Raw genomic sequence first — 288,358 nt, forward strand, 5'->3', positions numbered from 1 at the left:
GGGCCAAGGCCATAGTCAGTGCAGTCCCGTGTACAGAGTTATGTGTGCACAGTGTGTGTAGAAAGTATGCTCCGTCGCGATTCGCGAGAACATAATAGTGGCCGTACTCAAACGCTGTTGTAATAGTAAAAGGACGTCATACCGTACGTGAAGTTTCCGCCGCGCTAACCACTTCTAAGACATATTTCCCTTACAGTGAACTGCGTGAGACTGTATTTACTCAACATTCGTCCCATAACAGGGTAAAAATTAACTATTTTCATTGTGCACTGTCTCGATCTTTCGATCACTACGGTGAGAAATCCAGTGAACATTAAGGACATTTTTCTATAATATTAAATAGTACGGACTAGTGTGGTGTGAATACAACCATAAAACCGCCTTAATCTGTTAATAATATTTGTTCAGAGACTGTGATAGATCACGTTTTCAAGTGCTTATGAACTGTGTATATAAAAACTGTGTTTTCTATAGCATGGACTGTGAATGTTAATTCAACGCCGTTAAATCAATATAAAAATAGAACTGTGCATTACGGCAGTGTGTAATATTAATATCCACAATATTTGTGAATTCAATAGTGCCAATTGAACTTTCCGTGTTCCGACATTACTTCCAAGAACAACGGAAATCTTGGCAAAAGTGCTACAAGATCCTGCTACATTAAATGTTGCTTCCAACGAGGGATTTACATGGTTTCTTCAGTTATGGTACCCATTGAGGGACGTCGACGAGGGAGATTGACATGGTATCTTCACTGAACATCGCCGGTGCAGAGTTCGAGTCTTGGTTCGCACTCCGCGGAATGTTCCAGACACCGTACAGCACAACTCCAACATTAGTAAACAGATCTTCTTGTAATCTGAGTGAGTAATCACAACTGACTGACTTTTTACCAAGCACTTTGTTCAGTACAGTGTTCTTACAATTGCTGCGTGTGGATATTAATTCATAATTTCGTCAGTTGAAAGTTCATATTTTGCTGTAAATTCCTTTCTAAGTCATTAAGTAATTGAAGTGCTTTATTCGTTTCATTTTTTCAATTTAAACAAACTGAAAGACATACTGCAAGAGTTCAAATATTTAATTTATCATACTTTCCATGACAAGTGTGTGTTTATTTTGTGTTTCAAAATTTAGAAAGACTGTAGGTCAGCACCATACATGATGAACTGACAATTTCCAAGGTGCTAAGTAATACGTGTGTGGTTTAACATTTAGAAAGACTGTAGGCTATTCATGATCTATAGAAGAACAATCATTATTTTTGAAATTCTCAAGAAAACAGACGTCAAGAAAATCATAAGATAAATCTTTTCTTTTACATTTTGGCAAATATTAACTACCAAATTGAGTTGCAAGTGCAGGGTGATGTATCTGTGGCTATTATTAATAAATTTCATACAAAAAAGAATTACCATCTATTATTCGCCCTGCGATACTATCCATCTCTGTACCTGCTCCAAAAAACACCAGACACTACCTGAGATCCTTCCCATGCTCAAACCCCACAATCATTTCCCGGTACAATACAGAGTGGGTAGTCGCCAGGGTGATCAGTATGCAATCTATGAGCACCAAATCATTTTGCACCACTGGGGCAGTAGATGCAACCGGCTGATGGCGCTGCACCCAATTAAACATTTTTCACTTGGCATGGATTTTGTGGAATTCCAGAAACAGACTCTGACCTCCTCAAGGAGTTTTTGATAAAACTGAAGCAATTTCAATCCCATAAGTATCAGTAAGGATTCACTGTAGGTCATAATTTTCAAATGACACAGAGCTTATCTTTCACAAAACTGTCCACGTCCCTTTTACTAAATAATTTGCAAGAAATCATGCTTTTAAGAAGGCACTAGTAACTTGGTTATAAGGCTATTTTGTTGAAATATACAGCAAGACAGAGAAAAAAAACCTGAAGCAACCAGGAGAAATGGTTGGATGTCAAAGTAAGTTCGTACATGTACATATCATCAGCGGGTATGTAATGATTAGAGCTGCAATTCTCTGTGACATACAGAACAGCCGCCAGTGTGTTGTTACTAGATCTCTCAGGGTATATAAGGGGTATGAACAGCAGCAGATGTTGAGTGATCGCTGTGAAGGACACGGAGATGGCGCATTTTCATGCGAGACAGTGCCATCACCTCCTAACAGAGTTTGAAAGGGCCCTGATTTTGGGTCTCTGTTTGGCCAGTCGGTCAAATCATGCAATATCCAGATTTGTGGGGCATTCAGATGTGACAGTGGCCCAATGTTGGACTGCATGGGAACATGACGGCAGGCATACTCACTGTCAAGGTTCCTGTTGACCACGTCTGACCACCACAAGGGAGGAGAGGTGTATTATGCACCAAGCACATTGTAACCCCTGCCATTCAAGAACAAGTGAGGGACTCCCTGCATCATTCTGTGTTATCCCGCACCATTGGTCGGACACTAACAGCACCCGGACTAGCGAAGTACAGTCCCAGGCAAAGGCTGCCATTATCACAACACAAACAGCTGCGTTTGGAGTGGTGCTATGACCAGGAAACATGAACTGCTAATCGAAACAGACTTTCAACGTATTAGGTCGTGATACGTACATGTAGTACGTGTTGAAGAGATGTTAAGTACAGAACAAAAATGGCCAGACGGACACCAGTGGGATCCGAACCCACGACCTAATACGTTGAAAGTCTGTTTCGATTACAATGCGGTTGTGAAAATTCAATATTCATTGACATGCCCCACAACGGGCGACTTAAACGCACTCTACAGTTTGCTAAAAGGAGTGCCAGACCTGTCGCTCAGATCCTTTCAAACAGAACAATGATGGCCTAGGCCACCATAGCTCAATTGGTAGAGCAACTGATGCGATATCGGGAGGTTGTGGGTTCGGATCCCACTGGTGTCCGGCAGGCCATTTTTGTTCTGTACTTAACATCTCTTCAACACGTACTACATGTATGTAACACGACCTAATACGTTGAAAGTCTGTTTCGATTACAATGCGGTCGTGAAAATTCAATATTCATTGACATGCCCCACAACAGGCGACTTAAACGCACTCTACAGAGTGCTAGCAGCAGTGCCAGACCTGTCGCTCAGATCCTTTCAAACAGAACAAAGATGGCCTAGGCCACCATAGCTCAATTGGTAGAGCAACTGACGCGAAATCGGGAGGTTGTGGGTTCGGATCCCACTGGTGTCCGGCTGGCCATTTTTGTTCTGTACTTAACATCTCTTCAACACGTACTACATGTACGTAACACGACCTAATACATTGAAAGTTTGTTTCGATTACAATGCAGTCATGAAAATTCAATATTCATGAACTGCTAACGAATGGCATCGCATTGTGTTCAGCGATGAATGACAGTCTGCACTTCCCCAGATGACCATCATCTGTGAGTATGGTGGTGACCGGAGGAGAGATCCGATGCTTCCAAGGTTTTGGAAAGCCACAGCAGTGATATTCCTGGTGTCATGGTGTGGGAAGCCATCAGGTATAACTTCAGGTCACAGCTCATTAGTGGTTTACGAAACTCTGATGGCACAACAGTACGTCACACACATCCTGCATCCTCAGGTGTAACCTCACATGCGACAGTATCATGGTGCCATTTCTGAACAGGACAATGCTCGTCCACGCATGGCATGTCTCTTTATGATCTGTCTGCATGATGTTGAGGTACTATAGGCCTGTCCTCGATAGAACATGTTTAGGGCCAGCTCGGACGTCAACTCTGTCCCAGTGCCAGTATCCACGATAAAATGACCAGTTACAACAGCTGTTGACCACCTTGTCTCAGGAGAGGATACAATGGCTTTATGACACTCTTCCTAACTGAATCAGTGCATGCATCTAGGCCAGAGGGGGTGCTACATCATACTGATAAGTGGGCTCGTACTGCCAAGTTGTTTGTAAATTTGACTCAATTTAGTAATCACTAGAGCCCAGATTTCCAGGCACTATCAAATCTAAAATTATGCATGCATTAATGCACTATCAAATGACAGAACATACAATAAGGTGGAAAATATGCACTATCAAAATTCACTTCAACATTGTTAAATTTTCACTTTTTTTTGAAACTTTGTACACCAACTAATTTCTCTACATTGTCTTCATATAAGTTCATTCGTTTATCTGACAGAACATTGCTGAACACAGAAAATGATCTTGCTACGTCACAAGAAGTGACAAGTTCATACTTAAATGAAGACATTTAGGATGAAGTATACCTGGAGATACCTCTTTTTAAAAACTGACTTAGAAATTCCTTTCTTCAATCCATTTAGACACGAGGTCTCTTCGTAGACTTTTAACAGGTGGCATGACACCAACAGTTCACAGCACAATCCAACAATACATTACAATTTGAAGCATGTAAGCATGCTGCTTTCGAACTCCCTTCTATTCTCAATTATTTCATCCTCAGATGTGTAAACAGTGAAAGTTCGGAGTAGGAAATTCAAGGAAAACGAAACAGGATTCAGTGCAAAACCAAGGTTTGTAAGCTGCCATCTCAGTAACGCGGCGTAACAGTAATGTGATTCAAGTTTTGATTTCTTCATCTAACATAGACGAAAAAAATAAATAGCATTTAGTAATGCAAAATTTAGGGTTCAGTTTCACTGTGACACCTTATTTCTAACGATTAGAGCGGTCAACGTGGGGTCTCCCCGGTGTTTGGACTGCACAACTTACTTTGCCAATTTACTTGAACATTGTGTGCATTTTATTATTTTTAGGTAAAGAAAATTTATTGATATAATTGAAAGATGTAACGTGTATTCTAAAAAGGCAAAAATATATACACTTTATGAAAATGAACATGTTTTAGAGAACACGCAAATAAAGTCAAGAAATTCAAACACAGGACTGCTCTGCATAGAGTTTTGAAATCAAATAGCAGATTACTGTTCCCAATGAAATGAAGCAAATTTAGTTTTCATCTTCAGCTTCTTGACTGCACTTTTCACAGGTAACCTTATGCTGACTATGATTGCGGCACACATTTCGACGATATAAGTCACAGGTAACACCAGTCTTCGTATTTTTTATGCGTTCCACAAATGAAGCAGGTTTTCTTTTGTGATGCACACTTCATAGTCTCCTTGGCTTCATGAAACTTCGATAAGAATATCTGTAAATCACTTGTAAGAGACAGAAGCTGAGCTCTTTCTCTGAGATTTACCTCCATCAGACTCAGTCCTAATTCAGTGAGATATTTCCTTCTCACAAAATCCTTTGGTGGGCTGTTGGCCAAAAATATCTTGTATGAGTTTATACCTGCAATATCGAGTTCACGGAGAAACACTACAAGAAGCCATCGCCTGGTTTTCCTTGGTGTTGTATATGTAGAACACATCTGATCAACAGTATCTGTGCCACCCTTGGTCCCATTATAGTCAACGATGATCAATGGTTTATTAGTTGTGGGATCGATTTCACCTGTGTCATTCATAGTTGATAGAAGAAGGACAACTGTCTTCTTTTTCTTCACATAGGACATTACTGTAGTTTCATATCAGGTTGGAATCCAAACGTGCTAGAGCCAACCTGGCAAGATTAGTCCATTAGAAATTTGGGAGGCATTTGCCTATTCTTTTTAATAATGTCCTGATGAATGTCAGTCCTTGCTCCAATAGGTATTCGGCCAATGGACTGCTACTATAGTAATTAACAGTGGTAACATCCATATGTGAATTGCTTATTGGGTCAGTCAGTCTTTTGACGATGTTCATTGGTTTGCTCGGCTTGTTTGCCACAGTAGTTTTCCAAATTGAACATGTACCAAATGTCCTTCTGTCATACAGAGCATAGAATTTGAGCCCATACTTAGCTGGTTTTAGAGGCATATACTGGATAAATGTACAACGGCCACAGAAAGCTACCAACGTCTCATAAATAGTTACAAATTCCCCTGGAGAGTAGGAAGCCTGACAATTAGCAACAAACTTCAAATGGAATTCTCCGACGGATGCTAATCTGTCTGCCACAATTCGTACATTTCTAGTACTTAAGTCATCAAAACGTAAACATCTCATCAAAAACAGAAAGCGCCTGGAGCTGAAATTTGCTGTCAGGATTATAATTCCAGTACCGTCTCGTGACCAAAGTTCAAAAATTTGCTCTTTTTATTTGCAACAACAAATTATGCCCCTAAAAGTGCCATAATTCGGTATGTGTACTATCCTTGTAGTCCCTACTTCGTGACTCCGGATTCTTTGACCAACACTTGGCAACGTAAATGTTAGTGTATCTTACAATATCATTGATCATTTAAATGGAAATTATTTGCAGGAAAGCATCCATCAGTGTTGGAGTGTTTTGTGAACGTGCTTTTGGCCCGGGAAAAGTCTTCACGCTATTTTTCGAATGGGTTCTACAATAATTCAGATATACAGGAGTACTTTTCAAGATCGTTTCACCATCTTTTCCAATATAAAATATGACGTCGTTGTACCCTGTGTCCTCTTCCATTGGAATATCACTCGTAATAGATTGTGCCGAGTTACTAGAATGATTGTCATCCACCAAACCTTCTCCTTCAAAATCGATGTCACTTTCGAAATCACTGTCACTGTCTACTTGGTCTTGCTCCGAGAGTTCCATAAGACACTGTCGGATGTCATCAGGTTGAATATATCTCCTTCAATCCCTGTAGTGAAAACAACCCAGATCACTATATTTATATACGTATATTGCTCGAACGTGCAATTATATACATAATGAAGTATCCAACTCCATTAGTCACTAAAACATCCTGGAAGGAATGTTGTTAAAGTGGAAATAAAGTATAATACCGCTTGGAACAGTAAACGTAAGCTCCAAAAATTCTTACATTTCTGTGCGCATTGCAGTGTTAGGACCGCTCCCAGCAAGATGAACAGTGGGGGCTGTCTTCCGACTGAAAATACTTCCTGCACAGGAATGAAGATAAGCCACCTCCTCATTGATGTGTTTAGGGGACAATTCTTTAAACCATGCCGTAGCCTCCAAGAGTATTGGACTTTTATAAGACAGAACTCTAGGCAAGGGTTTCCTAAACTTTTCACCTATAAGGCTCCGTGAGCATATCACACACATGTCCAAGCACCCCTTAGCCACAGACCATAACAGTGCATTCAGTAAACAAAAAAACATAATTTTGTAATGTTACCATGTTTGATTTTAATAATATAATTTAAGATTAATATTTACATTCCTTGAATGTTTATTGTAACTTCATGTACATGAAGGTACTTTATAATTGCACAGAAATTATAAAACAGTGTGACACCTGGCTAATAATTACTTCTGGATCTGGTAACTTGCTTGAAAAAATTCACTTGGCGCAGTTGTTGGATCAGTGGGACAGATGGTGCTGTTTTACAAATGTTGCCACTCGAACTGAAGATCAGCCTCCACATGAGCTCGGTTTCTGTACTTTGTTTTGATTTGTGTGAGAGCAAAAAGGTAGACAAGTCTGTTGTCATTAAATATTATAGCTTAGAAATTTGACCAGTAAGGTTCTGTCAGCTAAGGTGCAATATTGTGTGAGCGTTGTCAAGGCATTCTCGCTCTTCATAACGTATGTGCTGCGGGTCAGTATATCTCCAAAAACATTATCACATAGGAGGTTTTGTCCCGGCAACGACGATATTTCCTTTCTAGAAAATGCAGGGTAAAGGGGATGGATCCAAAAGTCAATCAGAGACGTGGAGTTGTGATACATTCATGGAACTTCCTGGAGCTAAACGTGTCACTGCATCTGATTCTCACCTACATCATACTTCAATTCATTTTTCATTTTCTCTCTGCCAAGATACTCTGATTAGTTGATCTTCATACATTATTATTTTCATGCCCATATCAACAGTTTGTCAGTTACAATTATAAGGTGAGGAGTTCCCACACAACAAGTATTTGATTAGGTGGAACCTCACCACCTGATAATTGTGATAGTTGACATGCTTCAAGGGAGGGCAGTTCAAAAGGGATTTCTGATCCACGAGATTTTATCAACCACAGGCAGAAAATATCATCTGAATGTGGGTACTAGCAATTCCAAGTGTCTCACAATTACATCACTTACACTACCCTGTAGTATTTGTTTTTTTCCCACTGCTTGCTTGTACCATCTATCAGCCAAGTTAAGAGTTAGATACACTGAGTGTAAGTTATACAACAGTGAAGATATAGTCCCTAATAATATTATTGGCTTTACATTCTAACTAACTTTTACAGTTTTGGAGATGCTGAGGTGCCAGAATTTTGTCCCACAGGAGTTCTTTTATGTGCCAGTAAATCTACTGACTTGAGGCCAACATATTTGAGCACCTTCAAATACCACCAGACTGAACCAGGATCAAACCTGCCAAGCTGGGGTCAGACAGCCAGCGCCTCAACCGTCTGAGCCACCCAGCCCGGAAATATAGTCCCTAGATGGTGTATGTATAGTATGTGTAAAATAAAATTTCCATCTGCAAATACTCACAACTTATATTATTATTATTATTATTATGGGCTCCTTAGATTATTGTCGAGGCCCCCCCAGGGGTCTGCGGACCACAGTTTGGGAATGGCTGTTCTAGACCACAAGTTTTACAAGAATATAACCACATATAACGTGGCTCAGCATATATGCTAAACAGACGCATGTATAATGCCTCGACAACAGGGATAACCTTGATGGCTGTTAAGACTAATTTAGTAGCTGAATTGCTTTTCTTCCACAGCACGACTGAAAAATGTAATTATCTATCAACATATCAACTTTAACTTATGAGCTTTGAGGTTACCCATTAATGAAAATGAACTACCGCATTTTTCACAAAGGAAAGGTTTCTCTCCACTATGAACAACTGAATGTATTTGCCACGTCCTCTGGTGTTTAAATGTCTTACCACACGTACTGCAGGTATAAGGCTTCACAGCAGAATGCACTGCACTATGTTTACTCAAACCATAGGCTCTAGTGAAGGCAAGACCACAATGTGAACAAACATGTGAGCGTTTACCCGTATGCGTCCGCATGTGCGACCTCAAACTAGCCTTCCATGCATAGCGCTTGCCGCATATTGAACAAGAGTACGGCGTTTGATCCGAGTGGATGATCATATGTTGATTTAGCCGTTTCATCTCAGTAAATTTCTTATTGCACACTTCACAAGAATACAAGACATTTCCAAGGAATGGACAGTTGTCATCCTTGGGACAGCAAGTAGTCGAGAACTGGTGTTTCATATTATGTGCCATATGCTTCTTCAAAATATCTTTATCCTTGAAACTCCTTCCACAAGAAGAACAGTTCCATGTAATTTCACCTGTCAGAGAAGTGACTGCTTTTATTTCAGTAACACCAGTGGTGGTAGAAAGCAATGAGGAAAGAACCCTGTAATAGTAAGATGAAAACTATTTAGAACATATCAAGTAATTTTTAAGCTAGAGTACAAAGACACTTGTCACAACATCAAAATTGAAAGGTCTTTTGATTACAACCTAGAACATTAGTTAATGGAATGCCTATTACACCAACATACACCTCAATAGGAATTTGTAATACCATAAATATGACCTCAATGATCTCTCCAACTACATATGTAATACCTCTTTTTTTTTTGCTATTTGCTTTACATCGCACTGACACAGATAGGTCTTATTGCGACGATGGAATAGGAAAGGCCTAGGAAGTGGAAGGAAGCAGCCGTGGCCTTAATTAAGGTACAGCCCAGGCATTTGCCTGGTGTGAAAATGGGAAACCATGGAAAACCAACTTCAAGGCTGCCGACTGTGGGGCTCGAACCCACTATCTCCCGATTACTGGATACTGGCCGCACTTAAGTGACTGCAGCCATCAAGCTCGGTTCTAACACCTCTAGGCATAGCATAATACTAGGCCTGATTTTAAGTAAGGGCTGTTTGAAAATAACTATACAACGAAAGGCGATTTTCAAACACCACATTTATATGCAGATTCTACATACTATACTCTATTTTTCAACATAGGCATCAAGTTTGTTTGAACAATTATCATACCTTACAACTAAGTTTTGAATACCATCTTCACAGAAACTTGCCACCTGTTCCGATAACCAAGAATTCACGGCCATTTTCACTTCGTCATCATTATTGTAGTGGCTGCCGCTGAGATGATGTTTGGCATCTGTCCTCACAAGTATTGTCTTCAACTGAAGCCACCAAATCGTCTGTGATCAGAGATGAGTGATCGGAGTGGGCCTCATATTGGACATTGTGACGGCCATCTTTGAAGTCTCAAACCCACTTACGCACTTTGCCTTCACTGATAGCATTAGCACCGTACACTTAGCAAATCTGTTGGTGAATTGTCTGCAGTAGACAGGTCCCTTGCCGAACCTCGCACGGGGTGGGCGAGTCGATAATCTTGATCATTTAAGCAAGCACAGAGCACAACCATACAGGTTAATAACAGAGCTGCAACTGAGCACCATTTTTCCGAGGTATGCTGGCACCTGACGCACATGCTTGTTGCGACACGCGCGAACTACTAGTGTGTACAACAAAATGGTCCTTACTTAAAAAAACATGCCTCGTAATTGACCCTTCTGTCCGATTTAAAGTTGGTCTTCAACAAACTAAGGAGGTGGATAAAACAAGAAAGCCATCTATGAACCTACTGTTAATTATTTCAAAGTCACATACAAGCTCAAATGCATTGGTGTAATAGCTCTACTGGTAGGAGCACGAGGTGCTATACCTTCTATTTTGATGAATTTTGAAAAAGTATCACATTCCAACTTCCATACAAGATGAGATAGTCACCATAGTACTACAAAGAGAGTTGTCAAATTCTGAATCACCATCTGAATCCACAATTCTACATTTTTGAAATTTTATAAAATATCATACTTGCATATTGTAATTATAACTGTAACATTAAATATTGATGTCATATTGGTATACTGAGTCCTTTTACCTCCAATGGGAAGCAGTTTTGTGAATTAGAAAAAGTTTACAAGTTGTTTGATATCACACCGACACATGGTATGATAGGATAGGAAAGAACTAAGGGTGGGGAGAAAATGGCTGTGGTCTTATTTACGATACAGCCCCAGCATTTACCTGGTTTGAAAATAGGATACCACAGAAAATCATCTTCAGGGCTGCCAACAGTGAGGTTCAAACCCACTATCTCCTGGATGCAACCTCACAGCTGTGTGTCCCTAACCGCACAGCCAACTCGCTAGGTACAAAATAAATATGACAACACTTTTGGTCAATGACACACTAACACATATTCTGTACTGCACCAATTTGTCAAGATACAAACTTGCAAAATTTTAATAACAGTGATGATTAAATTTTTTTTTTACAATCTGCTTAACTTTGCACTGACACAGATAAGTTTTATGGTACGATGGGATAGGAAAGGCCCAGGAATGGGAAGGAAGCGGCTGTGGCCTTAATTAAGATACAGCCCCAGCATTTGCCTGGTGTGAAAATGGGGAAACCACAGAAAACCATCTTCAGGGCTGCCGACAGTGGAGTTCGAACCCACTATCTCCCGGATGCAAGCTGACAGTTGCGAGCCCCTAACTGCATGGCCAACTCGCCCGGAGGTGATTAATTATGCATAGGGTAAGTTGCCCTCACATATGAATGAGTTCTTGTACCCTTTGAAGCAGAATAGAAACATACTTGAAATAATAAATAATAATAATAATAATAATAATAATAATAATAATAATAATAATGTTACTGGTTTTATGCCCCACTAACTAGTTTTACGGTTTTTGGAGATGCAAGGTGTCAGAATTTCAATGTGTAAGAGTCCTTTTAGGTGTCACTAAATACATACTAACACATGGCCGATGTGTTTCTGCATGTTCAAATACCACCAGAATCAGGCGGGATCGAACCCGCTAATTTCAACTCAGAAGGCCAGTGCTCTACGTCTGACCTCTTCAACCTGGAAAGATACTAAACCCAACGCAGACACTCCAAGGTATTTTGGTCTTAAGCCTCATTTATGATTTTCCCCCTCTTTTTAGAGATATACAGATCTCAGCAAAAATCAATGACATACACTGGACTTCCCTGATGCCTTATTGTTCTTGTTTTTACAGTCACCAAAATACACACAATGGGCACACCACCAAAATGTTATTAGCTAAAATTCTATCTCAAAATGCAGTAAGTAATTGGAAGAAAGCCACTGCCAAACAATTTGACACAAAAAAGGATATCCATGAAAAGTAGGATTTGGTTTAAGAACTGATGGGAATTTTAGTATGGATTTTCTACTTCGTATTGTGACACATTCTTTAACATTTATTTTGGGTGTACCTAATTAACATCTGTTCTTCCCATGCTATCTTGTGTCATAGGAATAAAAATAACCAGTCAAGAGGTGTTTCATGCCTGTGTAAAGTTAGTTAACTCAAAATTCCATACTAAGATTGCCTCAGTAAGCCGAGGTGTGCCCTCAACATGGTGATATGCACATGAACATCTGTTCCCCAGTCACATACTACTGTGCAATCAGCAGTTGGGGTGTTGGCTTATTATTCTTGACTAGGTTAGATGGACATCTTTCGTTAACCATACTCAGTACAATATCTACTGAAGTATCAAGTCATATACAGTATATCTGAGCATTGGTCCAAAAAGGTGGTAAGCACCAACATGGCAAATTTGAGTATTACAGGTTTGCCGAATGTACTCTACATGCTTATCTCCTTATATCCTGAAATCAGCAGTAAATGCCTTCTTTGAATAGTTTCCAAAACCATTACAAAATGACAACTTGTATTTCTTTGATGAAGGACAGTGGTTTATGCCATTACAATGGCTTAGAGTAAGAAGATGTAGCTTCTTTAACAATTCTCATGACGGTGTTATCACGCCACTTCACCGCACGTGTGAGTGAAAATTGAAACTCACCAGAGTTTACAGCGGCATGATATTGAGGACTGTTTCGTGAATATAGATGACGAGGTGGATGAATTGGAGTATGAAGAATTATATGCTGGTATATCTGAAGTTGTGTACTTGAAGGATACTATACAATAAGCACGGTATAACAAAATAATGAGCGTTTACTAAACAGTACAATTTCCTCAACCACTTCACAGTTCAAGCGGGTTATACCAAATGTGCTCATCACTCAAATCAACCCCAGGCTTATGCATAGTTAGAGGTTTGAGTACTTTCTTCTACAACCAAGAAGTATGCAGCTAGGATATGCCACGTTTACAGCATGAAAAATAAGAAATCAGGTAGGAAAGATACTCGAAAAGCAGACATGCCCTCAGTGTGAGCAGTGTGGTGTTGGGCTGTGTATGGAGCCATCCTTCAAAATTTACCACACAAAGAAACAATATGATTCCGTGTAATAATGTACCTAAAACTCATAATAATGGTGTAAAACATGCTATAAATTCAATCCATAGTGATATTAAGTGTGCCCGCCCTGTGGTGTAGAGGCCCCAGGTTCGGTTCCTGGCCATGTCATGGATTTTTACCCATATCTGAGAGCTGGTTTGAGGTCTACTTAGCCTATGTGATTACAATTGAGGAAACATCTGATGGTGAGATGTGGCCCCGGACTAGAAAACCAAGAATAACGGCTGAGAGGATACGTCATGCTGACCACAAGACACCTCGTAATCTGCAGGCCTTCGGGCTGAGAATCCAATATAAATGGAGAATGCCTGTGCTTGTGTTCATAGACAGTGCTCTCTTGGGGTTCTGCTATACGTTAGGCTTATCCACTAGTATGATTAATAGATTCTTCAGTTGTTGATGACAAGTCTAATGTATAACCAGAGGTAAATATGTAAATATATAAATATTTCAATACATACTATATATTTTAAAGTGTTTATGTACCTGTACTTTAAAATAGTTAATCCACACGAATTTTATGCCTAAAAGATACACCTACACTTGTTTTTAGATTGTACATATAGCCAGTTTTTACTTTGAAACATGCCCGATTTGAACGTTGGACACATTCCAATATTATGACTTTTCTACTAGGCAAGGCATATTAACCACTTGACGTACTTTGACGGATCTCTCCGTTCTGGCTCTCGACTGCACTCCAGTACAAAGACGGATTTCTCCGTCCGCGCATAGTGTTTATTTCCGGACCCGGTCCAAGCCGGTTTCCTTTGTGAAAGGATTTGATATTAGTAAGGTAACCTCTTGACAGATGGAAGCACTGTTTTATTCCATTGATGTATTCAATAAACACTTCTGTGCAATTATTCTGTGGAAAGAATAATTTGTATCTTAGCAACCTCATCGTAAGCGAAATCATGGCTGCCTCCAAGTTGAGAGACGAAGCGATTATAAGGGAACTTTACAAGAGAGCGACTTTGATATAGAAATAAACTATGAAGAATTTAGTGGAAGTGAAAGTAGTTCATGTTACCGTGACGCGAGTGCTGGTAGGGGTGAACAAAGTACTGTTTTGCTGCCAAATGTGTCGATGAATTTTAGGCCTACATCTGATGCCATACCAATGGCTTCTAATAATATTTTACACAATAGGGAATGGAACTGGGAGCATGTAAGTAATACTTCAGAGTGTAATTCATTCATCGCAACTGGTGAAATAAACAGTGTTGTTCGAAGGCGCCTAGGACAATGCCCAAACGAACTGCAAGTTGTAACGAATTTCTAACAGCAGACTATTGGGAACATCTAACCAAAGAGACAAATGCTTATGCAAGTAAATGTCTTGTATCAGCTGCCAAAGATATAAATAGGGTAATGACATATGAAAAAGAACACTGGCTTCCTGTATCTATGGATGAAATGTAGGCCAGGTTACCTTGAAGTGGTAAAGTATGATGGCAAGCAGAAGTTCAGACTCAATCTTGTTGTTGACTACAACTGTGCAATGGGTGGAGCTGATTCCCATGACCAGAGACTCGCATCATTCCCCTTGATGAGGTAGTATGTAAAAGGATACAAAAATATATACTTCTACATCCTAGATATGACACTTCAGAATTCCAACATCATTCATCGCCTCCTCAACCCTGACAAAAAGCTAGTAGGCTTTACCAGCTTCTGGATCAATTTGGCCGAACAGCTATTGACAAGTGTGACTTCGCCTGACTATCCGAAACGACGATGTCCAAGCCCTGGGTACACATCACTGAGAATTCAGGGGAAGCACTGGGAGCACTTTCCAACCAAAATACCCCCAACAACGAAGAACGTTACCCCATCACGGAGATGCAAAGTCTGTGTGACACGGGGTCTGAGGAAGGAATATTCATTTGAATGCCACCGGTGCAAGGTGGCGCTGCACGTAGATGGCTTTTATGATCTACCAAACGCATAAAGACTTTACAAACTACATCTGACAGTAGTTTGGATATTTCCTCTCATTAAGTTGTAGGAAAGCATGCTAGTTCAGTGTCGGTGATAATATCATGTAAAGTAATGAAAATAAATGGTACACCAAGTCATAAATAAGTTCAATTAAATGGTAAGTGAATGGGTTAACTAACTTTGACTTATGTGAAGGTACTAATGTACAGCTGAAGATGACTGTATAAAAAGTCAAAACCGGTACTGTAAGTAGGATCTTATATAAATAAAACTAGTATTGATAAGGTGGAACCTTTTCTTATCTATAATATATAAGAACTATCAATACAGAAAATGAAACTAATAAATCAAGATCAAAGGAATGCTGGTGGGAGAAAAAAAGAAGAAGACGTGCCATTTTTATATTATAAGGGATTCAGAACTGGTATGATGTTTCATTCAGAAGATGAGAGGGACACAACAAAATGTTACTAACAGGGCAATTTTGGCAACTCTGACCCATCAATCAGAGCCAAACTCAGTATGGAGATGGTAATATGATTCTTGTGAGCAATGCTGTTGTTTTCTGCCTCCCATCTTCTATTTAGTGCAATTTTCCAAGCATTAAATGTTTAACTATGGTTTGAATTCGGCACGCTTTGAGGTCTGCTGGTGGGTGGGAGAGGAAAGACGACATGGTGCTAAGGAGCAACTAAGAGAGGAGAGAAAGCAACAGCAACCATGGGAGCAGCAGGTAGCATTGCTCTAGTGTGTTTGCTGTCATTTCTCAGCGCTGCACTGCGGAGAGGACAACTGTAAATATATACGAGCAGATTGCAAATAAAAGGAAATTATTGTTACTAATTGATGCAACCACAGTGACGTTACTGTCTAGACTTACATTGCATTATGCATGGAGGAATGTCTATTAATAGTTGCTGTAACGCTGCTCCTACCGATGGATGTTCTTTTCAAGTAGCCTCATATATATAATTTACATAAATATATCTATAAATCGTCGGCGTTCAGGCAGAAGTGACTAAGCGGACTTAATCACTTAATATGTAACATAGTAGAAGGCATTGCAAAAAGAACTAGCCCAAAAGGTGTGATAGCCTCGCAGTAATATAAAATCATATCTCACTGATTTCTTAACACCCATTTATCTCAAAAATATGTTTTTGGATTTAGTTACTTCTGCCAGAATGAAGTCGAATAAATATTAAAGTTTATTTACTCCACCTATTCAATACATAAAAAAAGATTTTAATAATGAATTAAATCTGTAAATAAAATTATAGAAACATGTTTCGCCCTTTAATTAAGGGCATCTTCAGCCTTAATCTCAAACTGAAAGATAAGTAATCAGGTACCTGATTGTAATTAAATTACATATGAATGTGAAGAAAATGTTGGAAATGAGCGAAATGGTTGACAATAGTTATGAAATTCTTAATATGAGGCCTTAATAAAGTCTAAAATACAAATAGTCGTAAATTTATACACTTTCTTGAATGTAGTTAAGAAATTCTTGAAATGAGGCCTTAATAAAGTCTAAAATACAAATAGTCGTGAATTTATACACATTCTTGAATGTCCTTGTTTAAAAATTGGTAACAAATTGTATACTGCTAGTTTTATAAGAACGCCACTTTTTTATTAAGGCCTCATTTCAAGAATTTCTTAACTACATTCAAGAAAGTGTATAAATTTACGACTATTTGTATTTTAGACTTTATTAAGGCCTCACATTAAGAATTTCATAACTATTGTCAACCATTTCGCTCACTTCCAACATTTTCTTCACATTCATATGTAATTCAATTACAATCAGGTACATGATTAATTATCTTTCAGTTTGAGATTAAGGCTAAAGATACCCTTAATTAAAGGGCAAAACATGTCCCTATAATTTTATTTACAGATTTAATTTATTATTAAAATCTCTTTTTATGTATTGAATAGGTGGAATAAATAAGCTTTAATATTTATTTGACTTCATTGTACATTTCAATACGGACCTAAACATGAGAATTATAACATGTTCTGCCAGAATGCCGACAAAATAGTGTACATACACTGCATGATATAAATTGTATATAAACCGTAACAACAGTATGCTCCATATGTATATATAAAATTCAATATTTATGACAGTGGACTGGTAGTCACTGAATATACAAAATTTGTATACAGTTCATCCATACAAAGAAAATTAACTTCGTGAGCTCCAGTTAAGTTACCATATCAGGAATAATTCTAGTCTGGTTTTTGCAGTTTTGAACTTTAGTAGAGTTTCTTATAAGACATATTAAACCTTATCTCATTCCCCTCCCCCCTTCTAATGGTTAAGTTTTTGGTAATGATACACAACTGACAACTGCCATTTTTTCAGGAAACAAAAACATCAACAAAAATAGCATCCTCTTAGAATTATCAATATTAGCGATCATGGGGTCACTTTCAAATTATTTGCAATCACCTCTTCAAATGATGATGATGATGATGATGATGATGACCTCTACAATCCTTTTCTAACAACCACTGGTGTAACCATACAACTAGGTTACAGATTCCATTCAGTATTTATTATTATTATTATTATTATTATTATTATTATTATTATTAACCTGATTCATTAGATTTTATATATTCTGTTTCTCATCATTTAGACTGTAATAATTAGGTATCACGTATATTATTGTATTTCATCATAGGTTAAGTGAATATGTTTGTAATTATTCTGTATTGTAGTAAGTGAGATTTGTTGGTTTCATATTGTCATGCTGTGGCTTGTAACTTTGGCTAGATGAGCTGGCATAGTATTTTGCAATCGAGGCTATGTTTAACTGTGCAAGGAGATTTCCCGGTGACGCATTCGGCATAGTCATTCTCGGACCGCTTGGGTACGCTTAGACGACACATGACTGATGACATCAGTGCGTGGACACGTGATTGCGACCAAGTGTCATTATTCGCCAGCTACTGTATGTGGAAGTGGAAGGGATGAACAGTGAGTGGGGAGATGAGTCGTCATCGCGAGGTGATATAAGTCGAGGCAACGGTAGTGAGAGGTATTCAGATGATATCACTCAGTTGGTACTCAGTTCATCAGATCTTACTCAGTTCATAAGCAGTTGATATTGTGGAGATCATATGTAACAGTCTGATGTATCAAATGGAAGAAGTGGTTTTAGTGTGATGGTTAGAGCTAAGAGTTGTGTTTGAAGAGGTAATCATCGAGGAAGTCTACAAGTGGTGCTTGTATCCGAGCAGAGACGGGTACTATGCTGATAAAGAAACATCATCTTCTTGTGAGGATGGACTTCACAAGATTTTTCAATAATATTTTCCAATTATTTAAAATACATTGAGTGGACGTAATTACATTGGAGCTCCCTACACGCGTACATGGTATGTAGGCCAACTCCTTGTTATATAAGAAGATAACAACAGACGGCTCCCGACTTCAGCTCACAGGTTTTCCCAAGAATTTCAAGTTCAACAGCGGTGTATGCAGACAACAGGTAATTAAAGCATCAGACATGTTATGCATTCATAACATGAAGAAGAGTGTAATCAGCGGCGATATCACATCTCACTTCAAGTTCATGCCAATAGCTTTTTTTGTTTAGATTAAATTTTCCTTTTCTTTGTACCGCAAATCTCACGATATATTTCTTTTGTTAAATTAAAAGACGTAAATGATTGTTCATTGTGACGTAAATTTAGTCATAAACTCAGTTTTATTTTTAATTATAATAAGTGATTCCAGTTCCATGTACAATCCTCAATTGTGGAAATGCAACAGTAATTTAATATTGTCCTGATCCATATCCCTGTATATTGCCAGATATGTGAGTTTATCACCTCACGCCTTGAGATAATTGATATAAGAGGTATGCTCTACCGAATTTTGTTGTTTTTCTTAAAAAAGCAACTGGCGCTCAAACAAATGTTATGTATATTGTGTGGAAGATATGAAGGTATAAGAGTAGTGGTTGGAGTAGCCACAACGTGTCGCCAGCAACGTGGGACTCGAAAGGTTCAGAAAAAGTGTTTCTGAATGGCAATATACATGGATCAGTTCTTTTAATAAATACGCACATGTTAAATTCACCGAGTAATGTTAGGAAGGTCATTTTGTTGAAGTTTGTATTTAAGGGGTAATGTCAGAGGAAGTGCAAGGGGAAATAGCTTTGAGATCGCGAAAAATTAGTAGGAAACCGAAGATGGACAAGGATAGCAATATGCAGTCAGATGATGAGGCTGAGGTTATTGTGTCCAAGGAAATCCAAGGTGGTAACATAAATAGGAAGTTGGTGACTAAGGTGGGACCTACTGAAAGTCAGAAAATAGTACAAACTGAGGAAAACGCTGTCACGCAAGATCAAAGTAAAGGGGTGATTGACCTGGGTTTATTTAATTTGCTGATGTCCAAAATGACTGAGCAGAATAATATCATTAGTGAGAAAATTGAATCTCAGAATAATATTATGAGTGAGAAAATTGAATCTCAGAATATTATTATGAGTGAGAAAATTGAAGCGGTCATTAGTGAAAAAATTGAAGCTCAGAGTAATGCCATAAATAGTATTAATAAGAAGATTGATGATGTTAGTAATAAGATAGATCATAAGGTGTTAGAAATAAGTAAGCAAATTAATAATTTAGAAAGTAAGGTAAATAAGGAGTGTAGTGATATCAGAGCTGAGATGGAATTGGGTCGGAGCAATCTCCATGCGGAAATAGAGCAAATTAGTGAGACATGCATCAAACAGATTGATGAATTAGGCGCCAAGATCGAGTCCAATAAAGGAGAAATCAATGAGTTAGTAGAAGAAAGGTTTGAAAAGATAACCAATACAGTGGGGCAAGAAACTAGGAAATGTATTAGTAGGGTAGAACAGGTGGAAAGAAAACTTGGAGAAGTAGGTGATCTAGAGAGTGAACAAAAATCATTATCACAGAAGGTGAGAGAATCGGAAGAAAAATTACAGGAGAAGTTAAGAAAAATTGAAGAAAAGGCTGAGGAAACATTGGAAGAAAAATTTCTGAGTTGCCAGAGAGTACTCCAGAAAGAAGTGCGTGATAGTAGAAATGTACGCGAAATAATTGTAAATAATGGTTTAATCACTAGAGATCATGACTTACCTAAGTTTTCTGGGAAAGAATTTAACCCGATGGAATTTATGAGAGTAGTAGAGAAGAAATTTGCTGTTCAATTAAGAGACAATATTGTTAGCTGGGAAACTGTATTGGAGATCTTATCTAATGCTTTCGTAGGAGAGACTAAGTCTTGGTTTCAAGTATATAAAAGCTCGATGTCTAGTCTAACTGAATTTAAGGAGAAATTCATGGCTAAATTTTGGAGTGAAGGTGTTCAGAGTAGAGAGAGAGAGAGAGTAATGTTTGGCAGGTATAATTCTAACGAGGGTGTTAGAATGACTGAATACTTTTTGGCTCATGTTTTGGTGTGGAGAAATTTACAATGTATTGGACCTGAGGCTGATATAGTTAGACTTATGGCTAAGCACTATCCCGATAGAATAAGAGAAGCTGTTTGTATGCAAAGAGTGGAGACTATTAAGGAAATGGAGATTTTGTTGGAAAGTTTTGATGCTTTAGGTAGTAGCTTGAATAATAGTAGGACACTAAATAGGAATGTAGAAGGAAGGGGTAACCAATCTAATAATCAGGACAGGACTATGAATAATCGTAACTACAGAAGAGAATATCAGGAGAGACCTAATAATAATTTCCACAGGGAGAGAAATTATCAAAATAGTTCGGAAAATTTCAGGACTGGGAGGCGTGATTATGGTAATCAACCAGAAGCTGGGAGGCGGGAGAATACAGGCCATAATAATAATAATAATGACGCTAGAGGAAATAGGCAACAGGGGAGGCCGACTGAGGTGTGTAACCAACAAGTCGTAACCGAACCAAGTACTTTAAACGCGCAACGGACTGTATAAACAGGTCACTGAGACAGTCCGTAAATGGTGAGTTCACGTATAAGGTAGATAAGCATGTTAATGTCGACCAGCCTATAGTTGTAAGTGAACATGATTGTGACCTAAGTAGCAATAATTCAAATGTTTTAAGTGACGACTTAATCGTAGACAATAAATTTTATAAGTGTAATTTAAATTTAGATATAAGGCAAGATTTGTTAAGTGATCTTATATTATGTAATGAGGATAATTTAAGTAGTGTTACTGTTACACCGACGATTGAACTGCTGATATGGGGCAGAAAAGTTAAGATTTTGTTGGACTCTGGTAGTGAGAAGTCATGTGTAAATTCCAAGCTGTATGAGGAAGTTTTGAGAGAGAAGTATGAGGTAGCGGAAATTCCAGTGAGGAATACGTTCATCGTAACAGCTGTTGGAAACAAGTCTCAAAGAGTGAATAAACAAATAGCTGTCCCCATTATCATAAGTGGAGAATGTATTTTCCAACCATGCTTAGTTGTGCCTAATTTAGTTTATGCCGTTATTTTAGGTACTGACTGGTTAACGTGTCACAAGGCTAAATTAAATTTTGATCTGTGTAATGTCAATCTTATTTGGGGAAAGAGTAGCAGGGAAGTCAGTTTACCATATGATGTTTTGTCAGAAATTAGTGCGAATAAAGTGTGTTCTAGTACGGAAGGATCTTGTGAAATTCCTAATATGAGGAAAAATATTGATGTCTAGAGATGAATTGTATGAGACAGTGGAGAAATGTAATTTAGCGGAAAGTCAGAAGGACGAATTGTGTGAATTATTGATATCACATAGTGATGTTTTTAGCGATCGGCCTGGTAGAACACATCTTTACGAACACAAATTTAATGTTCTTGATAACTCAACTTTTGTAGGACCGAAATATCCCATTCCGTTAAAATACGCTAGCGCTGTTGAAGAGCAGATTGACATTATGCTAGATTATAATATAATTGAACCATCATGTAGTCCTAATTTAAATCCACTTGTTATTATACCTAAGAAGGATAACACGGTAAGATTGTGCATGATAATTTTTGTAAGACTATATTGGATGAATTTGAGCTTGGTGACAAGGTTTTACTCAGAGTGCCACTCCCATCATCAGCAGAAGCTGGTCAATTTTCTAAGTTTTTCTTGTTATATCAGGGATACTTCACCGTAGTGAAACGGATTGGGAAATGTGCTTATTCATTAGAAGACAAGGAAGGAAATATTGTAGGCACATACAATATAAGAAATCTTAAGAAATATATCATGTGAGTTTGTTGATTAATTTTCATATTATGTTAATTCACATATTTTATGAAGCTGGCATTGCGAACAGGACTTCAGTGAAATTAGCGTGTGTTGTGATAATAAGTGAGGCACGGCAGTGCAATAAACTCCAGTGCTTGGAGACAGTGTATATAATGAAATGTCTTCGAGAATTACTTTTGAACACTCAATGAACGTTTGAAATGACAGAAGTGAGAAAGAAATGTAATCTGTATGTAAATAATACTGTATAATCAAAGTGAAAATGGTAATTGATAAATGTTTTATATGTGTAACAACGAACATCCAGATGGATGATACTATGTACCAAATTTGTAAAGGGCATTTTTATACATGTATCTATGGTGTACTCGATTTCAGGTGATGGTGTATATATTTCATGAATCAATCGATTCATTTAATCGATTATTTCATGAGGGAGGCGTTCTGTAACCGTACAACTAGGTTACAGATTCCATTCAGTATTTATTATTATTATTATTATTATTATTATCATTATTATTATTATTATTATTATTATTATTATTATTAACCTGATTCATTAGATTTTATATATTCTGTTTCTCATCATTTAGACTGTAATAATTAGGTATCACGTATATTATTGTATTTCATCATAGGTTAAGTGAATATGTTTGTAATTATTCTGTATTGTAGTAAGTGAGATTTGTTGGTTTCATATTGTCATGCTGTGGCTTGTAACTTTGGCTAGATGAGCTGGCATAGTATTTTGCAATCGAGGCTATGTTTAACTGTGCAAGGAGATTTCCCGGTGACGCATTCGGCATAGTCATTCTCGGACCGCTTGGGTACGCTTAGACGACACATGACTGATGACATCAGTGCGTGGACACGTGATTGCGACCAAGTGTCATTATTCGCCAGCTACTGTATGTGGAAGTGGAAGGGATGAACAGTGAGTGGGGAGATGAGTCGTCATCGCGAGGTGATATAAGTCGAGGCAACGGTAGTGAGAGGTATTCAGATGATATCACTCAGTTGGTACTCAGTTCATCAGATCTTACTCAGTTCATAAGCAGTTGATATTGTGGAGATCATATGTAACAGTCTGATGTATCAAATGGAAGAAGTGGTTTTAGTGTGATGGTTAGAGCTAAGAGTTGTGTTTGAAGAGGTAATCATCGAGGAAGTCTACAAGTGGTGCTTGTATCCGAGCAGAGACGGGTACTATGCTGATAAAGAAACATCATCTTCTTGTGAGGATGGACTTCACAAGATTTTTCAATAATATTTTCCAATTATTTAAAATATATTGAGTGGACGTAATTACATTGGAGCTCCCTACACGCGTACATGGTATGTAGGCCAACTCCTTGTTATATAAGAAGATAACAACAGACGGCTCCCGACTTCAGCTCACAGGTTTTCCCAAGAATTTCAAGTTCAACAGCGGTGTATGCAGACAACAGGTAATTAAAGCATCAGACATGTTATGCATTCATAACATGAAGAAGAGTGTAATCAGCGGCGATATCACATCTCACTTCAAGTTCATGCCAATAGCTTTTTTTGTTTAGATTAAATTTTCCTTTTCTTTGTACCGCAAATCTCACGATATATTTCTTTTGTTAAATTAAAAGACGTAAATGATTGTTCATTGTGACGTAAATTTAGTCATAAACTCAGTTTTATTTTTAATTATAATAAGTGATTCCAGTTCCATGTACAATCCTCAATTGTGGAAATGCAACAGTAATTTAATATTGTCCTGATCCATATCCCTGTATATTGCCAGATATGTGAGTTTATCACCTCACGCCTTGAGATAATTGATATAAGAGGTATGCTCTACCGAATTTTGTTGTTTTTCTTAAAAAAGCAACTGGCGCTCAAACAAATGTTATGTATATTGTGTGGAAGATATGAAGGTATAAGAGTAGTGGTTGGAGTAGCCACACTGGTCATTATGATCTTCAACAATATTGATATGCCATACTTTGCATTGTTCGGCAATCAATAAAATGGGAAATATTTGTTCATAAATTGAACTCTGCAAATTGATATGTAGAACACTTACTCATGAGATGAACTCCCTCTGTTGTCACTCTCTTTATCGTGAGATGCTTCCTTCCCATCCTAAAGGAAATAAGAGATGTATCAATCAATTATATCTAACAGATCATAAGGGAGTAGTCTGGAATACAAGGGATCTACAGACTGACCAACAAGAAGATGGCTTGTTAAATTTAAGAAGGACCTGCACAGATCTGTTGAACCAGAGTTCTACCACGCAGGCATAATGTGCACTCTGTTTGAGGTGGCATAAGGGATGTAGGGAAACAACTCTGGGTGCCTAAAGGAAGTAGCAATATACTGTAGATATAACAAAGGCGCACAATAAAAATTACTTTGTAAACAGATTTGTGTATTAGTTTATGAGTGACACCCATTTGATAATAAAACATATTAAAAATACAATATGTTAATTAAACAAATTAAAGGTGTTTGAGAACATTCTGGAGAATAGAATCAGAAAGAAGGCAGAAGGAAAGCTAAGAGATCAGGAAGGTCCACAGTAGGCCTTATACAGTATTTGCAGTAAGACAACTGCAAGAGCATCATTATAAGTGGGGTAAAGATCTACTGATGGCCTTCTTGGACTTTGAGAAAGCATATGATCGTGTATGCAGAAACAAGGTAGGAGAAGCCTTACAGAGAAAAAGGTGTCAAGAAGCAGACAATAGAAAGCATGAGGGAGATGTACCATGGGAGCATCAGTTGCATGAAAGCGGGAGGAGAGAGAACAGACTGGTTTGATAAAAACTGTGGATTAAGTCCAGAAAGCGCTCTGTCATCTTTGCTCTTCATTGTAGTAATGGATGACCTAATGACAAAAGTGGCAAGGAAAACTGGGGAAGAAAAAAATGTAAGTAGTGATGTTTGCAGATGACCAGTTAGTTTGGGGAGAAAAGGAAGAGGATATCAAGGAACAGCTAGATGCATGAGAAGATGAGGTGCAACAATATGGTATGAAATGTAATGCCAAAAAGAGCGAGATAGTGACCACAACTATAAAGGAGAGACTTATGAGAGGGATAATGCTTGGAGGGGAACAGCTTAGGAAGGTAGAGAGTTTTAAGTAGCTGGGAAGTACAGTCGAAACTGAAGAAAACGTCCTTCTCTAGCATGTTTCCACTGGTTATTATATCATTATTCCAAAGTCCCAGTCCATGTCCTATTACCCTATTAAATGCATGTTAAAGGAACCTGGATATCTTATTTACGCCAATCTTGAGTATGATCGTAATATTCCTACCATAAGAAATTCAAATTAGCATTCCCAGCCACGTTGCATGGACGATGTGCCAGCGGCCATTGGCCTGGTTGAGGATTTGGTAGAGAACTTAATTTCACGTCCCTAGTGTGTCAGCCTACAGCGTCTCAAGCCAGTCTTTGATGTGGGCCTATGTTTGTTTGGATCGCGCAACAGTAGCTCGTGTGATGTGTTGGTGCTTAATTTATGTCCTATTAAATACATGTAAAAGAAACCTGGATAGCACATTTATTTAAAGGAGAAACAATAAAACTTTTGTATACACCTATTCAATACATTAAAAGCAATTATAAAATTAGGATCTCATCCTTATTTTATTGCTTAAATATTAAAACATAGGACATGTTTCGTTCATATTTTGAACATCCTCAGCTATATATATTCTTACAAGGTTAAATGATAACATTGTTTTAGAACTTACACTAAGGTTTGCCATTGACAAACTTATCCATAATGAGCTTTGAAAAACCTATTAAATATTAAAACGTTTGTATATTACATCGTCTTATTGAAAATAATAATTAAGTTTTGACCTTTAAAACCTTATTATTTAAAATAGAATGTCAATACATTTACAATCTGCTGAATTGCTTAATGTTTTCAAATTATTCGTTGTATACGCATTCAAACATTTTGTTACAACTGGCATAACTTTTCACATATTATACTGTTTGGAATTGGAATCCTGATACACTCAAAACAGCTGAGGTTAGGCTTCAATATCATACTATTCACCCATAAAAGTGACAAAAATGGTGTGCACTGTTGATTATAGGTTATAAATTTTGTCCTACATTAAATATTTAACTTCAAAATTTGTCGAATTCACAAATTGCTTGTAATCTTGACCAGTGTAGGGCAATCGTACAGATGTAAGCAGGGACTCTGTCAACTGGTGATGAAGAAGCTTTGGTGACATGCAAATGGTAATTTCATCAAAGTTTATGTAAGAAAGTCTATTGACATATTCTTTCTCCTCCTGCCTGCATTTACTCTAGTGCACTCAGCTGTTTGACTGCTGCTTGTTATTCTACTTGCGCTCCTTGTGTTGTATATCTGAGGATGTTCAAAATATGAACGAAACATGTCCTATGTTTTAATATTTAAGCAATAAAATAAGGATGAGATCCTAATTTTATAATTGCTTTTAATGTATTGAATAGGTGGATACAAAAGTTTTATTGTTTCTCATCTAAATAGACTTTCAATACGGAAAAATGGGGATAGTCTCTTGCAATAGCACATTTATGTCGCTCTTTAGTATGTTTGTAATATTCCCACCATAAGAAATATAAATTAGCGTTCCCAGCCACACTGCACCCATGATGCACCAGTGACGACTGGTCTGGGTGAGGATTTGGTAAAGAAGATAACTTCACGTCCCTAGCGTGTCGGCCTACAACTTCAGGGAGCGTAAGTCACGATTGAAGAGGTGTTTTATGACAAATAAAAAGATGGCAGGATCATCTAATAGGCCATATACGTAGGCATGATAGTTAATGAAGAAAATAATAGAGCGTTTCATAGAGGGGAAAAATTATAATTGAGGGCAACGCGTCCGCCTGTCACCCGGTAGTCCCAGGTTCGATTCCCGGCTGGGTCATGGTTTTTTAATTGTAAAAGATTAATATCACTGGCCTGGGGACTGGGTGTCTGTGTCGTCCTTAACGTTCCTTTCCTCATATTAAACACTCTACACTTTCTCTATTCCAATTACATGCAGGTTCATATCACATGGTGCAAGTAGGGGCAAAAGATCTCTAAAGGTCGATGCCCTGAACAAACAGCATTAAAAATATATATAATTATATAATTAAAATTATAGACGACAGCATATGACACAAATATTAGATGACATGAGATGTGACTCCTACTATGAACTGTAAAGGAAAACAGGGAAACTTGAAGAAAGGAGAGCTGCTTCTACCCAGTCTCATGGCTGATGACTAGAGAGAGAGAGAGAGAGAGAAAGAAGTTAATTGTGTAACAACGTACATAAATTAGGACTACTGTTCATATGCTTAGTAGTTTGCAGGACATTCAGTTATGGAGAAGAAGAAAGCTAGACAGTTTACAAATGATGAAAAATTAAAGTTTATTGAGAAAGCAGATGTTAATCCATGCAAGAAACGTGTGCAAATTGCCCAGATGTTGGACATCCTTACGATAACTTTAAACATAATTGTAAGCAACGTGTATAGTTCGTGTCTCTAAGAATGTTTCTCCTCATGTTGGTGTTCTTAAAATGTATTCTTCATTATTAATTTCATTAATTATAATTGTAAACATTTGTTTGTTTTCATCATAATTATTTTTACGTTCAAACCTAACCTTAAATTAAACAGCATAATTGTTTTTCATTTTTTCAGCACGTTCTCTCCTTAGGACATTATTTTTTTTTCGGTCCCCACAAAAACATCCAAACCAGTTTTGGCTGTTTCATAGAGGAAAGTGGAAGAAATGATAATGAATAATCGAGAGTGGAAGACAAGCAGGAGCGTTCCTGAAAAGTGTCGGAAGCCTGGTTTGGAGCAAGGATGTCCCTGAAAGAAGCAAAAGGGTGATATATGTACAGGAGGTACTATGTACCTGTTGTGACGTATGCAGCAGGAACTTGGATAATGAGGCAGAGAGCAGTGACTAGGATACAGGCAAGTGAAATGAAATTTCTGAGAAGCAGAATAGGAGTGTCAAGAATGGATAAGATGAGAAACGAGAAGGTTAAAGATATAGTAAAAGAAGAGCCACTACAGAGCAGGTTAGAGGCATCTAGACTTGGATGGTATGGACACATGAAGAGGATGGCAGAGGAAAGGATACCAAGGAGGATGCACGAAATGGAGATAACAGGAAAATGTCTGAGAGACAGGTGGAGTGGAAGACTGTGTAGCGAGAAGAGGAGAGGACTGGGTGAGAGTGGCGAGGGAGAAGTGGTGGGAAGACAAGAGATGGAGAGGCTTATGTTACAAGCAGACCTGACCAGAAGCTGGAAACTGCATACGATAATGAAGATGATGATGGTTAAAACAAATGAAAAAAATATTATCCAGAACATATTTAACACCCATAATGTGCAGGGATCAATTAATGAGAAAGTAGATACCTCATCAGAGCAAATGTCTTTGACCATTTTCTCATCGACCTCGTCTGAACTCAGATCAGCAAGCAGACCATATGGATCTTCCTCTATCTTCACCTGGCTGCCAGTGGATATGATGGTATTTTGCTCCTATAAAGAAACATTCCGAGCGTATTGCTATAACTTCACAAGAGTTCAAGAAAAATAACATTACAATCACAGAATGCAGCTTGAGACAAGCTTTAAAATTTACAACTTCTCAGATCACAACTCTAAACTTAATATAAACAACAACTAACTAGTGGCTTATGCTGCCTAAGCAATGATAAACTATGTTAGGCTGAAAATCAGGGCCAGAAATTTGATGACCTAAAAATGTTTAAAAAGTGATCTATAAAACGACGGCAAAAATCCAGTAAAATGATCCAGAAACTTTTAAACATTACAAATTTTACAATCAATTTACTAATCGAGTTGGTATAGTCTATATTTATGTTATAGACATTATAATAAGCTAGTGGGCTTTTCCCATGTCATGAAAACAAGGCAAAGTCTTCGCGTTTCTCAGAGAACTTTGCCCCGGGTCTTCAGAAGGAAATCTCCACTGTTCACGAGAAAGACTTCTCTCTGCTGGAATGTGGACATTTCCAAGAAAAAAACGGGTGAGCAAACTTCCTTTAGTCCCAAGATTGACATAGCAGTGTAAAGATTTTCAAGTTGAGATAATATCCAATACCACATGAGTAAAGGCTTCAAACAGCCCTCAAACATGTAAGAAAATTGCTCAAAAAGTATAAAGTAGCCTAATAAATTCCATAAAATGACCATATAATGACGTATAATTTTAGAAAATGACTTAAAAATACAAAATGGCAAAAGAAAAAAAAATGAACTAATGAATTAGCATTTTTACAATGTGGCAACTATCATCAGGATTTCTGTACAAGTTACCACTGTCTGTTGTGAACCAATGAAAAGACGACATGTCAAAAAATCCTAGCCCTGCTGCTAAAGTTTCAGTTAAATATGATGGTCGTGCCATAATGACGTAGTTTGCCACTGTTTTCCCCAATGGGAGAAAAAGTACTATGTCACTGTTTGAAATGAACAATTCTCCTACTATGCCTCTAGTAACAATGATACCAGCTGCCACACGACAAATAGTGGAGCATCTCAGCGGAGGACCTTCGAAATAAAGTACTAAAATTATGAACGAAAATCAGCAATATTTTTTTTTTCTGAGAACCTGTAAATGAGGGTTTGCTGAGTAAATTCTATTCAGCCATTTCATCACAGTTTCCAATGCCAGAAAATGGCTCATCAAATTAGATTTTGGCAGTTCAACCTGCTCTAATAATAATAATAATAATAATAATAATAATAATAATAATAATAATAATAATGTTATTGGTGCGACAGTGTGGGACACAAATACAATTACGAGCTTTTTAACCACAACAACTTTAATATACGCTATTGGAGCTGGAATTACCGTGGCTGCTGGCACCAGACTTGCCCTCCAATGGATACTCGTTAAAAAATTTAAAGTGTACTCATTCCGATTACGGGGCCTCCCCGTGCCGGGAGTGGGTAATTTGTGCACCTGCTGCCTTCCTTGGATGTGGTCGCTGTTTCTCAGGCTCCCTCTCCAGAATCGAACCCTGATTCCCCGTTACCCATTACAACCATGGTAGGCGCAGAACCTACCATCGACAGTTGATAAGGCAGACATTTGAAGGATGCGCCGTCAGTACGAGGACCGTGCGATCAGCCCAAAGTTATTCAGAGTCACCAAGGCAAATGGACCGGACGAGCCAACCGATTGATTTTGATCTAATAAAAGTGTCCCTTCCACTTCTCGTCGGGACTCTGTTTGCATGTATTAGCTCTAGAATTACCACAGTTATCCAAGTAAAGTGGTACGATCTAAGGAACCATAACTGATTTAATGAGCCATTTGTGGTTTCACCTTAATTTGGCTTGCACTGAGACATGCATGGCTTAATCTTTGAGACAAGCATACGACTACTGGCAGGATCAACCAGGGAGCTGGCTGGCTCGAGAGCCGAAACCAAGCGTCATAGCCCGCCGCCGACGAGTGCGACCTGCGGGACACAGACTTGCTTTGCTCTGTTGGCCGGCCGAATGGCCGCCAACTAAAATTTCATAGGCTACCGAGCACGGGCTCTCACCCGGCCGGGCGTGTCTTCACTAGGGATCGGATCCCTTCACCATACATCGTCACACACGTCCCACTAACTACTTATTCGGTTTTTGGAGACATCGAGGTGTCAAAATTTAATCCTGCAGGATTTCTTTTATGTGCCAGTGAAGCTACTAACACAAGGCTGATGTATTTGAGCACCTTCAAATACCACCACACTGGGCCAGGATCAAACCTGCCAAGTTGAGGTCAGAAAGCCAGTGCCTCATCCGTCTGAGCCAAATGGCCTGGCCCAACTCTCTCTAATGGATACCTTTATTCAGTGGACACCTCTTTACACAGACATTTTTTACGCAGAACCAATTTAATTTTACTTAAGACGCGCGTTAAATAATTCCGGACAGTGGACATCACCATTAGCCTCATCCTTTTGTCTTAAGCGGACACTTTACCCATTCTAGACACTTCCTTTACACAGGACTCTGTCATCCTTTCTCTTAATATCATTCTGCAGACATACAGGAATTCCTCTTGAATGTATGCACTATTTTGTGTCCAAGGAAAACAGAAAGAAACACACATAGAAATGCTGAAGTAGCCAGGAAGTTAGTTGTTCTGTACAGGGCTCCTTCCAAACCTTCTGTTAGGGTTGTCTTGTTTTCAATTAATGTACATTCTGAGAACTCTAGCTATCCAGGAATGTGCAAGTGACTCATTACTCACAAGTTACAAAGGGATTTTCCAACACAGAGCTTACATAAGTTTATTCATAACTAGATTGTCACTGATAAGGTTGAGGTCAACTAGTTCAGTTAAACTTGACAAGGAAGAGACTAAACTTAAATATTATAACTAAGTGGTCCACCTATTCAATACAATATATAATTTATTATATTTAGTACATGTTTCGTCCCCTAAGGGACATCATCAGCTAATAATAAATTAACATTAATATATCAGAAATACAAAATAGATGTTATTAAAATTGGAAAGACACATTAAAATATTGATATATGGTTACGACATTTAAAATAAATTCTTCAAAATTAAAAAAAAAATTGTAAGTCATATAATAGATAAAAGAGTTAAACTGTCCATTTTACTCTTGTTGATATTCTTGGAAAATACCAGTTTTGCTTTATAAAATCCTAAATGATCAATTGTTGTAAATAGCACACTTGGTTTGTATCTCTTGATGAAAGAATTGTTAAAACTTTAATATGCATTCATTAGATAGTATAATATATTGAATGCTTCAGAATTTTCAAGTCAGCTCGGGGCCGTAGTGGTAAAGTTCTTTGTGGTTAAGGATATCATTTTATCTGAAATAAAATGAAAAAACATGTGTAAGTAACGTGAAATGGAAGATGAAATGAATATAATGCAATGAAAACGTATTACTTACTCCTTATTATTGGCCCCGATGTGTGGAGAAGGACTCACTTCTACTGAGGTAAGTGTGCATCTACTTCAAAACAGGTACTGGTAGTTACTACGCTGAGCGGGGAGTGTGGAGGGGAAGTAGGAGAGTGTGTCCCAAGGTGAACGACCTGAGTGTCACCGAGCGTGTGACGTGTTAGAGTCTGTTTCTTTCTAACTCTCACTTTTATTAGTTCCTCATATAAAATGTTATACCTTTCAGAAAGCTCATTGATATTATTTGTTGGATTGTTCCTCTGGTCTAGATAAATGTAAATTTCTTCATATATGTTTAATAAATGGCCTTTATTTACGGTTTTCAGTATTTTAAGGTCATTATCTATGTTTGTAAACATGCGATTGGAGTCGGTCATGTGTTCGCTCATGGCCGAGTATCTGTTGTATTTCTTGGCTCTGGTGTGTTCCTGATATCTTATAATGAAGTTCCTACCGGTTTGTCCAATATAACTTTTTAAGCAACTAGCACATTTCATATCAATGAGCTTTCTGAAAAGTATAACATTTTATATGAGGAACTAATAAAAGCGAGAGTTAGAAAGAAACAGACTCTAATACGTCACACGCTCGGTGACACTCAGGTCGTTCACCTTGGGACACACTCTCCTACTTCCCCTCCACACTCCCTGCTCAGCGTAGTAACTACCAGTACTTGTTTTGAAGTAGATGCACACTTACCTCGGTAGAAGTGAGTCCCTCTCCACACATCGGGGCCAATAATAAGGAGCAAGTAATACGTTTTTATTGCATTATATTCATTTAATCTTCCATGTACGCTACTTACACTTATTCTTTTCATTTTATTTCAGATAAAATTATATCCTTAACTACAAAGAACTTTACCACTACGGCCCCGAGCTGACTTTAAATTCTGAAGCATTCAATATATTATACTAACTAATGAATGCATATTAAAGTTTTAACAATTCTTTCATCAAGAGATACAAACCAAGTGTGCTATTTACAACAATTGATCATTTAGGATTTTATAAAGCAAAACTGGTATTTTCCAAGAATATCAACAAGAGTAAAATGGACAATTTAACTGTTTTATCTATTATATGATTTACAATTTTTAAAAAATTTCAAAGATCTTATTTTAAATATCGTTACCATATATCAATATTTTAATGTGTCTTTCCAATTTTAATAACATCTATTTTGTATTTCTGATATACTAATGTTAATTTATTATTAGCTGATGATGTTCCTTAGGGGACGAAACATGTACTAAATATAATAAATTATATATTGTATTGAATAGGCGGACCACTTAGTTATAATATTTAAGTTTATCTTGAATATTCACTAATTGATTATAGTCAATACGAGATTAGTATTACTTGAAATGAAGCTGTTAAAGCTTATCACTTGTAATGTAGATGCTAGCCAAGCATATACACTGACTGACAGAGCAAATGCAACACCAAGAAGGAGTGGTCAGAACTTTATGCCAATTGCAGGGTAGACTGATGTCACTGAGGTATGCTCATGATGTGAAATGCGCCGCTGTGCTGCGCACGTAGCGAACGATAAATGGGACACGGCGTTGGCGAATGGCCCACTTCGTACCGTGATTTCTCAGCCGACAGTCATTGTAGAACGTGTTGTCGTGTGCCACAGGACACGTGTATAGCTAAGAATGCCAGGCCGCCGTCAACGGAGGCATTTCCAGCAGACAGACGACTTTACGAGGGGTATGGTGATCGGGCTGAGAAGGGCAGGTTGGTCGCTTCGTCAAATCGCAGCCGATACCCATAGGGATGTGTCCACGGTGCAGCGCCTGTGGCGAAGATGGTTGGCGCAGGGACATGTGGCACGTGCGAGGGGTCCAGGCGCAGCCCGAGTGACGTCAGCACGCGAGGATCGGCGCATCCGCCGCCAAGCGGTGGCAGCCCCGCACGCCACGTCAACTGCCATTCTTCAGCATATGCAAGACACCCTGGCTGTTCCAATATCGACCAGAACAATTTCCCGTCGATTGGTTGAAGGAGGCCTGTACTCCCGGCGTCCGCTCAGAAGACTACCATTGACTCCACAGCATAGACGTGCACGCCTGGCATGGTGCCGGGCTAGAGCGACTTGGATGAGGGAATGGCGGAACGTCGTGTTCTCCGATGAGTCACGCTTCTGTTCTGTCAGTGATAGTCACCGCAGACGAGTGTGGCGTCGGCGTGGAGAAAGGTCAAATCCGGCAGTAACTGTGGAGCGCCCTACCTCTAGACAACGCGGCATCATGGTTTGGGGCGCTATTGCGTATGATTCCACGTCACCTCTAGTGCGTATTCAAGGCATGTTAAATGCCCACCGCCACGTGCAGCATGTGCTGCGGCTGGTGGCACTCCCGTACCTTCAGGGGCTGCCCAATGCTCTGTTTCAGCAGGATAATGCCCGCCCACACACTGCTCGCATCTCCCAACAGGCTCTACGAGGTGTACAGATGCTTCCGTGGCCAGCGTACTCTCTGGATCTCTCACCAATCGAACACGTGTGGGATCTCATTGGACGCCGTTTGCAAACTCTGTCCCAGCCTCGTACGGACGACCAACTGTGGCAAATGGTTGACAGAGAATGGAGAACCATCCCTCAGGACACCATCCGCACTCTTATTGACTCTGTACCTCGACGTGTTTCTGCGTGCATCGCCGCTCGCGGTGGTCCTACATCCTACTGAGTCGATGCCATGCGCATTGTGTAACCTGCATATCGGTTTGAAATAAACATCAATTATTCGTCCGTGCTGTCTCTGTTTTTTCCCCAACTTTCATCCCTTTCGAACCACTCCTTCTTGGTGTTGCATTTGCTCTGTCAGTCAGTGTAAATACGCTCACATATATCAGATTTAAAAGATCAAGATTGGCAAAATTGGTAAAGACATAACCTTTTTAAAACAATGTCTGACTCACAATTTCACCCCCAACTTTTTGAGACATAGGAAGATGAAATTCAAAAAAATTGAAAGAATTCTCAAAACTCAAAAGAAAACTAATGAAATCTGGATTAAAAGTGAAATCAAATTTCTCTACAAGGAAAAAGCTCATTTAAACTCAAAGCTTTATGAGGCACACCGCAAAGCCCCATTATAATTGGGCCCGAATGAATGGGACTCTTACCAAAAACATTTAAACATTAAACTCAACCATATTTTAAACTTAAAACAAAGTAATTTAGATAAGAAATTAAGAGTATTTTTTTGACAATGGGAAGTCTCTCCCAATATTTCGCCGAAACCAAGGGAGGACATAATAATAGAAACGCAATTCCATCCACCCATCAAGAATTTATCTGATATATCCTTCAGTACAACAGAAGAAGCTATCCTTAGTAATGGACCCAAACATAATTGGCTCCACTCTAATAAATTAAAAGATAAGATAGATACAGTTGCAGAAATAGAACACTCAATACAAAAATTACCCTTAGATCAACAAGAAGAAACACGATATGAAATCAAAAAGAAACTAAAGGATATTTTAGTCAATCCTGATAGTGAAATTACCTAAACACACTAATAACAGACAATTAAAAGAACTTAAACGAAAGATTCAAGATAATAATCTTATAATTACAAAAGCTGATAAAGGTAATGTTACAGTCATAATGGACAAAACTCAATATGTTGAAAAAACTGAACTATTCTTCACAGAAAGCAATATTGCAATAGTTAAAAAAGATCCCACTAATGGACTCCTAAAAAAGTTAAAACAAATTCTGAAAAACAACATATTTCTGATGAATGAACAGGAAACTAGAAAGCTGCTTAATATGAGTCCGAGACTTCCTACTGCTAGAGCGATGCCAAAAATACATAAACCTGGGGTACCCATCAGACCTATTATTAATTACAGGACCAGTCCAACATATAAAATTTCACAATATGCACATAAATTTCTTCAAACACATTTCAAATTTCACAACAATAAATCTATAAAGAACTCTGTCGAATTCTGTAACGCTACCAAAAATTTAGAATTAAATTCCAATCACATAATACACTCATATGATATTAAAAATATGTATCCTAGTATTAGAATAAAAGAAACCATCAACATTATTAAAGAGAATTTGATCCAATTTAGCCACTTAAGCAAACAAGAAATAAATGAATTTTTAATCGTCCTAGACTTTGTCTTAAACAATAACTATTTTATGTTTAACAACAAAATCTACCAACAAAAAGGCCTTCCGATGGGCACCCCAGCATCAGGCATCCTAGCCAAAATTTATATTTATCACATGGAAAAAACTAAAATTATCGACAAACTTGATGGTTTGTACCATTGGTCTAGATTTGTAGACGACACCTTTGTAATACTAGATGAAAGAATTACTAATGGCCAGACCTTTTTGAACCAACTTAACTCTCTTAATCCATATATCAAATTCACGCTTGACTCTGAAGTAAATAACACTTGAAAATTACTAGAAATAATCAAAACCTTTCCTTTAATATCTTTAGAAAACCAACACAGAGTGTCAACATGATAAAAAATGATTCTTTACACCCAGGAGCTCATAAAAGAGCCGACTTCTTTAGTATGATTTACAGAGCTTTTAATATTCCGCTTTCAACCCAGGATTTAGAAAAAGAAATTAACACTATATACCATTTAGCTATGCCTTTGCTGGCGGGACCTAGGGTTTACACTGCACTAAGTCTTCTGGTATGGGCTAGAGCAATTTTGTTGCTTTCATTGATTTGTCTCTGTCTTATCCTTGGCTTTGACAATATGAAAGTGAGCGATGCTAGTAATGCCATTCCTTACGCAGCCAGTCCCTGCTATGAATGATGTGAAACTGTTGCTCATTGGGTCGGTTGGTGCATGCATTTCATTGGGCTTGGCAGACTGATTTGTAATAGCAACTTCTGGCCCAGTGAGGAAAGCAATGGGAAACTACCTCACTCATTTCCCCAGTACGCCTCTTCAGTGATGCCTAGGCCATCTATGACAGCTCATGGTGGAACTGTTGAGGATCCAACCAGCCTCCGGGCTGATGACTAAACATACATACCATTTAGCATATAAGAATGGCTATAATAAAGAATTTGTAAACAGGATTATTAATAAAGTAAAAAATAAGCCTATGACTACACGTTAATACAAGAACGAAAAGAAAAAGAGAATAAGAAATTTGCCGTATTTACATATAATAGCAGAAAAAAAAATATAGTATTACGAATCTATTCAAAAGACGTAATTTAAGAATCGCTTTTAGGACTAACAACACAAACTCGAAATTATTTTATAACACTCATATCGTTAATAATAATAATAATAATTTCCAAAACACAGGTGTTTACAAACTGAAATGTGCTAGTTGCTTAAAAAGTTATATTGGACAAACCGGTAGGAACTTCATTATAAGATATCAGGAACACACCAGAGCCAAGAAATACAACAGATACTCGGCCATGAGCGAACACATGACCGACTCCAATCGCATGTTTACAAACATAGATAATGACCTTAAAATACTGAAAACCGTAAATAAAGGCCATTTATTAAACATATATGAAGAAATTTACATTTATCTAGACCAGAGGAACAATCCAACAAATAATATCAATGAGCTTTCTGAAAGGTATAACATTTTATATGAGGAACTAATAAAAGTGAGAGTTAGAAAGAAACAGACTCTAACACGTCACACGCTCGGTGACACTCAGGTCGTTCACCTTGGGACACACTCTCCTACTTCCCCTCCACACTCCCCGCTCAGCGTAGTAACTACCAGTACCTGTTTTGAAGTAGATGCACACTTACCTCGGTAGAAGTGAGTCCTCCTCCGCACATCGGGGCCAATAATAAAGAGTAAGTAATACGTTGTCATTGCATTATATTCATTTCATCTTCCATTTCACGTTACTTACACATGTTTTTTAATTTTATTTCAGATAAAATTATATCCTTAACTACAAAGAACTTAACCACTACGGCCCCGAGCTGACTTTAAATTCTGAAGCATTCAATATATTATACTATCTAATGAATGCATATTAAAGTTTTAACAATTCTTTCATCAAGAGATACAAACCAAGTGTGCTATTTACAACAATTGATCATTTAGGATTTTATAAAGCAAAACTGGTATTTTCCAAGAATATCAACAAGAGTAAAATGGACAATTTAACTGTTTTATCTATTATATGACTTACAATTTTTTAAAAATTTCGAAGATCTTATTTTAAATGTCGTAACCATATATCAATATTTTAATGTGTTTTTCCAATTTTAATAACATCTATTTTATATTTCTGATATATTAATGTTAATTTATTATTAGCTGATGATGTCCCTTAGGGGACGAAACATGTACTAAATATAATAAATTATATATTGTATTGAATAGGCGGTCCACTTAGTTACAATATTTAAGTTTATCTTGAATATTCACTAATTGATTATAGTCAATACGAGATTAGTATTACTTGAAATGAAGCTGTTAAAGCTTATCACTTGTAAGGAAGAGACTTTCATTTGCTGATTGTTGAGACAGAAATGCCGTAGCATTTCAATCGTCCAGTGAATAAGAATAGGAGGGACATTGTGGTATACGAGTGGTTCAAATATGTTTGAGCCAAAAAACTGTGAGTGATTGGGCCAATGCTATATGAAAAAGCATGACAAATTGCAAATAACCTGGAAGTTGAGGTTAATTGATTAAAGAATTTGTGTGTCATGCTGGGTCATTATACCCTTTTCGAGAATATTGTGATAAAGAAAACTGTGCTAAATTTGTACACCCAGCTGAACGATTACTTCCTGAAGCTGTAAATGAATGCAAAGGCTGTAAAATCACTTGTAACATCTTTCAGGCAATACTTAGTTAGAATTTAGAATAATAATTACAGAGATGTATGCTTATATTTATGGTGGATGTTATTTGCTGTTAAAATGTTCCATTAATTTTTACAACCTTGGTTTAGAGGACACCTCTCATGACGGATATTTTTCTATGGAACCAACGGTTCCCGCAGAAGAGAGGTTCAACTGTAATTAAGAGGGCTGAATTCCAAAAATCATGGTTTCTTGGTTTTGCAGGATGAAAGATAAATGAAATGGACTAGAGCTCCATTTCACACTTCACTGTGCATATCAACGAGCTGTCAGAGTGCAGAAGAAAGACGCAGTTGGATACCATTATTTTCAAGCATGAGCTGGTATGAAGTGTTCGGCAATGCACAAATGTAGCAGAAGTACTGAACATGACAAAACTTGCAAGAAGGCATCAAAAGGAAGCAACACACCATGTTAACGTCCTCTGCCATAATTATTCATGACATGATGTCAGAATCATGCAAGTGATTTTCGCAAAGGAATGGTAGCAGATTCTTGACCCCACCCAACAGCGCTCTTCCAAAAAATTTAGTATATTAGAAATTCAAAATTTTTCTCCTTTCACTCGAAAACGAGGTCATTTCTTTCTACTTTTTTGTTATAGTAGAGGCATTTTTTTTTAAAGTTCCAACTTAGTTTGGTTTTTCAGGCAGTCAAAACAAATTCAGGATAAAAAACTGTGAGCATTTAATAACAGAAAAATCTGGAAGAAAAAAAGAACATTTAATTAAAAACAGTCCGGCTCCTTGGCTAAATGGGGCTTCTGGACCAAAGGGTCCTGGGTTTGGCTCCCAGCTTGGTTGGAGATTTCAATGTTCATTGGTTGATTCCTCTGGCTCAAGGGCTGGCTGTTTGTACCGTTATCAATCAATCAATCAATCAATCAATCAATCAATCAATCAATCAATCAATCATGATTAATATTAAAACAGAATAACTTGTTTCAGTCTTGAAAAAACATCATCAGATTCTATCAAATTACTCTTTTATAATACCGTATTATAATTTTTATTAATTTTATTATTTATTTTATTTATTTATTTATTGGTTATAGAATGTCCCAGTGAGCTAGTGGCTCAAGGAGGGACTGCCCTTTACAATCACAGCTTGGCAGCTTTTAGTTTCAGTTAACAGATCAGGCATAGGCCTACATAAATAACAAGGAATATTTTACAATGATTGTTTTACATCATAATATCATTATTTTACATGGAAAAAAGAATTAAGAATCAGTATAAAATAATTTATGTTAAAATTCTGTGTACACTCTTCCAATAACTTTCCCTTTGGTACTTGTTTAATGTCACACTAACCCATCAAAGGTTCTTCCGTGAGAGATGGATGGGAAAGGGCTAGGACTGCGAAGGTAACAGCCATGGTCTTAATTAATTTGCCTGGCGTGAAAATGGGAAACCAGGGCTGCTGACAGTGGGATTCAAACCCATTATCTCCTCACAGCTGAGCGACCCTGACTGCATGGCCAACTCGTTCCTGTCTAATAACTGGATGGTGGTATGCATCACTTGACCAAGCGCCAAAAGTAGATTTTGAGATATTGACACAAATGCAAAATCCTTTGTATTAATTCATATTTCCTGTTAAATGTGAGGTATTATATACCAAAATGAAGATAAAAACATAAATTTTCTTCTTAATGTATTAAATGTACATATGCATCCTCTTAAATGACTCAGCCAGTTCTACTTTCTTCCATAAGCCCCATTAATATTGATAGCTCCCCATCGAATTCCATTTCGTTCACCAAGTTGTTTCCAAGGAGTCCCTAGCCTGTCAAATGGGAGGTCTCCATTACTCTTATAGGTTTGAGGCTTGCTTAGAATGTTTTCAGCTTGGTAAATTTATGAAGCAGGATGCTACCCTACTTACATATAGTCCAAGTGAGGATCTCTCTCTCTATTCCAAATACACAGCATTGCCCAATAATGTGTCAACTCGTAGCTGCCATTAGACCTCCAGAGGTCTACTTTAAAAAGAGATAAAATAAGAAAGCCAGCTGGGAAAGATTCACCAACTTACTGGATGAGAAGATCAAACCACTCATCCAATTCCAGAAGCATATCAGTAGTTCAATAATATCATCAGGGAGTGTTCAAGAGCTACAATCCCTAGAGGATGTAGAACAAACTACATACAAGGTCTAACTCAAGAAACCTCTGCCCTCCTGACAGAGTATCATAAACTATTTGAAGAAAACCCTTTCAACAATGACATCATCACAATGGGACAAGTAATTTCTTCTGGATGTGCTAGGAGTAAGTGATAAAGTAAAACCTCGTTAATTCGTCCCAACCCTTGCAGCCTCACAATATATTCTAAGACCTGTTACTGCATGCAATTAACCTTGATTCACAGTTTAAAGCTATCAAATGTCATGAAAAAAACGATTTATAAATGTATCTGACAAGGGGCATTTACAGTATTCAAATAATGCACTTGGATAACTCACCGGCAAACATAACCTCATGCAATGAAATCAAAAGAAAGAAAAAATGATTCAGAGACGAGGAGAAATCTAGACTGGCTCCCCTGTGCAAGTGCTTTATTCATTGGATTACTGTACTGTATATGTATTTTAAATGCCTTTTGTTTGCACGGAATGTGCCCGATGCCCTTCAAACATTGCGGCTTATCGAAAAAGTCTCTCGCTTCCGTCCACATTACAACAACAGTACAGTGACTATACTTGTACAATTTCCCGCCATGGCACTTCTAAGACCTATTAATGCATGCAATCACCTTGATTCTCAGTTTAAACTTTTCAGTTGCCATGGAAAACACTATTTCAGAAATTTATCCAACAAGGTACATTTACATTATTCTAATAATGCTCTTGTATAAAACAATGACAAACATAATCTCACGCAATGAAAGGAAGAAAAACACGATTCAAAGACGAGGAAAAATTATGCTGGCTCCCCCGTGCAAGTGCTTTATCTTTTTGATTACTGTACTGTCTGCATTTTTAGATGCCTTGTACTGGCATGGAAAGTGCCCGACGCCCTTAAAACATCGTGGCTTTTCGAACTTTCCTATGATAGGGAAAGGAAGTTTCTCACTGCCGTGTACAGTGTGCACTGCAGAGCAACACAGTATATTTGCTGGCTGGCAGTTCTCTCCTTTCAAACCATAAGTGCGTTTGGCCACAATATTTAAAAAAATAAAACAAACAAACAATGCAGTTTCATCGGCATTGACAATATTGTTTGGAGCGTATGAATTGATTATAGATTACAGGAGCTGGATTCAGATCTTTTTCTGCACCCCACGCATCACATCTTGATGATCCTTTCAACACTTGCATTTACAATCATATTCAACCATCCAATGCACAGGGAGCTTCTATGCCGCCAAAGACTACATAAATGTAATGAAGATGTGCCGAAAAAAGAACCTGCTTGTTGTGCACAGAATGACCGGACCGGATTTTCATAGCACAGTTCATCTGAAGAATCACATTGTAAACAGGAAGACAGGCACAAACAGTGAGAAGGTAAACCGGTTGCATGTGAGAGAAATAGAGTTGAAGAAAGATAAACCATTTCACATTTTCTTCAAAATGCATTTTCATGCAGAACACACTGTTGAAGTGAACATTAAAAAATCTACAGTTGGTCGCGGCTTCATAATGAAATTGGATCAGCTCTACATGGTCTGCTCACTCTGTTGTGGCCCAATAGGAAACCAGTTTCAGAAGTGAAACTGAATGACCTGCGCTCTCTCATGGAGCTAATTCCCAATTATGCTAAGCCTTTCTTTAAGGGCTTGTTTAGTGATCCTGGAATAGACAATGATATAGATGAGTTGATTGTGGAAATATGGATTTTGAACTCAAAAATTCCTTAAATTCCTGCATTATATTACACTTGGAAAACAGTATGTTTATCATGCCTTAATACTATGATCTACCAGTGTAATTTCTATACTACTGTATATTTAAAATTCACGTTTTTTCTATGTCATGTTGTATGCTGTTATGCATAATCTAATCCTGTACTTAAATAAGCAATAAAACTAGTTAACAAGTACCATGTTTTACACAGCACTGAATTTTTTAAAGTCAAATCGATCACTAAATGACAATTTTATTTATTTTTGGTCAAGTGATGCAAAACAAAAACTAATGTAACTGCAATAAAGCATCAAGTGACCAAGCACCATTATATCAGATATTTCTTCTATTTCTGAAGTAAAACGGGCACAGTGGTTAAAGTTGATGGAAGAGACTGACGTGGATAGAAGTAGTCAAAAAGCTTGGCAATTAGTTAGACGACTCAGGAGTGATCCTAATAAAACTTCAACACATTCCAATGTCACAGCAAACCAAATAGCACATCAACTTCTACAAAATGGACAACCATCAAATCTATGTCGGCTTCAGAATAAAGGAATTGAGAGGGATTATGAGCAGGATACAGATAAAATTACTAAACCTTGTACTTTATCTGAGCTGAACAGAGCAATAAATCAGTGTAAGAATGGTAAAGCTGCTGGCCTAGATCAAATATGTGTTGAGCAAATTAAGCAATTTGGACCTGTTGCTAAACAATGGTTACTAGAACTGTACAACAGCTGTATAAACACCTGCAAGTTACCACGTGTATGGAGGAAAGCCAGAGTAATCGCAATTCTCAAACCAGGAAAAGACCCAAATGATCCAAAAAATTACAGACCTATCTCACTGTTGTGTCATCTGTACAAGATCCTAGAATGGATGATCCTTGAAAGACTTACAGTGATCATTGAATCACTTCTTATCCCAGAGCAAGCAGGATTCTGAAAAGGGAAAAATTGTACTTCACGGGCCCTCCATCTGACACGGTATATCGAAGATGGATATGAAAGTCATAAAATCACAGGGGTGGCTTTTATCGACTTATCTGTTGCATATGATACAGTTAATCATCGAATACTGTTGTGCAAATTATGCAACATGACAGAAGATTACAAGATGACAAGTCATTTGCAATCTTCTCCAAAATTGTAGGTTCTTTGTCAAATTTCAGGATCAGAATAGTCGATGGAGGAAATAAAAGAATGGTTTGCCACAAGGCAGTGTTCTTGCCCCTATAATCTTCAATATCTATACAAATGACCAACCTCTTCCAGTTGGCACCAGAAGCTTCATATATGCAGATGATCGAGCTATTGCTACTCAAACAAACAGCTTTGAGGTTGTACAAGAAAAGTTATCAGAGGCTTTTCTGAACAATCCTGCTACTACAGAGGAAACCAACTAAAGCCCAACCCATCTAAAACTCAGGTATGTGCCTTCCATTTAAAGAACAGACAGGTGTCAAGGAAATTGCAGGTAGTATGGGAGATACTAAACTAGATCACTGCCCAACACCTAAATATCTAGGTGTAACATTGGATTGTGCTCTCACCTACAAACAACACTGCATGAACATCAAGCAGAAAGTGTCGGCTAGAAACAACATCCTTCGCAAGTTGTCTGGAACCAATTGGGGTACACATCGAAAGATTTTGAGAACTACAGCCCTGGCTCTGTGTTACTCCGCTGCACAGTACGCTTGCCCTGTTTGGTACAGATCCAGTCATGTTAAACAAGTTGACATTTCTCTAAATGAAACATGTTGACTTATCACTGGTCTGAGACCAACTCCACAAGATAGAATCTACTGTTTGGCTGGAATCGCCTCACCAGAGATTAGAAGAGAAGTTGCATCCATGAATGAGAGAAGTAAAGAACTTGTCTCATGTGCACACCCACTGTAAGGATACGAACCTGCCCACCGAAGATTGAGGTCTAGGAGGAGTTTCCTGAATACAACCAAAGATCTAAATGAATCTGCTCAATCCACAAGGTTGAGATTATGGAGAACCAGAAATCCTCAACTTGCTGGTTGGATGCTACCAATTGAATATTTCCCTCCAGGACATGAGGAACATAGGTCTACGTGGGAATTGTTGAACAGGCTTTGCACTGGGGTTGGTAGATCAAGAAACAATATGGTAAAATGGGGCTTTCCTGGCACATCCAGACAATGTGAATGTGGTGAAGACCAAACCACAGCCCATTTCATGAACTGTAGTAAGTGTCCTTTAAGTTGCAAAATGGGGGACTTGATGGCTGCGACATATAATGCCCGTGATTTGGCAAAATTCTGGGCCAATACTATTTGATATGTATGTCATTAAGTACCATTATGTTATGTAAAATGTATGTTCCTGATACAAATAAATAAATTACTATGCTGTGAAGAATATTAAGGGTCCCATACATGCTCAGATAGCCAGGAAGCCACTAGAGGTAGATGAAGACGTGCTCAGCTGTTTTCTATGATTATGCACTTCTGATGCCTGGTTGTAAAAAGAGACTGAAATTGTATAATGTAATTGTATTATTAAGTAGTCCATGCAGAAGATGAGATGTTGCTTGGCGTTGGTGTTGTGCTAAGCATGAAAGCGCCTTGCAAGAAAAAGACTTAAATGGACCAAAAATTGGTTGCTGCAAAGGGGAAAACAGTCGAATGTGACATTGCTATGTGAGCTACAATTCGACTGGAATGATTATTTAAGGACAGAGGAGGAAACATACTCTGAACTCGTTCAGATGTTAGCACCAATCATCAGTAATAAGAGAATCAATTCCACCGCACAAACAATTACACTGATACACCAAAAAAATAATTTTGGTGGAGATCTTGGTATCCAACAAGCATTCTAAGACAACTGAAACATACGGATTCAAAATACGAGAACAAATTATCTCTATTGCCCACAGTTCTTGAGATATACGATATCAACCATTTACCTATTTTTAACATTATATTGATGAAAAAACTTACAAACAGAAGTTTCACTAGAGCAACAATTGCTACATGGACTACTAAATATTTTTGTTACCATTTGCTTCACGTCGCAAGCCGAGAGCTGCAGACCCTAACCAGACGGCCACTTGCTCGGTGGAGTGCTAATGAACATGGCTCTAGCTAAGATTAGTGAAAATGCACCTCATGACAATTATTCAATTTGTCTGTGAATTTATGCAACATCTGGATGTCACTGTCACTGAAAATAAAGGGGAAACAAAAATTTTTGACTCAACTTTGTATGAAAAATTATGATAAACAATTAAAGCAATTTTTGATGAACTTTGTCAACATCTTGTCAACATCTTCAAAACTTGACATGACAGAGCAAAACTGTTTTCAAATTTGAAATCAGGATAAAAAAACTGCACTAGAAACAGTAACCCACATGTCATATATCTACCCCTTGTAAACCAGTGTTATCTGCAATATTAAGGTTTCTTGCTACTGGCTGAAATTACAAGGATCTGAAATTCTTCACAGTCATATCTGCACAAGCATTAGGAAGAATAATTCTTCAAGTCTGTAAGGCAATTTTTATGGATCTACAGGAAGCAATATTGCAAGGTAAGTTTCCAAAGAGCTTTTTTTTTTTTTCTTTTTTCTTTTTTTTTACAATGACATCAATATCAATTTATTCTGGAAGCATAGACCCCAACATTTCTTGTATTGAGGGGTGAACTACTCTAGATAGTCTTGTCAGTCTCCCTAGCTGACCATCACAAAGGGCTTCATTTATAACTTTCTGGCAATAAACTGCCATTTCAGGCTTCATATTCCTTAAAGATTCAATCACATGAAGCCCAAATCCATGGTATTTCTCACGCGATGCAATGATTCGCTTTGCAATAAGGTTGAGAATCTCATCCCGCTTCCTTGGAGCTTTCCTCTTCCGCACCAAATTCCCTGCAGAGCGGCTGGATGAGGGTGTGGGTGGATCATCACTTAAGGGGGACATTCTTTCCCTTTCAATGAGCTCATCTTCCTAAAAAAATTAAAATAATTATATTATTATTATTATTATTATTATTATTATTAACACACATCTCTTAACATTTCAATTTCCTGATTCAGAAGAACAATGAAAGAAAATTGGCAAACAGTTTGAGATACAGTGGCAATTCCCAACAGTGATTCCTTGTACTTCAACTATAAACGATTCCATAATTCGGAGTTAATGTCTGTGGTGTACGCAGACTATGAGTTTATAATGTTCGATTTTGGCACAAATGGAGGGGTCTAGATGGAGGGACAATTGAAAACACTCAGTTTTACAATGGATTGCTGGAGGAATAACTGAAACTGCCACCTGTTGACAAAGAAAACAATCTTCTGTATGTCTTTGTGGGGGTGAGGCTTTTTTTTTTTGCTAGTGGCTTTACGTCGCATGGACACAGATAGGTCTTATGGTGATGATGGGACAGGAGAGGCCTAGGAGTTGGAAGGAAACGGCTGTGGCCTTAATTAAGTTACAGACCCAGCATTTGCCTGGTGTGAAAAATGGGAAACCATGGAAAACCGCCTTCAGGGCTGCCAACAATGGGATTCGAATCCACTATCTCCCGGATGCAGGCTCATAGCCGCGCACTCCTAACCGCATGGCCAACTAGCCCAGTGATGAGGCTTTTACACTCAGGTATGACTTCATAAAGCCCTTCAGTGAATGTGAATTTAACACATGAGAGGAAAATTTTCAATGCTAGACTCAATCGTGCAATGTACGTAGTGGGGAATGCTTTCATACAGAAATAGGGGTAGCACCATGTAATCGGAGAAGTATTGTTCTCGCCTGTAACATTATCATCTCACCTCCACGACATTCATAATTATTCGCTGCTTTCTTCCCGGCGTTATGACGTCCGCACACTGCCACAGTTACTATCAGCCGTATACCTGCGTGAAACATGGATGACATGATCAGCTCTAGATTCCACACTCTTCATGGATGTTCTCTGACTTCACTGTACCTCCCCTCTCCAACTGGCCTATATAAGCAGCTATCTTTGCCTGCTACTTTGAGAAGTTCTTCAGCTGTTGGAAACACCTTTGTGTTACGCTGATGTAAATATTCACACAAGTATGGGACTTATTTTTCGACCATGAGGCATTGAAACCTTCGCACAACCATGTTCTCGAAAGGTTGTACTCGATTATGTATCCATAAGAGGGCAGCTGGATGTCTAATTCCTTTGTTTGGAATGCTGTTCGAATTTATGTGAAAATGAACTTTCATTGGTTCACGGTGTAGGTTACTGTAGTCACGTCCTAGTTTGTGAACTATGGGCAACGGCTGAGTGGCCTAGTAAGTGGTCCCGAGAGTCGGGATACCAGTTGCTACGGAATGACTGGGCACCTCGGACTTATTCTGAGTCATGGCCTTCCTTGTACTCAGGCGGCTAGAACTATACAATCCACCGTGGTCCCTAACCTGTTAGAGGAGTGATCCTCACTTGGACTATATGTAAGAAGGATAGCATCCCGGTTCATGAATTTACCGAGCTCAAAACATTTTAGGTAAGCCTTGGACCTATAGGAGTAACGGACTGCCACTCCCATTTGACAGGCGAGGCACTCCATGGAAATAACTTGGCAAACACAATGGAATTCGATGGGGAGCTATTAATTTTAATGGAGCTTATGGAAGAAAGAAAGTACAACTGGATGAGTCAACAAAGAGGATGCATCTGGATGTGCTAGGAGTAAGTGATATTCTAGTAAGGGGAGATAATGAGGAAGAGATAGGAGATTATAAAGTGTACTTGACGGGTGTTAAAAAGGGAAGGGCAAAATCTAGGGTAGGGCTGTTTATCAGGAATACCACTGTACGCAACATACTTTCTCATAGGCACATAAATGAGCGAATGATGTGGGCAGATATGGCAGATGGAGGAATTAGGACAAGAATTGTCTCAGAGTATTCACCATGTGAGGGTGCAGATAAGGAAGAAGTTGACAAGTTTTATGAAGCATTGAGTTACATTGTAGTCAGGGTCGACAGCAAGGATAGGATAGTGTTAAAGGGGGATTTCAATGCAAGAGTTGGAAACAGAACTGAAGGATATGAAAGGGTGACTGGTAAATGTGGGGACGATATGGAAGCTAATGGGAATGCTAAGCGTCTGCTGGAGTTCTGTGCCATTATGGGTTTAGCAGTTACGAATACATTCTGCAAGCATACGGCTATTCACCGATACACATGGGAGGGTAGGGGTGTCAGATCCATAACAGACTATATCTTAAGAGAGTTTGAATTCAGTAAGTCTGTTAGGAACGTACGGGTTTTTCAGGGATTTTCCAATTATACAGACCACTATCTGATCTGTAGTGAACTAAGTATCTCTAGGCCTAGGGTAGAGAAAGTGAAATCTGTCTGCAAATGAATAAGGGGAGAAAATCTCCAGGACGAGGAAATTAGACAAAAGTACATGGGTATAATTAGTGAGAAGTTCCGAACACTGGACAGTAAGCAGATTCTGGATATAGAAAGAGAATGGGGGGCATACAGAGATGCCGTAGTAGAAACAGCAAGGGAATGCCTGAACAACTGTGTGTAACGATGGGAAAAGCGAACATCTTGGTGGAATGATAAAGTGATAGCAGCTTGTAAACATAAAAAGAAGGCGTATCAGAAATGGTTCCAAACAAGGGCCGAGGCAGGCAGGGAATTGTACATAGATGAAAGAAACAGAGCAAAACAAACAGCTGTTGAATCCAGAAAGAAGTCGGGGAAAATTATTGTAATAACCTGGAAAGGCTACGTCAAGCAGCAGGTAAACCTTTCTGGACAATAATAAAGAATCTTAGGAAGGGAGGGAAAAAGGAAGTGAACAGTGTTTTGAGTAATTCAGGTGAACTCATACTAGATCCCAGGGAATCACCGAACAGGTGGAGGGAATATTTTGAAAATCTTCTCAACGTAAAAGGAAATCTTCCTGGTGTTGTTGAGAACAACCAAGCTCATGGAAGGGAGGAAAATGATGTTGGAGAAATTACGCTTGAGGAAGTGGAAAGGATGGTAAATAAACTCCACTTTCAAGAGCAGCAGGAATAGATGAAATCAGACCTGATATAGTAAAGTACAGTGGGAAGGTAGAGATGAAATGGCTTCACAGAATAGTAAGATCAGAATGGAGTGTTTAGTATGGTACCTTCAGATAGGACAAAAGCAGTAATTGCACCCATTTTGGGAAGGTAGGGCGCGATCAGTGTTTGAGAGGAAGTTAGTTGAAAACCAGTGTGGTTTCTGACCACTGAGGATCTGATTTTCAGTATGCGCCAGGTAATTGAAAAATGCTACGAGAGGAATAGACAGTTGTGTTTATGTTTTGTAGATCTAGAGAAAGCATATGACAAAGTACCGAGGGAAAGTATGTTCACCATACTGGGGGGGCTATGGAATTAAGGGTAAATTATTGAATTCAATCAAAGGCATTTATGTTGACAATTGGGCTGCTGTGAGAATTGATGGTAGAATGAGTTCTTGGTTCAGGGTACTTACAGGTGTTAGACAAGGCTGTAATCTTTCACCTTTGTTGTTCGTACGTTACATGGATCATCTGCTGAAAGTTATAAAGTGGCAGGGAGGGGTTCAGTTAGGTGGAAATGTAGTAAGCAGTCTGGCCTATGCTGACAACATGGTCTTATTGGCAGATTGTGCCAAAAGCCTACAGTCTAATATCCTGCATCTTGAAAATAGGTGCAATGAGTATGGTATAAAAATTAGCCTCTCGAAGACTAAATTGATGTCAACAGTAAGGAATTCAACAGAAATGAATGGCAGATTGGTGATATAAAGATGGAACACGTAGATAATTTTAAGTATTTAGGTTGTGTGTTCTCGGAGGATGGTAATATAGTGTGAATGAATCAAGCTGTAGTAAAGCTAATTCAGTGAGATCACAGATGCGATCAACAGTATTCTGTAAGAAAGAAGTCAGCTCTTGAACGCAACTATCTTTACATTGGTCTGTTTTCGGACCAACTTTGCTTTATGGGAGCGTAAGCTGGGTGGACTCAGGATCTCATTCATAAGTTAGAAGTAATACAGCCGGGCTGAGTGGCTCAGACGGTTAAGGCGCTGGCCTTCAAACCCCAAAATGGCAGGTTTGATCCTGGCTCAGTCCGGTGGTATTTGAAGGTGCTCAAATACGACAGCCTCGTGTCTGTAGATTTACTGGCACGTAAAAGAACTCCTGCAGGACTAAATTCCGGAACCTCGGCATCTCCGAGGACCGTAAAAGTAGTTAGTGGGACGTAAAGCAAATAACATTATTATTATTATTATTATTATTATTTAGAAGTAATAGACATGAAAGTAGCGAGAATGATTACTGGTACAAACAGGTGAGAACAATAGCAAGAGGGTAGTAGTATAAGTGAACAGTTCTGCCACCACCTCCGCCTCAGCCCTCCGCAGAGGCCTCCTCCTCACGCTGGCTAAGAGCGCGACCCTAACCTCACATCCGCCATCTTGGAGGGGCTTAACCTAACTTTTTATGCATAAGAGAGCTAGCTAAACCTAAGTTTTACAGCTGGATGCCCTTCCTGACGCCTAAGAGTGTGACCCTAACCTCACATGCACCATCTTGGAGGGACTTAACCTAACTTTTTATGCATAAGAGAGCTAGCCTAACCTCATGGAAGGGCCTAACCTCAGTTTTACGGCTGGAAGCCCTTCCCGACGCCAATTGCACAAGATGGCGGCTATGCATGGCTCTTTATGAAATGCCGCCTAATCTCACATCCGTTATTTACAGGGGCTTAACCTAACTTTTAACGCACAAGACAGCAAGCCTAACCTCATGGAGGGGCCGAAGCTCAGTTTTACGGGCGGATGCCCTTCCCGACGCCAATTACACAAGATGGTGGCTATACATGGCTCCTGATGAGACACCTTAAGGGTGCTTGCACAAGATGGCTGCTATACATTGGCTCTTATGAGACGCCCTTAGGATGCTTGCACAAGATGGCAGCTATACACGGCTCCTTTTGAGACGGCTTAAGGGTGCTGGCACAAGAGGCTGCTGCTCTTATGAGACGCCCTGAGGATGCTTGCGCAAGGTGGTGGACACAAGATGGCGACTATACATGGCTCCTTATGAGACACCTTAAGGGTGCTTACACAAGATGGCTACTACTCTTATCAAGAAAGCTAGCTTAGAGTATAACGTGCCATGCTGGTTCGATTCATTAAATTTGGGGCTTAAATGCAAAATGTTAAATATCTCGAAACCGGTGCATCGTAGAGCGAAACGGACAAATTTTTTCTGCCTAATAAAGTAGGTTTGGAGCATCAGGAGCATGATAGCATAAGAAAAAATAGTCTAATGATGAGATCAACGGTTCGGTTCGTACTTAGACCCTTTGGCACTGACAGCTACCTAATTCTACAAGATGGCGGCTAAGCATAGCTTCTTATGAGACTGCTTAAGGGTGCTTGCACAAGATGACTGCTATACATAGGCTCTTATGAGACGCCCTAGGGATGCTCGCGCAAGATGGCATCCACAAGATGGCGGCTATACACAGCTCCTTATGAGACGTCCAAGGGGTGCTCGCGCAAAATGGCGGCTGCTGTTATGCATGCGTTGGAGGGCGTTGAAATTCTACATGCTCTTGTTTGTAAACAAAGCTGCGTTATTTTTTTTACAGCGGCCACCTTTAATCAACAGAGCATCGTGCTGCCGTCTTTAGCAACTACTTTTGAAATGTGGTGGTGGCAATGTCCACGTGACAGCTGTCATCCGATATCTTTAATTAATAAAGCATCGTGCTGCTGTCTTTACCACCTTTGAAATGTGATGGCGGCAATTTAAAAAAAATCTACGTGGTTTTGATAGCTGTCAGCCGCCATCTTTAAACAACAACGCATCGTGCATCAACCATTACAGCACTAAACCTCATACCTTTGAAATGTGGTGGTGTGTAATTCAAAAAATTCCGTTAGCTATTACCTTTAAACAGTACAACATTAGTTCATTCGCGAACCTAACCTCTCATCTACCATCTTGAAGGAGACTATCCGTAGTTTATGACAAGATGCCCTTCCCAACGCTAATTAACACTTAGAGGTTACTACACAAGATGGTGGCTGCTCTTATGACCTTCTCCTCTGATAACATGCATCACGAAGGCTAGAGTGGGCACGTGCTGCAGTGATGATGTCATTGTGCATGTTTAGACTTGATCGTTTCTTCAAGAGTAAAGAGGCAAAGGAATGCAATAAGTATGCATCATGAAAGCATGAGCTGCAGCGATGACGTCATCATAGTTGTGCATGTTTAGATCTGCAGATTACAAAAGAAGTGAATGAAACATAACAAAACTAGAATCGAACACTGTACTCGATGTCGTTAACTTCAACGTGCGTTCAGCACATTGTTTGATGTGTTCAGATCACTAAATAAGCAATAACAAGACTAGAATCGAACACTGTACTCGACACAACATGTGTTTAGAAGATCAGATTACCGCACATTCCTTGTAGGGGTAAAGGGCTAATAGGCTAAAGGGCAAAAGGGCTAATGGGCTAAAGGCCTAATGGGCTAGGGTGCCTCTCCTCTCTTTATCCGGGCTTGAGAACGGCTCTATATCTAGAGGCAAAGTTAACACCCTAAGGAAGGGAGAATATTGGAAAATAATCTATACGAATATAGCTACTGGATCAACTATATACTACAGAAGGAAGACTTAGGTAAGGGTAAGCGCAGGGACTGTAGGAAGGTGTTTAAGCTGTTGTACGGTCGAGAGAGAGAGAGAGAGAGAGAGAGAGAGAGAGAGAGCTATTACTTAATAATACCTACAAGATGTAGTTCTTGCTCTATTTAAAAACATCTGATTTTTACTCTGTGTAACCAGCATCATGATAGGCTCTTAGCAGTTGCCAACGTTTTACGAGTACGTTGGGGTCTTTACAATGTCTTATGTCTGCATAGGATAACAGAGGCTTGTTGTGAACTTTGAGCATATATGTAGACAGTTGATGTGTAGGGACTTGTTTTGATAGAATACGTGCTTCAGCAGTAGCGTTTCTAGGTGCAAACTTAACTTGTTTCGATAGCAATGAAGCGTTGACATTTTCTTCTTCATCATCTTGCATCTCTTCTTGAGATGTTTACACTGCGACAGAACGTGTAGTAGGCTTAGAAAATGGAGTAAAATCATCAAGCTCTAATGGCAATGAAACATTGAGATCTTATTTTTCTTCTACTTTCCCTTTACTACTGTTTTGATCAACATCATTATCATTACTATCATAATCATGATCTTGCCTCTCTTTGTCTTGAAGTTTTTGCTTAGTAACAGAACTTGTAGCAGGTCTAAACAACAAGGGAGAACTAAAAATCTCTCGCAGAGGTGTACTTTTTAAAAATAAATCAGTGTTCGCTTGACTACGGTTGAGCTCTTCGTATTTTCTTCTCGATGAAGCTACATTACACTTGGCTTCATGACGTTGAGCGTTGTGTGCGTTCTTGAACTCTCTTCTACAATGTTTGCATTGAAAAATTGTCCTACATGATATCTCATGACGTCTCTTGTGATAGCTTTGGGAAAATGCTTTTCCACACTCTTTGCAAATATACCTAGAAATAGGTTTTTCCATGACGGACTTTTATCTTCTGCCAACAGATTCTTCTTTAAATCTGCTAGACACTTGTTACTTGCTGCTTCGATGATGCAAAAGGCTTAGCGATTAACAGTAAACTAACACAAAAGCGTATAACCAAGATAGCAACAGTGAGGTTTAACTCCGTGAAGAAAGCAGCAGTGAGGTTAGCGATGTTCTGTTGTTGGATTTTAAATTCCCGCTACGACATGCATACGGTGGCAGCCTTGAGGTTTAGCGCCGTGAAGATGGCAACAGTGAGGTTAGCGATACTCTATTGTCCTTAAAAGTGAGGTTATGCATCGACTATCACATTAAACTTCTTCCGCTAGTGTGTGCAATGATCGCAATTGTGTTTTGCTACCTTAGCATAACCTATGTGCATGAACTTAAAGCACAAATAATAGCTATGTTTTAAAGCGTGTACTGTCCCGTTACGTAGATCAACCCGAAACAAACTACGATAACGGCAGCAACATTAAGAATCAACTAGCTGGTACACAAATGAGCTAGTTAAAATATCACAAACAGGAAGCGTAAACACACACCCACAAAACATCATTAACAAGAACAAGAAGAGGACTTACCTGTAATGATGAAGGGTGTCTTAGAAAACCGTGGAAAGTATTAAAAGTACCTGGTATCAAGATACTACTTTTTAAAGAAGAACAACCAGTGTTTTAATTAAAGGAAAATAAGTGTGATTTATTTCAAAAGAAATTAAATTGAAAATTAAAACAGGGAAAACGTCAACGCAGGAAAGAGAAATCATAGTCCAAAATTAAACTTATGTAAAATTAATAAATAGTAGTTAAGATTACCAAACATGGTCGACCAATCACAACGTTAAATAAAATCTAGGAGGCCTCAGTATACCAGAGGAAGTAGGATATTTGAGATAATTATTTGTTTATAATAATACTTTAAAATATGCAACTCTAAGCACGGAGTTCTATCCAACAGGAAGAATTTTCCACAGCTCAGATAGGGTAGCCAGCCCCGTGGTGCCTGCCTCTTACCCGGAGGCCCCGGGTTCGATTCCCGGCCAGGTCAGGGATTTTTACCTGGACCTGAGGGTTGGTTCGAGGTCCTCTCAGCCTGCGTGATTAGAATTGAGGAGCTATCTGACAGTGAGATGGCGGCCCCGGTCTAGAAAGCCAAGTGTAACGGCCAAGAGGATTTGTCGTTCTGACCACACGACATCTCGTACTCTGCAGGTCTTCGGGCTGAACAGCTGTCCCTTGGTAGGCCAAGACCCTTCAAGGTCTGTAGTGCCATGGGGTTTGGTTTGGTTTGGTTTTTCAGATAGGGTAATCAGCACAATTCGTCATACAGGTAGCAAATAAATGGAAAATAAAATTAAATACCTCAAATGCAGTTTCAACATTACATTAAAACAATGGGAAATAATACAAATAAACAGAAAAGCCACACGAGTTAGTAAACTCAGAGATCAGCAGGAAATATCATCATGCCTTCTTTTTTTTTAACAATCCAATTATTACCGGTCGTCATAGCAATGAAGACCATGTACACAATATAACCACGGAAACCAAGCCCGAACAACAAGGAGAAAAGCATAATACAACGCGAAAGAAACAAGGAGCCCAGAAAATCAAAATAAGAACAGAGTAGACTTTTAAAAAAAATCCTTCCTCTTGGTCAGAACTCATGTGGTTCAACCCTTACCTAATGGGGTGGTTTGATAGCATTTCAAAACAAACTATTACATAATTTTACAAATGTTTAATGCAATAAGAAAATAATTTAATAATTTAGCTTCACCCCGCATTACAGTACACGCTCAAAGGCATGAACACCTCAATTAAAACGAACCCGAATTATGTTCTTGTTTAATTATAATTATAAAGATTTTTAGCCGAGATGTGAACGTACAATGCTATTTAGAGTCCCACACACAAAAATATTCCAGTTAATTTTTAAAATAGTTCCATACTAAAAGAAGTTCCAGTACACGAAGAAGCGGAAGGAAATCCATAATTGGAGTTGACGCGATGGCGCCATTTTACTACTTACAACTCATGATGAAGACATATAAATGAAATTTTGAAAATATACACCCTGGTGACGCTCCCAAGATGAAGATCTCTCCAAAAACGTATTGAGGGCGTGAGAGAAGGCGCCCTCTCACAGTTTTCTTCAGCCGCAGTCCATCGCACTTCTCGTACATGAGATACATGGAACGCGCGTCCATCTTCAACCACTCACAACACCAAGAATGCCGCACTCGCGCTGAACAAGAATCAACAAGGAAGCGTTCTCTCCGAGGAGAGCTCTAATTGGTTAGTAGGCGGAGCATCGTAGTTCGAGCACTCCGCGTAGATGTCAGTACATACAGGGTGCTTTCTTTTGATAAGATCATCGCCCAGACTTGAGCGCTACCACAGAGTAGTAGTGAAAAATTAAAACTAGAAGTAGCAAGGAAGATGAATCTAAATAATTTGAGGCAAATTAAGTTCGTAAAACACAAATTTCAATGGGAATTAGCCCAGATCTAAAACGTTAGGCGGCGGGGGGGGGGGAGAGAATCGAACAAATATGATGCCTCGACGGCAGTACACATCACCTATCGATGATGCATACATCGACTATGCTGCTACTTAGCATAACCTATGTGCACGAACTTAAAGCACAAATAATAAAATGTTTTCAAATCTTGTGAACATAGCAGCACGAAGAATAGCCATGTTTAAAAGCGTGTACGCATCACCTATCGTACTAAACTTATTCCGCTAGAATGTACAACGTTCACATGCGTTTGTACTGCTATTTTAGCATGACCTTTGTGCACGAACTTAAAGCACAAAGAATAGCTATGTGATCATAGCAGCAGTAGGAAAAGCGATGTCTAAATATCTTGCGAACAGAGCAGCAGTAAGAATAGCAAGGTTTAAAAGCATGTACACATCACCTATCGATGATGCATACAACTATCGTACTAAACTTCTCCCACTAGAGCGTGCGGCAATCGCTTGTGTGTGCTGCTATCTTAACATAACGTATGTGAACGAACTTAAAACATAAGGAATAGCTATATGTAAAAATCTTGTGAACATTGCAGAGTTTTAACAACGTAGGCGTGGATTTTGAACTTCTTGTGCTGACGTAGCATACAATGTGACCGTGACGTCACGACCACGTGCTCTTGTTTGTAAACAAAGCCACGTGCGTTTTTGACAGCTGTCATCTTGACGGACCCTAACATCACTTTTAAGGATAATAGAGCATCCCTAACCTCACTGTTGCCATCTTCACAGCGCTAAACCTCAAGGCTGCCACCGTATGCATGTCGTAGCGCGGAATTTAAAATCCAACAACATAACATCGCTAACCTCACTGTTGCTACCTTGGTTATACGCTTTTGTGTTAGTTTACTGTTAATCGCTAAGCTGTTTGCATCATCGAAGTACCAAGTAACAAGTGTCTAGCAGATTTAAAGAAGAATCTGTTAGCAGGAGATAAAAGTCCGTCATGGAAAAACCTATTTCTAGGTATATTTGCAAAGAGTGTGGAAAAGCATTTTCCCAAAGCTATCACAAGAGACGTCATGAGATATCATGTAGGACAATTTTTCAATGCAAACATTGTAGAAGAGAGTTCAAGAACGCACACAACGCTCAACGTCATGAAGCCAAGTGTAATGTAGCTTCATCGAGAAGAAAATACGAAGAGCTCAACCGTAGTCAAGCGAACACTGATTTATTTTTAAAAAGTACACCTCTGCGAGAGATTTTTAGTTCTCCCTTGTTGTTTAGACCTGCTACAAGTTCTGTTACTAAGCAAAAACTTCAAGACAAAGAGAGGCAAGATCATGATTATGACAGTAAAGATAATGATGTTGATCAAAACAGGAGTAAAGGGAAAGCAGAAGAAAAGTAAGATCTCAATGTTTCATTGCCATTACAGCTTGATGATTTTACTCCATTTTTAAAGCCTACTACACGTTCTGTCGCAGTGCAAACATCTCAAGAAGAGATGCAAGATGAAGAAGAAGAAAATTTCAACGCTTCATTGCTATCAAAACAAGTTAAGTTTGCACCTAGAAACGCTACTGCTGAAGCACGTATTACATCAAAACAAGTCCCTACACTTCAACTGTCTGCATTTAGGCTCAAAGTTCACAACAAGCCTCTGTTATCCTATGTAGACATAAGACACTCTCAAGATCCCAACGTAACCGTAAAACGTTTGCAACTGCTAAGAGCCTATCATGACGCTGGTTACACGGAGTACAAAGCAGATATTTTTTAAATAGAGCAAGAATTACGTCGTGTAGGTATTATTAAGTAATAGCTCCCTCTCTCGACAGTACGACAGCTTAAACACCTTCCTACAATCCCAGCGCTTACCCTCACCTATGTCATCCTTCTGTAGTATATAGTTGATCGAGTAGATTATAGATTATTTTCCAACATTCTCCCTTCCTTAGGGTGTTAACTTTGCCTCTAGATGTAGAGCCGGTCTCAAGCACGGATAAAGAGAGGAGAGGCACCCTAGCCCATTAGGCCTTCAGGCCATTAGCCCTTTTGCCCTTTAGCCCTACAAGGAATGTGCGGTAATGTGATCTTCTTAGAACAAAGGTATCCCTGACATGTTCTAAACACATGTTGTGTCGAGTACAGTGTTCGATTCTAGTCTTGTTATTACTTATTTAGTGATCTGAACACATCAATGTTCTGCACGCATGTTGAAGTTAACGACATCAAGTACATTGTTCGAGTCTAGTTTTGTTATGTTTCATTCACTTCTTTTGTAATCTGCAGATCTAAACATGCACAACTATGATGACGTCATCGCTGCAGCTCATGCTTTCATGATGCATACTTATTGCATTCCTTTGCCTCTTTACTCTTGAAGAAACGATCAAGTCTAAACATACACAATGACGTCATCACTGCAGCACGTGCTCACTCTATCCTTCGTGATGCATGATATCAGAGGAGAAGGTCATAAGAGCAGCCACCATCATGTGTAGTAACCTCTAAGTGCTAATTAGCGTTGGGAAGGGCATCTTGTCATAAACTACGGATAGTCTCCTTCAAGATGGTAGATGAGAGGTTAGGTTCGCGAATGCACTAAAGTTATACTGTTTAAAGGTAATAGCTAACGGAATTTTTTGAATTACACACCACCACATTTCAAAGATATGAGGTTTAGTGCTGTAAAGATAGCTGAACGATGCATTGTTGTTTAAAGATGGCGCCTGACAGCTATCAAAACCACGTAGATTTTTTTAAAAATTGCCGCCACCACATTTCAAAGGAAGTAGCTAAAGACAGCAGCACGATGCTCCATTAATTAAAGATATCGGATGACAGCTGTCACGTGGACATTGCCGCCACCACATTTCAAAAGTAGTAGCTAAAGACGACAGCACGATGCTCTGTTGATTAAAGATGTCCGCTGTCAAAAAGAACGTAGCTTTGTTTACAAACAAGAGCACGTAGAATTTCAAATTGCCCTCCCACGCATGCATAACAGCAGCCACCATCTTGCGCAGTAGCCTCTAAGCTAGTTTTCTTCATAAGAGCCTGTGTATAACCGCCATCTTGTGCGAGCACCCCTAGGCCGTCTCATAAGGAGCCGTGTATAGGCGCCATCTTGTAGAATTAGATAGCTGTCAATGCCAAAGGGCCTAAGTGGGAACCGAACCGTTGACCTCATCATTAGACTATATTTTTCTTATGCTGACATGTTCCTGATACTGTGAACCTCGGCATTCGGTGGAAAAATTTTGTCCGTTTTGCTCTACGATGCACCGTTTTCGAGCTATCTAACATTTTGCATTTAAACCCCAAATTTAATAAATCGAACTGTTGTTTCTAGCATGGTTCGTTATACTCTTTACCATACCAAGACCTGATCAAGTTACAAAAACTTGCTTCAAGACGCGACATAACAAGCTAAAACAGACCAAATGCCAAAGGGCCTAACTAGGAACCGAACCGTTGATCTGATCATACTATTTTTTTCTGATGCTATCATGTTCTTGATACTGCGAACCTACGTATTAGGCAGAAAAATTTTGTCCGTTTTTCTAGATATTTAACATTTTGCATTTAAGCCCCAAATTTAATGAATCGAATCAGCATGGCACATTACACTCTAAGCTTGCTTTCTTGATAAGAGCAGCAGCCATCTTGCACAAGCACCCTTATGGCGTCTCATAAGGAGCCATGTATAGTCGCCATCTTGTGTCTGCCATCTTGCGCAAGCGTCCTCAGGGTGTCTCATAAGAGCAGCAGCCATCTTGTGCAAGCACCCTTAAGCCGTCTCATAAAATCAGCCGCCATATTGCGCAAGCACCCTTAAGTTGTCTCATTAGGAGCTGTGTATAGCCGCCATCTTGCGCAAGCATCTCAAGGGAGTCTCATAAGAGCCAATGTATAGCAGACATCTTGCAACCACCATCTTGTGTAAGCACCCTTAAGGAGCCATGTATAGCTGCCATCTTGTGTAATTGGCGTCGGGAAGGGCATCGGCCGTAAAACTGAGGTTAGGCCCCCTAAGATAGCGGATGTGAGGTTAGGCGGTGTCTCATAAGGAGCCATGTATAGCCGCCATCTTGTGCAATTTGCGTCGGGAAGGGCGTCCGGCCGTAAAACTGAGGTCAGACCCTTCCATGAGGTTAGGCTAACTCTCTTATGCATAAAATGTTAGGTTAAACCCCTCCAAGATAGCACATATGAGGTTAGGGCTGCACTCTTAGGCATCAGGAAGGGCACCCAGGTGTAAAACTGAGGTTAGGCCCTTCCATTAGGTTAGGCTAGCTCTCTTACTCATAAAAAGTTAGGTTAAGCCCCTCCAAAATGGCAGATGTGAGGTTAGGGTCGCGCTCTTAACCAGCATGAGGAGGAGGCCTCTCCCGTGGGCCTGAGGAGGAGGAAGAGGCCTCTGCGGAGGGCCTGAGGTGGAGGTGGCGGCAGAACTGTCCACTTATAGAACTGAGGGTACTCAGAATGAGGAGGTAAAAGCTAAATGAGGGATGAACTCGATGGATGAAGCTGTACGCATAAACCAGCTTTGGTGGTAGGATCATAAGAGGCAAATGGAAGAGGATAGGTTACCTAGGAGAATAATGGACTCTGTTATGGAGGGTAAGAGAAGTAGGAGACCAAGATGATGATAGTTTGACTCAGTTTATAAGGATTTAAAGGTATGAGACATACAACTAAATGAGGCCACAGCACTAGTTGCAAATAGAGAATTCGGGCAATGTTTAGTAAACTCACAGAGGCTTGCAGACTGAACGCTTGTAACCGAGGTTACATTTTCGCCCCCTTCATTAACCTTTTTAGATATGGCATCTTGCCGTGGAAATTTGTGTTGCCAGAAATTTATTTTCCACTATTCTCCGGCTTTTTTCTTGTCGGTGAACTGGATGTCACGATGGATGTTTCAAAACTTCACCCCGCATCTGTGGGCTGATATTCTTTCATATTTCATTGGTGTATCTCTATGAACTACGCTCTTAGAGAGTTCGTTCCTGCTTAGTGCTATCCCCCCCTGGCAGTGAGTCTAACTTCGTTTGCTCTGTCCAATGAGCGCGTGGCTGCTTGCTTCTGTCTGGCTGCGGCTGTGAGTGAGCATTAGTCGGCCGTCACTGTGTGTTGAGTCGCCATGCAATCAAATGGTGGAATTGAATGCTGTAGCGTATAGGCTTGGCCTGTACCGATGGCACTGGGATGATCACCACACTGTACGGTGTAACCACCCTGGAATGTTTCTTCAGTCATCTTCATTTTTTTTAAATCATCCTTTTGTTAATTACCTTATGATTGAATACTTCAGGTGGAAGTCATCTGTATTTCGTGGTACAGCTGAAAATAAACCATAAGTAATGCAATGAATTAAATATTCGTGTGTTCCAGCTTAAAATCTAAAATGCTTCTGGACCAAGACATCAGCCTCGCGTTTCCATCATTTTGGAACTATGTTGCGGATCGTGTGAACATTATGTCCATCTCACGAAATTTTGAAAATGTTCTCTTCTTAAATTTTTTTAAATGGACATCTACTGTGTAAATTACTTAGGCCTACTAACTAGTCATGTGATTTCCATTTGAATCCAGTTAAACGTTTCACTGTATTGTAGTTCCATTAATTACTGTTTAAATTTTTATTATTTATTATTATTATTATTCAAAATATAACATAATTCAGTATTCATTTCAAGTTTATGTTAAAGGCGGTTTAACTACCATGTGAGTTTCTGCAAGAGTTTTTAAATTATTATTCGATCCCATTCTTAATATTAATTTTCTTTCCTCCTTGTTATTTTATATTAATTCGCAATTCTTTGAGTTATGGGATATAACGGTTTCTCTTTTGTTTATCACGTGCAAGCTTCGTATTGTGCTTTTTTCGGGATGGGTTGCTCTATCTCCTTGTTTGGTGGTTGCAATGGTGATGGCCATGATTACTGTTGATTGCGGAAGCTGTGGATGTACTTAGTGTTTGTGTGGTATTTGATATTTTTTCTTCATTTCTAAATGATTTTTGTACACTTTCTTGTTTCTTCGTGGTAATATTTTTCTGGTTTAATTATATTTTAATGTAACTGAATTAAACTCAAACTTGTGGATTATTTTGGTTATATGCCTTGCAGAAACTCAGTGGGAATTCTTGTAACCAGCAGAACTTAATTAGAAACTGGGAATTTGTTTAAATAATAAATTAAGAGTCTACCTGAAATTATTTTAAGTTAAATTTATGTTAATAGGTTCAGGGTTTCTACTATTTTCCTTTTGGGTCAGCCGATCGCGTTTCAAATAGTTGGTCTCTTATAGTATTTTTCTACTTTGATGGCGGGCGGCCTACATGCTGTCAGGGGAAGCGGGGAGCATGGGGCCGACCAATCCAGCACGACGCGAGAGGCCGTTAAGGGATAGAGAGACAGAGGCCACTACTACAACATTGCTAGGAGCGCCCGCGCGCGTTAAAGTTGTGTTGAAATCCACATAACAATGAAATACAGAGCTTCGTATGTTACAGTTCGATTATGGCCTGTGGATGAGTTTTATTATTTTTATTTATTTGTGTATTTATTTCTATTATTTTCTTATATCTTTGATGCAGTATGATACGAGTTAGTTAGTAATGCATATAACAAGTGCATTGACAACAGACCGAAAAACAATTCGTTCAAAAGTACATAGTTACACAACACATTTTCTTACTTTATCTTACCTTATTCCAGCTGAAGGATGCATGTTACAGCACCCCGACACTCACCATCGTCACCAGAGCTGTCACCGGAAATATCCTCGTCACTCGACTCCTCACTGTGGCTGTCGTCTCGCAGATTTATGATGATATCGTCCATGACTGTGTCCAATACCACGTCCCTTTTGTAATCGTCCTCTTGAAATTTTTCAGCATGTGACACACAAGCCTTCCACTCCTGTTCGGTTATTTTATCCAGCTCCTCTTCCATTAAAGATTGGACGTCAGTTAGTTTGAACGTTTCGTTCCTTTTCCCTACAGCAGTTTTAACGTTTCCCCAAACCAGCTCTATGGGGATATATTGACAGTGATAAGGTGGCAGGCGAACAGCAGTATGACCCTTTCTGTCAGCAAGTGTATCAATTTCGTACATTTTTGCCTTTGGCTTGAATTGTTTCACAAGAGACAACAGTTCGAGTCTGGAGTGATTGCTGTCATAAGGAATATTCCTAGCAGATGACCACGATATAATATGAGCTTTTCGTGTGTTTGTTGTAGGAATTCGTTCTAGCTGTACTGAATGGTAGCTGGCATTGTCCATTACAATCACTGCATCTTTGATGTTCCTATCGTCAAGAACGTCTAAAAACTTCGAAAACCCCTCTTTAAAAACCATAGCGTTTATATCAGTGTGTTAGTCATCACTGGTCGATTTCACCTTTGGCCTGAAAACCAATTTACATTCCTGTAGAAAACCAGTGCGACTGGAACCTACGGGACAAACAATAATTCGTCCACCTTTCCCCACAGGAACTTTTAAACCTCCTGTACCCTCTTTATCTTGCCAGATTTTCGTTGGAGCGTAATTCTGATGAATGTAAGTCTCATCTAAATAAATTATATGGGGCGATGGGTCCTTATTCCTCAGGAGATGCATTTTTCTCAAAAACGTTCCTCTGGCTGTTACTACATCAGCTCTCTCCATTAAAAATCTTCTCCCGTTGTTGCTTTTTTTAATACTTGAACCCCATAGACTTTAGCATCCTCCACAATGACGTAACTCCCCATTTAATTTTTATATTTCTATGTAAATCACCACGTAATTTGTTCAGTGTCGGGTATTCACCCTTTACGTAATAACTGAGGAGAGTTCTTCTAATTACATCTTTATGGAATCAGTCGATTGCCTTTGTTATACAGTTCCTTTTGATTCGTTTGCGCGGTGATTGAAATGAGATGGAACCAGATGACTGGGTACTGTTTTTACTTTCCTTTATTTTCTGCTTCCTTTTGAAAATATTCATGAACATTGCTGATCAGTTTTCTACCCTGGCTCCTTTTCTCCTTCCTCTTCGCCATTGTACGATATACGTATAGTGCAATTATTATATATAAAAAACACAGAGCAACACAAATAGAAACAATAGAAAAAAACTAACGTCACATCACATGCCATGAAAACGTTAATCGAAGAATGCAGTAAAGGACACGGCAAGAATTACTCATAAAACAAACTCGTCAAACAAGCTCTTTGTAATACCCAACGCACACTGTAAGACTACTCGGCAACACAGTGGTTCGTGGAGTGAAGTGAGCGTGGCAAAGTCTCTGGTCGACTGAATAGTTCTCAGCGCCACCGCTAGGCGATCTTTTGTCTGATTGGGCAGTGACATACTGCCCGCACCCCACTTCCCCTGACAGCACGCAGGCCGCCCGCCATCAGAGTAGAAAAGACCTTTAGTGGTGAATTTTGTTCTCATTTAAAGAATTAATATTGTTTATACCTTCTTAGATTGTTAGTGGAAGATGACTTAATTTTGCTTTCTGTTAATTTATTTTAAACCTTTATCTGCTCTCTGCTAATTCAATTTTAAAAATATATTTTTTTTCCTAAATTAAATTTCGTGGTTAATTTAAAAGGTGTTTTTCTTTTAATTGATATTAGTGTTCATGCTGTATCGGGACGTTTCCTGATCCACTCCTTCCATATCTCACCTCTGGGTTTTAACGTAAGTTGTGTCTTCTGTCCTTTTTTTTTCAGCCTGGTGTTTTATTTTTGTTATTGTAATCATTGTGTTTTTACTTGTGCCTGCTCACTTCAGTACCGTGGCAGCGCAAGCTGAAAGGCATAACAGTCTATAATGATAATGTACGTATGAACTTTCTGTGTCAATACTCTAGAAAACTTCTAATACTTCAAAATTTGTTTACATTCTTCTACTGTGCAATACTCTTATCTAGAACTTGTTTACGTTTATCGGGTTGGGTTTAATGCATCCATGCTACATCCAGTGTTTTCTAGAACATGATATTTGAAATAGCGCATTATTTTCTAGTCAGGTGAATTCTTACGGTATGCCTGGACTTTGTCATTTAAAATGCTGATCTTTAATTCATTCTCCTATTCTGTTGTTTTTCCTATCTTCCCTAATTTTTCTTAATTCACATTCTACAGTTGGTTGGGAAACATCTGTTCTGTTTAATGAATGTAATTGTAAATGTTGTTTGGATGAACTCCAAATTGTCACTATCACCGAACTTTGTAATATTTCCTTCCTGGTTTGTTGTGAAAAATTTATAATCTTTTGATATTTTGGTGCTGTACTATTCCTAACTTCTTGTACTGTGTTTCAATACATCTATTTTCTTCATCCGAAGTTGCCAATTCTTGTTCATCCCCTAGAGCTGTTGCATTTTCCTGACTGCTTGTACATTGCTATTTATATCCTCCCCCTTTGTACCATCCATGTTTACCTCTCGTTGCTCATCCATGATCCCTTTTATCTTTCGTAAATAATTGTAATAACCTACCCGCCACTTTGGTAATGGAGCTAATCCTAACAATTTCGCCTCGTGTTTCGCATAACATACTGCGATGAAAGTGCTGTAATACATATTCCTCTGACACATGTGATTTAGGAGAGACTAGGGCAATGTTTATGCCCTTAGAAAGGTGGCATAACAGAAACCATAAAGATGAAGCAAGGAATGTAAGGAACCTATTTCTACAGTACTTCCTTGATCACACTATGTCAACCAGCCATCTAAGCCTAATTATGAGAATAATAAGATAACGTATAATTAAGCTGTGTACTTATCTGTATTTTCTTCCTCATTTTCACACATATTTCCAGTGTTTATAGAAGAGAGCCCTTGGTCATACAAAAAATGTAGATACAGTAGAAGTCCGCTATAGCGAGTATGGCATTTAATGAGAACTCCGTTATAGAGACGACTTTTTCTGTCCCTTCAAAATTCCTATATTAAACTGTGTATCGTCCTACAGTTACAGCAAGAACCCTATCACTGGCGCATCCGTTATTACGAGCGATTACACGCGCACGATTTCTTCCGTTTCCGATATTTATGCACCCCAGCGATGATATTGCATGTGATCGATTACCTTCGGCATAGTTTCCTCGCTATGTGCACTAGCGATTTCTCCCGTCGACATTCGAAGGTGATAATACCAATATAAATGGTCCGTTATTGGACATTATAAATTTTCCAGCTAGCTCATTCTTGGTTGCCAGCGTTTCGCCCTCGTGTGCTAGGGTGGGCTCATCAGTTGGTACCTAGCACACCTACCAATACGCTGGCTAGTGCATACCGTGGAGGCCACTGCGTAGGCTGACTGTAGCCACCGGCAGTGCCAATGCACTAAGAGACTTTGTCTCATCACTAAAAATTGATGCCTGCTTGGCCATCAGATGATATAGATGCTGATTCCCATAGGGAATCTGAAATATTTGTCCTGAATGAGCAAATTTATAATACCAATATAAATGGTCCGTTATTGGACATTATAAATTTTCCAGCTAGCTCATTCTTGGTTGCCAGCGTTTCGCCCTCGTGTGCTAGGGTGGGCTCATCAGTTGGTACCTAGCACACCTACCAATACGCTGGCTCGTGCATACCGTGGAGGCCACTGTGTAGGCTGACTGTAGCCACCGGCAGTGCCAATGCACTAAGAGACTTTGTCTCATCACTAAAAATTGATGCCTGCTTGGCCATCAGATGATATAGATGTTGATTCCCATAGGGAATCTGAAATATTTGTCCTGAATGAGCAAATTTATAATACCAATATAAATGGTCCGTTATTGGATATTATAAATTTTCCAGCTAGCTCATTCTTGGTTGCCAGCGTTTCGCCCTCGTGTGCTAGGGTGGGGTCATCAGTTGGTACCTAGCACACCTACCAATACACTGGCTAGTGCATACCGTGGAGGCCACTGCGTAGGCTGACTGTAGCCACCGGCAGTGCCAATGCACTAAGAGACTTTGTCTCATCACTAAAATGGAATGGGAATCAACATCTATATCATCTGATGGCCAAGCAGGCATCAATTTTTAGTGATGAGACAAAGTCTCTTAGTGCATTGGCACTGCCGGTGGCTACAGTCAGCCTACGCAGTGGCCTCCACGGTATGCACTAGCCAGCGTATTGGTAGGTGTGCTAGGTACCAACTGATGAGCCCACCCTAGCACACGAGGGCGAAACGCTGGCAACCAAGAATGAGCTAGCTGGAAAATTTATAATGTCCAATAACGGACCATTTATATTAGTATTATAAATTTGCTCATTCAGGACAAATATTTCAGATTCCCTATGGGAATCAACATCTATATCATCTGATGGCCAAGCAGGCATCAATTTTTAGTGATGAGACAAAGTCTCTTAGTGCATTGGCACTGCCGGTGGCTACAGTCAGCCTACGCAGTGGCCTCCACGGTATGCACTAGCCAGCGTATTGGTAGGTGTGCTAGGTACCAACTGATGAGCCCACCCTAGCACACGAGGGCGAAACGCTGGCAACCAAGAATGAGCTAGCTGGAAAATTTATAATGTCCAATAACGGACCATTTATATTGGTATTATAAATTTGCTCATTCAGGACAAATATTTCAGATTCCCTATGGGAATCAACATCTATATCATTCGAAGGTGATGTCGGAGTCGATAAGTAATACCCGTCCACAGTTGCTCGGTAAAGAAAATTCGAAATGAAAGAGAACATATTTTCGTAATAAATGCGTAAATAACATGTCTGATAACGGTTGTTAACTCGTTAAAAATTAAGGCTGACAACAACCACTTAATTTTGAGGCTGCAATTAAATAAGAATGGGATAACCTCGAGATATGGCAGAGTGCTTAATTGATTTCAGAGGTTAGTATATATTTTGTTGCGTCTGGTTAAACTGCAGAAAGGCTATTATGAAAATTTATTTACTTATTTTTTTTTTTTTGCTAGGGGCTTTACGTCGCACCAACGCAGATAGATCTTATGGAGACGATGGGATAGGAAAGGCCTAGGAGTTGGAAGGAAGCGGCCGTGGCCTTAATTAAGGTACAGCCCCAGTATTTGCCTGGTGTGAAAATGGGAAACCACGGAAAACCATCTTCAGGGCTGCCGATAGTGGCATTCGAACCTACTATCTCCCGGATGCAAGCTCACAGCCGCGCGCCTCTACGCGCACGGCCAACTCGCCCGGTATGAAAATTTATAGCGAGAAAGTTATAATTTCTCTACTGGCGCTTGAAGTGTGTTTTCATCATACGTAGAGTATGGTTAAGTTAGGATACGTGACGCTGTTTGAATAAGAAAACTGAAACGTTTGCAACAAAATGCGATCGATCATCTCCGGTATGGTATAGTTTTTTCACTTTGTGCATTTGCGAGGTCTCTCTTTGACATTCAAAGGCGACGTTGGAGTTGATTAGTAATACCCATCGACTGTTGTTCTCTAAAGAAAATTCGAAATGAACGAGGATAACAGGTTTTCGTAATAAATGCGTAAATAACGTGGCCGATAGCAGTTGTTAACTCGATAAAAATAAAGACTGAAGTAAACGATATCTTAATTTTAATGTTATATAGGGAAATTAAGTAAGAATGTGATACACCTCAAGATATGGCAGAGTACATCACTGATTTCAGAGGATATTTCATATCTTCTCGCGTCTAGTTACGGCTATTTACATGTAAATTTTTATAATTTTCCCTATGGGAATCAACATCTATATCATGTAAATTTTTCGCGAGGAGGTTATTTCTCTACATGCGTTTCAAATATGTTTTCATGGTAGGCTACATATACGGTTAGGTTAGGTGACTCTGTTTGAAGAAGAAAGCTGAGGCGTTTGCCACAGAAATCTCTGGAGTGATACGGTACCGTATTTTTCCTAATACAAGACTTTTTTCTCTCAGAATCTCATGCGAAAACTCAAGGGTTGTTGCATTCGCGGCCTAACAGTAAGTTAATGGATACCACTGGCAACTACCGCGCTAACCACGCTGCTGCTTTTCACACGCGCACAGAACTCGTTGACAATAAACGACCGCCTCTTTACTACACATCGCTAGCCGCGACAACCGGTTGTGCAGTGCCTGTGTGTTTCTCAAATCTGCAGAATGGCATCAAAACATGCGACCCTTCGAATTCTTAGAAAAGCCATGGCTACTTAGTGGCAGAGTCATAACGCGTCTATTGTACTTGACGCTTAGTAAAATTAAGGTTGATAGACAGCACGAATATTTTCGTGATGAACAGTCGTATTGTAAAGATACGTGGAAAAGCTATTGCCGGCAAATTTTCAATGGGTTCTAGTAGATATTATGATGTCAATTTTAAGTTAATGTTTATAAAACACTCAGAAATGTAGAATAATTGTGCAGCCGCAAGAAAATACGGCATAGGCCTAACTAAAGCCAATATTTGGCGTTAGCGTGAAGACAAAGAGCTAAAAAATGCATAATGTACAAAAAATGCATTCAGTGGTCCGCAACAAGGACGCTTTAAAGAAGTCGAAGATGAAATCGTAAGGTATGTGCATGAGAAACGCAAGGGCGGTATGGCCATACCGTGGAGCAATAAACTTGTTCGTTGACCTTCAACGTTCACGATTAGGCCTATACATCGCTAGCCGCTGAATTTGGCTGAACTCGACAAGCGAGACGTGCGTGTAGCGGTAGCCGGTTATATCTGATGCTGCGTAAAAGTAACAGTTTTATAGACAGCAAGAATAATTTCTTGATGGATCGTTGTATTGTAGAGACGCATGGAATAGCTATTGCCGGAAAATTTTCAATGAGTTCTCTTCGTTATTATGATGCCAATGTTAAGTTAATGGTCCTTAAACCCGCGGAAATAAAGAATAATTGTGCAGCCGCAAAAAAAAAGGAAAACAAAAAACGGCGTGACGAAAGTCAATGTTCGGCATCTAAAAATAGTCTAAAAATGCGTAGGCCTACTGTAAGACAAGGCATTCATATGATTTTACAAACTTCTTTTTGAGCCTGATTTAAATTTTTTGACGGGAAAAGTGGGGTTCATCGTGGATTCGGAGAAATACGGTACTATATTTTTTCAGAATGAAATTAAACATACACTTTCACGTAGTATTGGATTACGAAAAATAACAAACAAGCAAGCAAGCCGTAGTGTGGGTACCATCTGCGGAAACACAAGTTTTGAACAAACTGATTGCCGTTTCATACCGATTTTAATGTGCATGAAGGATTTTCTGACTTTTATACAAAAATCGGATGTAACGACAATCCGTTATAGCAAGTAAATTTTTCGCTGTTATGAATTCTCGCTATAACGGACTTCTACTGTATTAATAGTACTACAGTTTGGGTATATAAATACTGTCCACACCACATTTACTGCGGACAAGGGGAACAGACAGTGGAACACCTTGCATTTGAGTGTCCTTTGCGTAGTTACAGAGGCTCTATTGAGGACTTAAACTGTGTCTCAAACGAAGCTCTTCTCTGGCTATTAAATTTTGACATGGAACTTTAGTTACGAGCTTGAGATGGTAGTTGTATATATTGTAAATAATATTGTATTCATCATACGCTAAAAATAATAAATAACCACATTTACTTAGCTTGGATTTCTTAACTTTCTTTGCCTCCTTCCTATAAGTTAATGGATACCACTGGCAACTACCGCGGTAACCACGCTGCTTCTTTTTATCCACTTAACTGCTGCATGTTTGTCCACGTCAACATCCACCTCTCTTAATTTCTCAACGAAAACTTCTTAAACATATTGTTTCATTTGCTTACTGGAATAGTTCTTACTTTTAATTTTCCACAGATATGGAAATGATGTGTGCAGCTCTAAGAATTGCACAATGAACCCATGTGAGTAATTTCCCATATCACCAGAATACGTTGCTTCAGCCATCGGTAATAGCAAACTAAATCACAAAGCACTACCTTAACCTCAATGGTACATCAATAACTGAATACGGATTGATCGCAGTTTCACCTTCGTATGTTATAATGTTTTCACTTCCTGCCACAACCTATAAAAGGGCGCTTCCGTCGCAAAGTCTCAGTCTGAATTCAAGCACTGCTAGAAGGCCGGAGACTTGCTTGCGGACTTTTTGTCAGTGGACTCAACGGCCATACACACAGAGACTTGTCTGAAAAGTCTGGTGCTGGACTGAGTGACTCAGACAGTTGAGGCGCTGGCCTTCTGACCCTAACTTGGCAGGTTCGATTCTGGCTCAGTCCAGTGGTATTTGAAGGTACTCAAATACGTCAGCCTCGTGTCAGTAGATTTATTGGCACGCAAAAGAACTCCTAAGGGACTAAATTCTGGCATCTCAGTGTCTCCAAAAACTGTAAAACTAGTTAGTGGGATGTAAAGCCAATAACATCATCATTATTATTATTAAAAGACTGGTTTGTGCAGAATTACCTCTTCTAAGTCTGTATGTGTTTGAGGCCCTTTGCACTAGATGAAAACATAGTTTTGTAGAGGTAAAGATTAGTATTCCAACAATATACTGAAGAGGCAGAAATATGGCATACAGATGAACATGATGACTGAGCTTACTGATATGATACAGGATGTTGCGGTATACACTGGTCAAGGTGAATATATTAACATAGTCATGCAAAGTTTAAAATACCACATACAGTGAAACCTCGATTCTCCGTTTTTGGAGGGACCTGGGGATAAAAACGTACGATACGGGAAATCGGAAAATCCGGGAACGAATTAAAACCGTCAACAGTTTGACTGTACTTCACAGTAATGAAATATATATATCATTTTATTTGTACAAAAACGCCTGCATTAAATACATTAGTTTAAAAACTTTATATTTTATATTCAGTTTTACCGAGAAACTTCGTCACGTTCCCGTGAAAACGTCTTTCAGGCCAGCAACTTTCATCAGTCAAGCTCATCGAAAAATATTCTACTAAATAAGTTATCAGAATTATATTGATATCTAAGAAATTTAAAAACACATCTGAGACTCCAGTTTCACTATTGCTGCAAGGAGAGTGTATCGGAGATATTATGCCGATCGGGAAAACATTATAATACAGTCACTTAAAACGTCTGTTTGTTTCACCTTGAATAAATCTAACTGGAACAGGAACAGTTATTTACAGTAATCGTTATCTGACGACAGTCTCATGTAAATTATTGACTGTTTTAATAACCTAAAAAAGAACAATGTAACTTATTTATCAGTAAAGGTTTTCGTGCTGTATTACGAACTTACGGCGCGAAATTTAACTTCGAGTTCACCCATGTTTTAGGCCTCGGTACTTTCCATTAATGATTTTTTTTGACCGATAAACAGGCGAGAAATGTGGCTTGCATGATAAGCATTATTACTGGTGCAGTTCACATGAACATACCTGTGGTATTATAGTTAGGAAAGATAGCTGAAAACACGTAAATAAGCATAGGTTGTAACACGACCAGTCACATAGTCAAGTAAGCTAATCACAACGCACAAATACAAAAATGATACCAAAATACATTAAATCCCAGAAGATGTAATGAAACACTCTCGCACTCACAAAAATAAAGTGTCACATCGCATACATATAGGTTACGCACTGCACACACAACACTTAAATTGTCATTTCTTCAGCCACAGAATACAGTAGTCACTTTGTAGTGAAAAAGTCTTTAATCGTCAGTTGTTTTTTGTTTTGTCGTGCCTTAATACAGTACAGTGCTCCCTCAATATTTAAAACGTTCTGTAGTTCGCTGCTGTCTGTGTCATACGCAGTAATATAGTCGCGAATTTTGTCAAAGGCGGCTAATGCTTCTGCAAACGTTGGCAGGGGTTCGATTTCGTCTTCGTCTTCCCCCTCGCTCGCGATCTCATGCACGGCGTTTGCACTGGCTGTGGCAGTAGCATCATCACACAGCTGTTCTATGCTCTTTACACCACAAGTGGCGAGCTCACTATCGACTGTAGCGTACGTCTCGAAGTTAACATCTCTCGGCGCGAGCTTCTCCCAGTCCTCACTGAAAAGTTGTTCTTCGCTGCCGGTGTTGGTGTCGTTCGTGTCTCTGCTTTCGCCAAAGCCACATTTATGAAAACAATTTTGAATGGTGGAGGGCGAAACGTGGAACCATGCTGACACAACAAAGTGGATTGCCTGTAGAATACTGAACTTCGTCTTCACTTCTTTCCCGGCGTCCAACATACACACAGCCCTTTCCACCAGCTGCTTGCGGTAGTACCCTTTAAAGCACTTTATCACCCCCGCATCCAGAGGCTGAAGGACACTGGTACAGTTCGGGGGATAGAAAATAACTTTCACATTTCGTAAGAAAGAAAGTTCCTGCGGGTGGACGGCACAGTTATCTACAAACAAAACTATTTTTCTCGCTTGAGCACCCATAGAAGCATCCAGTCCGTGAAGAAAATCCAAAAAAATGTCTGTGGTCATCCAAGCTTTACCGTTCGCATAGTATCGCACTGGTAACTTCTTCACGTTCTTAAAGCATCTCGGTTTCGCTGCTTTACCTATAACAATAGGGATACGTTTGTCTGACCCGTCACTGTTACAGCACAACAAAACAGTTATGCGGTCCTTCGCATTTTTGCCTCCATGACAAGATTCTCCTTTAAGAGCCAGCGTGCGAACCGATAAACAGTTGAAAAATAGGCCGGTTTCATCCGCGTTATAGATGTTCTTCGGTTCGTATCCTTCAAGCAGCTCTGGGAGATTTTTCCCCCAATCTTCCACAGCCAAACCGTCAACTGCAGCACTCTCGCCGGCGAGCTTTTTATACACCAGCCCGTGACGCTCCTTAAACCGGGAAATCCATCCATTCGAAGCAGAAAAATTGTTGATACCCATTCTTGCAGCGATGCTTCGAGCTTTTACGCGCAAAATGTTACCATCCACAGGAATTCTCGACGCCCGAGCTTGCTGATACCAAGAAAAGAGAACTGCTTCCATTTTAGAATATCTCGATTCCTTCCCCGTTTTTCTATTCTTTGCGGAGGATCCACATTTTTTAACTTGTTCACGTATCTCTTGTCTTTTCCCTATTATTGTATTCAGTGTCGAAGCAGGTAAGCCTAAACGTTTCGCGATGTCAACTTTTTTTTTTCTGTTGGATTTCTTTCAACTTCCTCTATAATCTGAAGTTTTTCTTGCAGGGTTTTCACATGCTTTACAGGTCGCGCCATTTCAATATTGTACTGTGTAAGCAAACCGAAACTCGACTGCGTAAATTGTTGGTTTTCACCAGCTAGTAACACAGCCAACTGTAGGAAACATTCAACAGAAAGCCTTCATTGTTAGCCTGGTACAGAATGTTCCGTAAGTATGATCGCGCAAGATATCTGATGAAATTAAAATACGCTAGACCCGCAAATTCGATTCCTGCCGTCCATTCTCGAAATCTTGAAAAACGCTTGATCGAGGATTTAGCGTTGATGGGACTGAAATTTCTGGACGGTTGATGCGGGAAATCGTTTCTTTGAGGAACGGATAACGCGGGATTTTTAATACAGGTTTTAAATGGGATGCTCGCGGGACCACGTAATTTGAACGAATATTACGGGAAAACGTAGTTTCGGGGAACGGATAATCGAGGTTTCACTGTAATTGAATAATCAAGTCCGATACTGAGGTGAAAATATATAAGTGACATGCTGCTAACATTGTAATGAAACTGATGGAGGGAAAACTAAATGTTAGACACTCGTTCTTCACAGACAATTTCCACAACATACAGTTCCTCAATGCCAACAACCATTAAACAGGAACACAATGAGGTGATCACATATGTAATCATGAAGAAAAACTTCACAGAGGTGAACACACATCCAAACATGTTAATGGTATTAACCTGACTGTGTGAAAGGATTATAGAGATCTTCATTTCCACAGAATTTGAAGATGAAGTGCTTGACACTGTAACAAGGAAGAAGCAAAAAGCAATTCTGCAGTATAATCTCCTGTTATCTGGTGTTGACTGGCAAGAAAAAATGCTCATGTTATATTTGTGAAAGGAAGACAATTCACTGGTATAAGAAACTGCAGTCAATATCTTCAAAATGATGCTGGTCAATACACGTAACTTTTTATGCTGCAAGTTCTCTGGAGACAAAATGACTTTGTATGACTTTCGACTCTGTTATTCACCATCAATAATGCAAGCATAAAAACTAAGTCAGCAATAGCAACAAACCACCCTTCTAGCAAAACAAACAGTAATTGCCAAATCAATGAGAAAATGCTCTAAATTGTCCTACAAAAAGGGGGAAAATATTGATTCCAACCATTATCGTCAACAGCACCCTGAAAATCCTGCTTAGAACCTTACTTCAGAATTGCCCACTAGTGCTATACATGATATGAATGACTACAATAACATTCACTACTGGATCAAAAAAATAAAAATACTTTACTGAAGGACATTTTTGGTGTGAATGATTCTTCTTCTAGTTCTTGAAACATTTCTGCTTATGCAGATCATTCACAGAGCCTTGTCCAATTTCTCTTTTTTACCCAGTCTATAATTCATCACTGTCTTCCATTGTAGTCCTCTCTGAGTTCCGTCATTCTCCACCTGATCCCTCTATCTTGTTCATGGTCTTCCAATTGGTCTTCTTTCAAACTCTTCTTCGTAATCTTTCTTGTCCCATTCTTTAGAGGTGGCCGAACCATTTCAGCCTATTTCTGTCCATAGTTTCTTTTAGGGGGTTGACCTGTAGCATGTTTCGTATTGTTTAATTTCTATTACCCAATATCCCTCACAGAAAGCGCATCTTTGTCGCTTGCAATCTACTCAGATCTTTTTTTGTTCAAGCCCAACATTCAGATCCATAGGTCAATATTGGCAAATAATATGATTTATATATCATGATTTTTGCTTTGGTAGGTAATTTCCAACTTCTAATTATGTCTGATACAAAGTAATAAAATTTCGAGCAATTTCCTATCCTCTCCAAAATTTCTTCCTTGATGTTTCCTTTCCCAGTTAGCTGACTTCCTAGGTATTTAAAAGCATCTACTTCTTTAAAAAAATTCCCTTATACCTAATGTCCTTTACTTTTCTGTTTTCTCTACTGATTTTCACTACCTCACTTTCTCTTAAACTTATTTCCATGCTTGCTTCTTCAATTGACCTCTGGCAGGCATCTAGTTGTTCTTCCAATTTCTGTTCATTTTTCTTCCCATATCAGCACATCATCTGCATATGCTACGATTTTTTGTATCATTTGCTCTGGACCCTTAGTGAACTTTCCTCATAATGTTGTTCATCACTATATTAAAGAGCACTGGTGAAAGTACACTTCCTTGTCGAACGCCGCTGTTCTAAACCATTCTGATTTTTTGCCATCTATTATAACACAGTTCAGACATTTGTTATACATATTTCTAATTCTGAATTGCATTTCTCTTGACAATTCCATTCTATACAGACCTTGCCATATCTCTTCTCTTCTAACCATGTCATAAGCCTTTTGTATTGAAACCATGACCTTTGTGTCCTAAGAATTTTAAGTATAAAAATATTACAGGAGGCCCATGTCAATTGTAATAGGAAGCTCAAAATTTTATATATGTCTGAGGTGACACGTGGCAAAGAGAGGTGGCTACCTTCCTTCCCACACTCTGAGATGTGACGTCATCCGCATGTGTCAACAGTGGATTAATACAGAAGAAAGTTTAGGTTGAATGAACATATTTAAATGAAAGAATTAGTGGTGAATGCAGTATAATGAGGGTCCCGTATTTATCTATAAGACAATTGGTCTTTAGTAAGACGGATTTGAGACTGCTAAGACATTTCTGTGGATATTTCAGAAGGACGTGTGTGTCTAGTCTACCCACGCTAAGTCGATAGAAAATAGTGCCTATAAAAATGAGGTCATTTAACAGGTTAATTTAATGAGAATAAATTTTAAAATGTTCATGAACAATACTGCTAACGAGTTAACAAGTCTGTGGTTACATCAAAAACTCTTTTAAATACAGTTCATTTAAGTCGGAAAAGTTATGCAAATTTTCTTGGCGGCAAGGGGAAAATGCCTGGAGAGAGGGGTCGTGTCTATAAATAAGAAGGGACGCCATGTTGAAACCCTCCTGCATTTGTATCATTGAAGCGTGAGAGAGAGGGTTGAACTGTGCAAGTAAATCGTTCGTCAAAAGAAGACTACGTACTACAAACCTAGATTCTGCCGATGTGGCTGGATCTTGACTCCATGTGGAGATAGTTTTTTGAGCATAAGTAATCTGATAAAAAGGACGGTCAAGATACCGAAGTAGTTTTTGTAAAATTTGTAACATTGTGAATAGAAGTAATTCGTGTGTGGGTAATAAATACAATCAGTCGAGTGCGATCAACGAAGACGCCGAGTGAAAGGGCATTTCTTTTTTTTTTAATGCTTTATTTCCAGGAAAAATGAAGAGAAATTCTATGTACAGCCAAAAATGTAAAAATGGCTAAATAAATGACAGAGGGTCAGAGGTGAGCCCAATGATGGACACTGACGTAACATAAGGTAGGTTTTTCATAAAATTTCGTATGGCTATTTCTAGCCGGGTGCAGCCCTTGTAAAGCAGACCCTCCAATGAGGGTGGGCGGCATCTGCCATGTGTAGGTAACTGCGTGTTATTGTGGTTGAGGATGGTGTTATGTGTGGTGTGTGAGTTGCAGGGATGTTGGGGACAGCACACACACCCAGCCCCCGAGCCATTGGAATTAACCAATTAAGGTTCAAATCCCCGACCCGGCCGGGAATTGAACCCAGGACCCTCTGAACCGAAGGCCAGTACACTGACCATTCAGCCAACGAGTCGGACATAAGGTAGGTGACATACCATCTTACCGCCTACTGTATCTTGTTTTATGATGTCAAACTTATATGTATTTGAAATGGGTATTTATGATGCAGTAGGTCACCAATATGTTTTTGTGAATGTTAGAAATATGACAAAAGGTCATTTGTTTTATTTTCTGCTTGGATAAATTTTTAAAGTATTGCGAGTGCCGTGTAATGCTGTAAAAAGTTATTAAGGAGGGTTTCAAAGTGATGTCACGTCCAAAGTAGATCGTCATTTCCGTGAACTTATTGCCTATATTTTGTGATGTCAAATTAAGATGTTTATTCGACGTAAAATTTTTCTGTTGGAATTTGATGGAATTGATGCAAAAGGATCTGTGGTTACCCATTTTCAATCGGGTGGAAATGCTGTATGTAGTGTTGAGAAATGCAAATCATGAATTTTGTCACGAAGTGTAACGATATTCTATGTCCGTTTAAACTGTGACCACGTGACAATAAATAACAGTAAAATTTGTCAGTCATTTTTTTGAAAAATCAGTTTTGAAAAATACGAGATCATTTTATGCGAAGTTGTTCATTATTAAAGTATTTGTGTGTGATTGTGCATCGTGGATTCTAAGTATTTTATTCCAGTTCTTTTGTCAGTGAGAGTCGTCGAGTTTGAGGCAAGAGGTTAGATATGTCGTATGAGTTGAGATAGGATTTTTGAATCAAGTGATTGGAAGCCTGTAGTGAACCTGGGACTTTTGTGGGAGCACGAGGAAGATTTTGTATAATGTTAGGGATGGAAAGTAGAGCGAGAAAATCCTGCAGGTATTAATTTGCGATGTGTACAGTTATGGTAGGACATTTAAAAGTAAAATCTATGTGCATATTTGTTTGGACAGAATATTGTATTTTTGTTCTATTCTGCCAAGTCAAAGGGGTTCATTCTGAGAGACAAGTCAAGCGTGGCGAAAGACATGTGTTTCATATTAAAACTGACAAACAGGGCGAGGGTCGTTTGTTTTCAATGCCGCCAGCTGATGGGAGTTCGCCGCTTGGAGATAATGGGGTTGTGTGCTTGCTACGTGTTAAAATGAAACTGCATTCTTGGCAACGGAGATCATTATTTGCGAGAACTAGTTGAAAATATCATCCGGAGATAACGTGTAGGTTATTAGATACTGTGAATTTGTTTAATTGAGATCGTAATGTATATTTGAAACCACGAAGTTAGAGTATAATGAGTGAGGTTAGCCAATTTCAGGGTTGTCCAAAATATAGAGTGATGGTAATGATGATTGATTTGTTTGTGAGGGGTGCACAAAGCTTTATGGAATGTTATGACAAGATATGACATCGTAATCGGCTTATATTGTACGGCAAGTTACTTATGGCTTTGTACTTAATTATTAGGGTTATCCAAGTATTAATAATGGTTAGTATTAGATTAGATAAAAGAGTGACGTCATGAAACAAGATATAATACTGGAAATAAATGATGTAATTTTTTCCAGCTGCATGATAACAACTGATATTAAACATGAGCGAATTAAAATTTAATTCCATCAAAATTTGAGTAGGGACTTGTGAAAGAAACCATTCGTCCGTAGAGACAGAATTTGTTGTTCATTAAGATTTCATTAAATCATTTAAATTTATTTAATTATTCAATTCAGTGGAAACCGTAATTATGAAATAACTGTAAACGAAGTGAATAACTTGAAGATGCATTCTGGAAATCTTAGTTTATTTTTCTGGGAATATTTAAATGTTAACGTAACGATTAAGGGGACATATCCGAAGGTGATGGATTTTACTGCCATAAAGTATTGTGAGCGTTGTTGTTGTTGCATTATTTGATTTTGATTGATTGAGCAGTAAATGTGCTGGGGTTAGTCAAGTGGAAACTTTGGTCATCAACCGATGTAACTTAATTGTGTTTAGCCTTCAGCTTAGAAACTTGGATGGTCATGGGGTCATCAACCTCAGAGACTTAGATTAGGGCCATATGCCACTGCAGCATCATTTTCCTTGCAGTCATCATCCACAATGACTTTAAAGTAACTTAGAAGTTTAGAGGTCGGTCCATGACATAGTCGCAGGTCACATCAATTCAATTAAGGGTCCATGCCATACAACCACCGTGTGGCATACACTGATTGGACTGCCTTAATTATGTCCAGAGTTCGTGTTACGAGGGCTGGACTATCAAGAATCATTATGATGGTACATGTAGTCTCAAATGGAAGCCGAATTTAAGGATTTCCAGACTTTCCTTTCTTTATTTAATAATTGAGACAATGGTTTCTAGTAAGGATGCCCATCAGGCAGTTAAGTCAAAGGCTCAAGCCAGCATTCGGCCCCTCTGTGTAAAAAAAATGATTGTGGTGTCAAGTGGACAAGATAGAGTCCGAATTATACATGGATTTCAAATTATTACTTTCTTCCGTCAACATTTCCAAAATAAAATACAAATATTTTATGAATAGACCTTTCATTTAAGTAGAAAGATTAGGATTACTGAACCCTACCTTTTACCTCAGCAAGTGACAAAGAACCCGAAACGACCCAACAGACAGAACTCATGAAAATTGCTGATAGGTAAGGAAGGCAGGTATACTTCATAGTGGACCAAAGGGTTCAGTATATATAACTGATTATTGCATAATAATGTAACATCATTTGATACAAGGCAATGCAAAGGTGTGTGCATTCAGCCCTCATCCCATTTCTCTACAGCATTGAGCATGAAGTCAGATGAATCTTTGTATCAAGCTTTTATGACCAGATGCCGTTCCTGATCACCCTACACAGAAGAGTTAATAAGATGAAATGGATGACATGAAATATGATAGCAGGAAGAGAGAGGATGAAATCCTGTGCCAGCACACAGCCTAATCCTGATGAATAGTATCATCAGCTCAAGGCTCAAACATCCCCATCTGATGGATGAATCAGCATACTCCATATGAACACTGCAAGAAGGTTTGGCATTAAGTCTAGGCTTTTGACACACAATTTAGTGATTCAAAATGCCATGCAATGTAAAAACATGTGCATTTCTGGCATTCAGAATATTATATTGTTCAATGGTACCATTTACGCACATTTGCATCATTCTGCTTGTAATTTAAAAGCTTTCATCTTCTACCTACTAATAGAAAGAAAAAAAAAATACTAGCTCATGGGGCAATTTCTAGGTTCTTATTTTACAATGTACTTCATGTCGCACTGACGCAGATACATCTTACGGTGGTGATGTGATCGGAAATGGCCAGCAGTATGAAGGAAATGGCTATGGCCTTAATTAAGGTACAGCGCAGCCAGCTGGTGTGAAAATGGGAAACTACACAAAACCATCTTCAGGGCCGCCGACAGAGAGGTTCAAATCCGCTATTCCCCAAATGCAAGCTCACAGCTGTGCCCGTAACAGCACAGCCAACTTCCTCGGTAGTTTATAGGTTTAATTAAGGCAGCAGTGAACATGTTAATTCCAACAAATCAACAGTAACCTTATGAAACGTCACACACAAGTGAATCACATCTCACCTCATTGTTATAACATATTTTCTTGCATATTAAAGCCCTTGCATAATTTACGCATCCCAACATTTTGGGTGCAAAGTGGAGAAAAAGAAATGTTCACATATTTGACTTCTTCGAACATCCATCATGCAGTTCCGGATGTGTTTCGAAATAAAGATGTCAACTACTCAAGTATCAGCCTTCTTATTGCAAAAGCGGGCCTTCCAAATGCTGGTCAACGTGCAATTATCAGCCGGTAGGAAATACCACTGCACTAGTTCAGTGAGGGAATCAGCGCAGAAGTGACTAGTGATGTTCTATTCCAGTGTGGTACAGACATATTTTACGAGTGTTTCTGGGATAGGACATGCGTTTTCTGCGATCTCAAAATTGTTTGTTAGTCCAAGGTGAGCAAGTATTTGGTTAATACTGCATCATATAAACTCGCGGTGATCAGTTACACCGACACATACAGGGATATGGCAGTGGGGCGGAAGTATTCAGTGTCTGAATGCAACGTGCGCTACCGTAGTAACAGAGAAATGCAATTCAAGCAACCAAGAAGCCTCGCAAAGTATTTTGCGGACAAAAAAAGACAAGTTCCAGCAAGAAGAGGAGGATCTGCTTAAATATATGATTTTGTTACGCAACGGTGGACATGCTGTTTCTCAAGGAATGTTGCATTTTAAAAGACGAGAAATTGCTGCTGCACATGGAATCAGTGTCTCGGATTTGAAGGTTAGCTACGGCTGGATGATTAATTTTATGAAGAGAAATTGACATTCTCTTTGATGAAGAACGACATTATGCCAAAAATGCTGAATGATTTCAACCAAAAAGCAATTGATTTTTCATCGCTTTGTGATTGAGAAGCGTAAAGTGAAGGAATATTTGCTCTCCCAAACAGGAACTGCAGGTCAGACGCCAATCAGTTTCCATATGTCACAAAGCAGAACAATCGATATGAAAGGGACATTGAGTGTTATCATATGCACTACCGGAAGCGAAAAACAACGATGTACTGCAATGCCTGCTGTAACAGCTGATGGCAGAAAGCTTGCACCTTACGTTTCTCTAAAATGAAAAACAATGCCCAAAGTAAAATTTCCATGAGGGATCCACGTTTGTATCCAAAAAAGGGTGGATGGACACGTTACTCATGTCAGATTGGATACGAATGGTGTGGGGAAATCTAACAGGTCGTGTTGGGCAGTTTCCTGTGTTTTTTTTTGCTGGTATGTCATTATTATGTACTTACATGAATTGTACTTTTATTTGTTCATATTTATTTCACTTCAGGTCATATTGACAGCTCGTAATGGGAAGAATATTTTCCAAAGTCAGTACTTGAAATCAAAGTGTCCAACCTACCTGATGTCCTAGTACCCTATTTGACATTTTAGAAAAAAACTCACACTGGAGTTTTATGCCAGATGACGATAACCATGAATGAATTGAACCAATTGTGTTTATATTATATTTGATGTATCTTTTACATGTAAATGAATTGTAAATAATTTTTAAATATCTGAATTCCTTAAATAATTTACGCATCTGATGTTTTCACCTGTATTTTTCATAAAAAAGTGTGCGTTAATTATGGGAGAAAATACGGTAATATTTTGCAGCTGCACAACAACCGGGACAGAAAACCAAGAAGGCTATCAAAAAACTGGGATGGATAAAAATGCTGCTCTCTGGTTACATCTTTGCTAAACTGAAGGACTAGCTTTATGGAAAGAGGTTTGAAGATAATAACTCTTCAAGATGACTGCCACACACTTCCTTAGACCTGCTGGACAGAGTTCTACCATGCAGGCATAAATGCACCTGTTCCAAGGTGGCATAAAACAGTTGAAATGGATGTAGGGAAACAACATGTGCATAAAAGATTTAGCAACATATTGTACAAATAATAAAGGTGTAAAACAAAAATTGCTTTGGGTACTAAGTTCCAAAGGACAAAAGTTTGTTAATAAAAAATCCTAAATTATTATACGTTAATAAAATATTCAAAAAATATTATCCAGGACTTATTTAACACCCAAAATGTGCAGGATCAATTAATAAGTAGATACCTCATTGGAACGAAGCTCTTTGACCATTTTCACATTGACCTTCTCCAAACTTGGATCAGCAAGCAGACCGTATGGGTCTTCCTCTATCTTCACTTGGATGTCATTGGATGTGAGGGTATTTTTCTCCTGTAAAGATAAAAAAGAAAATATCAGCATATTGCTATTCCTTTACAAACCAAACCCCATGGCACTACAGCCCTTGAAGGGCCTTGGCCTACCAAGCGACTGCTGCTCAGCCCGAAGGCCTGCAGATTACGAGGTGTCGTGTGGTCAGCACGACGATATTCCTTTACAAGAGTTCAAGAAATATAACTTCATGATCACATATTGGAGCTTGAGACAAGCTTCAAAATTTACAATATACCAGATCACAACTCTAAACTCAATATGAACATTAGCTAACCAATGATTTTGTGGTGCCTAAACCAAGATATACTATATCAGGCTGATAATGTATCAGTTACGTCTTCAGCCACAGCCTGGTTGGCTCCTCAAAAAGCACTAACAAAAGTTACGTCATTATGGGGAAAGTGCTAAAACCAGTGGTAGTTTACCATTAGTCACGGCCATCAAAGAGATTGAGATTTCAGAGATAGCTACATTTTGATCTGGCATGTGTCAAGAGATGAAATTGATAGCCTTACACAGATACATCCTACAAGGAAGTCACTTAAGCATGACCACTTCTGAGTAACCTTTCAGTTAAATTGATCACTAGATTGTCATAGATATTTTTTAATGAAATTTTGAGGAACTTAAGGCTTATTTCACATCTGTGCACTTTATATGGCGTATCAGAAATCAAACACCTCGACAGCAAAACAACTGACAGTTCCACACTGTCACAGGTGAACATGTAGTGGAAGCGGAAAGTGTTTTTTGAAGACTTTATTTGTAAAGTATGATATAATGTTTTATTTGTAATGACCTAACCAGTACTGTGTAATATTTGTAACATGTATTTGTAAATAGTAGTATTCAGTTCTATATTTACTGGAAGTATCCAGAAACTTTTGTTACATGAATGTTTGAACAGGGTGTGTTGCCTTTTGTTGGTTATGTGTTCTAGAATGTATTTTCTGACTGTTCTGGAAATGGAAGGTTCACGATTGCGTATTCGAGAATGTAGGTTAAGTTCGCGACTGAAGTTGGAGTTGTGATTGGTGAACCTGGGAGGGGATGGGCGGACTCATGCATTCTGATTGGCTACTCCAAGGCCAGGGTTTTCCTATATATAGCGAGCGAAGCTGCGTTGTCTTGTCTTGTCCTGGCTGAAGTTTTATGTCATTGCGACGCTTCACTACCGGGATGAGCCACCTTCGGGTAAGCACTCTTGAATTCCGTTCCGGCTTATATTTCCGTAATGTTCAGTTGCTATTTCGTATAGGAGTCTGCCCTAGCCTAACCTGATTCGCCAAATTAATTATTTATGATGCCTTAGCTTTTCAGCTGGGCTTGGCTGTTTGTTTTCGAGGCATTCCCATTTCCTATTTCACTAAATATGTAGATTGTAGTTTGATGTATTTACCTTGGGGTTTGCCTCTGGTAGTTCAGTGTCACTTGATGTACGCTAGAGTTTTGGAGAGTACGTATACTTCACTGTAAATTGCATTGTACAACTGGATTTGTAACTAAATGTATAGTTGGTTTGGAATTTTGTAACTTGTACGTAGATATTATCAAAGAACCTCTAAGTTAGGTGTATCATGGAGCTTATAGTTCGTAAGTTGCAGGTTTGTGGATTTGGTTTCAGAATGTATTTTGTAAAATTTCATTTGTAAATAATATTTTTCAAATTTAAGGATTATGGCGAATTATTTCGGAGTCTGCAAACTAAGCCATGTCCATGTCCTCGGTAAAGTCCTAGCTCTTTCCACCTTCCTGGTTTATTATCCATTAGTTGGCCCTACTGTTTTACGTATGTTGTCGGCGGAGACCCGCGTAGTCCAGCTGATGTTTCGCTGAGTGTATAGTGGTTTCTGATATTGTGTAGTTGCTCTTACCTTCCCCTCTTTACTGTTTTCGTGCTTTGTTTTGTGTAACCACTGTAGTAGCGATTACACATACCGCAAGCACACAGCAGCACAAGCACAAGAAAGCCTAGAGGCCATCCCAGCATGAAATCATGCTAACTACTTAGGGTAGGACCCAACATAAGCACAAGACAGGACTGGGGAACTATGGGAATCCTGACATGAATCAGGGTCAAACAACCTCGACAGAGGAGTGGATCTTACACAATACATGGAACAGAACAATTACTGTATAATCCCGAATACCACCCGCACTTTTCCCCCCAAAATATTGGTTCTATATCTTGGGTGCGGGTCTTATTCAAGCCGTTCATTTTTGTAAATATTTACTAAATTTACATGGATTATTGAAATAGATTTGAATATGGTTACCATACTCAATATACCACATGTAAATGGGCATTCAGGTCTTATTGTGTTTTAGTTGTGTTCTAGAAAACAAGATTGATTTTTTCTCAATATGGTTACAGTGGCATGTAAACGCGAAATGTAAGGTAATGAAATATGGTAAATCAAAGAATATGGATAAATATGAAGTAAATATAAAAGCTGCTGCAGATGGTCGATCGTCATTTGTTTCACAAGTATTGCTGGGATGCTGGGTGCGTAAATAGCTGATCTCGCAGGATATCGTACTTTGCAAGAATCGAGACTGTTGGTTATGGAAGTCTACCTCGCTCACATTCAAGTTCTGTATCTGTCCCGTGAAAGTGCTGTCTCGATAGTAAGCGATGGATTCAAAATGGCATCTGCAGCGGTTTACTGTCCGTGAAAAACTTAAAGTTGTAAGTGAAGCTGAAATATATGAAAATCGTGCCATTGGCAGAAATCACGATATTGATGAATCATGTATTCATGATTGGCAGAAGAAGGAAAAAGTTCTAAAAAGTAACGGCGATCACCGAGCGTGCCGCGGGCGGAGTGCAGTGTTTCCGGAAATTGAAGAACAACTCCATAAATTTGTGACAGAAAAATGTGAGTTAAGATATGGTGTTTCTAGTGAAATGTGTCAATTGAAAGCACTAGAGATCTCAAAAGAACTCAAAACACAGGGTTTTACTGCAAGCTGCGGATGGATCCGTAACTTTTATCGGAGAAAGGGATTAGGCATTAGGAGACATACATCTATTTCACGTCTCCCTGGGGCATATGAAGAAAAATTAGCGGCCTTTCAGCGTCACATTATTCATTTGAGAACGCAAAATTCTTATTTGCTGTCGCAAATTGGGAATGCTGACCAGACACCTGTCTATTTTGAAATGCCATTGGAAAATACAGTTGATACGAAGGGTTCTAAAAGTGTAACCATCAGAACAGGTGGTAACAAACAGCAATGATGCATGGGAATGTTGTGCGTATTAACGGATAGCACCAAACTCCCTCCATATGTGGTTCTGAAAACGAAAACACTTCCGAAAGCAAGCTCTCCATCCGGTGTTATTGTTAGAACGCATGAGTCCGGCTGGATGGACAGTGCATTAGTTGAGGAATGGGTGAAGTGCATTTGGCAACATTGACCGGGAGCTTTGTTACAAAAACAAAACATGCCTCTGTTGGACAGTTACTGAGAACATACAAATGATGCTGTAAAATATATGATGAGGAAAGGAAAACCCGACCCTGCGATAATTCCCGGAGGACTTACTTCTATTCTACAGCCGTTGGACGTGTGCAAGAACCAGCCTTTCAAAACTGCAATGAAACAATTGTACACCGAATGGATGTCTGATGGTGATTACGTGTTAACACCAACCAGACGAGTGAAGAGGCCTGAAGTGGGACTAATATGCACCTGGATCAAGAGCGCGTGGGCATGCATTCCCAAGGATCTAGTGTCCAAAAGCTTTAAGAAATGCGGAATTTCAAATTCAGTGGATGGTAGTGAGGACGACTATTTGTGGAAAGATGCCAGCGACAAAAGTTTCTATGGTGAAACTTCACATGACGACGGTGAATTCTGAATGATCTCAGTATTGGACCGATTTTATTTACAATTTTTGTGATGATGTTAATAACTGTAAGCTGTCTGAATTTATATTTGTGGTATATTTGAAGAAAATTAAACAGGTATGTAAGTTATTTGATTTTTTTTTTTTTTTCATATTTTGCCATCTTAAATTTAGGGTGCGGGTCTTATTCGGTGGCGGGTGGTATTCGGGATTATACGGTACTTGAAGTAACGTAAACACCATGAATAGTTTAAACTGCCCAAGATATTTAATAGAAAGGAAATTCAAAGAAGAAAATAATTGGGTAAAGGTTTTAAAATACTAGAAAATAAAATACAGTAGAACCTCGATAATTCAAAATCGGTTAATTCAAAATCCCCCCAATTCGAAGAAGGTCTCGTTCCCGGAAACATGAGATACAGTTTTGCATGTTATTTAAGTTGTTTAATTCGAAATACAGATAATTCGTAATTCGAAGTACAATGTCGGCCCCATTACCGAAGTTTAGACCTTTAATTCGAAACTGCCTTTACATTTTAAAACAGTAGTATGTTACAGAGTAATTTCAACTCGAAATTTATCCGCGTCATAATATAACGCGTGTTCCGGAATTTGGAGTGGTACTGTAGCTTTCCGCATTTACACTCACTCTGGTGGATCTACAGTGCGCTTCATGATTACCAAGTTGAATGAAATTGGAATTCTTTTGTATTCAAACTTTATAGAACGCCGTAATATCACGCAATGGGCAGTGTGCGGGAATGCAGAATCCGCGAACACTGGCGAAGCCGACAGTTGACAAAAGAAAAAAAAAAAAACAAAAACAAAACGTGGCTTATATAATAAATTTGTAGGCACCGAACAATATTGTCATTGCCGATGAAAGTGCATTGCTTTATTTTAATGCGAACCCAAATGGTCTTATGGTTTTAAAGGAGAAAGTGCCAGCCGGAGAATCGTACAAGTGTGAGGGATGGGGGTCATCGTAGTGCGTTGCAATGCACATGGAAGCGAGAAACTTTATCCCCTCGTCATAGGAAAGATCGATAAGCCACAATGTTATGGGCGTCGGGCACTTTCCTTGCCAGTACAAAGCATCTAAAAATGCAAACAGTACAGAAATCCAAAAAATAATGCATTTGCACAGGGGAACCAGCATAATTTATCCTCGTCTTTGAATTGTGTGATATTTTTCTTTCATTGCGTGAGGTTATGTTTGTAAGTGATTTACCCAAGTGCATTATTTGAACATTGTAAATGCACCTTGTTGGATACATGTTGGAAATAGTTTTTTCCCATGGCATTTGAAAGGTTTAAACCATGAATCGAAGTGATTGTATGTATTAATGAGTCTTAGAATACTTTGTGACGCGGCAAGTGTTTACATTTCTGAAGTATGAGAGAAGTGCCATGGCGGGAAATCGTACAAGGATAGTCATAGGAAAGTTAGATTTTAAGGACATTGGGCACTTTCTGTGTAAATACAAGGCATCTAAAATGCTTACAGTATAGTAATTCAATGAATAAAGTACTTGCACATGGGGGACAGCATAGATTTTTCCTCGTCTTTGAATCGTGTTTTTTTTCTTTCTTTCGTTGCGTGAGGTTATGTTTGTCAGTGAGATATCCAAGTGCATTATTTGAATATTGTAAATGCACCTTCTTGGATACATTTTGGAAATAGTTCTTTTTTCATGGCATTTGAAAGGTATAAACTGTGAATCAAGGTTAACTGCATGCAGTAACGGGCCTTAGAATATTTTGTAACGCAGCGAGGGTTGGTACTTCTGAATTGCCAATTGGCGGTTAATTCGAAATCACGTAATTCGAAGTCCGATTTTTGAGTCCCAATGACTTCGAATTAACGAGGTTTTACTGTATTTACAATTAATGAACTCAAATTTAAATTAATAAAATTATCTAAAAAGAGAAAATCATGAACACTAGTATAATTACACTCCTTTCAGAAATAACCAATACATTAATTTTACCATTTTCATAACAGGGATTTCAGAGGACCATATTTACCTTTCTCATAACAAGAATGGGGCTAATAACCTAGGCATTAGGCCTCTTTAAACAACAAGCATCATCATCATCATCATCATCATCATCATCATCATCATAACAAGAATATTTTAGTTTACTTTGGTGCACTGTTTCAAATATAAATAAAGCCTTGAGAGATGGAGGGGACCATCAATAAAAAATAAGGTGTACAATACTCAAGAACTCTGAAGGGCCAAAATTAAAAACCCAAAACTACAGGGTCTTTATTTATGCTCGGCAAGGATTTTCTCGCTCGACCTTGGCCGCCAGTGACGGTTCAGCTGCCGACTACGCGCGTGCGTATGTACGGCAGAATATGGTGCTCAAAATCATTATCATGCATTTATGCTGAAAATGTTCTCCATGCACTGCCAAACATAATCAGCATCTCCTGATGAAGTTTTTGGTTACTCTACCAAGTTCTTCAGCACTGATGGATGCAATTGCAGCTCTTATACTGTCTTTAAGTTTAGTGCGTGAGGGTTGTTCCCATAAACTACATTTTTTAACATTCCTCATAAATAAAAATCACATGCCATTAAATCTGGGCTACGAGGGGGCCACAGATTTTTTACTTTTGATCCTTGTACCAAACACGCTTCAGTAAGGAGATAACGACCTTTATGCCTATCTTTATTGTTTACTGAACCTGTACGTTTGAATCTCTTGGCCAGTTGTTTTATTGTCCGATTGATAGGAATGGGTTTCCCAGGAAAATTCGCTTGAAACTTTTGTCTTGTCCTAATGCACGATTTTCTACCCTTAATGTAAGCACTGTGCAGATATACACGTTCACGTAATGAATATTTCACATACATTACAGCATTATACACAATCACAATAAAATACTATACAATACGACATACAGTGCGCAATAGCTTCATTGAACACCCTACTATCTCAGAGCTCAGCTCTCAGCAACTGCAGGAAGTGCCGGAAACCCCGAGTACCATTGGCCGGTCATTGGTGGCCAAGATCGAGCGAGGAAGTCCTTGCCAAGCATAAATAAAGACCCTGTAATTAAAATACCTTACTCCCTTGATCTTTCCAAATAAACACATTTACAGAACAATAACAAGCCCACGTCAAGAATTGACGCTACCAGAACAATAGACAATAATCAAAGATGCGATGAAATATCATAGATAAGATCAAGACAAACAATCTAACAGTCTCAAGAGTGATGTAACAATTCATACAAGGCCAAGATGCCTCTTTGAGTAGAACCCTTCGTAAGGGTGCAGTGGCATCACGCGACAATTCTTTTGGTGATTTGCCTCCAGGAATTTCTGCCTTGAGAATGGTGACTTTTGCTGTTAGCTCATCCTGGTCAAGCTCTTGATCTGGTCCATCCATTGTAATGGTGCACATCCTCTAGGTCTTCGGCCATCAACATTTTCCTCTATGATAAGTATTTCCATTGCCTCCTATCTCCTGGCAATATGAGCAAAATATCTGAGTTGTTTTTGGTTGATAAAGGTTGACAGTCTTGTTCTGATGCTGAGCTGTTGCAGGATCGATTCATTAGGACGGTGTGCTGTCCATGGTATTTGCATTAATCTCCTATAGCACCATATTTTTAGAGCATCAATCCTGCGATGATTGCCATCTTCATCGTCCAAGTTTCTGCTGCATAGGTTGCGATACGGAAGATCAGAGTTCGAATGAGGGTGAGCTTTGTCTTGGAAGCAATGGAGGTGTCCTTCCAGATGCGAGTAAGTTTTGGAAGTGAATTTCTCGCAATCGCAATGCGCTTATGGATCTCAGGTCCACAGTCCCCGGTATTTGTGACAATAGATCCCAGATACTCCAAGCAACTGACCTCATAATCAGCAATTTTTGTTATGGCAGGCCTGTTGTTATTAAAACAATCTACAATCTCCAAATCTACAATCATCACTTCGGTCTTATTATTGTAGATTTCAGGACCATATTCTCTGCTTCGGTTATCTAACCTCCGCATGATGGTTTCTAGTTTATGATCAACTGTTGCAATTATCACAGTGTCATCTGCATATCTGAGATTGTTAATTTTCCTGCCTCCCGTCGACAATCTCCCTCATAATGAACTCACTGTATACATTAAATAGGAGGGGGGAGAGAATGGAACTTTGTTGCGCTCCAGCAGTAGTAGAAAAAATGTCTGACAAGTTGCTATTAATTCTCACTGTCTCAGTGTTCGAAGAGTACAACTGTTGAATCAGGTACACCAAATGTCTTGGCATCCCCATCTCAATGAGTATAGCCCAGAGCTTTGAACATTTTACCTTGTCAAAGGCTCTCTTGTAGTCCATGAAGTACAGGAACATCTTTGATATTGTACTTCCTTGTCTTCTCTATAAGCTGCCAGATGTTGAGGATCTGCTCACGAGTTCCTTTGCCTGGAACGAACAGCTTGATGCAGTATTGTCTCCATACTTTGGTGATGCCCACTGCATTTGTGAAGATATTCCCTGGTTGTCTTTAATAATCTGAGTCTTAGGCATAAACTCTCGTGCTAAGTATTTCACCTTGTCGTACAGTTCTGCGCTGTGATTTTTGGTGGCATGTGCCTGTAGTTCTGCACGCAGTGTCTTAATATGTTCATTCTTGTCTCTTCTACAAGTGGGTTTGATATCACTATTTATTTTTTCATTAGTTGTCCTTGTTGTTCTAGATCTGTAGCTGTGAGCTGGATGTTAAGTCTCATTTCAACCAGCTCCAAAGTTTTGTCAGTCATCCAGTGTTGTCGCTTCAATAGGGTGTTCATCTTTCGGACCTTGCTCGCTGCACCTGTGATCCATTCTTCAATTCTTTTCCAAGCCATGACACAATTTCCCTCTAGGTCAGGTGGCCCAGTGCTTCGGAGTAATGTAATTAGCTTAGGGGCCAATAACTTTTTCGACTTTATTTTGACCACTGGTTTGCTCAGTTTGATTCTAAGGTAGGCCCAGAGTAGATGATGATCCAATCGCATTTGGCACTAGGTATTGTTTTCACATTATGGAAGGAGGATCTCCATCTTTTATCAACAAGGATGTAATCAATTTGGTTCTTTAAATGCCCATTCTGGGAGGTCCACGTAAAGAGATGACGTTTGTGGTGTCTAAACATGGTATTCATAATGGAAAGACTGTTGTCAGTTACAAACTGTATTAAGCGATTGCCTCACTAATTAAGTGCACCCAGGGCATACTGTCCTATAGTTCCTTGCAAGTGGTTGTCCATCGAGGTGGTTCCTACTTTGGCATTGAAGTCTCCCAATATGATGGTAATAAGTCTTAGTTTAAGTGATGCTATAGTATCTTCCATGTTGCATAGAAGTCTTCAATCTCTTGGTCGTTTGCAGCAATGGTGGGTAGATATACCTGGATCAGGTGTAGTTTATATGGTTTGGTGTTGAGAGTGAGGGTCAGTAATCTTTCATTGATAGGTCTGTATTCCTCAACATATTGGGATATCTGCTTATCAACAAGAAATGCGATGCCATTCTGACTTGTATCATTTGCCCCGACAATATATATTACAGGGTCATCTGTTTTAAAATGCCCACATCCTTTCCAATGAGTTTCTGACAGTCTACAAATGTCGATTTGATGTTTCTTTAGTTCTCTTTCTACAATGCAAAGTTTTCCCGTCTGAAGTAACCCTCTCACATTCCATGTAGCCTTTGTGAAGTAGGTCTGCATCTGGTCGATCAGTAGTAGATTTGCCATGCGAGGCCTGATCGTTCTCCTCTGCACGTCCAGTAGCACATTTCAAATCATTCAGCCCGGAACAAAACTAACCCGATCGCTACTCAGATCGTGCAGCATACAGATATTCATTTTTTGACTCTGCATGATGTGCTCATAATCAGATGGTTTCCCCTTGCCTTCCTGATTCTATGCCACTGGCCATCCAGTGGCTCTTCCGCCTTTAGGGGCAGCTTCCCACCCCAAGGCGGCCATTGGCACTTGGTAGAGGGGACCACTTATACCGATGGTCATTCAGCCAAGATACCAGATACATTACAATACAAGGCAAAATAATATTAAGAAAATTAGCAACTACAGTGTCCCTTAGAAGGAAGAAAATATAATGAATCTACCTAGAATTTCATCTTTACAACAAACAAGTATGCGAGCGTGTCCTTAGCAGCTGACGGGCCGAGTGGCTCAGACGGTGGAGGCGCTGGCCTTCTGACCCCACCTGGCTCAGTCCGGTGGTATTTGAAGGTGCTCAAGATGGCGGCGAGTGAGAGTAACTGTGTGTTCTTTTAGGAGTTTTGGTGTCAAAATAAGTAGTGTGCGCAAAAGAATATAGTGATGTTCATCTAGACGCTCCAGCCAGTGATTTATTGTGTTGTGAGGTGCTCGGAAGTAATTCTGTCCAATTTAAACGGCTTTTTTATTATTCCACGTGCTACAGCGGCTGCTGGCGTACCCAAGCCTTCCTCGCCGGGAGTATACGACTCGCCATCTCAAGATTGAATATACCTCAGGTTGGAAACTGGTTGACTGCCGTTCGTGAGTTTTATTTTCCTTCACTGCCGACTGCAAACCTCCCTTGCATTCTTGTAGCACCGGCTTTGATTCGAGCCTCTAGTAAATTATCTCAGTTTTCTACTCGGTCTACTTTAAGTTTGTTGTTGACATTCCTACTGTTGGCTGGAGATGGACCCGCGGCGGATAGTGCGATCTCAGTTTACCATCAGAATATCTGCTCTCTTAAAAACAGAATTACTGACTGTGAGCTCTACCTACAAGAACTATCTTATTTCGATATTGTCGCCTTCTCTGAAAGTTGGTTAACTGACTTTGTTTCAGATACGGAAATCCCTCTTTCCAAAGAGTATTCCATTTTCAGAATGGACCGTGGATCTCGAGGCGGGGGAGTTCTCCTGGCCGTTAAATCCAAATGGCTCGCTAACCTACATACTGATTTAAGCAGTGACTGTGAAGCCATTTGGGTAGAAATGAAATTTCAGCATTCCAAATATCTATTTACTTGTTTTTACAGACCACCTCGATCAACCCTGAATTATTCTGGAAATTTTCTCTCTTCTGTAATGAAAGCCATCCTAATGTAATCCTAATGTAAATATACTGGGCGACTTTAATCTCTCTATATCTTGGAATTCCCCTGCGCAATGTGTCCCTTCTAATAGCCTCGACAAGTGGTATCTCGACCATTATATTACAGGCCTAGGCCTCCAACAGTACGTCCTTGAGAACACCTGTGGGGATAGTCTTCTTGACTACCTGCTCTGCTCCATTGAGCCTTCAGTTATTTCTGTGGGACGAAATATTTTTAAATCGAACCACAAGTCTGTAGAGGCAACATTCTCTATTGCCCCCCCCCCCCGAAATGTCATCGACCCTATACCAGGAACTGTGTACCCATGTGGCGAAAGGTTGATTGGTAGGCTGCCAATCACACCCTCTCTCTTCTAACCTGGCACTTGCTGCAAGTGGGTGAAGTCCAGGATGCAGTGGACCTGTTCAATGACCAAACCCGTGCTGTGAACCGTGACCTTGTTCCTACTCATAAAACATCTGCCAGATGCCCACCTGGGAAGAAAAGTGACACCAATATTGCAGAAATTAATAAAACAAAAGTCTGGAAAGACTGGAAAATATCACCTTCTGAAGCCAGCTATAAAACTTTTTCTGACCTTTGCCATCACTATAAACGGCTTCTAAAACAGGATTACCAGGACTACATAAACTCTGCCTGCCTAGAAGTGAGAAGTAATAGCAAAAGATTCTGGTCTCTGATAAACAGCAGAAAAAATACAAAGCGTGTGCCAGACACAGTGACTTGGGGGTGATAATTTAGCCAGTGGTAGTAATAGACCGGAAATTTTCAACGATTACTTGGCGTCTAATTTTGTTTCACCTGTTCAGTTCCCAGATTTTTCGTGTATTGATTCTGTTCCTTCTCATAGTCTCAGTAATCTTTCAACCTCTGAGTCAGAAGTCTATTCTTTACTTTCCTCCCTGCCAGAAAATAAACCTACTGGTCCGGATGGTCTCAGTCCTGTCTTCCTTAAGAATACCGTTACGACTCTTGCCCATCCCACTGCTGTTATATTTAACCGTTGCTTCTTAGCCGGCTACTTTCCTGATGACTGGAAAATCACTAACATCACTCCGGTTTTTAAAGGTGGAAAGAGGTCTGATGTCAGAAAGTATCGTCCGATTTCTATATTACCCACCCTGTCACTCATCTGTGAAAAGATTATCCACCAGCGTCTTCTTTCTTTCACATTTCCTTATATATCATCCCAGCAGCATGGTTTCTTCCTGGTAGCTCCTGCCTAACTAATCTGTCTGTTCTTCTCCATCGCGCAACATCTGCTCTTAATGCCCGTTCCCAGCTGGACGTGTGCTACATTGATATTGCAAAGGCTTTTGATACCGAAAACCATGCACTTCTTTCCTATAACTCTCAGAACATTTTAATATCCATGGTCGCTTCCTAACTCTCCTGCAGAGCTTCCTCAATACCAGAACTCAGCGTGTGGTTCTTGATGGGTTCAGTTCGACTCTTGTTATGGTACATTCTGGCGTCCCACAGGGCAGTGTCCTAGGTCCGCTTCTTTTTGTCTTATTTATTGACGATCTCATTAATACTATATTCTCTGTTTCTTGTGAAATTCTACTATTTGCAGATGACTGTAAAAAATTAAAACAAATTGATTCATTATCAGACGTAAACTCCTTACAAAGTGGGCTTAACTCACTCTCTGAATGGTGCTCCACATGGCGTCTTAAGCCTAATCCTACCGAGTGTTCCTCTATTTCGATCATGCTTCGTAAATCCCCGATTCTCAGTAAATACTCCCCCCTTGGAAACCCATTGTTTGACAGCATATTGTTATTTGTCCCCCATATACGAAAGATAACCTCACGGGCAATGTCACTTCTCGGTTTATTGTATAGATTTTCTGACATCACCAATGTCCACGCCCTCCGAGCCTACTACGTATCTTGAATCCTACCGATTATTGAATTCGTCTCTCCTATTTGGTCTACTTCTTCACCCACTAATCTGAATCACATAGACTGTGTGCAGTCATTCTTCTGTGCCATTGTTAGAGCCAGAGTATCTGATTGTCGAAACCTGAGCAGTAATCAGATACTGGATAAGTTAAACCTTTGCCTGTTATCTAGTCGCAGGAAAGTAACCGACTTCAGATTCCTATATAACTCTGTTAATGGTTTATTTCGTTCTCCCGAACCTGCATCCTCCTTTTCCTTACATGTTCCAACTCGCAAAACCAGGACTAATCCGCCCCTTCATATTCCGTATTCCTGACTCTCTCTTGTTCAAAGAAGTTTATTTATCTGCATACCAACCCTCCTTAACTCTATCTTCTGACAGGAACTTGGACATTTTCTTCTTTGTGTGCCTCCTTTAATCGATTCTTCCTTAAATGAACCTAGTTCATTTTCTTCATATTCCTTTTTCTTTTCTCTTCTCATTGCTGTCTTCTCTTTTGTACATAATGTAATATTCATTTTTTAAAAATTTTTTTTTTTACTGTACTATACCATTACTTATGTGTTATATCTGTATTTATCTTACTGTGCCTAGCTATAAGTTCTTCTCTTCGTTTTACATTCAATCTTCAATTTTCATCGTTGTTTCTTTTGCCTTTATGTTTTGTTCCTAATTGTTGTGTCTCTATTGTTATTTTGTTAGTTTTTAATTTTTTCCTCTATTTTTATCATTAGGTGTTTTTTCCTCATTGTTCTTCCACTTAATTTTTTATATTTGCCTTGTGCTACTCCACTGTAAATATATTTTACCTTTGCAGAACTCTGTAATTCAGCTTCTCGCTGTTTTGGTTTCCAAAATAAATAAAAATAAATACGTCAGCCTCGTGTCGGTAGATTTACTGGCACGTAAAAGATCTCCTGCAGGACTACATTCTGGCACCTCGGCGTCTCCGAAAACCGTAAAAGTAGTTAGTGGGACGTCAAGCCAGTAACTTTTTTTTTTTTCTTTTTTAACTTATGCTGTAGGGTCAAAACAATTCCATATTTATAATACTTGGCATACAATCATTATTATATCACCAAGATTCAGTACGATTTTAATTTTAACCATTGCAAGTTTTGGGAGTTAGACAACCTTAAGAATGTTTGTGGAACCACTACACGAACCTCAACTAGGTTTTATGAGTTTTCGATAGAACACTGCTTAATACCAATATAGTTGGTCTGTTATTGGACATTATAAATTTTCCAGTTAACTCAATCCTGATTACCAGCGTTTCATCCCAGTGTGCTAAGTAGGGCTCATCAGTTGCTAAATAGCACACCTACCAAGATGCATGGCTAGTGCATATTGTGAAAGCCACTGCGTAAGCTACTTGGAGCCACCAGCAGTGCCAATGCACTGTGAGAGACTGTCTGATTTTCAAAAATTGATGCCTGCCTGGCCATCAGATGAAAATGTATAATGTCCAATAACGGACCAACTATATTGGTATTATAAATTTACTCATCTGGAACAAATATTTCAGGTTCACTATGGGAATCAACATCTTTATCATCTGATGGCCAGGCAGGCATCAATTTTTGAAAATGAGACAAAGTCTCTCATAGTGCATTGGCACTGCCGGTGGCTCCAAGTAGCCTAAGCAGTGACCTCCACGGAATGCACTAGCCATGCATCTTGGTAGGTGTGGTATTTGCCAACTGATGAGCCCAACTTAACACACTGGGGCAAAACGCTGGCAACCAGGAATGAGCTAGCTAGAAAATTTATAATGTCCAATAACAGACTAACTATATAGGTATTATAAATTTACTCATTCGGAACAAATATTTCAGGTTTGCTATGGGGATCAACATCTTTATCAGAAAACTGTCTTTCAAAAAAGTTCACACGAAAATCATTTCTGAACATTATTTTGTGAATAATCATTGCCTTCTAGTAAAAGTAAGTTGAACATGTGGTTCACAAGACATCTCTCAAAAATATTAATTTAAAACATCAACGACAGTAGACATGTTGGCGTTTTACTCATTGCAGAAACATGCATAATAGTTTACGTAGATAATGTATGTTGGAGTTAATATCAAGCCAGACGATCACTTACCAGAGTGGTGATTAATAATTCTGACGTACTCACTTATTTAATTTTACTCAAAATGTTTCTAAAGCTAAGTATTTTAGTCAACTGCAGGCACTCGCAGTCACACATGAAGTTGTATTTCAAATTTACACACAAGTTCAAATTAAAACACTACCAAAGAAACAAAGTTCAATATTGTAACGTGCTACTGCCATAACCTCTCCATCGACGTTCTACGAGTTTCTGCAAACTTCGTCGCATGTACATCTCCACATACTCTACAATTTTATGTTTCTACAAGACTATAATGCTATTATTATTATCTGCTCTGGTTATCAATACTTCTTCCTATCATCGGAATTACCTTACTTTGCTCACCTGTCGTTACCCTCCGACATTTCTCGACACACTGACTGCTGTCTTTCTGTCTGCCTCGCACCTACTACATCATCTGCCATGTCACATGATCTTTCTCGAATGAACTGGTCTTCGCTTCCGGGCGTGTATATATTGGACTGCTTGGCCCGTCTTCGGCAGACTGGCATCATCTTCTGTAAATAGTGTGTGTGTATGTGTGTGTGTGTGTGGAGGGACTACGGACCTCGCACGGCTTGCCGTGTGCTGCGCCATTTTCTTCCCTACCAGCTGATGGAGTTATTCTGAAAGGACTTTGGTGAGCTAAACATATCATTTACTAAACTTGTTTTGGAAACTTTAAAACTCGGCCTGTTTCGGCATTTTGAGTGATGGCATGCTATGAAAACTTTCAAGGCCTTGGTTTCGAGTCTAACTCCTTGCCACCTTCAAAACTGATTAAGATTAATTGATTTTTAGTGCTGAACACTTGGTGATGTGGACTGAGCCTAAACATCGTCAAACAGAACTTTCACAACCTTAGACGATTCTGAAAAAAATCTATTGGCAGATCAAACATTCTCCAGCATTACGCAGTCGGAGTTTCCTTTCTTTTCATCCTCACTTATCCTTATTGTACTGATCCTCCTTTTTACCCTACCCTTTTCTCTTTTATTAGGTGTATATGCTTTTTATATTAGGGCGCCCTGGAGGCGTATTCGTTTTTTTTTTTTTTTTGTGTGGCCAAATATTTCCTGATCTTCATGGTAAAAGTGTACTTGTTCCCTCCAAATTTGATCAGACAATAATATTAATAATTATCCTTTGAGGTGATTGTGTGTGTGACACCTCTCTTTTCAAAATAATAATAATAATAATTGAGAAAACTGGTTTTGTGATCTAGTTCCATTATATGGTCGAGATTCACACTGACACAGTGTTCTATGTAACGATTTTTGTAATTTTGTCCAAACTTATCTGTGGGTTAGTCCCCTTTCGAAAACGTTTCCTCTAAAACGGGGACCCGAGCTATTTTGTCTTTGTAATCAATGCCTGGGATTTTTGCTCGGACTACATCTTCTTGGTTAACAAGGTGTATATTGTGATAAACTTTTTTCACCAATTTTATTGACAAAAAAAAAAAAAAAAAAAAGAGAGTTGTTCTTTCAAAGGTTTTGAAACTCTACATAAGAAATATATCATCTGAGATGATTATCTGTATAACTTTGGAAAAACTGTTAAAGCACGGACCTTGCATGGCAGTTCCTTTTTAATCTCTTGTATATATATTGGTCAATTTTATTCTGTAGGTTTGACTTAATTATCCCTTTGATACTTTCCTAAAGTGTCCAGGGTATATTTGAGGATCTATTTCTTCCAAAAATGTTAGTGTGTACTGTATTCTCGTTAAAGCTGCTATTTCCAATACACTTGGTCATCTAAAAAAATTTTTTGTAACGTGGTGTTCTTTTTTGATTTTTGGTACCTACCACGGTAAACCTCTCCTACTATCCCCCCCAGTACTGCTTCCGCTCACTCTGCTCCTTTCTTGTTTGATGTGATCGACTCCTCGGTGCAGTGTTGCCTCTGCACAGACATCGTTTGGTAGTTTTTTCTTTCAACTGGGATGAAAAGACTAGTTTTGGAGAAAGTTCTCAAGATATCTTAACTATGTTGCACAATACGTCACAATATAGAACAATTTATATAGGCCTACACCTTCTTTTCACTATCATTTTTGCCTGCCGCAGTGAATGGCAGGAAGACATGCAACATCACACCTGCTATTGCCGAGTACTGAAACAGAAGTAAGGTTTAATTACGGCCACTATGGAGCGCGGTGCAGAACAGTTGAAGATCGAGAGATGAATTTATTTATTGCCCACAGGTATACTAAAATTTAAACAGATTCATTAATTAGGAGTTCAGACAACAATAATCTGCCAAATTTAAGCAGAATATGAAGCAAAGCTTAACAAACATGACTGAACAATAATAATAATAATAATAATAATAATAATAATAATAATAATAATAATAATAATAATAAAACTGCCCCTTTCAATTATAATGCCAACTGGCTCGGTAGTTTTTAGGTTCAATTAAGGCAGCAGTGAACAGGTTAACTGTAACAAATCAACGGCAACCTTATGAAACTCTATACGAGTGAATCATATCTCATTTCAATGTTATAATATTATGCAGGTGCACAACAACCCAGACAGAAAACCAAGAACACTATCCAAAAACTAGGATGGACAAAAATGCTACAATCTGGTTATCACATCGTTGGTAAAAAATGAAGGACTACGTTTGTGGAAAGAGTTTTGAAGATAATTACTCTTCAAGATGACTGCCACGCAATTGCTTAGACCTGTTGGACAGAGTTCTACTATGCAGGCATAAAGCAACTGTTCTGAGGTGGAATAAAACAGCTGAAACTGGTGTAGGGAAACAACACGTGCCTAAAATATTTAGCAACATATTGTACAAATAATAAACGTGTAAAACAAAAATTGCTTTGTAAACATTTATGGGTATTAAGTGTCGAAGTGACACACATTTGTTAATAAAAAATCTAAATTATTATACGGTATCCAAGAAATACCATTCACGACCTATTTAACACCCACAATGTGCAGGATCAATGAATGAGAAAGTAGATACCTCAGTAGAATAAAGCCCTTTGACCATTTTCACATCAACGTTCTCCAAACTTGGATCAGCAAGCAGTCCATATGGATCTTCCTCTAACTTCACTTGGTTTTTAGTGGATCCAATGGTATTTTGCTCCTATAAAGAAACAAATCCCAGTGTATTGCTATATCTTCACAGAAGTTCAAGAACTATAACTTTATGATCACATAATAGGGAAGAGCAAAACAGTGGTGATGACAAGAGGAGAAAGAGAAGGAAAAGGAATCAATAGAATCAGCAGATAAAACTTCGAGGTTGTTGAATACTACCATATTTGGGAAGTGAAATAATGCAAGATGCAAGGTTGGATAAGGAGATTGCAGAGGGGCAAAAGCGTGAAATACATTCTACCAGTATGTAAGGAACTTGGTGTGGAACAGAGAAGCTCCCATGAAATGTAAAGAGATACTGTATACGATGTACCATACCACTATATTAATGTATGCATCAGAGACTTGGGCACTGACAGCGAGAAATTAAAGTAAAATTCAGGCCAGTGAGATGAAGATTTTCAGAAGTACTGAAGGGATGTTGTGGGTTCGGATCCCACTGGTGTCCGGTTGGCCATTTTTGTTCTGTACTTAACATCTCTTCAATACGTACTAAATGTGTGTAACAGGACCTAATAAGTTGAAAGTCAATTTCGATAACAATGCGGTAGTGAAATTTCAATATTCATTAATTCAAGGCCTATTTCACATCTGTGCACTTTATTTGTAATAGAGCTAAAGTATATTCTATGAATATTGAATTTTCATGAGGGCATTGTACTTGAAATAAACTTTCAACATCATTTTCATTTGTCCAGCTTCTAATAATAATGCTATTTGTTTTACGTCCCACTAACTACTCTTTTACGGTTTTCAGAGACGCTGAGGTGCCGGAATTTAGTCCCGCAGGAGTTCTTTTACGTGCCAGTAAATCTACCAACACGAGGCTGACGTATTTGAGCACCTTCAAATACCACCGGACTGAACCAGGATCGAACCTGCCAAGTTGGGGTCAGAAGGCCAGCGCCTTAACCGTCTCAGCCACTCAGCCCGGCTGTCCAGCTTCTGCCAGGTAGGGGTATTGATGGCACTTTTCCACCTTTGCCCCTCCTTCCACCACACTTCAGTAATAGTATTCCAGTCCAGTCTTCTTTTTCTTTATTCTGCTCTTGACAGAGTCCATCATCTTGCTCTGGGCCTCCCTCTTGCCCTCTTTCATTCTATCTTAGCATACAACACTTGTTTTGGTATCCTTCCTTCCTCCATCCTCATAACATATCCAAACCATCTCAATTTACTCTTCTCCATCTTATCAACTAGTTTCTTTGACCTCTTACTCTCTCCCTCCTTGTCTTCCCTACCATACTCCTCAGGAACTTCATCTCACTGGCCTGAATTTTACTCTCATTTCTTCCTGTCAAAGTCCATGATATATACATTAATACAGGGGTATAGTACATCTTGTACATGATCTCTTTACGTTTCATAGGAGCTTCTCTGTTTCACACCAAGTTCCTTACATACTGGTAGAATGTATTTCTCGCTTGTATCCTTCTGCTGATCTCCTTATCCACCTTTACATTATTTCACTTCCCAAATATTTGAAGTATTCAACAACCTCAAGATTTTGTCCTCCAATACTAATGATTTCTTTTCTTTCTCTTTCTCTTCTTGTCATTACCATTGTTTTGCTCTTCTCCAGAATGATTTTCATACCATCTTTCTCCAATATTGTCATTTAAAGGCTCCAGTTGGATTTGCACTTTTCTATTGTTGTCTACCCAGATCACTGTGTCCTCTAAACTATCAACATTTAGGTCATATTCAGTACATATATTGAAGAGATATTATGACCAGAACAAAAATGGCCAACCAGAAACCACTGGGATCCGAACTACAAACTCCCAATTTTGCGTCTGTTCCTTCATCCATGTGAGTTATGGTGGCTTAGGTCATACTTATTCTGTTGGAAAGGATCTAAGCTGCATTACTGCCAGCATAACTGTAGAGTGCATGCAAGTTAAGTTCATAATAACATCACTTCAAGTAACAGCTCCTGGTAACTTTACCCTACTATTGTTACAGAGTGCCACAAACCAGCTGCCACGTACCAAATAGCGGAGTGTCTTCGAAGATTACCAGTGCTAGATGGTATCCAAGAAAATACTAAAATTATGCATGAAAGTAAGTAATCCCATAATAACTAAAATTTTCCAGAGCTATAAATGAGGGTTTGCTCATTCAAATTTCTTCAGCTGCTTTCTCACAGTATCCAATGCCACAAAACAGCTCATCAAATTAGATTTAGGTAATTCAAAATGCAGGATTCTGGAAATGGTCTCTGAGGTTAGTAGAAGGCAGGATCAAATGAAACCAGTTGGGCTTCATTGCACACTTCACAGTGCGCATATTAACGACTTGATGCTTCCACCTAATCAATAATAAATGTAGTGACAAATATATAAATTTACGTTTCTTTCAAAATGAGTCACAGTACTTGTTTCAATCTATGTAGATTATCTTCAATTGACACATCATACTATTAATAACCTAAATAGCATTCACTTATTATTACACAAGTGGCCAAATGCCATGGGAAGAATAACGAGTTCCTTCTCTACAAGCCCTCAAAACTGCAGCAATAAGGCGAGGCATCAAATCTACAAAGTGTTGGAACCGTTCTGAAGGAATCTTGACCCACGCATCATGCACTGCTACCCACAATTGGTTCTTGTGTAGTTGGTGTGGGGCTCATGGAGTGTACACCAGCATCGCAGCATCCGACAAATGCTCGAATGGATTAAGATTGGGGGATCTGGAGGGCCAATTCATGGTCGTAACTTCACTGGAGTGCTACTCCAAGCACCTGCGTGTGACCATAGAGTGGTAACATGGTGCACTGTCCTACTGAAACATAGCATCTCCATCATGGTATTCTAGTGCCAAAAAGGGATGCAGATAGTTTGAAGCAATGTCCACGTAATGTGCACCTGTCAGCGCTCCCTGCAGCTTAACTGCAACCATGAGAACGCCACCCAGATCAGAACTGAGCCACCTTCCACCTCTACACAACCTTGTTGACATGCAGGATCCATAGCTTCATGGGGCATATGCCACTCTCACGTGCCCATCAGCTTGATACAACTGGAATCAGGATTCATCGAACCATGCCATGTGCCGCCACAGTTCCAGGGTCCATTGCCAACGTTCGCGGGCCCATGCACATCGTTCAGCTCTGTGTCGAGGTGTTAGCAAAGAGACACGAGTTGGTCGTCAGCTGGTGAAGCCTATACGGTGAAGTAGGCTCCTTATAGTCTGATAGAAATGGGTTCTTGACTCCCAACATTCAAGTGGGTGGTGATCCGACTCACAGCGTACCGAGTGCCCAGTATGTTTCTGTGGAGGCGATGTGATGTCCATTCGTTAAACATCTGTGGTCCTTCCGTGCGTTGGTTTATGCAGGTAACATTCTCTCTGCAATATTGAGGAACCACCCTCGACACTGTTGACCTCGGAAACCCGAATTTACGTGTAATCTTTGCACAGCTATGACCCGTGCGCCGATGATCATCCCACGTTCAAAGTTGGTTACTCATGACATGTTGCCGTCTTCGTGTCTGTGACAGTCTGCTCAGCTATTCCAAAGCCAGCCGCAATGCTCAGGGCTCATACACTGCACAGTTTCTAATGCGACACAACTTCCCGTGACTTTTGGCCACTCAGAGTCTCGTCATAAAAATTTTACAAACTAATTCTGCTGTTACAAATCAATGTCATGGTGAAATGGGTCATTAAAACTGTTTGCACCAGTCAAACACTTGTGAAGTACAATCTCTTTGTCTTTACTTTAGTTGTGAAGCAATGTGTGATGGTCTACTGCTAGTTGTTCCTTTTAGAGTAGTAATAATAATAATAATAATAATAATATAATAATATTTGCTTTACGTCCCACTAACAACTTTTTAAGGTATTCGGAGACACCGAGGTGCCGGAATTTAGTCCCGCAGGAGTTCTTTTACGTGCCAGTAAATCTACCGACATGGGGCTGTCGTATTTGAGCACCTTCAAATACCACCGGACTGAGCCAGGATCGAACCTGCCAAGTTGGGGTTAGAAGGCCAGCGCCTTAACCGTCTGAGCCACTCAGCCCGGCTTTTGAGCAGTACTGACTAGAACATAACATATCAGATTTTGGTAGTCAGTATTCTATTGTTTAATGTAGAGTTTTAAGGCAAAAGAGTATAAGTCAAAAAAGTTAAATTTACAGGAGAGCCTTTTTTTGGTCCAGAGTTTAATCTTCACTTATTTGTAAAAAAAATTGTTTCATATTATAGCTTTTGATATTCTTCTACATAATCTACCACGAGAAATTTTAATATTTACATATTAAAAAAAAGTAATATGTGACATATTATCATGACCATATCCAAAGTGTGACTTATATGACGAATGGAAAATTATCTACTGTTACTGAAGTTCTATTCTAATCATACTTATATTGGGAAAGAAAATACGGAGGATGGAACCAAAATATTAAGATCAAATGACACTACTTTATTTGCATGTTCAAAATTGACCAAAGCAAAGTACCATAAATTCACAATAATATCCTGCATCTGACATAAGAAATTATTCACACAAACAATTCTTACTACGACAAAGTATACACAATGAACAGAAACTGACTGGAAATTTGTGTTTAAAAAATAATATGACAAGAGATAAAATTGACATTGATATTCACACCAGACAGTCTGTAATAGTAGAACGAAGTTTAATCATCATCCATGTGTTCTTCTATGTCAGGATAGACTTCTGGAACTCCAGACGTGCACTTCAGGTTGTTATAGAATGGATGGAATATTTATGGAACTAGTGGTAGAAGATCCATGATATCCTCCTTTTTCTCTCTTGTGATTGGCAACGGAGTGGTGTAACATCTTTGAGGTTGAAGTACAGCATTGGTTTTCCCTCTGCGAATAAAGCTTAATTGTTTAAAGTCTTTATCTTCTTTGAGGCTATTCTTGAAATGAATCATGCCAAACTCTTTGGTGTATCTGAACCACTTGGTATTTAACCAGCTAAATGGTTCTCCATTTGTGTCCTTTTGTGCACTTTAACAAACCTGCAAAGTCCAAAAAATTGGAATGAAGGAGTTCCATAACTTCAAAATGTCTTTTCTTCCCTGCTGTCCGTACCAACTGGTACCAATCACGTGGATGGTAAATAGGAAGTTCTAGTTTCTTGTTTTACTTTTCGATAAGTGCATGCTCAACATCACATCCATATGACTATGGCCACTGACCATGAACTTGTGATCAACTACTTCAAGGTTAGGATTATCTTGCATTACCGTCAAAAGAATCGAGGTGACATGCGAGTTCTTATTTTGACCTACACAAGTGTCAGAGTAAAGAATAACATGTTCATGTTCAACATCTGGTGGGAGTGAAGTTAATTCCCAGTAGATGCAAGTAGCAATTTGATTCCCACCTCTTCCTCCCTCATCTTTATGCCACATGTAACATTTTACATCTCCTTTACTCGTCTCATGCATTGTTAAATTAAAAGTCCATAATGTGCGTTTATAAAATGCTACAGACGTCTGGAGGAATGGAGTTGGGAGATATTGTTGCAAATCGAAGGAATAACACCTCAATGAATCATCATGTTTAGCAACAAGCTTATCTTCTGATTTTTGTATATAAGCATTATCTGCTTCTGCACAATTAAGGTTGATTTCCTGCTCAATTTCATTGCATTCAGAATCATTTTTTGCAACTCATTTCTTGGTGTGAAGCACAACACACTTATGTGTCTGCTTTCGGTTGTTTGATTGAAATATTCAACTTACGAAATTCTCGTTCATATACTGATCTAGACGCACGATTACCCTCAGTTTCTTTGTAAATAAAGGTTGTACATCATTTGCAGATTAAGGTGGGAAGGCAAGTAAGTTTTATCACTTTCACAGTGGGGTTAATGTGACTTGTACAGGGGAAATGTCTGAATATGTTTTCTTACCTGTTCTAACCGTGCATCACCTCTTTTTATTTGCAGGTGCTTTTCTTCCTCTCTGACCATCTTCTGTCACTTCTGACACAGTTTTACCATCATCTTTTACAGCTTGTGTTATGAACATACTAGTGTCACTGAGTGCGTCCATGAAACACTGCCTACAAACATGTACTCATTCAGCATTAATCTTGAAAAGAATCAAATTTGTTACAGATCTGTTGTGCTGTTGCTCTGGATCAATGGCCCTTTTCCGACTTGTTTCTGGTGGACTAGAATCAACCAAGCTATTTACATATGCCTTTCTCCTGTTTCTGTCACCTAAAGCTCAGTACTCCTCAAAGATAACATTTTAAACTGGAATATTTCCAACCATTGTCCATTCCAACTCAGCACGGCATCCCATTCGACACTTTTTAAGAGGCCTTGATACCCTGGCCAAAATCAATTTTTCCTTGCTGGTAATATACTCCTTTTTCATGTTACGACTGATTTTTTTTGTTGCAATTTCTTTTGTACAGTGAAAATACCTTTACCTTTGAAGCATTTTGCAGTCTCTCCTGAATTACTTTTCCTCATTGGCTCACTTGGTAAATCACAAACCACGATTATGATACTTTCCCCAACATTACTTGCCTGATTGATTACATTACTTTCATTTTTTAAAGTAATACTTGAGACAGGTATAACTTTATCACTAATAACATTGTCAGCAGGTACAAACGTTTCCAAGATTTGAGGGCACTGAAGTTCAGTGTATGTATGCTTTTTGGCAATCAGCGCATGATTTGGATTTAGTTTGTCCAATTGGATATCTTCACTAACTGGCCGATCACTGTCCTGAATAAAATCACTGAATTCGTTGTTATAAAAAAGTTCAAGTATGCTTGTCTCATAGTCCTCCACAACACGCACAATGTCCAATTGAGCGATATTGCCTGTATCTAATTGTTCTCGTTGGAATGTACCTGGGTAAACATTTGGATTCAAGGAAACATCTTAGTCATCACTGTCTAAACATCTTTCAACCATCCTAGTAAATTCCAGTCTGTCATTGTTGGAATTGCATGCTTTTACTGGTGCCATTCCAACAGCTGAAATAGGAATATTGAAATTACTACATCTAGAAAAGAAATGTCACTATAAAACATTTCACAATTAGAAAAAATAATTAAGAAATCAAAGCACAGCTATACCGAGGATTATCCAATCTAAAACTACTTGCAGGGACTTATTATAGTTACTGTTATTGCTGTATTTTTCACATTGGCTTCATTTTGCCATCTCTAAAATCTTCATAGTTTTCGATGACATTATTGTCGTAATTATTCAAACACACTGATCGTAGCTCAGAACTGTAAACAAGATAAAAATATGTACAACTTCAAACACTTTGTGAAGCTTCCTGTTTGTCTTCCACAACCTTCTTGTATGTTTGCAATAACAGCATTGAGGCAATCTTTCAAGAAATCATACTGCTATAATGTGAGAGTAACAACCAAAGCTAAATTAATTGTTGTAACAATGTGCTACCAAGACTGCACTGTGTGTTCATGTTGAGAAAGTTTGACTTATACCATTTTGAGTAATCACGCAAAGCTATGATGTCTCATCACAACATGCCGGGCTGAGTGGCTCAGACGGTTGAGGTGCTGGCCTTCCGACCCCAAATTGGCAGGTTCGATCCTGGCTCAGTCTGGTGGTATTTGAAGGTGCTCAAATACGCCAGCCTCGTGTCGGTAGATTTACTGGCACGTGAAAGAACTCCTGCGGGACAAAATTCCGACACCTCGATGTCTCCGAAAACTGTAAAAGTAGTTAGTAGGACGTAAAGCAAATAACATTAATAATTATTAATTAATGATCACAACAGTATAACTTGAGTTATACCACTTTTCCTGAACACAAATGAAAACTTCAAAATTGTACTCTTTGAAGTTACCCCATTTTCATAACCATGTTTCATTTTACACTTATACTAATTTGACCTTTCAAAAGAGCACTTTTTTTTTTTTACATAACATAGGTGACATCTCATTTTAGCCATTTTTGACTTGCACTCTTTTGCTTTAACACGCTAGATATAGATGTGAACAGTAGAATAACAAGCTTGTCTATTGCATGAAGTTCAATAAATGTATGATTTCCCCTTGATTCCTCGTGGGCTGCGGGCAGCATTCTGTTTCTTCTTCAGAGCTGCTGTCCATGCTGGAATGATGATGAAATGACAATAAACTAAGAGCTTTTAAACCCCCCTAGCTGCCATCAGGTTTTGTTTATGTATGTATGTGTGTATGTATGTATGTATGTATGTATGTATGTATGTATGTATGTATGTATGTATGTATGTATGTATGTATGTGTGTGTATGTATGCATGTATGTATGTGTGTGTATGATAACACCGATGTCATGATTGATGAATAGCCAAGCGATTGCTCAAGTCGCAGGCTACATTTATTCATAGAAAATGGTGCAATTGCTCATTTGCTGATGATGCTTATTGTTTAAAGAGGCCTAAAGTCTAGGTCAAGATGGTACAAGATGAGTCTAAATGTAATGACAATTAAAATTCCAAAATTCTTTCACCGACCAGAATTCAAAACATGATGATGATGAACAAATTAATATGAATTTAAAACAATCAGCAGATCTAACTCACAATATTGAAAGTTAAAATAATTCTAAAATGCATCCACTGGCCAGAATTCAAAAGGACAACAAACAATGATTATGAACTTAAATCAGTGAATCTGACCCGCTATGCCCCTCCTTCCCATAAAATAACTTAAAACAATGGTATAAAAAGGACAAGGGACTGCTTCCAAAGCAAAATTCTACATTGAGGATGCTTGTTGTCTAAAGGGACCAAAATTCAGGTAACTGGCCCCTCATAATGGTACTAATTGCTGGTAAAATAGAACCATGGTGTTCCTCATGTAGCAGTACTAATCACAAGTAATGTAGACTCATGGTGTTCCTCACACAGTGGTACTAATCACGGGCAATGCAGACCCATGATGTCACTCATACAGTGGTACTAATCACGGGCAATGCCCAGACCTGTGGTGGTTTTCACATCATGGTACTAATCATGGGTACTATAAACGCACAGTGATCCATCCATGATGACGCTAATCACAAGCCCATGGGGTTCTTCACATAGTGGCACTAATCGCAAGTAAAGGCAAGCCATGGTGTTCCACGCATGATGCTACTAATCACAGGTAATCTCAAAGTTCAAGATCTATCATTTCTTAGTTGCCTTTTATGACAGGCAGGGAATAACGTGGGTGTATTCTACATCTGCGTCCTCCACCTACAGCGGGGTACTGCTCATTCGAGTGAGCCACCTTTCCAAAGCTCCTGAGAAGTTACTCACTTTTATTCTTACAACCCAATGACATGCCCACCAGGAAACTGTTTCTTAAAGTACAGTGAATTCTACACACCAGAACTTAACGAGTCACAATCCGTAATTTTTGTCCCCAACAGCTGATCAGCCAGAACCCAGAACTGTTCACTAATATAAGCTATTAGAGTACAAACGTGGAGTACTAAACGTTTGAAGGCTTAATTACTAACAGTAATTTTTTTCCAGACCATGGTTACTGCATTAGAAATTTGTTAGATAGGGAAAACGTTTAGATGATGCTTGTTGTTTAATGGGGCCTAACATCTAAGGTCATCGCCTCCTAAGGGTACGAAATGGACAACATGAGAGGATAATTTAAATATTAAAATGTATCCACAGACTAGAGTTTAAAATAAATGGTGATGAAAAATGATTATGAGATTAAAACAATCAGTGGATCTAATTCGCAATGCCTTATTTTCTAATCAAATTATAGAAAATTGAAAATAGAGGTGATAATGGAATAAGGCATTGCCTGGAAATGCAGATATATATAATTCATGTCAGAAGTTAAAATAACACATTAAAATACGCAAACACGAACTAAAATAGAGTCAAAGAGATAAAAGTGCAGTTAACAAAAATACATTAAGACAAAGAATAACGTTTAATCACAGTCATTAGCATGCAGAATACACAACAGGCTTGTGAGAGGGAAGATGGCAAGATGTTCACATTCCAACAATGATGATTGCCATTATACTTATGATGAAACACTTACTAAATCGAGGGTTTTTTCTTCTTCTGTATCTGCAGACCATGCAGGCTCACATTTGACAAATACAGGAACCTCCATACTTCCTGGAAAAAAAAACAAACACACATTCTTAAAATAAGTTCAATACACTAGAAGTTGCAAATATTCATAGATCACTGTCTTAACCCTCACAGGACCAAGGACATTGTGGACTAAGGAGGGATAAAAAAATGATCACTACACATACACTTAAGTGAAGGAATTATTTCACATTAAAACTATAATATCATATAAAATATTCTGAAGAACACCACCTTATTCAATACACAATGTTGTTAATTCTAAAATTATTTACAATATTTGCATATAATGACAAGAAACACGTAAGAACTTTTCCACAAAAGAAGATCGCAATGAGAAAACATAATTCTTAAAAGAAACTTTTCACACAAATGACTTTATACTTGTATTTTAATTGCTTTATGACATTTTTATGTACTGATTATGATCCAAAGGATCGAAACATGTCTATGCTTTAAACTATCTGTGTGTTAATTTTAGAGTTAACAACATTGTGCAATGAATAATGTGGATAAACATCCTATATTTTAATTGTAATTTGTCAATACGTACCAAAGATGATTTTTATCATATGTAACATCATGGTATGTTTCTAACCAAATAACATACACACACTTAAATGCACAAAACAGAGATCGTAGTTGTCTAGTTGTAATATTATGAAAATGCCAAAAATATTAGGAAAAGGCAACCCTCCATGGGCCCATCAAGTTTTAAATGTTGATAATTCAAATAATACTCCTATATATATATTTATAGAAGTGGTGATTATTGTAAAATTGGACAGTCAGGTATTAAGGAATACCCAAAGCCACGGAAGCACAATTGGATGCCGTTATGCATCATTAGACCAAACGCCAAAAGTTGGTTTCGAGATGTTCGCGTTTAACTTTAGGGTTATGTGTAAATTTGAGCAAACAATTTTTTTAAACATGGTATTCCTGGTGTTGTAGGATAATAGGTTGTACCTTCTCACCAAATTTCAACATTTTTATACCCACAGTTCATAGATTTTCTTGAAAAAATGGCGTTTAGTCTACTGATGCAATTTTAGGTACTTTTCACGTGCAAATAATGTTTCACAATGCTACACCAATAATCCCTTACTGTTGAATTTCTACTGAGATGGACTTCAAAAAATGTGACCGCAGTTGTGAATAAAACCTGAATCTCCCAGTGCGCTAAGTGCTTGAACCATCGTGAGCCGCGTCACAAATCCGGCACATTATTCAAGTTTTAGATGGAGAAACTCTAGAGGGGGAGTTATTCCCTAAAGTCACTGCTATAACCACTTATTGCTATGAGGAATTTCAACTGATCTGAGTCAAATCTGAATGTAAGAAGTGAGCCATTGTAGTCTATACAATGCAATGCAATGTGTATGGATTTTCCTTCATTATAGGCCTATTATGTTCTGAGAGTACAGTACTGACTTGATATTTTCAAGCCTTTGGGTAAGTTTTGTTCTGCTTCAGACACACATTAGTTGCTAAGTAGAATAGCAGTCTCTCATACGATTAGGGGCGTTGACCTAGATGTTAGACCCTTTAAACAAGCATCGTCATCACCATTATCACCATCATCATCAGAATACCAGTGCCTTAAACTAAGTAAAGGATATGAAGGTCGATCGCTTCATGCTCTTGGTCTCAAACCTCAAACCCCTACTCCAATCGCTGCACAGTTCTCAGTTTTCTGGTCCAAAAACGATGACTTGTCTGCAATGATCTAACTTGTGCAGACATTTGCACGGACAAGTCATTGGGTGTATAACGGTATTTGGTGGTTGGCCGCCTGGTTATTGATTCATTCGAAATGTTTGGCCCAAGAATGGCAAATGAAGCCTTTTAAGTGCTGAGTTACCAGTTGACTGTTTGGTACCTCAGTGCTGAGTTTTTTCATTCGTATGTAGAAAACTTTGTAGAAGCCTCAATTTTTAACTTATCAGTGGGGTGATTAGCTTAAAATGTTTATAAATATTGGTTGTTTATAAATCTAAATGGAAATGGAAAATCCTACACTTATGTTCATACTATTTTGAGACAAAACAAAATTACACTTATGTGCCCATGTGTGCATTATCTTTATACAAAGTAAAGATCCCAAAATAATATTATTTCCTAAAATCTGTACGCAACTAATACATGTAACTTCTTAGAAGTATATAAGTTGATATTTTAAAATACTTTCCAAACTTGGAATGTGGGGATAGTTAACTGTTTTCTACTGGTTGTTTGTGATGCCGATTTGTTCAACTGTCTACACCAACTCCACTGGCACAAAAGTTTGTAAAAAATCAATGATTTTCGGGTTGTCATCAAACACTACTGTGGTTATGATTACCTTATTCCAAGGAAAGCAAAACGATTCTGAAAGAAAGTATACAATTTTAAAGGTAAATAGAAGCTACTGGAAGACAAAGAAAGGCTGAAGACAGAACAGCGTGCAGAATTCATGCGAAGACCACCAATGATGATGATATCAGTCGAACAGAAAATGTGATTTAAAATATTTGCTCCCATAAATTCATATAAAACACTGGACAAGTAAGAAGATTGTTACTCTCGGTTCATTCAATCTCGAAATCAGGATCTCCATTGAATCCATCATGCCGTCCACAATGTCAGAATCTCCTTGATGTTCCTGGTAAAATTGTTTGGCATCTGCAAGTATTAGGTACATCAGCGACTTAAAGGTCTCCAAGTCTGGCTTCAGAGATTTATTTTTCATTCGGCCAAAAAGGTATTAATGCCTGATTAAAGGGAACTCTAGATTCCCGTGGTCGTCCCAATCTTGATGTATTTAGATTTACTTCCATATATTCACTATCAAATGTAGTTTTGACGTACATACTGAACGGCTGGGATTTCAAGAACTGGATTTCTTTTAGTTTTCCCAGTTTATCTTGCAACCATGGATATCCGTTTCCCAATTCACAATCAGTTTTTCAAGTTCTGCTGAAATGAAGAACGATGTTTTCCATCTGGTGAACAATGCATTTTTCTGCCTGCAGTTTCTCATTACGTTTACGTAGTCCTCTGCAGTGTATAAATGCTGATGAAATTTGAGGGTATGCTAAATATCTGCAAAGTCACTGCTTTCATTATTCTGATTTGAAATTCACTGATTTGGCGCATATTACCTAGCATAACATGTTAAAGCACACTGAAGCCTTTGCAGCTTCCTCAAATAAATATATCGATACAAAAATATTACTTACATTGCAGACTACCATATTAGATACCGTACAACAATCTCATTTTGATGCTAAACTCACAAAGTTCTTTAAGGGACTTATTCTCCGACGTAACCATTTTAGCAAGCGGCATTAGTAGCATTGTCCTTCTCCTTACTTTTGGAAGTACTTGATACATTGCTGAACTTTGCCAATTGATAACCCACTCAGTGCATCACCACGTCAATAACTTACCACTATCGAAAATGTGGGGTCCATCGCTGTCATCCACGACGCAATGTGAGGAATGAGGCGCTTGGTCTAATGATGCAAAATGGAATACTGCATAGTCTACTGATGCAATTTACAGTTTAACTGATTCCCAATATGTCGCTTAGGTTTTCAGTTTACTGACAACTAATGCCCTCTTGTAAGACAGTGGGAAATTTATTAAAAGTAGTTCAAGCTTTTCTCTACAAGATAGTGCTAAAATCTCAATTTTTGTTAAGTGATGCTTAGTCTACTGATGCATAATTCCATCCAATTTAAGGCAACATCAAGCATGTATACCTCCATATCTCTGGGCATTCAACACACAAAGTATCCACCTTCTGGCTGTTCCTGGCTGAAACAGGTTGATGAAACTTGGCCCAGTCAATTCCTGATACAGAACTTTACTGGTGGTGGATATTTTTGTTTTAATCTTTCTCAGCATACGCCTTTAATTGGAAAATAAATGCATGGGTGTGGAACTGGGGACCGCGTTTTTTGTAACAACTACAAAAAGTTATGTGAATATAGTAGAATTTATAGTTGTAATGTAGCAAAGTATGCATGTATATATTTGTCTAGTAATAATGGTATTTATTAACCCTCTTGCATTCAACGCGCCGATCTGTCGGCGTGAGAGGTTATGGCAAGAATGCTCACGGCACCTATACATCGGCTCTGTGCTATTTAGGGATTTTGGTCATTTGTGTGACTGTAGAATGATAACGGATGATTGTGACAGTAACTTAAAGCGAAGTCCGCCTCTGTGGTGTAGCGGTTAGTGTGATTAGCTGCCACCTCCGTAGGCCCGGGTTCGATTCCAGGTTCAGGTACGAAATTTGAAAAGTGGTACGAGGGCTGGAACGGGTTCCACTCAGCCTTGGAATGTCAACTGAGTAGAGATGGGTTCGATTCCCACCTTAGCCATCCTGGCAAATGCTGGGATGGTACCTAACTTAAGGCCACGGCTGCTTCCTTCCCTCTTCCTTGTCTATCCCTTCCAATCCTCCCATCTCCCACCAAGGCCCCTGTTCATCATAGCAGGTTAGGCTGCCTGGGCAAAGTACTGGTCATCCTCCCCAGTTGTATCCCCCGACCCAGAGTCTGAAGCTCCAGGACACTGCCCTTGAGGCAGTAGAGGAGGAATCCCTTGCTGAGTCTGAGGGAAAAGCCAACCCTGGAGGGTAAGCAGATTAAGAAGAACTTAAAGCGTTGAATTTGCCTTTTACTCAACAGATATATCCACCTGCCCAACAAAATATTTTTATTTTCAACAAATGAAATCTGTTGGGAGTGAATGTTTACTGTTGTTATTGCATGCATCTGCTTTTGGTTGGCTTATGAATACAACAATTTGATCTTGGTATCAGTTTAGTTTAGAGTTTGTTTCATTTCTTTGGTAATCTGTACTTCCTGAACTATTATTACACATCTTCTCATTACTCCACTGTTGCACGTGCTTGCATAATCTTTTTATCATAATGGCTGGGCCATTTTCAAGGCCGAATGATTCTAATATTCTTGAATTTTCAGATAAATTAGACTGTAATAATAACTTTTTTGTGGAAAGTGATTCCCGTTATGTGGGAATTTTCTCACAGTCACAGCTGCTGGCCGTGTATTGGACCGTGAAGACCTTTGCGTCATACTTCATGAGTGAATTGCAGCACACACATCATGCTGATATCAAATTATTCAGAATTAAATATTCTTTCTTTGAGGTTTAAGAGTAAAGAAGAAAGACTCAGTAATGTCTGATCTTTCTGTCATTGAAAACCATTATTTATTTTCTGAAATTGTCATAGTCTCCTACCTTAGTGTAATTTATTTTAATAACTGTTAAAATGTTTCCGTGTTGATTTTTTGTAATTTGATTACAAAGTCACAAAAATTAGTTTGACCCACTTCAAGCAAACCCCAGCATATACGCTGAGTGCGAGAGTGTTAATTTACAGCTAATTTTACTCTTAATTTGTGTAAAAGCAAATATTATCTTCCGTTCAGGACAAAAATTATAATGAAATTTCATGGATACGATTCTTTCATGTACCCACTACAAAATTATGAAGAAATTAATAGTTTCATTTCAGAAAGTTCAGGAAGTCATGACTTTTGACAGAAATCATATAGATAATTATTAAGTTAAACAAATTACACTTAAATTTATTTTGAAAGCTTTAAACAGATATAAATCTTCAACTATATGGAGAAGACACATACTTACTTTCATACATGTTCTGTAAGTATTACGTAGCAAAACCAATTATGTAAAAGTACAATGTACAACAGCACATGGGCAGAATGTAGTATCACAAGTCAAACTGTAGGCGGACTGTGGATGGTCGATCGTTTCATGCTCTTGGTCTCAAACCTCAAACCCCTACTCCAATCGCTGCACAGTTCTCAGTTTTCTGGTCCAAAAACGATGACTTGTCTGCAACGATCTAACTTGTGCAGACATTTGCACGGACAAGTCATTGGGTGTATAACGGTATTTGGTGGTTGGCCGCCTGGTTAGTGATTCATTCGAAATGCTTGGCCCAAGAATGGCAAATGAAGCCTGTTTAACCTTTTAAGTGCTGAGTTACCAGTTGACTGTTTGGTACCTCAGTGCTGAGTTTTTTCATTCGTATGTAGAAAAATTAGTAGAAGCCTCAATTTTTAACTTATCACTGGGGTGATTAGCTTAAAATGTTTATAAATATTGGTTGTTTATAAATCTAAATGGAAATGGAAAATCCTACACTTATGTTCATACTATTTTGAGACAAAACAAAATTACACTTATGTGCCCATGTGTGCATTATCTTTATACGAAGTAAAGATCCCAAAATAATATTATTTCCTAAAATCTGTAGGCAACTAATACATGTAACTTCTTAGAAGTATATAAGTTGATATTTTAAAATACTTTCCAAACCTGGAATATGGGGATAGTTAACTGTTTTCTACTGGTTGTTTGTGTTGCCGATTTGTTCATCTATCTGCACCAACTCCACTGGCACAAAAGTTTCTAAAAAAATCAATGATTTTCGGGTTGTCATCAAACACTATTTGGCCCTCAGAGCCTGTCACAGTTACCTGAAACTCTGGTGAAGAACAGTAATCCATCTGCCACGAAATTAGCGATAAAATAGCTCTTGTACTAACCGTGTTTTTCTTCTTTAGTTTAGAAGGAGGCTCTGTTTCTCTCTCGCATACAATATTTTCGGCACTCTCTCAATCACTCTCACTTTCAAAATTGCTTAACAATTCCTCAAAATGATTATCTCCATTATCACTTTCCGCTGTGGTCAATAACTGAAAGATTCTGTGATCCGAAATAACATTACTGCAAGGGCAACTAAATTGTTGTTCCACCATGTTTGTTTACATCACAGATTAACTCCACAGACGTCTACAAAACGCTCTGTAAGTTACTTCCCGAAGCTATAATCTCTGATCAGTTAGTTCTACATAATGCCCAACAGATGGCAGAACATGTCAGAGATCAAATTCGCACTCGAAAGTGAACAGGGAAACTCAAAAAAAATTAAAATTCTCGCTCACCGTCTATAGACGGGCATAGCACTGGTGGACCGGCTGCGTCAGCCTGTCTATAGGCGGGCGTAGCACTTATCGGGTTAGAAGACATTCCCGCTGGGCAAGTTGACCGTATGGTTATGGGTGCGCAGCTGTGAGCATGCATCTGGGAGAAAGTGGGTTTGAAGCCCCGGTTAGCAGTCCTGAAGATGGTTTTCTGTGGTTTCCCATTTTCACACCAGGCAAGTGCTTCCTTCCCATTCCTAGGCCTTTCCTAAAACATCGTCACCATAAGAACTATCTAAGTCGGTGCGATGTTAAGCATTCCATTTTTATCATTAAGTCCTGGCTCGATTTAAAAAATAATGACACCTTGGAATTTGCAATGTCTATTACTCTAATATTACATTTAGAAAAAATTTTGTTCCATTTAAAAATACAGTCAATTCCGTTACCTTCACAGACAGCGAGGGATTCCACCTCTATTGCCTCAAGAGCAATGTCCAGGAACATGAGACTTTGGGTCGGGTGATACCACTGGAAAAAGAGGGCCAGTAGCTCACCCAGACGGCCTTACCCGCTAAGCTGAACAGGGGCCTTATAGGGGGGACTGGAAGATTAGGAGGGATAGACAAGGAGGAGGGAAGGAAGCAGCCATGGCCTTAACTTAGGTATCATCCTGGCATTTGCCTGGAGAAGTGAGAAACCATGGAAAACCACTTTGAGGATGGCTGAGGTGGCAATCGAACTCCCCTCTACTCAGTTGACCTACCGCGGCCCGTTCCAGCCCTCGTATCACATTTCAAATTTCGTGGCACAGCCAGGAATCAAATCTGGGCATCCACGGGTGGCAGCTAATCACACTAAACACTACACCACAGAGGTAGGCGGCAGACAGTTATACTCAGGAAAATTACTGAAAGTTTGAGCATGAAAATAGATTTTTATTATTTTTTTAAGGTTTACAAGTTACTACTATCGTGGAAAAAAGTACAGACACTTGAGTTAATACTTTTTGTAAAAAGTTTATCCTTTGTCCGACACAGAAACAAGCTACACCAAAATTTAGCTTATTTCATTCTAAGTTTAATTCACTCACTTTGAAAATTCATAACTTTAAAAGTATTGATCTGATTGTTACCAAACTAATATGTCTTAAAGTAACTTATTGTTGATCTGTATACCAAGTTTTTATTTCATCAGGATAATACTGCTTTTTCCCTGCATGCAAATGCTAATTTTATACTGATTTACATTTAATTGGGTGGGTGTGTCAGAAAAAGTAGCCTACTGGCTGGCGAGAACAATGAACTTGGCCATAGAAATCCTAGCGATGTTGCCGGGTTGAACATCAATCAGTGTTCCCTGCTGTAAAATAAGCAAATGTTTGTTCCAACTTTTGAAACATCTTATATTTAATGTTCCCGGTGATGGGGGGAAAAATACCACTCCTCATCACCTAGGATGTTATTTCCTTATTCCACTTTTCTCAGCCCACAACACAACAAAGTAGTTCTAGACAAATCTAAGGTAATACAGAGCAGTGACAGAGTTCAATTGGCATGGCAAATAGGCCAACTGGGCAACACCGCTCCGCCGATATGCAGCTTTCTTCTCTCAATACCATTCAATTAAATTTAAATCAATATAAGATCAACAATTGCATGCAGGCAAAAAGCTGTTTTAGTTTTAGTCTGGCATTCTCATGAGCTTAATAACAAGCCAATTATTTTTGTGGCTATGATCACCCAGTAATGAGAAAATGTTGCTTCACAAATTTTTCAACAATCCATTTCACAAATATCAGATGAATTAAAAACTTTGTACTCCTATCCACAGTAAGTTACTTTAAGACATATTAAAGTTTGCTAATGATCAGATCAATACTTTTAGTTATGGTTAGCGTGCTGGCCTTTGGCCACAGGGGTCCCGGGTTCGATTCCCGGCAGGGTCAGGAATTTGAATTATGACTGGTTAATTCCCTTGGCACGGAGACTGGGTGTATGTGTCGTCTTCATCAACATTTCATTCTCATCACGACATGCAGATCGCCTACGGGCGTCATATTAAAAGACTTGGTGAACCGAAGTCCTCGGACACATCCCGGCACTAAAAGCCATACGCCATTTAATTTCAAAGTGAGTGTTCTGCTGGAAATAGAAAAAAATACTGGCACTGTTTTTGCTCCACCTGCATTAAAATTTTAACTTGGTACGACAAAAATTTCTACTCCACATCATTACATGTAGAATAAAATAAGATAAATTTTGGTGTAGCTTGTTTGTATGACAGACAAAGGATACATTTTTTTAAAAAGAGTATTAACTCGGCTGTCTGTACTTTTTTCATAACAGTAGAAGTGAACATATTAGCTGACTCACCCCATGTCTGAAACAGGGGTGCTGCTTCTATACCTGATGAGCACATTTAGGAAGGAGGAAAAGAACATCAAAAATGATGGTTAGTGATACCTTAAGAGATCCTTCTGTGGTGCTTCAAGGGATCAACCATCCCAGCCCTACAAGTATTCTTACTTATACAGAAGAATTAAGAGAGAGACAATGTAAACCAGCAAAATGCGACTAATTGTTGTGTTCCTATTAGCGAGCAAAGTTTTGAATGTTTCTAGTAGAGCTCGCATTGTGTCCAGGAAGAGTGTTGCCACATTTGGTACAGGTAAAACAACCGCAAATTTGAAAATTGTCATGTCTTTTTTTTAACACATGTCTGCGCTGGGCCAATGGTCTATCCAATCCAGAAAAATTGTCTTGTTGTGGTATACTAGAGGTGTGTGAAGTGGCCCAAACATCAACCTTTTGCTTGCCCCAAGACTACCAGTTTTCTCCAGACCATATGCTAACCTATTCAGACCAATGATCTCTTCTCTTAGTTCTCCAACATTTACAACCCTTGAGTATTACAAGCGACGTCGTCCTAGCCGTGCCATGTTGGATCTCCAACAGATCTTTTGCTCGACAGGCACGGAAGCTTTACTGAAACAGGTCTAATGATTGTCTTCTTTTCAGGCTCAAGTGTATTAAATTATTAATATAATGAACAACATAACTTATTTCACTTTCGGCAGGTGAGAGAGATGCAAATTTTAACACCCCAGGGTGCACCTCAGTAAAAAGATGATCTATTTTCACATATCACATAGTTCGAGAGAGATGCCCTTTTACACTTAACATTATTCAAAGGGCCAAGGAAGTTACCTACAAGTAATATTAATTATAACACCTACATAACGTTTCATATTTCATAGCAGAATTATTAATATTTGAATATAAAACGCGGTCATACTGTCGTCAACACTATTTCCTGACCTGGAAGACACTCACGTCGTTTACTTAGGTGAACGTCAATTACAGGAGGAAGAGGATTTTACTGTTGATTCCTTATATTACGCACAATGATACAGAGATTGGCAGTAACCAGACTCAATACTCAATGTATTGTACTAATTCTTTGTAGGTATGAAGAACTACAGGTACCGTTAATTTAATTTAATAGCAATGATGGTTCTAATTACCATTGTACTGAGAATCTGAGTTTGAACATTTAGTACATTATAATTACGTGAGTTTCTTATCAGCTTACCTCCTGACCAGTGTGTAGTGTCTTCTAGAACAGCATTCTAACATTCAGGTTCGGCTGTTCAACTCTAAAAGCACACACCACATTTTAATATAGTGCCTGCCGGATATTCCCTAACTCTATATCCGTCCAGTTAAGCAATTCTGGAAATGCGTTGACCAACGAGCTAGAAAGACGTCTGTAAAGGCCTGTTTTCACATGCAGGACTGTGCTTCGGCTGTGCTTCGACCGTGCTACGGCGGTGTCGCCTACTGTGTCTTTTCACATGTAGGACCGTGCTGCGACTGTGCTGTGGTCATGTGGTGTGGTCCTTGTTCATTGCATCTGTGCTCACAGGTTGGAGACATGGATCCGAACGAAGAAGACGTAGTTATCTCCTGTGCAGCGTACATTGTTTTACAACAAAAGAAAAAAAAGAAACGATACTGGGTTCATAAATTGTTTACAACGAGAGAAGAAGAAGAAGGAGAGTTTCACACAATTTTCGGTCGGCTACGAAATGACCAAGAAAAATTCGTAAAATATTTTCGAATGCGTTACTCCAAGTTTGACAATTTGCTTCAACAACTGAAACCACATCTCACGAAAAAGAATTCAAAATGGAGGAAATCCATTAGTGCAGAAGAGAGACTAGCATTAACATTACGGTAAATAATATTCATATGTACTGAAGTATTTTGATCGTAGATCAGTGTACGTTTGGTGTAAATTTGGCACTTGCATGTCCACTAGTATTATACGCATATATATGCAGTTAATTAACATTGAATTAACATTGAAATGTGCATTGAGTAGATATTAATATTAATTTTTACACATTTTCCAGGTATCTCGCATCTGGAAATTCGCAGATCTCCATGAGTTTCAGTTACAGAATTTCCCCGACAGCTGTTCACTCTATAATAGTCTCCACATGTGAGGCTATTTGGGACATTTTGTCTCCAAAAGAAATGCCCCAACCTACTGAGGAAATGTGGAAGAAAATATCTGAAGAATTCTATGATCTGTGGCGTTTTCCGAACTGTATAGGAGCTTTAGATGGAAAACACGTGTTATTCAAACGCCCCCAAGCAGCGGGTCTCTCTTTTATAACTATAAACATACTTTCTCTATAGCTATTTTGGCATTAGTGGATGCCAAATGCAGATTCATTGCTGTTGATGTAGGAGGTTATGGTAAGTCCAGTTACGGAGGACTATTCTCAAGATCAGTTTTAGGAAGATCTTTGGAAAACAAAACGTTAAATATACCAGGTCCTAAACCGTTGCCAAATTGTAATGAACCTGTTGTGCCTTATGTAATACTTGGTGATGAAGCTTTCCCACTGAAAACGTATCTGATGCGTCCGTACCCCGGATCCACAGCTCGCAGTGATGAAAGGCAGGCGAATTATAATTTCCGGCAGTCGAGAACACGACGAGTAGTGGAGAATGCCTTTGGCATTGCTGTCCAGAGACATAGGGTACTCTATGGAAGACTCCATATGCACCTAGAAAATGCTGAAAAAGTAGTATTACACAACTATTTACTCAGTGACCTGCCAGTAGTAAACGATTACGAAGACAACAGAATATGTTCTGAGCAATCATTGTTTACTGCGCTACCACATGTTGGGGTTCATGGAAGTTTTGAGGCTACAAGAGTCAGGGAAACGTTTCGAGAATATTTCATGAATGACAAATTAGGTCCCTAGACAAGGGATATTGTGATGGAAGGAAGGTGTGATTAATAACTGATAACACAAGACGTACGTGTACAGTTTGCTTCATTGTATTTTATTCACTGTATTTTCAGCACAATACATGATACATATGCTCTGTTATTAAATGACACTAGTTAAAAAATAAAATGTTAATGTTAGGTATATTCTGTACTTCATGCTAGGCTACTGGTAATGAGTTTCTTGACTCGGTATTATGGCTGGAGTACTTGTGCCAGGATCATACAAGCTGAGATGAGGGAGATTGCCATGTGCGGAAACGTGATGGGTCCTGTTTCCAGTATTCATATTAGCGAAATTATACCCCACTATACTGCTGTTTCTCTGCATTGCTTCCTTTCGAAGAATTTCTAATTCCTTGTTGTTGACAATGTTGAAAATTTCCCGCTTAATTTCTGCCTGTTCGAGTTCATTAAATTTCAGCATTGTTTCGGATATGTCGTCGAAGAACGTCATCAGTTCCTTTTTGGTTGGGTCCAACATCTGCTGAGTTGTGGTTCTGGATGAAATAAGCTGATTTAACGTTGTCGCTAAATCAGATGTACGTGTAGATGACTCCTGTGATACTGCTCTTTTACGCTTTATTGACACCGTTGATACCGCTGGGGACGGAGTAGATCGTGGTGTTGAATTATCACCATTATTATCAGCAGACTCGTATGTGCCCTCACTTTCCTCCCGTTCTTCGTCCAAATTTGTGTGAGTTCTGAAACATAATAATAATAATAATAATAATAATAATAATAATTGTTTGTAATTTTTACGGATAACCTAGGAAACATTTGAACTTACTCTCGCTCCTGTAGAAAAGGTTTGAGAATTTCCATTTGCATTTCAAACCTCCATCTTTTAATTTTCTTGGCAGCCTGGCCACTCACAGTTCTTCTTCTGTTCAAGGCTCTTCTATAGTAAGATCTCAGCAAAGTCCACTTATTTTAGCATTCTTCAGCTGAAAATAGCGGGGAAGTACAAATTAATCACTTCAGTTTGGCCTAAACGGTATCTTCCTGCACAATAACAGCCTTCTAGAAGAAACTTACCAGTGATGTTGAGTTGCACTGCAATATCCTTCCATATTTTCTCTTTTAAATGGTTGTTGTCATAGTCTCTATGCTGGAAATTATAAAGGCATCCATGTTGTTGAACTAAAATTATCACTTGTTCTTCCATCTTTAAGGAAGACAACTGCGCCACACCTATTACTGCAAACTATCACACAATGTATCTCAACCAACGAGCACAGTACTCATACAGCGTACTACGCACCCTATGTTATTCTGTCCTCGTTTATCTCTGGATCACGTGCGACTGAGTGCTTCCGATTACCACCGAAATAAGACGGAAGTCCGGCTTGGCGACACTAGGGCGACCGTTTCTAATTTTCACATGTGGTACTGTGCTGAGACCGGGCGACGACTGTGTGGGCCGTAATCGCTCTGCTTGGCGATCCATGACAGCACGGTACCAACACGGTAGGGACACAGTCCTACATGTGAAAATACTCAACTGCTGTTCAATGCAAATGGAATGCTTTATACTGTTTGACGATTGCGGACGACACAGCACGGTCGAAGCACAGTCCTACGTGTGAAAACAGGCCTTAATGATGTGTGCGAGCACATACTTTAAGCCGACTGAAGTGAGTGATGGTCCTTTAAGCAGCAAGAGGTCACTCGTATGAACGTGTTTCTGTTGCCGATCTATTCAGTTCTGCTTTGTGCTTTTGTCTGGTGTGAAGAATGTTTACGTGGTATTTATTGTGCTGTTGCTTAGTGTCGTAATTATGGATTTTGATGTACCAGTGTTATGTATGTTTACAAAAAGTGACGAGTTAGAGCGTTTATCGATTTCTCATTCTAAACGAACTAATAAGTTTAATTCGGACAATTCTCGTGAATGTTCCGTGCATTCCCTTCCAGCGCATTACGAGAGAGATATGAAAAATGAGCTTGTAGACAGGATGAATAGAAATTAAAAGTGTGACGACTCCCTCTGAAACATATGTTCCATCAGATACGGTGTAGGCCTACATGTTTTCCGCTGCCCGCAGGCTGCAGTCGATAAAAAAAAGGCCAAGTACGCACGCTTTTTGTCGGCTTAGTGTGGAAGTGTGTAAACAGTTTCTGGTCTTTTCAGTAGTTTTATACGTACAGAATATCTTAAGATAACTTTTCGTGAAGTGATAAAGTACCGGTATTTGAGAAGTAGGACGTATACTTCGGCATATGCTTTAATTTACTACCGCATGTGAATATGCCAACAATTTGCTATGTTACGATAAACATTCGAATGAAAAACGATTGATTTTTCACCTAAAAAGATCCCACTCTGTCCTTAAAGTGGTCGAAGGCTATCGCATACCAAAATTTGCCTTTAAGTGATAAAAGTCGTACATGTGATCTGCATTTTGCGGCCGAACTTACCCAAAAATGTGACATTTTCATTATTAATGGCAAAAAAATAGAAATTCGAAGACAGAAATGCAAACTGGATCCCACACAGTTTTCCTAATCTTCTGAAATATTTATCACGACATATCATATTAAGAAGATAGACTGGACTCCTCTAGTATAGCTCTGTTCACTCCAGTACTGGTGATAAATCACAGGTTAGGGCTGATAATAAGAGGGAATTCATCATAAAAGAAAAGAGAATAAGCATCTCCAGAGGAAGGATACTTTTTTTTTAGTAGAAGGTTAAAAGAAGAAAAGCAAAAGAATGCTGAACTAGAAAAGGAGCTTTAGGAATTTAAATTGCCTAATAAACAGGTAAATACTTCCAATGAAAGACTAAGTATTAAACAGAAGACAATAATTAATACTATATTGCAGAAAAACAATATCAGAAGTTCAAAAGGCATGTGTTATGATCAGGAACTTCCACTGGAAACACTCGTATTAAAAATTAAGTCCCCGAAAAGTTACAGGCATTGTAGACAGTATGACCTTCTGCCACTCCCTCATCATCACATCTTTGCATCTGTTGATAGGCCTGAAGTGTCCATACTGTATCAGTCATCATTCAGTCAGTGCCATTTCTCAAACCTTAAAAACTTATGATGATGACGACAAGAAAAGGTTAGGAATATTAATATTTGATGAAGTTAAACTAAGAGAAGAAATACAGTTTAATGACACTTCTTCAAAAATAGATGGATATATAGCCTTTGATGATCTCACACCAGAAAACCAACAAGCAAGTAATGCAAATCATGCCCTAGTGTTTAGGTTTTACCACTATTAAAGCACTGGGTACAACCTATTGCAATATATACAAGTTGTAATTCCACACCTGGTGATATACTGTCAAAAATAATGATCCATGTTATTATTCGACTAGAAAATGCTGGGATTTCACATTGCTGGATTTGTGTGCGATGGGAGTCAGACAAACAAGGAAGCCTGGCAAAATATTGATATCAGTGGTAAACTAAATAACTTACGTGTAAGTGTTCCCATCCTGTGAGCTCCTTCAGAAAGGTTTGGGTGTTTTCAGATGCAGTTCATATCCTGAAATGGATTAGAAACAATTTTCATGCCAAAAAAAATTATACCTATAAAGGCCACAATATCAGCTTCAACTACTACAGGCTAGTTTATGAAAATGATACCCTCCAGGATTCTGCAGGTTTGCGGGTATGTCAAAAAATAACCTCATCGCATATCTGTCCTTACAGTTTTCAGAAAGTGAATGCTCGTTTGGTGTTCTGTTTATTCAACGGACTATAGCAAATAAATTTTTTAAGACACTCACACCAATGATTTTGAAGGAAGTGAAGCCACAAAAATTTTAATGAGGGACCTCAATGAAATTTTTGATGCATTGAATGCCAAAACTCCTAACGAAGCATTATTTCCTGATTGTCAGAAATTTTATGATTGGTGTGAAATGAGTGAGATCTTAAAAGCACCGATCAATACATTTGCCTTTGAGAGAACTCTTGAATCCATGCGTGTGACACTTAAAAGCACAACAGAACTTACACAGTATTTGTGGAGTCTTGATTTTTTCTTATGTGCTTACAAGAAAATTCAACCAGGACCCCTTGGAAGGGCACTTTGGTATCCTACGATCCATAAGCTGTGATGATCACCCTTCTACAGTGGACATTTTGCATCCGCATATGTTACAGTCAGTGTATGTCCCACTAAGCAATGCTCTATCTATGGCAGGTAATTGCTAGTCTGAAGTTGAAGTACCCTTAACATCATTTTTCAGTCAGATTAGAGCTATGGCCAAAAGCTGTTGTCAAAAAGGATGCCAAAATCATAAGTATCATTTGTGTGAAATGAGTGAGATCTTAAAAGCACCAAACAATACATTCGCCTTTGAGAGAACTCCTGAAGCCATGCGTGTGACACTTAAAAGCAGAATAGAACTTAGGCTACACAGTATTTGTGAAGCCATGGAAAAAATTTACAGCATGTTGCCTTCAATCAGCCACTATTATGAAGTTGTGAAGATGAATCAATAGCTCCTTTCTCCAGTTTAAAAATGAATGTTAGTCATCACACTTCTGTGGGTATATATTGTTAAACATGCAAGCAAAGTGACAGACTGTACAGCATGTATTGGTCCTCTGCAAAACAATACAGAGGAGGCAAAAGGCTGTCTGTTTTCTGCCCTAACAAGTCTGCAAGAATATTGTAATGCATCCAGTTATCTTATTTACCCATGAAATGAATTATTATTGCTGTTTTCTCATGTAGAGGAAGTTGTGAGAAATATTAGTGTACACAGAGTATTATGGGGAGAAATATTTCAAGAATGCCTGCAAAATTTACCTCCAATTACTGTTTCTCGTGGTCTTGTGTCCTGTACTGAACGTGCTTAGGACTTGGGTAGCAAAACTAACTTTCCATTACATACAATGCTGATTTTATTTCCAAACAAAAGAAGGAAAGAAATGCAAGATTCTACGACTGCTAAACGTATCCAGAAAATGTCCAAGGTGTCCAGTTAACTGACTGATGGGATGAAGTGCTGGTAAGATTCATTAAGCTGGGCATGTTAACATATAAATTAAGTTAAGTAGTTATGTAGGAATTACATGTGTATGACATACATAACAATCTTGTGGCTGCCTGCAGAGTTTTAATATGTTTATATTACATAGCATGCACACCAACAGTTAAACGTGTGTTTTTTAAGGTTATAACTGATAATTGCAATCGAGTTTGATTTCATGGTGAATTAATGAAAGATCACTTAGTTCAACAGACACATAAATGTTTGAGATATTCATTAAGACACTGACAAACCAATTTCAGAAGTAATGTCATTGAATCATTACTAAATGTAAAATATTTCCTATGTATTTTTCACATATTACTTTGAAATTAAGGAACGCTATATCTTAACTTGTACGGAACACAGATCGCACATAAACACAGTCATCGGTCTGTAAACACAATGCACAGTTCAGAATCATCACATTAATGAACACACAGTTTTAAATCATCTATGTAAATTATAAATTCTGAATTAAGTCACATCAGATCTCACTTAGAATCACGTGTTCAGAAACAGCTGATCACTATTTATCTACACCAGCCCCACATAGTGAAGGAACACGTCAACCAGCAGGAGTTTACACTGTTTACAGTATAACCCTGATTTTGTGTCGCCTCGATTTAGTGTAAACACACATTTAATGGAAAGAATTTCAAGTCCCGAAAAATGTTCCATGATTTAACGTAATTCACAATAGAGCAAAACCCGCATTAATGTTAAGGAAATATTAAAATTCTCAAATATTTATTTCCATTTGCTTTGGTTATGGGACAATATGAACCTATGAAAAAACGTCATAAGCTTGCTAATGATGATTCAAGGCAGAAGAGGAATTTAGAGCACGGGCACTTAGGGCTAAAGTGAAATGTCGGACTCGGTTACGCATCCGACCGTGGCCACTGTAGTACAATAGAAGAGAACCCCCGTTTTATTTACAGTGTTATTATGCCCTTCAAAAATTCCTATGTTAATCTGTGCAATATTCTTCAGTTACAATGAGAACCCCTTAGCCTGATTCATCCGTTATTATGGGAAAATTCGGGCGTTTTAGGTTTATCCATTACCAATATTTGTACCCTTTACTCCAGCGTTTATATTGAATGTGTTCAATCATCTTCCGCATCGATTCCTTGCTGATCTTGAGTAAGCCAGACAGAGCTCTCCCTACAACTCCGACTGGTGTAAACAAACATCGGGAGAACATGTTTTTGCAATAAGTGCAATGACAGCAGTTGTTAACACCTTAGAAAGAAAGACTGAGGTAAACAATTGCTTAATTTTAATATTATATACTGAAATAAAATAAGATTTTGAAGCTTTTTCTTCTCAAGATACAGCAGCGTACATACCTAATTTCAGAGGTTAAGTTATATATTTTCGCATCTTGTAGAATTTCAAAATGCTATTCTTATGTAAATTTATAGTGAAAAGGTTATCATTATTCAACAGGGAGCTTGAAATATGTTTTCGTTATACATGAGTGGTAAACCTAGGTTAGGTGATGCCATTTGTAGTAAGAAAATTGAAATGTTTGCCACGAGCCTCTGCAATTATGCTATTACAGTTTTTAAGGACGATACTGAATATGCGTGTTCAGACTACTGGAATTAGAAAATATGTGTTAATGCATATGCCGCTACTTGGAAAACATCCACGAAAATGTTTAAGCAATCTGATTTGCTGTTTCATACTGTAACGTGTTGGTGGGGTGAATAAATGAGTACAGAACCTGGTAGCGTCCTATTTCTAAGATTTATTAACTAAGCATTAAATTTATAGATTTACACACATACACACAGAGACGATAGCCGAGATTACAACTTACGCAAGTACACTCACACGGTTCGCTCTCTCTCTCTCTTTCTTAGTTTCTCATGTTCCATCTACAATGACACACACACAGAGTCATCGATTATGTACACTACACTCTCAGCCACTCAGTCACACTCGCTAGCGCTGTCACGGTCCACAGCCTACACGTCAGTCTCGCAGGTGGGGATAGTATCTGCTGTTCACTCAATCCGTTGAATCCCGTTCGCAGTCCGAACACGTCGGCACCCAGTGTTCCCTTCGTGCTGCTCCAGAACACTCCAGGTTCTCCTCCAGCAGCCAGCCTCAAGGGACACACACACACGACATCAGGGAAACAGGAACGAGCCCTCGGCTGCAACAGGCAGATGCTCCATCAGGTTGCACTCTCCCAGACCATCACTGACTGCACTCCAGCGAACTCAATCTCGCTCTCACTCACTCTTACTCACTAACTCCATCTCTCACTGACTGCAGGCAGGTTGTTCCTCTCTTATATAGCTGCGCCAACCCTTCTGGAACAGTCCGGATGCTAGATATAACCAGAAACCTCACGAGATGGAAGACTCCAGATTGATTGATAGTTGAGTAATTTCCGTCGTCGTTTGCTGTGGGTCTGCGGGCAGAGGCGAGAGGGCTGGCCTAGCACTTTTAAGTGTTGCTCGTGATTGGCGGGCTCGAGCGTAAGGGGGCTGGGGCCGATACGGTGACACCCCGGCGTCCCTCAAACTCTACATTACTGCGAGTTGGCATGGCAGACGCCATAACTATTACAATACCAATTTTAATGTGTTTTTGTTCAAGTTTGGTATCTTTCCCGACTTTTATAGAAACTCGTGTATAAAGTTACAAGACCAACCTTAAACTAAACCAGTTTTGCATTCACCAACGAAAATCTGTCAAAAGGGAGGGTTAACCATGGGCTCACCATTATCAGGAATAATAGCATACATATTCATTGAAATGAAATGTCGTATGGCTTTTAGTGCTGGGATATCCCAAGATGGGTTCGGCTCGCCAGGTGCAGGTCTTTCTATTTGACGCCCGTAGGTGACCTGCACGTCGTGTTGAGGATGATATGATGATAAAGACAACACATACACCCAGCCTCCCGTGCCATTGGAATTAACCAATTAAGGTTAAAATCCCCGACCCGGCCGGGAATTGAACCCGGGACCCTCTGAACCGATGGCCAGTACGCTGACCGTTCAGCCAATGAGTCGGACTACATATTCGTTAATAACATTTAAAAACAATTTCTTAACCAACTAAGAGACATAGAGGGAGATAAAGTTTTAAGCGGTGTGCAACTGCCCTGACCGGCAAAATTTAATGGATCACTTGAATTGTCTAAGGAAAAAGCATGTTAAATAGTAAAACATTTGTTTTATTATTTAACTTACATCAATCACTTTCATGGAAAAAATTATGTATTATTATGTGTCTGCTATTGCTACCCTTATTTAGATAAGTTTTTAATGAAAATAATCCGTGTAAGTAGTAAAACAAATGTTTCACAATTTAACATGCTTTTTTATTTGAAAATTCAAGTGACCTATAAATTTTCGTGGTCAGTATAAAAGAAGCTACAGATCAGTTAATTCACAGAGGCTTGCAGACTGAGTGCTAAAAGACATAACTGTGTACACTGAAGATGCATGTATGAGAATGATCCATCATTTATCAACCACATTTCCTTATGTATGTGCCTTCAGCAATTATTCAGTTGGCTTCAGCAAATAGCATAGTCAGTAGCGGCAATTAGGGCACTTTGTGGAAGAAATATTCAATTTTTTATTCCATTTTAGCCAGTTGGAACTAGGAATTTATAGGAAATATTTAAGAAAATGGTACAAGTCCTGTTGTCTTATCAGTTAATTCTTTCCTTTATTTTTAAATTATTAACAAAATGATTAGCAGAAATATGCATACTATGTCGTTCGTCGTTGCTAACCGATTTGTATAGTGTCATAGCAAATTATGGAGCCTTTACAGTGCTGTAAGGAAGGGTAGCAGGGTGTTTTTTTCTTTTCCAAGATCATGGACACTGAGGTACGATTCACTCGCTTGCCATGCACATTCGTCAGTTGGGCAGTCCCTTTAGTGTCCGTTAGCTTCTTAGTATGTAGTCAAATACCAGATGATTTTTAATTTTATAATCACGCCGTACTTCTATTTAATTGTAATACATGTATTGCCCCCATTTTTCCCGAGCTAAGCCCAGCCATCGAGCGAGAAATCCCAAGGTGGACCGTTCGATCGTTGGCTATCACTTTCTAGAGGCATTTAAGGGATGTTAAGGATTGATGACCAAGCAGGATAAAGAGAAATGTTAAAACAACACTCTGACATTTATTCACATAAGCAAACAATAAATGAAAATATTCTTACTGATATTTTGTTTTTTTACATAGAACTTCCATAATATTGTATTTCTTCCTCCTTATTTAGAGTGACACGTGTTCTTAATCTCCAGCCTTACTGTGCTGTAATGAAAACCAAAGAAAAATTAGGCCTCTTGCCTTTCCAAATCAAAATATTTGATTGAAAGAATTTAAAAAAAATTAACATAGAGGTTTGTAAAATAATTAACAACTGTCTTGCTAACGAGGGTTTTACAATAAATGTGTTCAAAGCTTTACCAATTCCGAGTAGTCTCAACACGTGGTTTTAAGATGTACTCAACTAAATTTATCATTTACAGTATTTAATATTAGTCAATGACGCCAACATGAGCTTCAGTAGAAAATGAAAATTGATTTCCAAAATTCTCAAAATTAATTAATTATTATTCTGATTATTATTATTATTATTATTATTATTAATTTCTCATCATTTAATTAACCTATGCTTCATTGTCACACGATCATGTTCTCATTAATTTTGCACTACATCATTTACCTAACGATCGTCATTAGCATTCCAGAATAATTATTTCCAATTAATTATTAATGACTTGGTTTCACCATGATTCAAAGTAATCATGCGGCTAACAAACTTCTACTTCTGATCTTTGTATTGCATTTCCATTCAAATTAATCTTAAAATACTTCAAAGTTCAACCATAAATGTGTCAGAAATTTACGTTACCCACGTGTGAGCTAGTTAAATGAATTTTATTTACAAATCAAGTGCCTTCGTAAAATAACGAGATGATCTTTCCTTTTAAATCTCGCTAATGAAGAAAATAAATCCTTTTTCTAGTCTTCCTCGACTTAAGTTGATCAAACTTTCCCTTAAGGGCATGAAAATTACTTCTTAAGGCAACACACAACGGTGAGTGTAATCTGCGTCGCAGCAAGTGCGCGACCGGATCAAATTAAAAGGAACCAACATTATACAAGATAAATATACATATTTACATACACACACACATTCACACTAGGGAAACACGTCTTTTATGTACATTATTTACATCGAATCCTGTTTTGGCAAGTTTATTCATGATTTTTACGAGTGGACAGGTCGCGTAATATCTAGCAGAAACAATCTGTGTACTGAAATTATCCTTCATTAATGGTGACCAGTGATCGAAGTCATGGGTATCACTTGGTAGAAACACATTTCACATATCAATGTAAGTTCATCTAACTCTTGAAATTATAATGGAAGATTCTAGTAAAATCCATAAGCACTACCATCGTTTGGGCTACAGGTTGAAACTATCGCGAGCGTGAGCCGTAATCGTATTATTTTTATTCCCTACCTGTGAAATACACTCGCAACACATGCTCCAATAATTATAATCTATCTTGCGCTCCCAATACACAAGAATAAGTCAAATATCATCATTAAATCATCAATTGCTCAATTATACAACAAATATCCCTCAGGATTGGTCATATTCCAGACCCTTCATGAACAGAGCACATTCAATCTCACATATAAGGACTCTACTGTAAATTTATGGCTCACGAGCGTTTAATTCTGTTTTACCCGATCTTTAGTCAATATTATTATTATTATTATTATTATTATTATTATTATTTAAGTGATTATTACATCTACTGATCCTCGTGGAATATCGTAAAATTAGATGACTTCATCATAAATACAACAAGTGATCTTGAAAGACACTAGGTTCGACCCTATTCACTCAAAATGTACACGCAAATTTCAGTCCAGTAATTTTCAACATTACAAGGAAAGTAGATTTATCGTGTGGTCAGTGATTATTAAATATTGAGCTCCTAAGCATGGGAAATCATTCAAAGACAACCTACATGTCTACTCTAATAGATTCAAAATTTCATTCACACGTACCTAGTCTACCATGACACCTTAAGAAGTGGAAAAAATGAAATATTTCTAACTACAACAAACTAATAGATCTACGACTTAAAGAAGAAAGACCTCTAGTTGTACAAAAGGTAAGACAGATAAATTAAATTAAAGGGTACTCAAGTTTTAGATGGAGTTCGATTCCGGTCGACAGTCAATTATTCCAGCATTTTCCTCCGGTCAGTCTCCTTCCAATTACCAGATACGCCTCACATTTTACAGCTCCATGGAGGCTCTGTAGCAGGTGTCCCTCGGTGAAGTTGTGTTGTCGGTGGTTGTGGAATTGTCCATCTTGAGGTGTTCAGCTTCTAAGACGACTTCCGTAGAATTCCGGTCACAAGCTGTAACTGAGATGACAAGATTAAGTATTTTGCACAAGCACACGTCGAATATTAATAGCTCGTCTACACAGTCGCACTTAACTTGGTTCTTAAGGCGTGTTTTATTCCATAGAATTCACTAATTATCTCGCTAAATTCTGGCAGAACGGGCGTCGACTTGAACTGGAAATTATTTCTCCACGTGGTCCGATAACGTAGTGTCCCACACAGCAGCACAGCGAAGAATATTCAGAGAGCAACACGGCGAAGAATATTCAGAGAGAGATTTACTCGTAACAAGGCCTTTTTATTTTATCAGCCTGGGAGGTGTGATCTTCAACGAGAACGGTAATTGGCTGATGGTCTCATTTAATTGGCTCAGACTATTCCAGATCCAGCATGTGAGTTGCGCGCGTGCGGCGGTTGTCACGTGGTTTACTTTGACCTTGGCACAGTCCTGGCCGTGTATCACCCCTCTGAACGACGAAAAAAACTCGTTCTTAGCTCGCCACTACTCCCCAAATGACACGCTGCAGTTCCAAGCAGACAATAAAACTTTTACTTTCCACTTGCTGAAAATATTCACAATATCGCCAATTTTAACGGGGACAGTATAATATTCTTCCTTTCATGAAAGTTTTATTGTATAGTATTGAATCAACATAATAAAAAAACTGTTATTACTGCTCTTAAGTTGGTAAACCATTAGCACTTACCTTTCTGTTGGAATACGCTTTTTTTCTTTTCAGTTTTGATGTATATACACTTCCCCCCCCCCCTCCTCCCTTGCTATATCCCTCAAATTTGGGTACCTTTTGTTGTCTGAACATTCTTTGCCCCCCACTTCATATTCTCAATCGCCGCTACTGAGCATAGTTCTGTTATCTGATAATAGAGCAAAGGAACAGATTTGTTAGGGCATACCCAAGCATTTATTTAGTTGATTAAATTAATTAATTAATTTGTTTGTTTGTTAGTTTATTTATTTATTTTCGAAGAACAATCTGAGCCAAAGCTAGTTATGGTTTTAACACAAGAGTAATCTTCAGCACAAACCATACAAAGTTGTAACTACAGTACAGTATGTACGGTGGATATCACCCTGTTTTATTGCTGTCACTGTGAATAAAGTATGATAGTACAATTTATGTTAATACAGGCAAAGATCTCTGGAAAATGTGTGCTTTCTACTGTAACCTTGATTTATGGTGAATCCCCATTTGAGGTTTAAAATATCAGGTCCCTGTAAAAATGTTAAATAGGGTTTCTACTGCATTTCTATTCATTCTGTTTTAGGTTTGTCCACCAAGAAAATACCATGCCCAGATGCTGTACCATCTCAGTTATTTCCAGGTAGCATGGAGGGTTTACTAGTGAAGGACCTAGGATACTTGAAACTACGTTCGTAAAAAAATAAAAAAATAAAAATTGAACTACCTCGCAGATATGTATTCCTTACTTCCATATCCATTCTCAAATCTAAGCTGCTTCGAAGGTCCTGGCATAATAGCATCAGAAATGCTATCCTAAAAGATGTACCTTTTGGCATTCCACAGGTCTCCACTGAACGTTGTATACGGCACAAAGGCCAAAGTATCAAAAAAGAGGCAATATCCACTCTCACTACATTATCCCCTAAGCAGAGGAAACTTGACCAGTCAGCTGTTACTTCTATATCCATCTAATCTAATGTGAGTGGTTACAAAACATAGCCCAGTTCGAAGTTATTGTGTTTCACGGAAATACTGTATCCAGAGGCAAAAGTGTTGTGAAAACTCTTACTTCTCTTATTAAGTCAAAGTTTCCAGAATTCCATGACAAAAATAATTTCTCTCTATGTAAGGACCAAGACATTTATTAGGATATGGCATTTAAATGCAAAGGGTAATGAGCTAGCACTGAGAAAATATGCCAATAAGAAGGCTAAGCTTTGGGCTGGTTCATCCACAAAATTGCTGTAATTAAATCTCCTGGCACATAAGTTATAGTACTGGGTGGCTCACGATAAGTCACCCGGTTTAATTTTCATCCTACACGTATACTATTGGGGCAATAGCTTTCAAATTGTGCGCTCAACGTTGTGCAGTTCCTGGAAATTACTCCAGATGACGTTACGAGTTCATCGCTTCCGTTCTGAGTCCACCATTTCAGTTTGCCACGATGGCGGACAAAGGGCGATTGACCGTCGCAAAAAAAAGAAAAAAAAACAACAACCGAAGATTGTGTTACTGTTCGCGGCGACGAACGGTGTTACATTGACACAGAGAAGGTTTCGTGCTCATTTCGGCACACGGTGCGCTCCCAGCCCACAGACAATACGCAGATTACATCGCAGGTACAGGATCTCTTTTGGAGTGTAAGCGGCCACATGCACGTACCGTACGTTCGCCGCAAAACATTGAAGCAGTTCGAGTGGCTTTTGACTCGTAGTCCGAGTAAATCAACAAGAAGGGCCAGTGCCGAGTTGGGACTTGTATCCATACAAGATGACTGTGGCGCATAAGCTCACTGCGAGAGATAAGGAGTGGAGACTACAGCTTGCAAGGTGGGCAATCGAACAAGACCAAGAGGCAGTGCTACACAACACATGTTTTCAGACGAAGCTTATTTTTACGTGAAGGGTGTTGTGAACAAACAGAACATTCGATTTGGGGCAGGTGAACTTCTGCAAATAACCCACATGAAAGACACCTACGGGGAGAAAGTGTGCGTTTGGGTCACGATGTCAAACCGTGGAATCATCGGCCCGTTTTTCTTCGATGCTACAGCAACTGGTGAATGCTTTTTAGACATGCTGCGAAACCAGTTCTTTCCTCAACTCATGGCCACAGGTCTTCCATTGCAGACACAATGGTTAATGCAGGATGCAGCACGCCCCTGTACTGCCAACGTTGTGCTTGATTTCCTACACGAAAGACATGATCTTAGGGTATTGTCAAACAGATTTCCATAACATTATGAATGAGAGGGAATATGGCCGCCTCACAGCCCGGACATTAACCCATGTGACTTCTTCCTTTGGGGCTTCCTTAAAGAGAAGGTGTACCACAGAAAACCTGAAAATGCAGTGCAACTTAGGGCCATCATTCTGGAGTTATGCCGGGCCATTCCAGAATATTTGTGTCGGAGAGTTGTCGCAAATGCATGTGTGCGACCTGAAGAAGTTGTAAAACAAAACGGCAGTCATATTGAACATTTGATTCATTAGGTTGTATTTCCAAGCTGTATTCTTTACTTCTACATCAATAAATTACAAATCTTGTCAACAACAAATGTGTTATTCATGAAACAAATCAGGTGACTTATCGTGCGCAACCCTGTACTTTAATATAATTGCATAAAGATGTCGAAATGATTTTCCTATGCCAATTGATCTAATTGTTCAGTTCACCAGGAAATAAATTAGTCATTTTGAATTGCATGAAAATACTGTACTTCTTATCATGTTATATGTTCTGTATTTGATAGCTTATGTTTAATTGTAATATATATGTCAAAATTTAATGCATTTTCACTCATCTTGCTTTTAAATCTATTGGAAGTACTTATCGAATCAAAGTGGACCAGATTATTCTTTGATGAAAGATTGGAGACATATTTCACAGGTGCGAGAATTAACAAGCTTGCAACTGTGTATTGTTCATACCATATGAAGTCTTAGCGCTGCAGTGAATGGGAACTTCAACTGCCGGAGTAGCCTTCGTAGTAGAGTAGGTACCTTGGATTAAACTTATCATCAGTGCACGTAACACTTATGTCAAGTTATTGCAATTGAAGCACCCAGAAGGGGAGGAGGACACAGATTGAAACTTCACTTGTTGAGAGGATGTGTGATGTTATTTCAGTGATTACAATGTTGAGACAAATTTGCAAAGAACTTGGCAGATTGACCCCATTTACCAGTATGATGTTACCCTCCTTCTATCCTGGAAGCACGCATATATTCAATTCAGAAGGGTGTCATAAACTGTTGTAAGTGGTCCTCAATATTCTGGATACTGGCACTGGGACGAAGTTGATGTCCGAGCTGGCCCCGTACATGTTCTATAAGGGACAGGTCTGCGGAACTTGCTGGTCACGTGAGTACCTCAACACCATGCAGACAGCTCATAGAGACACGTGCCGTGTGTGGATGAGCATTGTCCTGTTTGAAAAATGGCATCATGATACTGTCACATGAGAGGTAACACATGAGGATGCAGGATGTCCATGATGTATTGCTGTGCAATCAGAGTTCACTCAATCACTACCAGCCGCGATCTGAAGTCATATCTGATGGCTCCCCACACCGCGACGCCAGGAGTAACACCGCTGTGCCTCTCCAAAACATAGAAAGAATGGGACTTCTGTCCAAGTCACTGCCATACTCACAGACGATAGTCATTCCGGCTAGTGCAGAACCGCCATTCATCGTTGAACACATTGTGATGCCATTCACCTACAGTCTGTGCTTCTCAGTTATGGCTTCAATCTAAACTCTGCCATTTTTGTTGTGGTATTAATGGCAGTCTGGGATGGTAATTTGCTAATCTGGCCACCGCTGGTACGGAATGACACAGAATGTTGCAGGGAATCCGTTACTTGTTCTCAGATGGCAGGCACAGATGTGATATGCTTGGTGCACAATATGGTGATCCCTCTTGCAGTGGTCACATGGTTGACTGGAACCTTGATGATGAGTATGCCTGCCCTCATGTTCCCATGCAATCAAACATTTGGCCACTGTCACATCTGAATGCCCCACAAATCTGGATATTGCCTGATTCCACCAACCGGCCAAATGGAGACGCACAATGAGGTCCCTTTCAAACACCGTCAGGTGCTGATAACGCTGTGTTGCATGCAGCATCTCCATGTCCTTTACAATGATCACTCAATATCTGATGCTATTCACTTCCCTTATATACCCTAGCAGGCCTGGAAACAACACTAATTCACTCTGGTGGCTGTTGTACCCATCATAGAGAATTGCAACTCTAATTATTTACATACCCACCAGTGATATATATGTGTACAAAGTTAAATTGACATCCAACTATTTCTTCTGGGTGCTTCAATTTTTTTTTTTTTTTTTTTTTTTTTTGGTCAGGCAGTTTATATATTTGGTGTATTCAGTAGTGAATAGTGCGAGTTGTGTTATATCTTAGAGTCCAACTCCATGGCTAAATGGTTAGTGTGCTGACCTTTGCTCACAGAAGCCCCGGGTTCAATTTCCGGCAGGATTGGGAATTTTAACCATCATTGGTTATTTCCGCTGGCACGAATGCTGGATGTATATGTTGTCTTCATCATAATTCCATCCTCATCATGACGTGGAGGTCATCTAAGGACATCAAATGAAAAGACCTGTTCCTGATGAGCCAAACATGTCCTCGGACACTCCCGGCACTAAAAGCTATGGCTTAGAATTCTATAGGAGTATTAAGTCATATTGTTTGGAAGACAGTGAAGCAACAGAAAATTTCACAAGTGATTTAAAACTGCCTGATTGACACATTAAATTCATCTATCTCTATTCAAGCACTGTATAAAGGATCACAGGCAGAATATCCTCAGAGATACTGAAAGTATACATGCGCCTGGCAAGTTGGCTGTGCAGTTAGGGGCGCACAGCTGTGAGCTTGCATCCAGGAGATGGATTCGAACCCCACTGTCGGTAGCCCTGAAGATGGTTTTCTATGGTTTTCCATTTTCACACCAGGCAAATGCTGGGTCTGTACCGTAATTAAGGCCACAACTGCTTCTTTCCCATTCCTAGGGTTTTCGTAACCTATCGTCACCATAAGACGTATCTGTGTCGTTGCAACGTATAGCAAATAGTAAAAAAATAGTATATGTGCTTCACAAAGAACAGTTCTTGAGTGTTACTGTAAAAAGCACTTTAGAAGTGTCTGAACATTTGTGGGAAGATAATTACAGTTACAATTTGGTATCCTGCATCACTAAGTTGTCACTATCATCCATCCACCGAAAAAAAAAAAAAAAAGAAATGGTATATGGCTTTTAGTGTCGGAAAACATGATCGGCTTGCAAGGCACAGGAATTTTTATTCGACTCCCATAGGCGACCTGCACGTTGTGATGAGGATGGAATGATGATGAAGACAACACATACACCCAGCCCCTGTGCCAGTGGAATTAACCAAAGATGGTTTAAGTTCCCAACCCTGCTGGGCATTGAACCTGGTGCCCCTGTGAGTAGAGGCCAGCATGCTAACCATTTATCCATGGAGCCGGACACCTGTCCACTATCGACTTTCTACATGTACATTTACGTACCAACTAAACTTGCTTTATCCTCTGGTGGAAACTGTAAGTACCAAGCTGAAACCTCCTTAACGTCTCTTGTTAATCATATGCATATTATTGCAAGAGCATTTGAGTACAAAAAGCCTGCAGTGAAAACACAAGCTGAAAATAAAATCAGGGAAAAAAATTGCGATCTTGAAATACTGGACTTGGTAAATTGTTTCTCTGATTGTGTCTGTGCAACAGCAAATTAAATTTTTTTTTTAAGTTTCAAGAAATCATACGAATAAAAATCAGGGCCCAGCATGTACTAAAGCTGTAAAACTTTTGATACATCCTCCTGTTCAATACATGTATCCATCTTTTGATGGAGTGATTTTTAATTAAACACGTTTTGGCTCATTTTGAGCCATCTTCAGTGAAAAAATATATTAAAAGCTATGCGAATTGATGTTGAAAGAGTATCATTAATTAAAATCAATGAGAAAGAGTATATAAAATCCAAGTGAGAAATGATGATCAAGTCTGAAACAAACAAGGTTGGAAACCTCTTTGTCTAAAAGATTTTATGTCACCCTAAAATGAGAATGAGTTTTTAATATGAGATGAGCTGAAACATGTTTGATTAAAAATCACTCCATCAAGAGATAGATACATATATTGAATAGGAGGACATAACAAAAACTTTTGTGTTGTATAGTGAAAACCGGCGATACGGAATGATACTAATATCTTGTAATGGCTGGAAAAGAGACTCACGGAAATTCTTTTTACTAGAGACTAACACTTTTTATGGAGTGAAATAATGTGGGCTTCTGTTCTGTTGTGTATGTATTTTTCAACTCACAGGAGAAAAATTGTTCTGGACAGCAGCCCTCATTCACCCACTGCAAGTAGCACTACAACGGCGGAAAACGGCAGCAGTACACCGACCCAGGTACAACCCGTCCAGCCTGGTCCGGTGACAAGGTTGATCACAAGTCTGCCACCACCATCACCACCATCTTCCGACCAGGAACGAGAACCATTGCATCGCAGACCCCGCCTGCTCCAGGAGGGATCTGCACCAGTTATCAGATTGTAATTTTCTGTGTCTTGTATATAATCTTATTTTCTGTAACATTGTATTTCTTTTCAAAGTGGTTTTCTTTGCAATAGCTGTATGTATAATATTTAGAAAGTACTGTGGCCACCACTGCTTTTCCTCGCCCAGCTCGCGGCTTTGCCAGTGCTCTCACTACGTACACGCGTTCTGGTCTCGGCCTATAAAAGGACTGCTGGGGTGCTAACTGGTGCAGTCGTGTGCTGGACAACTTGAGAAAGGAGTAGGAGAATATCAAGGAGGTGTCAGACCCTGGAGGAGCTGTCCTGATAAGATCATGAGTCTTAAGTTGATAATGGACTATAACAGGAGAAGAAACAGAGATAGGGTGATAACATTTATAGATTTCAAGAAAGCTTACGATTGCATCTATAGCGAATCTGTTTAAAATTTTAAGACACCTTGGACTACACCGCAAATTAATAAACATAATAAAATTGACTCTCACTAACACCAAATCAAAAGTGAAGTTTAGAGGTGAAACATCAGAGTCATTTGAAATTAAAACTGGACTACGGCAGGGAGATGGGCTCTCACCACTGTTATTTAATTGTGCGCTAGAAATGGCAATGAGGGAATGGTTTAGAAAATGTCCCCCAGAAATAAAGATTGGCCGTAAAATCAAAACAAATTGCCTGCGTTTTCCTGACGATTTAGCATTACAGGCAGTGGACATAAAAGAAGCAAAAAACCAAATATCAGAACTTCAAAACCTTGCAAATAAAATTGGCCTCAAAATATCATTTGATAAACAGAAATTATGCCCCAAAAAACCAACAAAACGAAAAAAGTTACGATAAATGGCAAAAAAATCAAAATAGTAACTCAATTTAAATATCTTGGAGAAGTAATAACACATAACCTAAATATAAAAAATGTCAATCCAAACAACAACAAATAGATTAGCTAAAGCACAACAATTAACATGGAATATCTACAAAAAGGAATGTTTAAGAATAAATGCAAAAATAAAACACTACAACACAGTTATAAAACTGGAAGCTACATATGCAGCAGAAACACTTTTTCAACTGAATGAACAATCAAAGACTGACAGACTTCAGAAAATTAAAAGGAGGATTGGAAGAACCTGTATCAACAAAAAATAACAGAATGATGGACAGTGGCAGATAATACATAACAAAGTCGTGTACAAAGAGCTAGAACCCATTACAGATACGATGCATAAGAGGAGACTGGCATTCTTTGGGCATATGATGAGGACGCAGGATTCGAGACTTGTGAAACAACTAGTACAACACAATCTTGTTTCAAAAAATACCACAACAGGATGTAAATGGATCAGAGAAGTAAGAGAGAATCTGAAGGAAATAGGTCTGACAGCAGAAGACACCACAAATAAGACAAAATCGAATACAAACCTTACCCTTACACAAAACAAACCAATAACATGTATATTTTCAACCAAGGAAAGGGCAAGAACATCGGGGTGTCTGAAGAAGTTCTGGGAGGACCGCAAAGCCCGAAAAATCCCTTCAAAGAGAAATGAACGATAGACTGCATAAAGTGATCCAATGTGGTCATAAAAGAAGAAATAATTCACAGTCAATGTACCAACTGCATGCCTGCCTCTTTCCTAGAACCTTGAGTTCAGTTCCCAAAGAGATCAGTGACCTGAGAGCTGGTTGGAGGTTCACTTTGCCTGCGTGATTACAATCGAGGCGTTATCTAAGGGCTGGTTTACACGGGTAGAGTAGCGAGGCGAGTAGAGTAGATAGTAGAGCTACTAGCATTGTGTAAACGACTGGGATAGTAGCAAGTAGAGTAGAGTAGCTAGTACGCAGTAGAGTAGAGTGGGTTTCCGCTGTGGTAAAGTAACTCTACCACTATCCTACCCCCTCCACCGGAACCGAGCTCCGAGAGCTGGCGGAGAAGGCCGAGGACGCTCGATTTTTCAGTTGGCGCGTCATTCGCCTATTTCCACGTGTGTACTGACGGTATTCCGCGGAGTAAACTGAGCATTTTTGTGCATTTATTTGGTGGCAAAATCAAGTGTACGGAAGAAGAAACATGTAAATTTGTAGAACTGACAGTGAAAAAAGAATGTTTATGGAACATAAACAGCATTATTTACAGAAACTAAAATATGAGACGGGCGGCGGAAGAGGACTTGATTACGAAAATGGGTAAAGTGAGTTTTGGTTTTATGGAACTTAAACAGATTTTTTTTTTTAAATACGATGTACCTACAACCAAGAACTGACGAAAATTCGTAAATCCAAGAAGTCTGGAGGTGGTGCCGCCAACATCTACACTCCCTCTCTTAAGTGGTTTAGTAAATTATAATTTGCAAGGTAATACTGAAAGCCGTCCGCCTCTGTGGTGTGGTTAGTGTGATTAGCTGCCAACCCCGGAGGCCCGGGTTCGATTCCCGACTCTGCCACGAAATTTGAAAAGTAGTACGAGGGCTGGAACAGGGTCCATTCAGCCTCGGGAGGTCAGCTGAGTAGAGGTGGGTTTGATTCCCACCTCAGCCATCCTGGAAGTGGTTTTCCGTGGTTTCCCGCTTCTCCTCCAGGCAAATGCCGAGATGGTACCTAACTTAAGGCCATGGCCTCTTCCTTCCCTCTTCCTTGTCTATCCCTTCCAATCTTCCCATCCCCCACCAGGGCCCCTGTTCAGCATAGCAAGTGACACCGCCTGGGTGAGGTACTGGTCATCCTCACCAGTTGTATCCCCCAATCCAATGTCTCATGCTCCAGGACACTGCCCTTGAGGCGGTAGAGGTGGGTCCCTCGCTGAGTCCGAGGGAAAAATCAATCCTGGAGGGTGAGCAGATTAATAAAGAAAGAAGAATATTAAAAGCCACAACGTAACATTATAGCTCAGTGATATTAAGGGGAGGTACACCTTTGGAGGTCAAACAAATGCAGGTGTATTGTCCTATAATGGAGAACAGACCTCCCTCTTTTCGATAGAAGAAGGATTTAAAAAATGCCTAAACGTATAATAGTTTCGAAGATGCAACAACAAATATAAACAAGTGTCAGCTGGATTGTCCCTTTAGATGAAGGTTTCTCAAGTTTCAGTGTTACACAGCGTGTTCATCATGTGTCTCAACGTGTTTAAGTTAGACAATGATGCAGGACTGTGTACTTTAATCATATTAATAACATACATATGGATCTTCTACCTGGTATCACTTGACAATGCCATTAATTTTAAGCAATAACAGTAATGTCCACAACAAATAGAATAATTTTCCTATTTTGTTTGGAATATCCAAAATAATTATTGTTTACAGTACAATGTCAGGTCTTGAAACTTAATCTCTACACCTGGGCTGTACAAGCAACGAACAAACAAATTATATAAATAGATCAGTAATTGGGGTATTTATGGAAAAGAAGCTACTACAAATTAGGCCTACGCCAGCGTGATTTACAGTGTACTGATGGCTATTATCATTGGCCAAGAACTTCAGAGTCACCTCAAGCTTAAATCTCGGAGTTATTGCATTTCTCATCACTGTGTTGTGTCTTTGAATTTGCGATGTTATAGCATCTAACAGTGTCTGAAAGTTATAAGGCTTCGATCTCTTACACTTTCTGTATTCTTCTTTATACTCTGTCTCTCCTAAGCCAGCCTCCTACCCATTCCCTTCTTTCCTCATTTGCTTCTTCTAATGCTTCACTAACCTCTTGCATTAATATGTTTGCAAATGTATTTAACGTCTTCGTTACGATGTGCTTGCGTCTTGACATGGTGCTACTATTCTACTCTACTCGCCTTGCTACTCTACCCGTGTAAACCAGCCCTAATGGTGAGATAGTGGCCCTGGTCTAAGGAGCCTAGAATAACGGCCGAGAGGATTCATTTTGCTGACCATACATCACTTCATAATTTGCAGGTCTTCAGGTTGAGAAGTGATAACCTGTTAAGACCTTTCGGGGCCAACAGCACACGGGAATCAAATATATACCAACTATATAATTCCTTATCTACCAGGTACTTGAAGTCTGTGGAAAGAGCCACTCTCCTGTAAGAAGCCCATTATACTGTGGGAGCACATTTGCTACAAATGTGATTTCTCCAACATATTTTAACCCTTACCCTTCGTATTAAAGTTGCGCCTGTTGTCTCTACTACTCATGTTTTAAATGTGAATTTCTATCGTATATGACATGTCTTTCCACAATTTCGGAGATAGCACTTGCTCTTAAATGATGTATTCAGGCTATAAACATTTACAGCAGGCTATACTGGAGCAAATAAAAGCAACATGTGCAATTTAAAACACTTTATTTTACATTATTATTATTATTACTACTACTACCGTTATCGCATACAAATTGGTTCTGTTAGTAATTTCACTGAACAAATTATTGGTAAAAAGCAATTGAGAAACTGTAATTCAGTCTCTGGTTTCATACCTTGTGGTGGTTTGTAGCCTGAAACCGCTGTAAATGTTGATTTCTTGAAACTGGGATCTGTTGATTTATAATTGCGCCAGCCGTCAGCATCAGCTATATCCTGGGTTGCCGTACACACAAGCTGACCATCGCCAATTCACTTGTAGGCACCGTCGAATGCTATTAGATACATTCATTAGGGTACAAGAAAGGAGTAGAAGTGCAAAAATACTGGGGTTTCGAACAATTACCTGACATATACAACATTGAAAAATACACTCTATATGACGAAGAGAGCACATGGTGACCATGTTTGTTTACTATCACTCGAGGCTTCGCGTGCATGAGTGGACTTGACACAGCTGACGGCTACACTACCATCTAAATAATAGATTTTTGACTGACTGTGAAATAATATCTGGATTTTACAAAGCTCCACGCTGAACCAAAAGATGGCAGTACAATATAGCATTGTGTATTTTATTGGCTAAGAGACTAGCGGTGGGTGATAGAATGCCATATCGGGCCTTGCCCGACACGCGACCAGAAAGGGAATGTCTTAATTTCGGGCCTCACCTGAGAGACGAGTGGTAAGGGTTAATATTAATCTCAGGAATTGACTTCAAAAGTTAAGTCTGATTCTATCATATGTATTGAACTATGTAACATGTTAAATAATGACACCAGTAATTAAATAAAGCCTTGGGGTTCATGAAGAAGTCCACTGTGTAGCAGAAGATGGAAGTAACCATTGTATCAATATAATTGCCATCAACAAAGCAGAAATCATTGACCAAAGCAGCATATATATGAGCCGACAATACCTTCCTTCCAGAGAGTCTACCATGTCAGGAACATATGAGTAAGAGAACTGCTTCTAGGTGCTTTTCAATACAATATATCAAGTAAGTAATATTACATCAGTCTTGGGACTAGTTTCCTGCTTCCTACAGCAAGTCAACGCTTGTTCCCTACCATCTCCTTTGTTACATGGCCTGCCTGCTTCCTACAAGAAGTCAGTGCTTGTTCTACATCTGACATTAGTGATTTACTTCTTTGTCTGAGGTCCTAAGTGAACTTAAAAAAGACATAATATCATGACAAGATCATAACCATAAATTTTGTTATACATACTGTATGTTTTAGTTAACACATAATCTGTTAAATTTGATTTGGCTGAAAATGGCCACTAGGTGGCTTTAACTAGTCCCAAGACTGATGTAATATCACTTGCTTGATATATTGTATTAAAAAGGTGGACCCTCTTGTCAAATTATTTCTTATAATTGCACTTCAATACGGAACAAAAATGAAATTTGTAGTTTATAATGGACAGAAATATTCAAGACAAAATTGTTACCACGATTATAAAATTCTCAGTGGTAATATTGCAGAACAATTTGTAAGGAAAACATAACATTTAATTTCCTCCTGGCAGCATACACAAAAGAAAATTTCATATTCCTGACTACATTGATATTTCTTTTATGATACCAACAATTCAATTATTTTTTCAAAGAACTTGTGAGCTACTCTGTGTCCTTTGGCAAACATATTGGTGCCAGAATAAATAAATAAATAAATAAATAAAATAAATAAATAAATAATAGCCAGATATGTAAGGTTCTATGAGCTGTTTAGACCAGATAACAAATTTATGAGCATGATGACTGTAAAGTTTTCAATTGGACTTCAGGGGAACTATTTGCAGAAGAGTTATGGGTGACATGTGGAACAGCCTATTTTTTCTGATAAGCCATGTTGCTTTCTCAGAATCTGTTATAGACACATATGGTTGGAGTCCTTTGTTAACAGGGTGGCATCTAGTTGGAAGAAGCTGAATGATATTTGCTGTTGAAAGATAAAATAACTGAACATGATTCATATTTCGGGCTACCGGATGCTTATAGTTGAATTTTATAATCTAAAATATAGGACATCGTGAAATGATCAATTGAAAGCAAAAATATATGGAAATAAAAATTATTTATTGCATGTTATTCTTATCTTAAATACACCAGGAACAAGATCAATTACACATTTATTGTAAAACTTCATTCATAATTAAGAGACATACTTATTTGTTGCGAATTACCTGATCTGTTTAAAACATAATCAAAATATAATAATCATACATCATTGTTAAATTTACACTTCCTCTTCAGCATTATAGAAAAACAAGTGTTAAGACAATGCAATGTTGTAACATTTGACCAACCTCTCGAAGCATCAAGCAGCAAATGGAACAAAATTGAAATTCTTCCCTCCCACTTCCATCATTTGCCTCCAGTGACAACTAACATTCAGGCCACGCCATTTTTGACAACTGTTAATTACACTGAGGGAAATTTGCCACGTGTATCACAGTAACCAACTGGGGAACTTTATTTCAGCTCGAGAAACAATTGTCCATGCTGTCAAGCTACTTAAAAATGTATTCATTCTTTTACAACTGGAAAATACACTTTTGAACCACTGAATGATTTGTATTTTTCTTTTTGTAAAGGACATTTGGGAAATTTAAGAAATTCTTCCTGGAGCCCAGACAGATGATTAAAGTGTAGAGCATGAACTTCCTGTACGGGATGTCTGATATCACTTCATATTTATGTTATAGTATCGCCTTTGTAAATAGATCGAGACCACATTTTAAAGTTCGTGGGAATTTTTTTATGACTTTGCTGACTTTATATCTCTTAAATTTTGTGTGCCAACTCACCAATATTTGATATTTACAATCCATTATAATATTAGAACTTCCCACATTCTACATAAGCTCACTGGACAAAAAATTAGGCACCGAAGTGCGCACGCACAGATGCATTGTTAAGCCTGTATAGATGGTGCAGTGAACGAGTCCCATGCTCAACCGCACACACACTGTCTCTACGTGAGCATAAGGCAGTAGCGATCAGTGAGACATTGATGTTTCGAGTGGACAGTGTACGTCAACATGGGATGTGACAGAGTGGCAAAAAGGAGCAATCTTATTTTACCAATACCCCCTGTGGGTGGGGGATGCAGACAAAGAATACACCCACGGTATCCCTGCCTGTCATAAGAGGCGACTAAAAGGGGCGACCAAAGGACGATCGAATTAGAACCATGATTCACAATGAAGTATTTATTTATTTTCCACCTAGTCGATACAATGATTGCCTAAGGCAATTTTTATTGGTCAAAAGTGGTACATGTTTCGTATATTATCAACATCTTCAGCCACATAACACAGTTTAGATGAAAAATATAAAATTGACAAAGTAATGCTTTAGAGGAAGTGTCCTTCATCTAAACTGTGTTATGTGGCTGAAGATGTTGATAATATACGAAACATGTACCACTTTTGACCAATAAAAATTGCCTTAGGCAATCATTGTATCGACTAGGTGGAAAATAAATAAATACTTCATTGTGAATCTATTGAAGTGCGATACGGACCATGAAGCTGATTTTATGTAATTAGAACCATGAGACTACTTGTAATTAGTACCACCATGCGGGGAACACCATGGGTCGCATTTACTTGCGCGTAGTACCACTGTTAGGTACAAAATAGGTTTGTGATTAGTAGCAACAGATTGTGCTGTCAGCTTTTCCAGTACCTGTGATTAGTACCACTATATGAGTGACACCATGGGTCTGTCTTGCCTATGATTAGAACCCATTATATGAGGAACACCACGGGATAGTACGAGTCTCTGTGGTTAGTACATTTATGTAATGAACACCATAGGTTTGCATTGCCTATAAATGGTGCCGCAATGTGCAAAACACCATAGGTCTGTATTCCATGTTCGACTTTTATTACCTGTGAGTAGTACCATAATGTGTGGAATAAATAGCGACTGCCGCGACATAAATACCATAGTTCTACCTTCATAGCAATAAGTACCATTATGAGGGGCCAATGAATTGGATTTTGGACCCCCTTTAGACTACAAGCATCATCGATTCAGTACTGTGCATTAGCAGTCCCTTGGTCAGTAATACTATTGTTTTACGTCATTTTCTGTGAATATGAGGCACTGCAGGTCGGATCCACCGATTGTTTTCAATTCATATCCATCCATTCATTTTTCGTCCTCACGTTTTGAATTCTGGTCAGTGGAAGATTTTGGACTTATTATTTGTCATTACATTTTGTCTCATTTCATACCATTAGGGGCCGATGACCTAGACATTAAGCCCCTTTAAACAAAAAGCATCATCATCATATTTTACCATGCCCTTGGCCATATGGTGTGTGAAGTTGCTGGATGTGTTTGATGTTTTGCAGTGGACTGTTCATTGTGATTACAAGTAGTAGTGTACTGCATGTAGCCACAAAACATGTCAGAATTGTGGTAGAGATAAAACTTGACTGAGAGGGACCGGAGATGCATTTCTTGCCTTGTGAATCAAAATTGCTTCCAAAACTGACAGGAATTCCTGCACTTAATGTAGGAAGGTCCATCCCAACCTGTTAGAGAGAGAACATTGTGATGGGAACTGCATGCAATTATTTGGAGGCCTTTGCTCACACAGGCACATAGAGCTGCGCATCTTCAATGGGCTAGAAATCAGCTAACGTGGACAGTAGTTGACTCGCGGAATGTAATGTGGTCTGACGAATCATGTTTGTTCCTGTATTCCAACGACACCTTTCAGTCAATATCTGCATGATAGTATGCGGTTGATACTCTGATTTTTCAAGATGACAACAGCAAAGTTCATCGGACTGGATGCATTCGTGACTGATTTTATGAGCATTCCCCCACCCTATTACATCTCGATTGGCCTGCAAAATCACCTGACTTGAACCCCATTGATAACCTGTATGACATATTGGAACAGCGGGTAAAATGCCAACATCATCATCCCCACAGTTTAGTGGAATTGTGCAATCAAATCCTCAGCGAGTGGCTTAACCTGGATGCAATGTGCCTGCACAAACTTGTGGACCCACGTCCTAAACAAATCCAGATTGTTATCAAGTAGAGATGCTTGTAGTGATTTTTCCAGGGGTGAAACTTTCTTTGTCCAGTGAGTTTATGTAATCAGTAAAGTAGACATGAGATTTTGGAATAGATATGGTCATGTATTTCCTGGTGTAAGAGAAATGCAAAAATGCATAGTATTTAACATGATGATGGACTAGATCAAACTCTCCTTTCTGCTTAAACATGAACACAAATATTTAAGTAATGTTAGATAATTCTTTGTGTAGACAAAGATCAATTGAAATCACATCAAAATTCATCCTTTTTATTAAAATCAAGAAATTTCCCAAGATTCACTGGTTTCCTTCAGACTTAAAAGTACTTTGTGATGAACCTGTGACTGAATTTCTTAATTTTACTGGACCATAAATGCAATGTGAATTATATTAAAAATATCAGACATATTATATGAAAAGTCACTTTTTATTTACAATCATTCAAAGTTGTTTCTCACATAGTTAAACAAATCTATGTCATAAAATACTAAGTGTTGTTATCATCAAGTAATAAGTCTAGCTATGACAGGAGACTTTAACATATATGCATATGCATCTACAAAATCCTTGAACTCATGTAACTGATCAAAAATTCTCACTTAAAATGGTTTAATCACTTACTACAATTCAAGTGAACACAAAATCACTTTTAGATCATATTTACATAATCCTAATAACATCAAAATTGCTAACATACTGGATGAGAGCTAAGTGACCATAATATTTAAAAATCTCACCAGTAATGAAACAGTTTCTAATCATGATAAAATATCTCCTAATAGCAAAGTCAATAAAGTAACAAATTACACAAACTGATGTAAATATTTTCTACACACAATCATTCCTGGGATATACTAAATCAGGAATTGATAAATGTTCATATCATTTGCTAGTACACAGTAAAACCTACCCAAAAAAAAAAAAAAAAAGGAGTTGGTTAACTCCTAATTAAATAGATTTAATTAAGAGGAAGGAATTGTTGTACAAGAAAGTAAAACTGAAAAATGCCTTAGAATTTACTGCAAAGGAATATAGGAGACCTTGAAAATTGGTGACCATGAAAAAGAGAGAATTAAATGTTGAATACTAAGAAAACAAGAAATAATGAAATCACTCCAAGAAATATAATAGAAATTGGTAGTAAGACTGTATAATATTCAAATATCTAATCCCTGAAAGAAATACTTTATTAAAGTAACTGAAAATTAAACAGAAAATACCAATTTCTAGTGAATTTCTTTTAAAGACAAGCTTGTTACTGAGAGCAATTTTATGACCTGCACAAATGAACCAAAATTCTGAATATATCAACAAGTTAAAGAATGGTAATAGTAAGGATGGCTTTCTAAACAATAACCCTGGACCGTGCGTGCCACTCAATATCACGCTACTGTGCGCACGGGACCACACAACGTAGTTTGCCAACTTTCTCGAACATTATGTGCATTTTATCATTTTTAGGTTAAGAAAATTTATTGAAATAATTGACAGATGTAATGTGTATTCTAAAAAGGCAAAAATATATACATTTTATGAAACTGAACATGTTTTAGAGAACACACAAATACAAGTCAAGAAATTCAAACACATAGAGTTATGAAATCAAATAGCAGATTACTGTTCCCAATGAAATGAAGCAAATTTAGTTTTCATCTTCAGCTTCGTGACTGCACTTCTCACAGGTAACCTTATACTGACTATGATTGCAACATACATTTCGACGACATAGGTCACAGGTAACACCACATTTCGTATTTTTGTGCATTCCACAAATGAAGCATTTTTTTCTTTTGTGATGCACATTTTATAGTCTCCTTGGCTTCACGAAACTTCAATAAGAATACCTGTAAATCACTTGGAAAAGACAGAAGCTGAGCTCTTTCTCGGAGATTTACTTCCATCAGACTGTCCCAATTCAGTGAGATATTTCCTTCTCACACAATCCTTTAATGGGCTGTTGGCCAGAAATATCTTGTATGAGTTTATACCTGCAATATCGAGTTCACGGAGAAACACTACAAGAGGCCATCACTTGGTTTTCCTTGCTGCTGTATATGTAGAACACATCTGATCAACAGTATCTGTGCCACCCTTGGTCCCATTATAGTCAACAATGATGAATGGTTTATTAGTTGTGGGATCGATTTCACCTGTCATGCATAGTTGATAGTAGAAGGACAACTATCTTCTTTTTCGTCACATAGGACACTAGTGTCATATCAGTTTGGAATCCAAACATGCTAGAGCCAACCTGGCAAGATTTGTCCATAAGACATTCGGGAGGTATTCCCCCCCCCCCCCCTTTTTTTTTAGTGTCCTAATGAATGTCAATCCCTGCTCCAACTGCTCCAATAGGTATTCGGCCAATGGAATGCTACTATAGTAATTATGAGTGGTAACATTCCTATGTGAATTCTCTGTTGGGTCATTTAGTCTCTTGACAATGTCCATTGGTTTATTGGAAGAACTGTAAGGACCTTTGGCTTGTTTGCCACAGTAGAGTTCCAAATTGAACATGTAAAATGTCCTACTGTCACACAGAGCGTAGAATTTGAGCCCTTACTTAGCTGGTTTTAGAGGCATATACTGGTTAAATCCACAACGGCCATGGAAAGCTACCAACATCTCATCAATTTTTACAAAATCCGCTGGAGAGTAGGAAGCCTGACAATTAGCAACAAACTTCAAATGGAATTCTCTGATGGCTGCTAATCTGTCTGTCTCAGTTTGTATGTTTCTAGTACTTACGTCATAAAAATGTAAACATCTCATCAAAAACAGAAAGCGCCTGGAGCTAAAATTGTCTCTCATGATTATCATTCCAGTACCGCCTCGTGACCAAAGTTCTAAAGTATCTGCACGGTTGCCCGTTTTTGTTGCAATAACAAATAATGCCTCCAAAAGTGCCATAATCTTGGTACGTGTTGTATCCTTGTAGTCCCTACTTCACGATTCCAGATTCTTTGACACTTGGCAACGTAAATGTTAGTGTATCTTACGATACCATCGATCATTTCAAGGGAAATTATTTGCAGGATTAGCAGTGGACCTAATCTGGCTGAGTGCGCATTAAACGATAATACAAATCATTAATTCAAAAGTGTGGTCCAAACACTGCCTATGCACGCGGTCCAGGGTTAATCTAATTAAAACACCGAGCTCGATAGCTGCAGTCGCTTAAGTGCAGTCAGTATCCAGTATTCGGGAGATAGTGGGTTCGAACCCCACTGTCGGCAGCCATGAAGATGGTTTTCCGTGGTTTCCCATTTTCACACCAGGCAAATGCTGGGGCTGTACCTTAATTAAGGCCACGGCTGCTTCCTTCCCACTCCTACACCTTTCCTATCCTATCGTTGCTGTAAGACCTAACTGTGTCGGTGCGACGTAAAACAACTATTGTTGTGTAATCTAATTGAAACATATAAATATCTCCACATATTGTTCAATTTGTTAATCTTTTTTTAAGTACAGGTATCATTTTAACTAGATGTATCACAAGGAATTGGAAACAAAATTGTGGAAAGAGTTGATTCAATTTAATTCCAGGTACCAATAATTAAAAGTACTCTTGCATTACACTGCCATATTGATTTCATTGAAAAGAATATTAATCCTGTTATCAGAATAATTCCCAGATTGAGGTACATTTGTATGAGTCAACTGCTTTGGACTGTGTATTATTCTTTAATTCATAGTCATTTGATAAGGTGCGATTAAAATGTTTCCATTTGAGGGCATTGCTGCAGTGGACAAGCAATATAGCCTGACTCCAATGCGGGTATAGAAGCAAGGTATAAATTTCATTATGATAGAAACAAGGACATGTAAGCAAAGGTATTAGTGTGGTATTTGTGTTGTGCTGAAGTAAGTGTGTTAAATGTGGACACGCGATGTATAGCAACATTACCAAATGTGCCCAAATTGGACCAACGTGCCGTTATTCTGTCCTTGGCTGCCAAAGGATAAACACCGGTTGACATCCATCGGAGAACGAAGACTGTATTTGGGGCAGCATGACTATCGAAAATGACCATTGTGGAATTGTGCACCAAGTTCCGTGCAGGCCATGTTTTGACAAAAGATGCTGGTCAATCTGGGAGGCCAGCCTCATCCATTATGGACAACAAGTGGGCGGTGGATAAGCTGATTTGGGCGATGCAAACATCATGCCTTCGATCCCCTCAAAAAGGCCTTGATGGGTGGATGCTTCCTATCAGACACGGATGTGCAGCAGGCTGTTATGGACTTCTCCACACAGCAGGACACGGTGTTTTACTGTATGGGATCTTTAAACTGGTGCGTCGCTGGGATGAGTGCTTCAAGGCTTATGGCGATTTTGCCTGATTGGCATCCCGATTCAGGATTGTACATCTGTTGATTGGAAACTTTTTGATTGCCCCTTATACATATCTGAATATAATTTGGGGAAATTGTAGAAAATATTTGCAACATGAACTATAGGTAATTCAAGAGATCTGTTAGAATAATTTTTAATCTTCCATGTAGGACCCATACTAAATATCTATATCGCATTTCAGTAATTTAACTTATTCTGTGCCTATTAACATGACTGTGGTCAAGCACCTGCGTTCTGTTAAAAAACTGTCTTATAGAATAAAATACAAAGCTGATCACCCCTCAACATGACCATACTTATTACATGAGGCAAGTCAATGATATTTTGTAACATATAAAAGAACCATAAAAATTTATTTTTGCAGGGAATAATACCTTATGCCATAAATATGTGTAACAGCTTACCGTACCTGAAACATTCTTAACAGCATCTTTACGACAGTGTAACGAAAGGGCACTGGAATATTTTGTATCAAATTATCCTGCACAATAGAGGATTACCTATTGGTTTTCCAAAATATCTTTTTTTATAACCATCATGTCTATTGACTTGTTTTATAATAATTATATGCAGTATAAAAGACTAAGTAAGAAGTTCTATTTTAACCCTAGAACTGTGGTGCACTGTTTCATCAAGTGCGATCGCCTTTCTGAGACACGGTGTTTTCTCTTCTGCCATAAGTTTATAATTGGACACCAGATAGCACTAATATAGATACCAGCTGAATACGAATACTTTTATCCTCACTTTTGAAGGTCTTTGAAACACAAGTGACAGTCTGGAGAAGTTTATTTAGATATATAAGTGAAAGTACTTTGATAAGTTCTTACAATCAAGTTTGCAGCCCGATTTGTTGATGATTCTGAAACCAAGCGCTTGATTTTCGAAGATCTTAGTAACAGTGCTGATATTGACCATGGTTATTGTGTTAATTCCGAGGAAATTATTCCTGAAAGTAGTGAAAGTGACAGCAAAGTACAAGGTGTCTCAGAAGTAATGGGAAATTCCAATAACTGGAATGATGTTAAAGTTGGTGCAGGTGATGTTAGTATTTTCAATATGTCAATATATAAAGAAAGCAATAAAGGTGTAAGTGTGAACTGGATTGGCATAGAATCACAAGAAAGTAATTAGCCAGGTCGAAATGTACCATATTCCCTTCATCAGCCTGGACCTCTGAACTTGCCTCCCCGTAATGCAGCTCCCATTGTGTGAAAAGCACTCAAAATCCGTTTCATTAAAAAAAATTTACTTAACATTCGAAATGAAAAGTGGAGAACTGTGAGGCAATATGTAAGAAAATACCTGTGTGTTTTAGAATACCTTGTTTTAGGAATAAATTATCTATTGAAAATTCTTTTGACAGAACAAAATTTCCTTTGTTCAAAAAATTGTATAACTGTATTTTATAATAGTTAAGAAATAGTAACAATGTTTTTTTTGTTATTTCTGTTGCATACCTGCCAACTTTTAGAAACCAAAAATAGGAAGATTTTTAATTCTTGGATTTCACCACATATATTCCACCACAGTCTACATGAAAAAAAGGCCAGGATAAAAGGCATACATATCTATAGTTACAATGTGAATTGACCATTAAATTTAAAATCTTAAAGTAAGAAAACATAAAAATGGTTACAGGGTAGTTCCCCTGAACGTCTTTAGCCACTCTATGTATGGCATGTGCAAGACATGTTACATGCACCATTTTTATGATACAGAAATTGAAGACTTTCATGACACCTGCAATCATGCGAATAATATTATTTGTGTCACACCGGCACACACAACAAAATGCACAATACCGTATTTTCTCGCGTAATTAACGCACTTTTTTGACGAAAAATACAGGTGAAAACTTCGGATGCGTAAATTATTCAAGGAATTTAGATCTTTACAAATTATTTACAATTCATTTACATTTAAAGGATACATCAAATATAATATAAACACAATTGGTTTAATTCATTCGTGGTTATCGTCATTTGGCGTAAAATTCCGGCGTGAGATTTTTTCTGAAAAGTCAAATAGGGTACATCAGGTAAGTTAGACACGTCGGTTTGAAGTACCAACACTAGAAAATATTATTCTCATTACCATCTGACAATACGACCTGAATGACATACCGGCAAAAAAGAAAACTGTCCAACACGAGAAGGACCGGTCATCGAAGGAGGGACCCTGCTACATTACCCCAAACCGTTCGTACCCAATCTTGTACGAGTGACGTGTCTATCCGCCCTTTTTCTTGAATACGAACGTAGATCACTCGCGGAAATTTTGCTTTAGGCATTGTTCTTCGTTTTAGAACAATGTACGGTGCAAGCTTTCTGCCATCAGCTGTTACAGCAAGCACTGCAGTACAGGTACATCGTTGTTTTTTGCTTCCGGTAGCGCGTACGATAACACTATGTTCCTTTCTTATCGACTGTTCGACTTTGTGGCATATGGGAACTAACTGGCGTCTGACCTGCGGGATATCAACCATTTTCTTCGCTTTGTGATTGAGAGGCGTAAAGTGAAGGGCACTTCTGTTAATGCAGTAGCACACGTTTCATGTGGACACTGAATACTTGCTGCTCGCTGCCCTATTCCCGTATGTTACGGCGTAACTGATCACCGCGAGTTTGTATGATGCAGTATTACTCCATTACTGTGGACTGACAAACAATTTTGAGATCACAGAATGTCTCGTACCCGAAACACTCGTAAAACGAGTGCAGTGGGATTTCCTGACGGCTAATAACAGCACGTTGCCCTGTGTATGGAATGCCCGCTTTCGCAATAGGAAGCCTGCTACTTGAATAGTTGACATCTCTATTTCGAAACTCAACCGGAGCTGAGTGATGGATGTTCGAAGTTGTGGGTGCGTCAAATACGTGACCATTTCTTTTTATCCACTTTGGACCCAAAAATATTGGGATGCGTAAATTATGCAAGGGCATTAATTACGCGAGAAAATACGGTAGGTAGTTTCCTTTATCAGACGGTAAAATGAACGGAAATTTATAGGTATCTCTGAACACTTGGAGATAACGTTTGTAATATTTTTTGGCCATAACGAGAAAAGAAAATGCCAGAAACTGGCACTGACACAACCCCCTTAAAAACATTCAACTCATTAAAATTATGCACTTAAATACGCGAAACTATCACATACAAAAGAATTCAATATGTCCCATACATTATTAACATACGACTTTGACAGAGGGGGAAAGCATAGAAAAAACACGTGGCCTACAACTCCGACGAAACTACGCACAGAAACAATGTTAAGAGCGCGCGAACAACACAAAGAAAACCTCATTCTTACGTGCCGATTAACTGAGTCGTTGGCGCGCGCTAGCCTCTTGCTTACAGGACGATTGCCGTCCCGAATCCCCAACTGTATCAAGCGCACACGCTGCTGTGGTGAGTGGGAAACGATACACGAAGGCGACGGACGAAACACTCACGAAATAAAGCATCAAATAAATACGCTTGAAAATGAAGTTTCGTAAATTACACAAGCACATAAGAATTTATCCTTTATCGTAGGGGAAGAGTATTGGCCATACTAGAGGTTATATTAGTAAAAAATCGGAAGAAGTAAAAATAAATCGGAAAATCGGAAAACGAGTTAAAAACCGGAAAGTCTCCGGGTAAATCGGAAGGGTTGGCAGGTATGCTGTTGTTTTCATGTAGATCAGTCTTTCAGTTTTCTATTGGTGTATAATATGGATTTAATAGGATTAATATGTGATTACAGATTACAGGCATGATTTTATTTTAATAGTGTGTACTGAGGAAAATAACGGCAGTATTTGACAGATTAAACTGCAGCAGTTCTAGGGTTAATGCAGTTTGTATATTTGTGCATAAAATTCATATCTGTTCAAGTAGTGTTGGTTTATAAACCCATCCCCTGTATGTTACCTCTCTATTCAGCTTTGATCTTTGAGGTAGTAGTACAAAAACAATCAAGGAAATGTGTTCTCTTAACTGTGGACTATGCATCTGGAGGATAGGTGCCACCTGTGTATTTTTCTCTTTATTCCACTGCTAGTTCATTTAATCCAAGATTGTGTTTCAAGGAAATTGTTGCCAGTGACATTTGTTAAAATTTCTCCTCATTGTTGCACTCATATTAGAACCATCATGGAAAGTTTTATTCTTATTTCTCTGAATATTTGAAATAAATATAATGGATTATCTATATATACACCTTAAGTTCATCAAAATATATCTTCCTCAATAATTTTTAAATGACAGGTTTGCATACTGTTGCAATGACATCAGCAATTACTACTTCCTATCATGTCAGCATCTACGAAAAGGATAATTCTGAGGACAGTGAATCCCTTGATCATAAGTATTTGGCTAATTGAATCATCTAGCAGTAGAGATGAAATTCCTTTTGGGAATGAAGTGCACAGAAACAGAGAACAAATTGCAATCATTTCTATACATATTACACTGCATTCAAGATATCTAAAATAAGAAATCAGAAGAAAAGTTGCAATGTGCATTTACCATGACAAAATTTTTTAACCAACAGCAGTGAAGTAGACCTATACAAAAAGAATTGAAGTACATTAACATAAACACAGAACAGAATGCACACTAACCTTGTGCCTATAATTCTATTCCTTTTTCACTATGTTTCTACTTACTACATTCACGGCAATATTATTTGCAGCGTTAATTCCACATAGCTTACACACAATTCTGACAGGATTTCTAATTTTTTTTTTTTTTTCCTACTTCAAAAGATGCAAATGCTATCCATTGCTGGACCACTTTTTTGTTTCTTCTTTCTAAGCTTCTATCTCTGCCATAAATCTATAGCTATTTCTGACTGCTTATTGAGGTACAAATTCACTAAAACATTCTTCAAATACAGGGTCTTTCTTATAAACCCAGACTCCCCGAGACCTAAGCAGTTGTACACAAGGCACGTGCATAGTTCTTGACGTTATAAGGAGCGGGCACGTGTTCGACCTAGCATCAACAGCCAGTCTGAATCTCAGCTGCTAACAGGGTGAAACAGTTATCATTGCAACACCGTACTTTCGTATGTTAACGTTATTGTAAGTACAAGTTGGCTCGATGGGTGCGCGATGCATTTAATAAAATAAATTTTTCTCAGCAATTTCTTGGTGAAGTGCCACCTGCATGAACACAGATTCACATAATTGCAAATAAATTTTAAACTACTCACTCAGTGTTCAATAAAAACATGCACACATACAAACAGTTTTAACAGAGGAAAAGCTAATGACATAGGTGCGAATCTTGAATGGTCACCAAATAAATCACTTCAAAATTAGCACAAGAAGTAGGGGTTTTGGTTACTTCTGCACACAGAGTTACAAAGCTGTTATAGATGAAACCATACAGGTTTATATAGACCCACTGTTTAAATCCTGCTGATCTAGCCACAAGGGTGAGGTAATGTGAGTGGTATCTTGCGTCATTGAATGATCGTTTATTCGACCCACAGCCTGTGTTCTTTTCAGATGAGACATTGTTTTAACTTAATGGTCATGTGAACAGTCATAACTCTCGCTATTGGTGTGCAGAAAACTCTAATGGTGTTTATGAAGTCCCTCATTATGAAGGTTGGCACTTCCAGCATCTTTTATATGCTAAGATTTTATATGATCGTGTACACGCTTAAAGCAGGGCGACCCCATGCAACGCAAGTTGGGCCGAGGCAGCTGCTGTAGCACAGAGTACAGACACCGTGCGCTCTGTCTGGGTTTAAAGAGAGACCCTGTATTTGCAGCTTTCCATTTTCTGCTTGCGATTCTCTCTGTAGACGAGTTGACATTAATTCCCAGAATACACAGAAGAGAAAAGAATAATCCTAGGGATCATATACAACTTACCCAAAAGACAGAACATTGACCTTTCAATTCATCTACTATGTGTATTCCCTCCTTCATCACATTATAACATATCACCTTTTATGCTTTTCTTTTCTATCCAGTGGCATCAACTAGTTGGTCATTAGAATAAAGTGTTGATAAAAGCAACACTGTCTTATCCTTTTTTTGGAGAAGAATTTGAACAATTTCTTGAATGACATTACCATTGAAAAACCATTTCCAATAGTCTATAATTCTGGGCATCAGAGTTAAACTATCATGACATTTTACCAACTTTACAGGAGAGCAGAAAGAAGCTACCAAGACAAATATTTTGCTACATTTAATAATAATGCTATTGGCTTTATATCCCACTAACTACTTTTACGTTAATTTGGGGACACCGAGGTGCCGGAATTCAGTCTCGCAGGAATTCTTTTACATACAATATGCTTCATTATTAAAATCAATTAAAGGTATTTATGTTGACAATTGGGCTTCAGTGAGAATTGATGGTAGAATGAGTTCTTGGTTCAGGGTACTTACAGGGGTTAGACAAGGCTGTAATCTTTCACCTTTGCTGTTCGTAGTTTACATGGATCATCTGCTGAAAGGTATAAAATGGCAGGGAGGGATTCAGTTAGGTGGAAATGTAATAAGCAGTCTGGCCTATGCTGACGACTTGGTCTTAATGGCAGATTGTGCCGAAAGCCTGCAGTGTGTTGTTGTTTGAGTCATCAGTCCATAGACTGGTTTGATGCAGCTCTCCATGCCAACCTATCCTGTGCTAACCTTTTCATTTCTACGTAACTATTGCATCCTACATCTGCTCTAATCTGCTTGTCATATTCATACCTTGGTCTACCCCTACCATTCTTACCACCTACACTTCCTTCAAAAACCAACTGAATTTTTTTTTTTGCTAGGGGCTTTACGTCGCACCGACTCAGATAGGTCTTATGGCGACGATGGGATAGGAAAGGCCTAGGAGTTGGAAGGAAGCGGCCGTGGCCTTAATTAAAGTACAGCCCCAGCATTTGCCTGGTGTAAAAATGGGAAACCACGGAAAACCATCTTCAGGGCTGCCGATAGTGGGATTCGAACCTACTATCTCCCGGATGCAAGCTCACAGCCGCGCGCCTCTACGCGCACGGCCAACTCGCCCGGTAAAACCAACTGAACAAGTCCTGCGTGTCTTAAGATGTGTCCTATCATTCTATCTCTTCTTCTCGTCAAATTTAGCCAAATCGATCTCCTCTCACCAATTCGATTCAGTATCTCTTCATTCGTGATTCGATCTACCCATCTCACCTTCAGCATTCTTCTGTAACACCACATTTCAAAAGCTTCTATTCTCTTTCTTTCTGAGCTAGTTATCGTCCATGTTTCACTTCCATACAATGCCACGCTCCACACGAAAGCCTTCAAAAACATCTTTCTAATTCCGATATCAATATTTGAAGTGAGCAAATTTCTTTTCTTAAGAGAGCTCTTCCTTGCTTGTGCTAGTCCATTTTATGTCCTCCTTACTTCTGCCATCGTTAGTTATTTTACTACCCAAGTAACAATATTCATCTACTTCCTTTAAGACTTCATTTCCTAATCTAATATTTCCTGCATCACCTGCCTTTGTTCGACTGCACTCCATTACTTTTGTTTTGGACTTATTTATTTTCATCTTGTACTCCTTACCCAAGACTTCATCCATACCATTCAGCAACTTCTCAAGATCTTCTGCAGTCTCAGATAAAATAACAATATCATCGGCAAATTTCAAGGTTTTGATTTCCTCTCCTTGGACTGTGATTCCCTTTCCAAATTTCTCTTTGATTTCCTTTACTGCATGTTCTATGTAAACATTGAAAAGGAGAGTAATACCTTGGAACTCGAAAATAGAAGCAATGAGTATGGTATGAAAATTAGCCTCTCGAAGACTAAATTGATGTCAGTAGGTAAGAAATTCAACAGAATTGAATGTCAGATAGGTGATACAAAGCTAGAACAGGTCGATAATTTCAAGTATTTAGCCATATTTTTCTAACATCAGAAACTATGAACTACTTTTAAAGTGTCCAGAACCACTTTGCCACTCTTCAGAGAAATCTGTACTTTGAATCAACTACTGTTTGTAGGAGAATTGAAAAGTATTGCTTATGTTTGTAATATGCCACTTTTACATGATCCAAATATTCTAAAGTGCTCTCCATCTACCATTGCAATGCAGTTCGGGAAGTTCCACTTGAGGAAAAATTAGCAGTACAATACCATGCCTGAGTAGCTGGAAAGGATTTCAAGAAGCTTCAAGAAGCTTTATTTAATAAAGTATAAAGTATCGATTAGGTGGCTTTTTAGATTAATTTGTTGATTAAATAAAGGTGTCGTAAAGCTAATGCAGTGAGCTCGCAGTTGCGATCAACGGTATTCTGTAAGAAGGAAGTCCGCTCCCAGACAAAACTATCGTTACATCGGTCTGTTTTCAGACCAACTTTGCTTTACGGGAGCGAAAGCTGGGTGGACTCAGGATATCTTATTCATAAGTTAGAAGTAACAGACATGAAAGTAGCAAGAATGATTGCTGGTACAAACAGGTGGGAACAGTGGCAGGGTGGTACCCGGAATGAGGAGATAAAGGCTAATTTAGGAATGAACTCGATGGATGAAGCTGTATGCATAAACCAGCTTTGGTGGTGGGGTCATGTGAGGCGAATGGAGGAGGATAGGTTACCTAGGAGAATAATGGACTCTGCTATGGAGGGTAAGGGAAGTAGAGGTAGACCAAGACGACGATGGTTAGACTCGGTTTCTAACGATTTAAAGGTAAGAGGTATAGAACTAAATGAGGCCACAACACTAGTTGCAAATCAAGGATTGTGGCGACGTTTAGTAAATTCACAGAGGCTTGCAAACTGAACGCTGAAAGGCACAACAGTCTATAATGATAATGTATGTATAATATTCTTCTTTGTTTCAATAGGTTTATGCACAATTCTGAATTTTGCTGCCTTAATACCAAACAACATTTTTGCACGCTGTGGAGAGGTGATAGTTGTGGATATTTTTTTTTAAATAAAAATTTTTCTGTCCGAACAATTGCATTAAATAATGTACAAATGGTTAACCAGCATCACCCGCTGTTACAAACAGGACTTTAATATTAGTGTTTGGAATTTATCTTTCTTCTGGGATATTCAGGCCATATTTTTCTAACATCAGAAACTATGAACTACTTTTAAAGTGTCCAGAACCACTTTGCCACTCTTCAGAGAAATCTGTACTTTGAATCAACTACTGTTTGTAGGAGAATTGAAAAGTATTGCTTATGTTTGTAATGTGCCACTTTTACATGGTCCAAATATTCTAAGGTGCTCTCCATCTACCATTGCAATGCAGTTCGGGAAGTTCCACTTGAGGAAAAATTAGCAGTACAATACCATGCCTGAGTAGCTAGAAAGGATTTCAAGAAGCTTCAAATTATGTGGCAAGTTTCTCCTACAATCTCAGAAACTGTGGTCTGGCCCAGGCGAAACTGTAGAGCGAGACCGAAATGAATCCCCAGTGGCCAAAAGCCACAAGAAAGGTTCATACACTTTATTGCATAGAGTTCACTGACATGTAAACCATCTGAACTTCAGCATTTGAATTATCACAAAAATGATTAGAACAGGTTTTCAAGTTCAATGACAATTTATGTGCAAAACTTAAAAAGTGTCTTTCAAAATTTGAATTGAAAAATTAAAAAATACATTTTAGATAGCTGACAGATTACTTTTGAGCATTTCTATGTTTCTGCAATTTTAGTCATGATCATCATTAATTTGTTTCAGTTAAGTATCTTAAAGGATGGTGGCAGAACCAAGGACCAAAACCTACTGAAATCTTTGACAGGTGATGGACAATAAAGTTGTGTTAGGAATACATGAAAACGTGGCACCTGTATCATCAGTTGCTATTTTTGAAGAATACCATTCCTACCTCCGACAGCAGCTCGAGTCTGACACACTACGATGTTTCAATTTCAAATGAGCTGAGTATGCAACAACTTTAATCACCACTACTACGCACGGACTCAAATTCAGGTATCTTTGAACCAGTGACGATGAACAATCATACCACAAAAAATACCAACACCGAGAGGGATGAGATGATTTTGGAAACAGAAGAGAAAATGAGATACTCAAAAGAAAAAGTGATAAAGACTATAATGATGACCGACTGTTTTTTCGAGCCTGTTGCCATATATGGCAATGATTCCTCCACTTCCTAGAGTCAGACTTAGGCACAAGATGCAAGACATAGTTTCAGGAAAATAACAGTTCTGAGATGCTCCTACTGAAGGTATCTCCATACAACTCAGTCAATCATAGCCAACATCTATTTGAGTCCTTGATGGAGATTCACAGGCTAGTTTCCAATTACGTTAAAGTCTCAGCATAACAAAACTCTGCTGACTCACAGGATTATAAACAATTATTAATAGGGTTCACAGATATGTATTTAAATTATAATGAAAATGATTAGAGGAGATTTTTAAGTTCAATTATAATTTATGTACAAAACTTGAAAAAGAAACTTCATTTTTGTACCTTCTTCCTTTAAATGAAAATTAAACTATGTAATAAAAACAAAGAAAACACTGGTCTTTTATTTACATCAAGGTGACGAAGCGTTCTCTGGCTGATACATTTTCTATATTTGGTGGCTCGTTTTTGCAATGTTTCTTGAATTTTATTTACAACCGACAGATACAAATGGCACTAGGAAAGTTTTGCAATACACAAAAACGGTTGGCTGGACACCCCTGTTATGATGAGGGATGAAAAGAGGTGTGAAAACCAGTTTGGAAGACAGCAAAGCACGACCTTCACACCATCTGTTACCAACAGTGGGACTGAAAGCAAGTTGAGATGTCAGTGGGGTCTAAAGGTGAATATCATGCAATTATCCGCTACAATTTTGCTTGTGGATTAACTGTTGACCAGTGCCTGGAGGAAATGGCTCCTGTGCTGGGGAAAGACTGTCCACATCGGACAACAATTTTCCGCTGGTAAAAAGAGTTCTAGAGGGGAAATTTTGGGATTGAAGATGATCCTCGTTCTGGGCGACCGTTTGAATCAGTGACTGAGGGAAACATTGAAGCTGTGAGGAAAATGTTACAGCAAGAGAGGCGGTTGACACATCAGCAGGTACAAGAGACCCTCCACATCCCTGCACCAGCTATTCATTCAATTCTACACGACCATCTCCATGTTAGGTTTGTTTCCTTTGGGTGCCCCATTCATTTTCAGAGGAACGAAGGGCACATCGAGTGAAATAGTGCCAAAAAATGCTAAAACAGTTTGAAAATGGGACTTTGCATAATGTTAATAGCATCATTACAGGTGATGAAACTAGGCTTTATTATTATGATGTCCCAACAAAATCCCAGAACAAGGTGTGGCTGTTTGAAGATGAAGGTGCTCCTGTGACTGTGCGAAAGTCAAGGTCAGTGAAGAAAGGGATGCTGTGTTAATTAAGGTCACGTCCAGTTCCTTCCCACTTCCAGCCCTTTCCTATCCACCATTGCCGTAGACCTCTCTGTGTTGGTGCGGCATAAAGCAAATTCTGAAGAAAAACATATTTAGCAGAATTCTGAACATTTCCTTCCTTCAAAACACATAGATAATAATGTCATTGGCTCTATGTCCCACTAACTACTTTCATGGTTTTTGGAGATGCGGAGGTGCGAGAAGTTAGTCCCGCAGGAGTTATTTTACGTGCCAGGAATTCTACTGACATGAGGCTGACATATTTCAGCACCTTCAAATACCGGCAGACTGGGCCAGGACTGAACCTGCCAAGTTGGGGTCAGAAGGCCAGTGGCTCAACCATCTGAAGCACTCAGCCTGGCCAGATAGATATTATGGTGATCAGATAGGAAAGGGTGGTAGAGGTAGGAAAGAATACACTATGATCTTAATTAAGGTACAGCATCTGCCTGGTGTAAAATGGGAAACCACCTTGAAGACTGCCAACAGTGGGGTCTGACATTCTATAGTCATTCGTAAATATTCGGAGAATTTGTTAGATGATTCTGTAACTGTTTGTAGAGAAGATTAAATCTCCAGTAACAGACCTATACTCTTTTACTTCACATACCCAACAAGATAAGCACTGATAGAACAGTTCAAACCAGAATTCTCAATAAGCAGTAATGTTCTTTTTAACTTTTGACATTTAGAAACATTCTCATCTTCAGAGCAACTAATGCAGCTCCCAGTGAGGACACCACTCTTCCTACCAGTGTAAGCCACCTCCAGTGCAGATGTGGCCTTGGTTGAATAGGGAGAACATTCTTCACAGGTAGTGCAGAATAACAAGATCACAATTATGGGTTTAATCAACACTTAATATCCTTGATATAAATAAATACATGTCTGTCTGTTAGGTTATCAGCCTAGAGGCTGATTGAAACCTCAAATAGCACCACCAAAGGTTATGCGGTTATAAGAAAACAAAAAAACCAATGGTAGCACCAAAATGAGGCTACTAGGCAAGATAAGGAGTGAGGTAGTGTGCCACTGCTTTCCCCACTGGGCCAGAAAGTGCTATTGCAGCATGGCTGACCCTATGAGCAACACCTTTCATAACACTCAAACACACTGGCTGTGCTCCATGTATATTTATAGAATGACATGTACAGCAGGAAGAGGAGTTGCCTCTAACAGTGCATAGCTTGATGCCTAGAAACATGCCCCACCTGGGAGAAAGCCTTACCACAAATATTACAAGGGTAGGTTAGATTGTTCATATGGTCCAGTAAATGTTTCTCCAAGGCTTTCTTATCCTTGAAAGATCTACCACATGCTTCACAGTGGTAGGACTCCAATGACTTCTGCACACTTGTACAACAATGATTCTGAAGGGAACCCTTTCGTTTAAAGAATTTTCCACAAATATTACAAGACAAACCACTGTTAGGGGCGTGATATGCCTGGTGTCTTTTTAACCATGACTCTTTTAGGAACACCATACCACAAGTAATGCATGAGTAATTCTCTCTCATGTGGAGTACAACATGTCTGGCCAAATTTCCCTTTTCCTTAAAGCCAGCACCACATTCGTCGCAGATATAAGGGTATTCCTCACTGTGTACCAAATAATGTCTCACAAGGCCACTTTTGTGTCTAAACTGCCCACCACAAATATCGCAAGAGAATTGGAATCCGATATCATGTGTCCTTTGATGTTTCTTCAATAACCATGATTTCACAAAATATTTCCCACACGTCTCACATTGGTGTGGTCTATTCCCTAAGTGGCCACGCAGGTGAACGTTTAGCCCACGCTTGTAGGTAAATGATCCATTGCATATGTGACATTGGTATAATTTCTTTCCTGTATGACTTGCAGCATGGCTCTTTAGGTTGCGCCTATTCTTGAAGGCAAAACCACAGAGAGAACAAACATACGGTCTGGCATCACTGTGTGTGGTCATGTGTCTTCGTAGCAGGTGTAGGTTCCTAAACGATGTTCCACACACTGAACAGTTGCGCATCAGTTTAGTTGAGTGACTCAACATATGATTAAGAAGAGATTCACGATGTTCAAATATTTGATTGCACAGACTACAGGTGAATGTACGCTCCTCGGTGTGAGTGAACAAATGATGCTTCAAATGGCTTCGACGAGGAAATGTCCTATCACAACCATCACAAGAATACAGTGCCACTTCCTTTGCTATGGTAGGAGACCCCACACTGAAACACATAGAATCTATTGGTTATTCCTTTGCTCAAAAAATACTAAATGTAACTCACTTATTAAAATTATAACTCAAAAATAAGCACAATAAGGCTTGGTAGGGATCAATATCGTATGATATGAACTTCATCATAATCCTTATTGACATTCACATTAATGAGAAATTAAAACAAAGCTCCACCTATTCAATACCATTTAACATGACATCAAATCACTTATATAATGGGACTGGTTTCGATCCCATTATGGGTCATCTTCAGCTATGGATTAAAATTGGCATTGTTTTTCCATATTTCCAGTTTATTAGCCACTTCACTTCCAAATAAGCTAAGAGCGATAAAAGGTACAACGAACGTATGGAGGAATTGCCTTCGGGCTTCTCGGAGAGAAGCAGTGGTATTATGTCATCTTTGGATTGGCCACGGTACATTAACGCACTCCTATTTACTGAAAGGAGAAACCCCCCCGTGTGTACTTGTGGCGATCATCTTACTGTGATACACATCTTTATGGAGTGCATGGACCTGGCCAATCTGTGCCATACTAAAACTCCCAAGTACTATCTCCCTCATCCTGCGAGATGACGAGCAGTCAGCAGACCTCGTCATCCATTTTATGGGGGATAGTGGTTTGTTTTATCACATATAAATGTAGTGTTTCATATTAATCTTTGGATTATTATTCACTATGTTTTATTAATTTGCCTCTGTTTTAGTTTGTGTTTGTAAATTATAATGTGTTTTTAAAAATAGTAATTTGCATGATATATTATTGCATTTAAGGCACTATCTTATTCTAACATAATCTATCAATTTACCAAAAATAGGCATTGCAAATTAGATTCACTGATTATTTTAATTCACATCATTGTTCATCTTCATATGTTTTAAATTCTAGTCAGTGGATACATTTTAAAATTTTAATTATCATATCATAGCGTCCATCTCATACTATTAGGGGTCTATGACTTTAGATGTTAGGCCCCTTTAAACAACAAGCATCACCATCATCATGCAGTTTATTAGAACTATTATTGTGATATTACTACTAACATTGCTCCTTAGCCCTGTCCTTAGGTTTTCACACAATATTTGTTCATGTTTTTTTATGATTCTTGGAATCATTATCCCTACTACTTTCATCAGAATATTATTCTGAAACTCTACTAGAAAGTTTACTATTTCTACTAATTTCTGACATACTCCAATTTCACATTCTTTCAAACCTTGTGACATAGGATGAGAGCTCAAAAAGAAATAGTCTTTAACTGGAAAACAATATTTAAAAACCATGTCTGTTTGTGAAATACACACAGGAAAGACTATCAACAAGGTGCTGAGAGCTTGCTGAGTCACGGGAATGCACAGTGCTTTTATGAGACCCTTCAATATTTCTATCAACACACTTCTACTGACCGTGTGTTCGACGAGCACTTTTGAGTGCTCAGCACAGCAAGTGAGTCATTAACACTGTAGCACTCTGGCGCATTAGCAGTGGCATAGAGCTAGCTCTAGGTTTATATTATAAATTGTGTTGGAACAGCCAACTGCTGAGTATTAAAAAATGTTAGTTAACAATGAAATAAAATCAGATTTGACTATCATGTCTGTAGTAAACCTAGGAAAATATATAAAATGTCTAGAACACTTACTCATGTGATGAACCACCACTGGCTTCATGTTTGTCATCGTGGCCTGACTCCACAGTATCCTACAGAAAACAAAAACAAAGTTTATTACGTCTCAAATGAAATCAACTAAAAATACAGTCCTCATAGAACACTTTCATTCTGAACTGCTAAAATAACAAACAAGAAGAAAGAAAACAGACTGAAACCAGGATGCTAAGATCAGAGGGAAGACAGGAATACACAGCAAAAAGAACACTGACATCAGCTGGAAATCTTACTGAATGTATTATTTCATAATTCATTTCAATTACCTTACTTTTAGATTGAACTCTACAATGCTCACTTTTTAAAATTATTGCTAAAATGTATTTTTCACTGGAGAAATGGTTGTTTAATACGGTAAAAATACTCTTAAAAATCTATGTACAAAAACACAAGAAATATTTTAAATCTTCAGTTTGTAGCATATCTGATACAATGCACATCAGTGCCATTTTTCACACATCACCAACCAGTTCTGTTTTGAAGTCACTCTGGCCTTACAATAGCTGTTCTAACAATGAAATTTCTTAAAAGTTTTTTTTTTTTGTTGAGACAGAGGTGAACAGCACATTCGGAACATTTGATGAACGAGAAGCTCTTGCATTTCGGCATTTTACACCTGTCGGGTGTTTTCATGTGATGGTCAGTGGGCAACATTATCAGTTCTGACATCAAGTGGAGAAACATATGCTGCTGGACCCCTCTTCTTCTTCTTCTCTTCAATTGCCACCTCAACCAGGGAACGACGACCCCTCTTCCGACTACTCGACTGCCCGTAGTTGCAGAGGCAGAACACAATTTCAGCTTTGAAGTCAGCCAGACGCAGCACTTCAGAAACATTTTTCTCCTTACACACTCTTTTGTACAGGAGCCAGGCACTGACTATGGTAAGATCAATTAAGTGGTAGAACAATCTGATGTACCATTTTCTGGTCTACATGATGATTTTATACCGTCCAATCAAGCTGTATAACAAGTCCACTCCACCCATATGTTGGTTATAAACAGTTATCAGGGCAGGACATTGTACTCTTACAGTTTTCTTGGTCTTTCTGTCATACCTCTCAACAAAAGCCAAGGGAAGACTGCTGCAAAATGTTGACAAAATTAACACAGATTTATCGTCCTTCCATATCACTGATGTTAGTTTAACATCGTCAACTTTTGTCACATATTCAGTGCTGAATCCATGTTCAAGTTTGTTGAGTTCTTTGTCGGAAGGTAGTCTGCAGTTTGGAACTCTTGTTTCGTCTTGCTGTGCCAAGAGAATGAATTCCCTTCTTTGCCAGGAACAACATAAGTTTAATGCAGGTATAGTAACTGTCAAAATAGACTCTGTGACTCCCGTCTGGAGGAACATCTTGCATGAGTCGAACTACAACGTTTCCACTTGCTCCAAGGTCTGGTTCAGTTTTCAGGCGAAACTTTTCTTTATTCGCCTGACTGGAAAAGATTTCAAACATAGGTGTAGCCAGACACGTCACTGACAATATATATCTTATAACCCCACTTGTGAGGTCTCAATGGGAGTACCTTCATGTAACTTCTGGCCTCTGTTGCACATAGTTGTTCATCCACGCACAAATCTCGCTCGAATGGGACAGAACTGAACTTCTTGTTCAGATGTTCAATAAAAGGTCTCAGTTTATGTAAATAGTTATACTCTGGATCATTTTTTGCTACCATTTTATAATTATTGTTGAAATGTATGTATCTGCGAATTTTCTCATACTGTTTCCGACTCCTGCAATCCCTAATTTTGCCGATGCCTATATGGTTACTCCAGTAATTTGGAACATGTACAAGTGATGAGTACAGGCCAATTCCTATGAATTTCATAATGTCTTCTTTAGTCAGATTAGCTGGTTTGCTGGGATCTTTCTGCACAGAATACAAATTAGATTCTAAAACAATCATCTCCACAATGTGATCTGAAATATAAAATACTGAAAAAATTAGGTTGGTGTTTCAAGATTCATGAGTTCTGAAGATAATGGTTTGGCCTGAAATTTCATTGTATCGTCATCAGCCTGCAAATTACCTTTCCTCCACTCCACCTTTGAACGATCAATGTATTTGGATTTCTTCTCACTATTCAGTCTCTGACATGTGTCATCTGAAGTTCCCTGAGGATCAAGGGTGTGTTCGTTTGAGCAGTTTCCATCAGGCATGAAACCTCCATCATAATGATGCACTATTGAACCCGGTTCAACTCCATCTATCACATCTAATGTATTTTCTTCAAAATCACATGCTAATTCTGTCCCATTCTGCACACACACTCCCGAAAATAAACCGCTAGACGAACATGGTAAGTGTCCTCATTCTGTGTTCCTGAAATTACCAATGGCATGTGTTGAATAACAAACACTTCATCATCTGATAAGTTTCTCAGTCCTAAATAATCTTCATCTTCAATGTCTGAATTATCTATATCATCTGCACTTTCATCCCAGTTTGGTAGCATAGTCACTAACTCATCCTCACTATATGTGCGATCCATGTTATAATCCATTGCCATTCAAGAGCATTGTAGCAGATATGATACAAAAAAATAATATCAGTACTACGAGACACTATTAGGGTGCAACTGTTCCTGTATGCAAAAATATACTTAGGAACCATCTGAAATCGAAATGTGCAATTTTCTGTTGAGTAAAATACATTATTCACAACACCATAATGTCACAATTCGCAGGAGTACAGCACATTCCATTGTTTCCTTGGCAACTAACCTGCGAAGACACGTACTGAATTCGACCTGCATTCTAGTGACAAAAAGCATGAACTATGTTGACAAGAAAAATGTATCAGAGAAGATACAATGCGCATTAACAGCAATAAGGTTCTTAGACTTTGAATTCTACGCAGTTAAATGGTGTGTATCATATCTGATACATGACGTATTGTAGGGTTAAACAATATAGCATACTGAATGGGCATAGTGATAAAGGACAACCTTTTCTCACTCCTCTTCTGACCAGGCTCTTCTAATGTTTGACATTAATATTAATACTTCTGGACTGATTCTTGGAAAATCATAATAGGTGGAGAGGTGATACTCCGATGTGGCACATCCCAGGTGTCAGATAGGAGGGTTCTCGCCGGTATGTCGGTGGACTTGAGCAAAATAAAATAGCTCTCACAGACCAAACACACACTTCACTACCTCATTAATCACCAATTCTTGCTTCACCAATCGGCTTTCCAGGTCACATCTGGAATTGTAAACCCTGACCTCAGTAGGAAATGTTTCGATCATAATGATCAATCAGCCAATCATGAAGAGTCTTCTAATGAATGAATCCACTGGCTTGGACACACAACATTGCAGATCCGAGCAAAGGCAACATTCAGTTACGGTGCAATGTCAGTAGAAGATCAAGGTGAGTCAAAGTGCCTCGAAGCCCAAAGGAGCATGAAGCTGAAGCAAACTAAGAGAACACTGAAATTCATCAAACCAGGGAAATTTTCATATTTTGGCACACTCAACATAAACTCACTAATGAAACTCGGCAGATATAATGGATCAACATAAAATTTTAATAACGGCTCTTCAGGAACTTACGAATACAGATCAATATCCAATAAGATCTGGAGGATATCACCTTTACAACGGCCCTGCAGGAAAAAGAGTACTGAATAATGTTCCCCAATTTGGAATGGGATTCCTAGTCCATAACAGTATAATACACTTGATTAAGGACTTCTCATCAACCTCTCCAAGAATGGCAATGTCAATTAAAGTGGGGAATAAAACTTATATGGTACTCTGATAAATATGCCCCAACAAATGACAAAAATACCAAATAAAAAGAAGAAACTGACAAATTTTGGAAAGAACTGGACCATCTACCATTAAACATACCTGATGTAAACATTAAACACTTGCTTGGAGATTTCAATAAAAAACCAGGGAAAGAAAGAAAATATCATACAATAGTGGGAAGATGGGCAGCTCATAAATTCACAAAGATTACTGTAATTGAACTATGTGAGGACCATGGACTTATTCTGGAAACCACAAGATATAAGAGACAACCGCACAAATTAATGACTTGGAAATGTCCTAATGTAAAACTGGGGGAGTTTCAAACTGACCGTGTAGCCACGGATAGAGATTACTACAAAGAAGTTTATAATGTGAAAGTCCTCCAGGGGGTTGACACTGATTCACTGATCAAAAATAAAATAAAGTTAACACCTAAACAGAGACAAAAAGATCTCAATACTAGGTGATGAAATTATTATCCCAGTTATGTAATACGTGATACCGGGCGAGTTGGCCGTGCGCGTAGAGGCGCGCGGCTGTGAGCTTGCATCCGGGAGATAGTAGGTTCGAATCCCACTATCGGCAGCCCTGAAAATGGTTTTCTGTGGTTTCCCATTTTCACACCAGGCAAATGCTGGGGCTGTACCTTAATTAAGGCCAGGGCCGCTTCCTTCCAACTCCTAGGCCTTTCCTATCTCATCGTCGCCATAAGACCCATCTGAGTCGGTGCGACGTAAAGCCACTTGCAAAAAAAAAAAAAATACTTGATAAAATATATATGGAGAGATCTAGAACACCCCTCAGTGACAAACTGGGGACGATAATTAACAAACTGAAAACTGTACCTGAAGAAATTGCTTCCATTAAACGGAGAAAGATATAGGTCTGGTGGAATGAGGAATGTGACAGTACAATTCAAGAAAGGCATAAAGCATGGTTATCTGATCAACAGGGGAAAACTGAAAAAATCATGTGGAGAACTCATGAATGTCAGAAGACAAACAGCCAAAGAAACTAGAAGAATTAAAAGAAATTATCAAAAAGAAATGCTGAATACTATAGAAGAAACATTTAGTCATCATAAAACAAGAGGCTATTACAAAATATTCCAACACTATCAAAGTACACTCCATCTACACTTATGATGAAAAATAAAAATGGGGAAATGGCACACAATAATAGGGATAATGTTAAAATTATGGCTGACTATTTTATAGAATTACTTAACTCATTGCGGACCGTGGACGGCGTAAGACGTTTAAGCTTGCTCCTATGCTGCGGGCCGTGGACGGCGTAAGACGTTTAATGTTCCGCGCGAAGCAATGCTGTTTATATTTGTCATCTATGCATTCTTACACCTAAGTCAGCGTTACTGGTTGTAACAGGAAGTTGGTTGACCTTTTTGAGATAACCCTCGCGTTGAGTGGGCTCATGTTTATCTTAGCTGTTTTTGCGGGAATATCTCAGCACTTCCTCGCGCGTCAAGACGGTACTTGAGATTCCAATGCAGTGCGTGTCGTTCTTACCGAGAGTAGTATAATGGCTTATAAAACAAAGTTCATTACGGAAGATTAATTATCAGATAATGTTCACAATGATTATTCTGGTGATGAACTTATTCCTGAAATAGACTTAGATAGTGAAAGTGACGAAGAAATTCCGATTCCCGAATCCGATAGGCCTATAGATCATCCTAGTTATTGTCCACCCGTTCCACCATTTACAGAGAATTCAGCTATAAACGTTCAAATAGAAAATAAGCACGATATTTTGAGTTACGTGAGTATTTTCATGAATGACGAATTTTATCGGTATATGTGTGAGCGGACCAATCTATACGCGAGTCAGGTGATAAATGCGGTGCCCCGGCCTTTCACAAAGAATTCCATCATGCAATCGTGGAAACCGATTAGTCCAAAATCCTGATATAAAAATGTACTGGACCAAAGACCCTGTTTTTCATACTCCGATATTTTCCAATACAATGTTCCGAATACGCTTCCTTCATATTCTTTCATTTCTTCACTTCGGTGACAGTAATCATTATGCCGAAAATACAGATAGGCTGTATAAAATTAGACGTATTTTGAAACCTGTGCCACCAGATATCACACCCTAAATATTTACTAGAGGTAAGCACAAAGTATCATTTTTCTAACATCTATAGTTTAGGAGTAACTGTAAATTGTATTAAGTGATGCACGTATAGAGGGCCGGGCATAAAAATGGCCGGTCCAGGCATTCAGGTGTCAAGCTCAGAAGCAGGTACTGAACGTGTTAACTGTGAAGATCCAAAAGAACAATTCGATTTTGATTCTTCCCCAAAAACTAAAACTCCACTGGAAAAGGTCATACCACCAACTTATGATGAAGTGATTAAAGCAATAAATTCCCTCAAGAACTACAAAGCAGTAAGGGATAATCAAGTGGTAGCAGAACTATGGAAGAATGCAAATAAACAAACCCTTCAAGATTTATATGAACATATCATAGACATCTAGAATACTGACCAAATACCTGAGGAATAGCCTACAGTAATAATCCAGCCACTGTACAAAAAAATGTGATAGATCGGATCCCAGTAATTATTGGGGTATATCTCTGCTTGATGTTACTCATAAGATTTTATCTAAAATTTTATATATATATATATATATATACAAGAATTCAGGGACAACTTGACCAGGAACTGGGAGAATATCAGGGAGGATTTCAACCAGGACGAAGCTGTCCCAATGAAATCATCAGTCTTAAGTGGATCATGAAACACCACAGAGTTCAGAACAAGAGATTAATCATCACTTTTGTTGATTTAAAATAGCTTGTGATAGTATTCATCGTGAGTCACTACAGAAAGTCCTTAAAGAATTTGGTTTACACCAAAAACTCATCAATCTTATTGGAATCACTCTTAAGAATACTAAGTTAAAAGTCAACTTTAGAGGTGAATTGTCTAAGTCATTTGAAATCCACACTAGACTTCGACAGGGAGATGGACTCCCGCCATTATTGTTTAACTGTACCCTGGAGAAAGTCATGCGAGAATAGGTAAAGAAATGTCACAGGCAAAAATATTAAACTTAATTGCCTAGCTTTTGCAGATGATTTTGCATTACTAACAAGTAGTGTGGAAGAAGCTAAATTTCAAATTGAAGAACTCGAGAAAAATTGCCGCATAAATCAGACTGCAAATCGCTTTTGAAAAGACTGAATTCATGCCGACCTTCAGAATTGAAACACCAGCCATTCATCTCAACAATGGTGAACAAATTAAGATTGTGAATAAGTTAAAATATCTTGGGAAAATTATAAGTTGGAACACAAAAGAGAACATCGATCAACAGCAGAACATCTAAACTGAAAACAGCACAGCAAATCACCTGGCCAACTTATTAAACAAGCTCTCTCCATGAATGCTAAATTTTGACAGTAAATTCCTATAATATTGCAAACATGCAATATTGCAAGTTGTAAAATCCGTAGCAACTTATGCAAGTGAAACAATCTTCAAGTTGAACACTAAATCAACAACCGATAAATTGCAGAAAGCAGATAGAAGAATCATCAGAACAATCATCAATAAGAAACAGCAAGTTGATGGCCAATGAAGTGGGATATTGTGAAAGCGAATCAATAATAGATACAATGCGGAAAAGGAGAATTGTCTCTTTCTGTCATATATTCAGACTGCCAAAAACTCAACTAGTGAAGCAGTTTTTTAGTTACTTCTGGACAAACAAAACAAAGGACTTTTGTGTCACAGACATCATAACTGATTTAGAAGAATTTAATTTATCAATGCTCCAAATTGAAGGCAGAGAAGAGAATTCTAAGGAATAAACACTTGTGATTCAAACTCATACCATTTGAATGAAGGAAGTACACAATTACTGACAGTTCCAACAGGATGAAGAACTTTTGGGAGCGGAAGAAGAAGCTGAAAAGCTGACTATTTAATGCTGTTAGACTTTAATGTATATGACTGATTATAGTGCTCCAATGGGGGTGTATACTATGTAAAAAAAAAAGAGAGTAATTTCACTGTATTTATACACTGAAGCATTAATTTCCAATGTACACTGTAGAATGATTTTGTTATAACAATGAAGATAACATAGATATATCTGTTAACTGATAGTCTCCTACTCAGGAAGATACCAAGAGCTATTGGCTACCTACACTGACTGACAGAGCAAATGCAACACCAAGAAGGAGTGGTCAGAACTTTATGCCAATTGCAGGGTAGACTGACGTCACTGAGGTATGCTCATGATGTGAAATGCGCCGCTGTGCTGCGCACGTAGCGAACGATAAATGGGACACGGCGTTGGCGAATGGCCCACTTCGTACCGTGATTTCTCAGCCGACAGTCATTGTAGAACGTGTTGTCGTGTGCCACAGGACACGTGTATAGCTAAGAATGCCAGGCCGCCATCAACGGAGGCATTTCCAGCAGACAGACGACTTTACGAGGGGTATGGTGATCGGGCTGAGAAGGGCAGGTTGGTCGCTTCGTCAAATCGCAGCCGATACCCATAGGGATGTGTCCACAGTGCAGCGCCTGTGGCGAAGATGGTTGGCACAGGGACATGTGGCACGTGCGAGGGGTCCAGGCGCAGCCCGAGTGAAGTCAGCACGCGAGGATCGGCGCATCCGCCGCCAAGCGGTGGCAGCCCCGCACGTCACGTCAACCGCCATTCTTCAGCATGTGCAAGACACCCTGGCTGTTCCAATATCGACCAGAACAATTTCCCGTTGATTGGTTGAAGGAGGCCTGCACTCCCGGCGTCCACTCAGAAGACTACCACTGACTCCACAGCATAGACGTGCACGCCTGGCATGGTGCCGGGCTAGAGCGACTTGGATGAGGGAATGACGGAACGTCGTGTTCTCCGATGAGTCACGCTTCTGTTCTGTCAGTGATAGTCACCGCAGACGAGTGTGGCGTCGGCGTGGAGAAAGGTCAAATCCGTCAGTAACTGTGGAGCGCCCTACCGCTAGACAACGCGGCATCATGGTTTGGGGCACTATTGCATATGATTCCACGTCACCTCTAGTGCGTATTCAAGGCACGTTAAATGCCCACCGCTATGTGCAGCATGTGCTGCGGCCGGTGGCACTCCCGTACCTTCAGGGGCTGCCCAATGCTCCGTTTCAGCAGGATAATGCCCTCCCACACACTGCTCGCATCTCCCAACAGGCTCTACGAGGTGTACAGATGCTTCCGTGGCCAGCGTACTCTCCGGATCTCTCACCAATCGAACACGTGTGGGATCTCATTGGACGCCGTTTGCAAACTCTGCCCCAGCCTCGTACGGACGACCAACTGTGGCAAATGGTTGACAGAGAATGGAGAACCATCCCTCAGGACACCATCCGCACTCTTATTGACTCTGTACCTCGACGTGTTTCTGCGTGCATCGCCGCTCACGGTGGTCCTACATCCTACTGAGTCGATGCCGTGCGCATTGTGTAACCTGCATATCGGTTTGAAATAAACATCAATTATTCGTCCGTGCCGTCTCTGTTTTTTCCCCAACTTTCATCCCTTTCAAACCACTCCTCCTTGGTGTTGCATTGTCACTGTCAGTCAGTGTATAATGTTTAAGATACAATGTCAAACATTTGTTTAGGCATAGGAAAGGTTGTGAAATGGGTAGGATCTGGGGATTAACTGCATATTGTAATCCAAATGCTTATGGATTAGGAAGAATAAAGCTATTGTCTTTTTTCAGTCCCACTAACTACGTTTTGAGAGTATCTGGAGTTGCTGAGGTGCTGGAACTTTGTCCCACAGGAATTCTTTTATGTGCCAGTACATCTACCGACACGAGGCTGATGTATTTGAACAACTTCAAATACCACCAGACTGAGCCGGGATTAATCTGGCCAAGTCCGGGTCAGAAGTCTACCCAGACCGGCAGTGCTTATAGAAACGGCAGGATAACAAGTTCAATAAATCATCGAACCATGATGAACATTGATAACTGATATAATATTTATTATTAGGTTCTTGCTTTTGTGTATCACAAGCAGCAATTATTATTATTATTATTATTATTATTATTATTATCTTGTGGTTATATAGAACTAGCTATATGGGTAGAGATATTACGTGTTTGCAGTATTATGGGAATTAAATGTTTTTTTTTTTTTTTTGTGGTAATTTTATAACTGTTTAGTGACGCGCCCCGACTAAAACCGTCAGAACTCGTGAAAATTATGTACTTTAAAGGTTATTTTCATCCTTATAAAATTGTAAATGAGGCTGAATAATTTATTTTGTTTGGAAAATTCATGAACAATCTCAAAATAGATGTTTAATTTTAAGGTGTTCATTTTTTACTACGAAAATAGATAATAGAGGGCAAACGGTTAATATGTGCTGTCATGCACTTTTTATATGCTCTACACCAGCAGGTTGTTTGAAACAGCGGCCGGCGCTTGTGCTGAGGAGGCCATTTTGACAACTTCTGGAGCCTGCTATTAGTCCTGAGATACACGCCCCCTGATACACTGAGAGTGGCAGGTTCCTTCACGATTCACCTGGCAATAGGTGGGTGGATCTCTGCCAAAAACTGCACTGCAATGAGCCTCTGTCCACACTGCATTCAGGCTCACGTGTGGTGCTCACTATTGTTGGTAACAGCTCGCCCTTATCAGGTGGGAGAATATAATGTCATACGCCTCTTGCACAGTCCTGCCAGTCACGGCAGCAGATGAAGTGGACAAGTGATAATGGATGGTGAAGGGACGTGTTCCCTATGGAAGGCCTGCCAGCCTCGTAAGAGCTCGAGTTTGGCAGCCTAAGAAATTTCAGTCGGAAGCCTCTAGGCCTCCGAGAAAATGTAAATTTGTGTTCTGAGGCCGCAGGCATCGGCGGCGGGCTACGACGTTCAGTTTTGGCTCTCGACCCAGAGCTCCCTGGTTGATCCTGCCAGTAGTTATATGCTTGTCTAAAAGATTAAGCCATGCATATCTCAATGCAAGCCAAATTAAGATGAAACCACAACTGGCTCATTAAATCACTTATGGTTCCTTAGATCGGACAACTTTTCTTGGATAACTATGGTAATTCTAGAGCTAATATATGCAAACAGAGTCTGACCAGAAGTGGGTCGCTTTTATTAGGAAAAATCAATTGGCCGGCTCGTCCAGTCCGTTTCCTTGGTGACTCTGAATAACTTTGGGCTGATCGCATGGTCCTTGTACCGGCGATGCATCTTTCTAATATCTGTCTTATCAACTGTCAATGGTAGGTTCTCTGCCTACCATGGTTGTAATGTATAATGGGAAATCAGGGTTCGATTCCAGAGAGGGAGCCTGAGAAATGGCTACCACATCCAAGGAAGGCAGCAGGCGCGTAAATTACCCACTTTCTGGCACGGGGACGTAGTGACGAAAAATAATGATACGGGACTCAATCGAGCCCCATAATCGGAATGAGTACACTTTAAATCCTTTAACAAGTGTACATTGGATGGCAAGTCTGGTGCAGCAGCTGTGGTAATTCCAGATCCAACAATGAATATTAAAGTTGTTGCAGTTAAAAATTCGTAGTTGGATTTATGTTCCATGCAGTCGGTTCATTGCTCATTGGAGCCCAACTGGCGTGGCTCGTGGGACATCCTGCTGGTGGTGGGGAGTCAAAAGTCCGCGGCTGCCGTGGTTAAGCTGTGTGCAGTTTCTGCATGCTGTAGGCAGACCCAAATGAAATTCGACTACAGTGCTCTCCAACGAGTGTCGAAGTGGGCCGGCACAAGTACTTTGAACAAATTAGAGTGCTTAAAGCAGACCTGAATACCGTGTGCATGAATAGTGAAACAGGACCTCAGTTCTATTATTTTGGTTTCTGGGACCCGGGTATAATGATTAATAGGGACAGGCAATGTTAGAGGTGAAATTCTTGTAACATCGCAAGACGGACCGAAGCAAAATCATTTGCCAAGTATGTTTTCATTAACCAAGAACTAAATTTAGAGATCCGAAGGCGATCAAATACCTCCCTAGTTCTTACCTTAAAATATGCCTGTTAGTGATCCGATGACTCAGCGGGCAGCTTCCTGGAAACCAAAGCTTTTGAGTTCTGGGGGAAGTATGATTGCAAAGCTGAAACTTAAAGGAACTGATGGAAGGGCACCACCAGGAGTGGAGTCTGCAGCTTAAGTTGACTCAAAACAGGAAACCTCACCAGGCCCGGAGACCGGAAGGATTGACAAATTGAGAGTTCTTTCTTGATTCGGTGGGTGGTGGTGCATGGCTGTTCTTAGTTGGTGGAGCGATCTGTCTGGTTAATTCTGATAACAAACGAGACTCTAGCCTGCTAAATAGTCACATCCAATATCCGTTCATTTTACCGGCGACAACACGTCTTCTTAGAGGGACAGACGGCTTACAGCTGCGTGAGGTTGAGCAATAACAGGTCTGTGATGCCCTTAGATGTTCTGGGCAGCATGCACACTACACTGAAGTTATCAGCATGTCCTTCTAGTCCAAAAGAGTGGGCAACCTGTTGAACCTCCTTCATGTTAGGGATTGGGGCTTGCACTTGTTAGCCATGAACGAGCAATTCCCAGTAGGCGTGAGTCATAACCTTGTGTTAACTATGTCCCTTTGTACACACCGTCCGTCGCTGCTATCAATTGAATGATTTAATAAGGACTTCAGGCCTGTGTGAGGGATCTGCTTGGCACAGTTCCGGGTGTATCTGGAAAGATGACTGAATTGTAATATTTAGAGGAAGTAAAAGTTATAACAAGATTTCCGTAGGTGATCCTGCGGAAGGATCATTAAGGAAATTGTTTTATCAAAAACATTTTGAGAAGGAGGAGTTGGACCGCCCGCGGTCCTCTCCTTCAGCAAGGCTCCTCGGAGGAGCAAGACTACTGCCGAGAAGTGCGTTCAACCGCAACTCGCCAGAGCTTCCAACAGCAGGACAATGGTCCATCCAAGACGGAGCTCATCTGCACATAGGAAATGTTGTTCTGGACTTCCTGAATGAACATTCGGGCCCCGTGTGATGTTCCATCGATATCCCGAGCGTTTTCAGAACAGATCAATCTGGCCACCGCATAGCCCCGATCTCAATCCCTGCGACTCCTTCCTGTGGGGATATTTGAAGGAGACAATCTACCGCCATAAACCAGAAAATGTACAGCAATTGCAAGCAGCCATTGTGATTTTCTTCCGAGGGTTGAGTGAGGACTTGTGTCGTAGAGTGATCATGAACTTGCGGGTTCATCTCGAAGCTGTTGTACTCCGAGAAGGTGAATGTATTGAACATGTCCTGCACACGGACTAACCATGCATATGTCAGTGAATGTTCGTATTCAATATGTTGTATATTACATTTTCTATAAACAGTTTCCAGTGTATGACATTTCGTGCATCACCCTGTACATTTACGAACTACATCTGAACCAAATTTCAGCTTCGTCGAACGAAAAGTGTACCACAAGAGATGCTTTTATTGGTGCCCGCTTTAAGTATAAATATGGCCACAATTCCAAAACTAATACAGCTACATAGCTGTAAAATGGTATTGTCCATGCTTATACCTCTCAATATATGTGACCAAGATTTCGATACAATCCATTGAAAACTGTGCGAGTTGAAAATTTCAATCTCACCCACCGCTTGTTGTGAAGAAACTACTTGACAAGGATATTGACAAGTTCTAGCAAGATCAAACACCCTAAGACACTCATAAACAAGTAAAACATAAATTTCAGTTTTGGCAGAAAAATTAGGAGAGACCTCAATGTAATTATAAAAACCAAAATATATATAATCACGCAAAACTTTTGAACCATTCATTCAAAACATTTGATCCAAAATCTGATGTGGTGATTGTAACTATATAATTGAAATTTTCTGGGAAATTACATTTTGAAACAAAAATAAATAAATAATTTCTGTTTCTCTGCAAAAATCTTGAATCGTTCAAAGGAAACTTTTCATTCAAAAGCTGTTTGGAAGTGGATGATGAACTGGTTTCAACTAAATTATTAAAACTTTCCGGGAAACTCGATTTCGGCCCTAAAAAAATAAAGAATAAAACTTCATATTTATCATCATATTTCTCAAATTGTTAAAGGAATCATTTCAACCAAAAGCTGTTTGGAAGGGGATGACAGACCAATTTTAAATAAATTCTTAAAATTTTTTGGGAAAATATATTTCAGTGCAAAAAAAAAATAACTATAATATTGAAGGTTTTTAAATTACAAAGGGCAAATGATTGTATGCTGTTTGTTAGTTGCCCCTCTGAATGCGCTTAAGGGACACAGTTGAGTACACAAGCTACTGCCCCAGTTCCAGTGTTCCAATGTGCCTGTGTTGAGTATTCTGTTCGAACCGCGTGAAGAAACTGCAGGTATGATAAAGCACAGCTGTACATGATTGGCTCAGTTTCAGAATAGCATTACTTGCATATCCTTAAGTTATTAGTAATTATATCCGGTCTAGAAAGCCAAGAAAACGGCCGAGAGGATTCTTTGTGCTGACCACATAACACCTCGTAATCTGCAGGCCTTCGGACTGAGCAGCGGTCGCTTGGTAGGCCAAGGCCCTTCAAGGGCTGTAGTGCCATAGGGTTTGGTTTAGTTTATTAGTGATTATATAAGTAATAATAATTGTACCGGAGGTACACCCGCCCCGCGCATTTAAATGATGAGCCTTGGCGAATGCCATCTCAAATACAAACCTTGCAACAACTAGCACAAGAAGTTTGAACATTTCTCAATAGATGCCACTACCACGATGAATAGAAGAACAAGTGTAAGGACTCATCGAGTTCAAGCGCCTCCCGCCAAGTAGCGCTAGAGTGGGCTATGTCCACAGTACCGATCAGCTGCTCTTAAGAATGAGGCCAGAGGAAACTTATTACTCCGTAACTGATAAGTACGTACACTGTCTTTTAAAAACAATGAGAGATTACAATTGCAATACCATGGCAGGGTACAATGGAAGAAATCATACACAGAAATAAGAGCTACGACCTTCATCACATGTTGCAAAAAGCACAGGCTATAAATGTTTAACAATTAATTTATTGAAAACCACCTATTGAATACTATTTAAGTCATTAAGACTATAATACAATCATTATATTAAAGTTTAAGTATATGGTACATGTTTCACCTGTCATTGCAGGCATCAGCAGCCATAAATTCTAATTTCCAAGTCAGAGCTCTGAGTGGAAGCTACACTACAACTATTCTCATGAATTAATTTTTTATATATAATAATTTTCACTGATGTACAAGACCATCACGGTCATATTTGGAGTGAACCGGCCGATCATGTCTTACAGTTCTAATGGGGCATCCAATTCATGTTCACATCCAATGGAGATAATACAAAAATACCAATTCTCATAATGCCGATAATGAGATGGCATTTGAAGTCAAGTGAAACAAAACATCTACAGGTTCTTTCAGCTATGCAGGAGGTTAACGGTACTAAAACTGTTCTCAAAAAACTATTTTTTACAACAATTTACGCTAATGTACAAGATCATGTGGTACATTTGGAAATGAACTGGCCGATCTTGTCTTGAAGTTCTAATGGGACGTCCTACTCATGTCCATATTCAATGGAGTTAATACAAAAATATCAACACTCGTAATGCCAATAATGGGACAGCAATTGAAGCCTATTGAAATCATATCATTTACACTTTTTTTTTTAGCATATATAGGAGATCAAACACATTCAGCTCATGTGGTTTTTGGGATCGCCAAAATCCTCTATAGATCAACATCACATTTTTAAGGAAATGAGAATTTCTATTCATTTTTTTTAAGTAAGGTGCTGGTTAGATGGCAAGATTACTGGTAGAGAATGATTGATCGAGTCTCATTTAACAAACAGATTATACCATCTCCATTTAAACAGTGACAACATTTTAAAGTTCCTTAGAGGACTCGATAATAACATTACCTTCACAAAGGAAGATGAAACCAACAACTCTTCAAATTTTCAAGATGTAACCATAAAAAGAGCCAGTAATAAATTCAAATTTCAAATCTATAGAAAACCCACCTTTGCCCCTCTGACTATAACAAAAGAATCTTTGCACCCACATTCTCACAAATTAGCGATCTTCTACAGCTTAATCCATAGACCGTTCAAAATTCCCCTTACCAATGACAGCTGAAAATAGAAATAAAATATATAAAATATATTAAAGAACTGGCTAAGCTTAACGGCTACAAATCAAACACGGTTAATAAAATTATAAACAAATTCAAATTAAAAACTGCTACTAATTTAACCCCTAGAAGACCTAAAAAAAAAAGTTTTGCTGCTTTTACCTTCACAAATCCAGCTTTATATCAGATCACCAACACAATCAAGAAAACACAACATCAATATTGCTTTCAAAACCCGTAATACAAACAGAAATATATTTTTTAACTCCCGCACAGTAAATTCAACACACAATGGATACTCAAATTCAGGGATTTATAGACTCAAATGCACCCAATATGAGTTTTCTTATGTTGGGCAAACTGGACGCAGCTTTCAAACGAGATACTTACAGCATTACAACACATCTAAGCACAACAAACACTTGGCTATGAGTATTCATATGAAAGAAACAGGGCACAACTCCACCACTATAGACTAGGACCTTTAGATCTTAAAGATTATTAATAAAGGTAGTTTAATGACTGAATTCAGAAACACCTACATCTTTTTAAACCATCACTTCAATAACAATCAAAATCTACATGACATCGTAGAAACAAAGAGCCCAATCACAGAACAAATTCCTAACATATTGTCATCTCTTAACATAAACAGTAATAATTTTTTTTAAATCTTTGACTATAAATCCAGCATTAATACCCCTATATCAACAGCAGCCAATGTCCCTTCGCCTGGCCACGCCCCTTCCCCCACTCGCACCAACAGCGATCTTAACGCCCCGCCCACCCCACCTCTCCCAACACACTCCCCGCCAACAATGACACACCCCTACAATACGAGAAGCGGTGGTAAAGCGACTGTAAAACAACCTCACACAAGCAACACAGCCGGACTTCTCTCCTGAAGTCTAAAGGGTAAGTTTCAAGAAGATTAATTCCACTAATGAACTATCCCAATCCCAATATAGCACTCACACACTTTTTCGTTTATGTAACAGATTTCAACACACCTCACAAGCCGATACACTTACACCCAGAATCCAGCTGAACTCCGCTTCAGACTACATGGGAATAACTTCAAAACTTCACAACCTAGACAACATACATCATGTTTAAATGGAGATGGTATAATCTGTTTTTTAAATCAGACTCGATCAAGCATTCTCTATCAGTAATCTTGCCATCTAAACGGCACCTCACTTAAAAAAAAAAAATTAATAGAGATTCTTTTCACTTGACTTTGTGTCATCAGCCCAGAGACTGGTTGGATCCTCCAATAGCACCACCAAAAAGTTATGCGGTTATAAGGAAACCGCAAAAACCAATAGCAGCAACAAAATGAGGCGTACTAGGCAAGACGAGGAGTGAGGTAGTTTGCCATTGCTTTCCTCACTGGGTCAAAAAGTGCTATTGCAGCACGACTGACCCTATGAGTAACACCTTTCATAACACTCAGATGCACTAGTCATGCTCTGAATGTCATTACTCAGCACCATCCATACCCCAGCAGCTTCCATATTGTCACAGCCAAGGATGAGACTGGGACTACAGTGAAAGCTACACTTTACTCTGGCCTGTGCCAAGAGATGGATACAAAAGTACTGTATCCATCAAGAAATGACAGCAGGCAATAGAGATTCTCATTTCCTTAAAAAAGTGATGTTGATCTATAGAAGATTTGGGTATCCCAAAAAACCACATGAACTGAACATGTTTGATCTCCTATATATGCTAAAAGAAATGTGTAAATGATGTGATTCCAATAGAATTCAATTGCTGTCCCCTTATTGGCATTATAAGGGTTGATATTTTTGTATTATCTCCACTGAATGTGGACATGAGTAGGACGTCCCATTAGAAACTTAAGACAAGATCGTCCAGTTCATTTTCAAATGTACATTAGTGTAAATTGTTGTAAAAAATAGTTTTTTGAGAACAGTTTTAGTACAGTTAACCTTGTGTATAGCTGAAAGAACCTGCAGATGTTTTGTTTCACTTGACTTCAAATGCCATCTCATTATCGGCATTATGAGAATCGATATTTTTGTATTATCTCCATTGGATGTGAACATGAATTGGATGCCCCATTAGAACTGTAAGACATGATCGGCTGGTTCACTCCAAATATGACTGTGATGGTCTTGTACATCAGTGAAAATTATTATATATGAAAAATTAATTCATGAGAATAGTTGTAGTGTAGCTTCCACTCAGAGCTCTGATTTGGAGTTCCGAATTTATGGCTGATGATGCCTGCAATGACAGGCGAAACATATGCCATATGCTTAAACTTGAATATAATGACTAGGTGGTTTTCAATAAATTAAGTGTTAAACATTTATATATTGAATTTCAATACTGTCAAAATGAAAATAGTCATTTGTAAGCACAGGTTACTCGAGTATACATATACAGATAAATAACACATAATTCCCAGCATATTAAAACAAACACCCATGAACTATTTAAAGGTAATACTCTACCTACCAACTCAGTTTGTCGGTTACTGGACTTTCGAAAGCTTGCATGAAGATTTGGCGGATGTTTGAGATTGTAAATCTTGCTGGATTCCTTTCATTCCGAAGAAAAATTGGCACTTCAGATAATGATAAACAAGACAACAGCCAGCTTCTGAAGGATCAACTGAAATTTTGTCTATGGAATCGATACAATCAAAAAATATTTTGCTCCACATCGATTTTGAGTTCAGTTTTCCACTAATTACTTTATCGGCCTGGAAAAGAACATCAATATACTTTTTTGAAGGGTGTGTTAAAACGCTTCATTATTGCTTTAACCGTAGACTTTTATTTATGTGAGAACTGAAAATACTTTGATTACTGTCACGGAGAGAATGGATTGATTAACAATGTACGCAGCCAAATGATACACTAAACACTTCTCAATCGAAGAGTTTTGAACTGCGCTATCAAATTCAGGTACAGAGCTTTCCCAGTCTTCAATATTTGCTGCATCCTGAACCACAAATTTTTGTTTCAACTGATTGTTTCCTGTATTGTTATGCATTTCCACATTCCGGGCTAACATGCGCATCTGATTAACATACGAGGTCAAAATCATCTCCTGTTTAGGTTCACAATTTCCTCCTACATTTAAAGCCTGCTTTATAGGGATCTAGCTCGAATTGAATTTCGATTAGCATTTTCTAGGTGCCTTTTGAGTGATAATATTGTATTTTCGGCATCAGAAAGTACACTAGAATAACCCAAATTTTGATCAACATTAGACTGACCTTTTAATTATTCTCCATTCACTGCTGCACTCCCGCCTTCAATCTTTTTTCTTCTTTTCCTTGTGGTGGCTTGGTTATTTTTCCTGTTGGGAGTTTCATGGGACTTAATGTCACTTGAAAGGTATTTCAGAAAATTAGGGAAGATGTGAGGCACTGCTCCTGGATGTAATTTCCATCTCACATGAGAGATAGCCACTTATTCACCATTCACTATAAAATTACCTGATTTTACTATCAAATCATCAGAGAAATGAACTTGACAAATTCTACTATTACGCATTAACTCAGTATCCTTTTATGGAATAGGTCTTGCCCTATTTTTCAAATGTATTTCTACCCTTCGATGGTGAAAAAAATTGTACATCATCAACTACTCTACCGCAGCCTGACTTACAGTGATGCACAAAATGTTGAACTATTAATTTAATCAAGCCACATAAGATAAGTGCTTTAAGTGCACAAAACACAATGAACTGAGTTTAGGAACTGAAAGCAAAGAAAATTCAACTTATTGACTGAAATATTTCGCACAGTAACATCTTCCGCACTTTCCGATGCCTCGTTCGGCTCCATGGCTAAAGGGTTATCATGCTGGTCTTTGGTCACAGGGATCCCGGGTTCGATTCCCGGCAGGGTCGGGAATTTTAACCATCGTTGGTTAATTTCGCTGGCATGGGGGCTGGGTGTATGCGTCGTCTTCATCATCATTTCATCCTCATTATAACGCGCAGGTTGCCTACAGGTGTCAAATCGAAAGACCTGCACCTGGCGAGCCGAACATGTCCTCGGACACTCCCGGCACTAAAAGCTATATGCCATTTCATGTTCCTATACCCGGCTTGCCGCAACTACTGGAGCAGGAGTTGGACAGAACGCTTGCAGTGCTTGCACTGGCGGGGCCACAAACAACAATGCTATAACGGCTGGGTCCTCTCACTTGATTCTTCTATTCGTCATGCCGCTACTATAAACTTACGTTGTGCCCTCTGTTGTGAAGATGAACTATTAAAACTCAAGAGTAATTTTGTATATAAAGTTTTCCTAAACTGGAGTGTTTAGTGTTTGTTTTTTGATGTTCAAACATTTCTATCTCTTCCTGCCAACTCAGGTGTTGGCCAATCGAAAAGTTTGTACATTTATTTATTCACCAATGATAACATTTTGATGTTTATTTGATTATCCAATGAAAACTGAGGGTGTATCAGGGGCTTAGCCCAGAGTTTTCTGGAACTTTCCCCTTGGCTATAAAAGCTGGCACATTTTCGGACTAGGTTGTATTTTGATCGCTCCAGTCTAGAGTGCGTTCGTAATAGAGGCGGGGGCCGCCTCGCCCATCTTCGGGAGGTCCACCAGCTCAAGGTAATGGCAGATCTGTGATAGTCTTTCAAAGCTAGCCTGAGGGGAAGGTTTCAAGTCTTTAGTAATGTAGCTTTGTTTCCTAAAAGTGTAAATTTCAAACTCTAAATGTTAATTTCAAACTAGTCAAAAGAACTTAACTGAAATCAGGGAATAGAGCATGAGGTACCCTCTCAAGCTGATCTTGAGGTGACTACGATTTTGTAACATTTTCTATCTTGTAATTTCTGTATCTAACATATTTTTCTCCTCTGTAACATCGGGCCATAAGCCCAAATATGGTTTTATACATTTAATGTAAAATTTTAAGGAGCACAAGTGTTCATCTCCTCACGATTTTAGTTTTTGGGCGAGCAAATTTAACCTTCTGTTTTTACCAAAGGCCTTGTGGAATGGGTACTGGTTACCCGTGTTAAACTCTAGTTCATTCTTTTCATGTTAAAGATTTCAAACTGTTTAGCAGTTAAGACAGTGAATACTGTTTAATTTTGTTAAATATATATTGTGCCTTTGATAGGTCTGGAAAGTGTGAATTTTCAAAAAATAGATTCCTAAGTGTAAATTGATAGAGGAAAGATGCTCTTACTGTTGATGTAAAAGAAGTTGGGAGATTCGTCTCCTTGACTATTGTTTGAAAGGAGCAGCAGTGTTCAGGTAAAATTGTAATTGGGAGCTTCAAGCTCAGCCTGTGAAATTGTTATCTGATTATTTTAGACCTCTCTAAGAGTGTTTTCCAAGTTAAATTTCTGTAACTGATTGTTAATTACTTGGCAAAGTATTAAGATTTGAAAGAAAAAAGGGAAAGGTTAAGAAAAGAAATAAAACTGCCAATTTCAAAAGTTTTAAATCAATCTTTCAATTTTTGTGTGTCCACCCATTCCACAAAACATGGCAATAATAATAATAATAATAATAATAATAATAATAATAATAATAATAATAATAATAATAATAATAATAATTTTTGATTTACATATTATGGCCTTCATTGGACCACTCTAGGCAACTTTATACAAAGAATTTTTCAGTTTCCTGTCAGCCCAGTACTTTTTCATTCTCTCTGATCTTATCCTTCTTTCTTCATCGGAAATCACCCTCTGTATTGTCTGTTTGTTGATTCTGATTTGTAGCCTGGTTTGTTTGTGAGTTTCAGGATCATCAGGAGAATAATAGAAAAATTATGGAATAGTAAGTGCAACATTAAGTGGATTACAGAAATCAAGGAAGATATCAATGAACTACAAATAACAGTGGAAGACCTAAGAAACAAAACTGACATAATAATAATAATAATAATAATAATAATAATAATAATAATAATAATAATAATAATAATAATAATAATAATTCATATCATAATATACTGTTGAGCAGCATAAGCTATCCCTCACAGGATAGTGGTGGTGGTGGTGATTATTGTTTTAAGAGGAAGTACAATTAGGCAACCATCCTCTATATAACACTAATCAGAGAGAAAAAATGGAAGGGGTCCGACACTTCGAAAAATGAAGGTATCGGCCAAAGGAAGACAGGGGCCATGAAAGGCATGAAAATAAAAGACTCCTAGGCCTCCATACGTAATACCATCAGTGTCTGAAAAGAACAAGAGTTGACCCAGGGAGGTCGGATAGGATAGATGAAAGTGAGGAGCCTGGCACAAGTGGAAGCAATGCCAGGACTCAGCTGAAGGCTCTGTAGTCGCCAACCCCCACGCCAAAGTTCAGAGCCCCAGAGGCCCCTTTTAGTTGCCTCTTACGACAGGCAGGGGATACCATGGGTGTTATTCTACTGCCCCCACCCATAGGGGGACCTCACAGGATAGCTGTTCACCCTTTGTAATTAATGTTAATAGACATTTCTTCAAGAGTTTGGTGTTCAAACAAAAATAATATTTTTAATTTCCCAGTTTGAAACCGTTCGATCAGAGTATTTCATTCAGAAACTGTCTTGAACATAATGAAATAAAGGAGCTGGCTATGCTATCGATATTCTCTGGTTACGGTTCTATCCCTGCGAAGAAAGTGCAGGTATCATAAAGTACACTTAGACATACAGGCTTAACTGAACTTTACGATCCTGAATAGCATTAATCGCATATCCAGAGAAATAATCATCCTAAAGTTAACAGTAATGAGTAGGGCTTGGATGTTCAGGGAAAGTTGTAATTTTTTTCTTTGTCTCTATTTTCTTTCCTGATTGGATTTTGGTGAAAATCAGGTGATTGTCACAACTAAATGATCTCTATTTGTCATATAAATCCATATTTTGGCTATTTTTTGTCATAAGAATGTCTTATTTTGAGCTATTTTTTGTAGAAACCTCATATTTCGCTCATATTTCGATGGTTTGACAACAGCTGTAGCTGTGCAAAATCATTTTCAACTTACCTAATGTGAACAAGTATTTACATAATATGAATCTTGTCATACACTTCAATTCCACCCATGGAGTAGAATGAAAAACGTATGTGAGTTTGCACTATAGGCCCTGCAGCCCTACAATAACGTACTGAAATACATATACTTAATTCATTTCGTGGTGCTCAATTTAAACTTTAACACATTTGAATAATATTAATGAAATCTCGGCTTAAACGTTCCAAAATATTTCAAAAATAGATTCATTTCTAGCTTTATCGTATTTTAAACATACAATGCAGGGTGCAAATATGTTCTCGTTTTCAGAATGTTGTGTGATCTGATAATCTTAGGTATGTATATTCACAAAGGTGTGCTACGTGAATCAAGGACAATAGACTGAATAATTGCTGCAGATGTATATTCAGAAAATCAATATGGAAGTAAGAATAAAGAATTTAGGTAACAAATGTGTATCAAAGGAATTGCTGTTTCAATGTATAATTTGTTTTAAAATGGCCATATTTAGATTAACCATTTTCAGGTCACCATTTGAGTAATTTTTACATCATATTTCATCACTTTTGAGGTCATATTTCGTCACATTTGAGGTCATATTTGCTTGCTTATTTGGGCTATGTTTAGGTCTTAAACATTCCACCCTAGTAATGAGAATACTATTATTAATGATAAAAATAAATGAATAATTCTAATAATAACAACAACAACAAAGAAACGATAATTTAACTGAAGGTTTATTTTATTTTCTGTTATATGGTCAACAGGATCGTAAAGTACAGTTGACCCGGATCTGACATGCAGAAAAGAATTACTTCACTAACACATACCTCTTTTACTACGTCTATGTAAGTCTCCCCCACAACGGTTTGAGGTTGGTCGTCCTTCACCTCATTATCGACAACAGAATCGATCTTCATTTCCTACAAAAATTGAAATCTTTGTTCACTACACAGTACAATGTGAAAGCAATAATGGTCTTTACACACACATAACTGCATCACAGATTGCTTTATAACTTCTTATCTTTACAAGATTTCACACTGAATCATGAATATCAGAACTTTCATCAAATAATTTTTATCCAAATCTTTTTTTTAAAACTTTGATTTATAATTATTAGTATATTTGTAACAAAGCCTCCGTGGCTCAGACGGCAGCGCATCAGCCTCTCACCGCTAGATACCGTGGTTCAAATCCTGGTCACTCCATGTGAGATTTGTGCTGGTCAAAGCGGAGGCGGGACAGTTTTTTCTCTGGGTACTGCAGTTTTCCCTGTCATCTTTCATTCCAGCAACACTCTCCATTATCATTTCATAGCATTTATCAGTCATTAATAATCACCTTGGGAGTGGTAACCCCATTGTAATAATAGCCTATGTATGGTTCATTCATTACATCCCTGACCCGGTCAAGGATTAGAAAACAGGTTGTACGTTTTCATTTTCAGTATATTTATAATTTTTTAATCAGTTTTCATCTTTGTTCTATAAATTTTTTATGAGTTCAATGACAATTCAAAGATCATTTATTTAATCTATATAATGGTACCCCATTTGTTTTCATACGACCAAGCATGTGCTAACTGTTCCATTTTAAAAAGTGTCTTTCACAAATAAAGAAGTGCCCATCTAGATGAAAGTTAACAATTCACACACAAGATAAGAGTTAAAGTGGAATAGAATACATACATTCATGAACAATATGTTTACAGACAACTAAAAAATCTTAGCTCAAAGTCTAACCAAGACATGAAAGGTAAATACAGAGAAAAGCTTCAAATTTTATAAAGTTGTCATGCTATTCGGGTACTCTTGAAACAGCACGTGGAATAGGCAGGAATTAAGACATTACAGCTGATTATAATTGCAATAATGAGTGGGCATATTAATAAAATTAAAATTCTCTCAAAATATTGTACAAGTTTCCTAAATGGATTTCTGTACATTATTTCAAGCTGAATTCAATTTTCATGTTCTATTAACATAAAGGGAAGAAAGAAAATGCAAGACAATGTTTTAACCCTTTGACCTACCATTTAAAAAAATTGTGCCCTTACAACATACTATTTCTTATTTGAGTTATTTTAATGACATGCAGACGAATATACAGTACACATTAATGTTACACATATATAAACAATCTTTTGTGCATTCCACCATACATTTATGGTTTGGCCTCATATGTATGGAACACTAACAAAAACAGGTGTCAACATGCAAAGCAACCTCTCATTTGAGGTACTCTAATGAGGTATTCTTGCAGACTCCCCACGCTACACCACTTTGCATCACCTGGATGGCTCTGATTTGGAGCCATTTTTGATGGGTGGTAGCCAGTATATTGATCCTGAGGTGTCACAGGCATATTACCAGTGTTCGGAGAATTTGGCAAAGATGCAAGATATTTTGAGACATAAGCACTGGTTTCTTTTGTTACATGGTCACAGAACTATGGGCTTGCGAATTCACTGACCACTTACAGTTCTGTTGGACTATCTCCCAACATTCTCTTCATCACAGAGTGAATTTCACAAAGTGGCTTACAGGTGACATCAGTCAGTTTATTAGCTTCAAGATCCCAAATCCAGTTATTACTGACGTGCCTACCTCTTGATGTTGTTGCACCTTGTGTAAATCTTGAATTATCCATTGGTGCTGGTTCTTCGGAAATAAATGAAATTCACCCTCACCAATATAATTTGAAGATGAATTTTTTTCACTTCACACACTTTCAAAGTGAATCACATCAATATTCTCAAGCTAATCGTGAATAACATCATCCGCGCCACTCCAAGCTGCTGCCATATTTGTTTACGAATAACACGCGGTGAGGTGCATTTTATTTTTCTTATTCCAGGAGCGAGTTGTTGTTTATGATATCAAAATGAAGTTCAGGTATTTCCTGACATCTGTTGGTTACATGTTAAAAGTTATAGAACAAACCTCGCTGCCTCGGTAACTGTAGATATGCGTGCACGTGGACAGAAGTGTCCATCAAGGTATGTTTGAACTTCTCACTCGCTTGACGGAACATTCCGTCAGAGTATAGCATAGGGTTAAAGCTATTCTTAGTATCTCTCAAGATGTCTATCCGGTTATGGAAACCTACAATAATTTGCTAGAGGATGTGTCTAATTACATTCATTCCAAAACCTTAGTTAAAATACTTCAAGCAGGAGCTTTAATCACTGATCAGGAGATCTAGTACTGGAACCTGACCTTTCTTGGTACAGAAAGATACAAAGGCCATTCGGCTGTACAGCTGCAGTTATAATTCGTGATAATTTACAGCAGTATGTATCCAAATCACCATCTTCCTAATAAAATACTTAAGCTTCAGTGGACAACTGTCAGGCATTTCCCGACATTCTAGTTTCCTGTTCTGGACGTATGTCAGGATATACCCGCCAGCTGTTTCCACGGTATATATACGCGTGTGAAGCAATTATGCATGTTGCTGCTATCTATAGTTATTGTAGAGAACCTTTAGGAATGTCACACCCTTCTAGATGCATTAATACTTTTGTTTACGAGTTTTACAGGTAAATAAAGAACGAGCTGTTGTTTATATCAGTCACCTCTGAAAAGGACGGTGCGCAGACAGGGTAGTGCTACTTTGTCTGATATAGCTCATTTTTTAGATGAAATTGACAGCAGTGATGATGAATTATCAGTTATGGACAGTGAGTTTGATGTTTCTGAGAGTGATGATGACAATTCTAGTGAAATGGAAGTAGTTGAAAGCGATACAAATAGTAGTGAACCAGACAATGGTTGGAGAGTTTATTGTCCAGCTGATCCGAACTTTGTAAAGAAACCACACACCTTGATTAGTGGTTTCTCACCTCCCGGAGGTAAGAAATCATCTACTCCCGTTGAATTTCTAACACTATTTTTTTATGGAGTACAACAAATTGTTGACGAGACTAACCGCTATGCACGAGAAAAAATACAAATTAATTAACCACTGAGGGAGAGAAGCATCTGGGCTAATTGAACTGATGTGACAGTCACAGAAATAAGGGCGTTTCTCGGTGTAGTACTAAATATGGGCATGAATCCTAAACCAGATATAAAGGATTATTTTGCTGAAGATTGGGTAGACAAATGCTCATTTTTCAAAGATGTGTTTTCTAGAGACCATTTTCTAACCATTTTTTCGATGTTTCATGTGTGCCCTCCTAGTCTTACTGCTACTAGGACCAGGTGCGACAAATACATAATGCAGTCGACTATTTGGAAGGGAAATTTAGGGAGTATTATGTTCTGGGGCATAATATTTCTATAGACAAAAGTACGGTGGGCTTCAAGGTACGCATCATTTTCAAGTGTTACAATCCCCAAAAACCGACTAAGTAGGGACTGCGCATATTTGTAGCAGCAGATTCAAAGACAGCATTTGTATGCTCATTCATTCCATACTACGGTGCTCCCACAACAAATGCACTAACACATACGAATCATCCGTTTACAACAAGAATTGTTCTTCAGTTATGCCAACAGATGCTTCAGAATATCAGAGGCTTCCACATCTACACCGACAGATTCTATACCAGTTGTGATCTGGCAGAGGAAACTCTGAAATTAGGGTTTCACATAATGGGAACAGTGAATACAAACAGGAAAGGATTGCAAACTCAAATGAAATCAACCTCTTTAAAGAAGATGAAGAAACAAGATGTTGTGGAATTCAGGAAGGAGGATAAAATGGTTGCTCTTTCATGGAAGGACAAAAGGACTGTGTCAATGTTGAGTACGTGCCACAACATCAGCATGCAGCAATACACACCTAAAAATAGGAAGGATGTTGATCCTAATCTGAACCCTGTAATGATCTGTAATTACAATGGCCATAGGGGAGGAGTGGACATATCTGACCACTATATGTCAACATATAATTTTAGGAGGAAATCTTACAAATGGTAGCATAAACTTTTCTTCTAGTTGCTGGATGTCTGTGTGATGAACAGCTTCTTATTATTCAACATGGAGGGGAAATCACAGCAGCAGAAGCCACTGAGACAGAGACAATACAGGAAAGAACTGGTACGAGAGTTGGTTGGTGATGTCCGTAACCTAAATGTCAACAAGAGAGGACAACCATCAACAGTAATGAAGAAGAACAGGTGAATGGGAAGCCTCACTTCATATATTCCAACACCAAGGGAAATTCCAAAGATTGTGCAGAGTGCAGCAACAGGCGGAAGAAGAGAAACAGTGTATTTTTACAACACCTGCACCAAGAAACCTGGACTTCATTCTGGAATTTGCTTCGAGAAGTACCACACGGAGAAGAAAGATAAGCAGGGAAGGGGCAAACTGTCTTTTAACTACATGTTTATTGCTTCTAGTGTGTATCTAGATCGATAAATTAATACAATGTTGTGAGTCAGACTTTGTATCTTCATTATACCTTCATTGTAAATACACAGCTTTTTTTTTTAACCCTCTACTGCATACTGTTGCCGTTAGGCAACAAATAACTTTTCACCTGTATAAATGGATAAGTGTTGTAGACAGAGGTAATTTTACGGCACACCTTCAACGGTACAGTCAATTAAAGACATATACCAGTGATGCCTTGTTTTTTTTTACATAACATAAGAAAAACAGCCCTACAACCAAAGGTACTCCTTCCACCCCATCAACATCCATCCGTACCATCCACCATTTATTTTACGTGGGCCCATCACGTTACCACAGGCTTCAGGAGTACCTCTGGCTCAACCTCAAAGACATTACCGACCTATGGTCGTGCAAGCTGTACTTGCGCCTTGCAGTACGTACCCATGGCCAGTAGGCAGTAATGTTCGGTCTTTGAATGATAAAAGCTTAGCGTAAAATCGTGAAAAATCATATCCTGCCAAATATGGAGGAGGGATTTCTCCTATCTGCTACTTCAGGTCTCGTAAAACATTATTTTTCTATGATTCCTACATCCAAACCGAATACCAAACTGCCAAAAAAATACACATTGTCAAGCACTAGTTAATACTGTCAACTGTCAAGAACAATGCATTGTGAAGGCTTCTGGCAATGAACGAAATTTTGAAGTACTCATCTCTTCGCATTGTTGTACTGATTTGAATATCAATATACAATATAATAGGTTGTTTTGTACATATTAATAATAATAATAAAACTGCAATTATGCATTTACAAGCACATACATTAAGAATACATGCATTTATATGCCCTATAAAACTTTGCCATTTGATTTCAAATGGCGTTAATTGCCTTTATTTCTTATGGACATATTATATCTTGAAACAAACAAAAGACGCAAATATGCCAAAATCTGCCCTCTACTAATAACTGAACAAGAACCAAGTATTCTCACATTTTAAATTGTACAGCAATCAACAAATTCTTTTTTTGAGGTCTTATGGCAATGATGGGATAGGAAAGGGCTGTGAGTGGGAAGGAAGCAGCCGTGGTCTTAATTAAGGTACAGCCCCAGCATTTGCCTGGTGTGAAAATGGGAAACCATCTTCAGGGTGGGGTTCAAATCCAGTGTCTCCTGGATGCAACCTCACAGCTGGATGCCCCTAACCGCACGGCCAATTCGCCCGGTATCAGCAAATCTAATAGCACTTAAGGGTGACTACAAATTAATTGGAAGTGCAATACTTCTTAACCAGAACATTTGCATGTCATTTAGAAAATAATTCTACTGCAATGTTCTTAATACTCAAACATAGGAGAACAAAGTGTGTCGACCAACCAAGGAAGGAGAATAACAACTAAGCCATTTCACAATAATACAAACCTTCTTGACTGTGTCTTCACTAAGCTCTTCTTCAAATGTGCAAGTCAATTGTTCCGGTTCAATCTTCACAATCACATGGTCATCAGCTGGAGGTTGGGTAATCAACTCCTTGAAAGAAAATTAAAACATTCAACTACTAACCTGAAAATTGTCCTTAACAACATATATCTACACATTGTAAAAGATGTTAAGGAGAGAAGTACACCACATTAAACTGTAACTTCTTAAACTAGCATATCTGATATAATGTAGTCAAATTACATAAAGCCCTCTGTTTTGTGCAGAGGTGTGTTTGTTTACACATAAAAACATAAGAATAACAAGATGAGAAACAAACAAATAACATGTATCAGTCTCAGACTGCATCACCAAAACCCTCTATTTTTTTCTTTTTACAATTTGCTTTACATCACACCGACCCAGATAGGTCTTATGGTGACGATGGGACAGGAAAGAGCTAAGATCGGGATGGAAGCGGCCGTGCCTTAATTATGGTACAGTCCGAGAGTTTGTCTGGTGTGAAAATGGAAAACCACAGAAAACAATCTTCAGGGTTGCTAACAATGGGGCTCTCTGAATTAACAAAATAAATCCATCTGTAATTAAATCTACATCTATCTCTTGTTTTAAAATATCAGAAAAATTTTGTCACACCAACCAAGATGGTAGGGAAAACCTAAACTCAGTTCATGAGGTTGTAAATGAACCTCCCCAGAATCAATTCAAATCCTGGAACCAAATCTGGTACAATCACAGAAATGCTGATGTAAATACGATGAGAGAAAGGTGTCACAAGTGCCCATGAAGCATTTTGTATATTATCAGAATTTCAAAAATTGCAAAAGACGGTAATTTGAATAATTGCATATGTTCCTCCAGAGACATATTGTAAACCTCTTTTTCTTGAGCTTTCCGTTCGTATGGTAATCAATTTATTTGTGTATAAACTATTATTTTACATAAGATCAAGTCTATTAATTATTTAACCTATTGGAATAGCATAAATGCATACAGAACAATGAATTTGCAACAGATCCATTTACACAGGTGTATGTTGTACAGAACTCAAAAATCTCATATCCATCTTAGGAACAATACTTTTTTTCATAAAATATTATGTGAATTTAAAAATCTATCATTTAACCTTTTAGGAAGAATATTTAGAAATTGTTATTGGTCAAGTCATGGTGTTCCATTACTATTTTAATGGCTTGACTTTAAGCCTTGTGGATAACACTTTATAATAAATTAACACAAAAATTTTATGTTTCCATTAAACATTTTCACACACCATCTTTATAATGGTTATTGATAAATCAATGGTACTCCATTGCCAAGTGCATGAAAGATGACAGGAATGACCTCACTACAATTGTGTCATTTTATAGGTGTCTATATACGGTGTGTGGCACTCCTAGCAGAGCCGGCAGTCGACGTGCATATGCGTGCTCCGAGCAGTGTATTCATAACCTCATGCTGACCCACTGCATAGCCACGAGGTGGCCAGTTACTCGAGTTTGTGTGTCATGGGAAACTGTAAAGTGATACGTTTGTTGCAAGAGCATAGTAGAATTAATTAGGTTATTAAACTATTGAAATGCCAATGAAATTCATGCTTGAATAAAGAGTTTTATGTATGACATATATGTAACAACTGAGTCATGTAAAGATTTCAGGAGAGATTTCCCTGGGTTTCAGTTCCAGCTAGAGAAACAGTTAGATGTCTCGTAACAACAGTAATTACGACAATTAAGCAACAGGAACTTAAGTGTGTGAGTAGCAATTTCATTACAAGATGCTAGGAATGTTTGAATGCTGAAGTATACCACTTTCAACACCACCTGTAAAAAAAAGGTTAGTACCCATGATAAAGGCTAATGGACGAATAAATAAGCAATAAATGCAATAATATCGGTAACGGAATTTTTTTTACAAGTTGTTTTACATCGCTCTGACACAGATAGGTCTTATTGCGACGATAGGACATGAAAGGGCTAGAATGGGAAGGAAGTGGCCATGGCCTTAATAAGGTATGGCCCCAGCATTTGCCTGGTGTGAAAATAGGAAACCATGGAAAACCATCTTCAGGGCTACGGACAATGGGGTTCAAACCCACTATCACCCGAATACTGAATACCGGCCACATTTAGGCAACAGAATAAACAGGAGATTACGAATATACCACATGGAATATGCATGTAGTCTCCCAGCCCCGCTGGGAGTGGGACGCACTGTATTTTCAACAGGTGGTATTTGGTTATGTATATAGACTAATTTAAATGTGTTGCGTATAACTGTAATTATTGACATTTAAAAATATTTGTGTTTTTCTTCAATTTCACTCGAATGGCCACCACACACTGCCACGGAGGTGGGTCTTCTACCCGATGTGAGGATTCAAAACCAGACAACCAGACTGGCAGTGTGAATAGATGACTGCATCAGCACACCACCGATGAACGAATTTTTACACTAATGGAGATCATTTTTCATTAAATCTCATAACTATAAATTATTAGAGTATGTTTATTTCGTTTCTTTAGAACTGGGAGGTACGAAATGAGCTGCTTGACTAAGTGGTATGTTTCAAGCTGCCAGAGGATATATTGCGTGGAATGACATTAATAGATTCATATGCTTGAGTGGAGCTTTGTAAAGGTACTAAAGATCATAATATGAAGATAAATTTGGAATTCAAGTGGAAAAATTGGGGGACATAGTCTATTCATTTAAAAGAAGAATAATTAGGGATTGGAAATATTTATCAAGGGATATGTTGGATTATTTCCAAGTTCTTTCAAATCATTTAGGAAAAGAAAATCAACAACTGATCGAGAATCTGCCACATGGGCGACTGCAATAAATGTATATCAATTATGATTGATGCATAAGAAGCAGGGGTGTTCTCCGTACAGAACAGCTGACTACGTACAAAGGCAAGGTGCACATCTCCTACTCATTCAGAGGCTTCATTCTGTGAGCATCCTTTATACTGTTTGTTAATGATATAATTTTTACTTAAAATTTTCATCACAACAAAATGTAAATGGAAATTCTAAGTTCCCATGAAGGGAATTAGATTCTTTTCTACCAATAGAGCATGCACAAATTGATTTCTTATTTTTGATGTTACATTTTCTACTGTTGTAGTTGTAATAGAACAGTCTATTGGTAAGCTCAGCATCCAACAACCACACTGCTCTGTATGAGATACTCTCCCTCACGTTCATCCTTCTGTAAGCTTTTTTCCTGATTAACTTTTTATGAACATAACGGAATCTTATTCTTTGGCCATAGTTACAGTACAAGGCCCTGCCTAAGGAAAGATCTAAGTTGAGCTGTACAACAGGTAAAGCCAAGAAAAATTTGACTGCACACCAAACTGAAAACAAATTAAAAAGAAAATCTCAACTGACCAGTGATCCAGACAAACCGCTGACCAAGATGCTGAGTATTTTGGAAGGGGGATTTCTAACGCAAATATTCCAACTTTCTTTCATCATAACATGAACAGATCAAGTGAGAGATGAGAATCAATGATGTTATTTATAAATAATTTCTGAACCTAAGTGAGTGAATTCATGTTTTAAAGCTATTGATATATACACTATGCCTTTGCCGGCAAGATGTAGTGTTTACAGTGCACTATGTCTTCTGGTATGGGCTATATCAAATTTGTTACTTTCATTGACCTGTCTTAGTCTCATCCCTGGCTTTGACAATATGAAAGTGACTGAGGTATGAGTGATGCTAGTAATACCATTCCTTATGCAGCCAGTCCCTGTTATGAATGGTGTAAAAATATCGCTCATAGGGTCGGTTGGTGCATGCATTTCAATGGGCTTGGCAGACTGATATGTAATAGCAACGGCTGGCTCGGTGAGGAAAGCAACGGGAAACTACCTCACCCCTCATTTCCCTAGTACGCCTCTTCAGTGACGCCTAGGCTATTGATGACAGCTGTTGGCGAAGCTGCAGAGGATCAAACCAGCCTTCGGACTGAATACCCAACATACACACACATATATACACTAACAGACAGTTTTGGTCAACAAATACACAAAATGTCAGATAATTTTTGTCCTCAGATATACATCCTTTTCCTTAAATCCACTAAGACAGTTTTTCAACCACAGATTTTTCTACTTTTGTTCATTGGCTTGTTGTGTAATGATGCTTGTTGTTTTAAGGGGCCTAACATCGAAGGTCATCAGCCCCTTGTTCATTGGCAGAGATGTTAAATGATATATCAGTAACCTTCTCAGGATGACTTTCATCAACATTATTTACCACATTAAGGAAGTCCACTTACTGAGTTAAATGGTTCTTCCACCTCTGATGAGTATACTGGCTCACATTTCAAGAATGGAGGTTGTTCCATACTTCCCTGAAATACCAAGAAATACATGAAAACAGCAGAGTACAAATGAGTGCATAACACAATGAAATAAAAGCTACTGAATGCATCAATGAATTAAATATTGATATTTGAAATAATATTCACTAAATATTTTACAAACTTACAAATGGACAGTAGGGTATACCTTCTATGTGCAGTCCACAAAGGTGTATTAACCAATTCAACTAGGATGATGTATACAGGAGAGAGCTAATTAAGCTCCTTCACTGTTAAAGTAGCTGCCTTGAGAGATGTTAACAGAACTACCAGATTACTTGATTTGTCGCTAACAAAATGCCTGGAAAAGAGAATGTGGTTAATAATTTAGTTCCTACATAAAACTACTTAACAAATTAATCACTACACACTAGACTACCAAGCCAGTAGGGACGACTGGGAGTTAGAAGTAGGCAGGCACAAAAATGTATAAACAAAAATTACAAGGGCAAATCAGAAAGTAAGTTACACTTCCAAGTTATGGCCATTTATGAAACCACCTACACAGAGGACACGGCTATGCAAGCTCACTTTTCCACGAAGTCCCCAAGAGACTGTAAACATTAACTTTTCACTTCTGGGTGCGTAGAAATCACCTTCAGCGCCGTGTAACAACCTGGAGAAAGCTGCTTTCACCTCCTCATCATTCTGGAATTGCCATCCACCGAGATCCCTTTTCAGCTTACCGAACACATGATAATCGCATGGCACATCACATCACATCAGCGCTCAATTTTCCCCGCCAATTTTCTTTAAGTGCCTTACACAACAGGCTTAATGTTTGAAAATACGAAGCTGAGTTGATTGTCGTGCCTTTTGGCATCAATTCCACGTGCACCACACACACTCCGTGTCAAAGAACACTGTTGCCACTACTTTTCCTGCTGAAGGTTGGATCTTGGCCTTCTTTCATGGAGGTGATGTGGTGTGCACTCATTCCATCGATGTTCTCTTTGTTTCGGGGATGAAGTGGTGGACCCATGTTTCATCTCCTGTGATAATTCACTGTAGAAACTCATTGCCCTCCACAGAATACCATTGCAAAAATGCCAGTGATGATTAGAAACATCCCTTGTGAACATCGGTGAGCAGACGTGGGACCCATCTTCGACACAGTTCACGAAATCCAAGGTGCTGGTGGACAATGTAAAACACACTGCCATATGAAATGTTCAGCATGCTGGCAATTAGCTGCAGTGTTATGCGCCGATTCTTTCTAATGATCACATCCACACGGTCAACATTTGCAACGGTGCTGGACGTCGCGGGCCTGCATTCGCAATATTCGTCCATGAGATCTGTGTGTCTGGTGTCAAATTGCTTACACCACTTAACAATACATCATCATCATCATCATCATCTGCAGTTGCAGTCGCTTAAGTCCGGCCAGTATCCAGTAATCAGGAGATAGTGGGTTCGAGCCCCACTGTCGGCAGCCCTGAAGATGGTTTTCCGTGGTTTCCCATTTTCACACCAGGCAAATGCTGGGGCTGTACCTTAATTAAGGCCACGGCCGCTTCCTTCCACTTCCTAAACATTTCCTATCCCATCGTCGCCATAAGACATATCTGTGTCGGTGCGACGTAAAGCAAAAAAAAAAAAAAAAAATCATCATCGTTGACCAACTCCAGTTTCCCAGGTATGGTATACAAGCCCCTTCCATTTTGTTATGTCCATGAACCATTCTTCATTCACAATCCGCTACCAATCCTGACCTCTCTCCTCTACATCCTTCTTCACTAAGTCTGTCCATTCTCTCTAGGTCTTTCCACTGGTCTCTTTCCTGTGATTTCTCTTTCATACTCCTTTCTTGCAGACCTGTTGAAACTCATTCTTTTCACATGACCAAACCACTTCAGTCTTGCCTTTTGGATCTTCTGGAGTAAGGAGTCTTCTAGTCCTACATCTTCTCTGACTTTTTCATTCCTGATTTTATCCCTCCTGGTCTTCTGGATCATTGTGCGTAGGAACTTCATTTCTGCTGCTTGGAGTTTCGAGTTGTCCTTTCTTGTTAATGTAGCAGTTTCCAGGCTGTATGTGAAGATAGGGGTGTAGCATGATTTATACAGCGTCATCTTGGTTTTGAGTGGTACTTGTTTATCCCATAGTAGCCGTCTTACTTGGACGTAAAAATGTACTGCTTTGCTGATTCGACTGTTTACTTCATATTTAGCTAAGTATCCTTGGACATTATACTACCAAGTACTAAAATTCTGTGACACTGTCCAGCTTAGTGCCATTTAGCATGATTTCTGGCTGATTGTCACTCTTCTGTACCTTCAACACCACGTTTTAGGCTTGTTGATGTTTAATTCATATCTCTAAAACTCCTGACTCCACCCCTGCAGTCTCTCTTCTACATCTTTCTCTGAGTTACCCCAAATTACTACATCATCTGCAAATGCTTTTAAGTCTTGTTGCCCCTTATCTTTTAGCGCCTTTAATATGGTATCCATTACAATGATAAATACTGGGCGAGAAATTCACGCTCACCATACACAGCAGTGATTTCACGATGTATGTCTGTGCAATTGAGCCATTTAGCCCATAGAAATCTGATCACTGCATGCACCTCCAATTTGGAACGAACATCCAGCTGATGCGCTGTTGAGTCTAGCCTGCTCTGCACACACGACACGACGGGATACCACACCAACATTCTTATCGGACGTGTCAGCAGTTACTTTATCTTGCACTGTATTGGCCACGGTCACGACACATAACGTGCTCTCGCGGTGAGCTAGTGTAACTTACTTTTTGATTCGTCCTTGTACCTGGGTCTGAGGGCATCAAAATTGAAAGGAAAAAAAAAAGCTACAAAATGGCACTTTTTAATGCTCTCTGAGCAAATTTCAAATTTTGATAGAACGTAAAGGTAGAGTCTTCCAACATTAGTGCAGTAATATTAGTGTTTTGCAATAAAGCTTTCAGCAATGGAACAATAATAACACATGTATTGCAATTACATAGAAGCACGGTGTGTTTATACAATTAAAATGTCATTCCGTATTTGACTACACACTTAACAAAATAACAAGATACTAGATAGAATTGCGCAGACACATTTACTGAGTGACACTGCCAGACTGACAAATGCGTACAGCAAGCGGGTGAATCATACCAAACACAGAGTATCCATCACTTTAGGAAAAATATACCCCTACTGCCCTTCCTCGCAGCACATACTACACGCTGCTGCACAAGTCTCCAATACTTGCTGTGGCACTGTACGTATCGGTCAGCCACAACGAATGACATTTTGTGTGTATTACCACTATTTTTCATAATAATTGAATAAATTAAAGGAAGGAATTAGCTGAAAAACAATGGAGACTGTACAAATTGGTTCTTTTAATAATTCCTAGTTTCAAGTGATTTTTTTACATAACTGTTAGCTTCTTCAGCGTGCCAAAACAAAAAAAATCAGGTGGCTAAAACGGAATGCAATTTTTTTCTCCTCTTGCCCCACCCCCTAATCACTGCTACTGTGCCAAACTACTGTACAAAATCTATATTAAAATATCTCCAAATTATAACCTATTGAGCTAGCATATCAAATTGGAAGGTTTCCAACAAATGTCCAGTAATATGAAACCTAAGTAGAAATGAATAAAGGAAGTGTGCTATATATAAAACACTTCATCTCAGCTGATAAACGGCAACAAAATTTACCACAATAAGCAAGACAATAGCACGATTACTGTCAAAAAATGAAAATGTCACTCCATGTTTCCTACCCAGATCCTGCCTTAACAAACTACTGGTTAGGGCTGCTGCAGCATATGGTACCAATATAAATGGTCCGTTATTGGATATGGTACTCACTAACAAATTACAGGGGTGGTGCAGGGTATCATTGCAGTGTTGCACAACTGCCAATAATTTTACACTTCATTTATCATCTTTTCTTCTAAGTTTTTAGTTTAATAAACCTAATATATGTTCTAAAATATGCCAAAATCAACCATCTCAGGTTGTTCGATGAACTAATGCTTTGCAACGGACCAATAAATGCTGATGGTTTTGAATCAAACTCAGGGTGTTTGCTTTCCAATGGCAACTCCGTAGCAGACAGTGGAGCACAGTACAGTTTCAGTAGGAGTAAGCCTAAGACTGTACATTACATCAGGTAGCATGCTCGCCAGTATTGGTCCTTGGGTGTTGCATGAGACCAGCAACACCTTGTTGAGAAATAATTCCAAATGTATCTGTTAGATTGCATCAGTCTGTGCAGGTTACTTAATTCCTGCTTCACCTCCTTTCATAACAGTAATTTCTTTTCCAATTTATTTTTTACTTTACGTCGCACAGACACAGATAGGTCTTATGACAACAATGTGATAGAAAAGGGCTAAGCATGAACCATCTTCAGAACTGCTGACAGTGGGGTTTAAACCCACTATCTGCTGAATGCAAGCTTACAACCACACAACCAACTTGCTCAGTAATTTATTTTCCATGCCACTGAGTTACCCATACCAGACCACCAACAACATTCACAACATTTTGCATCAATGAAAAACAGGAGGGAAAATTTTCAAATCAAGTGAGGTAAGAATAACTGTAGTTATACTCTATAATTAACCTATTTCCTGTGTTATATTTCAGTTTTAGTAGGAATGTAGTTCATTACTTAAAAATAAAAAGTTTCTTATTATTTCTGCAAACTTCTCATATAAAAATATGAGACGGAACATTTTGGTACAACATGCAGCTTCAAATACTACCAGTCACCACTGATAAATTATTGTAACACCACATTTTGTGCCTATTGTTGAAAATAAGAATATTTTAGTGACAAGACGCTCGCGTTTTTAGATTTGCAAGAAACTGTTTCAGTTTACGGTGTGTAAAGATTTGTTTAGCGTAGGAGGCTCATTATTAACCCTACAGTGCTCGCACACGGACTCACAGTCCACACACTGCTATTTTTCTCTTCCCTTCCCTTGTCCTTGACCTTAGGAGACATGTGATGTCAATACCTTCCTGTCAATAGTTCCTGTGCGTCATTCTCTCATTTCGCTTCATTCGTGGCGGTAGTGTTGAAACAAATAGCTGATGTGGCCAACCTGACAGTCCCGTGCGACTACTGCCGTATACTATTACTGTTTGTTGCTGCTTATGTAAGTAATGTAAGTGGGCTATTTTTGTAGGTAGTACAACTTCTATGGGAGATTTTTATGTCACTATTTGTGGTTCTTGGTCATATGAATAGTGCTTTGTTGCAAGTTAAAGCAAATAATCCTGACAACCCCATGACATGCAGGGGGTTCCTCCCCCACTTGAAAGTGAGCTGCCTTAAATAATGTGCCCAGTAACATTCCGTCAAGATCTGTGAAATTTTCAAAACGGAACCTAGAGGATGCCCTCTGGAGAATTCCAGCCACTACAGGGGTCAGTGTGTTTACTGTGATGGGAAAGAGAACAGACCTACCAGGTGTAGTTGCAAGAAGTGCAATACCATATATACGTACTTGTGTCCTCAACATGCAACTATTGTGTGCTCCGAATGCTTGGAAAATGTGGAAAGTGACTAAAATGTGCAGAGAGTTGTTAATTCTTTATTATGTATAATACATTACAAGTTTACCTGTGATTGATAAACTGTTTTGTGGCTATCCCTGTGTGGTTAACATTGTTCTATAACATTTCAACATTTGTGATTGTTGGATATACTTTTATAATGATTAAACATATTTTAAATTAGTTTTTGTACCTCAAAAATACATTTTCTGTGTTAATTTTATGTAACAACTTCCAAATCTACTTATATGTATGGGCAGACCCACAGTACACCGTGAGTAATTGTTGCACAAAAGGCAGGGTTAAAAAGAAAATTGTTTGTTTTCCTATACGTAGCGAACTTCACAAATTCATCATACTTCTCCAACATAGGTCAGACATGCCTTCCTTTCCTTCCTATGTAAATGAACTACACACATTTCAAATGTATACCTTTTAATGAAATTAACATTATTTTAAGGGTGTTTCCTTGAAAAGTTATTTTCTTCTGATGTGTCCCATGGACACTTCTAAGATAAGAATACAAATTCACAGGAGTGAAATGTTCTCAAATCTTGCAGAAGCAATGTAAAAGTCTGAGGCTAGTAACTTTTGTATATCTTGGTATTTTCCGAATTGCTATGAAGCCTTAGATGGCAGAGAACCAGCCAAACTCCTTCATACAGTAAGTTTCTGTGCTCTATCTACAAGAAGGCACTTTCAGTTGTCCCCTTGTGGCTTGTCGATGTACAATCCAATTTCATTTCTTCTGATGTAGGAACATGCAGCAAACACAATTACGTTGAAATTTTTGGAAAGAGTAATCAAGGGAAGCACATCAAGGCTCACAAAGAGAATCTCTTGCCCAAGGGAAACCCAACAAATTTGGGGTACACTTTTCCTAACATACTCATTTTCCAAACAGTAAATTTGCTGCACAATAATATTTACACATTTTTTTCTTTCTTTCCTTCATTCTTGTTTTCTTCATTGATTTAAAAAATATTAACTATTTCTTACCATAGATTTATATACACAAGCAAAAAAAGTATTATTTTCCTTTTATAAAAGTACATATTAGTAAATACATTTATATAAAAATCTTAACCACTGAGCAAGTTGGCCATGCAGTTGGGGGGGGGGGGGGGGCGGCGCAGCTGTGAGCTTGCATTCGGAAGAGAGTAGGTTCGAACCCCACTGCCAGCAGCCTTGAAGATGGTTTTCTGTCATTTCCCATTTTCAAGCCAGGCAAATGCTGGAGCTGTACCTTAATCAAGGCTATGGCTGCTTCCTTGTCATTTCCAGCCCTTTTATATCCCACTGTTGCCATAAGACCTATCTGTGTCGGTGCGATGTAAAGCAAAAAAGTTTAAAAATCTTAACCCTTAAATATGTAGCATAGAATACGTCCGAAGCAGAATTACTTGCTTGTTATACATCTCCTTAGACAGCTGAGTATTGTTATTTCTGTATTATAAGTTTGTAAAAGTGTGCACTTACTTCTACATTGTAGACAAACACACTAAGTGCCACTAGCATTGCATTAACGAACATTTTTTGTTTCAAAGCTCTGCATGTTAATTAGCTGGAGTGACATGTAAACTTTAAATAAATACATACATACATACATACATACATACATACATTATCATTATAGACTGTTATGCCTTTCAGTGTTCAGTCTGCAAGCCATGGTGAATTTACTAAACAATTAAAAATAGGAGAGGATTTCCACCAATCAATACTTATTTATTGTATATATTAAATTACAGGACCAGTTTCGACCTCATATTGAAGGTCATCTTCAGCTGAACCATACATACATATTTATATAATGAAGCTTTGATTAAGATTGTGGTGTTGAAGGAATGCCATATGATGATGATGTACATTTAGTTACATACAAATGGGGCACGTCTTAGCGTGAACTGGCGTATATGTCATTCTATACAATATTGCAACTGTATGTCTAAAATGTTGAAAGTCTTAAAACTAGTGTATAAAACACGTCTTTTCCTAAACTAACTTATATATATGTACAAGATAAAAACAATATATAAAAACACTTCATGCATATGAACATTCGTTCTTGCTTGGTGGTCAATACATCGACTAACTTCCGTATTTAAGTCTTATTCACAGTTGTGCACTTCAGCTGCTATTCTTAGAGTTTGTAAAATTGCATGGATAAAAGTTTTGTCTTCCTGTGCGTATGTGAGATAAAACACTTTCAATTTAAAATAGGTGCCAAATGTATGGATGAAATTCAAGTAAAATATGTTCAGCTCTGCTGTGTGTGTTGCCCTTTTATTAGAACCAATTCATGTTGTCTTTTTGGCGTCCGTAAATTTGGATGACATTGGTTTCAAAGTAGTGGCTCCTTTCCCATTTGTAGCTGTGCAATGATGTTATGTTTATCTGTGGAAGATAAGATTGAGTTATAAGTGATGTTGTGTGGAGGAATGTCTAAGGGTTATGTGTGTGAATTGGAATATGTACTTACTGTTGTTGGTGTAGCTGAGTTGTGTTTGACGTGCGAGCTTGTAATGTACTACTTCGTGTTCTTCTTGGGCTTATACTAGCTGCTGTGAGGGGAAGCGAAGGAGGGGTAGGGAGAGTTGTTGTTGTGGGGGTAGGGATGGAGCTGGGTGTGTTGTTTGGTGTTTTTCTGTTGCTTGTTGCGTTCTGTTTATCGATTAACTTAAGGTAAGGGTTTTTTAGGGCGGGGATAACTGTATTGAAGATGATGTTAGTTTTTTCTGTGATTTCATTTATGTTGTAATTTGGATTGGTATACTGATCTAAAGTGATGTAAAATTCTTCTGTTATGTTGAGCAGGGGGCCTTTGGGGTTTATGTTTAGGATTTGCATATCGTTATCGATGTTTGTGAAACTGTGTTTATAGTCTGCGACATGTTGTCCTATTGAGGAAAAATGATTGTGTTTCACTGCGTTTATGTGTTCGTTATATCGGGTTAGGAAGTTTCTACCGGTACGTCCGATATAGCTGGTCTCGCAGTTATTACATTTGATGCGGTATACCCCTGAGTGGTTGTATTTGTTGTTGCTGTTGATTGTCCTGACATTGTGTATGATGTTGGTACTATTGTGTGTAGTTCTGAATGCTATTCTTAGGTTATGTTTTTTAAAAATATTAGTTATGGGGTATATGTGTACATTATTGAAAGTGAATAGTGCATAGTCTTTCTTGGGTTCGTTTGCTTTTGTTAGTTTGGTTTTGGGTTGGGATTTTATTTTATGAATGATTTTGTTAACCATGTCTTTCTTGAATCCATTGTTTTTAGCTATGTCATGAATTAATTGTAATTCTTTGTTTAGATCTTCTTTTGTTAACGGTATATTGAATGCTCTGTGTATCATGCTATAGTAGGCTGCTCTTTTGTGTATGTTGGGGTGAACGGAATCTATTTTAATTGTATTTGAGGTATGCGTGGGTTTTCTGTATATTCTGTAAGAAAGGTGGTCATCATGTCTAGTTGTCGTTATGTCCAGGTAGTTCAGTTTGTGATTGTTTTCGGATTCCATGGTAAATTTTATATGGGAATCTATTGTATTGAGTTTATCTAATATATCAGTTTCATTTGTGGACCTATTGTCGAGGATAATAAAGATATCATCAACAAATCTACACCAAAAAAATATATGGTCTATTTTGTTGATGAATGTGTGCTCTAAAATAGTCTATGTAAATTTCGGCAATTATACCAGAAGCGGGAGATCCCATTGGTAAACCCTGTTGCTGATAGATAGTATCATGGAATTTAAAGTAGTTGTTACTAATGGCAAAATTAAGTAATTTAATGAACTCTTCTACTTCCAAAGTGCTTAGATTGCTATGACTTTTTAGGTTAGATTCAATGATTTCTATTGTTCGTTTTGTGGGAATGTTTGGGTACATGTTTATTATGTCAAATGATGCGAGTTTGTGATATGGTTCAATCTTTAATCCTTTTGTCCTATTACAAAATTCTATTGAGTTCCGTACTGTTTTATTAGCTAAGAATACGTAGTGCTTTTTGAGAAATCGTTGAATAAATTGCGAAAGTTTATAGGTTGGGCTTGCTCTGTAGTTAATAATAGGTCTCATTGGAATATGGTCTTTGTGTATTTTGGGATAAGCTTTAGCAGTAGGTATTTGAGGATTCATTGCTATAAGTTTAGAGGATTCTACTTCTGTTAAAAGAAAGTGTGTATTTTTTAATAAGGTTTTGAGGTTCCTTTGTATGTTATTGGTCGGGTCTTTACGTTTGATGAGGAAAGTATTATCTTGAAAACATTCTTTGGTTTTCAATATGTATTGGTCTTTGTCGATAATAACTGTGGTATTGCCCTTATCGGCTTTCGTTATTAGTAGATTATTCTGTTTTATCTTGTCTTTGAGTTTGTTTATGTGTACTTTATTGGTTGATTTATTATTTTGGGAGTTACTGTGAATTTTGTCAATATATTGTGGGAGCCTTTTTTTAATATCATATCTGACTTCGTCTCGTAGCTCATGTGGGATTTTCTGTATGGCGTTTTCTATTTCGGTGATAGTAGTTGTAATGTTCTGGAAAGTTGATGTGTTACCCCAATTGTGCTTGGGTCCCTTGCTCAAGATAACAGTTTCCATTTCGTTAAAAGACGTATTTGTGAGATTTTTTACGGGTGGGTGGAATTTGTGTTCAGTGATTTCATTGGGAAAGGTAGGAGAGTTCGTGTTCGGAGTTTCGGTTTTTGGGTTTGGTTTGGATGGTTGTTTAAGTGCTTCTAACTTCTTATTTAGTGTATTCTGTTTTTTGGTGGCTAAGTTCCTGATTTTTTCTGTCGTGATCTGCTGAAAATTATCCCAATAGCTATGTGGTAACTCGTTAGATGCCTTCAAATGTATTCGGTATAGTTCGTTGTTAAGATGTTGTTTTTTACGGTATAAAAACTTTATTTCTTCTTTCAGCCAGATTTTGTTTGTTCTTTTTTGCGTATTATGAGTTTGTTTGGTGTGCCTGTGTTTATTGTTATATTTTCTCAGGAATTTAGGTGTTAGGTCATTTTTTAGACATTCCTTCAGAAAAACAATGCTCTTAATCGCATTCGTTAGTTTGATCTTTAAGTTTCGAAATCTATATGCGCTCCATTTTGCCTGGTTGGCTACGATATCGTAATCTATAATTTTCATTTCCGTATTGACAATTGCACAATTAAAAATAGGAGAGGATTTCCACCAATCAATACTTATTTATTGTATATATTAAATTACAGGACCGGTTTCGACCTCATATTCAAGGTCATCTTCAGCTGAACCATACATACATATTTATATAATGAAGCTTTGATTAAGATTGTGGTGTTGAAGGAATGCCATATGATGATGATGTACATTTAGTTACATACAAATGGGGCACGTCTTAGCGTGAACTGGCGTATATGTCATTCTATACAATATTGCAACTGTATGTCTAAAATGTTGAAAGTCTTAAAACTAGTGTATAAAACACGTCTTTTCCTAAACTAACTTATATATATGTACAAGATAAAAACAATATATAAAAACACTTCATGCATATGAACATTCGTTCTTGCTTGGTGGTCAATACATCGCCCAAGAACAACACGAAGTAGTACATTACAAGCTCGCACGTCAAACACAACTCAGCTACACCAACAACAGTAAGTACATATTCCAATTCACACACATAACCCTTAGACATTCCTCCACACAACATCACTTATAACTCAATCTTATCTTCCACAGATAAACATAACATCATTGCACAGCTACAAATGGGAAAGGAGCCACTACGGTACTTTGAAACCAATGTCATCCAAATTTACGGACGCCAAAAAGACAACATGAATTGGTTCTAATAAAAGGGCAACACACACAGCAGAGCTGAACATATTTTACTTGAATTTCATCCATACATTTGGCACCTATTTTAAATTGAAAGTGTTTTATCTCACATACGCACAGGAAGACAAAACTTTTATCCATGCAATTTTACAAACTCTAAGAATAGCAGCTGAAGTGCACAACTGTGAATAAGACTTAAATACGGAAGTTAGTCGATGTATTGACCACCAAGCAAGAACGAATGTTCATATGCATGAAGTGTTTTTATATATTGTTTTTATCTTGTACATATATATAAGTTAGTTTAGGAAAAGACGTGTTTTATACACTAGTTTTAAGACTTTCAACATTTTAGACATACAGTTGCAATATTGTAAAGAATGACATATACGCCAGTTCACGCTAAGACGTGCCCCATTTGTATGTAACTAAATGTACATCATCATCATATGGCATTCCTTCAACACCACAATCTTAATCAAAGCTTCATTATATAAATATGTATGTATGGTTCAGCTGAAGATGACCTTGAATATGAGGTCGAAACCGGTCCTGTAATTTAATATATACAATAAATAAGTATTGATTGGTGGAAATCCTCTCCTATTTTTAATTGTGCAATTGTCAATACGGAAATGAAAATTATAGATTACGAATTTACTAAACGTCGCCACAATCCTCGATTTGTAACTAGTGTTGTGGCCTCATTTAGTTCTATACCTCTTATCTTTATATCGTTAGAAACCGAGTCTAACCATCGTCGTCTTGGTCTCCCTCTACTTCTCTTACTCTCCATAGCAGAGTCCATTATTCTCCTAGGTAACCTATCCTCCTCCATTCGCCTCACATAACCCCACCACCGAAGCCGGTTTATGCGTACAGCTTCATCCACCGAGTTCATTCCTAAATGAGCCTTTATCTCCTCATTCTGAGTACCCTCCTGCCATTGTTCCCAGCTGTTTGTACCAGCAATCATTCTTGCTACTTTCATGTCTGTTACTTCTAACTTATGAATAAGATATCCTGAGTCCACCCAGCTTTTGCTCCCGTAAAGCAAAAGAAATATGTAGGTCAATACATATAGTCAATACACAATGGACTCTATTCTATTGTGTTTTATCCTATTCGACTAGATGGAATTTAATTCCATTGATTTTTAAAATGTTAAATTGTATAGGCAATAGTTTTGGATTGCTTAATGGGGGCCCCCCTTTTTTATTAGGTCTTTTTATGTACAGGAATTTTAATTTGACTAGCTGATGAAGGGAATGTATATAGATTCCTGAATCATGTACTAGACTTATGTAAATAAATATAAATAATTAATATTTAGTATATGTTGTGATCAAGTCAATACGGTATGTCATAGAAAGAAAGAGATCCACCTTATCAATCTCTCTTTCTTTCTATGACATACTATAGATATCAATACGGAACATCATGAAATTTATTAATCAAGACAAGTCAATACGGATCAAATACCGGCCACTATGGTCAAGATTATTAATACCCGTAAAGCAAAGTTGGTCTGAAAACAGACCGATGTAAAGATAGTTTCGTCTGGGAGCTGACTTCCTTCTTACAGATTTCTGTTGACCGCAACTGCGAGCTCACTGCATTAGCTTTACTACACCTTGATTCAATCTCACTTACTATCTTACCATCCCGGGAGAAGATAAAATCACAATTAAAATTCTGTTTATCACACAGCATTCATGAGCATGGTCATTCAAATATCATCATATTTCAGCTGTGAGTTAAAAAATCATATTAATAATATTTTCATAATTTTTATGTACAGTAGAGTCTGACTAATCTGAATTGGAACCAAACCCTGTTCAGATTAGCAAAAATTTGGAATAGGTGGATTTTCGTCAAGTACGATAACATATTGATTTAAAGCGTTTATGCGTTAAGTATTAAAAAATGATTGAAAGTAGAAAATTAGTACAGTGTGCTGTAATTTATTTTGCAACTACATTCTGAGGCTCAAAAACCAATTAATGTACTATAATGTTTTTATAAGCACTGTTGGCGTCTACCTAGTGAGCAGCCTGGGGCACTGACCTTCAACTAGCAAGCATGTAAGCACTCCATTCCTCCTACTCCTACTCTTTCTCTCAGTTCACTGGGTGAGTTGGCCATGCAGTTAGTGGCAGGCGGCTGTGAGCTTGCATCCGGGAGATAGTGGGTTCGAATCCCACTGTCAGCAAACCTGAAGATGGTTTTCCGTGGTTTTCCATTTTCATACCAGACAAATGCTGGGGCTGTACCTTAATTAAGGACATGGCCGCTTCCTTCCAACTCCTAGGCCTTTCCTATCCCATAGTTGCCATAAGACCCATCTGTGTCGCTGCGACGTAAAAGCCACTAGCTTACTCTCAGTTCAGTGTGTCTAGCACAATCTCCTGGACTGTGTATGCCTACTGCAATAGTGTATGCTTTGTTTCATGAGTGCTGAGTTTGTTCTACATTCTGCTTCTAGTCTCTGCTGTCTCTCATCATGGCAAGCAAACGTAAACACAACTTGTGTTCGTTAAAAGAAAAACTTTAAGTGTTGAAAAGACTGAACAGTGGTGAATGTGCCACTCAATTATCAATTGAATTTAATGTTGGCAAGGCAACCATTAGCAATTGGAAAAAGAACTGCGTTAAGATTGAGCAGTTTTGTTCTGTTATGAGTGAAAATTTTCCTGAAAAATGGCACACAATGATATTGTCCTCGTATGAAAAACTAGACGAAGCACATTTTTGTGGCTTACTCAAGACAGGCAGAAAGGAATCCCTATCACTGGCCCTCTTAATACAAGAAAAGGCGCTTCAACTGAATAAGCTCATGGATGGCGATCCACCACTTTTGGCTAGTTGCGGTCTTTTAGACAGATGGAAGAAAAGACATGGAATTAGACGGCTTATGATAACTGGCAAGAAACTGAATACCTTGAGCAATTTAAAGTGTACAATGCAGATTAGACGGGGCTAAATTTTAAAGTGTTGCCTACCGAAAGCCCTGCATCACAAGAGGAAAAAACTGCTGTGGGTTTTAAAATGGATAAACAATGCGTAACTGTTTAAGCTTGCAGCAATGCCTCTGCGACACATAAGCTTCCACTAATGGTAATCGGCAAAACCATGGTGTTTCAAAAACATGAACATGAACTCACTCCCTGTTTATTAGAAAAATCAGAAAAAGGCTTGCAAGATTGATTCAGAAAACAATTTGTGCCGAAAGTGAAAGCATTTAACAAAGAAAATAAACTGCCTCCTCGTGCATTGTTACTGTTAGACAATGTAAATAAATAAATAAATAAATAAATAAATAAATAAATAAATAAATAAATAAATAAATAAATAAATAAATAAATAAATAAATAAATAAATAAATAAATAAATAAATAAATAAATAAATAAATAAATAAATAAATAAATAAATAAATAAATAAATAAATAAATAAATAAATAAATAAATAAATAAATAAATAAATAAATAAATAAATAAATAAATAAATAAATAAATAAATAAATAAATAAATAAATAAATAAATAAATAAATAAATAAATAAATAAATAAATAAATAAATAAATAAATAAATAAATAAATAAATAAATAAATAAATAAATAAATAAATAAATAAATAAATAAATAAATAAATAAATAAATAAATAAATAAATAAATAAATAAATAAATAAATAAATAAATAAATAAATAAATAAATAAATAAATAAATAAATAAATAAATAAATAAATAAATAAATAAATAAATAAATAAATAAATAAATAAATAAATAAATAAATAAATAAATAAATAAATAAATAAATAAATAAATAAATAAATAAATAAATAAATAAATAAATAAATAAATAAATAAATAAATAAATAAATAAATAAATAAATAAATAAAATCAATCAATCAATCAATTATTGATTAGGTGGAAGGGGTCCCAGGAATCAACCTGGGAAGAGTCCTTGTGACTCTGGGCAAATGGTAGTGAAATGCGTCGTTGCCAAACTCCTGCAACAATAATATATTGGGTTCAGCAAGAGAACCCAACTAGCCTCTTTCACTACAACTCCAGCACATAACCTACACGAGGTGCCCCCTGTTAAGCTGAGCAACCCAGTGGAAGGTTGGGTAACCAATCCCAGCGGGAAGCTGGGTCAGTGAACCGATCAGTGCTGGGGGCTTCAAGGCTTACAACCTTGATAGTTAAACACCACGTTACCTTCGGGTAACCCCTCTAAACTTTTTCGTAACTCTGGAAACATGGAGCAAACGACAAATTGGAAATCTACCCCAGGTGGTAACAAATCCACCCCCACTCACAGTGGGGCAAGCAGGCCATCGGATTCTGGGGAGCCTGCATCTTCATGTAAGAGGAAGAAACACATCAACTATCTGGCAACAATAAACATCAATTCCCTCCTACAAACAGGAAAACTGAAATATACATTGGACGTCCTAACAAAACACAACATCCTTATAACGGCTTTACAGGAGACAAGATTTACGGACGAAGAACCTTTTGAGTCACAAGGCTTCAGGATTTACAAGGGACAGCCAGGTCAGAGAGTGATGAAGAATATGCCTCACCTGGGTACAGGCTTCATAGTCAACAACAAAATGATCAACTCTATTATCTCCTTCTCATCACCAAATGGGACAACGTCCACTATAGCCTTCAGAAGTCTCAACAAAGCCTACACAATTGTTAACTTCCATGCACCTACCAATGATACTAATAAGAGTGATATTGAAAGTTTTGAATACTTTTGGGAAGAACTGGAAGAGACAATCGATAAAATTCCAGAACATCACGTGATCATCTTAATGGGTGACTTTAATACCCAGATTGGTAAGGAGCGCAGGTTTAAGAACATAGTCGGAGAATACCCGGCCCACAAGAGAACCAATTGTAATGGTGAGAGGCTGATCAATCTGTGTAAAAATCACAACCTTGTTCTTAAATCTACAGCATTCAGACACCTCCCCTGAAAAGCCAAGACCTGGAGATGTCCCAATCCCTTGCTTGGAGAGTACCAGTTAGATCACGTTGCCATCAGTAGAAGGAATAGCAAGGAAATAATGAACGTCAAGGTACTGAGAGGTGCCAATATTGATTCAGACCACTACCTATCTTTGGTCAAAGCAAATTTCATTCCACTCACAAAGTACAGGGGTAACAATTACACCAGGTCCAGAATCCCAAAATTTAATCCAGCCCAGCTGAAATAGAACAACAACTTTACTAAGGTACTAAGCAATAATCAGAATAAAACAGACTGGCCTAACCTTCAGAAGGCACTGATAGATGCAGCAACAGAAACCATCCTTGCAACCAGAAGGAGTAAACACCCATGGTGGACACCAACATGTGATAGGGCAATAGAGGAGAGAAGACAGGCATGGGTGAAATGGAACTGCAACAAAAACACGGAAAATCATACAGTCTTCCTAACAGTCAGAAAAAACACGGCCAAGACCATTAGAAATGCTAAGAGGCAATATAACAATGACATCATAGATCAGGCAGAGAAAGACTTTCAAAGGAACAACACCAGTAACTTGTACAAAACTCTAAAATCTCAGACAAACTCAGCCCCTACACTCCACCTTCGAGGACCAGACGGAGAACTGAAAATGAACAATGAAGATTGTACTACAGTCCTTGCAAAATATTCTGATGGCCTCCTCAATGCAGAAGAACCACAGGAAAAACTACAATTTCAACCTAAGAATGTGATTAACCCTGACTCCCTTCCTCCTACCAAAGAAGAAATCAAACAGATCATCTCTGAATTGAAATCTAACAGAGCAGCAGGCGAAGATGGCATCATTGCAGAATTATGGAAACATGCAGATGAAGAGTCAATTGACAGTATCCATAGAATCATAACTGACATCTGGACAACAGAAACACTACCAAGGGATTGGACTTCAGCTATCATCCACCTGCTGCACAAGAAAGGAGACAAGTTAGACCCTAACAACTACAGAGGGGTCTCTCTCCTATCAGTGACGTACAAAATCTTCTCCAAAGCATTGCTTAAAAGAGTGGAGGCACAATTAGATTCCTGCATAGGAGAGTACCAAGCTGGATTTAGGAAGTCAAGATCATGCACAGAGCAGATTCTGAACCTCAAAACTATCTTTACCTACAAAAACCTCAGCACGTCACCCTATGTAGCAATTTTTGTTGACTTCCAGAAGGCTTACGACTCGGTAGACAGACAGTCCCTCTTTGAGACGTTGACTGAAATGGGACTGGATAAGAAGACTCTGAATCTTGTGAAGGCTACTCTAATGAACACCATGTCCAAAGTCAAATTCAGAGGGGTATTATCAAAACGTTTCGAGATCAAAACAGGTGTTAGACAGGGAGATGGTTTGTCCCCTATCCTGTTTAACTGTCTGCTGGAGAAGGTCATTCGGGAATGGACGAACACACTAGCTGACAACTCTGGATTAAAAATCGGCTACAAAAAAGACAAGTTAACAGTTACTTGCTTAGCCTTCGCAGATGACCTCACACTCTTAGCTTCAAGTATGGAAGAAGCTACGTACCAGCTATCCTCCCTAGAATGCATAGCAGCTAAAGCAGGGCTAAAGATCGCTGTCAATAAAACAAAATTTCTGACCAACATCAGAGAAGCACCCAACTTCATTTCTTTGGGGGACAAAATAATACACAAGGCCAACTCATTCAAATATCTTGGAGAGTGGATAACCCCAAATGTTAATGAGGATCTTGCAATGAAGAGTAGATGCACTAAATTTGAAAGAGCTTATCATCTTTGTAAGAATATATACAAGTCTAAATCCCTCTCCTTGAATCTTAAACTTAGACACTACAACACCGTAGTAAGACCATCTGTACTGTACGCCTCAGAATGCCTAAACATGACCCGGAAAGGACAACTCAGAAAACTAGAACTGAAAGAGCGAAAGATCCTCAGAAGGATTATGGGTCCCATTAAAGAAGGAGATGGCTACAGAATCAGGCACAACAAGGAACTGTACAGTAAAATAGAGAGCATTACAACAGCTATGAGGAAGAGAAGACTAATCTTCTATGGTCACGTAGTCAGGATGGACAGCCAGAGACTCACTTCAAGAATCTTCAACACTGTATCTAGAGGGAAAGCAACAAATGCCGAACGGACGAATTTAGTGCGGAAAGACCTACAATACCGAAACATTGATCACGTTGACATTTACAAGCGAGATAAATTCAGAAAGTTAGTCAAGACATCTGACTCTCTCCAGTCACTAACAACTAAATGGAGTAGGAGTGAAATGGACTCAAGAAAGAAAAGACATCCATAGTGCTAGAATGAAGGAATATTGGGCTAAGAGGAAGAAAAGGGCTCACCAGAGTTAAGAACCACGTGGTCCATCGTAGGCCTAAACGAAGAAGAAGATTAGGTGGAAGATTCAAAACTTCATACTTGTGAATATTAAAATCAGTACGGACATGAAACTAATAGATTATGGGTGGACAGCTGTCAATGACAGTGGTCATGAGGAATACTATGCAGATAAAGACATTGTAGCAGTGGTGCAGGGGATGTCAGCTGAGATCAACAAAGATGATAGTGAGGACAAGGGGGACGCCCAAACTGATGTTTCACACATTGCCGTTGCCAGTGCCCTTGACCTCGCCCTGCGCTACGTCGAGCAGCATGTCGCTGCAACTCCTAGTGATGTAATGTTTATGCGACGTTGGTGAAATCTTGCAAGTCGTTTCAGTGTGTTGCATCAAAAGAAGTTCACTGACCACTTCTTAAGTGTTGATTTGCTTTTCCCATTTGTTTTGTCATTAACGTAAAAAAAAAAAAAAAAAATTCATTCAAACTTTATCATGCACATTGTTAGCAGGTCTAGGCCTTTGTTTGTAAGACAGCTGACAGATTCACTCTGTACTCCTGTAGTATTTATTTCATGTTTTACTATGATAATAGTCCGGCTTCATAGCTAAATGGTTAGCGTACTTGCCTTTCGTCAGAGGGGCCTGAGTTCGGTTCCCCGGAGGGTCGGGAATTTTAACCAGCAATGGTTAACTTCGCTGGCATGGGGGCTGGGTGTATGTGCCGTCTTCTTGATCATTTCATCCTCATCACTATGTGCAGGTCGCCTACAGGTGTCAAATCAAAAGACCTGCACCTGGTGAGCCGAACATGTCCTCGGACACTTCCAGCACTAAAAGCTTTATGCCATTTCATTTCATTTGTGTTAATGAATTTACATTTTTACTTGAAAATCTACTTTAATCTTAATCTTTATTTTTTCCTGTTTTAAAATTCAAAACAAATTTTGTAGATATTTTTTTGCTAGTGATGTTTGGATTAAGCAGATTTTTGGATTAGTAGGGCCTGGATTGGCAGGACTCTACTGTATTATATATGGAATGAAACAAATAATATTTGAAAGAAATAAATTGTGCATTTATGGGTTAAAGATGGTATGAAAAAATGATTGTTTTGAAAATTATGTCAAAATGCAAAATTTGGTACTTCTGCCAAAATTAAAAGAATTTTCCTAACCTACAGGATGTATATAATTTTTTTCTTTTTGTGACAGACCTGAAGGATGTAGTAAAAATTATAATATAAATGAGACATACTATGTGCACTGGCCCCCTATTCCACCAATATTATACAAGGTGAAGGGAAATTCGTGCACTCGGGTGTCGCAGCGCGACTCCTCATATGCCAGCAATAAAAAAATGTCTCTCACAAAAGTTTGTCCTGCGAGTATATCCGGCAGAAGAACAACATTGAACCGTGGCAATCTGGCAACACTGTAAACATATGTAGGGTAAGTATCTCTGTTAGCACATTCTATTCGTGATGTACAGTTGGTTCAGCAGATAGATTTATGGGTTGGCATGCAGAAGCTCGAAGGTTCGATCCTGGGTTGAGGCGCACTTTTTTATTTGCTAATTTCCATCGAACATTACATACTGTAATACAGTAAGACACCGTTTCTTAGGTCACATGTATCCTACATTTACAAAATTTAGTAGCGCTGAACACATTGTAACGCACCTAGTAGATGAAATGGTGCGAATAAATTCACGCCCACAACGTGGAAAGGGTGTCTTTCAAAGCTGACCAATGAAAACGAATGATCGTGCCTTTCTAGGATCGTAGTATGTAAATGCAAATGGTTTCTAGAGGACCCGCTGCAATCGCTGTTGATGATTAAGATGCCAGATACCATACAACCTGGACTACATTTATGAAATAAAAAACATACGGCTTAAACCAGGATTGACCCCTTGACCTCCTGCATGCTAACCCAAAACTCTATCCACTGCACCAACTGTACAGCACGACTAATATGTGCTGACAGAGATAGTTACCCTACATGTGGTTACAGTGTTGCCAGATTGCCACTCTTCAACGTCCTTTTTCTCCCGGATATACTCGCAGGACGAACTTTTGTGAGAGACTTTTTTTATTGCTGGCATGTAAGCTAATTTTAGGCTACTTCTACTTTGTAAATACAATATGAATGTTTTTAATTTAATTTAAATTAACATATTAACTCAATATTTAATTTATTGTGCAATAATCTCAATATCATTTTCACACACAATCACTCGTTCCACTCATACAGGTACCTTGCTGGAAGCACTTAAGGAGGAACTGCTGGTAGGAGGTTTTAAATATACTTTTTGATGCAGCATCCTTGATGTCTTTGGGAAGAGCATTCCACCATCCCGAAGCGGTGATAGCAAATGATCGATGGTATGTGGTTGTTCGTTGGACAGGTATTTATAGGAGGTACACTGAGCGAGTATCATGGAGATGTAAAGAACCAAAGTGATGAAAATTGCTGGAGAGATAAGCAGGGATGTCTTCCAAAAGTACCTGGTACACAAGAGTATTTGAATGTAGTTTACGCTTGTCGTCTATTCGTAACCAAGATAATTGTTTATAGTAGGGAGAAACTCGAGCATCATACCGTAAATCCATAGCATATCTAAGACAAGCATTTTGAGTGCATTGTAGTTTCAAGCTTAATTCATTTGTTATATCCGTAAGAATTACATCACAGTAGTCAAAAATGGGAAATAATAATGACCGAACAAGTTGAATTTTTAGTGATTGAGGGAATACATTTCTGAACTGTTTTAAGGCGTGCAAGCCACAACAAACCTTTTTGCAGATATTCTTAACTTAAGCTGACAAGTTTAGAGTTTCCGTTATAATAACACCAAGGTTAGAAACTGATTCACAATAAGGTATAACGGTATTATTTAAAGTTATGGGAGGAATGCAATTTTGTTTTAAAATGTGAAGATTCTTCGATATACTGATGATAATGGCTTGTGTTTTATGGGGGGTTAATTTAAGGTTGTTTTTAATTGCATAGCTATTAATTTGCTCAAGGTCAGCGTTTACATTACATATTGCTTGTTGTATATTATTAGTTCTAGTGTGGTAATAAATTTTGCAGATCATCAGCATAAAGATGGTACTTGCAGTGCTTAATTGATCTGGCGATATCATTTATATATAAAGTGAATAGGAGAGGGTCCAGGACTGACCCTTGTGGAACACCAATATTTTTTGTTCACCACGTTGATTTATTATTATCTGCAACCACACACTGCCGGCAGTTTGTGAGGTAAGAATAGAAAAGTTCCAGCACTTTCTGGCTAAAGTTTAAGGACTGTAATTTGGGAAGAAGCAACCTAGGATCGACAGTATCAAACGCACTACTGAAATCTAAAAGAGTAAGTATTGTCACTTGTTTGTTGTCCATTGCATATCTAATGTCATCTGTCACTTTCAGCAGAGCTGTCATAGTACTATGTTTTTTCTTAAAGCCTGATTGGTAAGAGTCGAGTAAAGCATATTTATGTAAGTACGTAAGGATTTGCTCATGTACCAGGCATTCCAGCTCTTTGGACAGGGGTGGTAGGATAGAAACTGGTCGGTAATCTGAAGGAATACTGGGTCCATCCATTTTGGGGATTGGGATGACGAGGGCATCCTTCCACGCCATAGGGAAAATTCCTTGGGTTAAACAGTAGTTAATAATGTGTGTTACAATTGGCAGAATGGCGCCAATAATATATTTGTAGAAAGACAGAGGTATGCCATCATGTCCAGCAGCATTTGATCTGAGAGAATACATAACTCATTTTACGTCATTTATACCAACCTCTTTAAACACAAATGTATCTTGAATTGGCATAAAATGAACATTATTATTATTATATTTGCTCTTACAGTGGATTCGGCCGACGTGAAGTGTAAATTTAAGTCATCAAGGGATACATTCGGCGCCTGCTTTAATAACTTTCAACCTATACCTATCGTTCGTAATTGTTTCCATATTTCTGTCGAGTTATTGCATTTTGATACTTGACATATGTGTTTATATTTACTGTTTCTGATTAACTTTTAACCCTGTTGCGGAGAACGCGGTAATTTTCAAAGTCATTAACATTACCCGTTTGTTTAAACCTTCTGTACCATGAGTCACGCTTTGCCATTTCTGATTTAATCTCACTAGTCAACCATGAAGAAGGTGGTCGAGTTACCCGTATCTCTTTCTTGGGAGCAAATCTATCATACAGTTCTAACACCAGATCAGATAGTTTATTTATTTTTACGTCAATATCATCCATGTGTAAAATATTGTTCCACGGCAGATAATATGCTTCGCGTCGTATTCTTTCCTTGTCCAGATCTTTTACATCCCTACGTGTTATATTTTTAGTTTCATATTTTGGCATCTTTAATGAATAGCAGACATATATTAGATCATGGGTAGAAATACCTGGCATTGCAAGTTGTCCGTGATTTAAAACTTTCTGAGTATTGTTAGTTACGATCAAGTCAATCAAAGTACGAGTCGTCCGGTTTACTGTATGTAGATGATTAGTAGCATTTAGAGGTAGGATGTTCAGGTCTAAGCTAAAGAACATATTTTGTAAATGTAATGAGTCGTTTGTCGCAGTCAGCAGATTTGTATTAAAGTCTCCAAGTATAATTATATTTTCGTACAGTGGAATTAACTTGGCTAAGCAAATTTCAAGGTCCGATATATGTCTTACGTCTTGGGGTTTATAAACTACTCCGATCAGTACTTTTTGATTGTTAGCCAAAATTTCTATAAACATAAACTCAGGTCGATTGGGAATTGTCTGGTGTAGCCACTATTTTATTTTAGAGATCATTACGACAGTATATAGCACACCCTCCCCCTATACGTTTTCTTCAGTCTAGACGATGTAAAGTCATGTTATTTAATTCAACAAAGCCTGAGTTTAGTGAGGGTTGTAACCAAGTCTCAGTTATACATATGCAGTGCAAAGTATTACTATCATGAAAGAGGGATTGTATTTCGTCAATGTGAGCCATTAACAATTGCACGATAATATGACAACACTGTATGGCTCGCCGATATCTTGAAAGACTCTCCCTGAGAATGTTTCCCGCTGACGCTGTTGAAAGGTAGGATGAGGGGGGCGACTTGGGAGGGGGTGGGAGCGGGTCACTGACATCAAGGTCACTACAATCGCTAGAAATAACACTTGTATTGTGACTAGCCATTATCTAGAAAATAGTTCTGCTTACTCACCTTGTTTTCTCCACAGTACTCCCAGGGGCACAATCACATTCACCCACACACATACACGCATATTTACTTAAAACTACAACATTATGCGTTAATGCCATCTCAGTAATGAGACTGTATCAATGCTCACTCGTGTTTTACATTAAACTAACAAGTTGTACTATTGTCGTAATTAACACCTTTCGTCCATTGTCACATAGCACAACAATGCGACCGTCCTGGCTCCAGACACGATTTAAGCCAAAGTGATCTCATGCACGATTTAAAATGTTTTTCCTGGTACCCGTGAGCGTTCCGTCAGGAGAAGGTGCACGCCTTTTAGCCGACGTTTAGCCCTCCAAATGCGGTCACGATCCTGGTACAACAGGAACTTAATAATCAAAGGGCGTTTACCTGTGGCAACCACATCAGCCGTTGTTTGCTTCGGAACACCTAAACGATGGTAAGGTCAATGTCTGACATATTAAGCTCGATATCCAGTTTTTCTTTAATAGTTGCTAATACTTTAGCCTACACGTTTTCACCTGGTGCTTCCGGGACGCCATGCGAAATTAGACAGTTTCGGCGGCTGTATTGTTCCGCTTCGTCCATCCGTTCACTTTGCTCGTCCAGCTTTTCCTCTATTTTTAAAATATTGTTTTTTATGTCTTTCAGTTCACCAGACCCTTTCTCTTGAAACACACAGAACTCCTCCTCCAGCCGCTGTAGTTTCTCCTCCCGGTTGGCGCTGCTGGTCGCCTCCTTGAGTTGGGCGCGAAAATGCTGCATTGCATCTTCAATTGCCGATACCTTTCTAACTACATCCCGTAGCGTCATGTTTTTTGTCAGTATTGGACAGTGATTATTAAAACTATGGAGATTAGGTCGTGAATGGTACTTAGTTGCTGTTCATCTTGCAGATTTACGAGTTTGCCTTGACACACACATTACACTATGACAAAGCTCTCCGCCATCTTGCACTGGATTGGAACCTGCAGGGTAAAAGGAGAAGAGGAAGGCCCAAACAAATGTGGCAAAGATCTGTACACATGAAGGCAATGGAAGAAGGCAAGACCTGGAGAGAGGTGAAGGAGTTGGCTGGCAACAGGATCAGATGGACATGCTTTGTTGATGCCCTATGTTACACAAGGAACAACAGGAATTAAGTCAAGTAAGTCAATCAGACAGTTTCTGCACCAAGTTCGCGCCAAAAATACAACAAAGTTTTTCTTTTAACCCTGGAGAGAGCGTGTCACAGTCTTTTCGACTGGGTTCAGAGATAAATGTCTATAGTTCTTAACATAGTGGGCCACTAGCTTCCATCTCCTCAGTACCTTACATTGTACTCGTCCACTATCAGTGTGCATAAATAATTCACCCCTCATGCTCCTCTCTTTCCGCCTAAGTGCATTGCTTGATGGACCCGATCTAAAACTCATGGCTCACCCTATGATGAATGCGTGTTTATGAGTTAAATTTTACTTTACTTTTTCAGTTAATATACCAAGAATGTATCAGTTTTGTGTAAAATAGTGCCTTCGTATATAATGAAGTCCAACGCATCATGGACAGAAACAGGGAAAGAGAAATCGAAAGACTTATAAAGAGCATTACTCAGTTTCATGCACAAACAACCAATGGCCAATGACTTTGTTTTTTACTATCTCGAACATTACTCTAATGAATTTGTATATTATATACAAGCATGCAAAAGGTAACTTTAACATTAGAAGGTGTAATTATTTGAAAGAACTAAACCAGCAGCTATGCGTGATATATTTGCAAGAACGGTATTCAAACTCTCCCAATGGGGCAAAAAAAAAGGAACATTCGCTAAATGTTAGGATTGTCTGAAGCAGCCCTTTGCAGCTCCACAAGAACTAGAAGGGCCTGCAACAGAGAGAGAGAAAAAAAAAAAAAAAAAACCAAGACCAGATGCAGTGTATTCCAGTGATGTGTTGGTGTAGTACGGAAAGTCAAGAATCTAATGATGACACAGCAGGAATGTCAATTGTTCAACATCCAATTTTTGTGTTGTCCAAATACCTTTGAACATTATTTACAAGTTTGTGAAAAATTATTTACTGATTCTGTAACATTTAAACAAGTTGTTGCTTAATTTGTGCTATTTTTTCATATCTGGTCTAAGACACTGTGCGTGCCTCCTCACGGGATTTTTTTTACGTGCCCTCTCCAGGGTTAATCTTCTTCATTGTCGACACCAGTGTTAAACCATTGCCTACGAGATATACAAGGCCGGGAAATGTGCGCTAGTTCTGAGCATAAAAATTGTCCCCAACCAGGTTTGCAATACCACTGCCAGATGTCTCGACATTGTGTTATAGTTTGCATGTGCTGTACTGTATTAACATATGGAGAAAAGTGTTTTTAATACGTTTACGTATAGATTTCACTAACTGTTAGTGTTCAAATGAACTCCAAGTAAATTTCATATACACTACAAAATATGGTATATCATACTGTAAGTCCAATTCATCAAAGAAGGAGAACAATTGGAGTTTTCAATCATTTCCAGCAGATCCAGTTTTAAAGGAGAAGTGGATAATTGCTACTACGAGATGAGGGGGGGGGGGGGGGCAAATTAGGTTCGCTTTGGTTATCTGGGACGTCATCCACTGTCTGTAATTTACATTTTAAATATTGAGACTTCAGTTTATGGGTTACAGATTCATTAGATCACTGCCTCTGACTACCGCATCAAAATGCACTTAAGAATTAGGCCTATGTTGGCTTTTCAAATGGAAAAAAAGTAGAATAACATCCCTTATTAAAGATCCCCCTGTGGGTGGGGGCGGTAGAATAAAACCCACGGTATCCCCAGCCTGTCGTAAGAGGCAACTAAAAGGGGCTCTGAACTTTGGAGCGTGGGTTAGCGACCATGGGGCCCTTAGCTGAGTCCTGGCATTGCTTTCACTTACTTGTGCTAGGCTCCTCACTTTCACCTATCCTATCCGACTTCTCTTGGTCAACTCTTGTTCTTTTCCGACCCCAACGGCATTAGGTTCCCCAGGCTTAGGGAGTCTTTCATTTTCACGCCCTTCATGGCCATTGTCTTCCATTGGCCGATATCTTCATTTTTCGAAATGTCAGATCCTTTCATTTTTTCCCCTCAGATTAGTGTTATATAGAGGATGGTAGTTGTACTTCCTTTTAAAACAATAATCACCACCACCACCACCTCATTAAAGAAAACCTCCATTACGAAGCCATGAATTTGACATGCATGGAGGAAACGTTAGGATCTCTTATCATAGATGAAATGGCTATCAAGCTCAGAGTACCTACACTATAATCGTAATCCTGATGAACAACAGTTCTGAATATAGGCCTACTTGATGAGACGCTCGAAGGTAAGCCAACTAATCAATTTGCGATTAATGTATTTTCTTTCAGATGTACTATTTTTAATAGGCCTAAAATACCTGAAAGTTTTATATACTATCTGCGCACTTTTTAGCGACAGATTTACACCCTAGTGCTGAAGCGGTCGACCTTGGCCATCTTCGAGATTCGTACTGGCAATCTTTGAAATACAAACTATGAATCGCTCATGCATCTCTGTGCGACGTCTGGCATACACTTTACGTACTAGTACTGTTGTTAATTATACAGCAAAGCCAAACTATAGAATTCACTCTAGGAATAAGATTTGCATTGAGAAATGTTATATAATGTTACATAATGTGTGTGTGACACAGTTGTTGGCTTAAAATAACAAAGATTCAGAAAATTCATATTGATCGATCATATTATCGATTCATTCTAGATTTCATTTCCATTAAGTTGGCAGTACTAACGAAACTGGAAGTGCTCCCTCCTTACTCCTCAAACCCGTACACAAATCTATCGCTAAAAAGTGTGCAGATAGTGTATATATATATATATTTGCTGTTGGTTTTACGTCGCACTGACAAAGATAGGTCTTATGGCGACGATGGGATAGGAAAGGGCTAGGATTGAGAAGGAAGCGGCCATGGCCTTAAGGTACAGCCCCAGCATTTGCCTGGTGTGAAAATGTGACACCACGGAAAAACATCTTCAGGGCTGCCGACAGTGGGATTCAAATCCACTATCTCCCGGATGCAAGCTCACCGCTGCATACTCCTAACCGCACGGCCCACTCGCCTGGTAGTTTTATATTATCTTAGATGCTATTGACATTAAGAATGACGCCATGCCTTTTCAGAAAAACCTGTCACTCTGAAGTTGCCTTCCTTGGCCATGATATGTGGTTATCTTGTTCAAATTGCAGAAGAAAATTCCAACTGTGAATCATGCTTGGGACAGGTACCTTCAGCCACTACTGAGTGTGCCTCATTAGGCTGAAAAATCGTGGAGCATTACGCTACCCCTCAAAACATTTTGTTTACTTCCTGCAAGATATGTTGAATTTTACGCATCACTCATTACGTTATCTGGGAAATACGAATTTAGTTTTAAAAACTTAACATTTTTGTTGTTTCAAAGTTCACTGAGGCATTCAAATGTGATGAGTGTGATCAGAGAGTACTGATTGCAACTCTCATTATGGCCTTAATTAAGGTACACCACCAGCATTTGCCTGGTGTGAAAATGGGAAACCACAGAAAACAATCTTCAGGACTGCCGACAGTGGGGTTCGAACCCACTATCTCCCGGATGCAAGCTCACAGCTGCGCGACCCTTAACCGCACAGCCAACTCACCCGGTACAAAACTTAAAAAAAAAAAAAAAAAATCGACAATGAAGCTCATACAATTGCAGATGCTCATGACTTGGATAAGAACTTCACGACAAAGCCCTTAAGTTGGAAGATCTTAAAAATGTGAGTGATACGAGCAGTGATCATGGTAAGTATTACTTTTATTATTTATTGCACTTGACTTCGCCTAAAATAATTCGAAATACCACTTAAATATGCTTTACTTTTACATCCAATCACTTGAAATCTCATTTAGGTGGTCCTAACTTCATTATTTGTAGTTTTTTAAGTCGTTAAAAACCAACATGTATTATACTATTAATTGAATGTATTTTGCGCGAGCAGCATAGCATGATGTCGAGACCTTTAGCGGACGTTCGTAAAACTACTTGCGACCCGCATTTCTATTGGTCCACTTCCCGGCCTTGTATATCTCGTAGGCAACGGTTGAACCAAATTTGCTTCACTTGTAGAATCCCGTTTGTCATTTCAGTGCAACATTTGTGCATTTTTTTTTTTTTTTTTTTTTTTTGTATTTTCGTATTCTTTTTGGCATTTAAATTTATTAAATTTTTATTTTGAAATGATTCTTCTTATTCTTATTGGCATTTAAATTTATTTAAACTTTAAATTTTTATTTTGAAATTATTTTCATTTGGGGTCCGGGCCCTTGGGCATTTGCCGCCTCTCCCCCCTCCCCACCCCATTTCGCTGGCCCTGCTTCGAGCCTGCAATGCCGGTAAAATAACCCTGCCAAAACAGGATAAATGAACTTCAGTTTGAGAATTAAAACCAAAATCACCGCCTTTCCAGTTTCCGGCAAGCTCTCAATAGCATGACGATCAGTTCGAGATGGAAACATTTACTTTGGTCAGAACGCAACAAATTAAATATTCCTTTAATATAACCCTAAAGCGACATACGCTCCAAGTTATATTCTGTGCTGAAGAAGTAGGAAGCTCTGATAGTTGTATTTCAAACAGGATCATTTGCTTTTCTTCCAATATTATCGGTAAAAGAAATTAGAATTAACATCAGCTACCTACAGCAAAAGTGTTAATCGTAGCTGTCAAAAGCGGAACTTCTGATAGGACTCCTTATCTACAACCGTGATACCAATGAACATTTTTCCAACTTACCTCCATTCAGGACAAAACGAAATTTCACCACGTTGTAACTAGAAGTCCATTCTATATTCTGAAATACATCTTAGAAGCCGTCGAATGTTACTCAAAACTATATCCAGTATATTTCGTATGCTTCAGTGCAGTTAGGTCGCGTTTTCTGCTTATGAATATACCGTAATGAAGAATATAAAGCTCAACCAGCACAAAACATTCGGACCTGCTGGCTGAACTTCGTGTTCTTTCGAAGTAGTCCACTAAGAACTTTCGTTCTCGAGATCCCCACCCTAAAACATGCGGGGCGGGTCACACAGAGGGTGACGCCAGGTTCTAGCTGGGGGTGGGCGGGAGGTTACTTATTCTTCTCTTTTGATCATTGTTGGACTCTGCCTCCGACCAATTACTGATCTCCTTGAATATTTTGTCATAAATAAACTAAAATAACATATAAATGAATGATATAATTTACAGCTCTATATAAATTACGCCAGTGTGATTCGTCACGGCATTTATCCAGTAGCGGCGGTTGGGAATTAAAAGTGGGGTGTCAAAAATGTACAGACAACAAAAAGTACCCGGGTTAGTGGGATATAGCAGGCGGCGGGGTATATGCATGACAACTGGAAGGAAAATAAGCTCTCTGAGCGAATGTCCACAGAGAGGTAAAGTGCGGTAATAATAGTTTTCGAGATTTTGATTCAATACTAAACTACAGAATAAAATTTTCACCAAAGGAACAAATGAAATAGAAATGTAGTTTTCTCCCACAAAGTGCGGGGCGACTGCCCTCTCCCCTTCATAATCGCCGCTACTGCAATTTATCTACTATATAAACTACACTGAATCACATACAATATAGGCCTAGGGGACATTTGTTAGGTTTCTTAATAGAGTTAAACCGTTATTTTACTTCCCAGAAGGAACTGTAGGCGAGAGACGTTCCAGGGTAGTTGAAAACCCAATTTCATTAATGTCTGATGGGTGGGATGTGATGAAAGGAGAAGTGATGGATGACGGAAGTTAAATTTATTTCCGGAATTCTGAATAAAAGCCCTGCGTCCACCGTGCAACCCAACTTAAACCCAACTTGTTTTGAACAGTTGTATGAGTTGCGTTGCTTGTTCGTGCAGTGATGAAACTCTCTCGTGAAGGACATACAACACTGTCCGTCTGCTCCATAATGTCAGGCCGTGCGGTACGTAATCGGAATACTGTCATTGCGTACTGGTACTTGCACTGCCTGCTCGATTTGCATCCGATGGCTGCTTATACTGCCTGCTCATTCCATATTCAAACGTGTAACACGACTTACAAACAAACTGCCGCTAGATCGCAGCACCAGACGTACCCAGTCATCGCGTGAATACAGCTAGATAAGCATACGAGCCAAATTTAAAATCTGAAAGTAACAGGAAAATTAAAGAATTGTACGCATAAAGTGGTGCTCTAGGGAGTGATAGCTTCAGGACTTTTCGAGAAAGAGATTTCGACGAACAAGAAAACCTGGAAACTTCGTCTGTATGGTACCCTACTTCCCTACATTAGCCTACTAGGTAGAGGTTTCACGAATTTGGCCACCACAGTTTCTGACACAAGTTCCTGGTGCTTACTGTTACTAAAAGCCTTTAAAAATCTTACAGTGGCACAAAGAGGGTAGAACATCGTTTTTTTATAGTCTGGAGCAGACTTGCAGATTTCTTGCAGTACGGTAGAGCCGCCTCAACAAATTTCTGTAGACCCATAATTAGGCCAATAAATCGTTGCTGGGGTACAGTAGCGGCGATAAAGGGGGGCGAGGGGGGGAAGTCCCCCCCCCTACTTTGTGGAGAAAAATTATATTTTTATTCCATTTTAGCCACCTAAAACAAGGAATGATAGAAAAGCAATGGTATGTAAGCCCTGTTGTCTGTTACATAATTATCTTTAAATTTCTTTAAATATTAAAAATCTTTCTTTCTTTCTTTCTTAATCCGTTTAACCTCCAGGGTTGGTTTTTACCCTCGGACTCAGCGAGGGATCCCACCTCTGCCGCCTCAAGGGCAGTGTCCTGGAGCGTGAGACTTTGGGTTGGGGGTATACAAATGGGCGGCCTCACCTGCTGTGCTGAACAGGGACCTTGTGAGCGAATGAGAAGATTTGAACGGATAGAAGGGGAAGAGGGAAGAAAGCGGCCGTGACCCCACTTCTAATTCCCAATCGCCGCTACTGGCTGGGGATAGCGCAGGCCTCCTCTATCCGACTGTCTGATTAAGTTCGTCAACGGGGATGCATTAACTGAGGTGGAAACGTTACTCAAGCACGTGCTGCATTGTTTTTTCTTCGGTTACACGCACTAAATAACCACACACTAATGCATGGGAAGCAGTTTCCTAAGTGACACACACCGACTCAGGGGGCTCACGAACATCTTCCAGTATATCAAGTACATACTCAGCGAGCATCACTGGTTCTGGTTCGTCAAGTCCGGGAGAGAATACTGAGGCAGAAAATTTTGAATTTTGCTTATGGATAACGTTAGCACCATCGGTGGACATTAAAATACCGGATTTCAGAATTCTCTTTATAGAATTCTGAGTAGCCCAGGAGTCAGTCATGTCATTGCACCCTCCGCCCATTCTTATAGAACTAAACATAGCTTCAACTGGATCTCCTGAAAAAGCCCGTGTCATGGAATAAAATACCTCGGCATTCTGGTTCCCCTTTCTTTGATTTGCAGAAAGGCACGCAGCAGTACACCATTTTCACTGTAAACAAATACAGTACTACCCTAGTTCCCGCTATTTCATTCCGACAGTTCAGGAGCCGGTTCGTGCTGCCACCTGCTGTGGCTATTTGTAAACGGAGTGTTTCATTTAGTGCCATGTTAAAATGTTGCGTTGAGCAGGCAGTATAAGCAGCCATCGGATGCAGATCGAGCAGGCAGTGAGTACTTGAGAATGCTTCAAAGAAGGAAAGAATTTTGGGTACAACCTTTTATTCGTGAAAAATCGATCACGTTCAGCTTGTGTGCTGTTGAACATGTTGAATGCGTGAGCTTTTGACTTATCCCAATTCACTTGATACTTAAACATATGCAGAGTAGATAGGAGTGTACAGTCCTACTCACACACAAATTCAATGGCAGTAGGTATCTGCCTCTAGCCGGGCTGAGTGACTCAGACGGTTCAGGCGATGACATTTTGGTCCCAACGTGGCAGGTTCGATCCTGGCTCGTGTCGGTAGATTTACCGGCACTTTATCCTGGGGGACAAGATTCCTGCACCTCGGCGTCTCCGAATACCGTCCAAAGTGGTTAGTGAGATGTAAAAACTAATAACATTATTATTATTATTATTATTATTATTATTATTATTATTATTATTATTATTATTATTATCGCATCATCCAATAAATTAGCTATGAACTACGTCATAGATCTGCTTTGTTTCTGATGTAAACGACTTAAGTAAATTGAAAAATTCTGGTGTGTTTCTTTTGTATACAAAGATGTTAAATCGTATAAAATCTATATACATAAAATAAGAGTTTTGTCTGTACATTCCTCAGAATTTGAAAAGAATGGTATATCTGTATCGGTCATGTCCACAGTAACAGTGAAATTCACTCTTTACTTTTCTGTCTGTATGTATGTATGTATGTATGTATGCATGTACAAGCATCACGAGAAAACGGCTGAAGAGAATTCATAAAAGATCGGGATGTGAAGTCAGGGAATGAGCCACTACAATCTAAGCTATAAATCATTTTATTCACACTGACTAAAATGGTACTTTAGGGGAAGGCCTAACATTTAATTCTCAAATATTTATATTATTAGTGGTCATATCGATAAATACTACATAACTAAAGTTATACAGAATTAAATTTCCGATCATTTATGTCTTATACATTTTTACCGTACCAGCTACGATAACACAAATATTCATGAATTTGTATTTTTGTTGCTAAGTCCCTATCAACGCCAGATCCACGAGAAAATGGGTTAACAGAATTTAATGAAAATCGGTATATAGAGTCAGGGAGTAAGAAACTACAGTATAAGCTATAAACAATTTTATTCACCCTGGTTGTAATTGAAATTCAGGGGAAGGCGCCTAAAATTTAATTTTCAAATACGTACGTTACTGGCCCTATCGAAAAGTATATACAAAAGTTATATACAATACTATTTCCGATCATTTATGTTTTATTCAGTTTTACCGTACTGACTATGATAAGAGTGATATTTCAGAGTCGGAATGAAACTAAATGTGAAGGCCTACAATATCGAAAACGCATAACATTGATCAACAATAAAATTACATTGACCATTGTTTGTTGTGATGTTTTGTCTCTTATGCTGCTACTCAACTCCGATAGATGGGATTATTGCTGCGTATCGAGTATAACAGTCTGTCTGAACATTTGCGGGAAATAGCTGGGGAGTTAGTAAACGTACTTCTTCAGCATGGCATCCCTCTGGTTCATACATTTTGTGATACTACTGGTACGTAACACAATGGTTCATCATAGTATTCGAACTATTCGATTCTTACTCTGATGCACTGTTTTGAATGAACAGTGTGTACACTTAAGGCATAGGCTCACTTAGTAGTAGATGAGCGTCCTTGTTTGAGTATTCTGGCAAACTATCTTAGAATAAACAAGGGAGCTTTTCCACTGCTTCTACGAGTTGTATACACAACTCCTGATCATGATCTGACATACATAACTGAATCATGTTGTTGTTTGTTTGAGTCATCAGTCCATAGTCCGGTTTGATACAGCCCTCCGTGCCACCCTACCCTGTGCTAACCTTTTCATTTCTACGTAACTGCTGCATCCTACATCTGCTCTAATCTGCTTGTCATATTCATACCTTGGTCTACCCCTACAATCTGTATAAAAATCAGTCTGGAGTGGTAAGAATCAAGGGCTTTGAAAAAGAAGCAGCAATTCAGAAAGTGGCGAGGTAAGGTTGCAGTTTGTCCCCACTACTTTTCAATATTTATGTAGAACAGGCTGTACAGGAAATCAAAGATGAATTTAGGAAGGGAATCACAATCCAAGGAGAGGAAAGCAAAACCCTGAGATTTGCTGATGATATTGTTATTTTATCTGAGACTGCAGAAGATCTGGAGAAATTGCTGAATGGTATGGACAGAGTCTTGGGTAAGAAGTACAAGATGAAAATAAATTAGTCCAAAACAGCAATAATGGAGTGCAGTCGAACGAAGTCAGGTGATGTAGGAAATGAAGTCTTAAAGGAAGTGGATGGATATTCTTACTTGGGTTGTAAAATAACAAACGATGGCAGAAGTAAGGAGGACATAAAATGCAGACTAGACAAGAAATTTACTCAGCTCGAATACTGATATAGGAATTAGAAAGATGTCTTTGAAGACTTTCGTCTGGAGCGTGGCATTGTATGGAAGTGAATCATGGACGGTAACCAGCTCAAAAAGAAAGAAGAGAATCATGACAAGAAAGAGAATAGAAGCGGAGAAGCTGGCATTAGTCTGCTTGACGAGGCACGCCCAGTGATTATTGCTACGAGTGCTGGGGTAATTTGAGCCTGTGTTTACCTCATTTGGTCGTGAAATGTTTTAATGTTTAGGTACAAAATATGATTTAATGCTGTGTACCTTTATTTAAGAGCAAAAGCAGATCGGAAAAATGCGATTTCGTTTCAAGTACACTGACTGACAGTGACAATGCAACACCAAGGAGGAGTGGTTCGAAAGGGATGAAAGTTGGGGAAAAACAGAGACGGCACGGATGAATAATTGATGTTTATTTCAAACCGATATGCAGGTTACACAATGCGCACGGCATCGACTCAGTAGGATGTAGGACCACCGCGAGCGGCGATGCACGCAGAAACACGTCGAGGCACAGAGTCAATAAGAGTGCGGATGGTGTCCCCAGGGATGGTTCTCCATTCTCTGTCAACCATTTGCCACAGTTGGTCGTCCGTACGAGGCTGGGGCAGAGTTTGCAAACGGCTTCCAATGAGATCCCACACGTGTTCGATTGGTGAGAGATCCGGAGAGTACGCTGGCCACGGAAGCATCTGTACACCTCGTAGAGCCTGTTGGGAGATGCGAGCAGTGTGTGGGCGGGCATTATCCTGCTGAAACAGAGCATTGGGCAGCCCCTGAAGGTACGGGAGTGCCACCGGCCGCAGCACATGCTGCACGTAGCTGCACGTAGCGGTGGGCATTTAACGTGTCTTGAATACGCACTAGAGGTGACGTGGAATCATACGCAATAGCGCCCCAAACCATGATGCCGCGTTGTCTAGCGGTAGGGCGCTCCACAGTTACGGCCGGATTTGACCTTTCTCCACGCCGACGCCACACTCGCCTGCGGTGACTATCACTGACAGAACAGAAGGGTGACTCATCGGAGAACACGACGTTCCGCCATTCCCTCATCCAAGTCGCTCTAGCCCGGCACCATGCCAGGCGTGCACGTCTATGCTGTGGAGTCAATGGTAGTCTTCTGAGCGGACGCCGGGAGTGCAGGCCTCCTTCAACCAATCGACGGGAAATTGTTCTGGTCGAATTTGGAACAGCCAGGGTGTCTTGCACATGCTGAAGAATGGCGGTTGACGTGGCGTGCGGGGCTGCCACCGCTTGGCGGCGGATGCGCCGATCCTCGCGTGCTGACGTCACTCGGGCTGCGCCTGGACCCCTCGCACGTGCCACATGTCCCTGCGCCAACCATCTTCGCCACAGGCGCTGCACCGTGGACACATCCCTATGGGTATTGTGCCCTTTTCAAGGCAACAACTGCGGTGAACTCTTCCTTCTTCTGTGCGCCGGCTGCTCCTGTAATAAATGACATGTAAATGATACTCACCGCTGCATGTAGACTCTTCTTCCTCAGTCGTGACCGTCCGCTATCCCCGAAGAGAGGCCACCCGTCGATCAAGGAGTGAGGAAATGAAAAGTAGGGGTAAACTAACTATAAATGACGGTACCCAGAGACTGAATTAAAATTTAAATAAAAGACTGATTTATTGAAATAAAATGCAAAGTGCAAAAAAAATGAACGTAAACTGAACTGGTGAAAAAAATGTAACAAAATGAAATAAATGAGATTAAGCAAAATTAAAGATTGAGGATCTGCCTTACAATAACACCATTATCTGCCTAATAAACTGACTGAAGGTCAATCACATTAATTAAAATATTCCAGACTATGTTAACACTGTCTTCAAGTTGATAACGTGAATCAATTTAAAACTCTGGTCAGAAAGACCACTTTCTTTGAACTACAGAATTATATTACGTAGACAAATATTTCTCAAAATAAATTGAAGTAGTTGAAGCACAATGAAGTAATTAGTTACGTCATCAAATCCACTGACTCAGAGGAGTTATCAAATATTAATCACATGTGGCTCGTTTTGGTAAAACACCCAACTTTAAAATAATCATGGACTGCACTAACCAAGTGTATCACATAAGGAAATATTCGAGGAAAACAGCCATGAACATCACCCATCATTTACCACATAACCACTGTCTTATTCAAACACCTCATGATTAAACAAAATAGATTATTGGAACATAAATCTGAGTGTTACAACCACTCATCTAATTTTTAAACTTCACTTGCTTGCCTGTGATAGACTGGACTTCTTAAAAATAATCCAAAAGATTAGGCCAAGTGCCTCATGTTAACATTTCAAATGACAGCGATCCTTGTACATTAAAATTTCTATTGAATTTGCCGCTAACTGCATTTCATTATCAACTCATTATTTGTGGTACCACCACTAGATGGAGGCAGATGCCATCTTGTTTACCTCATTCATTGCGGCAGTTTTTATACAATTGGTTTATTAAAGATCGCTTCACTTTCTAAATAAAATGTAGTGGATTTTAAAAGGTTTGGTAATTACTGAAATCTGGTATGAGCATACCACTACTATGGTTTCGACTGTGACTTAATCGATGATCCATTAACCTAACATCTGAAATCTATTTTACATCATTAAATCTGTTAACGGAGAAACACTGCTCCGACAAAGAAAATACAGAAATCAAAACTAGCCCATCTACACCTATCTATTTACATCAGATCAAATATAAATAATTCACATACGCTCACGTCCTACAAATAAATGGTAATAAAGTACACTCAGAAAGAAAAACAAATAAGCAAAGCTAGTCCCACCATCGCGGCCTATTGGAAATTAATAAGGATGGAATGCGCAAAATCAAAATCAGAGTCTCCAGAAAATATACCCCGCTGCAAGTAGCAAAAATATTGCGAATTTGACGGCAATCTCCAACCTCAGACGACAAATGTCTGGACATGATACCACATAACCTTTCTGGACAATAATTACTGTTATTTCATGTCATCCATGACTTTACATGACTATCAAAAAACACATTGACTCGTCGCTCTGCTCACATTGTACAATGGCTAGCATATTTGCCGAGCATCTACTTTCCCTGGAATTATTTAAACAAATACAGGCTCCTGCCTACAATCATAACCTATGTCGTAACACATTTAACACTCTTGGTTAAATTATTCATTTCACAATTCTATTTACTCATTAATTCTCGACGTCATCATTATTCATTATTCTCACAATACGGCCTCGCTCGTATCCGGCGGGCGAAATATCTGTCGTGCATATTATTATTTCTTACGACAGTTCATGACATGGTCCAAATCTCACATTTCCATTATCAACGTAGATCATCAGGGATATTATTCATCTAGCTCGATCTCTCGATCATTCTCTGCTTCACATATCACAAAATATCAGAGCTGACTCATCAATGGCTTCCTGGCACTCACTGTTTCTATATAAAAAAAGACGAGATTGCCTCTCAAAACACAGATGTTGAAACATGTGTAACCGCAACTACACAGAAATAAATACTCGCGTCTACCAACATCGTCGCAAAAATACACGGGATAAGTACCACCAGAAACGGTTACCTGAAAGATGATTCCACAACATAAACAAACTGAATTGCGCATAAAAAGCAAAAATAAACATCAAAAACAACGAGGCGGCGTCTACAAGATCAAAACTCCAACAAAATATGACTCAAAATCAACGATATAATAACATGATGAATATAATTATAAATAAATTGGCGTTACACTCATAGATCAAATATCATAGCTTCCTAAACTGTCAAAGTGACATACTACAGAAATAATCCATAACAACACGCAAACAACATCTACCTAAACGAAATGCACAAATAACTCTAGCTGAAAGTGCGACATTATTATTATTATTATTATTATTATTATTATTATTATTATTATTATTATTATAGTAGTATTATAAAACTGTGAATTATTTACAATCCTACCTAATACTCTAAGCTACATTTGATCATCGATTAGTCACGGTCCTACATATTTATTTACATTATTTATTGATGCTCATACCTGGTGATGGAGGCATGCTGGCTCACCCTCCGGACTCGGTCATGGTGAATTAGAATACCATCTTGAAGCTGCTGTGGTATTCCAAATTTTCACACACGCAACTTTGACACATTTTCGTCATGCCGTTACACACGCTTACATTAACATAAAACACTCGCATTTCTCGCACTCCAGTGAAGGTTAGACGATACCACTGCAGACTCCTGTCGTGAAGTTGGCCGGTCGTCTCCGCTATCTACCTGAAAATCACCTGTTGGTCTGCCTTCCGGTCTCTCAGCTTTTGTTTACATAGAGCTTACCGAACATTAACCCCAACGGGACATAACTGTTTGCTCAAGGTCTACCACTGCGGCCTTCATTAAAGAAAAGTCATTCTCCTCCCTGTCTGCCTTTACAAGTCTCTCCCCGTAAACATCTCGCTTGCCAAACAGTTTATTAAGTGGTAAAAGCAAGCTAAAATAATGTTTCAAATGTTGTGGAGAAGTTTATGCTGATAACAAATGTGAAACTACCCGTGGGTTAGAGAGGTTTCATGTAATTATGCTGAAAACATGGACTTGTTCCTCTCGACTCGTAATGTGAGTTCATTTAAGCCAAGTGTTGAAAGTGTAGCTCTTGCCTGTTATTTCTGCATAAATAGTAAAAGTTCGTTAAAGTGTTCATTTTCTGAAATGTTACTCTCCCAAGTAAAATAATACAAGGCTTTCTCAAAATGCCTATAAGTGTCTCTACTCGCTTTCCTACCAGCCAAAAGTGAAGCTGACTAACTGAATTAGCTGTCACCTCTGTCACACTGTCGCTCTGATTCACACTGTCAATCTGAAGTTTCACTGAGAATACTGAAGAATCACTGAGAATCTGAAGAAACACTGAGAATTCAACCCCCTGGTCGCTGGGTTTTGTAATGAGTTCTCCCCCCACCTTGAAAATAGTTCTGTGGAAGGGATGTGGCGTAATGATCTAGCCCTCGGGAGCGCTTTATCGTACATCCGTAGGTTAAAGTTTTCAAAATTTATGTACACAACTTCCTAATTTCGGTCTGACTTACATGTAATATTGCGCCGTGGGAAATGATCACAGGATAATCCACACGACGGCGCGCGTCACTGGTGTTATTTTCTTCCGGTGAATGGCTCCATCCCGCCATGACACTTCATTCTCCTGGAGACTATTACCCCTCCGTGTGGAGTTAAATTTTATTAATTAGGCACTAATTAACCACAGATTCGCACTTATAAATTTCCAAATATTATAAAGAAATCAGGACACTGTTTTTCACCACCACACCGGGCTTCAGATAGCGAAATACTGACTGTAGATTCCCGCTATGACAGTTCATTCAAATTTAGAATTTTGTGATTGGCTGAGACTTTCGCGCTCTTCGTAGCGTGGCTGCTTCCATTTCCTCCCCAGAGTTGGCGGGTATTGTCGTTGTCCCTTTGTCCTAGCTAAGTAGGTCAGGCCTCAACGCGTGATTTTCTCGTGAGAACCAACAGAAAGTCGCCACTCCTAGGCGGTATCATAAAATTTATTGGAAGGAGTACTCAGGGCGGTTTACAAGTTGGTCGTGCTCTAAGAAGAGTTTCGAGGATTCTACTTGCCGTCACACTGGCGCCAGAAAGTTCCTTTGTGACTGCTAGTTTCCCAGCCAACTGTAGTATCCCATATGCGAAATATTCAACTTTTAATTTGTAAATTAATTAGGTAAATTCGCTTATGGGTGCAGTATCGGCTGCGATTTGACGAAGCGACCAACCTGCCCTTCTCAGCCCGATCACCATACCCCTCGTAAAGTCGTCTGTCTGCTGGAAATGCCTCCGTTGACGGCGGCCTGGCATTCTTAGCTATACACGTGTCCTGTGGCACACGACAACACGTTCTACAATGACTGTCGGCTGAGAAATCACGGTACGAAGTGGGCCATTCGCCAACGCCGTGTCCCATTTATCGTTCGCTACGTGCGCAGCACAGCGGCGCATTTCACATCATGAGCATACCTCAGTGACGTCAGTCTACCCTGCAATTGGCATAAAGTTCTGACCACTCCTTCTTGGTGTTGCATTTGCTCTGTCAGTCAGTGTATTTCCTTCCAACGAACATTAACGCCAAGAATCCTCTCTTTTTGCTCTATTATTATTATTATTATTATTATTATTATTATTATTACTAATGTCCGGCTCCATGGCTAAATGGTTAGCGTGCTGGCCTTTGTTCACAGGGGTCCCGGGTTCGATTCCCGGCAGGGTCGGGAATTTTAACCATCGTTGGTTAATTTCCCTGGCAAGAGGGCTGGGTGTATGTGTTGTCTTCATCATCATTTCATCCTCATCACGACGCGCAGGTCGCCTACGGGTGTCAAATCAAAAGACCTGCACCTGGCGAGCCGAACCCGTCTTGGAATCTCCCAGCACTAAAAGCCATACGCCATTTCATTTCACTGTAATTATTATTCCTCTCGGTGTGTGATTAATGCTATTCTGGATCGCAAAGTTCAATTGACCCTATGTGTTCAACTTTACTTTTGCGATACCCTGAAGTTTCTTCGCGGAAAACGAACTGAGCACTCAGTACAGGTACGGTACACTGGATCAACCAACAATAGATTGCTCTCCACTCTCAATTCTTCCCAAAGCGGGTTCCATGGAGCAACTAGCAACTAGGAGACTTTCCCAGTGCATTATTACTTATTACAGTTATTACGGTATTATTATTATTATCTGGCTGTAGTAGCCACTACACGTCGTTGACCGGACAATCATATAACAAGCGCAAAGTTATCTAACAGCTACTTTCCACCAATTAATCCCGTCTATCGGAGATGAGTGGCAGCAGAAGAGACAAATCACACCACAAGAATGGTTAATGTAATGGTATTGTTGAACCGTTTTATGAGTTTTTCATATTGTAGGCCTTCACATTAATTTCGTTCCGACTCGGAGATATTAATGCATCCAATGTAAAGCGATGCCTTTCATGTCTTCCTCTTGTCTTATTCTTCAAGTGATCGTTCCTTAACGTTTTTTCTTATTTTTTACAATCATCTTCACATTTTCATTGTCGATACGGACCGAAGACCACGCGGTTTTACACCTTAAGACAATCATGACAAAAACCATCGCCACTTAGCAATGCTGGGCGTTGATATGGACTAAGCAACAAAAGTCAAAATTCATAATTTCCATATCATAGTCGGTACGGTAAAACTGTATGAGACATAAATGATTCGAACTTGGATTCTCTATAACTTTTGTTATCTAATAATTGTCGATAGGATCAATAACACAGGTAGGTCCTATTTATTTAAAAAAATAAATTTTAGGCACTACCATTTCATCCAGCGTGAATAAACATTATTTATAACCTAGAATGTAGCACCTTATTCCCAGACTTTACATACCGATTGCCATTAAATTCTTTTCATCCATATTCTCGTGGTTCGGTGTTGATATGGACTTAGCAACACAAAAACAAAACATAAATTCTTGAATATCTCTGTTATCATAGCCAGTACGGTAAAAATTGTATAGGACATCGGAAATTTAATTCTACATATGGAGATGATAATGTATTCTCATACCCCAGAATTCATCCCACAGAAATATAGTACTTTTCACTAAATAGCTCAAGTGTGATCATCATTGCATTGTTCTACTAATCCATAAAACTTCGCTGATCGAAACGTATTTTTCTTTATTATTTATTTTCCTCTTTAATCCGTTACACTCCAGGGTTGGTTTATCCCTGGGACTCAGCGAGGGATCCCACCTCTACCGCTTCAAGGGCAGTGTCCTGGAGCGTGAGCCATTTGGTCGGGGAATACCATTGGGGAGGAATACCACTTGCTATGCTGAAGAGGCCTTGTGGTGGATGGAAGACTGGAAAGGATGTTAACGAATGGGGAAGGAAAGTATCGTGGCCTTAAGTTAGATATCATCCCGGCATTTGCCTGGAGGAGAAGTGTGAAACCACAGGAAACCACTTCGAGTACGGCTGAGGAGGGAATCGAACCGCATGTACTCAGCTGACCTCCCAAGGCTGAGTGAACCCCGTTTCAGACCTCGTACCACTTTTCAAATTTCGTGGCAGATTAGGGAATCAAACCTGGACCTCCTGGGGTGGCAGCTAATTGCGACCCATGAGTCGAGTCATTCAACGTTCAGCGTTGTTTCTAGACATTGTTAATCGTTCTCTCCGCGGTGAGCAGAGAGAAACATCATTCGTGGGTTTCTCGTTACATAGCCAGTAAGGTGTATTCCTCATTTAAAACCTTCCTCCCGGCCGAAGCCGCAACACGTCCGCTCAAATCTTCCCCGTCCCATTGAGTGGACAGGTCCGCCGCATACAGAGTGGACTCGCCAGAGCTCGCAACCTCGCACCGCGGGCTCAGCAGGAGTCTCGCTCCTCCAGGGAACCTCACCAAAGGAGCGGACAAGGTCCGACTACTCTTTCTCGAACTCATATTTACAAAACCAAATCCTTACGCAGGTTCACCTACGGAAACCTTGTTACGACTTTTACTTCCTCCAAGTAATCAATTTCGGTCATATTTCCAGACACATCGGAAACTGCGCAAAGCAGATCCCGCGCTCCGGTCCGAATGTCAATTCGAGCACATTCCTTCCTAAATCAATATTTAATTTTAAAACTTCTGTCATCTACGAGATATTCGTCACTTCGCCCCTTAAGGTGTTTAATTTTACGAACATATCTAGCCTCCAGTCTTCTAAGTTAAAAATATCGTAGAGATCATCAATGTTATTTTTCCGTTTCAGTGTGTGCTTAATGGATAAGTCGGATATTCCACAACGATTATGTTACTGCAGACAGCAAATACCACTAAAATAAACTGCTCACTCGTCGTTTCTTTTTCGTCAGCCGCTTCTATACAATGCTTATACAAGTGTCCTGGTCTGTATAAGCAGTTCAGTGAATAACTATAACAGTGGCGGCGATAAGGGCCCCGCAGACCTCGGGCCCATGGTTTGTGAAGGTCCCATCACTGTTTCTTAATTCGGTAGCTGAAGAGTGATTTTACATATTGATAAAGCTACAGCACACAACAGAGTATTATTTGTATTACAGAGGGTTATTCCAAAAGTAGACCGTCGTAGTGCAGAGCTTATTTCATCAATAGGAGTACGGTAGTTATTTCAGAAAGAAAGTGGGTTTCCCATCCTGTTTCAATAATAACAATTCCTTGCTGCCACTCACACCAATCAACAAGGTTTTTGAAGTAATTAGCCAGTTCTGAGAACCCAGTAGTCAGTGAAGATGCGATAACAAAGACATCTATCCTTCTTATCTAAACTCTAAATACTGAAGTTTTGCTCATAATTCTCGGCAGTCAGTGTAGTTAAGTAGGCTTACGATGGACGGTTGCGTTTTAAATTATTTGGTCCTAGGAACGAGATTATTTCTTGATAGTGTGACGGTCAGCGTGCTTTGGTTACTATAATTGGAATATGCATTTCTTGTGTGTGTGTTCGTACCATAGAAGTGTATTATGTTAATTTCTTCGAATTTGAAAACTAAATTACGTAATTATTATTATCGTTGCGTCATCATTGTTGTTCAGTGTAATGATATACAACCCACTACTACGAAATAAACTTGTAACTTTCCTTATCAGGGAACGAGGGACCCATTTTCAATTATTGCGGGGGGGGGGGGGGGGGTGGCTACTGTGCACACAGGAGGCTTATATGCAGTTTATTAGTAAAACATTGCACATAAACGTTGTATAAACCTGGTGTAAAAGTTATAATCCGCTTGTTAGTAACAGTAGCAGCAATTGAGAGAAAAATGTACATCTTTATTCCATTTTAACCACCTGGAATTAGAAATTATAAAAAAAAAAAATCAATTTGTTGCATCCGGGAAAGGGTGTGTTTGAACCCCACTGTCGGCATCCCTGAATATGGTTTTCCGTAGTTTTCAATTTTCACACCAGTAAATGCTAGGGTTGTACCTTAATTAAGGCCACGGCCGCTTACTTCCCACTCCTAGTCCTTTCCTATCCCGTAAGACGTAAAGCAAAATTGTAAAAGAAAATTAATTTCTCAATTACTTACTTACTTACTTACTTACTTACTTACTTAATCTGTTTACCCTCCAGGGTCGGTTTTCCCTCGGACTAAGCGAGGGATCCCACCTCTACCGCCGGGCAGTGTCCTGGAGCTTCAGACTTTGGGTCGGGGGATACAACTGGGGAGAATGACCAGTACCTCGCCCAGGCGGTCTCACCTGCTATGCTGAACAGGGGCCTTGCGGTAGGTACCATCCCGGCATTTGCCTAGAGGAGAAGTGGGTAACCACGGAAAACCACTTCCAGGATGCCTGAGGTGGGAATCTAACCCACCTCTACTCAGTTGACCTCCCGAGGCTGAGTGGACCCCGTTCCAGCCCTCGTACCACTTTTCAAATTTCGTAGCAGAGCCGGGAATCGAACCCGGACCTCCGGGGATGGCAGCTAATCACGCTAACCACTACACTACAGAGGCGGACAATTTCTCAATTATTCAGAAAAATACTTAGTGGAAACCCGCACAAAATGTCGTTTGTTGCCACAGCAAGTAGTGGAGACCCACGGACCAATGCATCAACCCTCTATCAAAATTAACTGAGAGAGCACGAAGAACTTACCGTTTCATAGGAATTTCTTTCAATTTTGATGTCTACCCCTCCCCCTGGCTTCTCAACGTACTGGGAGGTGTGTATCTCAGGGTACCTACTAGGGGACTCAGGCGACATCTCAACGTACTGGGAGGTGTGTATCTCAGGGTACCTACTAGGGGACTCAGGCGACATCGAAAATGGGCTCCCGCGTCTCTACGTACTGGGAGGTGTGTATCTCAGGGTACTAGGGGACTCAGGCGACATTGAAAATGGGCTCCCTTAGGGGTTACATTCCCGGCCGTATGGACCAAGTCTCGTAGGTCATGTATAGGTGTGGTTTATGTGGCGCACCGTGACGTACCGTGCACGGGTGTACTACGTGATAACGGATTTAACTACAAAAATAATTGAGAAGAAATTAGGGAGGAAGTCGTGACCGACCACTTTCTTCGTTCACGCTACCTGAACCGTCAGTGATACAGACTTTGAAGTAAAGCAGATAACGTAGCCCTGTGAACATGATCCAAGTAAGTACACAACTTAAACGATATTTTTGCCACAGATACTTCCGTGACAGCGTATCTCAAATATCGGTGACAAAGTAGCAGGCTGTGATTTATCGACCATCTGTCACACTAAAGCTCGAGCTCATTCACAGCCACGTGTGTTTTGGAAAGTGCTGCCGACTCGGCTAAAACAGCTGTGCGTCATCGTCCTTAATCTGGCGATGTATAGGCCCACTCCATCCTTGGATGTAGACTATGAATAGAGAATGTTCGTCTATTACACCGTGCTGAGAGTTTTTGTCCTGATTGGAGGTAGGTTGGAATCCATCGAGAATAAGGAGCGCCCGAAGAAGGTTAGATTTTGGCTGCTGGGACCGACATCGCTGCTCAAATATGATTCATTTCAGTACTGATTTTCAGACTGCTATAGCCTATCTGTGTTTTGAAATCAAACCCAACTATATGTACGTTGTAATATAATCTTATAGAAGTACAACTAAAAATAATCTTTTAACATTTCATTTACACATTTTCTATCTGCAAGATAATTGAACGTTCGGTTTGATATTAGAGTTTCCTTTTTCTTTAGAATCCGCATAACGCGAAACAAAGAAAGAAAGGTTTCTATGTTGAAGTGGGCGTCTTTAAATTATACAATCTTGGGGAACAGATAACTGTATGGAAAAATCTATTCGAAAACGAAACCGCGTGGTCATGTATTTTTCAAGATATATGTAATTTCCTTTTCAGTTTGCAATAGAGGTAGTTTTCACTGAGCGAGTTGGCCGTGTGATTAGCGTTGCTTAGCTGTGAGTATGCATACAGGAGATGGTGGGTTCGAATCCCACCGTTAAGAAATGCTGGTGTTGTACCTTAATGAAGGCCACGGGCACTACCTTCCTATTCCTAGATCTTTTCTGTCATGCGGCCGAAAACTTTGGAAATGTTAGTGCGACGTTAAACCACTGAAAACCAACAACAACAACAAGAAAACAGCTTTCATGCCACATAACTAATTTTAAGAATTATGTCTAATAAAGGCTATCTTCATCTTGTCGCGATATGTGTAGGAGTTTGCGTGCCTAAGTGGTCCTAAGAGTTATGCTGGCATACTCTGGTCCTCCAGGTTGAGGGTTGATCATGGGGCTAACAACTCCATACTGGAAAAATAAATAGTTATGAAACTCAAGGACAAAAATAGCTGGACTGATGATAATGGTAAATGGACGGAAATGGAAGAAGAAGATAGAGGAAGCATGCTGAAGTCTTGAAGATTGGGCTACACTTGTCAGAGAGATCGAAGCCTTGCATGGCCTGTAGTGCTGAGGAGTCTAATAAAGGCCGCGTGGTTTACATGACGGTACTTACTTGTATTGCAGGGGTAGGGGTTGAGGTGTATTCAGTTCCTCACTGTCAGTTGTCCCTTGAATAGGCAGTCATTATTGTAGTAGCTGTTTGGGTCATCAGTCCATAAACTAATTTCATGCAGCTGTCCATGCCACCCCATCCTGAGCTAAACCTTCCATACACCGTACATCTGTCTAGTCTGTTTTTCATATTCATATCTTGGTCTACCCCGCCCGTTCTTACCGCTAACACTTCTCATAAAAGTTAAATGAACAAGTCCTTCATGTCTTAAAAATCTGTCTCATTATTTTACTTCTTCTGGTCAAATTTTGCCAAATTGTTCTCTTCTCACCATTTCGATTATCTCTTCATTCATGATTCGATCCACCCATCTCACCTCCAGCATTCTTCCATAACATCACATTTCAGAATCTCCTATTCTTTCTCTTTCTTAGCTAGTTATCGCCCATGTTTCACTTCCAGAAAATGCCATGCTGTCGATAACAGCCTTTGGAAACATCTTTCTAATTCCTATAACAACGTTTCCTTTACCCTTTTAGTTTAGTCCTTGTGTAACATGTTCTTTGAAACAGTTCCTCATACTCTATTATTTCAATTTATCTAGATCTCATCTTCTTGCATTCCTTCCTTCAATTTCTTTAACTTCACATGGCATTTGAGCCATATCTGCATGGCTAATTCCCCTATTATTACTGCTCTGCTCTTGCTAATGGCCTCTTGCTGGCTCACCTTGGAGGACTTGATAACTTCCATGAATATACTAGAGAGGGCAGCTCTCTCGATGTTGGGCACTGATGGTTGTGTCTTTCTGACGAGATGTTAATTTTATCTCCTTGACTCAAATCGTTGGTTGTTGCCTTGTGAGAAGAATATAAAAATGGACTCCACGCATACTGGAGTAGCATTTTTGACATACAGAAAAGTCTTTAAACGCTTCAAACTTACCCTGTACTACCATCTTTCTCCTTCCTTTGACCGTTAATGTACTCCAGGTATGGGTGTTCTTTCATAATATTTGTTCATTGATATATAGGTGATTGATATGTGTTGTTCGCTCCACAGTATGAATGGACTGCACGTTTTTCCTTGCGATTGTTGGGATTATGATATGTTTGATGGTACGGTCTCATATTACTTCTTTGTATGTGCACTGCATATTTATGTAATTTGCCATCTGATGACTGTTTGCCCTTTGTGTCAGTGCGAGCTTCCACTCATGTCATCCAAAGTGTGAACCTTGATGGGTTTGTGCATGACTGCAGGATTTCTCTGATCCCACTGCTGAATTCGTTTGGCCTGCGCACACAACTTCTGGAATAAATGAGACCTCATTTGTGGCCTTGGGGTCATGTTATATGAATTCAGATGCGTCATTTAACTGACCCTGCTGCTCGTATTGTTTGCTGAACCCGGCTGTGTCTGAATGTGTGCACGAGTGTTAGTATGAGAGGGGAGTGTAACAAAGACGTATTAATCAGTTTAATTTGTATTTTGATCTTGTTTCATTATTTTATTTATGCATTTTTGTACGGTGCTATTTCTTTTGCCTTCGCACCTGTCTTGGCCCCTTATTTGCCTTTCGGGCCACCATGTTTTATCTTTCGTTCATTTAGGCTATATGCATGCCTGGGTTTTTCCCGTTTGTGATATATTATCTCCTTGTAGCAGAGTCATTTCTCCTTTACTTTATCCCATACTGAAATCCTATGATTTTTTTTTTTAAACTCTGGGTTTTCTCCTTGATGCGTGGAAGTTGGAGGGTCTGGGGTTATTGTTATTAATGAGGGTAGTGTTTGGGTGTTCTTGAGTGAAAATGATATTGAATATACTCGTTGGAAAAAACAACCTCTCTTTTGATCTGTTGTGCTATTAGAGATATCTAAATACTGGCACCATTTGAAAGGTATTGTACTTAATTGAGTGATCCTGCCGAATGTTTAAATATGGTTCTTTGTGACCTGATGCTCACGGAATAATGTCGTGCCAACAACCCGGTCTGGATTATGTATGTATGTATGTATGTATGTATGTATGCATTCTTTATCCTTTTTATTTGAATTAATTTCGTTTCCCTCTACCTTCATTTCATGGGTTCAATAAACCCTTATTTTCCCGTATTTTGAATTTTATTGCTTATAGATCTAGTCTCTTACTATTATTGTCAAGAGGCTCATTTCCAGTTCAAGGCTGTTGGCATTTAGGTCTTTCCTAGTCGTAATTTACGCCTCAACCTTCGTTTTGTATCTTATTGGTACTGGGATTGCTTCTGCGATGCAAGGGGTGTGGCTCACATTTCAAGGGGGATTATCTACCCTTAAAACCATGACCAGTGTAAAAGTGAGACAGGATTGTTCCAGAATTACCTGGAAGAAGTTGAAGATAATTTTCTTCAGCTCTTTGCCTGAAGGTCATTGTAGCAGGCTATAGCTAAGAGGTTCCTGAGTTTGACTTTCAGCCAGGTTAGGGAGATTAGTTTGGGTTCCTGAGTTCATCTTCATATACACCATTCTTTTCTTCATTTACATGCAACACACTACCAACTACTACTGAAACAGGCATTAATAACATTTTCCCCTACTTATAGAGTTGGCATCAGGAACTGCACCAGGTAATTAAATGGCGCAGTGCAATACCAACAAGGCTGCTGGGAAGGAATCAATGAGGACACAAGGGAACATCATACAATCCATTAAATTCATGTAATAAACAAGATTGTCGTATTAACATTGATGCTATGTGTTATGTGTCATACTTTCATACGTGTGTACACCGGTTATGCCCCTCTCCCTCTCACATCATTATTCATCCTCTGGTTTTCTCCACATACTTTCTTTCCATTCTTCAGCTCTGTTCTATTCTATAATGGTGCCTTTTATTGCATTTCATTTTATTAGTTTCCATTTATTTCTTCTACCACATTTGTCCCTGATTTGTCTGACTTCCTTCCTGTTACTTCTCACACACACACACAATGTTATAGAACATCTTAATTGGAGCCTTATGGTGTCATCAGCTCCCGCTTGGAGTGCTGTGCCAGCCTACAGTGAGCCACCTGGTGACAAACAAGCGTACCACTACAGTTCCAACGATAAAGCATTCTTAAATTCAAATGCTCATTATTGTGGAAGTCTTCCTTGTGAATAGTTGAGATTTTCTTATGAAGATGCGAAGGAAAGTTCTCTACGAAATGTAAAGAGTTCCACCTTATTTTCTTGACACAGCATGAGCCCAGAAGCCCATAATTATATTGTAAACAAGATTGTAATTCTTAAGTGCGGCCAGTATCCAGTAATCGGAAGATAGTGGGTTCGAGCCCCACTGTCGGCAGCCCTGAAGATGGTTTTCCATGGTTTCCTATTTTCACTCCAGGCAAATGCCAGGGCTGTACCTTAATTAAGGCCACGGCCGCTTCCTTCCAATTCTCAGGCCTTTCCTATCCCATTGTCGCCGTAAGACATATCTGTGTTGGTGCGACATAAAGCAAAAATAAAATAAAATAGTAATTCCACAGTTCAAATCCACATTTACCATAGTCATCTGACCACCGAATCTGAGATGTTTCCTCCTAGTCTAACTACCATATTAAAGAGCAATAACAAGTAGCAAGTACATACTACTTCAGTACTAAGCTTAAAGCAGCGTACTCAACATGTTTAACTGGTGCAAGCAACTTTCTTATTTCCCATTTTATCAAGACATTGATGTAGCATGTCAACAGAAATGAATTACAATTTTTTTCCTGACATTTTAAGACTGGGAATTTATGATAGAACTTTGAGAATGGTGGCTTTTAACAACAGTAAATGTGCTATTTTAATTGTTAATGTTGTATAATAGCAGCTGAGGATGAGCCAGTGATCAAAACTAGTCTTGCATATACAGGGTCTTTCTTTTTTGGCTGGCTCTGCAGCACCACTCAGAGCAATATATCTCTCAGCAAATGAGTCACCTGACTATCGCCTTCCGTGCGTGTTCCCCTGACACACGGAGCAAGCCATAGAAAAGACCCTGTATATACATTTTAAATATATTCAATACTATATACAGTTTTGATTAGTTTGGAACATCCAATTTTATAATTTTAAACTGTAAGCTATCAATACAGAAAATGGAAGTACTGATTAATAAATCTGCAAACTATCTGAAAAAGAAGACACACAGTAACAGTGTCAGGTGTGATACTGATTAATCAAAATTAGTTTCACCAGACTGAAGAACCTAACAGTTATAAATTAATCCTTTTACTCCCCATTTTTTTTTAGGAATAGCATGATCACAAGAACCCCGTTATTTTACAAGTTATTCTTAATTCTTAGTATAGATTATTGTAGAAGAATACAAAGGAATATAAACAGCAGGGTTTTTTTTTCATTTCCAGTCTGAAAAAATTAGAAGTCAATCTGAGTGTAATAGACCTTGAAACACTCTTCCACATGAAGGGCAATACCACATCTGTGGTATTCAAAGAGCGACTCTTCGCGAAGGCCATGTGTTGCACAGACCCTGCAACACCTTGAAAGAAAAGGTTTCTTCTAGATTGACACAATTTTGGAAGATAAATGGCCCTTCAGTTCGTCTAGTTATTGGTAACCAGTGATCTTCTTTCGTAGGACTATCATCTTGAAGAGCAGGAATTCACAGCAATGAATTCACAAGCATAAGCGTTGGTCTTATTGGTAACATGACCTCAAAACTGCAGTGTTAGAAATTCATTTGTAACCTCTAATTCACCAGAGTTTTCACCAAGACGTCTGTTGAGAAGAGAATTTTTTTTGGAGAGAGCATTGTTAGACACATTATCTCGAGGCTGATTATTGGAATGAGTCCAAATTCATTCGCTATTTGAATTAGGCCTACCTGCTACAGTTGCCGCAGGAGATGCAAGTCTGTTTCCAGTAGGTTTTCGTGTACGTGTCCTGGAATCTTCATCAGAGTCATTGCTGGAACTTCCCAATTCTCTAAAATCATTTGCTTCACTTTCAGAAGCCACAAGATCACTTTCATCTTCACTTTGGTCGAGCCAGAATCGAATATCTTCTTCATTCACCACTGCCATGTTTGTTTACATGATCATCATAACATTACATATTTCATTTGGTTTTACCAAACTATCCCTGAAATAAAAGATGGCAAAGAGCACAAATGACAAATCTTTGACGTATCGATAGTAACGAGAGAAATTACTACAATAAGTCTTGGTAGCATAGTAACTAATTGACAATACACTGAAACAACACAGGCATCAGGATGGACATGTACATCAAAGTGCGTCAATGCGTTAAGTAACACAAATCACATTTGCTACTTCATCAGTATGTCTTCGAAAGATAAATGAAAAATAAATGCAGACAGTGTAGTTGTATGTCTCGAATGAATGGGGCCAAGTTTTATGTCTATCTCTCATAACTCGGAGCAACTGAAATGTGTTGTGGGTTTTGAGTGCACTGCATAGAGTGAGGAAAGGATATGTAGGCCTAGACCTATCATTGTCTTTTATAGATCTTCCACCATTTCTTTTGTGGATGGTTTAATTCTCATGGCGAGATAAGGTAAAGGTTTTACTTCACCTTAAGATACTAATGACTACTTGTGATGGCAATTAATGATATATTGATGGAGATTTATTTTAATTATTAATATTTAAGATAATATTCTAAGATGTTTTATAATTTGCATACTGGTCCTGTTTTAATATCTGTATGGCTTATATTTTACAGGTTGAACATTATGGAGGAACCTGTGTTTGTCAAATGTGAGCCAGCATGGCCTTCAGATGCAGAAGAACTCTCCAATTTTGTAAGTGGGCTACCGTAAAGTATATTGCTCTAAAGAAGGAAAGGACTGCAGGTTTTTTAATTCAACTATATATTGTCTAAAAACTACCTTTTTCACTTAGATCAGGTTTTACATCTGACATTCAGTATTCTTAAGTTCCTTCCCTACTGATAATGGTTTTTAAATTTAGAAATATTTGCTGCATCTCTTCACCAACACCACGGTAGATTGGAAACTTTCTGTATCATCTACTACTATGAACAAGACATCGGAATTAGGCAACATCCTCAATACATTTTTACTCAACTCAGTCGTCATTTCACTTAAGGACTCATTTCTGGTACTTATTTTTATATAATGTTATCTTACTACGTAGACTTCCACACCCACTAAATGACATTATAATAATTTAGGGATATTAGGTCACATAATGTTACTAATCCGCTGACGCGTTTCGATCCTGCGACCGGGATCATCTTCAGGGCAGTAACAAAGCATGTAATGGCAACTGTCATACTAACCAGACTCAAGATAGAGAGACCCTGTTAGAAACATAGTTCATCCCAGGGCCTCCAGAGTCAAGCAGAAATGTGCTAAAAAGTTAACTAAGGAGGTTAGCCGTGATCTACTCGGTATATGATATATCTTTGTTAAAATTATTGGGGTGTTTAGCAATTTCTATCGCCTCACGAATGATTCTAGGTATAAAATATTTCCCTTTATAAATGACAAATCAAAAATGATTTGATGGTCATTATTTATGGCATGTTCTGTCATAGGAGACTTCTCTGGCTGGCAAAGACGTAAGTGCTTGCGATGTTCTTTAACTCTTATAAGCTACCTTCGTATATGATCGGCCAACATAAACTGATCCACAGGAGCAAGGAATCATTTATATTCCAGCACAGTTTAAACCAACAGGATCTTTGCCAGATCGCAAGCAATTGCTTATGATGATATTAGGCTTAAAAATGGTCTTGATATTGTGCCTTCCGAAAATATTTGCAATCCTGTCCATGACAGATTGCACATGTGGCAAGAAGGCTAGATTATTTACTTTACACAACCTATTATCCCCAAATTATTATAATGTCATTCATATAATTTGTCTTAATAGTAATAAATTTTAATGCTACTGGTTTTTATGTCCCACAAACCACTTTTTGGTTTTCGTAGATACCGACGTGCCAGAATTTTGTCCCGCAGTAGTTCTTTTTTTGTGCCAGTAAATCAATTGGCATGAGGCTGATGTATTTGAGCACCTTCAAATACCACTGGACTGATCCAGAATCAAACCTGCCAAGTTGGGGTCAAAAGGCCAGTGTTTCAATTGTTTGAGGCACTAAGCCCAATGAGGAAGGGACATATAGAGATTAACAGAGTGGCAGGTCAAAGTGAGGAGGGGGAGGAACAGGAAGAGGAGATAAGGAAAGACATGACATCCTCTTATAAATAGGTTCTTATGTTTTCCTAGTTCTTTTACATCCATTTCTTCTCAGGCATCATACAAGTTTGTTTCAACCATCATCAGAACGTACATTGAGAGGAGACAATCTTCAAAGTTATTAAAGTTTTTATGGGAGACAATGAAATGGCAGTATAAACAAACAAAAAGGGGGGTAGAATTGATTTATTGAAGGAACTGGCCTATTGACTGGCAAAAAAAAAAAAAACATGCCTGTCACACAACCTGAAACTGAAGCACTACATGTCAGTCATACGATCAGAAGCTCTGTATGCTGTGGAGTGTCTTTTGTTGATCCGAAGAGGTCTGATTGAGGAACTGGAAGTCAGAGAGAGGAGAATTCTCAGGAAGATCTTAGGTCCGGTAAAGGAAGGTGATGAATTCTATAGACGGTACAGCTCTGAGCTCTACAAACATATAGAGAGGCTCTCTGATTGTGCTAGGAAAAGGAGAGTAGCTTTCTATGGCCATATAGCAAGACTGCTTCCCAAACGACTGACCAATCGCCTGTTCATCTTCTGGCAGAACAAGTTGGCTGACAGAAACTGAGAAGGATATTAAAGCACTGGGATTATCAGATCTTCAAGACAGACATTCTGTATGACATACCCTGAAAGAAATCCATGGATTTCAGGAAAAACCCTGGAACAAACATGGTCCAAAGTAGGCCCATTCAAACCAATAAAAAGAAGGAATACAAGGGGCACAGTAGAAAGTAAACTCAACCATACACTACCGGTACAGTACCCTGAGAAACATATTGAGTCAGAATTAGTAGAACAATCATGAATTACTTATTAGGGAATAGAGCAGTTTTAACACATATATGTTTTTGTGCTGGAAGTCTATCTGGAATTAGCGTGGACAGAAAACAGACACCGTGATAACCAGACAACCAGTGTTCATCATCTGTCTGTACTAAGTTTTCTTCATCTTCGTCCTCACGTTATTACCGTCTGCCACAGCACCGCCTTCCATATACAGTAGATAAAATGAAGCCGTGTTTTTAACAAATTTCCACTGTCTTTGACCGGCATTTCGTCTAGGTCACAGCAAAGTCAGTATTAAATAAATTATCAGTATTTATTAATGAACAAAACAGGCTTCCAGCCCAGATACATGTTCACAAAACAATAATCCTATTAAATATAACAATAATAATAATAATAATAATAATAATAATAATAATAATAATAATAATAGTAAAAATAATAATAATAAACAAAAATCTCCCTCAAACAACTAATCTGGCCCTACCCTGACCTTGCATTCACCACATGACTGTACACTCCACATGACCTTTGGAACAGATTATGCGGCAAGAACCACTGACTGCACATTACAACAGTTTCGGCTCACGCCCTTGTAATCACTACTGCTTACTCTGCATCCTTTGTTCCATGACCTAATTTCTCTGGATTCTAGTAAACCAAATGACAACATTTGCGTACAATACTCAATATCACAATCAGTAAGGCATCTACATTCCGAGATACCAAAACATTTACTCACTCACTACCTCGCCATCTCGACAACCTTTGTTATCACCTGGTCTTACGTAGCCTCCAGGCTCGAATTCAAACTACTTCACTATATCCACAACACCCATACTTCACTAGTTTCTAAATTTTCCAACAAACTCCAACGACTGCATATCCTCATACTCTTAACCACTTCTCCCTTACATCCTGTCATATCGTCCTATGCCCCTTCCTCTTCCATTTTTTCACACAGGAATTTTTTACAGCACATAAATACCTGTTCAATTCTCCTCCGTTTTCCCATTCCTTGATAATCCACCTTATAATACCCTGCTCATCCCCTTTACCTAAAATTTTCCGATGTTTGGCACTCAGTAAACTATTTCTAATCTTATTTGTTTCTTCACACTTACCTAATAAGTGAAAATCACCGTTCTCCGCCCCACAAAGTATACATACTGCCTTATCTCTCCCTCTTAACCACCCCGTATTTTTATGTAGCCCTAACAACCACCATACCAACCCTCTCCTTCTCAACCTATCAACGTATCTAATATTTATCCCCGTTACTTTCTCAACTTTATTAAAAACGCTAAGGGAACTTCTTAATCTACTTTCGGCCAATACTTTCTGCCTATCCAGATCTCTAATCCTCCTTACCAGTACCTTCATCCCTCTAGCTTCTGTCTTCGTCCACACCTCTTCCCACATGTACCCCAGGCCTATCATCTCCAAGTATCCCGTAATTTTATTTAGCCAGCATCCCTTATACATAATCTTCCTTTGTTGTTTGTACGCGGCCTGTAATACCCTCCCACCTTCCTGTCTTTTCAAATTCATCCAATATTTAATTATTCTTTTTACACACTCAGATTCCAAATCCTTCCCACACATTAATTCCACCCCTGCATTGGCTGTGCACATCGGGAGCCCCATCACCAACTTACCGAAATTAGTAATAATTCGTCTTAACTCTTTTGTCATCCAACCCCCAAACTTCAGCGCCATACAATACCCTCCCGAAAATCACTGATCTTAGAACTAACCTCAGGGTTTTATAATTGATACCTGGATATTTTGTTAGCAAGTTTTTGACTGAAGCTAGGGCGGCCAACCCTCTGTTCCTCGCCCTCTTGATATGATCATTCCAGGTGCCTTTACTATTAATAATGACTCCTAGATATTCTAATTTGCTTACCAGTTCCAACCTTTTTCCCTGCACAACTCATTTCCCGTCATCCCTTCTTCTTTTGTGTGCCTGGGCTATTAGCATTTTAGATTTATTCCCATTAATTTTTAAGGCCCATTTCTTCGCAAAATCCGACACTGTACTTAAAGCCTTTTGCATCCCCCCTGGGGTAAGAGTCATCAAAATCACATCATCAGCAAAAAACAATCCTGGGACCTCCACCCCATTAATTACCGGCACTGCCCAGTTGTTTGCCCCATGCCCCCCCAAGATATCGTTAATAAATAAAATAAACAAAATTGGCGCTAATTTGCACCCCTGCTTTAAGCCCACCTTGGACTCTTAATGGTCTGCTCACCCTATCGTCTCCCAATTTTACACAGAACCTGACTACCCTATAAATCCCCTCTACTGCCCTCATCATCTTTCCTGAGACCCCCAACCTTCCCAGTTTCTCTAATACAGCTTCCCTATCCTCCTTATCAAACGCCATTTCGAAATCAATTGCTGCCACATACACCTTCCTTCTTGAAGGCTCCTATACTTTTCCAGAACTGTCATCATTATCATTATATTATCCACTGTTCTTTTATTTCTTCTAAATCCTCCTTGGAAATCAGACAGTACTTCATTCTTTTCTGCCCATTCACTCAACCTGTTTGCCAACACCCCTGTGTAAATTTTACTTAAGGAATCTAACAGAGATATTCCTCTATAATTATTCAAACTGTTTTTATTACCCTTCCCCTTATATATTGGACATACAATTCCTGTTTCCCATTCCTTTGGATACTTCCCCTGTTCAAAGATCTTAATGATTAGGCAGAGATTCAGAAACCAGGTGTTGGATTGCAAAACTTTCCCAGGAGCAGACGTGGACTCTGACCACAACTTGTTGGTCATGAAATGCCGTCTGAAGTTGAAGAAATTGACGAAAGGAAAGAATGCAAAAAGATGGGATCTAGACAAGTTGAAAGAAAAGAGTGTGATGGATTGTTTCAAGGAACATGTTGCACAAGGACTAAATGAAAAGGCCAAAGGAAACACAGTAGAGGAAGAGTGGAGAGTCATGAAAAATGAAGTCAGTAAGGCTGCTGAAGAAATGTTAGGAAGGAAGAAAAGATCAACTAAGAATCAGTGGATAACTCAGGAGATACTAGACCTGATTGATGAACGACGAAAATACAAGAATGCTAGAAATGAAGAGGGCAGAAAAGAATACAGGCGATTAAAGAATGAAGTGGATAGAAAGTGCAAGGTAGCTAAGGAAGAATGGCTGAAGGAGAAGTGCAAGGATGTCGAAGGCTGTATGGTCCTGGGAAAGGTAGATGCTGCATACAGGAAAATCAAGGAAACCTTTGGAGAAAGGAAATCTAGGAGCATGAATATTAAGAGCTCAGATGGAAAGCCACTTCTAGGGAAAGAAGACAAAGCAGAAAGATGGCAGGAGCATATCCAACAGTTGTATCAAGGTAACGATGTAGATAATTTCGTTCTGGAACATGAAGAGGCTGTTGATGCTGATGAAATGGGAGACCCAATTTTGAGGTCAGAGTTTGACAGAGCTGTGAGTGACCTAAATAGGAACAAGGCACCTGGAATTGATGATATTCCCTCTGAATTACTGACTGCCTTAGGAGAAGCCAGCATGGTAAGGTTATTTCATTTAGTGTGCAAGATGTATGAGACAGGAGAAGTCCCATCCGATTTTCGGCAGAATGTTGTTATACCTATTCCCAAGAAAGCCGGTGCTGACAGGTGTGAAAACTACCGCACTATTAGTTTAGTATCTCATGCCTGCAAAATTTTAACACGTATTATTTACAGAAGAATGGAAAAACAAGTTGAAGCTGAGTTGGGGGAAGATCAATTTGGCTTCAGAAGAAATGTAGGAACACGTGAAGCAATTCTGACTTTACGTCTGATCTTAAGAGGATCGAATCAAGAAGGACAAGCCCACGTAGATGGCATTCGTAGATCTAGAAAAGGCATTCGATAATGTTGATTGGACCAGGCTATTTATGATTCTGAAGATGATAGGGATCATATACCGTGAACGAAGAATTATCTACAACCTGTATAAAAATCAGTCTGCAGTGATAAGAATCGAGGGCTTTGAAAAAGAAGCAGCAATCCAGAAGGGAGTGAGGCAAGGCTGCAGTTTGTCTCCTCTCCTTTTCAATGTTTACATAGAACAGGCAGTAAAGGAAATCAAAGAGAAATTTGGAAAGGGAATCACAGTCCAAGGAGAGGAAATCAAAACCTTGAGATTTGCCGATGATATTGTTATTTTATCTGAGACTGCAGAAGATCTCGAGAAGTTGCTGAATGGTATGGATGAAGTCTTAGGTAAGGAGTACAAGATGAAAATAAATAAATCCAAAACAAAAGTAATGGAGTGTAGTCGAATGAAGGCAGGTGATGTAGGAAATGTTAGATTAGGAAACGAAGTCTTAAAGTAGATGAATACTGTTACTTGGGTAGTAAAATAACCAACGATGGCAGAAGTAAGGAGGACATAAAATGCAGACTAGCACAAGCAAGGAAAAGCTTTCTTAAGAAAAGAAATTTGCTCATTTCAAACATTGATATCGGAATTAGAAAGATGTTTTTGAAGACTTTTGTATGGAGCGTGGCATTGTATGGAAGTGAAACATGGACGATAACTAGCTCAGAAAGAAAGAGAATAGAAGCTTTTGAAATGTGGTGTTACAGAAGAATGCTGAAGGTGAGATGGATAGATCGAATCACGAATGAAGAGATACTGAATCGAATTGGTGAGAGGAGATCGATTTGGCTAAATTTGACGAGAAGAAGAGATAGAATGATAGGACACATCTTAAGACACCCCGGACTTGTTCAGTTGGTTTTTGAAGGAAGTGTAGGTGGCAAGAACGGTAGGGGTAGACCAAGGTATGAATATGACAAACAGATTAGAGCAGATGTAGGATGCAATAGTTACGAAAAAATGAAAAGGTTAGCACAGGATAGGGTGGCATGGAGAGCTGCATCAAACCAGTCTATGGACTGATGACTCAAACAACAACTCCTTCCTCAACTTACAGAAAAACTCTCTTTCTGCACCCCCACCTTTCTTTCTATGCTCTTGTAACGCACCCATCACCCTCCTCCGCATTCCTTCACACTCTCTGTTAAACCATTCTTCACCCTCTTTCTTTTTCTTCCTTCTACATTCTACCTTCTGTGCTATCATCTTTATTGGATGTAGCATCAATTTCAAGGCTTTATCAATGTTATTCTCCTCTAACGCACCTTCCCAACCATATTTCAGAAATTGCAATTCCTCTATTACTACCCTATCCCAATCCCATCCCACTTTCTCTGTCCATTTGTACTTGTTATATCCATTCCCTAATTTATCCTTCATCTCAACTTCCTTCCTTATATGCGTCTCTTCCCCCCTTTTCAACATAACCCACACTGGGAAATGGTGTGTTTCAATCCAGTTGCCTACTTCTATCCTTACAATATCCTCCAACACTCCTTCCGAGCTTAAAACCAAATCTATCACACTACCTCCCTTCTCAGAAACATAGGTCAATTTCCACATACTGTCACCCTCCATCCATCCATTCAGAATATACAAATTTCCTGCAGCGCACATCTCTAGGAGTTTCTCCCCATAGCTGCTGATAATTTTATCCTCACTACTTCTACTTTTCAACATACACCTTCCATCCTCCCTACTATATACTGGGCTCTGTTCCCTTATTATAGCGTTCCAGTCTCCGAATAACAACATATCCTTTTCTCCTGCAAACTTCTCTCTTATCATACTAATTGTTGTTGTTTGAGTCATCAGTCTATAGACTGGTTTGATGCAGCCCTCAATGCCACCCTATCCTGTGCTGACCTTTTCATTTCTACGTAACTGTTGCATCCTACATCTGCTCTAATCTGCTTGACATATTCATACCTTGGTCTACCCCTACCGTTCTTACCACCTACACTTCCTTCAAAAACCAATTGAACAAGTCCTGGGTGTCTTAAGATGTGTCTTATCATTCTATCTCTTCTTCTCATCAAATTTAGCCAAATCGATCTCCTCACCAATTCGATTCAGTATCTCTTCATTCGTGATTCGATCTATCCATCTCACCTTCAGCATTCTTCTGTAACATCACATTTCAAAAGCTTCTATTCTCTTTCTTTCTGAGCTAGTTATCGTCCATGTTTCACTTCCATACAATGCCACACTCCACACGAAAGTCTTCAAAAACATCTAATTCCGATATCAATGTTTGAAGTGAGCAAATTTCTTTTCTTAAGAAAGCTCTTCCTTGCTTGTGCTAGTCTGCATTTTATGTCCTCCTTACTTCTGCCATCATTAGTTATTTTACTACTCAAGTAACAATATTCATCTACTTCCTTTAAGACTTCATTTCCTAATCTAATATTTCCTACATCACCTGCCTTCGTTCGACTGCACTCCATTACTTTTGTTTTGGACTTATTTATTTTCATCTTGTACTCCTTACCCAAGACTTCATCCATACCATTCAGCAACTTCTCGAAATCTTCTGCAGTCTCAGATAAAATAACAATATCATCGGCAAATCTCAAGGTTTTGATTTCCTCTCCTTGGACTGTGATTCCCTTTCCAAATTTCTCTTTGATTTCCTTTATTGCCTGTTCTATGTAAACATTGAAAAGGAGAGGGGACGAACTGCAACTAGTTTCACTGTTGCTACCACATCATACAAGGAGAGAGAGAGAGGGACCACAATGTCAAATGCATGAAATAAGCCAGATTTAGCGGTGAAAAAGCTACAGCGGGAATATTGTTCTTTCGCCGCTCAACGTTGGTTTAAATAAGTTAGATTTAGTGGGGGAAAAAGTTAATTTGGCAACACTGGAAGTGTAGCACTTGTCCATGTAAATTTTCCTTCCTTCCTCATAGAAATGTGAAATGTGAACACATTTCTAATACAATTCTTTCACTGACAGGAAACAGATAATCCCAAGGGGATGTTTTCCTCTATATCAGTGTAGATTTGGAAAATTCAACAATATCCAGAATTACAGTCACATACCTTGTAAATTTTGATGCCAAAATGTTCTTTTTTGAAGGTTTGAACTGAATGTATGAAAGCCTCCCACAAAATGCCATCAAACTTTCATCAATACAAATTTCCCTTCCTGGAAAAAATACTTTCTTGAATGATTGTATAATCATGTTTACTACAGGTCTAATTTTCTAAAGTTTGTCCTTAGAGACCATTGGAGAAGAAAAATGTAAATATTTTGAAATGTTTTTGAACCTGTCTCTAGACATTGTTTCACCAAAAGTGGGGCAATATAAAACATTTTTTGTGCTCCAATAATCATTGAGGTTAGGTTTTTTATTTTGAGACATTATAGTGATTAGGGCAAAATAGGCCTTCAATTCAGTTATGTATGTATCTACCCACTTGTTACAAGAATCTTCGTCAGCCATAACTGCATCATGAACATACTTGTTCGTTTCATTTACGATATGCTCCCAGAAATAGTTGCCCAAGAACTGACTGAACACGTCTAATTCTGTAGGAGATTCATACAGTTGTCTGAAAATGATTCGATTGATTTCCAAACTACCACCAACCTTTAATTTTTATGGGAGTATTTGGATCATCTGTCCAAGTCCAGTCATATGGTATATCTTGATTCGCACACACATCTTCCTCACTATTTGTACTTTCATCAAAATCAACAACTCTAGATTCCTCATCATTTACTTCACTATCACTGTCACTCAATATTCCATTCAGCCAATCTGAAAACTCTTCACATTCCAGGAACATTTCATCTCGATTATGCCTGATGTAAACATAAAGAAGGTCGCTGCCACCTATTCAAAGATGCGTTCACAGAAACTAAATTATCGATGGAACACAATTGATTTCAAGCAGGGAACATACAAAGACTTCAATTTACTTGTAGGAAGTAACGTAACAGCGCTATCTGTTGATAGAAATCAGAAATATGATGTTCAAAATGCTGGACGAGCGCTACCCATTTTTTTTGACATAATGACAGTGGGAAGCCGTGGAGGGGCAGTGCCAATCTTTCGAGTCCAGCCGGTTAAATAATCTGCCTAGTAATATTCTGTCAAGGATCTGTGAAATTTTCAAAATTGATAGAGGTTGCCCTCTGGAGAATTTGAGCTACGATAGGGGTTGCTGTGCTTGCTGTGATAGGAAAAAGAACATACCAGTTACACTTGCAAGAAGTGTGATAAATACTTGTCTTGAATGTGCAATTGTTTGTTCTCCGAATGCTTGGAGAATGTAGAAAGTGACTGAAATGTGCTGAGAGGTGTGAAATTTTTATTATGTATAATGTATTACGTGTTCATCTGTGAGTGACAATCATTGTTTGTGGTTATCTCCTGGGTCGTTATTGCTTTAAAATTGTTCTATATCATTTCAACAGTTATGATTGTTTTGTGTACTTTTAATAGGATTAAACATATTTGAAATTAGTTATTGTACCTCAGAAATGCATTTGCTGGGTTGGATTTATATCAGCAACTCCTAAATCTACTTTTGTGTACAGTACATGCGGACCCACAGTCCACTGCGACTACTCACGGCACGAAATGCTGCGCGACTACCACAGAGTTAAGCAGGTATGAGGTGTGATGAACTGAAACTCACACAGGCTTATGAATTAATACTAAGTAATATGGTTTCACATTACACATATCGCCGACTCTGTATTCTCCTCATAACTTAAACATCACAGTTCTTTCATTCCTAGGCATGTCACTTTAGAAGTCTCAGTCTCTTTCTACCATTAAGACTATCAGTTACCAGATAATAATTCATCCCTCATTTGACAGTAGTAACTAAAGTATATTGTCAAAACAAGAAGATTGTTTCAATTTACAAATAATTAGCAGTACAATGAACAGTATAAGCAGCACATTTTATCCTCACATTTTATCTGCATATATCGTGATCATATTTTAATAAAGATATAATTTTAACCATAAACACTGAAATCGTTCAAAATGGACTTTCTATCCCTACAAGTGGACAATTATTTTATGTTTTTACCCTCAAAGAGTCACGCAGGGTGTTGACAACACCCCACGTAAATTTGTTAAACTAAATCTTGGGATCCAGTTCATTTAGCCTGCTGTAATCTCTAATACCTCTCAAAGTGACCTTGACCTTGAAGTGCTCAGCAAGTGCTTAAAATTAGAATTGCTGTGGCAGGTATTTACACACTTTCTTCACACGTGGGATGTTGTCAGAGCCCCACGGGACCACTATTATAACATTTCCAGCTCAGTGCTCATCTCTCGTTTGGGTGACGAGTTGTATTTTATGTGAAAATGTGTAGCTATGAAAAACATGAGGCTAGAATACACAAACTTTTAGAAGAAGATGAAAGTTGTGAGGAAGATTTCAATGAGTCATATCCAGAGGAATTTATTGATATTCTTCGGAATTATTGACATTGCCAGAATTAACACGCAGATCATATTTTCTTCAAACAACCCTGAGAAGAAACCTGTACGTCGAATGTTCCTGTGTGAACTTGGGCGGGAATGATTAAACCCCACAATGCATAAAATAGTCTATACTGAAAGCCTACCAAAGACTATTCAGGAGAACACAGCAAAACCTGGTGCTTATGACCCAATAAGGCAATAAACATCTGAGAATGAGCTCTGAAACAATCATGTTTCACAGTATGCCCTAGAAGCAAAGATGTGAAGACTAAGTCATACTGTGATCGGTGTTGTAGTGTGATGTGTCTGAAACACAATATATGAGAAATATGTGTGTGAAAAAATTGACCAAGATTCGGGTGTACTATTAAGTGATACAGACTAAGTTTCTGACCTTGTGTTATGTTGAGTGCATTGTTACATGTCTTTACTTGTTTGATAACAAAAACACTGGGTGGAATTTGAAAAATTCATATATTGATTTGTCTTGTGTGGAGGTGGAGAAATTGAGAAATGATTTCCTTATTTTCATACGTTTAGCTCTTTTGTAGGTATATATTGCATATTTTATGGTTTAATGAATCTATATTATACATAATACATATTCTTTTTGGAAAAATTGATCTTTACAGTACGTAGTTAATACTATGAAATGAGAGTTGGGGTTTTGTCAACACCCCACGTGACTACTAACGTTGCAAGTAAGTTTGCGACTCCGTAAGGGTTAAATATGTACTGATGATGGATCAATAGAGATAAAACATATATATACAATGTTACCAATTGTAATATTTAATCAATCTTTTAGATTGTAATACAAAGTATTTTACAAGGTGGACAAATTAAGAATATTATGTTGTGATACTACAGTCAGTATGGATCCCTAAGATGAATTTTATCTCTTGCAAAGATAATACAGTGACGTTTCAAATGAAACTGAAACAGTAATATTTTAAGAAATAAAAATTCAATATAATCTTGTGAGAAAAAGCTATCCTGTGAATTCTGATACTGCCTCACCAAGTGGTCAATACCGTCCAAAGATAAGGAGCATGTTGCTGTTTGAGATCGACAGCTTATAGTTCATTATTGGTGTGGGAGCATTTGTCATTCAGAAATTCATGGAGAGGCTCAGACAAATGGAGACACAAGGTGACATCTCAAGACCAAAAGGTGGCTGGTAGAGAATCTCAAACATAATTTCTTCACTAATTCCTCTTCCATGATCCTTGCCTCATGTTGCTGTACCAAGCTCGATAGCTGCAATCACTTAAGTGTGGCCAGTATCCGGTATTTAGGAAATAGTGGGTTCGAACCCCACTGTCGGCAGCCCTGAAGATGGTTTCCCATGGTTTCCCATTTTCACACCAGGCAAATGCTGGGGCTGTACCTTAATTAATGCCACAGCCACTTCCTTCCCACTCCTAGCCCTTTCCTCTCCCATCATCGCCATGAGACCTATGTGTGTTGGTGCAACGTAAAGCCAATAGCATGTTGATGTATGTTGTGATGAATGGCACCAGACAACAATATGCTGGGACACTTCTTCCTAATGACTTGATGCAAGTTTTGAAAGGTTTGAAATTGCTGCCATCTTTGACAAATGCAAACTCCTGCTGAGGAATGATGGGATTTGCCTCTTTCTCCAACCTCATTATGGCAGCTCATTCATTTGTGCTCACTGGAGCAAGCAATGGGTTTCATTTGATGCCGTCTCATTTAAGCCCCAAAGACATTGTGAATTTTCAAATGAACTAAGTATAGTACATTTATATATATTTAAGTAGGTATTTATTTTTAGTATAAGTCATTTTTTGGTGATGGAGATGGTGGGAAAACAGCGGAACAGATATTAATCAGTGACCCTTCATTTTAAAACATTCTATTTATGCTCATTGGAGCAAGCAATGGGTTTCATTTGATCCCGTCTCATTTAAGCCCCAAGGATATTGTGAAGTTTCAAATGAGCTAAATGTAGTATATTTATGTATATTTAAGTAGGTATTAATTTTTAGTATAAGTCATTTTTTGGGGATGGAAGTGGTGGTAAAACAGTTGAACAGATTGTAATCAGTGACCCTTCATTGTAAAACATTCTGTCTGAAGGCCCTTTGAAAAATAGTTTTTATAGGATTCTTATTTTTCTTGCTAGTTACTGTGGTGTGGTGGCTAGGTGTTATAATAACAGCTAGTATAATCACCACTATGGCTATAATGATACATTTGCCAGTTTCAAGCAGTCTGTTGTTAAGAATGAACTTACAACAAACTGTGGCTTAGTTATGGTGTTTACCTTTGCCATGTAAAGTCTGTACATGTCCTGTATATATGCAATAAACATTAATGATTTTATGATGAGAATCTCATGAGACATTTGACAATATAGTTCTGGGGCTGTAATTTCTTTCTTTCCTGGCCATAAGTGTGCCCAAAATGGACACTCCCAATATCACTCAGGGTCGGCTCTTCTGATCCTTAGAGAGTACTTCAAGAGTTTGGATGTCTCCACCACTGGAATGCCATTTCTATTCAAGGCCTTTTCGGCTGTATGCCACCATGTTGCTCTCTCCTTGGTTCCTCAATTGTGAGAGCTCTTTTCACGGGATGATCTTCATATCCACATTGTACATGTCCGAACTAGTGCAACTGCCGCTCCTCCAATTTCTCACTGATAGGGGCCTATTAAATGATCTTCATCTATGCTCATTGCACACTTGGTCCATGAGGGTGGCACCCACTGACCATTGCAGCATCTGCATTTTTGTTACATGCTTTTGCTGATCATACTTCCTTTGACTTGCCCAACACTTGGAGCTGTAAGTGAGGGCAGGTCTAACAACAGTGTTGTATATCTTCCCTTTGAGCTTTATAGGCATCCACCTGTCACATAAGATGCCTGTCAGCAAATGCCATTTGGTCTATCCAACGTTGATGCAATGCTGCACGTCATCGCAATCATTGTATCGGTGGTAATAACTGAGCCCAAGTACTCAAATTTATTCCTCATTGCCATTGGTTCATCTGCTAAGAAAATTTTATTGAATGGACCTGGGGCTGTAATGATCTATTTAAATTTATGCTTATTCAGAGGTAACTGTATTAAAAGAAGCTCTCATAGCAAGACTTCCTGTGTTAGGCTATTGCCTTTATATTTCTTTCACTGTCATATCTTGTTATGTTGAAATAGTATGTGTTTTGTTGCTGCAATATTTACTGCCCAATTACATCAGAACAACCTTTAGGATGAAAATGAGGGATGCACGAGAGAAACTTGTCAAGTTTTGCAACATCTCGGTTGAAGAGCGACAAAGCAGAAGTTAAAGACTTAGTATAGAGTTGTAAGCTGATAAGCTTGTTCAGTATTCCTCTCAGGGTCCTTTGCATGACCATACAATTGTATTTATTCAACTGATGTGATGATATAACAATTTGCTAATAACTTTTCCTTTTTTTCCCTTATAGGAGCAAAATGCTGTCCAATCTTCTGACAATAGAGTTAAAAAGGAAGATCCACATGCTGCGATTGCTGATCTGAGTAAAGACGAGGTTGACATAGATGTGGTCAAAGAGTTTTGTTCTGATGAGGTATCTGCTTTCTCATTAACTGATCCTTGCACATTTTGGGTATTAAATAGGAAATGAAAAAGTGTGCAACATTATATTTAAGATTTTTTCATTAACATAACTACATCTGTTACATGAACTGATATCTCATTTATTTTAAATTTCTACAAAGTTTATACACGGAGTAAATGTCATGCTTGTTAACCCTCAAACACATGTGCCTGGGATGTAATCAATCCCAAGTGATAAAGTTTCTTTTCAGAGCGGCACAAATATTTATTTGATAATCTCAGCTTCTCAGTAGCTTTCCATCTTCATCCCGGTCATATGTCTTAAAAAATCAGCCACTTTGCACGTCACTGTTGAAGACTGCATTTTGTAAAAGTTTGATGGGTGGATTGCACCCCGCACGATTTTCTGTAACAGAATCCTGTTTATTGATTTTTGCAACTGGTTTGCTTTTTAGGTATTAATTACTCATTAATGTATTATATTCAAACTATACAGTTAAAAAAATTAGTGGAACATGTTTTTGAACGTATGCTATGCTCTACAAAACAATACCTCACACCCAGGTATATTACCAACTAAACCTTTATTCTTTACCGTTGAAGTATGCAAAAGAACATTGATAGATTCGCATTCATTGTCAGAACACAAACGGAAATGTCCAAATAGGAGCGAAAACAAAGTGATAACAGTTCTCTAGGGTGAATTTTTATCGCAGTTGGAGAGCTTCAGTGTGGTGTATTGAGCCCTTATTGAAGTGTTCATTTAATTAATCAGTCATTTATTTGAATGTACAAAGAAAATTTTATTTTATTAAGTACTAGTGACTGAATGGGAACATCTACATTCAGCAGCCCACGTCTCAGTTTCTGCAGGGTGCTTGGAGCTCGGGTTTATTTGCTCGCCAGCTAAGTTTAGAAGAAGGAATTTCGAAATAACGTACACAAAGCAGAACAAGGAAACAATAGTACTCCAATGGCCAGACCAACGGATAACATTTCTGAGGCCCGGCGAGAGGCTAGAGGAACTGCAAATACACATTTGAAGGAAGCGACAGGTATGTGATGTGTTGAGCCAGTGAAATGATAGAGCCACAGTCAATTTGGTAGGCATTGGTCTATGCATGTGATGGCTCCGATCGAGGATACAACAGCTTCTAAGAGGACGAATTGATAAAAGCAGTGTGAGCATGGCTAACTACCCTATTGTTTGGCAAGATTCTGTGCAGGTAACATTGAAAATAGTATTATTATACGCGAGTGCGGGTCAGAACTTTTGTTTCTTGATCCTGTGGGGTCTTGAACTTTGGTTGAACTTTGCATTTATATTATTCAAGATGTTAAACTTTTGAGTATGGCTTTTATTTTTCAATTTCTGAAGGGAAGAACAGTTTCCAGGTAGTCATTCAATGTTTTAGTAGCTTGCCGGTGTAAACGGATTTTATGAGGACATCAAATTCGGTAAATTTCCAGTCCAGCATTTAAATGGGAAATATTTGACCTAGTTACAGTGAGATAAGAGGAGTTGTTCCCCTAGGCTGAATGAGAACTGGTTTCACAGTGGAAATTATCCCAGTCATACTACTATACTAACTGGCAGGTTAATCTTGACTTAGTTTCTACATCTTGAACGAGGGGCTGTTTTAAAAGACATCCAGAATCAGAAGCAGCGATGGACAATACAACATCACTTTTTTATGCCAGGATGGAGACAAAAGGACTGATCCAATTCTTTTTTGAAGGCATCATCATCGATATGGGTGGCTAAAACATGATGGGGGCCGGCTGTCCTGAAAGGCTGGCAGCAATAAGTCAACGAAATAGATGAGTACTGATTTTCAATATAATTATGTGAATGTGAACGTGTTTTAATGTTGCAAAAGGGGATAGGTTAGTTTTGATATTTAATTTCAGTAAATTTAGGTTTTGTTTGAAAGGACTACGTCCCATTTAAAGTAAATGTTAGGAAGCTTGTTAATGTAAATATAATTATAATGTAAATGTGAACTGATTGCATAAGGTTACAGCTTGCTTTCTTACATTTTTATTCAGATTTATTTGCTGAGTGGTTACCATCATTTCTTTTACGAGTTAGTTTCTTATTTTAGCCTCGTTTATTTTGTTTGTTTTGCTTTGATGTTTGAGATGCAGTGTACGTCTTGGGGCTTAAATATAAATGTAAATAAGGATTTAAATTAAAGTCAGGAAGGTCTAGATTAAAGTATTATTCAGGGGAGCTCAAAGCGTACGGAAACATGCCATCACGTTTTGTGGGTTTTTACTGCACGATGTGTGAATGAGAGTTTGTGAGACGGTGGAGTTTGGATATTTTGATAGCATCATCTTCATGACAATTTTGAATATCAGATGAGCGTAAATTACTGTTTGACTCACGAGTTCCTCGAATGCAGTTTCATACTTCAAGTTCTGAATAATTAGAATTGATTTTTCTGTAAAATTTATTATCATTATTATTAATGCGAGTTTCTCGAGTTGTAAGACTGAGATATTTCAGTAACTTTCAGATGTTCAGACAAGATCGATTGTCTGTGTGGCAATTTCCTAGTTTCAGATTATGATATTATTAGAGAGTTGGCCACTTTATTATTCATTTTTAACTTTATGAGGATGAGTGCTTTTATTTGTGACCAGCGCGGTCTTGTTTCTTTTCATGCGAGCGAATGTTAGATGACTTCATTTATATTTATTTCAGTTCTGGCAATTTTAGGACAAGTGATATGGCTTAGTGTGATTTTGAGTAAGAGGACGAGTTCCTCATTTGTAACGTCTTCATGTTTGTGTTTTTGTGACCTGCCTTGGGTAGACTGTTGAGCAGCGTGTGTAAAAGGGTCGGACCCTCTGTTTTTGGTATTTGCTGCTTTATTTTGGGAGACTGATTCTCCACTTTTGAGTCATTCCGCCGTGTGTTGGCAAGAGTGATATGTTTGTCTACCAAGGAGAGTTTTATTTTGGCGGCCTATACTTCATAATTATTTTTTGTTTTTATCCATGTCACTACGAGTTACAGTAGATGAGATGTTTTATATGGCGACATTTCGTTTGGTTTTTCCTTCATATGACCGCACTGAGAAACATTTGTGTCATGTGATTTATTTCCCAAACCAACGTTGAATTATGTGTTGAAAGTTAAAGCCTACTCTGTTATTTTTATGAATTTGTGTCAAACTTATTTTGGAATCCATGTTGATTTGTGCGTGTTGTTGTAAAGTCCACCAGTTTATTGATTTTATGCCATGTAATTTATTTCAGGAACCTACATTGAATAGGTTGTGTTGCTTAAAGTGTAAAAGTATGTTTTCTTGTATTTTCCATCGAGGCTTTGAGTGAATGAGTGTTGCGTGAATGTCGCATGCTTTCTTGGTGAGCCCTGAAAATATGACATAATGGTTTTGTTCCTTTGATTGTGTATATTTGCCATTCTTATGACTTTATTGTGTGTGGTTCTGTTCCACAGTGTTTTGTTGTGCTCATGAGGTTGCTCATGATTCAGGGTGTATTATATATGTGCATGATATTTTACCACTCAGCGTGTCATATATTCTACAGTTAGATTAGTTTTTGTCTCCTCTTTGCACATTAAATAACATCTTTTCTTGAGGTTGGGGATGCCCACTGCAATGTCAAGTGTGCAGGAAAGGGAAACATACTCATTTACAGTGAAAATGAAATGGCGTATGGCTTTTAGTGCCGGGAGTGTCCGAGGACAAGTTTGGCTCGCCAGGTGCAGGTTTTTGATTTGACACCCGTAGGCAACCTGCGCTTTGTGATGAGGATGAAATGATGATGAAGATGACACACACACCCAGCCCCAGTGTCAGTGGAATTAACCAATCATGGTTGAAATATCCGACCCTGCTGGGAATCGAACCCAAGACTCCTGTGTCTAAAGGCCAGCACACTATCCATTTAGCCATGGAGCCGGACTCATCTACAGTTAAAGGTGTTAACAAAAAAAAAAGGAAAGCCTGGAACGTGGTGCGAACACGCAAGCCCAAGGTGTAAAATTAATGAAACTTCAAGATTTAATTTGATTTATATGTTAAGTATGTGTGTCGGCATACATTGTACATTTGTAATATATTCCACAAACCTGAATAGGGGGTCCTAACTGGCTTGCCAGTGGATTTGAGGGCAATAAAGTACCTCTCGCAGACCAAACACACAACCCCCCGTGGATGGGGGACGTAGACAAATAATTCACTCTTTGTATCCCCTGCCTGCTGTAAGGGGCATCTAAGGGATGACCAGTTAGAACCATGAAACTAATTGTGATTAGTACCACCACACAGGGAACACCACGGGTCGCTTGTACTTGTGCGTAGTACCACTATGTTGGGTACCAAATAGGTTTATGATTAGTAGCAATCGAGAGCGTGACGGCTTTTACAGTACCTGTGCTTAGTAGCATTATATGAACGACACCATCGGATGAGGGAACTCACGGTTCTGGCTTGCCTATGATTAGTACCCACTATATGAGGAACAGCCTCCCCCAACCCCTCATCCACGTCGTGGGAGGTGGGCAACGGCATGAAGTAGGGTACTGCCTGTAGGAGTGATGTACAGTGGGGACTGTGTATGCCCCATGACTGCTACGGTAGCTGTGAAGGCCCTACAGGAACCCTGAAAAGTGACGGCTAACGGGGCTCTGGTGAAGACTTCAACGGAAGCAATGACGGAGAAGGGGTCCTTTGGTACGGCGAAGCTGGCGGATGAGGCAACCCTTCTTCTTGGGGATAAATAAAGAAGAAACCACTGCCTTGTGGTAAAGAGGGATCTTTAAAGGCTAATGGTGATAACCCCTACAGAAAAATCCTGCGGTCTAGCGCAGATAGGAGGCAGCCCCTCCACTGGACTTAGGGTGCTGTGGGCTAATAACTCGCACACCTGAATTAAACTTATTACAGAAACCAGACGAAATTTATACCAGCCGGATTTTATGGAGACGACTTTTGCAATGAAATACAGAACATGAATCGGATTCTGGAATGTGAAAACTATGTATGAAACAGGCAGACTGAGAGAAGTAATGGCAGAAATGAAAAGGTATAAACTGGAAATATGTGGGTTGAGTGAAACAAGATGGACAGGCTACGGAGAGGAGAGGACAGAAGAGGGGGGTGTCTTCATTTACTCTGAAAGAGAAGAAAATGATCAGCATTCAAGTGGAGTTGGTGTCTTACTCACGAAGAAAGCAAAGAATAGCATAATGGAATGGACCCCTGTATCACACAGAATAATTACTGTACGAATAACAACCAAAGTTAGACCTGTGACCATAGTACAGTGCTATGCTCCAACAGAGGTAGCAGAAGAGGAAGAGAAGGAGGAGTTTTATGATAGGCTGACATCAACACTGGCAGGGATAAAGAAGAAGGACATTGTGGTATTGATGGGAGATCTAAGTGCAAAAATCGGTAATGAAAATGAAGGAAGAGAAATCATCATGGGTAGACACAGAATAGGAGAAGAAAATAATAATGGCCAGAGATTCATAGACCTATGCAGTAATTTTGGATTGGTTATAGGTGGATCATTGTTTCCACATAAGAACTGCCACAAGACCTCATGGGTGTCACCTGATCTCCGCACAGAAAACCAAATTGATCACTTGGCAATAAGTAAAAGATGGAGACATTCATTCTTAGATGTGAGGAATAAACATGGAGCAGATGTAGGCAGCGACCATCACCTTCTGATTGCTGATGTTAGATTGAAGGTGGCAGTACCAGTAAAACAGGTAGCAGTACGAATGAAATGTTTCAACTCTGGTAAATTTGGGAAACTTGAAGTGCAAAATGAATTTATGATACATCTGAAAAACAGGTTTGAAGCCCTTGCCGAACAACCAGATGAGGATGTAAATACCAAATGGAACACAGTCAAGGAACTCTTTCATGACACATGTGAAGAGATAGTGGGCTACAGAGAGCCAGGGAGGAAAGAATGGATATTGGATGACCCTTGGGAATCAATCCAAAAGCGAAGAGAGTGCAAGGCACTTGTCAACTCCAATAGAACAAGAAACCAGAAAGCAGTAGCAATGGAAAAATACAGGGAGGCCAACAAGGAGGTTAAGAAAAAAGTGAGGAGAGATAAACAAGTGTTTACAGACCAATTGGCAACACAAGCAGAAGAAGCAGCAAGAGTGGGCAACAGCAAAGAAGTATATGCCATAACAAGAAAGCTTTCTAGGAGGAACTTTTCAGGGCAGAAACCAGTCTGAAACACAACAATTGGAAAGATGGAGACATCACTTCATGGAAGTACTCAATAATCTTGATGAGGAATCAAGAACTGAAGAAGTTGAAACCATTTTGGAGGATCCAGACATCTCGGTAGAACCACCAACACAAGAGATTGCACAAGCAGTGAAACAAATGAAGAGTGGCAAAGCACCAGGTGTAAATAACATTATCGCAGAAGCCCTAAAGGTAGATCCCAATTTAACAGCGGAAATCATGGAGCCACTTCTAACACTAATATGGAATGAAGAACACCTTCCTAAGGAGTGGAAGAAGGTTGTTCTCATCAAGATACCGAAGAAGGGTGACCTCTCAGATTGCAATAACTGGAGGGAAATAACTTTGCTCTCATATGGGGAAAAAGTGATGTCAAGAGTCATACTGAACAGAATAAGCATAGCCGTTGACAGGAGACTACGTCAAGAACAGGCAGGTTTCAGAGAAGGTCGGTCTACTGTGGATCAGATAAACACACTAAGACTAATCATTGAACAATTTGCTGAGTATCAGACTTCTCTGTATATACTTTTCATTGATTATGAAAAGGCCTTTGACTCTATCAACTGGAGAAAAATGTGGAAGGCTATGGAAAAGTATGTACGATGGATATACTTGTCAAGTAGAACATAAAGGGAAGCTGTCTGAACCTTTTGCTGTGAAATCTGGAGTAAGACAAGGTTGTCTACTATCGCCAATCTTGTTTATCATGACACTGGATTGTATGCTGAGAGAAGCAACGAATAGAACACATGGCATTCAGTGGGGATTAAATAACCGATTGGAAGAACTGGATTATGCGGATGATCTCTGTCTTCTTGCAGAATGTTTTCAGGACATGGAACTCAAACTGAATGACTTAAAAGTAGAATCTAAAGAAGTAGGCTTAAAGATTAATAACAAAAAGACTAAAGAAATGCACATAAACCATCATAACAATTGTAGCTTGACTCTAGATGGAATTGGATATAGAAAGGGTAGAGGAATTTTGCTACTTAGGAAGCATGGTAAGCCAGGATGGAGGTGCTTTTAGAGATGTGGTAAGTCGTGTAAATAAAGCCAAAGGAGCTATTGCACAGTTACGACCAATATGGAGATCCCCTCACATTCGTACAAAAATGAAACTAAGGATATTCAACTCAAATGTTAAATCTGCGTTACTGTATGGAAGTGAGACCTGGAAAGTGACCAAAGACATTACCACAAGGTTACAGACTTTTATAATTTGGTGTTTAAGGTACATTATGAGAATGTGGTGGCCAAAAACCATCTCAAACAAAGACATTTGGGAGGCCACAAGTCAAAGTCCCATACAGGAACAGATAATGAGAAGAAAATGGAGATGGATTGGGCACACCCTGAGAAGACCACAAGAGAGTATTACAAGGCAGGCATTGAGTTGGAATCCACAAGGCAGTCGCAGGCAAGGCAGACCGAGGACTCCTGGAAGAGAACCATAGACAAGGAGATTGCTGGAATTAAGAAGACATGGAGGTAGGTGAAGGCATTGGGGGCAGATAGAACAAGCTGGAGAAATTTCGTCGAGGCCCTGTGTTCCACATGGAATTAAAGGAAATAAGTCATATGAGGAACACCACGGGACAGTACGAGTCCCTGTGGTTAGTACCCTTATATGATGAACACCATAGGTTTGCGTTGCCTATAAATGGTGCCACAATGTGCAAAACAGAGTAGGTCTGTACTACATGTTCATGAGTAGTACCGTAATGTGTGGAATACCGTGAGTCTGTGCTACTTTTGTTTAGTACCGCAACATGACAAATACCATGGTTCTACTTTCCTGGCGATAAGTACCATTGTGAGGGACTGCTGATTTGGAATTTGGACCCCTTTCGACTACAAGTATCATTGATTCAGTATTGTGCTATAGAAGCAGTCCCTTGGTCAGTTGGGCTTTTAATTTGTCATTTTATTTTGTCTCATTTTGTACCATTAGGGACCGATGACCTAGATGTTAGGCCCCTTTAAACAACAAGCATCATCATCATCATCATCATCATCATCATCATGTAATATATTTTTATTCTCAAGATGGACTTTATCAAGCTGAAAATAATTCTGAGTCATGTAAAAATTTGGATCATTTAATTTTTTTTTTCCTTTTTAAATATTTTCCTTGTTTATTTTAATAAACAGATTTTCCTCCAAAATTGACATCATGTTTTGTCTTGCTTTATTTGTAGCTTTTATTTGACCTCATCATGTCTATATTAGTTATATGTTCCCCATCAAATCCAGGGTGTATGTATTTTTAGGGCTTTTTTATCATTGTTCGAACTGAGTACCCCTGGGAGCGGCTGACTAGTCTGGGCAAATTACCTTTTGGTAGAAACGGGGAGAGTATGTCATTCAAGAGTATTTATCACAGCTTGGCACCTATATGGAATGCTCCATATAAGTCGATGGAGGTCACGTTGCGGTATCAGGTCACATTCTTCAATGAGACCCTGTTCGAGGACTTGGAAAGTCTATGGTGGAATAGAACACCTACAAACACTTCTATCAAGACCTATCCCTCACATGCTCGATGTACCCCGTAGCGGTAAGATTACCATAGATGACAAGATCCGTACGGCCATAAGTACTGATGCAACCCCACATCATCATAAAACCTTGTCCAAATTGGTTGCCTTCCTGGACAACATTTGGCATGTACTGCTCATCCGTATCTCTATACATGTTGACATCCGTCACGCTGTCTGGGGAAATCTAGACTCATCTGTGAACAACACAAGTTTTCATTGGCGAAGTTGTAATTTCACGCAGGTACGGGCAAACAGAAGGCGAGTTCAGCAATGTTGCTGCATTAAATGGGGCACTCAAACAGGACGTCTGGGCCATAAGGACACTTCTCTTAACCTGTTCCTTACTGTCTGGTCAGGCACCATGATTCCAGTGACCCTCCTGAGGTCTCGTTGCAGTTCTCTGGCAATTATTGAACACTGCCGCAATGCACAGATGATCAGATATCGGTCGTCCTGCGGGATTGTCATGTGTCCACAACCTTGTTCAACCCTCCTTTTGAACTGGCCGTCTCATTGTAGCAATTCCACAAGCGTTGAATAACTGACGGAGAGACGTTGAGATCCACAGCAACATGACGAAAAGTCCATCCTTCCTGGATCAAAGTGATGGCCCTTACTAATTGAAGCTTATTAAGATGTTAATGGTTATGAATTTCATGTTTTTGGTCCGTATTGAACTGAGAATAATATATAAGTAATAATAATAACAACGTAAACGTTTCCACCTTTTCAATACTAAAATATATTCACAAAATTATAAATTACACGGTACTAGTTTCGACCCATCTAGGGGTCATCATCAGCCGTATTGGAGCAAAGATCACTTTTGGTGAAATCCTAAGAAAATGTTATTTTAAAGAATAACAAGTGAAATGAGATGTTATTATGGTAATAGTTAATAATACAAGGAATATACATACTAAGAGGTTTTAACAAAGAATAAAGTATAAATGGGGTGTTGTAAAAATTATAATCATGGAAATCAGTAAGTTGTTGTATTGAAATGACATATATAAAATTATATATGGCTTAGGAAGAGGGCTTAAGGTGGGGCTGAAGGGTGCGGGAGAAAGTGTAATTGTCTTCGAAAAGTACCTTTGATAAAATTTAGGATTGAGTTTAGGTTGGCTGCATTATTGTTTCTGAGAAAAGTGATAAATAGATCGAAGAGTATGTCAACATACTGATTTCCATGATTATAATTTTTACAACACCCCATTTATACTTTATTCTTTGTTAAAACCTCTTAGTATGTATATTCCTTGTATTATTAACTATTACCATAATAACATCTCATTTCACTTGTTATTCTTTAAAATAACATTTTCTTAGGATTTCACCAAAAGTGATCTTTGCTCCAATACGGCTGATGATGACCCCTAGATGGGTCGAAACTAGTACCGTGTAATTTATAATTTTGTGAATATATTTTAGTATTGAAAAGGTGGAAACGTTTACGTTGTTATTATTATTACTTATATATTATTAAGATGTCTCATGGGATGTGCTGGTCTATGTACATCATGCTCAAATGACCGCAGTAGTCTGTGTATCTCACAGTGACACAAGGACGCACCACTATTCACTTTGTTTTGAGGGGTCACCTGACAGTTTAATGCATGGCTACGCCTACAGATGGAATATAACTTCAATTTGACATACCCTGAGTAGCTAAGGTCTCAAGGTATGCTGTACGATCATTGGAACCCCATCTAGCAAATTAACGTTCACATACCAGACGTTACAAAACATGTTCCCCTAATTTTTTTGATCTGCATATTTTCAATTGTAATGAAATATGTATTGTATTCTTTGCTAATGAACTAGTCTTGAAACTGACAGGAGGGACAGACTGTATTGCTGCAGAATCCTACTTGTCCTTTCCACTTGAAACACCTGCTGTTCTCTTCAACAAGAAGGAATTAGGAAAAAGGAAAGAAATGAATAGCAAACATTGATTTTTCATTTCATGGTTTGACACGTTTATGGGCGATGACGTCGCACGTGGATCATGACTGCACTTTTGCTTAGTGCCGGTGATGATACATGCGTCACACTCCTCACCATATATTAATGCTAGTATTCTCTCTAGTACCTATATAAACGAACAGACCTCTTATCTGTGTATTGTTAAGCTGTTGTTAATCTTATGCTCCAACAGGGCATCTGGTTAATTGTTAGTTACTTTCTTTGTAGTCGTTCGAGTTAGGTATAATTTTCTGCGATGTAAACAGAGAATCGTAATGGACTTCCCATGTCCATCAATTATCATCACACTTTCTTCGCATCTCCTCATGTTGAACACCAGCGGCGATCTCCACCTACCTTCTTCGCCAGCTGATGTATTACTGAACCTTGTTGTCATATGTCAAGAGGCCGCTGACGTCATTGCCATCAGCTTTGCCTCACACCTCGAATGTTTCAGTCTTTTCAGTTTTGTTCTGTGCTGCGTGTGACATAACCTCCCCTCTCCGACTTGGCAATATATACTGTCTCGTATGGCCTTATCATTGAGACATGTTTTAACTGTTGGAGAGATATACAGGAAGAAGATCATCTTTATAATTTTCCTGTAAATTTCCAACCAAGGTCAGGACTTCTCCATACGAGCATTCACCATGAGGTAGTGTTTGAACTTGATCTTGGAATAGATATGGCAGCCAACGGATTCTTAATTCATGTAACTTATTATGCTATTTCAGTGGTGTAGTTTTTGAGAAACTGGGCGTTATTTTAGTCAATACTTCAGAACTCTTGTACTTTAACGTTGTTTGTATAAATTTGCTTTCAAGATGGGTTGTTTTGTTAAATATTGTAGACGGGTCATTCTTTGTATTTGTGGACTGCTTTGCAAGTGTTCTCTTAATCAGACCTCATCTGCTGTGTGTTTTCTAATTAAGCCTATGCCATCGATTTGCATTTATAAATTTTCCTCTCTCTCTCTCTTTCTTAGCATTAATCCCGACTTGCAGGGTCTGCTGCTTTGCTACATCTCCTCCATTTCTGTCTGTCGTTGACATCTTCTGGTGTTAAGCCAACACTGTGCATGTCTGCCCTGATGTTGTCAGTCCATCTCTTTGCCGGTCTTCCTCGTGGTCTTGTTCCCTCTGGGTTGATGTGGAGCGCTGTTTTGGCAACTGAGTCGTCCTGTTTTCTCATGACGTGGCCGTACCAGCGGAGACGGGCTTCCCTCACTTTGTCTATGATGGGCGCGACACCAAACCTTTGCCGGACGTCCGTGTTCCTTATGTGGTCACATCGGGTCAGCCCCATGGACCATCGAAGCATCTTCATCTCCATGGTTGTCAACATTTGCTCCTGTTGTTTCGTCATGGGGCGACATTCAGTCCCATAGATCGCTGCTGGCCGTACCACACTCTTATAAACTTTTGCCTTTAGATATTGAGGCATCTTTTTATCACAGAGGACTCCAGTGACCTGTCTCCACTTGAGCCAAGCTGCATTTACCCTCATCCGAGTATCAGGAGTGGTGTCACAGTTTGAGGTGACGACGGATCCTAAGTACTTAAATTGCATGGTCTTCTGCAGGTCTTCTTCACTGATACTTATGGTACCTCTGGTTTGGGGGCCACATTCCAGGTATTCTGTCTTCTGGATATTGAGGTGCAGTCCATTTTCAGCCAGTCTGTCCTTCCACGTTTGAACCTGATGCTGGAGTTCAGGACGGGTTTCTTGTGCAAGTACCACATCATCGGCATAAAGAAGGGTCCAGGGATGTGAAGTCTGTATGTCAGCTGTTGCCGTATCCATGCAGAGGATGAATAGTAATGGTGAAAGGGCAGAACCTTGATGAACACCCACAGTGA

At 38.8% G+C, this 288,358-nt stretch overlaps 1 protein-coding gene and 1 pseudogene across 2 annotated transcripts; one reads left to right on the top strand and one right to left on the bottom strand.

Annotated features, from left to right (window-relative positions):
* Positions 1-8,513: 8,513 nt before the first annotated feature.
* On the bottom strand, positions 8,514-123,760 carry LOC136881838 (zinc finger protein 254). 2 transcript variants are annotated; one of them, XM_068229432.1, is made up of 7 exons: positions 123,586-123,760; positions 112,962-113,037; positions 102,792-102,917; positions 84,691-84,816; positions 28,952-29,077; positions 24,592-24,650; positions 8,514-9,371 (listed from the first exon to the last, which is right to left on the bottom strand). In XM_068229432.1, the coding sequence occupies exons 1-7, from the start codon at positions 123,627-123,629 to the stop codon at positions 8,741-8,743; spliced, it is 1,188 nt and encodes a 395-aa protein (XP_068085533.1). In that variant the 5' UTR covers positions 123,630-123,760; the 3' UTR covers positions 8,514-8,740. The 2 variants fall into 2 exon arrangements, with proteins under 2 accessions (XP_068085533.1, XP_068085534.1); XM_068229433.1 differs by lacking the exon at positions 123,586-123,760 and adding an exon at positions 123,289-123,340.
* A 167-nt stretch (positions 123,761-123,927) lies between these two features.
* Positions 123,928-125,275, top strand: LOC137502409 (uncharacterized; annotated as a pseudogene).
* The last annotated feature ends 163,083 nt before the right edge of the window (positions 125,276-288,358 follow it).

This window comes from Anabrus simplex, chromosome 10 (assembly GCF_040414725.1).
Source record: "Anabrus simplex isolate iqAnaSimp1 chromosome 10, ASM4041472v1, whole genome shotgun sequence".
NCBI lineage: Eukaryota > Metazoa > Arthropoda > Insecta > Orthoptera > Tettigoniidae > Anabrus > Anabrus simplex.

Bases quoted from the DNA above. Each gene is read 5' to 3' on its own strand.
- LOC136881838 (XM_068229432.1), bottom strand. From the start codon at position 123,629: ATGTTAGAATGCTGTTCTAGAAGACACTACACACTGGTCAGGAG. The intron at 29,078-84,690 runs GTATCTACTTAT...GTTTCTTTATAG, and splicing joins AAGAGCTTCGTTCCAATGAG to GAGCAAAATACCATCATATC. The intron at 24,651-28,951 runs GTATCTACTTTC...TATTTCCTTTAG, and splicing joins AAGACATTTGCTCTGATGAG to GATGGGAAGGAAGCATCTCA.